General features: G+C 42.2%; 3 protein-coding genes across 4 annotated transcripts; 1 reads left to right on the top strand and 2 right to left on the bottom strand.

Moving 5' to 3' along the window:
* Positions 1-72,331: 72,331 nt before the first annotated feature.
* si:dkey-109l4.3 (uncharacterized protein LOC559137 homolog) lies at positions 72,332-78,260 on the bottom strand. The gene is made up of 4 exons (XM_036551623.1): positions 77,791-78,260; positions 77,198-77,392; positions 73,744-73,826; positions 72,332-73,381 (listed from the first exon to the last, which is right to left on the bottom strand). The coding sequence occupies exons 1-4, from the start codon at positions 77,987-77,989 to the stop codon at positions 73,343-73,345; spliced, it is 516 nt and encodes a 171-aa protein (XP_036407516.1). The 5' UTR covers positions 77,990-78,260; the 3' UTR covers positions 72,332-73,342.
* Positions 78,261-87,632: 9,372 nt separating this feature from the next.
* Positions 87,633-210,834, top strand: pigg (phosphatidylinositol glycan anchor biosynthesis class G). Of its 2 annotated transcripts, none has more exons than XM_036551667.1 (13): positions 87,633-88,186; positions 88,899-89,104; positions 100,583-100,792; positions 100,953-101,141; positions 121,166-121,304; positions 131,292-131,504; positions 149,469-149,686; positions 154,158-154,442; positions 163,510-163,910; positions 170,767-170,961; positions 181,887-182,196; positions 184,584-184,747; positions 210,127-210,834. In XM_036551667.1, the coding sequence occupies exons 1-13, from the start codon at positions 88,033-88,035 to the stop codon at positions 210,344-210,346; spliced, it is 2,904 nt and encodes a 967-aa protein (XP_036407560.1). In that variant the 5' UTR covers positions 87,633-88,032; the 3' UTR covers positions 210,347-210,834. The 2 variants fall into 2 exon arrangements, with proteins under 2 accessions (XP_036407560.1, XP_036407559.1); XM_036551666.1 differs by having other exon boundaries at positions 210,124-210,834.
* Positions 210,835-274,225: 63,391 nt separating this feature from the next.
* Positions 274,226-275,344, bottom strand: LOC118792889 (transmembrane protein 271-like). The gene has a single exon (XM_036550720.1). The coding sequence runs from the start codon at positions 275,254-275,256 to the stop codon at positions 274,468-274,470; it is 789 nt and encodes a 262-aa protein (XP_036406613.1). The 5' UTR covers positions 275,257-275,344; the 3' UTR covers positions 274,226-274,467.
* Positions 275,345-288,358: the final 13,014 nt, after the last annotated feature.

The raw sequence follows: 288,358 nt of genomic DNA, 5'->3' as shown, positions 1-288,358 counted from the left end.
CTGGGATAACCTAATCTCAGTGACAACAATTCTCTTTCTGCCTCCTTCCCGTGAGTCTGCCAAATTACAAACTCGCCTACGTGGATTTTTATTACCTCTATCACTCGATTTATTTGTCGTGGACTCTTATCAATACCTGCACGGTCTAGTCTCAGTTTAAACTCAATCTTTATTCTTGTTATTAGAATGTTTCCAATTTCAAAATATTCCCATGCATGCACTTCTATATTTGTATTATGACTCCAAATCCATGCAGGTTCCTGTCTTTCGTTTTCAAGTGCCCAATTGCTCAGCTGAGTTAACACATATGACGGACGACACAACAAACTCCTCATTCATTCTTCAATCATACCCATTCATACAATTGCCGGCACATTCATACGCTGATTTTGGCCAATATTACTCTTATTCTTTGCTCTTTATTTTTATTTGCCCCTTTTTTTTTGTCTTTATTTTTTATTTTTTTTTTATTTTTTTTTTTTTTTTTTTACTCTTTACTTCTTTTTGCTCTTTATTTCTTTTTACTCTTTACTTCTTTTTACTCTTTATTTCTCTTTACTCTTTGTTTCTCTTTACTCTTTATTTCTTTTTACTCTTTATTTCTCTTTACTCTTTGTTTCTCTTTACTCTTTACTTCTTTTTACTCTTTATTTCTTTTTACTCTTTATTTCTCTTTACTCTTTGTTTCTCTTTACTCTTTACTTCTTTTTACTCTTTATTTCTTTAACACTTCATGCACACACACAATGCCTGCCCATTCAGACCTCTCCCTCTGATATATTTCACTTTTACCCCACTCTGATACACTTCCTTACACAGGGAAAGACAACACCACGTCCTGATACACTTCCTTACACAGGGAAAGACAATGTCACATCCTGATACACCTCCCTTACACAGGGAAAGGCTGTCACATCCTGATACACCTCCCTTACACAGAGAAGGCAGTTACCATAACACAGAGAGAGAGCGATATCCACAGGACTTCACACCAAAACACCCTTCAGAGTACCCCAAAACAGTTGCCAAAATTTGTATTGCTCACATAGAACACCAACTCTCTTAAGTTCACATAGAACACCAACTAACTTGAGTTCACATAGAACACCAACTAACTTAAGTTCACATAGAACACCAACTCCTCTGATTATTTTAACAACTGCACCAGTGCACCCTTCTACCGTTCTATCCCTTACTTTTGCCTGAGATGCCTCAATAACAAATAAACCGAACCCCCTACAAAGGCAACACAGGCAATAAACCAACACACTGTTTTTTCTCACATACCCTTTCACCACACTACTCATGCACAAAATATTACATCAGACTCTTTTCTTCAGTTTTAATAATCTTAAATTTTGTTTAAATTTTGGATTTATTTTTAAGTTTCTCACAATTTAAACTTACTTTAAATCAGGTTCTTTTAAGGAGAGGCTGGCACTGCCTTGGCCCGGGCGGACACTTACTGCTCTTGGTTTACAACTATTAGCAGACTTTGGAAAAAGGCTCTGCTTACCTTTTGTTTGAGGCCTCTGTTGAACCAAGGAGCAGCAGTTCCGTCCAGGCGGTCGGCTTCCCTCGCACCTCTCCTGGCTTGGCTCGCCAATTAATGTGGTGCCTATCCTCCGGGTTTGGGCCAGAGGGACCAAGGGCCTTCCTCCACACTTCGGTGCCTTCTGGAAATAAATAAGAGTTCTTACAGAGTCTGATGTAATTAAGCTTTTGGTTTATTGCATATGGTGATCAATCATATACAGCAAACCGGGTTGGTCCGCGGAGCAACAGGTTACAATGCATTCGCAAGCATATCCCCAAGCATTCTGCCCCCCCCCTCCTGCATCCATCCTGTATGCCTTTTCTCACTCCTCCCATCTCAGACCCCAACTTCCGACTCCTCCCAGGCTCCCCCTTCAAGATCACTCCATCTTCCATTTTATACACCATTATTTAATTTTTAACTGTTACATTTACCCCGCCTAGAAAATCCCATAAACACCATAGTCATCACTTGTATATTATTCTTAAACATAACACTTCTGAAATTTCCCATTAGTTCCACTCCACTCCTATATGATCTTTAAACATAATTAAACAATACAGAGTTCATTTTATTTTTAAGCATATATATATACCTGCAATATCACCATTATTTGTATTTATTTAAGGGTCAAATAACTCAGTTAGCCAGACAGCAGTGCTGCAGACTGTAAAAAGGCACACAGATATCTATGTGCCATAAGCTACAAGGTTAGGCCTTAAAACAAAGGATTAATGTAAGAACTAGGCCCCGTCTGGACACGGCCCAGGAGATGGGCCAGAAGAACTGAACCCTGCAAAGGGGGGCCATTAGCTCAGCACTACTATGATGGGCAACTATGACAAATTGCAGTAAATCCACATACAGTTTGCAAGCATTTTGTCAGTAGATCTCAGCTAGGCCAATGCAGGCAATCAGCTGTTATTTTCTAGCTGTATACCTCATAAAAGAAAATATAAAACTAAAATGGGATGCATATGTTAAAGGGGCAAAAACAGGCTGACATGCTGTAGGGGCATGTCAAGGGGAGGAGATACAATAAGCGAAGGTGGCATGACTATGAGTCAGAGGAAAAAGATACAATAAGCGTAGACCGTAAACCAATAGGAGAAGAGAAGGGAAAAAAGATACAATAAGCGTAGACTAGGAACCAATAGGAGAAGAGAAGGCATGGCTATGAAACAACAACATAGCGCACAAAGGTTCTGGGGTGACGTCCAAGGAGGGGCAATGCTGGAGGCAGTGTTCCTTCTTCAAGGTTGCATACCCTGGCATCAACTGTCCTGCAATAGCTTTCAAATACTTATAACCTAGAATAACCCCTGGCCTTACCCAAACCCATGATCATACAGAATCACAGCATATTAATAACAGTACTTAATGCTTTTCCAATAGCGGCACTTTAATCAATACTATCATTAAATGTTTATTCATTGTAGTGCTTATGTAGTAAATCAACAATTTCATGTAATGCTTATTATTGTAGTACTTAATATAATGCCTTTCATTAATAACAGTGCTTTAGTGCATACTAGTGCTTTAGGCCTCACATTCTCCACCACACTACATATGTTCTATCGCTAAATGAATAAATGTCGCTTTAACGGCATATTGCTAGATTCTCGTTGGGGTCTTTCTCTAACTTTTTTTTTTCATTCAACAGCCGCACCGGTCCTACCGTCATTTGCTTATAAGATACAAGTTAACAGGTTTGTGAAAGAATATCTTGTTTCTAAAAAATTTGTACATAGGTTATAGAGCCCTAAGCTCTGTTGTGTTCAAGTCTCTGTTAAGTCTTGTAAGTGTTCTATAGCTCACAGTTGTTACTCTAATGTGAAATGGCAGATGTCTTTACATGCCGCTTTTGTGGCCTTTCCTTAAAATCTGTAAAAGGTTGCGTAGATCATCAGGTACTACATAGACATGATGCCAATGGCCAGTATCCATGTTGTGTTGCTGACTGCAAACGTCTGTTTGTCAAGTACAGTGCTTTTAAAACGCATGTATATCGACATCATAAGAACCCCTCTGTGTCACAAATGGACGTTATGCACAGACCATATACATGTGAGAACATCGGTTGTCAGAAACAGTGTACAGATCTCAAAGACTTTCTTGCACATCTCAGGGTACATCTTTCCAAAAAGGAGTTGGTAAACTGTCCATTTGCTAACTGTGGCAAAACATTTAAGTTAAGGTTGTCATTTACCTCCCATATATCGAGGATTCATAAAGATGCAATAGCAGGACAAATATCCGCTACATGTTCTGCAGAGCTGGTGCATACTGAGCCGGCTTCTGATGTGATTGAAACTGATACAGGTGAAAATGCAACTGAATCAGTGGATATGCCAGACGACATTGATATGAGACCCTTGTACATGAAAAATCTCTGTATGTTTTACATGAAACTGCAGGCAAAACACCTCATTCCTTCATCCACCATACAGATGATTGTTGAGGAGATAAATAGCTTACATGATATTTGCAGTCAGCACACAAAAAAGCAATTCAAAGAGATACTTAAAGCAAGAAAAAACCTATCTGACTGATATAGAAGCAGCTTTGAGTGGTCTGACAGATTTGTATTCTTCATGCAGTTTTCCTCTCTCCACAGAATATACTAGGAAAGAGTATTTCCACAGGAACCTCTCGTATGTGCACCCACTACCTATTCACCTAGGGACAGATGAGAACAGAAGAGACAGGTATGCACAGTACATCCCTCTCAAAGACACTTTGATAGCTATATTAAAAGATCCTGTGGTGTGGCAGGAATGTGTGAAGTCTCAAAATGTCCCTCCTACTGACGTGTTAACTGATGTGTGTGATGGATCTGTGTTCAAAACCAATGCTTTGTGTATGCAGCCAGGTATAAGTTTAAAGCTTATTTTATACCAGGATGCTTTTGAGGTAGTCAACCCTCTCGGCTCGGCAAAGAAAAAGCACAAGCTAGTGTACTTCACACTTGCCAACTTTGAGCCATTCTATCGGTCAAGTATCGATCACCTGCAGCTGTTGCTTTTGTGCACAGAGCGAGATTTAAAATACTTTGGGCCTGAGAAAATGTTTTCAAGGATGCTGTCAGACATGAGAGAGCTGGAAGAAAATGGTCTAGTCACTTCTTCAGGTCATACTGTATGGGCAACAGTTTTGTGCATTGTAGGTGACAACTTGGCATCCCACTACATTGGTGGTTACACTGATAATTTTAGCACTTCTTCTCACTGTTGTAGGTACTGCTTGGTACCCAGAGAGGAAATTGACAATCTGAGCGTCAGGTCTCCAGTGAGGACAGTTGAGAATTACAAAGAGGCAGTGCAGCTACTACAAGAGAGTGAGGCAACAACTGTAAATGGAGTGAAGTTTGACTCACTTTTCAATGGTCTTCAGTATTTTCATGTATGTCAGCCAGGCCTTCCACCATGCATAGGCTATGACTTGTTTGAGGGAGTGGTGGCCTACGACCTTTCCATTTACGTACAGTACTTTGTGAAAGTAAAGAAATGGATGACTTACCAGCAACTCAACCGGCAAATCAAACAGTTCAAGTACCTGGGCTCTGATGCTAGTTCAGTTCTTTCAGAAGTCCGTGAACGTGGAACTAAGATTGGTGGGCAGGCAGCTGAGAATTGGTGTTTGCTGAGACTTCTTCCCATTATTATTGGGGACAGAGTCAAAGACACCCAAGACCAGGTATGGCAGCTGGTGATAATGCTAAAGGAAGTAGTTGAGTTAGTCTGTGCCCCCAAGATCTCTGCTGCCCAGGTTAGTTTCCTCCAGGTCCACATTCAAGAATATCTTGAAACAAGGAAGCATCTATTTCCCTCTGACAAACTAAAACCAAAACATCACTACCTCCTCCACTACCCATCATTGATCATGAGGCTTGGCCCACTCATTCGCTTGTGGACATTGAGGTTTGAGAGCAAGCACTCATACTTCAAACGATGTGTGAGGAGGACACAGAACTTTAAAAATGTTTGTCAGACTCTTGCAAACCATCACCAGCTACTTCAGTCCTACATAAACTCCAGCTCCTTCTTTCCTCCAGTTTTGCAAGTGCAAGTGTCTTCCCCTTACCATACTGAGCTATACAGCAGTAAGGTGCGCAATGCTGTTGAGGCGAGCTTGGTCACACCTGACTTTGTGTCCCCAGAGGTGCGCTTTCAGGGAACTCTCTACAGAAAGGGTTGCTTTCTGTGCCTTAAAAATGATGAGTCTGTGGAATTTGGACAACTTGAGCTTGTTTTGGTGAAAGACAACAAAGATGTGTATTTTCTTGTCACGCCACACTCATCATCTTACATGCCAGAGTATGGGCTCCATAAAGTTGGAGAAGCTGCAAGGGATATGCTTTGCATTAATGCTGATCAGTGTCTGGATTTTTATCCACTGGCTGCATACAGTCTGTTTGCAATGGAAGTAATATCCCTGAAGCATAGTGTATTGGATCTGTAGCTATGTTTCCATTTCACTGATCATTTATTTCCCTTTTCTAGCCATGGATGACATAGCCACTCCTATTAAAGAAGCACTACCAATATGTAGCACATTAGCTACATTGCAACCCATTTTGGATGCCCTCCAAGACCTTGGGGTGGAAACGGTTGATGACATGAAGCTTGTCCAGGTAGATGACCTTGCAGGCGTGCTCAAACCCATTCAAGCAAGGAGGCTTCTTGCACATGTAAAAAGTAAGTCAAGGCCCAATCCATAATATGAGTATGTTGCCACCAGTGGCATTGTTGGGCTACTATGTCATTGGAATGAAAACATATTTCACTTCCAAATTGATAAGCCTGAGCTCTGTAATGATTGACAAAATGTGTCAGCAAGTCACCAGCTTCAAATAGGCCTATGATTTGAACCTTTGAATGTATTTTTGATTGCATTGTTTGTAAATATTGACACAAAGGGCCTGTATTTGAATGGAAGTGATATCTATGTATTCCATCCACAATTTCTACAAAGTGATGTATTTACACATGCAAAAATGAATCTCTGTTAAAGGATGACATTGATCTTTTTAAGTGAATGTGGCTCTGTGCTTTTTAGGTGTCTTCTCAGCTCAGACTGATACAGCTTCAAGCCACTTAAACACAGCAGAGGATTTCCCAAGCTCACCCCAAACTCTTGTAACAGCACCCCAGGTCACTACAAGCCCAAGCACACCCTCTACTTCTTGAAGCTCAGTTGGAAGCCTCATCTCCTCTCCATCTGATACTGACAGCTCTAGTTCCACAACACAACTGGGCAATGACTGGCACTACAAATTTCAAGTCCCTTGGCACATGCTGCCAGCTGTTTTAAGGAAGAAATTAGATAATCAGGAGCGGCCAACAGCCAGGGAAAGGAGGGAAATGATTCGCATAATTGCAGCTGAAATCCTTGCCATTTGCAAAAAACCAGCAAGGAAGCACCTAAATGAAGTTGCACAGAAGATGGTCCTAGCATATCCAAAGTCTTTGAAAGACATGATAGAAGATGAAGTTGTTGGAAGTGGCCATGATTCTTTAACAAAACAACTTCAGTGTAGATAACTATAGGCGAAATGAGACGCTGTTTAAGCAGGGCGCCACTCCAGATGACAGCAGCACTATTCCAGAAAATAAGAAGCAACGGAAAGACTCCTATGGCTGTATTCAGTGGGAGGCTGGGCCTGTGAATGTGAAAGAACAGATGAAGAAGAAAAAAGACATGCAAGAAATGTTCTTGGAAAATGAGAGGAATCCAAAAAAATAGAACAATTAATCTCAGACACCGTTGTATCTCAGAGAAATGACATAAGGTCTGGTAAGAACACGCAGGCCCTTAAAGAAGAATGGCCCTACCTGTTCTCACTTGTCGGCATGAAGGCACACTTCAAACTTTTAACTGGTGTCCACATCAATGAGGAATTTGAAGAGGCCATGGCCACCAAATTTGCCAGAATTCTTAACTATTTTCAGTCTCTTCCATTGGAGAAGTCAAGCATAGCTGCAAAACAGAGAGCAGAAATCCAAGCTGTTGGTGGACCCTGTGAGGCAGTGTTGATGCTACTTTCACACTTCAAAGAGGACTGGGCAAGAATGTTCCACATGGTTGACAAAACTTGCATTGCAGATGAGGTTCAGACAGAACGCCTGCCACCCACACCATGCTTTGTTGCATGTGGTAAGTGAGATGCAGTATAACGTGTGTGCCCTACATGCAAAAACAGGAATTTAAAATGATGGATTTGCCTGTCCCCCCCCACAGGAGCGAGTCCAGTGTCTGCAACAGCTTTCATGGTGGCAGTGGATCAGGAGGTGATAATGGACAACTTGGCAAGCTTCACCGATGCATTGGTCGGCATGTTTGTCTGTTACTACATCTTCAACATGCACTACCCAGCAGAACTCGGGGCCACGATGAAGTTTCTTCAAAGGTAAATGTACATTAATTCTCTGCCCCTCACTTTCTCAACTAACCTCTGCCAAAATCAACCCCCCAGGACCAACCTGTAAAGGAAAGATTCAGTTTTTTGTTTGTTTGTTTGTTTGGTTTTTTTGTCAGTATTTGTATGAAGTATGTCTCCAATCAAGGTAGTGACTTGCTCATCTGCTGTTCATGTAGGTTATTTGGAAATTTGATTTTTGCTTTATGGTTTAGTTGAAAGGTGCCTTGTGCATCTTTGGATACAGTGAACTAGATTTTCAAATATACATTGAAATCCACCACCATTCTATCAGCCTTCTTCCATAATGCGTCCCTGATCCCTCCAAACCAGGCTGATGCATATATTTGACTTTTGATGACCATATTTGACTTTTTTTGTCAAAGTGGTTGATATCAAGGAGGTTTCCGCATAGAAACAGCCCAGAAGAACTAAAAACAAAGGGTGTAGGAGGGAAGTGACCCCTCTGCTACCGTCTTGTGACAACAGTTATCCATGCATCCAAACACTTCATGTGGGTACTGCTGCGGTATGACAACAGGGCAGTCACTTGAAACTAGCAACCAGTATACATGCCCTTACCTGTCTCCCCTGCCGTCCGTTGTGTATCTTTTCTTTGAAATTGTTTAGATTGGTATGTTATTCTGTGTTGACGTTTTGTTGATATCTGTCCTACAGGTGCATTTTTAAGATCAATCCTGAAAAGGGCTCCAAAGTAGAGCGTCAGGAAAAGAAGAAGAGCAGTGCGGTGAACCCGAAAGTCCTGACCCTTATCACCCACATTCCGGAGTTTGAGTGGACTTCTTAATGGGTAAGTTGCTTATGGTCACTTTGCATGAATTAAAGCTCTTAGTCAACATGACTAATTTCAGTCATTTTGAACCTAGTTTTTCAAGGCAGATGTTTTTGTTGAGCAGAAATACAGATGCAGAAAGGCGTTTCTGAGTTGACTCTTCTGGATGTGTGCAAAATCCATGCACTACCAAATTGAACAGTGATTTGTGATTGGTCAAAATAGAAGTGGTTCCAGCGGATGTCTTTCCCCTTCCTTTTCTCAGTACTCCATAGCCAGCTATCTCTGGAATATTCAAAGATTTTAGAAGAAAGAGGCTAGCTTGCAAGACTATTTTGAACCTACAGAGGGCTTTTTTGAGAACAGTGTAGATTTACAAAAATATTGGAGGCCAAATTCAAAATATGTCTCAGTTATGCAGTCCAGCCAACAATAGATAGGTGAATTGAAAAAACAGGAGTTGTGAGAAGGAAAACTGGTGGTTTCTTAATTACTCAACCCTATTATTAAATAGGGATCATTATATCAGTCTGTACAGTGTAGTCCATAGCAATGAAGTGAGCAGTAGGTGATAATGTAGGATACAGACTGAAACATAGTATATACTACTATCATTTATTCTAACTTATTCTAGCAGATATCTAACATCCTTCACAGTACCTATTTGAATTCCATTAACATGGCTCTGTAGCACAATGCCATCAAAATGTCACAAGCATGATACAATGAAGTTTGTTTATTATGCACTTGTTTATTTATTGTTCAAGTTTTACTCAGTATATCAACTTCTATATTGAGTAAAAAGGGACATTATGAAGGGAAAAAAATAATTGGAATACATTACTAGACAATATACAGAAGATAACAGATGATCAATAGAAATTGTATCCACCCATCTTGGGAAGACGAATCTCTAACATCCTTCAACAAATGTATGTTCTGTAGCTCCAAGGAGGATTATGTGCATGGGGGCAGCAGTTGGGCTGACTGGGAGAACCTCTGGAAGACATCCAGACAGATCCAGAAATCAAGAGCCCCAGGGAACTGCCATCCTGTCCCCAAAAGTTTCTGAAGGTTTTAATAGTTTTAAAGTCTCACTGATAAATAAAAAGTCAGTTGGTACTGTTGGTACAGGCTACTGTTAGAATTCCAAGTTTTTATTAGAATTCTACATAACATGTTAACACAGTAAACAAGATATTAATATCTGTTTAAATGTTAACACAGCACTTTTGATACTGGCCCAATAACTGATGTTTTTGTTTTGATTAAAATGTTTTATAAATATGGAGTCCTGTCTTATTTTTGAAAACTTACAATGCAGGCTTGTTGATATTGCAGGCACTGAAGTCATTAAAGGAGCCATGGACCACAGAAGCTTAAGCTCTCCAGGGCATGGTAAAACCCAATATAAACTACATTTTAATCTGTTATGATAATTTGTAATTATAATGATAATGATTATAATGTAGAAGACATCCAGGGACAAATGGGCTTGAATGTGGCTCCTTTTGCAAAAAGCTCTATGGATTTGCTGCCTGAGTCCAATAGGCACTACTTTTTCTGCTGCTTACTGACTGCATAACTTTAAAACACATACACAGTAAACTCCCAGCACCACCCTGTGTCAACATATGACACTGATAGTAAACTTGTCTTTACAGTAAATTACTTTTTTTGTCTGTACAAGTACTATTAATTACCCTTAAAAAACATAAATTCACTTTAACCACACGTTTAATGACCTGCAATTTTAATGAAAACGCTTTGAATGACTACTTATTTCTGTAATTTAACATACATTTCTTTGTTATTAGCATGTCACATTTTATGTAAAATTACACTGTTAATATGTAAAAATACAATAAATTGCCATTTAAAAACATAATATTGATGTCATCTTAAATTATGGTTAATTACCTGTAATTTTAAGGGTAAAACTTAAAATTATGGCAAATATCTGTAAATCCACATGCATTTCCTTGTTTTATGGAAAAAAGGGAAAAATCTGTAAAAAATTACAGAATATTTCCTGTAAATTTACTTTTTTTTTTTTTACCGTGAAGGTGAAACATGACATAGAGCACCATTGTTGTTCAACAGTCTTACAATGTAAACTTTGTAAATTTTCACCTGCCTGTGTAATGCATGGCAATATTTGGAGCCACTTTTCTCTCACATTGGGGGAATTTATGAGAGTCTATTATGAACAAATTGTAGTGCTTTGGAGTACAATGCCTTTTGATTGGCTCACAAAAAGCAGTGATTGGCAGTAGGAAACTCTGCCCATAATGGGATAGGAGAGACATCTTTTTCTCATCACCACTGGAGCAGTGGTGGAAAGAACAGAGAAAGAAAATGGCCGAAAGTGCTGTGTAAACATATAGTTACTCCATTTGATTCCTGTAAGAGTTTATGGAAATGGTCACCATTAGCTGTTGACGAAGGCACCCCCTCCTCATTTTCACTGTGCAGCTGATAGAGATCAGAAATGTTTGCCTGACTTCACAGTGAAACCTGGATCAATATTAGTGGCATTGCAACCAAACCTTTTTACTGCCTGTTTGCTTGACAGATGGCCCATTCCAGTGTACTTATGTATTATCTGACACTGACAGACAAAAATGCATATTTATAACTTATGAACAGATATTACTGAATTACTTTCATTTCATAAAAAGCTAGACTTCCTTGTGTCCTAGTGGCTTAGACATCACTAAGACCAGAGAAGCACTGATTAACCTGTGTTAAACATGGTTTTACATATTTGTGTTTCACCGTGATTACATACAAACTGTATTTCACAGGCATTCATGTGGATCCACTACTTACTACAGTGAAGTAAAAATACAGTTAATGACTAACGGTAAAATCTAACATGTCAGATTCTGCTAAGCTGTGTTTTGCTGCTACAGATTTATTTGCCAGAATTACTGTGCATTTTCTCTCATTTAATTATGGATTTATTAAGAGATATCATGAATTCACCATCCTTACGTGGAGTCCACTGTTTTTCCACTGTAGCTTTCTTTTTGAGCCAGAATCATCTGTTGTTGATGTTTTGTTTGTTTTGCTGCATGTTTAATGAAGCTGGGTATTTGCTGAACTGGGTCAGGTTAGGTACTCTGCCCAAGGTTACAACAGCAGGCCTACATGGGAGTCATGCCCCTGAAGTTCTGCTACAAGCCTGGCTCCCAAACTACCACTGTAGTTCCTCATGAGGTCAGAGAGTGGATTGGAAAAGGGGCGAATGTTATTGCTGCCATCCTGCCTGCCTCTCTGATGTACCTCCTCAACAGAGAGAACTGAAATGAACACACATGATACACACATGCAAAGAGCACACAGTTTGATACACAATTATATAAACACACACACACACACATACCAATACTCTTTCACAAGGGCAGCAGTACCATCCTGGTAACCTGAGCATAGGACATTATACTTTCTGTTGTATCCTTCAACATGCATAAAGCAAAGCCATGAGATTCGCTCTATTCTTCACCATGCACAGTGAGGTTAACTTGAGGCTGGAGCACATTGGTTAGCTTCATGACCATATCAAACAAAGGCATGTTTCTAAATATGATTATTTTGGTATCCCAGTGCTTAGTAATGAGAAAGCATGTTTTTGGTGACCCTGCTTTCCCTCTTGCAGCCCACTTCCTGTGGGATGGACTCTCCATTCAATACCTTGTAAGAAGCTTGCACTATGCTCGATTCACACACTGTTTGAGCTGGCGGACGATTGGCCCTGAATGATTGCACTAGCCCATATGAGTACCAGAGTTGCCCAGAGTTGTCCTTTTCGCACAGAGTAAGCTTTCCATCAATTGAGATGCGTTTGTCTGTGACCATAGCAACAGGAAACAGGATGTGTCAGTTTGGCCCAGACAGTCTGCAGGAGTAAAAGTACCTGTTTGCCACCAGCAGGTGCAGACTGCATGAGAGTAAAGCACTCGCTGGGTCTGTAAACACCTCCACATGACCTCTGGCCCGCCCACTCCTCAAAGCACCGCAACACTTATGAACTTTCCAACCGCCAGTCACCCTGCCCTACACTGAAGTACAACAGTGCCCTCTAGTGGCCAGTATTCTACCACACCAGAGGTCACCACCATCTGCAGTGGGTGTCTGGCACCGCTTCATTGGCACTGTATCAGTTAGGAGGCAAATTGCACACGGGTTGATTCATGACGGCCATCAAAAGAGCTTCAGAAGGAACGGCCTCCTGGGAAATCACAACTGCCCCATTACCTTACCGAACAGGGTGATGAATGGGACGCACCCTTCATATATGAGACACTAAACAAGGGTATGCCCAGCTATTGCAGAATCAGGGATGCCCACACTCTCACATATCTTTTGCTGCCACTCAGCACACAGGTGGCTGCTTTTTGTTGAATATGAAGTTCATTAGATAGCAATAATAGGAATGGGAAAATCAATTTGATATAATTAATAAAAATAATTTAACATAAAATTTCACCAGCTTTTTGTATGCCATCATTCAGAATGCTTCGCATTTTAAAAATTATTTTATTTTCACTGTAATGTATAGATGATGAAAATATCACACAAGGTTAAAACAGACATCCCCAACATAAGATAAGTAGATAGCATGATGAAATAACTGAGGAAAAAGTTGATAAAGAAATAGAGGTAGTGAAATAGACACTGTAGCGTGAGGGAGAGAATTGGTTTAGGTACTGGTTTAGACCCCAGTGAGGTGAGGAGGGAGTGAGACCTCAATAATCCCAAAATGGGTGGAACTATCACATGTTATCAGTGACTCAGTGATTCAAACCAATCATGGTGTTTTGCAATGAAGAGCAGTTTGATTCATATGAAGAGCAGTAATTTGATGACTGCTTTCTCATTAAGGGCTTCATGAAGCCCTGCTCTCCGATTTCTTATGTTAAGAAAAGCCCTTCTCCTTGTATCCTTTTGTTAAAAACACTGTTTGGGATGGTGTAGAATGTTGTACCCTTAAGGGTATTGGCTCTACCTATTCTGTATCATATCAGCAAGGAGTTAATTGATGTTGACACTTAAAAGGTCAAAGGTTAACCTAACCTAGCTAGACTTGGTGAAACTTTCATGAACAACGTGTCATAAAAAAGGAACACTTTGTATCTATTCAACAATTTGCTTTCATAATTACACCTTATTTTCTGTCTAATAAATATGTTACTATTGTTTGTCAAAATCTTATAACTGATATAGACTACAAATTAATCATTCATGTAATAATGCGAGGTGTGAATAAACTTTCTGGCTGGATGTCAGACGTGTATCAGGGACAAGTAAGTGACACTGTGACATCTGATTATGTTCATATGTTAAATTATGTTCACATGTTAAATTCTGATCTGATGTTCACATTTAAAAACATATACTGCCTGAAGAGATGAATAACTATAACAATAGGTAATTAATATATAATATCAATTACAACATTAAGCATATGAGTCATGAAGCCATTGATATCAATAATATGAATGGATTTGGGACTTCAGTGGTACGCGGCAGCCATGTTAAGCCAAAACACTAACCACAAATCAGATAAGGTGAAAAGAGAGGGATTTATTTAGTCAGTTAAATTGGGGCTTGATTATGTGGCTGGATTAGGAATTTGTCCAGGATAATGGGGACATCCTAGTTTTTGCCATCGGATTTTCAATGAGGACAGGGAGTCAGAACGGTAACATAAGGACTTTGGGGTATTTGGCCTGTTTAATCTAGGGATTAATGCCCCCTGTTTGGCCCACCAACACCACTTCCAAAAGCAACCTGATTTCCAGGGAGGTCTTTCGATCATGTACCAATCAAGCTCAGCTCTTCAGAAAGCTACAGAGTGGTATGGCTTGTATTGGTGTATCTCTTTCTTACTCCTTTGTACAGTCTCTCTATCTCTTTCCACTGTGTCTCTCCTTCTCCCTCCTGTCCTTTCTGTCTCTGTCACTGACTGCTTAGAAATTAGGCTGACTCATTCCTGTGACGCTGTATGACATTTTAAACATCAGAAAGTAACGTGAAACTCCATTACATTAAGGCACTGCTTGCACTGTGACCCACGTTGCCTGGGGGGCACCCCCTGGGGTCCACTGCCATAACACCAACATGCACAGTAAACTGTCATGAGCAAGCTCAACATCATTGGGTGAGACAGTAAAGTTCCGTGAGCAAGCTTAATATCACTGAATACAACAGTAAAATGTGATTTTACATTACATTGCACGCATGTATAAGCTCAATATCATTGGATAAAATAGTCAAATGTCATATACAAGCTCAATATCATTGGATGAAACAGTAAAATCCTTTGTTATTTCAGCAGTGACAGACTGTCTAGTGTTGCTGGTAAGACTGGGTAATGCTTTTTCTGCTTTGCTCAAGTTTAAAACCATGGATTGAAAGCATTGATTTTGGCAGCTGGATGCCATGGCTTTTTATGCACACACCCCATTGTTTTTGATGTTTTAATTCCACTTCTACCTTTGTGGTTAAACCTTTTTGAAAAGATGTGCTTCTATTTCCCATGATTCCTCCAAGACTCATGGCTCATTTAATACATATGATAAGCCATTATTTTCCAATTGTGGTATTCATTCATTTGATCTGAAAGCCTTGCACAGTGATTGTGCTGTTTTTACATGCGTAATGTGAGCTTGCATGTTAGATACTGTATATTCCAGGGTTTTCCCTAGGTTTTCAGAGGGGGTGGTGGTGGTGGGGGTTTGAAATTATTCAAAGGATATTTGAAGTGAAGTTTCACATTGTTTTCAACCATTATCCTTACCATAATTGTGAAGGAAAGCTGGCAACACTTATAGTCAAAAGTTCATTTCACCAAATAACATGTTTGAGATTTAATGAAAATATATGTGGAATTCCGTAACTTCTACACAAAGGAAGATTAAACATGTTGAAATACATATGCAATTATATTGAAAATGCAACCAAAGGACATAAAGGAGACAGAATTTCTTGATTTATTTCAACATTTATTTCAACTGCAAATATCGCAGCCCTCTTTTGAACACTTCCTTTTCCAAGCTTTGTTGGCCCTGTAAAATCTTCTAATGAATCTTTTGTAGTACAACATCCCAGGCTGAGGTCCATCAATGGCCACCCAGCAACAAACTTCCAGGTGACCATCAGTCAGCCTGTTTCTCAGTGGGGTCTTGAACTAAAAATGAAACTGATTTTAAAGGTGTAGTCCTCAATCCTGGCTAAAGATTGTTGATATCTGAGCTCAACAGCCAGTCAAATACACCAGACCACTGTAGGATTTTGGTCCAGATCCCTAAACTAGCTCACTCAGTGCAGCATAAGATAGCACAGATCCTCTCACTTAAGGTATGCTAGTACCTGTATTCATTTGTCTAGATGGCCTTATTGTAACCACAGTTCTGCTCACAGACTTCAATTGTCACTTTGGCCATGGCTGACCATTGCAGCAATTGGTACTTCTAAAGAAACCGGTGATGGGTGATTGAGAACTGTTCTTGCTAGGGAAGATAATGTAATTACCAGGCCTCCTGTATTTCACCACCTGTATGCTAATTATTGTAGATCATGACCAAAGCTCTATATCAGTATAAAGAATGCTTTTGCTGAGTGCTCGGGGTTCCGATTGACTCCGCTGAACCCAGAGTGCGTTTTCACGTAGTTCTGACAACTGCCGTTCCTGTAAATAAAGAAGTCTTTTCTGCGAAGATCAGAATTGCGCCTTGTTTTTTCTTACACCACTAAATTGTGGAGTAAAACTATATGGGTCCTAAGAGTTTCTGGTTGGTGTTTGTGTTTATTATAGTCGCTAGCAAAACTAGCCTGTTACCAAACGTTAAGTCTAGGTTAGTATAAGTTATGGTAACAAAGGACACTCTCTACTGCATTTTACATCAAAAAGCAAAACTCTCCATTGACGCCCATTATAAGGAAAATGCTTTGTAGCTTAATTTTGCTTTTTTGATAGGAGATGGTGTTTATGACATGTGAGATGTCAGACAAATTTGGTGATCATTGGATGCTATTTTGGAACATTAAGCCACACTAAGCCTTTTCACAGGCTGAACAGACACATTGACCATTGACACCCACTCTTACACTCACACCTATGGGCAATATAGCATGTCCAATTGACATTACCTGAATGTGTTTGGACTGCGGTAGAAAAACCAGAATACCCAGAGGAAAGCCACATGAACACAGGGACAAGGTACAAACTGACGCACCCCGAACTTGAAACCTCCATAATGTTAGGCAGTACTGCTACCCACCGCACTGCCCCCCACTACGGATATGTCAAGCTTAAATATAAGCAGTTCCATAAAATGCAGTGTGCCTTCTTGGGACATGAGAAGTGCCAACGCTGTTGGAGGAGTGCAATTTTTGGGTATTTGAAAAAAATCCAAAATCATGGGAAAAATGGCAGAGAACATACCATATTAGCTGAATATAATAAAATGTCCCTGATTAGAAAAGGTCCTCTCATTTTAATACCTTTTTTGGCAAAAGACTTTTTGAAGATCAAATCTTATTTATTTAAAGAAATCATTTCATTTGGTACCACCAGGCTTCTAAATAGCTTCATACCCCAGGTTGTGAAGGTCATGAACACTCTTGCTCCCCCCCCCCCCCCCCCCCCTCACTGAACCATTAATCCCCCCATAGGACCAGACAGACACTATTCTGAACTAGTGCAATCCATTTCATGCTGCATTTGGCACTTGTTGTACAGACAAAAAAAAGATAATTTATTGACAGTACATGCTGCTATTCCCCTCCAACTATACCATAAAGACATGCCGCCATAGAGTCATGCTGCTATTCCCCTCCAAATGTTTCCAAAACTGAGTGTATTGTTTATGGATATATGTTGTTTTAATTCTCTTTGTAATTTATATACACTGTTGAGAAACCGCATTTCATTCTTGATTGTACGCAAGTGCATGATAAAATGACAATAAAGGAAATCTCAATCTGAAATCAATTTAATAAAATACACTGAGTAAAACAAGGTACTCTGATATATTTTCTACATCTGTTAGATGAAATTACCACATTTAAATAAAAATAAAAATAAACTAGTCTACTGGGATTTCTAATACCACTCAACAATCTCAGATAAATGGCACCATCTGCTGTTCTTAATGTATAATGACATTAAAAAGTCTCATGTAAGACAACCCCACTTTTCAGATGTAATTTCTGAAGTAGAAAAAAACGCTGTCTAACATTCAGGCCAATATGGAAAGTCCATGTGTTTCTTCAACAGTATTAAGTGTATTAGTTGTGGCAATAGGTCAAGAGGTGCAAGAGATTTTAAGTGCTACAAACTGATTGACTTAGCAGCCATGCCATTTGGACACTGAACTATGTGTTCATTTTCCAGTTAGGACCTGATATGTAATGATGTAATGACCTACGAAACATTGGTCGCAATATCTGCTTTTCTTTCTGTGGTCTGTGCCTTGTGATGTCCATTAGAACAAAATGTCATTAAAATCTAAGTACATGGACACATGGGTGTTTAAACCTGTTTTTCAGTATAGCACCCCAAAGTGGCCAAATTTCACTAAACTTGCTGTGTGGCACCCAGGCCTAATTGTAAGCATGTGTATTGACTTTTATGCCAATCAACAAAAGCATTGCAGAGATATGGCCACTCTTCCGTTATGGCGACTTCACGGGTGAATTTGTGGGTACACTGCGGCCACATTGTTCAACCTGGCAACTATCCTTTAACAACTGTTAAAGACAATGGTCCAAAGAAGTAATACACAAAACCTCATTGTGCCATAACTCTAGGAGGAGGTGGTTAAATGTGTTTTTGACAAAATAAAAGATGGATGAAACACAAAATGGTTGATGTGGAGGTTTCATAATTTCCCAGATAAGATCCTTAACTTTGATGAAGAACAAGAAATTTAGTTGAGATATCTGCTTTTCTGCCAGAGTAATGGGTATTTCAATGATTTTTAATGGTATAGCGCCCCCAAGTGGCCAAATTTCATGAAGCTTGGTGCATACCCAGTGTTGCTAATACCAACAAAGTGTACCAAGTTTGGCATCATTCCAACAAAGCATTGCTGAGATATGACTCTCTTCCTGTTTTGGTGTCTTCACCATGGAATTTCATTGGATGACAGCAGCCGTATCGTTTGCCCTAGCAAAATTCTTTGAACCCTCAGAACCCTCTCTAGATAATACCAACCAAATTTGGTGGTGATAGGATCAACGGTCTAGGACTACTTCGCAAAAGTAGGTTTTTCGAAAAATTGAAAATATCTTTTTTTTTTTTCAAAAATCCATTACAGTGGATGAGTCTATCTAATTCATCACAACCCAGGGATTCAGCAAAAATAAGGATCACAACTCTAGGACAAACGGTTCAAACATTATAAGCAAAAATGTGCCTTGAAGTTTGGCCTGTTGGTGGTGCTACAGAGATGGATGGATTGACCTCAAATTTGAAGCCTGGATACTTTGGACTGTCCTCTATCAATGTACCACATTTCATAAAAATCCACCATGGGGTTCTATGGGCTGCCATAGACGCCCAGAGGAGAAAGTATAATAATAGTGAAAAATTCTAACAATTAGAATAGGTGCCTAGCACCTTCGGTGCTGGGCCCCTAATAAATGTAGAAATGTAGAAAAACAGAAATAAATAAATACATGTAGAAATAGGCCTACATAAATAAATAAATGTGGGAATGTAGAAATACAGAAATAAATGAATAAATAAATCAGCACCATAACGCAAACACGTGAGCCCCACCCCCCCACCCCCCCAGCTAACCCTCAATGGGCCCCTTTCCTGCAGCAGACAGATGAACTGATAACGAGAGACACGCAGTTCCCGTTCCCCCTCCTATGACCGGTCAGTGAATGTAATCCGCTGTTCCAAGTCCAGTTGGGCACACGCCGGCTGTAGGTGTTCCATAAACAGCCCTATGTATCTCCACATCCGCTGGCCTGATGGTGTTGATTACATTAAACGCTGTTTTCTCACTAAAACATTTGATGAAGACCGCGATCCGGTGCAGTATAGCGCAAAAAATATCACAGCAAGAAGAACGCATTAGCTACACAAATGGGTTTTCCTGTAAAAGCGAAAACAGGGGCACTGTGCGACCGGCCAGGGGTAGCCTATTTTTCTCTGTCTGTGTATTTTAACTAGCCTATATTGTACCATATTACAAAGGCGAATTCCCTGTAGGTATGTGAAAACCTGATAAAGTAAAAATATTTATTGTTCTGATTCAGCATATACAGGCTATATAGGCATATATTAGGCTAACTGTTAAGCTGTCTATAGCAACCAACTAGCCTACTGTTAACTCTTGACAGACTGCATCCTTCACGACTGACAGGATTTACTGTTCCAAATATAGGTGTAAGTTTGGCAGTAAATTCAGCAGATTTTTTTGTTTATTGTGCCGTTTTTGGGCACCGCTTTGGTATTTTAGTTTCATTTTCAAAGTGGCTCTGTTTTCAGATGTGATGATGTCACTGAGTTGTACTGATTCGAATTTGCCGTAATGTATCAATTGGACCAAAAGTATATAACATAGAACGCTATGGACCAGCAAAGATTTTTTAAAATATTTGTTTCATTTTTATGCCAATATTGGCTCTGAAAATGAAGACAATATCATGATGTGCACTCTATGTAATTGTAATTAAAAAAATTAAAACTTTTTTTTTTATTATTCTTATTATAATAGTTGACAGGCGGGGGCGGGGCCCATTTGGACTGTGGGGCGCCCTGCCTCGCAGGGGCTGCAGCCCAGAAATAAATAAATGTAGAAATGCATAAATAAATAAATAAATAAATAAATGTAAAAATACAGAAATAGACTAGCCTTTTTCATTCCCAAAATGTATTTATTTATTTATTTCTGTATTTCTACATTTATTCATGTGACGCTGGCCATTTTTCCGCTTTAGGCAGGCAAAATATAATTTTACTGCTCCATCTTCGAAAATTGCGTTGTTCAGTTACACACACACACACTATCGGACGTCACGGAGGCAGTCACTTTATGTGTGATCTGATTTAGGCAACATTGCCAAGATGTCGTATTTCCAAGTTCACCACTAATTAGCAATCATTCAACAAGTGTGTGGAAACAAAATGCAACCAGTTCAATGAGATGCAACACTGTAGCAAAACCAGCAATAAAAATTCAGCTTCACTCACCAATGACATTCACTTGAAGACGAAATCCATCCTCCTGTGCCTCCAGTGGAGGGAGAGTTATAACTGCTATGCCTGCTATGCCAACATAAGAACATATTATGATGAGAACAGGCCATTTGGCCCAACTAAACTTGCCATTACAATTGAGGCAGCCAACCTGTTTAAGTAGCTAGTCTTCAACAATTGTTCAGATAGGTAGCCTGTTAGCTAACTAGCTATGTTTGTCAAATCTATCGCTAGATAGCTAACCTTAGCTCCCCAGCCAGTTAGCATTGATTGTGCAACGCAGCGATTTTCAGTTAATCGTGATGATTTTTACGAGGCAGCTGACGTTGAAGGAGGAATTTGGAGCTTTACCCGCCGACTACAATTCACGTTCATTAATAAGGTGAGAACCAGACCCATTATTAACCCAAATATTCTCGAATGAATTGAAAAAGTATACTATCCAAGTAATAATAGAAGATGTTTGTTGTTGTAATGGTGACAGTAGCGCACACACAAGTAGCCCTAACTGGTTAACATTAGCTAAAATTATTGTGATTAGGCTACTGCAATCTGACACAAAATATTGGTCTGTCCCTTAGCATAATGACTGAAATGTCAGCTGCCTCCGCAAAAGTCTTTTTATACATGCATCACGATTAACTGAAAATGATCCCTACGGGGTTAATAGCTGGAGAACTCCAGGAGATCAAACGGGGCCTGTCTGGCAAGTAAAACCCATTCTGCTGCAAGCAGGCTTTTGCTCCTGGTGTCCCAGATTACAGCTGGGTTTTTAAAGAGATGCAACTCCACAGAAAGCACATGTGTGATGGCTCTGAAAAGAGAAAGGATCAGGACATGTCTGCTGAGGGTGGCTGCACTGGTGGCCATGTTTAGGAGTGGTTCAGTAAGTATGCAGACGTGAATCAGGCTGAGCTGATCTGCAATGGTACTCAAATGAGACACATCTATGAATGCCTAAATACTGGCTCTCCTTTAGAGGTGTGAATCTTCACTGGTCTCACGATCCCATCAGATTACAATTCAAAGGGTAACAATTCGATTACAAAACAATTCTCGGTGCATCACGATGCATCTTGTCCTCCATGTGTTTTTTAATTAATACAAGAATACAAGTCCTCAGATTTGAACTGTTTTTACTTTTCAAATTTTTAACAGCTGTTTTCAGAAATCATATCAAGTCATATAACATAAAAATCTTTTTCAAGTAAGATTACCACAAGGTATATTACATTACATTACATTACATTTAGTTCATTTGGCAGACGCTTTTATCCAAAGCGACTTACAAGTGAGGAACAGCAAGCAAGCTACAGTAGTGTAGGAGATCTTGGAGTAAGCTTTAAGTGCAACCTAAACTAAACTCAGCTAAATCAGTCAAGAAAAGTAGAAAAACAAAGGTGAACAAGGTGAAAACACAAGGATAGGCAGGCAGAGGAGACAAACGAGTAGTGACAGGAGAAAGAAGTGCAAGGCAGAAAGTGCGCAGAGATGGAATTGTGTTAGAGTTGTTAGAAGTGTTAAGAGAGGAGGTGCTGTCAGAACAGCTGGGTCTTCAAGAGGTTCTTGAAGTTAGAGAGGGACGCCCCTGCTCTGACAGCGTAAGGTAGCTCGTTCCACCAGCAGGGAACTACATATGAGAATAATCTGGACTGAGATTGCCTTGTGTGTAGGGATGGCAATGCTAGACGACGTTCCTGGGAGGAACCAAGAAGCCGAGAAGGAGAGTAAGCCTGTATGATTGAGCTCAGGTATGTTGGAGCAGACCCAGAGGTCACTGTGTAGGTATATGTAAACAGTAACACAAAACATTTTTGTTTCTAGTGCATTGTAAATACAGTATATAGTAAAAATAATGGTTTTACATAGAAAATAAAATTCTTTTACAGCGCTAGCAGCTACATACTCGGGGTTTGCTAGGTTTAGCTCCGGGTGGAAGCAGGTGATATGATTCCTCATATTTGTTGTATTGTGTTTAATCTTGCCTCAGCAGGTCTTACACTCAGCATGTTTTCTATATTTTCATAAAAACTGAAATGTATCTGAAACTGAAATGTGAATGTAGGTACTGAAATGTATGTAAAATATCTGCTTTTAAGATACTGGGTACATTTTTAACCTCTGGCTGCTGGATATGTTGCCCTCCCTCCATCATGTCTGCAATCACACCAGGCTCAAGTGATAAACATAGTATGCAGGAAGGGGGGGAGGACTTTTTAGTTACTTAGTCTACTTTATTTACAATAAAAACAGTACACTGGCATGTATGTTATTTAACCCTTTCGCACATAACTTATTTTTTATGCTATGTAGTGCGCGTGTTACGTTACATGGTTCGTTATGTTTTCATTAGTGTTATTAAGCTTCTTACAGTTTTCAGTAAGCATGTTATATTTTTTAACATTAAATCGCTGTTTCCTCAAAGCTAAAATTAGCTAGACTTTTTCCAATCTAGTGTTCTAAACGCACCAGTTTTATCATATACGCGAAAGGGTTAATTACAATTTTTAAAAATAAGTTTTTTTTTCTGCATCGATGCAGAATTTTTCACTTTCACATCGTAATGCATCATAAAAAAAATATTTTCCCCAGCTCTACTCTCCTTACTGAACACAATGGCTTTACCCCATCAAAAATGATGGTACACCATGATAAAATACACCCTGGGACTGGACTGTGACTAGATCCAGTGGAATCGATTAATTGCTTTAGGATTACCTTTAGCATATTTACTGATTTTAGTGATTATTTTTCCTTCAAAATTAAGAAAATGATGCAGCAAAGCACAAAAATCTTTTGTGTGGGTTTTTCATGCAGCACAAAATGGGTTGGAGGGAATTGGTTTTAGTCTTGAAAAACAAACCCTATGTGTACCATTTGCGAGAACCTATTATTGCCCTCCCTGCACATGTGATAAGACCGCCGACATCATTCAGAATGCTCCTGCTCAGGACTCAGCTTGGTACTGTCAGAATATTCGTTGTTGCTTCCTGATTTGTATAACGTCTCATACTTTTTTAGTAAATGCACTTTGTACTAATACTTTTGAGGTCACTCTGGATAAGACCATCTGCTGAATGTAAATGTATAGTGCACTCCATATTCAGTGCATTATTTGCATGGCAATGAAGGGTTCCATTCTGGCTCCTGTTCCATTCCCATGATAATGGAGGATTCCACTTCAGCTTCTGTTCCATTCCCGTTGCAATGGATGGTTCCACTTTATCTCTTATTTCATATCCATTGTAATGGAGGGTTCCACTCAAGCAGACCTTTGACTTGAACTCATTGGGGCCAGACAAATGAAGATTTCTTCATATTGCTGCATCTGCAGTCACACAGCTCCATAACTTAAATTGGTATTAAATTGTCTCAAAGCTTTGTTTGCACTGTCTGACACAAGCATTCTGTCTACAGTCTACAGAAAACTACAACGGTCTGTGGTTTGTTTAATACAGCCTTGTCAGGGTGGGGTTCCCCTGACTGTTCCCTCACAGTATTGTGTCAAAACCTTAAGTCTGTGCAAATGAATGTTGTTTGTGTTGTTCCTCTTCTATCAGCCACTGTAGCTTAAGAAGAAGACAGATGCATATCTCAATATTGATGAATTGCCTGGTATACAGCTTTGAAGGAGTCTGATCACAACTGCTCCTTGGCTGTTTCTGGACACAAACACATAGTAAATCATGTAGTTTGTGAAGGCAATTCAATTCAAAGTTGCTTTATTAGCAGGACAGAAAGCATTGGAAAGCAACAAACAATGCACCCATTATTCAGATATAACCATGTTATTACAGAAAAACACATACATACAGGTTACATTGATAAATAACAGACTTTCTCTCTCTGTCAGCTCTCTATTCAGAGGCAGCATCCTTTCACTCTTCCCAAGGCTCGTTATACCAACATTTTTGTTAGTTCAACCCATTTTGTTGAATACTTCAATATTTCACTGTAGTGCACATCTACTTCTTCCCATTTGCCTGAGAATCACAGAGGCAATGTCTCTCAGTGGACTCTGACAGGGCAAGAGAGGATTCATTTAAAATTTCTGTGAGTACTAACATACTGCTGATAGGCTGAATTGTCTATATCCTCACTAGCCCAGGCTTTTTGTTAAATGTTTATTTTTCCCATCATTTGAAAAGGAAACTTCAACTCTGTCACCCTCTATTCTTATTAGTCCTGTATTTCTTCATTATTTCATTTGCACCAATTTTGACAAATTGCTTGGTAGCAAGCCAGCCTGATAACTGACCTCACTGATTGTCATCAATGATGTTAATCACAATTAGTATTATGTTATTAGCATAGCAATTAGAAAGCAATCACTATTAGCTGTGATTTTGTCTCAGGCTATACCTTTCATAATAAGCTTCAGCAGTATAGCGAATATTCGAAGCTTCGGCCGGGGAGGTCAAGGTCAAGGTCAAGGTTACTTTATTTGTACCCGTAGGTAGATTTGATTTACAGTGGACAAGTTCATACATCTTGACACACTTTTTACAAACAACATAGACAGTAGACAGCATAGTAAATATGATAAAAGTGCTCCAAATTCCAATCATCACTAAAAACCACTTGAACTAAAAATAAAAATAAATAAAATAAATAAATAGTTAAAAAGATAAATAAATAAAAGTTGCTTCTTCATCATCTTTGCAATGTTGCTACAACTTGTTCAGCTGAGTAATGGCTGCTGGAACAAAGCTGTTTTTATACCAGAAGGGAGAAGCTGTAATTCACTGTGCAAAGTATGGGAGTCGTCATTTAAGATTGACCCAGTAATCCGCTGTAACTGTCTGGTGTACAGGGACGCTGGGTTAAGCTGTGACCCAGCCATTTAACAATTTGACTCAGAGAATTTCTGTTCTTTAAAGATAGGTTTCCAAACCAAGACACTAAAGAAAAAGATAAAATCGATTCAATAAAAGCACAATAGAATAAGGTCATCATGGTTTTGTCAATGTGAAAATGGGACAGTTTCCTCAAAAAAACAAACACTGGTGTCCCTTTTTGCACACGGCTTCACAATTTGCTTTATAGTTCAGTTCTGAGTCAATAATTGTCCCTAGATATTTGTAAGATTGCACACATTCTACTGTCTGACCCTTAATGGATGTGACTTCATGTGTGTGGGCATGTTTTCTAAAATCAATTATCATGTCTTTTGTTTTAGATAAGTTTAATTGAAGATAGGATGGCTCACACCACTTGACAAAGTCGTCGATAACTGGGCCATGGCTGGTCTCATTGTTCTGAAGCCAACTAACAATAACAGTCATCTGCATACTTTAAGATGGTCCTATTTTCCCACCTACTCTGACACATATTTGTGTAGAGAATAAATAATAGGGGTGAAAGCACACTCCTTGCGGGGAGCCAGTGGAGGAGCAAACTTGTTCAGACAAAGTTCCATTTACCCTCACTCTTTGTGTCCTGATAGTTAAAAAGTCAAGAACCCAGCCCACGAGATTGTTACTCAGTTCAAATTGTTCTAAAAGCCTACTGGTTAAAATATGATGAATTGTGTTAAAAGCAGAGGAAAGATCAACAAATAGAAGTCTAGCATGAGACCCATTTCCCTCCAAGTGTTTAACAAGTAAATTAAGCAGAGTGACTGTGGCATCCTCTACTCCTCTATGTGGCCTATAAGCAAACTGCATGGGATCAAGTGCATGCTCAGTTTTCCTTAAGATTTCTGACCTTACCGGTGTTTCGAGGATTTTCATTAAAATTGATGCAAGAGCAACTCATTGGGAGTTTTGGGGCAACTAGATTTAGGAACAGGGACTACCACAGCATCCTTCCAAACCTAAGGTACATGCTGTGCCTGTAGAGACTTATTAAAAATGTGGTGGAATACAGGACTCAGTTCTTTTGCACAGGATTTAAGTAAATGACCACAGATGTTATCAGGTCCATGACTTTTTTTTACTCTTACTGAGAGGAAGGCCTTTTCCACATCCTTTTGGTCTATATCAAAGCGCTGACTATCCTCAAGTTTCTTACTCAGTTCCTGAATTTCATTGCTAAAATCAAAAGTATCAAAACGATAATAAAAACAGTTAAGGGCATCAGCAAACTCAATATCTGAATTGAAGCCATCCAGGGTTACCTGACCGCTGTTTTTTGGATTCTGGAGGCCTGTTATAGTTTTCATGCTAGACCAGGCTGAGCCAAGGTTATTTGCAGCCATCTTGTTCTCTCGTTCAGATTTATACTTATGTTTTGCTTTTAAGATTTCCCTTTTCAGCTCTTTAGTAGCTATATGCAGATCAGAGGATACTCCCTGTTTAAAAACAAACTTCTTCTTCTGTATGCTGGACTTAACGGATTTGGTCACCCATGGTTTGTTATTAGGGTAAATTTTAACTCGCTTACAGGGAATGATCATGTCCCTACAAAAGGCAACATATGAGCATGTTACATCCACAAGTTTGTCCAAATCATCACCACAAGATTGTTTAAATATGTTCCAGTCCGTGCAGTCATAACATTCCTGCAGAGCACAGATTCTTCAATCCAGACCTTTATGTTCTTTGTCTGCACTTTCTCTCTTCGTAAAACCGTTTTATATATGGGTAGTAAATGCACACAGTTATGATCCGCAGAGCCCAGGGGAGGTAGTGGGAGTGATTTATAAGGGTCCTTTATTGACCCATAACAAAGATCTAATGTCTTATCCCGCCTAGTTGGACAGGAGACATATTGGTAAAAGTTTGTAAGTGTCTTTTTAAGGGACACATGGTTAAAATCACCCAGTATGAAGTTTGGTGCATCAGGTGAATTGACTGCAGTTTTTGCACCACAACAAAGACAGTGCTAGAGGCAGAGACGGCATTTGCCTTCAGGTGGATGTACACTATTGTCATAAAAAGTTGTGGAAACTCACGGGGCAGGTAGAAAGGACGTAATGATACCAATAAAAGTTCAACATCTGGCTTACAAATGCATTCTCTGACTGTCACGGAGCTACAGTAGCGTTTGTTAGAATATAAACATACCCCACCACCTTGTTTTTTCCGTGACACTTCAGCCTTATGATCCAGACGACATGGCGCTCCAAAACCATCAATGAACAGATCGATGTCCTGGTCTTGCTCAGTGAGCCATGTCTCAGTGAAAGCCAAGACTCAGCAGTCTTTGAAGTCCTTCTGAAAATGGACGCACCCCTGGAGTTCGTCCACTTTGTTCCTCAGGGACTGGACGTTCCCCATGATCACCAAGGGCAGAGGAATCCGGGTGAGCTGTTGTTTCCTGAAGCGTAGTCTGACGCCTCGTCGTTTACCTCTCTTCCTCTTCTTATCCCTCATTGCTCCAGAGATTTCATGAGAATCTCTCAGAATAAAGTCCGGTAGCTGTAGCGTGATATTCGTCACGCGAGCTAAACTCGCAACGCTCAATTGCAGCAGCACATCTCTAGTGTACTACGTCCGACCCCAGTAGACAGCCCCATTGACATTGCAGGCAAGCAAACACCACAGTATAAAACACCAACACGAGAACGCCAAACTCTCACTGCCGGTCGCTGCGTGCCACGGGGGGAGCTTTCTGACTTGAGAAGGACCTAGCCAGACATTTCTCCATTCTCGGCTGAGATGGACGGCATAGTACTACAAGCCTGCAACACATGTCTTTCGGTTTAATTAAAGGCATTCATTTTTAAGGATTCTGTTATTCTACAGTATTGTTGTTTGTATTGTTATTTGTTAATAAAAAAACATTTTCCAAAGGGTTTGGTGTGTTTTATGCAGGTTTGTAAGCCTGAGGTGTTTGGTTGAACGAGGTCCCATCTATGCACTTTTTGTGACATACTTGTAGACTGAGTTGATGGTTGCCTTAACAACCATCTCTGTTCGCAAGAGATGACGTTCATGTGCTGGTGTATTCTGGGTAAGACACTGTTGTTAACGAGGCTAATCTACGTGTTAATAAAACTTACCTCACTGCTACTCAGTACGTTGAGCGTATGTAGCCTAAGTCATTGCACTCACATTTACAATAATAACAGCTTGTGACAATTTTGCTTATCATGGATAAATTATAGACCTGCATAAATGCTCACAATAATAGGCTCCGAATCCAAAACAACGCCTCAACACCTGACAAACCGCTGTGAAACAGAAGCGCAGAACATAAGAACATATTATGACAAGAACAAGCCATTCGGCCCAAATAAGCTCGCCATTTCAAGTATCCAAAACTGCATCAAGTCTGGACTTGAACACAGCAAAGGTCTCTGCCTCAACTACATGACCTGGCAACCTTTTCCATGTATTGATAACTCTTTGTGTAAAATAATATTTCCTTTTATCAGTGCGGAACTTACTCTTAACTAGCTTCCATTTATGTCCTCTTGTTCTACAGACTGAACTCACCCATTTTTCTGCTCTTGTGCTTTATTATTATTATCATCATTTACTTATTTATTTTTTATTTATGTGTTTTTCTTAATCCTGCTTTTACTTGTACTCTTTATTCATTTTATTTATGTATACTTGTATTAGTTTACCATCTGTCTTGACTGGAAAGCACTTTGGGTCAACTTCTGTTTTTTTTAAATGTGCTATATAAATAAAAGTGACTCGTAATTGAGGTTATAAATTTAACCTCAACTACATCACCCCTAAGCCTCCTTGTGCTAAGTCTAAATAGGTTAAGTAGCTTGAGCCTTTCCTCGTAGCTTTTATATTTCATGCCAGGAAATAATTTATTTTACCTTATTTGAACTTTTTCAAGAACCTCAATATCTTATAGTGCAGTGCCCAGAACTGCACACAGTATTCCAAGTGAGGTCTGACTAAGGGCATACTCACACTAGGCCCAGTTGCCTTGTACCGTGCCCAAGCACGATTGACCCCCTCCCCACTCCCCAGTTGTCCTGCGCTCATATTGCGCTTAACGTTCCGAGCCCGAGCACGCTTACATCATCACGATGCAACTTTTTGCGTTTTAGAAAAGCGCTCTCACACAGCACAATGGAGTTCATGATTGTACTTACTTTGTGGCTTATTTGGAGTGACACACGGCCCTCTCACATGCCTTATAGATTTATCGATTATGCAACGCAGCGATTTTCATTTAATCTTGCTGAACATATAAGTAGGGCTGTGTGATATGACCAAAATTTCATATCCTGATATAGGTCATTTCATATCCCGATAATGATACATATCACGATATAGCACATTTTCTGTAAATTCAATGAATAAATAATTTATATAAAACGACCACATGGAAAGGTCTATTTCTTATTACATTTTGAATTATATGCTCGACAGATAAAAGGTACTTACTCATATTTGATTATTTTTCTCCTTTCAATTAACCCTTTCGCATGTAGGTGCGATTAAATTGGATTAGACTGGAAAAATTCTAGCTAATTTTAACTTTGAGGAAACAATGATTTAACGTTAAAAAAATATAGTAAATGCTAACTGAAAACTATGAGAAGCTTAATAACACTAATGAACATAACGAACCATGTAAGGTAACACACGCGCTACACAGCATAAAAATAAGTGTGAAAGGGTTAAGCATGTAACAAAATATAAAATATTAATGTATAAAATATAAAAAGTAGGGCTGTCAAGCGATTAAAAAAATTAATCGCGATTAATGTAATGATTTCACATAGTTAACTGTGATTAATCGCAAATGTAATCTGTTCACATTTTACACCAATGAAAGATCTTTAAGTGAAATAAGATCTTTAAAAGGCTGGACACATCATGTTTTATACTAAATGTACTTAACAAGAAAAAAAACTGAAACAAGGGGAAATTGTGAGGTATTTTTATTCACTCACAGACCATATTGTACAATAATACTGTACAATACTGAACATACAAAACACCAAATTGGATTTGTAATGGATTTACAACATGTAGTCTCAAATTTAAGACATACCACTGTCAATGTCTACTTAGCTGAACTTGTCAATTGGAACAAAAGAAAAATAAAAAATAAATAAAACTTCAATTGTGAGGAAGTTTTATTCACTCACAAACTATGGGGCTCCACAAAATTGAGCAAACAAAAAAATTCACAAAACTGGACTTGATGGACACTGTAATATATACTGAAGACATGTAGACTCTGTCCAGGTACAGCATATTGAAATCTCACTTAACAAAGCAGTGTGGACTTTCAGAGGTCCGTACAAAAACCAACTCAATAAACAGGATTTTCTAGATAGAACATTTATCAAAATCAAGACGTTTAGAGCAGTTAATCTCAACAGCAACAACAGGTTGGTCTTAATTCTGAATAACACAGTTTTACACAGTTTCTATTTTGTTGACCCAAGCCAGCTGCTTAGACACTCATGTTTGTTCACATTTCCAGATGACAAGGCAGCTCGTTTCTTCTGTACAATATGCCCAGACAGAGAAAACAACCTCTCACAAGGTACTGATGTGGCAGGTGTTGCCAAATACTTGTGAGCAAGGCAGGCTAACTTGTGGTGTGCCCCAGCATGTCTGGACCACCATTCTAAGGGACAATCCTCCATGCTGATGACAGGTTCTGCTCTATAGCGCTCCAGACATTTTTCAATACAGTCTTCCTCCTCATCAGACTCAGACTCAGAAGCAACTAATAGAGCTGCTTTCTTCTGTGGTGGTTCAGGCGTTGCTGTTTGCACTGGTTGCTGTGCAAGCACCCCCTCCTTCAGAATGCCAGCAATCAATGCCCACACCTCAGCCCTCTCAGATCTGTGCAGACACTTGAGGTCCTTAAACCTTGGGTCAAGTGCGGTGGAAATCTTCAGCCATGTACTGTTTGTTTTGTCCTTGTGTTTCTCCATGTCTGAAGTGAAGGTCTGCTTGAACTTGACCATGTAAGATGGGTCATCCTCTGAGCTCTCCATTACCAGAGACAGATGGCATTAGTGCCGGCAGCACTACTGAACAGGACACAAACTTTTCTCCTCCCAGGAGTTCAGTAAAGTATCTGCAAAAGACAATTGAAAATTAAATCGTGAGGGACTTCACATTTATATTCACTCACACACAAAAAGCAACACTGCACATCAGTTAGAAGAAAGTGAGGTTAAAATAATTGCTCTTTAACTTAGCTAAAAGCACTGGCACATGTTAATCTACATTAGTATTGTGTACATCATCAATTACACTGAAAATATTGAGCTTCACTATGCAGCCAGAAAGGAAGAGCTTACCTGCAGGGCTCCAAAAATGTTTCCAGCCTCTGTAGCTTTTCCATCTCGGCCTTTGTTGGCATGGCGAGTTTTGTTTTCTGGAGGGCTAGGGCATCTCGTAGGGGTTCTTTGTTTCTCTGCAGACGTTTCACCATCTCCAGAGTGGAGTTCCATCTAGTTGGGACGACTTGCACTAGTGACTCAGGCTTCAATCCATGTGCGACTTGCTGTGTCTCTAATTCTGCGGTATTTGGTGGACTGCGTTTGAAATGACCCACCACCTTGCGACATTTGGAAAGTGCACCGTCAAATGCACTATTCTGTAGAGACACTGTAAGAGAACATTGAATGCTGTGCGCGGTACATGGCAGATGTGTGAATGGTAGCTGTCTCATCGCTGCAATTATATTTCTCGCACTGTCTGTGCTTAGTGTGCTGTCTTTATTTTTGATGTTCCACTGCTTCGCCACATCCATAAAATGTTCGGCGCAGGCCGCAGCATGATGCCGCTCCTCTGTTTTCATGACAGTTAAAGCATATGAATGCAGTTGCCAGTGTTCATCAATGTAATGAGCTGTAACTCCGAGATAGCTGTGATTAACTAGTGATGTCCAATAATCACCAGTAAGTGTGACTGTCGCTGTGAGTTCTAAATCCTTAGCTAATTTTGCCCTCTCGGTTTCATACAGCTCGTGTATCCTAGAGACGACTGTGGCTCTCGAGGGTAACTCATAAGTTGGATCATTGGATGCAATTGTCATGACTGCGGCGTCTTAGCCGGTTGTTTTCTTTTCCCTGTCCATGTGCTTTTGTTTTTCCTTGTGGTCTAGCCCTGCCCCGCTCTCCGCCCTGTCTCCGCCCACCTGATTGTCTCTACCTGCCTGCCTGCACACCTGCATCCAATCTCCTCATCAGCCTTGCCCTATATCTTCCCTGCTTGGTTCTTGTCTCGTTGCTAGTTCGTCTCAGTTATCTGTTTCGCTACAAGCTATTTTTCCTGTTCTGCCTGCCAGCCTGTTTTCCCGATCTTGCCTGTTTCCCTCGACCGTGTTTTTGGATCTGTTTGGTACTGTTTGCCGTGTCTTTCTGGTTTTCCGACTTTGCCTGTTTTTGACTTCGTTTTCTGGATTCCCCGTATCGGCTTATTATACTTCGCTTGGTGCACCCCATTCCGCTGTCTGCGCTTGAGTCCCTGCCTGAGTTGTGACAGCAATCTGAATTGTCGCACAGGCCTTCATCCTCCACTATGTAAATCAGTCTGCATGCGGTGGCTATCCGTTTAGCAATTGCTACCGTTAATTTGTTGCAGGTTGACGCATCCATTGTTTTCCGTTGAACACTGTCCAGTGTGGTCTGTTGTACATTACTAGAGCTCGGACCTCTGCTGCCAGATGTGTGCTTGGCCTGCATGTGATATCTAAGGCTGGATGTACTCCGGTGATAACTAAACTCAGCCTGACAATAACTACATACAGTCTTAGTTTTGTCAAGTGAGCCATCCGGCAAAGTTTTGAAATGAAACTTCCCACTCAAGAGGCCTTTCTCCATCATTCACCAACTGAGGTCTACTTAAATACCACTAGAAGGCTATGTGACTCCGCGCGCATTCAAGTTGCATCATGTACTACGGGTGATTCAGGGGGTCAAATAGAACCTGCGTTAACGCCATTATTTTTTTATAATCGCATTAAAGAGAGATTAGGTTAATGTGTTATTATCGCGTTAACTATGACAACCCTAATAAAAAGGTAAACAGAAAACACTTTTCAACTATAGTTCTGTGTCACGTTCATTTTCCTGCCTGCATCCGTGCAGTGTGGAAGAATGCAAAGCATCATCCAAATGACTAAAAATATTGCTGTAAAGTGCGACACAATGAAATAAACGATAGAGCATAATATGAAACGAGACGTTTTTCTATCGTCACACGATATATATCGTCATATCGCACAGCCCTACGTATAAGAAGATTTTTACGGAGACAGCTGACGTCAATTCAGTCATTATGCTAAGGGACAGATCAATATTTTGTGTCAGATTACAGTAACCTAATCATGATAATTTTAGCTAATGTTAACCAGTTAGGGCTATACTTGTGTGTGCGCTACTGTCATCATTACAACAACAAGCATCTTCTATTACTGCTTGGATAGTACACTTTTCAATTCATTCAAGAATATTTGGGTTAATAATGGATCTGGTTCTCACCTTATTGATGAACATGAATTGTAGTCTGCGAGTAAAGCAGCTCCAAATTCCTCCCTCAACATCAGCTGCCTCCGTAAAAATCTTTTTATACATGCAGCAGGATTAACTGAAAATTGCTGCATTGCATAATCAATGCTAACTAAGATAGCTAAGGTTAGCTATCTAGCGATAGATTTGACAAACATAGCTAGTTAGCTAACAGGCTACCTATCTGAACGATTGTTGAACACTAGCTACTTAAACAGGTTGGCTGCTTCCTTTGTGATACTCTGACTAAGCCCCTGACAACAGCAATGCTTACATCACCACGTAAAGTATGGTTAGTTTTATTGCTAGTAATCAAGCTAATGTGGGGATCCACAGAGTTATTTTTAGGTATAGATCTACAGAACTAACCAATCGAATTTTGTAGGTAGCCAGCTTGTTATATTTAAAGAAGTCAGCTGGCTAATCAAATGATGGTTTAAAGGAAATATTATGACTGGGCGTGTAACTAACAGATATCCAGCTGTTTCTATAATGGATATATTTGTTAAACGGGACAGTCGCATCATTGACGTCATGTTCGAATTCCATGCTCGGGCACGGTTAGCGATCACACTGATGCGTCCCGTGCCCAAGTCCAACTGAACCGTGCCGGAGCCCACCTCTTCAAACGTGCTCAGGCACGGTATGGATTGCCTAGTGTGAGTACACCCTAAAGTATTGTATAATTTCAATATAACCTCCTTAAATTTATACTCAATACATTTGGCTATATATCCCTGCAATCTGTTGGCCTTTTTTACTGCTACAGTACACTATCTAGATCCTGCTAAGCTTGGGTCAACTATTACTCCAAAGTCTTTTTCAGATTTAGTACATTCTAGTTTTTTCCCCCCATGAAGTAGTCTTGTCTAAGGTTCTTATTTCCCACATGCAAGACTTTACATTTATCTAAATTGAATGTCATCTGCCAGGTATCTGCCCACTTTTGGATGCTGTCTAGGTCTTCCTGTATTACCTTAATTGATTCTACACTGTTGACTAGACCCCCTAGTTTTGTATTACCTGCAAATTTTACTACTAACCTCTGCATCAAGATCATTTACGTATATAAGGAATAGCAAAGGCCCCAACACCGATCCCTGCGGGCACTTCGTACAGGACCCTGCTCTGATACAATTCCTCCCACAGTTACAGTCTGCTTTCTACTAGACAACCAACTTTGAACCCACTCAGTGATAGCTCCTGTAATTCCTGCAGATTTCATTTTCAATATGAGCCTCTCATGCGGTACTTTGTCAAATGCCTTTTGAAAGTCCAAATAGATAATATCATAAGCTTGGTTTGAGTGCAAACATGCTGTAGCTTCCTCAAAAAAGTCCAGGAGGTTTGTTAAGCATGACCTCCCTCTGCGAAAACCATGTTGGCTATCATTTAAGATGCCATTTTTTTCCAGGAATAATTCCAAATTGTCCCTAATGATGGATTCCAGTAATTTACATGTGATACAAGTTAAGCTGACAGGCCTATAATTTCCTGGATCAGTCCAGTCTCCTTTCTTGTAGATAGGTACTACACTGCCATGTTTCCAGTCATCTGATATTTTTCCAGTTTTAAGGGATTGCTTAAAAATAACTGTCAGAGGCCTGTAAACCACTTCTGCTAGTTCCCTGAGACCTCTTGGATACATTCCATCAGGGGCTGCTGCCTTATTTGTTTTACGTTTTTGAAGTTTATCTAGTACTTCTGCATCATTTAAATCAATTTCCTCCATAAGTCTCTGAGAACTGACTGCACCTGAAGGCATATGTGAAAACATGTGTGAAACTCTCCACAAAGTAACTGTTTAGTGTATCAGCAATAGCTTTATCATAAGCCATAACTCCATCCTTATTTTTTATAGCTTTTATTTCAAAACTATCCTTTTTTGACTGTAATATTGGAAAAAGCGTTGAGTTGCTCGTTGCATCTACTGCAATCTGTCTTTCAAAACGCCTTTTAGATCCCCTTATTTTTTTCTTAATTTCAGCTTGCATATTACTGTATTCAATCTTATTACTCTCTGAGCTCTCCAACTTGTATTTTCTAAATAATTTCCTTCTTTGTCTCAAAATGTCCCGTAAGGACTTATTCATCCACTGTGGATGCTTCTTTTTCAGCTTCTCTTTTCTCACTTACGGAATGAATTTACGCTGCACATCCAGAATAATCGTTTTAAATATGCATCACATTTCTTTCACAGTTCTACCATCTAGAAGAGGTACCCAGTTTATATTCCTTGTATAATCACGCATAAAGTCAGCTCGGTGAAAACTCTAGCATTGGAGAATGCAGACTTAACTTGCCAAAAAACTTCAAATGTAACTGCACTATGGCAACTTGTACCGAGTGGTTCCCCTACCTCAGTACTGCCGATTCTATCAGGATTATTACACAGAACCAGATCTAGAATTGTGTTCTCTCTCGTAGGTTGAGTAACAGACTGTATCAAAAACGTCATTTACAACATCCAAAAACTCTTCCTCACATTTACCTTGACCTAACACAGCTTCCCAATTAATTGAAGGGTAATTGAAGTCCCCCATTACTATTGTCTCACCCTCCTGACATGCTAGTTTAATGTTATCAAAAAGCATACTGTTGACACTGCTGTCTGAGGCTGGTGGCCTATAACATACTCCAACATTCAGACCCTTTTCATTTTCTCTGTCATGACTGCGGCGTCTTAGCCGGTTGTTTTCTTTTCCCTGTCCATGTGCTTTTGTTTTTCCTTGTGTTCTAGCCCTGCCCCGTTCTCCGCCCACCTGATTGTCTCTACCTGCCTGCCTGCACACCTGCATCCCATCTTGTCATCTGCCTTGCCCTATATATTCCCCGTTTGTTTCTTGTCTCGTTGCTAGTTCGTCTCAGTTATCTGTTTCGCTACAAGCTATTTTTCCTGTTCTGCCTGCCAGCCTGTTTTCCCGATCTTGCCTGTTTCCCTCGACCGTGTTTTTGGATCTGTTTGGTACTGTTTGCCGTGTCTTTCTGGTTTTCCGACTTTGCCTGTTTTTGACTTCGTTTTCTGGATTCCCCGTATCGGCTTATTATACTTCGCTTGGTGCACCCCATTCCGCTGTCTGCGCTTGAGTCCCTGCCTGAGTTGTGACAGTACGAACTAGCCAACTATGGACTCAGCAGACAGTAGCCAGCTGCGGTCAGTGTTAGACCGACAGGGAGCCCTGCTCGACCAACATCATGTCCAGCTGGAATCTGTTAGCAAGACCCTGGAGTGCTTCGCGGCGTGCATGGACAATCTCTCTACTCACCTGCAGCACCTCCAGCTTGCACAAGACCTCCCTGCACCTGCTCCGCAACCTCTTGCCGCTCAGCCAGGAAGGGAGCCCCGTCTGCCACCTCCGGAACCGTACGCTGGTGAGCCTGGAACCTGCCGCTCCTTTCTGTCACAGTGCTCTCTGGTTTTCGAGCTCCAGCCGTCCACCTTTCCCACAGACCGAGCACGAATCGCGTATGTCATCACCTTGCTCACCGGGCGTGCCAGAGAGTGGGGAACGGCAGTGTGGGATGTCAGCTCGCCTGTGTGCTCCTCCTACACCTCCTTCTGTGAGGAGATGAAGCGAGTGTTCGACCGGTCCACCACCGGTCATGAGGCTGCTCGGGAGATGCTGCAGATCCGTCAGCAAGGGAGCTCAGTCTCCAACTATGCCATTGACTTTCGGACCCTTGCTGTGACTAGTGGCTGGAATCAAGAGGCCCTGTACGACGTGTTCCTCCATGGGCTTTCGGAGGAGATCAAAGACGAACTCGTCACCCGGGATCTGCCGGCTGGGTTCGACACCCTGGTCGACCTCGCCATCCGCATCGACCACCGCCTGTCTGCTCGTCGGAGAGAGAGAGCAGAGTCTCGGGGATCAGCGGGGGAGTTTCGGAAGCCTTTGTCTGCTGCAGCGATGCCCTCTGTTCCGGAACCCGTACAGATCGACCGCACGCGCCTCTCTCCGGCGGAACGACAAAGGCGGATCCAGACCCGGTCCTGCCTGTATTGCGGCAACCCAGGGCACTTCGTCTCTAAGTGCCCAGTAAAAGGCCAGCGCGCACCTGTAACTGGGGAGATACAGGTGAGCACAACGCCTGTTCCAAACTCCCCAATCACTCGCCCACTGCTGTCAGCGTCCCTCTTTGTTCATGGCCAGCCACAGGTGGTTGCTGTTCTTATTGACTCCGGAGCGGACGGGAACTTCATCGATGCTAGCCTGGTCCTGCAGCTTGGGTTGCCACAGGTCCCGCTCCAGACCCCCCTAGAGGCGGTTGCCATCACCGGGAGGCCGCTCGTCAAGATCACGCACGTTACTCCGCCGGTGAGTCTTCTGCTGTCTGGCAACCACCGTGAGGACATCGTGCTGCACATCATGGACACACCCCAAGCACCGTTAGTACTGGGACTCCCCTGGCTCTGCAAACACAACCCCTGGATCAATTGGGTGGAGAACAGAATATCGGTGTGGAGTCCGTTCTGTGCATCTCATTGTCTCAAAGACGCTCCAGTCCCCGTCTCTGCAGCTTCCACCATCGCCGATGAGTTTCCTGACCTGTCTGGAGTGCCCCCCGAGTACCTGGACCTGAAGGGAGTTTTTAGCAAGTCCCGCGCCGCCTCCTTGCCGCCTCATCGTCCCTATGATTGTGCCATTGACCTCCTGCCTGGCACCACTCCGCCCCGGGGCCGCCTGTATTCCCTGTCGCCACCGGAGACGGAGGCTATGAATAAGTACATCCAGGAGTCGCTGGCAGCCGGCATAATTCGCCCCTCGTCTTCTCCTGCCGGAGCGGGTTTTTTCTTCGTGGGCAAGAAGGACGGTGGACTCCGCCCCTGCATCGATTACCGGGGGTTAAACGCCATCACGGTGAAAAACCGATACCCTCTCCCGCTGATGTCTGTGGCGTTCGAGTCCCTGCAGGGAGCGAAGATCTTTAGCAAACTCGATCTGCGCAACGCCTACCACCTGGTCCGCATCAGAGAGGGGGATGAGTGGAAGACCGCGTTTAACACCCCGACGGGTCACTATGAATACCTGGTCATGCCTTTCGGTCTTACTAATGCTCCTTCCGTTTTCCAAGCCCTGGTAAATGACGTTCTCCGTGACATGCTCGGCAAGTTTGTGTACGTGTACCTGGATGACATCCTCATCTTCTCCCGCTCGCCTGCTGAACATTGCCTTCATGTCCACCAAGTGCTGCAGAGGCTGCTAGAGAACCACCTGTTCGTTAAAGCGGAGAAGAGTGAGTTTCATCGGGACTCGATTTCCTTCCTGGGGTGTGTTGTCACAGCCGGAGGGGTCCGGATGGATCGTCGCAAGGTCCAGGCGGTCGAGGAGTGGCCAACGCCCACTTCTCGTCGTGAGCTCCAACGATTCCTGGGTTTTGCAAACTTTTATCGACGGTTCATTCGTGATTACAGCTCGGTTGCCTCTCCTCTCACCTCTCTGACTTCCCCCTCCAGACGCTTTTCCTGGCCCCCGGTCGCTGCGGAGGCATTCCAGGCGCTCAAGAGGCGCTTCACCACTGCGCCGGTGCTCGCCCAGCCTGATCCTGCCCGGCAGTTTGTCGTCGAAGTGGACGCCTCGGAAGTGGGAGTGGGGGCTGTGCTCTCTCAGGTGTCCGCACTAGATAACAAACTCCATCCTTGTGCCTTTTTCTCGCGCCGGCTTTCCACCTCGGAGCGCAACTACGACATCGGGGACTGGGAGCTGCTAGCCGTTAAGCTAGCTTTGGAGGAGTGGAGGCACTGGCTGGAGGGGGCGAGTATCCCGTTTCTGGTGTGGACTGATCACAAGAACCTGGAATATCTGCGTACGGCGAAACGCCTTAATCCTCGCCAGGCTCGCTGGTCCCTGTTCTTTGCCAGGTTCGACTTCGTTCTCTCCTACCGCCCAGGTTCCAAGAACGGCAAGCCCGATGCCCTTTCTCGCCAGTCCTCCCCACCGGAGGAGGTGCCTGAGTCCAGCACCATATTGCCCGCTCGGTGCTTGCTGGCTGCGGCATTATGGGACATCGAGTCCTTAGTACGCTCTTCTCAACAGGGCGACGCCGGCCCCAGTTCTTGTCCGGTTAATTGTCTGTTCGTTCCAGAGTCTGTTCGTTCCCAGGTCCTGCAGTGGGGACACTCCTCCAAGCTGGCCTGCCACCCAGGGGTTAGACGCACCAAGGCCCTCATCGAGCAGCGTTTCTGGTGGCCCGCCATGGAAGAGGATGTCCGCAGCTTTGTTTCCGCCTGCTCAGTCTGTGCACAGAACAAGCCCTCCAATCACCCCCCTGCTGGACTGCTGCGCCCTCTGCCTATCCCCAAGCGACCCTGGTCCCACATCGCCTTGGACTTCGTCACCGGTTTGCCCGCGTCTGAAGGTAATACGGTTATCCTAACAGTGGTTGATTGCTTCTCCAAGTCTGTGCACTTCGTCGCGCTGGCAAAGCTGCCCACGGCTAAAGAAACGGCGGAGTTGATGATCAATCATGTGTTCAGACTGCATGGATTGCCGGTTGACGTGGTGTCGGATAGGGGGGCCCAGTTCACGTCACGCTTTTGGAGGGCTTTCTGCAAGTTGTTGGGGGCATCTGTGAGTCTCTCCTCAGGTTTCCACCCGCAGACCAACGGCCAGACCGAGCGGGCTAATCAGCAGCTGGAGACGGTGCTGCGTTGTCTCGCTTCGCAAGATCCCAGCTCCTGGAGTCGGCTGCTGCCCTGGGTGGAGTATTCCATCAACTCCCTGCCATCCTCTTCCACCGGCCTGTCCCCGTTCCAGTGCTGCCTCAGCTACCAGCCCCCACTGTTCCCAGCTCAGGAGGAGGAGGTTGGGGTCCCCTCGGCTGTGGCGTTCATCCGTCGCTGCCGGCGTACCTGGAAGCGCACCCGGACTGCGCTACGTGCATCTGCCCGGATCAAGCGGGCCGCTGACCGGCTCCGTTCCAAAGCTCCCCGCTACGTCCGGGGGCAGCGAGTGTGGCTGTCCACACGCGATCTTCCCCTCAGGGTGGAATCCCGCAAACTGGCCCCACGCTTCATCGGTCCCTTCCCCATCGCCCGAGTGATCAGTTCCACTGCTGTCCGGCTCAAGCTCCCGTCCTCCCTCCGGCGCATCCACCCGACTTTTCATGTCTCCAGGGTCAAGCCCGTCGTCCGCAGCCCACTCTGCCCAGCTCCGCGGGCCCCTCCGCCCCCCCGCCTGATCGACGGATCCGAAGCTTACACCATGCGCCGTTTGCTGGGAGTCCGGCGCCGGGGTCGCGGACTCCAATACCTGGTGGACTGGGAGGGTTACGGCCCGGAGGAACGATGCTGGGTCCCAGCCCGTGACATACTCGACCCTTCCCTCATCGCGGACTTTCGCCGGCGGCATCCTGGACTGCCTGCTGGGACGCCCGGTGGCGTCCGTAGGGGGGGGGGGGTACTGTCATGACTGCGGCGTCTTAGCCGGTTGTTTTCTTTTCCCTGTCCATGTGCTTTTGTTTTTCCTTGTGTTCTAGCCCTGCCCCGTTCTCCGCCCACCTGATTGTCTCTACCTGCCTGCCTGCACACCTGCATCCCATCTTGTCATCTGCCTTGCCCTATATATTCCCAGTTTGTTTCTTGTCTCGTTGCTAGTTCGTCTCAGTTATCTGTTTCGCTACAAGCTATTTTTCCTGTTCTGCCTGCCAGCCTGTTTTCCCGATCTTGCCTGTTTCCCTCGACCGTGTTTTTGGATCTGTTTGGTACTGTTTGCCGTGTCTTTCTGGTTTTCCGACTTTGCCTGTTTTTGACTTCGTTTTCTGGATTCCCCGTATCGGCTTATTATACTTCGCTTGGTGCACCCCATTCCGCTGTCTGCGCTTGAGTCCCTGCCTGAGTTGTGACATTCTCCCAATATTTTAATCCATATGTCTACACTAACACCAAGGGACTCCATTCCTGGATTTTCCTGAATATTAAGATTATCCTTTACATAGAGGGCTACATCTCCTCTTCTATTGATTCTGTCTTTTCTTAGCAGCTTGTATCCCTCTACGTTATACTCATCCCCATCCCCTGCACCAAGCCACGTCTCTGTGATCCCAACAACATCATAATTACTATTACTCATAACAGTTTCTAGATCCAAAATTTTATTTTTGATGCTTCTAGCATTTAAACAGGAATTTCAGGGTACCATGTGTGCACTTCCTGTCCTTCCCCTCTACCCCCAGCTGCTCAAAACCATCTCTATTACAGTGCTGCTCTGACTGATTTACAGTCATGGTTCTCTCACTACTAATAAAATATTTAGCCATGGTGTGTTCTCTTCCGGCAGTCTGTCTATCCCTACCCATCTCACTGTATAACCTCCCTGCCCCCCCTCCCCCCAAGCCCTAGTTTAAATAACCCTCTGCTACCCTAAGCATATGCTGTCCCAGTGCAGCTGTACCTTTCCAGTTCAGGTGTAACCCGTCCTGCTTGTACAGGTCACCCCTGTTCCAAAAGGAGTCCCAGTGCCCCAAAAACCTGTACCCCTCTTTCCTACACCAGGTTTGTAGCCACATGTTAAACCTACATATAAAGGCTTGCTTCCCTTTACTTGCATGTGGTACTGGTAGAATTCCAGAGAAGACTACCATGGAGGTTCTGCTCCTGATCTTCCCCGCTAGCTCCATAAATTTTTCTTGCAGTACCCCGAACCTACCCCTTCCTATGTCATTGGCTCCAACATGGACCATGACCACTGGATCCTCCCCCGCTCTGTCTGGCCAGGAGCTTGTCCGCACTCTCCAGGAGGTCTCCAGCCTGGGCACCAGGCAGTCAACAGACCATGCGAGACCCCTTGTCACGTGAACACGCTATGCTGTCTACCCCTCTAATGACTGAGTCCCCCACTATCACTAACTCCCTTTTCTTGGAGGATGAGGCCGTCTGGGTGCCCTAGGGCTCATCAGTCCTCCCACTCTCAGGATCGTGGGCCAACTTGTCCTGCAGTGGCATGAAACGGTTGATCACCATGATCTCTGGAGATGCTGCCCCTATTGGATTTGTGCACCCCTTTCTACGCCTACGCCCTACTGTAACCCAGCTCTCTTGCCCTATCTTCCCCCCTACCCAGCTTTCATGAGCGCATTGTCTCTCTATAGGGCGAATTAATCAGTTCCTGGAACTCTAACAATTCAGGATTACTGTGGAGTCCAGCTAGTTGGGCCTCGAGATCAAGAATCTTGTTCTCCAAGTGCTCAAAGAGTCGGCCACGGTCGCAGATGAACTCATCCTGAAGGTCTCCCCCCAGAAATCCGATCATCCGGCAATTCTCGCATAGTTTTGGCCACATTTTTCTCCCCTAACTAAACATGCTTTTCCTAAATAAAGTTTTACTGGCGAGACAGAATTACCAGCTAAAAAGTGCTAGAAGCACCAAGGTGGCCCAGAACAGCCAAAGGCAGAAATCAAGCACAAGAAATGCCAACTAATCCTAGATACAATAAAACTATGCTTACAGTTCAGCAAAAGCAGACGCACTAACACAACCAGAATCAGGATATCCTAAAAGCTAACGCTGAAGAACGGTAAAAAAAAAAGTAAACAAGCGAACAGGCCAGCTAGCTAAACGGCCCGACTAGCCAGCTAAAGTATGCTACTTAAATATTTAAGAATTTGCTCCTGAGGGGGCGAAAAACCACAAAAAACCTTGCGTCAGCTAGAATGTGCCGAATTAGCTACGTTTGCTAACGAGCTAGCTCGATGGCCAACGCTTCGATGGAGGAAAAAAGTAGAAAATTCCCTCTCTGTCCCCTAATGGCAACAAAAGATTCAACTTTAGGGGCAGATCAGACCTACCTTATTTAATAGCAAGCTAAATAGCCCCAATTTTTATTTTTATCCTATTGAAAGTAATAGTATAGAGACCACTCCACAAACACAACACAAACGCAGCAGGAACTCATCCAGGCTAGAGCAATCGAGCAATTGAGCAAGAGCAAGCAATTGAAGAAGCGCAGAAACAGCATACTAGCTCCAATAAATTTCAAATTTGAGATTTATATTTATTTATAATTTCTTTATTATCATTTCTCAGTACTCGCATGGGCCTACATTGAAACGAAATTTGTCCTCTGCGTTTAACCCATCCTATACACTCATCGCCGTCACTTCTTACGGAGCCGTGGTATTTAAAAAAGGTCTCACGCCCCACTGGAAGCAGAGAGAAGCATGGCATTGCTGCATCTAGCATCCTCCCAGGGTGACAAACTTAGCTAGGGGTCGGTCGAAACCATTACGCCCTCTGTTCAAGTCCCAAAGTAGGAACTAGGCAATCGCTGGCTACTTTTCATTTCCCATCACCGTCTCTGCTGACGGAGCCGCAATATTTAAAAATGGTCACACTCCCGTCCGGAAGCAGAGAGAAGCATGGCATCACTGCAGCTAGCATCCTTCAATCTTCTAGGGTGACAAACTTAGCTAGGGGTCAGTCAAAACAATTAGACCCTCTGTGAGTCCCAAAGCACAAGCTCGGCAATCGCCAGCTACTTTCCCATCACTGTGACGTTCACTGCTGTGAGTGAGAGGGATGTCAGGCGCCCAAGCTGAGGTGCTATATATTTCCACATTTTAACAGTGTAATTAAAAAGTATGAATATAGTACGAGAATGTGCTGATAAAATGTATTTTGCAGTTCGCCTTTATTGATAGCCTACATTTAGCAAAAAAAACGAATATCCGAATCCCAAAATTTAAAACCGAATACCTACCCAACAAACGAATATCTGAATAGTCGAATATTTGGGTCCAGCCCTACTAATCACCAAAAGTGATAAGTTCTTATGCAGTGGTGGTACTTTCATGTTTACCATTATGTAGAGCATTTCTCCATCGTGGGAATGTAATCAAACACTGAGGCAGTCAGCCAAGGAAGTACTAATCCTTTGTGGGTCATGCCTTGTCAGAGGATGGCAGGAGAAAGAAAAGACCACGTGTTCCTGCACTCCTGACAAATGCCAGCCGTACACTAATTAGTTTTGCATTCACACCCACGCCTGTTTTCTGTCTCCTACCATACTGCTCCTTGTTCAGCTTGAGGCCATGGCTTTGTGAAGGTGAATGCTATGACCTTGGCTAATACACTAATTTTATAGAACACTGTTAGGCTCTACAATCACATAAGTAGGATGTTGTTAATGCTTAGCATGTCCTGACTGATGTCCTGAAAGTTAATTGTCTGGTTTTTATTGCACCACTCCTCATTTTGGTGGCAGTGTGCATGCTGCACTCTAGCTGCTCTGTGCTGAGAGTACTCATATTATTACTTTGTGCTTTGCCATGGCACAGCACATTAAATACATATTATCTTGGTTAAGTTTTAGTAACAAATACATAAATAAATCTGAGTCTGGCATCTTTCGTTGAAAGTGTTTAGGCTTAATGTTAATGACAAATATAAAGAAGGATTAAAGACAGTTTTTTAAAAATGAAAGTGTTATTTAATATGGTGTCTTTTAGCACTAGAGGTCCTAATAAAGGCAAAGTCCTCATATTAATAAAGACAAGGATATCTGAGAAAAGCATTTACAGCTAAACTGTCTACTGCTCCAACCTTGAAAATGTCCAGGGAGACACTTAACCTGAATTGATGCAGCAGAAACGTCTTTGTACAAATGGATATTCCGAGTATGACCCTGAATTCAAAGGTCAGCAAAAAAACAAAAATGCAGTTGTTACCTACACCTCCTCCCCCCAGTTCATGCAACCCTATTTTGGAATTGTTAATTAGGTAGCAGACACCTTAGCCACTGAGCTTCTCAGAGGTCCTTAATGTTATCATTGTAATTTAGATTTAGATTGCCTAACAGATACAAGTCTGAACATCACAGTTACATTTAGGTATATGGCCTCCCAAAGATAGATTCCCCTGTCTTTGTACAAGGCTGATAGATGAGGCTGCCACTTCAGGACAGACAGTAAATACCTTGCACAGATAAAGAGCAGATGAGCTGCAAGATGACAGAAGGAAACAAAACTACTGAATAATTAGCCTAATGATAGTAATAATATTAATGAATTAATATATTAATTAATGTATTAATAATAATTAATATAGTAATAATGATAATGATAATACATTAATATAATAATAATAATAATAATTAGCCACCCTGGAAAAAAATGCAATGATTACATTTATGTGATTACTGTGAGCTGCCAAGAAGAGGTTTGTGCTGGCAGTTCAGTGCTGGACAGCAGACAAAGCATGGCTAAGTGCAGGGTGCATGCCAAAGCACCTTGGCCCTTGAGAACATCCTTCTCATAAGTAGTTTTACAACACAACTGCTTACCTTAGAGACCAGGTCACTGTGGTGCATAAATCCCCCCCCGGCCAAAAAAAGCACCATTCTACACTAACTGTAATTTTTATTCAGACATTTGGAACAAGTCCAAAAATATTTCAGAAGTAACTCTAAATTTGCATTGAAATACAGTAATACAGAGTCTGACACCCTAAATACATTTGTTGCACAATCAAATATACATGTCATTATGCACAATTTATCAAACCTTCAGAATAGGAACCAAATGAACCATACAACCTCGTTGGCTAATTCTAGACATACGACACCCCAAAAGAATCAATATATCACAAAAGACAGGTCTCAGGGAGTGATGTAACTGCTGCAACCGCTCGGCTACCTGCTACCCGCTACCCCACCTGCTTTATGCAGGGCTCACACAAGCTACTCACTTCAGCTCTGCAACATACCAACATAGGCTAACAAACATAAGTGTTATACTAACCTGTTTCATTACATGCATAATATTATACTCATAAAGAGATGACATAGGTGCATACCTTTATCGTTTGCGCGTTTCTCTTCTTCTTTCCTCTTTTTCCTAAACTGGGCACCTCATGGCTTAGACCTTTTCTTATCCATTTGTGTTGATTTGGCACTCTATCATTAATACATTACCCATCCCCCAACACTGTCAACCAAGAGTCAAGACTAAATCAATTCACCTTGGTGGTGTGCAGACTGGTTTTATATTATTTTTAACGACTTTGCACAAACCAGAAAAAAATGCAACAATATGTCTGTGACACTATATATTCACAGTATTATGAATGAATGGTGGTTTATTTGGTAGCATTTCGTAGTGTGACTGATTTTACTAATTGCATTAGTACTGTACAAAGTTAGAGGTTGATAAGAGTCCCCCGCTCCCCCTACTTCAGGCTTCCAGTGGGGAGACCTGAGGTCAACCTACTCCCCTCCCCATTTCATACTTCTGAGTGGGAGACCTTCCCAGGCAGTAGCCTCCTGAGGTCTCCTGAGACTTGGTCAGAACAGCACTCGTTGCAAGCATTTGTTTGTATTCATAAATCACTAGAGATATTGCAAGTGCCCCCTGGAGGAATGCAAATCATTATATCTGCTGAAAGATGAACACGTAATGTGTAATGCTTCAGAAAACTGGAAGACAGCTATCAAAAGTGGAGTTTCATTTTTTTGTGACATGATACAAAATGTGTTTTTTTTTTGTAGAAATGTACATTTTAGCTGTTGTCACAGTTTTTCAAAGCAGTAGGGGAATTAGATACAGCTTTCACACAACGTGAAGAGAACGCTACCTGAATTTCACGCTCTAGTGTTGTCTGAGAAACTGGTGTGAATGGTACTGCCCAATGCCCTAAATCCATCTCTGTCCATTTGCAATCTGTCAGGATTTGCTGTGACCAGAATGCAGTGCATAAAAGTGCATCATCAATACTCCATAAAATTCCATTTTCACAATGTTACATTGTGACGGTCATGGAGAGACCGCACATGTCCACTGCCTTCCTTGGGCACGAGTTGCCTTTGTGTGTACTCTGCGACACTCGCAAACACACACACGCTGACAGATGCCGATAAGAGCCGTCAAGCTTAAGTCAATGCGATGCCGCTATTGACGGACTTAATGTTGTCGCCCACGAAATCTACGTTTTATAACGGTGAATGAAAACGCTAGACAATCTTGTGATTATGCTTTAAAACATTTTTATTGTGCTTAAGTAGGCGCGCAAACTTGAGTGCATTAAAAAAAAAAAGAACACGTAGCATAGTCATACCGTGTTGAATGCTGCTCCTCAGTGTTGGCAAGTGTCTCTCCGGTGGCAAAGGAGTGCCGTGGGGAAACAGCGTAGCGTTTATTTCGTTCCGGCCACGATTGGCCCAGTTTACCTTGCTTGTGGCCATGAGGGGTGACAGAGACGGCCCTGATCAAGCCGCCTCCGTTTTAATCCTCATGTGTCATTTTGTTGAATTGTATTTTTGCTCAAATCTGCTGTTTAAATGTTGTAGGGTGTTATGATGCTGCATCAGGATTTGTCATGTTGTTGTTTGTGTTGGTTGATTGTTTTGTGTTCCCCCCCCCCTTTATGTGAATGGTGCTGGTCACCTGGGATATGTCTGTCTGTCTAGTCTCATGGAGAGAGTCTAGTGTCGGATGTTGGACCGTGAGTACTGCTGCTGTAATATTGTTCTCTGCCTTTTCAAAAGAGACCTAGCAGATTTTGTACTTTGTTTTGTAGTTATTTGCGTTCAGATATTACTATATTTTTTGTTTGCTTTTTTTTTCTTTCTTTTTCTACTTAAAACTATTTTTGTGTTATTTGAACTTTGAATATGGACTCTTATTGATTAGTTTTAACATTAAGCCAAAAATAAAAATTACTTTTTGTCCATCTTATTCACTCGCACTCTGAGTTTTTGGCCTGACCCAGGAGCCCTCAGTGGCGCCCTCTCGTCCATTCCTTTACAACTGGTGTCAGAAGTGGGATTCGAAGGCCAGTAGAGTGCAGTAGTGAGTATTTTTTTGTTGTTCTCCTTTTTTTTTTGCATCAGTAATTTTTTTTGGCATTTCCGGTGGATGCCATGGGGCCGAAGAAACCTGCTGCTCCAGAACGGAGACCTGGCCAGCAGGAAGGCGGGGCCACTGGCGGGGAAGGCGACAGCAGGGCTGACCCAGAATTGGCCAGGGTGGCTGAAGATTCTTCGGTGCAGGAACTGCGGGACATGTTCAGAATGATGATGGCTCAGCAACAAGCACGAGATGCCCAGCAGGAGCAGGAAGCAGCGCGACAGGAGAATCGGTGGAGGACTCTGCAACATCAGTTTAGCCTCCTGCAGCGGGAGGTGCATGTCAGAGTCACGCCAGATCCTGAGGCAGCTGCCGGAGCCCCTGCTAGCGATGCCGACGTCCCGGAACCACCACAACGGCAATCCTTAGCCATGGGCTACCCCCCACCACCACCGCCTGAACCATCCCGTCCCAGTAGCCAAGCTAGAGTGCAGGTAGAAAGGGAGCCCAGACTGCAGTGCTTGGGCGAGAAGGATGATGTCATCATTTACAGTGCATCATGGGAGGATCATCCCCATCACCTGAAGGAGGTGCTGAGGAGGATCGAGTCTGCGGGCCTCACAATCAATCCTGCAAAGTGTGCCATTGCCCAGAGGGAAGCAGAGTACCTGGGGTATGTAATTGGTGGTGGGGTCATTAAGCCGCAGGTCCAGAAGCTCGAGGCCATTCAGCGGTGTCCCTTGCCCCAGACCAAGACTCAAGTGCGGTCGTTCCTAGGCATGGCCGGATGGTACAGGAGGTTTGTACCCAACTTCTCTGTCAGGGCAGCCGCCCTTACAGATTTGACACGGAAAAGTTCTCCTGTCCAAGTGCAGTGGTCAGAGGAAGCCAAGAAGGCATTTGAAGACATACAGGATGCACTGTGCAATGAGCCAGTACTGTATTGTCCTAACTTTGAACAGCAATTTGTGTTGCAGACTGACGCCTCTGATACAGGCTTAGGGGCGGTGCTTCTCCAGGGGGAACCAGACCAGAGGCATCCAGTGGCATACATCAGCCGCAAGCTGTATCCGAGGGAGGTGCGGTACTCTACAGTTGAGAAGGAGTGCCTGGCGGTGAAATGGGCCCTTGACACCTTCAGGTACTACCTCCTTGGCCGTGAGTTCCTGCTGGAGACAGATCATCGGCCTCTGCAGTGGATGGACCGTATGCGTGATTCCAATGCTCGGATTACCAGATGGTACCTGTCCATGCAGCCGTACCGTTTTACTATCCGCCATATTCCTGGGCGGAGCAATGCCACAGCGGATTTCCTCTCCCGCCTGCCGGCGTGAGACCAGAAGGAGGGGGGTGTGTGACGGTCATGGAGAGACCGCACATGTCCACTGCCTTCCTTGGGCACGAGTTGCCTTTGTGTGTACTCTGCGACACTCGCAAACACACACACGCTGACAGATGCCGATAAGAGCCGTCAAGCTTAAGTCAATGCGATGCCGCTATTGACGGACTTAATGTTGTCGCCCACGAAATCTACGTTTTATAACGGTGAATGAAAACGCTAGACAATCTTGTGATTATGCTTTAAAACATTTTTATTGTGCTTAAGTAGGTGCGCAAACTTGAGTGCATTAAAAAAAAAAAAGAACAACGTAGCATAGTCATACCGTGTTGAATGCTGCTCCTCAGTGTTGGCAAGTGTCTCTCCGGTGGCAAAGGAGTGCCGTGGGGAAACAGCGTAGCGTTTATTTCGTTCCGGCCACGATTGGCCCAGTTTACCTTGCTTGTGGCCATGAGGGGTGACAGAGACGGCCCTGATCAAGCCGCCTCCGTTTTAATCCTCATGTGTCATTTTGTTGAATTGTATTTTTGCTCAAATCTGCTGTTTAAATGTTGTAGGGTGTTATGATGCTGCATCAGGATTTGTCATGTTGTTGTTTGTGTTGGTTGATTGTTTTGTGTTCCCCCCCCCTTTATGTGAATGGTGCTGGTCACCTGGGATATGTCTGTCTGTCTAGTCTCATGGAGAGAGTCTAGTGTCGGATGTTGGACCGTGAGTACTGCTGCTGTAATATTGTTCTCTGCCTTTTCAAAAGAGACCTAGCAGATTTTGTACTTTGTTTTGTAGTTATTTGCGTTCAGATATTACTATATTTTTTGTTTGCTTTTTTTTCTTTCTTTTTCTACTTAAAACTATTTTTGTGTTATTTGAACTTTGAATATGGACTCTTATTGATTAGTTTTAACATTAAGCCAAAAATAAAAATTACTTTTTGTCCATCTTATTCACTCGCACTCTGAGTTTTTGGCCTGACCCAGGAGCCCTCAGTGGCGCCCTCTCGTCCATTCCTTTACATACATTTAACATCTCATTAGAAGCAATGTAATTGAATTTGGCTTGCTGTGAAAGTAAGATCATTTCACATCTGTGCCCTTAACAAATAAGCAATTTTATTGCCATGAAAAAAAAACTCACCCCAATATTCTATAGTATTTTATAGTCCACCATGACCCAGAGGCTCAAAAGTTTTGCATACAGTCTCTGCCTTACCAATAGGTGGGTGTTCCCTGGGAATTCTATGTGCTATTAGCCAAATGGAGCTGGTGTATGGAATATTCAAAAATATTGCAAAGCTCCAGCACACACACACAATAGCACACAACAACATGGCACTCACCTGCTGACACTCCCATCCCACAGTTGCTGGCACTTGCTCACATCCTCAGAAGACTTGTCAATTTCAATCCCATCCATAAAGCACCATTTAAAGTTTGCAACAATTTTCTTTCACAGTGCAACAGTCTACGAGTTATACATACATTGCTGAAATTATTTCTCATCTTATTGACAAAAATGAATGCAATGACAACCCCATGAATGCATAACCCATGCTAAATTTGCTGACATAGTCACATTAGAGAGGGGTCTGAGTAACCCTATGGTTATGGTTAATTTCCTCTTTAACTTTTCAAAGGGATGGTGTGTTGCAGGATGGATGGACTTCCCAGACTGCACCTAGGACCTCTTCATCAGCAGGACAGAAGTGGTTCTAATTTCCAGACTCCTCTGATAAGGGAACAGAAAGAAAAAATGCTGCTGGGGCTGCATATTTCTTCACTTTTATTGAGAAAATATAATCAAACCCAAGAATATAGAGGCAACTGAAAAGTACTGACAAGGCTAAGCATTGCAAGCTCTCATATTCACTGTTACTTCTGAAGGAGGTAGATAAAAGGTGTTGCTAACTTTTAAGTTTTGTGGCACAATTACTCAATCAGCCCCCTTCCTTGCCAGAGGCAGTGAAGAGTAATAGTCAGAGGCCATGAGGTATTATAATTAGAGGCTTTAACAAAGGGCAATAACCAGAGGCTGTAAAGGTTGGTAAGAAAAGGTTTAAAGTAGCTATAATCAGAGGTTATAAAGAGCTATAATCAGAGCTTGTGAAGGGCTGTAATCAGAGGTTTTAGACAGTTGTAGTCAAAGATTTAAAATGGCTATAATCATAAGTTAGAAAAGCCTATAATCAGAGTCTGTAAAGGGCTGTAATCAGCAGTTTTAGACTGTTGTAATGAGAGATTTAAAATGGCTATAATCAGAGGTTAGAAAAACCTATAATCAGAGTCTGTAAAGGGCTGTAATCAGAGGCTCCTCTGTAGTTACCTTGGTCTCCATAGCCCATTTGCCAGCCAGTCTCTCAGAAACAATTCTACAACCATTCTTCCATTTTCTGTGTCATTTTTCTTTGCATTCTGGAGAAGGATTCCAGTTATTCACAGATTTCCTCACATACACATAGATGTCCAGTTTTTGCCTCTTTACCTTGGCTACCTGTTACTTTTGAAATGGAAGATTTTATTGAGTACTCTTAAGGCATCTTATATTTGCTTGATTTATATCTAACTCTACAGATCTAGCTGATTTAAACTTGTGTTATAATTGCCTGTGCATATCCACCTAAAAATCTTCTGTATGTACATCTATTTCAACTGTCTTCTTTTACTTGTTTCCTCTTAGGAGAGAGGAGAAAGAAAAATCTGTTTGGAAAGAACTGTATAAAAATGCATGTGAAGACAACAAGGACGATGAGTAGTACTATCATAGCGGAGTGAGAGATGTGACTGGAGACATTAGTGTGCCTGTGTGTGTGTGCGTATGTGTGTACATCTGTACCTGTGTGCACGCATGTGTCTGTGTGTTTCGTGCATGCTTGCATGCATGATTATGTTTGTGCATGCATTCATGTGTGCATATTTGCATGCATGTGTGCATGCATGCTTGCATGTGTGCATGCATGCTTGCATGTGTCCATACCTGCATGTGTGTGTGCATGCATGCATGTGTGCATTCATATGGAAAAAAGTTGAAGTTTCTTTATTATCAAAGACAGAAAGAGCCCCTCCCTGCTTTGCAATGTAAAATAGCTTCAGTTAGCACTTACACTGAAAGCTGAGTGTGGATTTCCTAAGGTGGGCACTGCTGTTGTAGATTGAGCAAGGTGTCTTGACAAGAGATTTAATTGCTAAGCCAATTCACTTCAAAGGGACTTGAGCAATGCCTTTTATTTCATTCAGCTAAATCTCAGGAACAAGCTGCTATATGACATCAGCAACATGAAGTTGATTGAGTAAAAACGCTGCATTGTCCAGATCCATCAGCATCTTTAACCTCTTCCATCTATGGTTTGCATTTATGTTGTGTTGACTAGTGAAAAAAGAATATTCTGAAACAGAAAAGGTATTAAATATGCCATGAGTTACACTATAGACCCACCTGTTTGTGAAACGTTATATAACATATATTTTAGAGCTGGGGAAAATAATCGTTTTTACAATGCACCGCGATAGGAACGTGAGAGACTCTGCATCGATGCAGAAAAAGAAAATAATCGATTCTTAAAAACTGTAAATAACCCTTTCACGTGTATGGTCACACCAGTGTGATTAGCCGTTTAAGTGCGTATGCTAAAACCAGTGCGATTAGAACTAGGGACTACAGACAGACATCACGATGTTGAGCCAGCATCGTGATTTAAACACCCCCCGACACAGACAGCTGGGCGCATCCTGCCACACACACATTCCAGTGTCTCTGCTATAACGTATACACAATTATGTATATTACTTAATTGCGGGGATTTCCCCGGGGATCAACTTGAGCCGTAGAACTGATGAGTGTGTATTTCAAGGAGTGTCAGCCAGAGAGCGAAAAAATGAAGGATGGGTTTATTCTAATTATTATATTAGCTCCTTGCACCTGATTTAAAGGAAAAACAGCTTATTTAATAACACTCTACCACCCAGTGAAAGCATATTTTAATTTAGGTGCACACATAAAAATTATTTTTAAATCTACCTGGTTTGCACCTACCTCAGTAAATCAGGGGGCGAGTCTTTATTTCTATCGCAAAACCAAGGATTAAAACTTACCTACAGAGCTCTGCAATACCCGTCTTAAACAAATAATTCCTAATCGTTATATTAACCTTTATATTAACCATATATAACCTTTTTCACCATGTCTCAACCTGCACATTTAACTATATTTCATGTTTAGGAAAAATATAATTAATGAATTATTAATATTGTAATGACTAGAGGAAACTCTTGCTGATTTTTAGCGTTATTAAGCTTCTCATAGTTTTCAGTTAGCATTTGCTATATTTCAAAGCTAAAATTAGCTAGAATTTTTCCAATCTAGTGTTCTAATTGCACTGGTTTTAGCATACGCGCTAAACGGCAAACCACACCGGTGTGAACGTATGCACGAAAAGGTTGAAAAAAAAACTTGTCTTTTAAAGTGGATTTTCTTGAACTTTAACTATATGTTTAAACTAAATGTTTTGTGTTAAAACTAAATGTTTTGTGTTACTCTTTACATACACCTTGTGGTAATTTTACTTGAAAAAGATTTTTATGTTGTATGACTTGATATGATTTTTGAAAACAGCTGTTAAACAAAAAGTTTAAAACTAAAAACAGTTCAAATCTGAGTGCTTGTATTCTTGTATTAATAAAAAATAAATAAATAAATAAATAACATGGAGGACAATATGCATCGTGGTGCATCGAGAATCTTTTTGTAATCGAATCGCTACCCTTTTGAATCGTATCATCGAATCATGAGACCAGTGAAGATTCACACCTCAAATATATTTTGTGCTATACCAGCTATCGTGCGCATATCAGCTTCTTCTCATTAATAGTAGTTATGATGTTCTCAAGTAACATTATAAGCATTTGCAATGTACTTGATGGGAAACGCTAAGCTGAAGCTTTTCTTACAGGATGTATCCACAGCTCAGCTTCAGGCTGTTGTTGGCTGTGAGGAAAAGCAGCCAACACACTATTTGCAAAGATAACGATGTGATGAGCGCACTGTGGCAAGTGCTTATTTTTGGACAGCTCTTAGATGGTATTTACCACCAGGATAAGAAGCTATTAAAAGCTTCATAGAAGAGCAAAGATAACCAGTGGGTCCCGTGAACAGAATGACAACAGCTCTCTGAAAAACTGGCAACTCCCTTGAGTCAGAGAGGGAGGACAGATGTCCATCACTGCCCTTTAAAAGCCACACACGTTTCTGCTATAAAGAGAAGGAAGGAGAGCTTGCTCTGCTGCAACAGACCTGAAGTGTTATCAGTGTTCCCTTGGAGACAGTTCATTTTCTGCATAATTGCACCGAAATTTGTGTGAAGACAAATTCCAGACAGAGGCCTAAGTGATGTGGCTCTTGAGGGCGCATTAATCATGAGGCCTGATGAGGACAAAACTCATCTGAACTCATTAACACGCAAACAAGATGATTTCTGAATGTGTTCACTTTGGGTGGTGCCTTCATTAGTCTGAACTGCTAAAGGGCCAGGAAAAGCTCAGAAATATCTATCTTCAAAGCCACATATTCCCATAGACCTGACTGATTTATCAACAGAGCACAGAGCAATGCCATACCGTCCCCAAAAATGCATTTTTTTTTTAGAAATGTGAGGGTTATGTTTATATTAATCTATCAGAACAAATTTACACCAACATTTTGCTTTTTGGAAATTCAGTGGAAGCTTCTGAAACAATATGCAGGCATCATAAAGGTTCCTTTTTCCCCAGGGTACAAAGGGAGTAGCACACAGAAGTTCACTAGTAGCATTCATCATTATGGTTAAGGTCAGAAAGGTCCCTGAAGGCTGCAGACAAATTGTTGTTGACCCCATCAAGTCAGGAGACAGCAATTAAATGATCCAGAAAAAAATATGAATTTGCTTACTTTCTTTGCCACTGTAGCTTCCAGTAATATGAAGTATTACAGTGCCAACCTCACTAAGAAGGGCACACAAGAGTATCAAAACAAAACATACATTAGCAGGACACAGAGCATCCCAAAGTAGGCCTATTATTTAGCATTGCTTACTAGGGTTGGGAGTCTTACTTTTAATATGTATTCCACTACAGATTACAGAATACTTGCCCTAAAATGTAATTTGTAATGCATTCTGTTCGATTTCTCAAGGTAAGTAACGTAATCTAAATACTTTGGATTACTTTCTGAACACTGTGTTTTTAATTTTTAACGGCTTTTCAAAGAATGTTCATCCGACTTCTGGAAGGTTCTGAAAGGTTATTTTTTAGAATGGTCACTTAGTATTGTTGTGGCTAACATTTTGGCACCCCCCATGTTATTTAATCGCTATTTCTTCAGAAATATAAATGTTGATTCAAAGACTGCACATTACACAGAAACATGAGTTAAAAAAAGGCACAAGCCACCCTAAATACATTGTGAGTGAGAATGGAGTAGCTTAACAATCTTTAATAGCCTACTATACCCACTAGCCTACTAGTTATTTGAATAGCTAATCCAGTTGCAGCCAAACTATGTAAGATAGCTAGCGATCAATATTAGCGTAAATAATGAAAAAGAGAACTTGCTTCAAGATGTTTCTTCGGGATAGAGGTCGACCATTTGAAGTGGATAGCAGTGTGGTTGCTGTACTGTTATGTTGCAACCTTTACCAATCCCGGTATTTCCATGACATAAGCGCGTTGCGCTGGTTGCTTTCTGTCTCACTCTCCATTCTACTGTCTTGTGAGACAGGCAGGCTGCACGCCTTTTCTTCTTCTTTTTTTCGTGAGGGGCATATGTATGAAGTGTGGTGGATATCCCCCTGGTCTGGGCCAAATGGACCAAGGGTCTTCCTCCACATTTTGATGCCTTCCGGAAAATAATAAGTCCTCACAGAGTCTGACGTAATCATGGTTGTTTGGTTTATTGCATATGGTGATCAATCACATACAGTAAACCGGGTTGGTCCGCGGAGCAACAAGTGTATATGCGGTGTGTATACATTCACAAACACTCCCCAATCACTCTGCCCTCCCCTCAGCCTACATCCATCCTTTATGCCTTTTCTCACTCCTCCTATCCCAGACCACAATTTCCAACTCCTCCCAGGCTCCTCCTTCAAGATCATCCCATTTTCCATTTAATACACCATTATTTAATTTTTAAGCTGTTACATTTACCCTGCCTGGAAAGTCCCATAAACTCCATAGTCATTAATTGTATATTATTTTTAAACATAACACTTCTGAAATTTCCCATTATTTCCACTCCACACCTATATGATTTTTAAACATAATTAAATAATACAGAGTTCGTTTTATTTTTAAGCATATATGCCTGGAATATTACCGTTATTTCCAGGCCCACATTTAAATAATAAAAAAGGTTAAGTAACTCAGTTAGCCAGACCACGGTGCTGCAGACTGTAAGAAGGCACACAGATATCTATGTGCCATAAGCTACAAGGTTAGGCCTTAAAGCAAAGGGTTAATGTAAGAACTAGGCCCCGTCTGGACACGGGCCAGGAGATGGGCCGCGAGAGCAAGACAAAGAAGAATTAATCCCCGCAAAGGGGGGCCGTTGGCTCAGCACTACTATGATGGCCAACTATGACAAATTGCAGTAAATCCACATGCAGTTCGCAAGCATTTGCCAATAGATGTCAGCTAGGCCAAAGCAGGCAATCAGCTCTTATTTTCTAGCTGTATGACTCCTAAAAGAAAATATAAAACTAAAATGGGATGCATATGTTAAAAGGAGGCAAAAACATGCTGACATGCTGTAGGGGCATGTCAGGGGGAGAAGATACAATAAGCGAAGGTGGCATGACTATGAGTCAGAGGAAGAAGATACAATAAGCGTGACTGTAAAACAACAGGAGAAAGTGGCATGACTATGAAACCAGAGAAAAAAAGATACAATAAGCGTAGACCATAAACCAATAGGAGAAGTGAAGGGAGAAAAGATACAATAAGCGTAGACTACGAACCAATAGGAGAAGTGAAGGGAGAGAAGATACAATAAGTGTAGACCATGAACCAATAGGAGAAGTTGGCATGACTATTGTTGGCTTTCGGTGAAATTGATGCACTCGCAGGCTAACTAATAAACTGTTACACAAAGAACTTCTGGAGAAGTTCTGGACCGTGGTTGAAGGAGAGGTAGAAACAGGTTTATTGATGGTCTTCAATACAGCAAGGCTTCACACGCGATGGTCGGCTCAGATGTTACACGCACTAAGTCTCACTTAGAGTCTTACGCCTTACACACTCATCCTCCTCTCACGATCCAGTCTGTCTCTGCTGCAGGTGGGTGACTCTCACACTCGCGCGCGACTGGAACTCTGCTGCACAAAGAACATCTTATACCATCCCTAAACTGTCCAGAATATTTAATTATAACTGACCTTGCATCGCCTAGAGTCTGGCGCCTAATTGGAAAAACATTGCTTCAAAAAGTATCCTTGAATTGATAAAGGAGTACACACTGACCCAACTCCTCTTTGTCACAAACATTGACAAGGGAGGCAGAGTAGGAGAAAGTTTAGCCGGGTAGAGAACCCCTATATCAACTAAGAACAAAACCTTTACTATAAGAAGCTTCAAAGAACTGAGGTATTTTGGTTGTGATATATGCGTAGACATATCTGATCATCCCAAATGGTTAAATATGAAGTAACTGACCTAGTACTGAACTACAGCTATATGAGTGCTCGAAATCATAGGCCCTTCCGTTGGGACGGCCTTGTGCCACGTACACACTTTCAGTATGCCTGTGTACATGATTATTTGAACATAGCAGCATCTCTTGAAATGCAGCCCACAGGTCACAACTCTGTGATCAGCCTAAAAACTACACAGACACAGTCACATTATACACTGTGCATACTAATTCTACCAAACTAATCAGTCTATTAATATAATGATCACTAAATAATCACCACTATTCTTAACAGCAACATAGTGCACGAAGGTTCTGGGGTGACTTCCAGGGAGGGCCAATGCTGAAGGCAGTGTTCCTTCTCCAAGGTCACCCACTGTCCAGTAATAGCCCCCAAGATTACCCCCCCAGCCGTGTCTTACAATGGCCTACATGCAATGTTTATGACTTAGGGTAACCCCCAGCATTATTTAGGCATAGAATCACATCATATTACTTTTCCGTAGTAGTGCTTAATGCAAACAATATTTTCCACTATACAAAGTATAATAGAATACATATTTAAGGCTAACATATTAGATTGTCTGGTTTCCTTATACACTTCCAGACCTCCACATGTACAGTAAAGATAAAATAAATAGCTAATGTAATATATCAATAACTTCAGTTAATATGTCAATAACTGTGGTTAAAATCAAAAGTTAACATCTGTTGGCAATGCTTATGATGTTTGCTGGCAATAACTTATTTCCACCATGTAATGGATTTTATAATGGGCAGGATTGCACTGGCCTAAACACACAGGGGGAATTGGCTGATTCCCCAGATAAAGAGAAATAAGAGAATCCGACATAAAGTAGATTTTGCTTTATTGTTTTGGCTGTCCCATTTTTTCCAGGAAAATAACTGATCCAGCTTCAGTGATCTGTATTTCTCATATCTCATTTTGTACATAAACAGTACCTTATATGGCAATTGGGTAGACTTTGTATTCCATACAAACAGCTTTATACTGTAAGCATTAGTTCTGGCTTTCTTTTCACTTCATCATTCATTTTGAACAGCAAGAAGACTCTAAGAAAACTTAAGTGGAAACTCTTTTTGTGAGAATTGAGTAAATAACTTCATGACACCAAGTCCATAAAACTTCCAATAAATGCAGAGGCGTTTATTTGCTTTAATTACTTAACTTTGCCAGCGTTCATTGGAGACTCAGCAATAATAAGAGACCTGCATTTATTTCATCTAAAGCCCTCAGGCTTCTGCAAGTTATTGGTAGCTGAACTGACCAGGAAAATTCACCATGTTTTTTTTCCAAGTAGCCTACTTAACAAACCTTATACAGTGCTCTTTGGTAGCAGCTCAAACAGGAATCACTAATAAAGTAAGTTAAACATTGTCATTGCAACCTCTTCATACATATGGGAGATACACCCTGGAGTTGCCTATTATTGGATAGATTTTCCAACTGAATAAACATTAAATGAAAAAAATAAATGAAATTAAATGAAAAAAAATCCAATGTAATCCCTTCAGTAATCTAAATATTTTTAAAAAGTAACTGTAATTTGATTACCATCAATTTAAATGGTAACTGTAATGGAATACAGTTACTCATATTTTGTATGTTAAACATGTAACGCCGTTACATGTATTCCGTTACTCCCCAACCCTGCTGTAACAGAATACAGTTACTCATATTTTGTATTTTAAATACATAATGCCGTTACATGTATTCCGTTACTCCCCAACACTGTTGCTTACATACATTCATGGCAGGGCTGCATGGAAGAAGGTTATTCCAGAGACAAGCCACAAAAAGAGGTGACTCGAATTTGCCAAACCATATATGAACAATTGAAATGGGAACTGGATGCATTAATTACAGGCAGGTGAATACAAAATGTAGGTTTTTGGACATGCACATTAGCTCTATGTTCGGCACGAAAAGGTGAAGCTTATGTTGAAAACTGACTGTTACTCGTTTTATTGCTGTTCCCCTCTTCAGGCATTTTGTCTCCTTTTCAGTAGTGCATGCAGGCCACGGGTGGCAGCACAGAGGTGTATGATCATCTGGTAGCCTGGTAGCTGAAGTCTTAAAAGGTGGGCCAGGCTGAGGCATTTAGGTGTTTTTTGAATGTTCATATTTCCTCCGCACGTATTCAATCACTGTCACGTTACACATAAACCATGCACAATACCCTTTTCACCCAACATTCTACACCCCTCTCCCAACAATCTTTGCATGGTACATTTTGTTTCCATGTCAAATCTGTGGGCGTTTCCCCTCATGTTGTGACTTCAAAAGTGGTTGTAACACTGACCTATGCCCAACATGATTTTGGGGTCGTTTTGCATCTTCAGGTCCTGGATAGGTTGAATGTTTTTGTTGCTGTCATTATTATTGTTATACTTATGAATGAGTATTACTTCTTGTTCATAAAGACTTCCTGGTTTTTGTCATTTTTATTAATTAGTATTAGAGTTGTTTTTTGATTTTTTTAAAAGTTGTCCACTCTAATGTGATTCCTTCTGATTAGATCTAAGATGTGCCCTATTCCCCTACCCTTATAAATACATGTTGCAGTATCTTTATTCACATCCTGGCAGACATCCCAGCCAAAATGCATTGCTGTTTTGTTTTTAAATTTTCTAAGCTTTTTATTTTGTGTGTTGATAGGAACAACAGTTCTTAGTGTGTGATTGTTCTGTTTGTGTCAGCTTTTGCAACAATAGATTTCTGGTTCAATTCCCTGCTGGGGCACTGCTGTTGTACCCATAGGCAAAGTACTTAGCCCAGAACCGCTGCAGTAAAAATCCAGCTGTATAAATGGATAAAATTGTAACCTATGTAAGTCCCTCTGGATAAGAGTGCCTGCTAAATGTCAGTAGTGTAAAGCAGTGAGATTGATTGGAGGAGAGATTTCAACATGTAAGTAGACAAGGGAAAGTAAGGCAAGGAGTCATTTGTTAGGAAAGTTAAGGGTTTGGGTTTACAGAATAAAAATATTGCACATCCACTTAAAAAGACCTCTACCAGCTTACACGTACCTCTTAGAGGTCACTTACATCTGATACCCAAGTATTAGATCATATTACACTGGAAACAGTAAATTACAGAATTTTTTACAAAAACTAAATACAAATAAGTCAACAGGTCCTGATGTTACATAGTCAAGAGTAGAGGATAACTGAGGCACATTACTTGTAAACAGTCTATAAAATGGAAAGGTTCCTGGTGACTAGAAATAAAGCTTCTGTCAAATGCTGAAATACATCATAAACGATAGGTCAGAATTATTCTTAGACATAATATAGAGAGATAAGAGATAGTCAGCACAGGCTTTTGGGAGGGAGCCCATATCTAATAAAGCTGGAATTTTTTTGAGGAATCTATGATTCAGATCAGATTTGTGATACTATATTTACATTTTCAAAAAGCAGTTGACCAATGTGAGTGAATCATTTTAGTCTGAAATCAATGACAGTTAAAGGAGTAATCCTAATGTTGATTAAAACAACTGGGTCAGCATAGAATAAAAAGATTAATAATAAGTATGATATTGTCTGCATAAGGTGAAGTGGATCTCTTTTTGAGGGCCAGGGATTACTCTGTGAGTGACAGAGATCCCCTCTGTGTAAGGATCAGGAATGTCTGTGTGAGTGATGGAGCTCCCCCTGCTTAAGGGTTAGGAATGATTCTGTGGGAGATTGAGCTCCCCCTCTGTTTAAGGGTAAAGAAAAGAGTCCCTTAATTTAACTTCATCAATTACTACAGGCAGGCCTCCATAACCCTCCAGTCTCTGGCTCCATTCAGACAAGCATTCAGCATTACTTCTGAAAGCTACTTTCCAGGCTCTGAGTTCCTAAGAATCCTGCCATATTTGCCCCGAAGCACTCCCTCAAATTCCTATCCTTTTATATGTGTCATCTGAAAAAAACCCTTCTTGAAAGTCAGTATGTATCTGACACACTGGTGGTTTTTGATGGTTAGACATAATTAATCTGGTTGATACTGCTCTAATAGTTATGATTGGCAAACATGGGGATTTCAGATTAAATTCATGTATGCTTACATCATTGGCTTATTATTATTTTTTTTTTAAATAAAATTCCCTGCATTATTATCATTTCACAACAATAATGCTTCAGGAAACAAGTCCTCAGAGGAGGCAAAGTTGATAAATAAGAAAACAATGTTCAGTTTCCATGGCTTAGGAGCTGTCAATGACAGCACACGTTAGAGGACAGAATTAATCAACTGAACAGAGTTGAGGTTGTTAAACTGACCTCTACACCACCTGTAAACACTATGATGTACCAGTGCAGTAACTGCCATATTAGAAGCTCCAGAGGTAGGATGGCTCTGTTTGCTCTAGTTAAATACAGCCAATTACTCATCAGGGAAAGACAGACAGAAAGAGAAAGACAGAAATGGCTCACTCTATACCTGCCAGAGCAAGGCCCTACATCTCCATCTTCAATTAATCAGGAGCCCATGATTACAGTTTTTTTCAATTGCTTAAGCACAATTTTGAAAACAGGGCCCGGTTTTTCAAAACACTTCACACAACACTTCAAACTGTCCCTTCATGTCTGAAGGTCACCACCATCATCCCCATTCCCAAAAGACCTGCCATAGACAGTCTCAGTGACTACAGACCCATAGCCCTCATGTCTGTAGTCATGAAGTGTTTTGAGCGCCTAGTCTCTCAGCACATCAGAGACTGCCTCCCTCCCTTCTTCGACCCCCACCAGTTCACTTATAGAGCGAACCGATCTACAGAGGACGCCATCGCCATAACACTTCAGAGAGCGCTGAGTCATCTGGAGAACCGGAAGAGCTATGTGAGGATGCTCTTTGTGGATTACAGCTCAGCGTTTAACACAATCATCCCGGACATATTAGTTACAAAACTGTTCAAACTGCGGATCCCCCTCCCCACCTGTACCTGGATCAAACATTTTCTCACAAACCGCCCACAATCTGTCAGATTTGGCCCCCACCTCTCCTCCACGCTCACACTCAGCACTGGTTCTCCTCAGGGCTGCGTGCTGAGCCCCCTGCTGTATGCTCTGTACACTCACGACTGCGCTCCGTCCCACCCAACCAACGCCATCATTAAGTTTGCGGACGACACCACCGTGGTTGGGCTCATCTCCGATGGGGATGAGACGGCATACAGGGCGGAGATAGAGAAACTGTCTGTGTGGTGCTCAGAAAATAACTTGTCACTGAACGTCCTTAAAACAAAAGAACTTATCATGGACTTCAGGAAACACAGACAAGTCCACGCCCCTCTCCTCATAAATGGAGAACGTGTGGAAACTGTCACCACCTTCAGGTTTCTGGGTACCCACATCTCTGCAGATCTCTCCTGGACACCCAACACCAAGGCCTTAGTGAAGAAGGCTCAGCAGCGGCTGCACTTCCTGCGTGTCCTCAGGAAGTACAACATGGACAAGAAGCTGCTGCTGGCCTTCTATCACTCCTCTGTGGAGAGCATATTAACATACTCTCTGGGGGTGTGGTACACAGGCTCCACAGCTGAGGACAGGAAGGCTGTGCGGAGGGTTATTAACACCGCCCAAAAAATTATCGGCTGCCCTCTGCCCACCCTGGACGACATATCCAGATCCCGCTGCCTCAGTAAAATTAAGGCCATCACAGGAGACTCCTCACATCCCGCCTATCACCTGTTTGACCTGTTGCCCTCCAGACGGCGCTTCAGGTCAATCAAGTCCGACACCACCAGACTAACAAATAGCTTCTTCCCCTGGGCCATACGGACTGCAAACAAACACTGACACCCCCCCCCCCCCCCCCCCAACCCTCTACCTCAATACAACTGTGCAATTCCACTGTGCACTTTAAGTAGTTTTTTTAAAAAAGGCCATATTAATGCACAAGTTTTTCTTTATATTTCTTTTCATTTACAATGTGTCTTCTTTTTTTAAATTTGTAAATTTGTACTTTACTGTATTTATTGTATTTTATTGTATATTTTTCTCCTATGTCGCGTGCCTTATTTTTACTGTGTTTACATAAATGTTCCTCTGTGCGCTGCTGTTGCAGACCACCCACAATTTCGTTGCACCCCCACCGTGCAATGACAATAAAGTCTATTCTGAATTCTGAATTAGCACAACACTACACCCAAGTAGCACAACACCTCAGATCATTTGCAAAATGGTACACTTAAGTCAAAACTATATAATTTCTTATAAAAACCCTATTTTCTTGTCATAGCATAAACACATCCATCCGTTCCTGACAACATATGCGACGCAGCTCCTTATCCAGGCCACAGTTCTCCCTTGACTGGACTACTGCAACGCTCTCCTCGCAGGCCTCCCAGCCTGCACCACCCAGCCTCTCCAGCTCATCCAGAATGCAGCCGCCCGACTGATCTTCAACCTCCCCAAATTCTCCCATGTCACTCCCCTGCTGAAATCCCTCCACTGGCTTCCTGTCGCTGCCAGGATCAGATTCAAGACCCTGACCCTCGCCTTCTCTGCAATTAACAGGACAGCCCCTGCCTAACTCCAAGAACTCATCCAGCCCTACACACCAGCCCGACCCCTGCGCTCAGCAGCAACTGGACGCCTCCTTGCATGGTCAAGGCAGGAGGTGCTCGTTCTGCCAGACATCGGCGTTTCACCTACATCGCTCCCCAGTGGTGGAACGAACTCCCTGTCTCGCTACGGACAGCTTCTTCACCCCATTCCTTCAGACGGGGCCTGAAGACGCACCTCTTCAGACTCTACCTGGACTGACCCAGCACACAATTGCTGCCCCCCCCCCCCCCCCCCCAATCAGTGCTGTCGTAAATTGCTGTGCTCTTTAAATTGTGCTTTTTAAATTGTTTCTCGTTGCCGCCTTTACCCTGACGCTCACTGCGCCGTTTGAAGTTGTAGTTTGCCGTTTGAAAGTGTATCATATTAGTTGCCCTATAGGCTGTAATTGTACAAATCTAATAGTACTGTGTCCTCAAACAGACCTCTGCTCTCAGCTGAGAACTGTCTCATTGTGGAACTGTACACATCTTGTCCCCGTACTGTCGCTATACTTGCTGTATGCACTTTTGTAAGTCGCTTTGGATAAAAGCGTCTGCTAAATAAATAAATGTAAATGTAAATCCATCATATGGTCTGATTCTGTTTGAATCAGTTAAAAACTCCTGTGCTCAACCTAAAACACTTTTAGCATTTACACAGAGAAAGTGTAAAAATAAATTCAACACTACATGGCACCAATTGTGCAGACCAATGAAAATATTTATTTCTTTTCATATACTCAGTCAGTCAATACTGAACATTTCAACAAAACATTCATAACAAAACATTTTCCAGTTTTCATACAGTATTACTAAACATACCATTGTACTGTAAGCTTACAGTAGTACTGTAACATAAATTACATATCCAGTTCAGTACTGAAAAAAAAAAAACTGAACATCATCTCTCCGCCTAGTTGAATCTGGCCACAGGGCCTTGTCAACATCACAGGCTATATTTTCATTTGCAAGGCAACGTGGGAAGAATCTTTTAGAGTGACGAATCCACTCGTACTGATGCTGCATCAATTTGATCACATGCTTCCTCCATAGCTTGAATGAGGGGCATCTGGACATAGGGCCGGAGATCATAAACCTTCCACCGCCATGCTGAGAAGAACTCAATGAGGTTTAGGAAAGGGGAGTATGGTGGAAGGTATTGAACTGTAAATTGTGGGTGTTGATGAAACCAGTTTTGGACCAGAGCAGAATGATGGAAAGATACATTGTCCCAGACGACAATGTATTGCATCTGGTCCCTTTGGTTTGCTGCTGTGATAATATTGTGTAATCTCTCTAAAAATGTAAGAATGAGGTCAGTGTTGTAAGGACCCAAGTTGGCATGGCGGTAGAGGACTCCATTCTATGTAATGGCAGCACAAAGGGTAATGTTACCCCCACGTTGCCCTGGTACATTGGCAATAGCCCTGTGGCCAATGATGTTTCTTCCCCTTCTTCTCACTGTTGTCAGGTTAAATCCAGCCGCATCAATGTATATAAACTCATGCGGGACTTCCTCCTCTTCCATTTGCAAAACTCTCTGAAATACAGCAAAAGATCACATTGTGTAGATCAATATACTGCAAGTCTGCTATACAGTAAAATTACATGTACAGTAAAAAGGTTGTGTGCGCAGTACACAATACTACAGTCAGTGAACAAAACTTACCTCCACATATTCACACCGCAGGACTTTCACCCTGTCTGAATTTCTTTCAAATGGCACTCTATACAGTTGTTTCATCAGAACTTGATGTTTTTTAAGGATACGGGCTATTGACAGAAAGACCTGTTGGACATTACTGAAAATTGTGTGATCATTGACAATATGGGTTTGAATTTCTCTAAGTCTGATTGCATTATTGGCCAAAACGAGGTTTATGATCTCTCTCTTTTGCTCCTGTGTGAATATGGGGCCCCTCCCTCCTTGGTGTTCTCGACGTTCAATCCTATGTTGGCCAAGCAAAACGCATGTAGCTTACTGTGAAATGATACAGGATTAGATACCAAAACTGTTGATATAGTACATGCAGTAAGCTATGGATTTTCTGTTGACAGAAGATAAGTTTCTCACCTGTGCTCTTGATGAAATGTCCGAACTATTGATGCCACCGTGTACCTGCTTAGGTTAGGCTGTACTCTCAGTCCAGCCTCCCTCAGTGTTAGTCCGTGGTTTATTACATGGTCCACAAGTGTAGCACGAATTTCATTAGACAGATTTGGTTGTCTTCTTCTTTGTGCATATCCTACCCCTCCTCCAGGTCTTCCTCTCCCTCTACCTCTTCCTCTTCCTCTACCTTGGCCTCTTCCTCCACCTTGTTCTCTCCGGATTCCCCCTCTCATCTGCACTCTCCCTCCTCCTCTGACACCGTCCATTTTTGTTGAAGACAGGTGAACTTACCTGTTGCCTTTTTATAGTGCTTAAACCTGATTGGTGTGTCTACAATTAAGCATCTGTGTGTGTGCACACCTGGTGGCTGTGTTTAACCAATTGGTTCATGGGTGTGTTCATTTGAAAGCCTTTGCTTTGAAATTTCAAGGAAATGGTATCATGATAAATTTCTGTGTCATATGTATACAAGCGTGTTTAGTGTTTTGCAAATCACTGTGTGTAGTATTTTGCAAAAAGTGTGAAGCTGACAATGTGCTTACAGTTGTGCAAATCTGGGCTGGTGTTTTGCTCCTTGAGTGTAAGGTTTTGCTAATTGTGAGAAAGTTTTAATTTTAGTGTGTAAGCAATTGTAAAAAACTGTAAGAAGGGGTATTTTGGCCTGGTACCCACCAACCACTGTATTCACTGGAGACCAAAGTGGGTGGCATCCAGTGTGTTTTCTGGGGGAGCAAAGCTTAATGTGGGCTCCAGGAGTGGGCTGCCTTCGGGCGTGATTAACATTGACTCTGCCTCCCTGCATCCTGCAGCATTGAGGTAGCACAGTATGCCGTCATTACAAGTCAATAGAAACTGTATGCAGATCCCATGCGGTAGCAGAGCGAGCGGGGGGGCAGAGGGTGCGGCTGCCCGGGGCCCACGGTTCTGCCCAGTAACAAAGGGGCCAACCTTGGGCCCAATTTGCCTGACTGAACATGCATTTTTGTTGTTTAGTTTAATATTTTTAATAAAGTTTGTCTGTGTGTCTTGACTGCCACAAAAAATAAAAAATCAGACTGAGGGCGTAATGGTTTCCAAAATGGTCACCAAATTTCTCTCGGACATCTCTTGTCATAAACACTTCCACCTGTCAAAAAATCAAAGCCGAAATCCTAGGAGTAGCATACGGTCGTTATCTCACGTTAAGCACTTTCCTCTGATGTCCGAGAGAAATTTGGTGAGGCGTGCTGTTTCGCGTGGACTATTTTTAAATACCGCAGCCAGCGATCGCCGAGGCCCAGCTGTTCAAAAAGTTTAATCTCAATCAGAATGATCCGGATTTGGAAATCCCATGTTTTGCTATCCAGGATCAGGTAATCCATTTTACTCTTGTGCTGGTTTTTCAAAGCAACATTGGATTGGATCACCCTGATCCAGATACAAATTTTTCAAGATTACCAAATCCGGATTACCAGTGCTCAGAATGGAACTACATATCACAATGTAGGCTACTAGCTATGTGAAGAATAACCAGCGTGGGGCCACTAAAAGTGTTTTTATTTGAAGAGACATAAAACAGCACAGGGAGCGTGCAGCATAATACTTGCCTGTATTGTCCTGCACAGCATCGCTACCAGGCGCAATGTCCCTCTCTGTGATTATGTTTATGATGCACCTGAGCCTGTTGAAGACCCAGACCAACCTCCAGTGTTCTCTCTGAATGAGGGATTGACTGGAAGTGCAATAAGGGATGCAATTGTGGAACTGTACACATCCTGTCCCCGTACTGTTACTATACTTACTGTATGCACTTTTGTAAGTCGCTTTGGATAAAAGCGTCTGCTAAATAAATAAATGTAAATGTAATGTCCCCCTTTTGCAGCTATAACAGCTTCCACTCTTCTTGGAAGGCTTTCCACAAGATTTTGGAGTGTTTCTGTGGCAATTTGTACCCATTCATTCTGTAGAGCATTTATGAGGTCAGGCACTGATGTTGGACGACAAGGCCTGGCTCGCAATCTCCGTTCCAGTTCATTCCAAAGGTGCTCGATGGGGTTGAGGTCAGGGCTCTGTGTGGGCCAGTCAAGTTCTTCCACACCGAACTCATCAAACCATGTCTTTATAGTCCTTGCTTTGTGCACTTGGGCACACTCATGTTGGAATAGAAAAGGGCCTTCCCCAACCTGTTGCCACAAAGTTGGAAGCATAGCATTGTCCAAAATGTCTTGGTATGCTGAGGCATTAAGATTGCCCTTCACTGGAGATAAGGTGCCTAGCCCAAACCCTGAAAAACAGCCCCATACCATTATCCCTCCTCCACCAAACTTCACATTTGGCACAGTGCAGTCAGGCAGGTAATGTTCTCCTGGCATCCACCAAACCCAGACTCACCCATCTGACTGCCAAACAGAGAAGCGTGATTTGTCACTCCACAGAACATGTTTCCACTGCTCCACAGTCCAGTGTCGGTGTGCTTTACACCACTCCATCCGACACTTGGCATTGGACTTGGTGATGTGAGGCTTGCATGCAGCTGCTCGGCCATGGAGACCCATTCCATGAGGCTCCTGCCGCACAGTTTTTGTGCTTACATTAATGCCAGTGGAAGTTTGGAACTCTTCAGCTATGGAATCAGCAGAGCGTTGGCGACTTTTACACACCATGCACCTTAGCAGTCGTTGACCCCGCTCTGTGATATTACGTGGTCTTCCGCTTTGTGGCTGAGTTGCTGTTGTTCCTAAACGCTTCCACTTTCTAATAATATCACTTACAGTTGACCATGGAATATCCAGCAGGGATGAAATTCCATGAACCGTCTTATTGCAAAGGTGGCATCCTATCACAGTACCACACTTGAAGTCACTAAGCTCTTCAGAACGACCCATTTTGTATCACAAATGTTTGCAAATGGAGACTGCATGGCTAGGTGCTTGATTTTATACACCTGTGGCAACGGGTCTGACTGAAACACCTAAATTCAATAATTAACAGGTGTGGCCAAATACTTTTGTCCATAGAGTGTATATCCTATCTATATGCCCATGGTTGTTTACAAGAAAGCAATGAACTTGAAACACAAAGTAGAATAACTACGTGCAGGGTTCATACACATTTTTACCAATAAATTTCCATGACTTGTCCATGCCTTTGAGGAAAATTTTCATGATCATACATTCTCTGAAACGTCTGTGTATACATGAAAAATAAGAATAAAAATCCATGACAAAAATTTACCACAACATATTTTAACTAAAAGTAATGACAAGCTATGTGGTTTGATACAAAATAAACATTTATTTAAGTAACGCTGACACACCAGTAAGATGTTTACAGAATAAAATGTGTCAAACCCTGAGAACTCCATTATGTAGCCCTATTTAACATAAATGACTGGGAGGCAACGATGTCTGAAAAATAAATAAGTAAATAAAAGTGTCCGGTAACAGTGACATTAACTTCACAAGGCAGCAGTGTCAGAGAGAAACTCTTTTGGAATACAAGATTTTGTAACTAAGAAGATTTTAAACCAGCAATGCCACCATTAACCTAATTGAGCATTAACAAAAGATAACCTTCCCTGTTTGAATTCCCCAAAAACAATCCACACACTCAGGTCTGAGTCTGAAGTTACCCCACACCACGCAGAGAACAACATAACGTCAAGTGACATGACTGATCTGCCCGAACATTAAAGTACTGTTTAACCCTTTCGCGCGTACAGTCACACCGGTGTGATCCATGATTTTCCCAGGTTTTTCATGACCGTACAAACCCTGTATGAGATTGTCATAGCAACCAAACCATTTACAATGTGGATCTAAACATGTAATCATTATTTTGCATTGTGCATTTTTTGTCAAATAAAGAGTACTTTATTGCAGTGCAATAATGAAGTTATGAGGTGAATGCTTTTAACATCATTTGGCAGACTACCATGTCACTCCCATTTAAGTATCTCAATTTAAGAGCTTACACAGATGACTAGATTTAACAGGTATGAAATTTAAATACATACTTCAAATTAGATCTTTAGCAAGAGCAATTCAATCTTTTGTTAGACCTGCCAAACAAAGGTCTAGAAAAACAACTTGCTCTTGTAGACATGTTAAATTCTGGTGTGTAATTATACTGTTCTCGAACACCTATTGCTTCATTGGTTGTATAGCGTAGCTTAGCAGATCAGCTAAGGATATCAGATCATCTATGTATGTTGTGTGTCTGCACACCTCTTTGGTAAGGATATTTAGTAATTATTATTCTACTTTTCAGAATTCCTTCGAACATTTCATTTGTCATCTTTTTCACTAATGACATATTTTATGAAAAGGTTGTGGAAAAAATCTGAGCAAAGTAAGCATCTCTTCTAATAACCAGTACCATCACCATGACCTGAGGATGAGCCAATGCAATAATCCAATCCAATGCTGAAGTTCACAAAGGGTTTATTGTTCAAAAACTACAATACAAAAGTTACAAAACCTTATCAAAACAAGCACAAACCTGCAACACAACATAAAACATACAGCAAGTGGTGCTTGAAAGGGCCATTTTCAATGTTGAGACCATCTTCTAGAACACCACCAGTGATACAAGGTGCACTTTTTTAGTAGGACTGGAATGTTTTTCTGACCGTTGCCATCTGCCCCGTGCACTTTGTGACTCTCTGACCCTCTTTCTGTCACATGGCAGACAGCATGTTACATGCCAGTAGTGGGGGGACGACAGCTTAAGTTGCCTTACCACCTTAAAAAAAATCCACTTTCCTGTCTCCACCATTCCAAAGGACCCTTCAGTTTTCCTGAGGCACAATGGTGTCCTTTGCATTGTAACCACTTTCAACACCAACACTCATCAGTGACTACTTCGTAGGCACATAGTACTGTATGCAACCCTATGCTGTTGACGGGAAGTGTCTGAGAGGAGAATGCTGAAGTCTACACCACCCCCCAGAGGTGACTGGGAATGTTTGCTCACAAGCCAGACGGCCACAGCAAACCCATAACAATGGTTAGCCATTGTAGAGGAAGACCGAGTACATTTAAGCTCAGTGACCTTTTTCCTTTTGTAGAATTACTACTAAAATCTTAAACCACAAGAAGTCCTAATGCACACTTAAGAGACCGTCAAGATAATACTGGTGATTAAGTAAGACCACAGGTTGTGTGGGATGTGAGAGGCAGGCTAATGGTTCCTGTTCATTGTCAGAGCTGACTGGGAAGAATACTATGCACATAATCAGTAACACAGCCTCACAATAACAGGACTTCATAAATACAGTCGGTTGGTCCTGTCCCCTTCCAATCCTTCACAAAGCCTGACAAGGGAAAAAAAAAATCTGGAAACAGTTAACGATACATGTAAGCTATTTTGCCTTAATGTGATAGTTCAGACATTAGGAAATGTAGATTATTGGCTTTGCTGTATACGAACCCAGACTTATCCTACAGAAGGTACATTCCAAAGGGATTTGAGATGCCCCTTGTTGGGAGGAGGAGGTGAGGCTACACAACTTTGGTGATACAGGAGAGACCGTTTCAGGGTTGGACTGCTTTGCTGCGTACCCTACAGCCCTCCAAGAGAACTGACAACATCCTGGAACACCTAGAGCAGGAGAGGGAAAAAAACTGAACACCTAAAAGAAAGCCACAGCTGAGGGCCAATCATTCCCACAGTCTTCTGGCCTGCCCTTACGTTTTTGGAGCAGCAGGCCTTGCCAAACTGTCACCCCTGGTTGATTAATAAACATCTGACATACAACTGTGTGATGCATATCTACATACTTTCAGATCTCAGAGGCGACTGCTTCATCAGGCTCAACACTCAATAGCAAACCATACACTCACAAAAAGGATTAAAGCCACGCAACCTGCACAACCAGCCTTACACAGAACTATCAAACCAGAACTAGAGTGGTAGGCAGTATGGGAAAGCCCTTCCTGAAATGCTGGTTCCCCCATACTCACATGGAAACTGGTGAAGAAGTAGGAAAGCGCGATGAACAGCTTCTTCTCCTGTTCACTATATCGCCAACAGTGTATTGCTTGGCCTAGACAGAGGAACAAACAGCTGCTAATTTGCTGTATCATCTAATCTATTCCTATATTGACTTATCTGGTAAGCGGTAGGGTTTAGTGGTTAGTACATTGGAGTGGTACCCAGACACTTGCAGGTTTAAATCACACAAAAGGCAACACAGTTGTCACCAGCATTGTTAACACCTACAGTGACCTACAGCATAGCAGTAAAATGAGCAACAATTTTGTAAATTGCCCTGGATTCAGACATCTGCCAAGCAAAGTAGTGAAAAAACATTAAGAAAGACTGTTTGAGGGCAGAATGTTGCCACTGGCATAAATATCGACAGTGCAACCGGTGCAACACACCAGGACCCAGAAGCTGTCAGGGGCCCATGAAGGAAGGTGATTTTTTGCTGCTTTACTATTGTAGGTGGGCCCTCTTGTGCATCGACCGTTTCACGCAGGCTTCAAAGTAACCACTCACCGATATCACTAAAATTACTTGTAATTGTGATAGCTATATATTAGGGATGTGCATCTCCATCATTGAGGCCGATGCGATACACATCTCAATGCACTGCCAACAATCCAATACATTAAAGACACATATGAAGAAACTGCTAATGCGATACAATATGATTCAGCTCTATAGAGAATGTGAAGATGACATCACACCGTGTTGAATTTTGTTTACGCTCCATGATCCCGCTCCCTTTCTGTTCATGAATTGGAGGCGGTGTTTTGATTTTCTGTCGCGATTCTGAAAAACGTCGCCATGGTAGGCTGCATCAAGAACTGCCATAGTAGGTCACACCATCATCCAGGGAGAAAACTGGACAATGGAATACGTTTTTTCGCCTACATGGGAAAAACACGAAGGGAAGGAGGTTGAGGTGATAAGACGCCGGATGGCGTGGGTAGCTGCAGTAAGAAGGTCAAGATTATAGCAAATCTTTTTATTAATAATGCGACTGATCAAATCCACTGCTTATGACTCAAAATAATCACATTGTTGAATGTTTTTGAAAGTTTTGTATTTTGTTTGGTTTAATAATTGGGCCAAAAAGAGGAGTGCCACCTTACCTTTGCAAGTATGACTGTGCTCTCACAGTTGGCCGGCTTGTGAATTATAAGATCTTGGACCCAGCCACTGCAAAACTATTCATGATCTTCCGGGGATTTATAAATTTTAAACTCATGCAAAGTGTATGCACTCAGTCCAAAAACAAGATAATTTACAATGTCCAGGTATGTAAGTGGAGGTAGTACATCAGGGTCTGTAATCCAGTCTTGGACTGTCAAGTCATATGGATCTATGTTATTTACCGTTGCTTGGCATTGCGATTTAATTTCTCCCGGTAGTTTCCCTTTTCTTCCTCTTTCCCTTTCTCCATCAGATCTGAACGATTTAAACAACTTTTTAGCCAAACAAAAGGTATGCACGTAACCACCATAGCAGGCACAGATAAACAGAGCGCGTTCCTCACAACATGGCGCCCCCGACCCAACATGCAACACGGCGTGACGTATCTTCACGTTCTCTATTGCGATGCAGTGCGGTTCAACACGATTTGATTCAACGCGATACGATGCAAAAGAATATGACACTATACGATTCAATATGGTACAGATAATTTGATTTTATTTCATTGGTTGTTCTTAAGCAGACAGCAAATCATAAATTATTTTTTTAAAAGTGCCATTAGAGCTGAATCCGAGGGGGAGGGGTCAGCAGACGTCTCCGGCTCTCCGCATTCACAGTATGTTAGTCGTGTACTTTATAGCGGCACGTCATATTTTGAGCGTCTTGTCAAAATGTCCGTCTCTCTTGAAAAATCCGAAGTGTCGCCAAACATTTGATTTGTAGCAATTCGGTGGAACGTGTAACTCTTCCTCCTCCATGTAACTCGCCCGAACACTCCTCCAACTCACGAGACTTGGCCGAGACTCTTGACGAGAATTGGCCAAGCACTGACAGCAATGGAGATGAGAGCGAGCGCCTGAGAAACAGTTTAGAGAGGAGGAATCAATCTAAATATAAAATTATTCGTCACATTTCTAAATAATAAAGGCATAGGGCCTCTACTAATTATTATTATATATAAATAAATCGGATTTTACCGATGCAAAGATGTTAGAAACGATGCATCCCGAGCTCATCCCAAATTGTATCCGGTGCACACTTTTAATCGAGGTAATCGCACTGCGAACTTTTATGCCGATGCACCGATGCAAATCGATTAATCCTACCATCCCTACTATATATATACCACCTTCCCACCTTGTACACTTATGGTTTTGAGTCATAGCCTATTTTCTGGGGCTATGTATTTTTATTTGTCCATACTGAAATGTTCCAAAACTGCACGTTTTGTTAACCCTTTCGCTCGTAACTTATTTTTTTATGCTATGTAGCGCGCATGTTAGCATAAGTTACATGGTTCGTTATGTTTTCATTAGCGTTATTAAGCTTCTCAGTTTTCATTTAGCATTTGCTATATTTTTAACGTTAAATCGCTGTTTCCTCAAAACTAAAATTAGCTAGAATTTTTCCAATCTAGTGTTCTAATCACGCAGGTTTTAGCATAGGCGCTAAACAGCTAATCACACCGGTGTGACCCTACCCGCGAAAGGGTTAAAATAGATATTATTTCTATCTACCACTTATTTAATTTAGTTGTGTGGAGTGGTTGTGTGTGTGCAGGAGCGTGCGCTTGTGTTTCGGGGGCTGGCAAGAAAAAAATATTGCCACTGGGGCCAATCACAATTATGTTATGCAGAGAGTTTGCCAATGATACTGTAACCAGTGGCGGCTGGTGAGCTGGAAACAGGGGAAGCTGAAACATTACCTTTAAATCTATAATTACTTTCAACCAGTTCCCCTTTATCTTCCTTGATAAAATAATAAAACAAATAACAGAAAAACGACACCAACTGCTTAAACGGAGTAAATGAGTATGTTCGCGAAACAGCGCAGATTCTGTAGTTTGTGTGCTTGCGAAAGCTACAATATGAGATTGTTTAATTAACAAGGATGGCATTTATCGATTTAAATTACGTTAAATGCTCATGACACATCACAGCTTTTGTGAGGTCTGTGTTCTAAACGTTATTGTTCATTGCACTCAACCTAACCTAAAAGTTTATTCTCAGTAATTTAAATCGACCTAACAATTTATCTCCGTTTCGTAATTTGAATTTTGTAACAAGAAAACTATAATGTGAAACATTTGAGAAAGCTTTGAGATTACTTGCCACTTAATCGTTCAAATTGCCATCCATGTTAATTAAACAAATGCTGTAGCTTTCGCAATAGCGAACAAACTAGACAATCTGCGCTGTTTCGCGAGCACAATCATTTACTCTATTTACGCATTGGTGTCAATTATTGTGTGTCTACCTTGAGCTTTTTGCTGGAAGCCCCCAGATTCCTCTCCAATGCAGAAGAACCCTTGCTCAAAGCTGATCTGGTCGTATTTGTCCATGTTGGCAAGGAGGCTGCCATTGACCGGCAGGTAAAGTGTGCTTCCGTTGGGCTCCCAGCATTCCGAGTAATAGACCCCTCTGTTTCCATCGATGGGCACAAAACAACTCCCTGACAAAAGCAAAGATGAAGACGAGCAGATCATCAATGACAGAAAAACTCGCACATACTCTACACGTGAGGTGGTAGTTTTCAGGAGAATAACACCAAGCCAGCTGCACGCCTGGTAATCGCACTGTATTCCCCAGGCTGGTCGTTCACTAGCGTCTCGAACACTGCTAATCAGCTGCATTGGCGTCAGTCATAGGTCAGCAAGTTAACTTGGCTTCATCTGACTAGCTAGGCTGCTGGCTTATCAGGCCGATTTTTCTACATTCGGTGGAGAGGGGCCAAGTACGAAAAGTGGTTATTGAAACACTTTGAACGTAGTGATTGTAGGTAGTTAGCCCTGGTTAATAAGGTACTTGAGGCAGTATTAGTAAATCTGCTGCCGATTACTTGCTACTTACTCTGTTTTCTAATGGTTCCCTGCACCTGAAAGTTCTTTTGGCCTTCATTTTCTTCACACATACAGCCATTTCCATTCGCACCGTCGTTTCCTGCGTAGCTCCGCTTCCGTTTATTAGGTAAGGCATCGGTGAATCCAGTGTTGTCCCAGCTCAGATGAGAGCCGTTCACGTCCGTTAAAAACCCGTTTGCAAGATCCATGTCAAAGGCGATGTGGCGAGCGAGCAGTCGGCAACACGGCACTACCCACAGCTACTATGACAGCAGCTAGATCCAATTATACAACCGACTATTATCAGATTGAGGTAAGCGGCTGCTTCGCTTACGATAGCTACATTAATGTCACTATATATAGATAGCTTGGCAGTTGATGCTATAACTAGTTAAAACAGCAAATCGTCTATATTAAACCACATCAACTATCCAGACTAATTGACTTCTAACACGACTACATCAGACACTTTACCACCACTTTGTGTTGCCAAACGAAAAGAGCTATGTCGATTCAGTGCCGCCCAATCATTTGCCGGATTACAACAAACAAAAATCTACAAAAGAACGAAAACATGGCAGCACCCTCGTATACGAACACCTCCTTTATTATTAACTGCGTAAATATTTAATCGAAATAAATGACTGGCATTTGATAAGAAGTCTATTAATGTGTTTCATTGAGCAGGCTATTAATAGATGGCCATACGGAAACTGGCAGAGGTCTTAAAAGACCATGTGGAGCTCTTCAAAAATTGGCGCGTAAAATAAAAAATTCTTCATCCCAAACCCGCCCCTCTCATGTGTCCGTCTTGCCGCAGTACTGCTCCCTCCCGGGGGGGGTCAAATCGTGAACATTTGCTGGCATCACCAGAAGTAGGGAGGAAGATAAATGGAGTGTTCACATTGAGACACCTTCAGTACTTTCTCGGCATCCAATAACATTGACATTCTATAAAAATTGTTCGCGAAAAAAAAACTGCTGAAATGGTTTTACGTGTTTGCTTTTTGTCCCTGTAACCTAAGTATTTTATGAGAACATTTTAAGTACCATTCACCATTAGCTTGCCGTCCAACACCTTTTTCCGTCCCTTATTGATTCACTACCTGTAAATCTATCATTACTTTCAACCTGTTCCCGTTTATCTGCCTTGATTAACAATAAAAAATAATTCACAGAAAAAATCGACACCAATCGCGTATGTGATTATGATGGCGAAACACCGCAGATTATCTGTGTGCTTGCGAAAGTTACAACGTGAGATTGTTTAACAAGGATGGCATTTATTGATTTAAATTACGTTAAATGCTCATGACACATCACAGCTTTGTGAGGTCTGTGTTCTTGCAGTGTTCTTGTTCTTGCAATGAACGTTTTTGTTCATTGCATTCAACCTAAATGTTTATTCTCAGTAATTTAAATTGATGTAACTAAATTTAGCTCCGTTTTGTAAATTGAATTTTGTAACACAAGAAAGCTATAATGTGAAACATTTAAGAGAAAGATCGGGATTACTTGCCACTTAATTATTCAAATGTCCATCCTTGTTAATTAACTGCTTTCGCAATAGCACACAAACTACAGACAATCTGCGGTGTTTCGCGAGCATAGTCATACGCGATTGGTGTCGATTATTCTGTTAATTATTTCTTTTATTATTAATCAAGAAGGATAAAGGGGAACAGGTTGAAAGTAATGATAGATTTAAAGGTAGTGTTCGGGCTTCCCCTGTTTCCAGCTCACCCGCCGCCACTGCCATCTGCCCACTCTAGATCTAAAAGAGGGCTCCTGTGAAATAGCACGTGGCATACAGTAGATGACTATTAACTAATTAATAAAATATATCGCAGATGTGGAAAACATCCTGTGTGGTACCAGTGCCAAAGACTCTGCACCCCAAGGACCTTAACAGGTACAGGCTGGTGGCATTGACATTGCACCTGATGAAGACCCTGGACAGGCTGGTCCTTGTCCATCTCCGCTCCCTGGTGAGCCCATCAATGGACCCACTGCAGTTTGCCTATCAACCTGGAGTGAAGGACGCCATCATCTACCTCCTACACAGATCCCTCTCTCACCTGGAAAAGGCTGGGAGCACTGTGAGAATCATGTTTTTTGATTTCTCTAGTGCCTTCAATACCATACAGCCCTCGCTCCTGAGGGAAAAGTTGGAGCGCACAGGGGTTGATCACCATCTTACAACATGGATTCTTGACTACCTCACCAATCGACCACAGTATGTGAGGATATGGGGCTGCAAGTCTGACATGGTTGTCTGTAATACGGGAGTCCCGCAGGGAACAGCCCTAGCTCCCTTCCTCTTCACCCTTTACACTGCAGACTTCATGCACAACTCCGCTAACTGCCACCTGCAAAAGTTCTCCGACGACTCCGCAATCATTGGCCTAATTACGGATGGAGATGACAGGGAGTACAGAGAACTGACCCACAACTTTGTGGATTGTTACCAGCGGAACCACCTCCACCCCCTTTCCAATGCAGGGAAAACCAAAGAGATGGTGGTGGATTTCCGCAGGTGCAAACACTCCCCTTCTACACCAGTGAACAGCCAGGGAATGGATATTGAGATGGTGAAATCTTACAAGTACCTGGGAGTTCACCTGAAGAATAAAGCTGGACTGGACTGACAATACAAATGCACTATATAAGAAAGGACAGAGCAGACTATCTGCTGAGGAGACTCAGGTCTTTTGGAGTGCAGGGAGCACTCCTGAGGACCTTTTTTGACTCTGTGGTGGCATCAGCCATTTTCCATGGAGTGATTTGCTGGGGCAGCAGCATTTTGACTGCTGACAGGAAGAGACTTAACAGACTGGTTAAGAAGGCCAGCTCTGTCCTGGGATGCCCCCTTGACCCAGTGGAGGTGGTGGGAGAAAGGAGGATGATGGCTAAGCCATCCTCCCTGTTGGAGGAAAAGTCCCACCCCTTGCAGGATATTCTGACAGCACTGGGCAGCTCCTTCAGTGACAGGCTGCTTCACCTGCGGTGTGTGAAGGAGAGATACTGCAGGTCCTTCCTTTCTGTTGCTGTCAGACTTTACAATCAGACTTGACAATTGACACTGCTCCCAGAGGAACACACACATCAAAGCTGGAATTCACTCATGTGCAATATTCTGTTTAATGTCTATACAGTCATGTGCAATAGTACTGTTTAATGTCTGTTTAACTGTGTACTGTCTTTATTTACTATTTATGTTTGATTACTTTATTTCTTGTTCTTTTTCTACTTTATGCTGCTGTAACACTGTAAATTTCCCCACAGTGAGACAAATAAAGGATATCTTATCTTAGAATATTAAGTGCGGTGTAATTCTCTGAAAGGATTTGCAAAAGTGATTGATGATAGATTTATAGATGTTAAGGTATTATAGATGTTAAGGTCAGAACTAATGTGATCTGAGGTTACATATATCAAATGCAGTCACTGGGACAAAAGTGCTGCTATACTACCAAGGCAAAAACGTGCTACAAATACAACGAAAGAGTGCTACAGACAAACCTCTCATCCACGGACACCAAAAGAAAAAGAACTTAAACGAAAACCAAACTCCAGCATCCACCCGGGTCGCGACTCCCAGAGCGCAAACCAAAAAAAAAAACCGAACCAAACCGAAAATAACCAACTTAAATGCGACCGTGCCGGTACGTTCAACGAAAACTAAATCAAACGAAAATCCCCACAGTTTAAAAAAATAATAATAAAAAAACCCCGTGCACTCGACCTTCCAGCGTCTCTCTCGTGCTGCTGCCGCTGACCTGCCTAAATAGTCCTTGCGTGCCCTTAACCAGATAGGCAGCACGCACTAAGCAGCGAATCCCGTCATGCAACTCATAATTCAATTATTGATTTTTCCCTGCCGCACGCCCGAGCCGCTAGCTCTCCCAGGGAGTGCAGCGCGACCGATTACCGCTTTCGGGAGAAACTACTGACAAGTACACACCTCAGGCCCGGTTCTAGATTTCCCCAATTGGGGGGGAAATCATAGTTTTGGGGTGGGCAATTTTTATTCACCAATGCATAATTTTCTTTTTACAGCATGTCAAAAATGCATAGTACAGCCTATAGGCTACCAACAGCCTATAACTTGACAGAAATGTAAGATATAAGGGGTGGCAGTACCTCAGATAGGGAATTGAATGGTTTCTGGTTCAAATCCCGTTTCATGTTGCATCCTACTGAGGGTGTTTGAACATGGCTTGTCTGCCAATATTTGTTGATGATAGGTCATCTGCTACAGCCAATCATTTAGATGTTGATGTGTTATTACAGTTTTTCTCAATTACTTTGGCTTAACCTTCAAAAAGTGAGTTTTGCACTTGTTGTTTTGAAAATATTAAATATCATTAGCCAGAGCAATTGAGAAAAACTGTAAATACCAGGCTACCTGAAGAAATTATGAACTAACTATATGTACATGAACTATGAACATCATGTGTCAATGCGGAGTGGGCACGGAAAACGCACTACTTGAACTCGGCACTTCATGCGAAGGCGTCGGACCCAGTGCCTTTGATTCTGGAGCAGCCGCCGCTGCATTAGCAGAAAGTTGTTTAATAGGAACCAGAAATCGCTGCTTGGCTGTTCGACTGTAACCATGCAGGATATCAGAAGTCCTCGACGTAATTTAGCCAGGTAAGAAATAATTTAAATTGAAAGCACGTTAAAGGGCTAAAAATGATTTCAGAAAATACTAATAAGTTGTATTATTATTATTATTGTTATTTAGGGGTGCTGTGATGAAATTTAGGTATCCTAAATTAAGTGTCACCAATGTCCTAAACCCCACCAGAAACGCCCCTTATACTGCGCAACACAAAACCAATAATAGTAAAACTGTCAAAAAATAAATGTACAATGATTTTTTTAGTATGTCAATTTTAAATTACATATATGAGAAAAATGTTGCTGTGATCTAGTCTTCAATCAAGAGCCATGCACTGTAGAACTGTAAGTTTAGTGCCCACCTCTAGATCCGGCCATTTAATTATGTGTTAAAAAGTAACAAAAAACTTTCATAGTAATTCCATTATAACAAACAAAGAAGGCCGCCTTGTTTTGTTGATGAGACGTCAGTAGTGCTCAGGTCAGACAAATCGGAGCTTTGAAATGATACTCTAATTTCCAGTTTGTAATTCCAAGTTGGACTACCGTTCAAGTGGTTTTTCCACACAGTCGGAGCTCATTTTCTATGAGTTCTGAGGTCTTGAACGCAGCAGCACAGAAACACTACCAACCTAAGTGTGTAGTATAGCCCAGCTCACTGTGTATGTACCACTGTGCACATATGAAAATTGCACATTCATATTGGGCTGTAGCTTATTTATAATTTTCTTGTTCCATGAGTAGTAGGTACATTTTTACTGCCATTACTTGCATGATAGCTGTATACGACATAGTAAGATGTATGTTTCATTTAGGTTTCTAGCAAGCATATAAGTAGTGTTAGCTAATGACCCTAATCTCTTCAATAAGTAGTTGGATCTAACACTGATGTGTCTTAGACCTTCGTTCTGGCTTTATGAAAGTCCACTACCTCATTGGTGGTATTTTATGGCAACAGGTGAACAACTGTGAATCTGAACAGGTGTGAAAGTATCCTGGAACTTTGGTATGGAGCGTTACAGAAATGATCTTTTAAAAGATGCCATATTTCAGATTTTGCATCAAAGTAACCCTCCTGTGGCTCCATTCCATGACCACCAACACAGAAATACTTTATCTTGGGCCCAAAAAAGAAGCTTGATCATAGGCTATCATTGGAAAACTGCAAGCTTTGCCAATGAAAGTAGAGTGTACTTGATAGCCTGTCATATGTATAGACAAACATGAATCACATCCAGCATATGGTATTTGGCAAAGAATTATTCTATTCTGAAATATATTAGGATGGCTGATAAGTTATGGGTTGGTGAGGCATAACCCACACCTATGCAGCACTGAGAGTTAGGCCTTTTGGATTTTCCAGCAGAAACAAACACAGTTATCCTGTGGCCTGACTCATTACAAACCTTAACTTCTGTTACATTGAAGTTCAGTTAATCACTGAATTTGTTAACTGTCTCTTAGGGCCACAGAATAAAGCCCACAACATGGACAATTTTAACTCTCTGCCTTATTGTGATCTTCGCCTTTATAATTTTCCTGTGGCAGTCCAATCAGTTTGATTTAACCAATTGAAATTCACATTTTTGCCCTTGGGAGAAAACTGATGGTTGCCACCTTGTTGTATGTAAAGCTAGTTTGTTTGCTAAACATTTGCAGACAATTATTCCAATAGCTAGCAACTTTACCACCACGCCAGGGGACAAATTTTAAATAAAATTCATAACTTTTAAATTTTATGATCACTAGCTGAGATATTGACTGGGTGAATGACGTGGTAGTTACAGAAACAGTTCACTCAGGTTTGTGACCTTGTACTTTGAAAATTGAGAATTAAAATACACTTGTGCCCAAGCTACTATTTGGTGGTAAAATATAGAAACTGGGGTTTTAATTCTGTATATCTATTTAAAAACCATATTGTCTTGCTCAGAAACACTTCTCATTGATTCTTAATTCTAAGAGGGAGAGAGGGAGGGAGAGGGAGAGAGCCATTGACAACAATGGCTCTCTCTATCTCTTAGAATTAAGAGGGAGAGAGCCATTTAATAGGAATGAAAAGAAAAAAGGTGGTTACCGCCATTTTTTTAATATGGCAATTTCAGGCTGAGACACCTGATGCTGCCTTCAGTATCAGCAATCACAGTCTCTATTATTGACTGGTGATTGGGGTCAGTTGTGTGGTAGCCCTTTTGCCCAATCGTTGGCTGCTAGGAGATCCCACCAGTGCCACCCAGTCTGAATGCTAGTGGACGCACCACCCACCTGTCTTCATAAGTATAGTGTGGACCTTTCGTACTTCTGGTTTTAGTGGGTCTCTGTATGGTAGGATTCTCTGAAACCAGAATGAGGTCATCTTTTAAATTACTAATACAAAATCAAGTCCTTTAAAAATATGCCTGGGAGTGAAATCTGTGTAAGAGTCACTCTTGTCAAAAGTCTCTCCCCAAATTATACTGTAGTTGTTTGTGTCAGGATTATGTTGTGTCGTGGTGGTTTCCATATCAGAGTCTGCCATGGATTAGCAACATCTTCACATGAGAAGAAACTGATCATTACCTATGATGTTGATTCTGAGTGCACTTGGAACGCATGTGTGTGACTAAGGATTCTGCTCCACCTTTTCATTTGCTCTGTTGTAGGTGAGCATGTCATAGAGGTAAGGCCCAAATCTGGCTACTGACATGAAAAACCACAAGAGGAAGTATAGACAGCAGCAGGAGGAAGAGGTACAGACAGGAGAGGAGGACTGCATCACAAGCATGCTAAATTGCATTCTTTCTTTAATTCTTGCGCCCTTGCATCCACTGTGACCCAGAAACTGATAACTGGTCACCTCCTTACAGATGGTTCCAATACCATAGGAGGCATACTAGTCATGCAGTGTCCTCATTTGTCCTTCTGGTGAGGGATGCATCAATAGATTGAGAAAGAGTTTTTCAAGGGTCTGTGACATAAATCGCCACACACATCTCCACACATTTTTACATTTGCCATAACGTAAACAGTCTATAGAAATACAAAAAGAACATGTATATGTCATATAAGCAACCAGAGTACACTGACAAATCACAATACAAATAAATTCTATTTGGACAGCAACTACACACATCTTATTGATTTTTCAGTTTGGAAAGAGTTGATGTATTGTTTTAAATGTTCATTAAAAACTCTATAAATTGGCTTTTTATACAAATTCATGTTATAGGTGAAACAGGGTACACCCACCAGCTGACCTCAGACCAAACATTCAATCCGGTGCCCATCTCATTAGCTGTAGAATGGAATTGTTGTGATGAACTCTTGAGACAAACTGATGCCTTCTTATGTGTTATGTAAGTATTATTTTCCTGCCTTTTCCCAGGGTCAGGGAATAATTTTCCAGTTTTTCTCTAATTTACCTAGGTTTCTTATTTTTATTCCCCTGAAAAATGCACTAGGCTGCATGTTACATGACAATTTCATTGGGGCCCTTGTTTATCAATCATACATACTCACTACACACTATATTTGTGAGCATGTGAATAAAGTGTGTAGTTTAAATACAAGATTTTGTGAGAATGTATTTATCTATCTATACGGTCATTTCCTCCTGGCTGACCGTTAGTACTGTATGGGAGAAGTGAAACTTCAGTTTTGGAAATTGACAGATGAATATCAGTGTGGCATTTACAGATACAGTATTGCAGAAGCAGTAAGAATATGGAAGGAAGAATACAAAAGGAAACGTGTTGTTGTCAAGAACCGTTATCAGTGTGTCTGCTATGAAAAAAAGGAATTCATATAAGCTTACAAGTTGCACCTGCTTGCAAGTCTTGAAATGGCTGATTTTCTTGAACTGCATCACATTGGAACACCTCTCAACCCAACTAGTTATATCTGTGATGTGACATTCATCCCTACATAACACATGACATTTAAAGAGGTATCATATATAATGTATTATGAACACATCTTTCAGCTGTTATGCTATGCTTATCACCCCTTTATGTATAAGGGCCACATTGTTTTGCCTCTGTTTGTGCACACCACCCCCACCGAAACCTACCCAAACCGGTCCTGCTGCTCCCGTTATCAGCAGGACTCCCACAGGTAAACTGTGGCACAGGCACACCCCCAAGGACAGCCCCCAGGTCACCATTTGCCCTCTGGCCTGTCCGTATCCTTTGGCCACCAATAGGAACCCCAACAGGGACAAGGACTTTGGACAATATAAAAGCTGTGGTGACCTCCCCACCTTAGTACTGCACCAGCTCCTGTGGGGTGAAGAACTGGGGACACCAAAGTCTTGGGGACAGACTGTTGTGTTATTGTGTGCGTCTTTGCCTTTGAATCCCCACACACTGTCAACCACATAAACCCCTCAATAAAACTCTGAACTGGAAACCTGACTCCTGTGTTCTGACCGACACACCACTGTGCCAGCAATGTTCTCCTGAACCTAGTTCAGGTAGAGAGATGGGAACAAAACAGTTAAGATAGAAAAATAAGTCTGTTTGGTCATTAACTGTTTGGTTGCGTGAAATTATATCTGAATTCTATCATTTTCATATTACATCAGAAAATACCTAAAGAAGTGTCTGTGAGGCATCATTGTGGGAAACCCCCATACACACACACACACACACACACACACATATATATATATATATATATATATATATATATATATATATATATATATATATATATATATATTCAGTTTGAAAGGGTCATTCAATGTTTGACGCTGCAGAGCCAATGATTTGGATTTTGCTCACGTTTTTTTCTGCAAAGCTCTCTGATGAATTGTGTTGCAGCAAGACCACAGACCTACTTTTACTGAATAAATACATAAATGCATCATTGATCGTTACACTGATTGATACATCTTGCCTACACGAGCCTAAATAGAGAACTCACAGATTATTTGTTAACTTAAAAATACAATGTTTTAATTATGAAATTAACTAAAAAATGTGTTGCTGCAATGATTTAAAGTAACCAGAACGAAGTCGCCTCAGGCCTTTGAATCATTTTTGTCAAGCCAGCAAACAGTACTCAGTCAAGGACTGCAAAGCGCTGTAACACGAATAATCCTTCAAATCCCCTAAACTCAACATCTGGAGAGTTTTGGAAATTAAAGATACAGTACGGCTTGAAACGTTTAAACCTCCCCCCGAACACGTGTGACGCAGATCGTCTTGTTAGTCCCATTTGCCTATCCGTAGTTGAGTTAAACCCGGAAGTAAGAATTTCAAAACAGAAAGGGAGCATTGTTTATTTATCCTTTGAAACAGCGATTTCAGTGGTAGGAAGTATCATTAAGTTATGTCTTGAAATGAAGCAGGGTTGTCTGTGTCATTTTTAAGCGTTAGCTACCGCACCTGTCTTTTCTTTGTCAGTGTCTGTCACAATGTAGGATAGCTACATTCACTGGGTCATCTAGCTAACTTTGGAAGAGCTGAAAGTAATGTACAGTAGCAAGACTAACTACTGGTGTCGAGGGATCTAGCTAGCCAGCTAGCGTGCTAGGTACTTTCTAACTGAACTGACTACACCTGTTTCGTCCAAGAAGTTGGCTAGCAGGCCAACGCACAGTGTTCCATAAGTATTGTCGCCAGATGTTGTTTTAAACTATTGCACAATGAAAATTCGTTCGTCTGTTTTCGCCTCTCTCTGCCTTATATTTGAAATTTTTGGCATTGCGCTTTTCTTAAGAGGATTTTTCCCGGTTCCGGTCAAGTCGTCATTTTCGTCGAAGAGTAAACTGTCCGATCTACCTGCAGAGCCGCTAACAGGTGCGTTCTGCGTTGCAGTTGGGCTGGACCTGACGTACCTGAATGCGCTTTGAACCAGTAACGTTAGAAATGTCTGTTTCCTGTAAGAGATGGCAGGGTAACAATCTGACGTGGTGAGTACTTCAGCAGTGTGCATCCATCGTTTGCTGAAGCCGTTTAGGTTTCAAAAAGTATTTTCAGCAAATAAAAAACAAGGTGCAAGGGTATCAGAAAGAAGGCTTTGGCTAACTAGCTAAGTGTTAAAATTTATTAAAATTCACGTTTACAAGATTTCTAAAAAAACATGCCTCATACAGGAAAGCAGGGACCACAGTCTGTTTATGAACAGTCTGTTGGAAATGATGAACAGTATGTTCGAAATGGCTTAACCTATGCCTGATAAACCTTTTATGGAGTACTGTTGATTAACAGTGTATCTGCGAAAAAGCCCTCAGCACACATTAAATTGCCGTTACATAGCATACTCTCTTCTCCAGAGCGATTTCAATAGCTTACAATTTTTGTATGCTATATATTTGATCCACTGGATATTTACAGATGTAATTGAGGTTAAGCACCTTATTCAAAGGTACAACAGCAATGCCCGATAAGGACTTTGTGGGTTGCAAGGCCTTCTGGTTACCACTATACTACTGCTGCCACATAGTACTCTATTGGGTAACTGTTTCAGAAAATGGTGTCAGAAAACATTACAATTGTTTATGTTTTACAGGAAACAGCCCCAACTCCTCCAAAGTCCCAACGTCCCTCTTCAGAAGGGTGGTGATAGTGGTGATCGATGCTCTCAGGGAGGACTTTGTTTTTGGGCCCAGGGGGCGGCAGTACATGCCCTACACTCGGAATCTGGTGGAGCGAGGCTCCTCCCTCAGCTTTGTGGCCAAGGCACGGCCTCCTACAGTCACGATGCCTCGCATCAAGGTAAGGACCGCAGCACTGAAACCCATAGCACTTAGTTAATAAAGGCCACAGCGCTAAGGCACTAAGGCCCACAGCACTACAGTTCTAATGCAGATAGTACTAACTAAGGCACTAAGACCCTTAGGGCAACTGCCTGTAGCAGAGCAACCGGAGGGGGCAGAGAGTACGGCTGAAATGGCACACCTCATTGTAATCTGCTTTTCTCTCTTCCGTGTCCACAAGTTTCCCCATGGATCTGTCTTGCATCTCCTTACAGCCTATGATAGGCTGTATAAGGGCCCACTACAGGTCCTCGCCCCCTCTGCAACGAGCCATCGGCTCCGCCCCTGGCAACTGCACTAGGGCCCATGACACTAACAGGGTTCCCACGGTCATGGAAATCCTGGACAAGTCATGGAAATTTTCCCAGCCTGCAGAAGTCATGGAATTCAGTAAATTCATTGAAAGATTTGGAGTCATGAAATTTGACTCTGGAGTCATGAAATTTGATTTTGTCGTACCAGAGGTGTAGGAGATATAGGAGATAAAGTATATCTTATTGTATATTTTATGGATTAATGTGAGTCACAAAATCTGGTTGCTTCCTACTCTCATAAAACAGTGTGGTAACGGAGAGTGAGGGGAGAAAACACATTTTATCCAATCTCGTTTCTTTCTCCGTGAAGCTTCAGTCTGAGCTCCGCCCTCCAAATCATTCACCACGTCCTCAGTAGTCTAAATGAATAGGAAATCTAATTTTGGTTGTCAGACATCATGGTGATCAAATTGTTCTATTTCTATGAGGTGGGCATATTCCCCCGAAAACATCAGTGGCCAGAGACTTCTCTGGATTTGTCTGATAACAACGTGACTGACAGTAAATGCTAGCAATCTTAGACAGGGTAAGTAATTCACTTTGCTGGGGAAGTTCTGTTTGCCCAAATGATCCTTTAATCGTTTGACAAATACAATTTATACCTAGGATTTAACTCGTCTCATAATGCCATTGCTTTGGAAATAATCTTGATTGGTTGTAGGCTGAGTAAAGATGGGGTAGCCCTACGTTATTGCTTATGTAAGATATATGGCTTCAAAGCGACCTATGCTAGCAAGTGAACCATGCATTTAGCCTATGAGCAAAAAGCTTTGCACTTTTTAATCTGTGCTTTAGCCTACTGTCACTGGGGCATGCCAGGACAGTTAGTTAGCAACAAAACTTTGAAGTCAATGGGCAGTTGGGCACAAAATGTTTGCTTAGTATTATAGTAATGTTATAATGTTATGTTAAGTGTCATCGAAGCTCAGATGCCTGCTGTAAATTATGAAACATTTTAAAATGAATAAATAAAACATAATTTATATTATAGTTATTGTTGCTTATACCTGCCAGGCCAAATAAAAATGATATGCACTTGCATTTGGCGGTCTCGCTAGGAAGTTTTAGCATGATTCCTCTCTTCTCCTTTTGAGAAATGCCGGGAAAGCGTTCCTTTAATATTTCATGGCTCAGTAATAAGCGGTATAGACTTTGGCTCAAAGCTGAAAAAGGTGTTTCACGTGCTAGATGTGAACTTGAGAGCTAGATGAGAGCTTTGATGTTACCAATGTGGGAGAGGCTGCTTCGCTAGTCATGCCAAGGGAATGAAGCACGTCCGGTATGAGAGGATGGTGAGAGATGGCACACCGATTATTAAAACAAAGCAATATAAGAGCAATATAATTGCAGTGTCTGTATTTTGAATGTTTGAACTTGAAGTGAATATGAAAATAACTGACATTACGTGAATGGAAAAGGTTGTTGTTTAATTGTCATTTAATAATTAGGTCCAATCTGTGGAGTAAAGTACGCAATTTTGTGTACTTGTAGGTAGTGAAAGGTCATGGAAATTTCATTAAAGATCATTGAAAGGTCATGGAAAAGTTTTGAAATCTTGTCAGTGAAAATGGGTGGGAACCCTGCACTAAGGCCTACATCACTAAGGCATTAAGACCCTTAGCACAACTACACTAGGGTCCAAAACACTACAGCCCTCTGCACTAAGGCACCAAAGCCCATGGCACAAATGTTCACAGCACTAAGCCCCGCAGCACTAAGGAACTAATGCCGATGACACAGAGGTACTAAGCCATTAAGGCCTGCAACACTAAGGCACTAAGGCCCTCAGCACTATCTGTGTTCTTGCTATATCATTATGCTTCCTCATGATGTGACCTGTTTATGTAGTTAAACGTTTGTTAAACTTTGGTTTTAGTTGAACTCTCAATCTTCCTTTTTCCAGTGAAATGGCCATTATGTGAGCATTTATTTGACATAGAAACAGAGAAACATAGCATTAAGATGTGTAGTTCTTTGTTGCAAATAGCATGCAGCTAAATATGCTGCCAGTACAGTTTATATGAGAATACCCTCAGTATTCTGAGTTCCTCTCTGACATCATAGACGTGCAGCCAAGATTCATTGCTGGCTGTATTCTCCACAGAATCTCCTGTGAATGTGACATTTATGAGCTTTACAGCCCTCATTGCAAGGACAGACTCCTGCTTTCCTGTACTTATATGGCCATCAAGCAGTGAAAAGCAATGGCTGTATTAGTCACATCCAAGTGCCATAAAATAACTCCACATAACACACTATTTTTATGCCTCCTTAAAAAGAGGAGCATCAGCCCAATTAAGATGGGGCTGCCTTGTGCTGCCTCTGTATCACTGCAGCATTGGTATGTTTGATACTAAACTTAGCATGCTGAATGGCTTCTATTACAGAATTTAATGGATATTTGGATGAGTGAAGGGCTGGGTGCTTGGAGTGCAGCATCACATGTAAACACCAGAGGGCAGTCTAGTGTCAGCCATTTTGTTACAAACCATTTCCACTGCCAGGACAGACAAAGTGAGAGAATCTAATCTGAGACAGAAGAACACTTAGTGAGAAGAAACGGCGATTAATGAAAATTTGGTTATTAGTTTTCCTGTCCTATATCTAGCAGCAGTGCATTGTAAATATGTAGCCTTACTTTGTGCTTCTGTCTTGTTACCAACATCTGAAAATATCAGTTTTTATAATTTTTGTTAAACTTCAGTTTTCATAAAAATTAAAAGGGTAATGCAGCTTCCTTTACTGGAGTCAACCAAGCTCTGATTTAAGGGAAAGGAAGAATTAGAGTTATGCTCTCAGTTCAATCACCCTCCTAGTTTCATAAGTACATTTTGCTCCTCTTACTCAAAACAAAAAACAAAACTTCTTAAATGCAAATATTCCATGCAGTGAATGCATTCATTGGCAGGGTTTCAAAGTCATTTTCTGCAGAGGAAGAAGACAAATGAGTTTCTTCCAGTTCACTACTGATGCACTGTTTGCTTGTGGCTGAGATACATGAGTCATCCAGATTTTGGCTCATTACAAAACCATGAAGAACCATGAAGCAAGTTTACAGTAGATTGTTTGAAAAGCTGACGTTCTGAACCCGGTTTACAGTAGATTGTTTGAAAAGCTGACGTTCTGAACCCGGTTTACAGTAGATTGTTTGAAAAGCTGATCTTTTGTAGCCAGTATATTAGGTTCTTTGAAAAGCTGTTCTTTTGAAGTTGTTCTTTTGAAGCCAGTTTACAGTAGATTGTTTGATAAGCTAAGTTTTTGAAGCTGGTCTACATTCTATTGTAGGATGGCATTGATCTGACAGTGGTGTGATGGTGATGGTGTGAAAATTGTGGAAGAGATGTTGTGCCATGTCACTTGTAATGCATTGCGCTCAGGGAAACTGTCCTCTGAAAATGCTGCCCAGCTCAGCAGGAGTGTGCTCTCTGCTTGTGCTGGGTTCAGGGGAGAGCATTAACTTTGCCTCCTGAAGAACAGTGAGCACTGCAGAGGGCAGCAAAGCACACATAAGAGATTGCACTCAGTCTTGTCATTCCAAGGAATCACACTTCACGGTGTGACTGAGAAAAACATCAGTAGTTAGGACATTTGCAGTTTTTTCCTAATGTTATTCTGTCCTTGCAAAGGGTGTGATGTGATGTATTTGTTTGGCCTCTCCATCATGTATTTAGTGCTGCCTTGTATTAAATTTTCCAGTTGGAGTGATCGGTGCTCCATAGCTCCCTTAATTGCTCTTCTGCACTTTGACTTTCCTCTGCTCCAGAGAGCCACTGTAGCTTCTGAGCTCTGAGCTCATTCATTTTAAACACAACCAATAAAGACACAGCCATCCCAGGGACAGCCAATCAAAGGCTAAAGCCATCCCAAGAACAGTATTGACTTCGAAGGAAACCACTAATTGCGGACTGGAGCTGTCGCACACTAATCCTAAGAACAGCCAATTTAGGGTTAGAGCCAAGCACAAGACATCCAATGTGCTTATCATAGCACTAATTTCTCATCAGGACCAGACTGAGGAAAAAGAAGACAGGCCAGATGGAAGCCATTAAACATTCACTTCAGAGGGATGTATTACAAATGATCCAGAGGTGCAGTCTACTAGACACTTGACAATGGTATGGCTTTTACCTGAATTAAAGCAAGATAATGCACTTCAGAAATAAGTAATGTTCCTCTGGCAGGGTTGTGTATGGTTCATGAGCACCATGATCTGCAGTTTCTCTTTATCTTCTTATTTATTGAACAGTGTTGGAATATGGTGCATTCATATTGAAAATGCAGTCCCGTTCTTAAATAAACCCTTGTTATGTACCTACATCATCATCAATGACATGTCTATCATGTATGGAAAGCCAGTAACAAGTGCTGATTAAAGCAAATACCCAAGGTTTCACATTCATGGTTACATGTGTTAACAATAAGGGAAACCAGCCGAATTTACTAGCAGGAGCATTTACTAAGAGTGGTATTAGATGCTGCGTGTTTTGTATGAATTTAGGCTTACTCATTCTCAATTTAGGTGTGTATTCATGAAAAATAATTATTGAAAGGAAGTCAGGCATGGACCCTTCATTTAAATATTGCTAGCGGTAATTAGCAGTTTGTTTCAAGGTGAGACAAGGATCTAAATGGGTGTCAGGAACTGAGAGAATAAGGGGTAGGCCCAGCCACCTTTAACAAAATGAACAACATCCGCATGTTGACAAGGCTCACTCTGAAAGCAGCAGAAATGTAGAAGCTTAAAACTAGGACCTGGATTTCGCAATAGCAGTGGCAGCTCACCATTTTGCATTCAGGCGCTTACCTGACAGCCAGCCTTCTCCGTAGTCCTCAGCTTTCATCTTTGCAAGTAAACAGCTGCTCCTAAAGATGAAAGACTCCAACGCAGGTCCTGAGTACCTCAGCACGATGCTCCCAGTCACAGGCAACCTGTGCACTCATAGAGAGAGTGCCTGTGGTTGTACACATGCATTGAGTGATAGGAGACGCTTGGCACAGAGGTGCAGCTCATCTCACTGAGAGCAATTAGGAAGGCAGCTGTGCTGCATACATTACACAGGACACACTGGAGGAATGTTGCGGAAATGAATGTATCGATGCGCTTTCCACAGATGTTATCATATCAACTTCTCTGGCTTTTATCGCCAGCCTTGATAAATATCATTAACCTCCTTCTGTTAAACCTCCTAATAATTTGCTGATTTGGAACAAAAAAAAAAAAACAAAACTATTTGCACCTTAAAGCTAATCCAAAGAAGCATTGGTCCTCACTTTCTTCACATTTAATACAGGGTAGTTCCAGTGCCAGCTGGGTAAATACACTCAGGTCCTTTATTGCTCAAAGTGATGATTTTGAGGATATTAGACCCCCCTGCAAATCTGATCCACTGTGTACACAGTAAATGATGAACATCTTATAGAAAACTGTTACTGAACTTTCCTGTCAGTAATGCACTTCATTATTCTGGGCCAAATTTAACATGTCCGGAAATTTGTGGACTCAGCTCCCAACTCATATAGTTGTCACCCATCATAAATGTGCATACAAAAAAGAAGCAACTTTACATAATGAATCTAATGCAATATAAATTATGTAAATAGAAAAGAAGGAATTCTGGGCCACAGTCCTAAGAGCTGGTTAGGCTGAGTGAGAAGTGTATCTCAGATCTGTGAATGCTTTGTGATCAATCATGTTCCAAGTTTGTAGTTAACAGAACACATTTTACCCTTATAAGGGTGCAAGAAGAGAATAATATGAATAACAATAATATGTGTGATATGTGTTGAAAATAGCAAATTTGTTAAACACTTACTACTGATCTAATGAAACAGTAAATGCACAATTAGTGTCTGAACGCACAGATTCAATATAGTATTTAAACACAGTCCTCCATATGCAACCGCATTCAAATGAACAGAAAGCTCTACAGCTAGGAATGGGTAGTTTCATGCTTTGGGAAAGATGCCATATGACTTCAGTCTAATCCCGAAGAGTTATGGATCTTATGTCAAGGGACTTTCTTCAGTGCAGTTTACCCAGCCTTCCAGCAGGTGGCAGCACACCCCTCTGGTTGCATGCGAGTGCAGTAGCACACTGGGTCAGCTTTCGAGGTGTGACAAACTTACCCAGATGGATGTCCTGAGAAAAACAGCCGTTGCATGGCTAAGATGGATTGATTGCAGCCTGACTGGGGGATCGCCACGGAACCAGAGTCAGTGGAATTAACAGAGGAATTTAGCAGCTATGCCCACTCTGCACCGATATCTCTGAGGCCTCCATTACAAGGCATGTCCTAGTGACACAAGAGTGGGGCTTTACTAGTCCCAGAGTAGGAAGAACTAACATATGCTGTCAATCACAGTGTATGAGCTGATCAAAAGCTGATCCATGGAAGCGCTGTCTGATTGTTTCAAATGAGTCAGTATTAACACATGCATCTGATGGTGCCATAGAATATCTGGAGCTCTCCAAATCACAAACACATGCACACATGTCCTGTGAGCCACCGCTTGCCTCTGAACCACTAAGCCATGCTGTGAACCTTGCTGATGATCTCTCAGAAAGACAGATTTATGAATCCTCTCATCCTCTTGTTGGCATGTCTTATCAATCTTCAGCACACAATAGTGATTAATAAGTTTAATTTCTCCACAGCAGACAGCTGCTGGGGGTTTTAGCTGTCTCTTTCAGTCAAGAAACTTCATCTCCATCATCTGTACTTGGGAGACTTTGTTATTGTGTTGGTGTGGTTTCTCCTCCTTCACAGGCAGTCTCCTTTTTCAAGACTCTGATTCAGCCCTATGCTCAGCACAGCCAGTGCAGGCAGTCAGAGGTTGCCAGATTGCGTGAGGATGGTATTCAGCATTGTGCCAGTGCTGGTGTGGGAGGGGCCTCATGGCAGGGCGGTCCTGTTCGATCCCCCATTCCTGATGTCAAGCAGGCTTAGCTCCCCTGTCTTCCTCTTTAAGCATGACTTCAAAAACAAATCAAAGAAAACAAGCATCACTGCTAAGACAATGTCACTGCAATGACATTTAGGCTACTCTAAATCAAAGTATTTTTGTAGCACTGCATGTGTGCAGGAATAGAACCAATCTGCTCAACAGGTGTGTCCATATCTGGCTATCCTTGGTTATCCATATCTGGTTATCCACTCTTAATAACTCTTAATGACTTTCATTCCCACACAGCCATGTCCAAATCCTGTATGAGATTGAGTTCCGGTGACCTCAATTAGACATTCTGTGTTTTGTGAATGAATATGTGATGTAGTATCAGGTTCTGGAGGGATCTGCGGGTATTCAGACAGAACATAGGATTGTTCTTGGAAAGGCTATCAGTAATTCATCTTATAGTAATCATTTCCAATTGTAGTTGCAAAACAAGTTTTTTTGGTTGAAAAAAAAAGTTTAGCATGCCAAGATTTTTTATGTCCAAACATTTCTCCTGGTTTTTTTTTCCTGCTGAGCAAAGCTGATTTCAATTCAAATTTCCTTCTGACAGGACAGCAGCTGGGTCTCCAGCTCCCTCTACAGCTCTTGATTATTAATCATGATTTCACCATCTTCACTGATCCCTATTCAATAGTTATTGTAAAGTCCTAATGTCATGGCTGACACCATCTCTTAGATGTGTACTCATAACCAGGGCCACGTTAACCTAGTGGGCAACATGGGCTGCAGCCCAGGGCCCTGGCCATTAGGGGGCACCGGGAACAGCAGATTACGTTGAATTTTTGAATGGGGTTTTATGGTGTTTTGATTGTACACTGAGCATTTTGGTCCAGTTTCCCACCTGTAGAGTAGCCTACATTGTCCTGTCACAACAATTAATCGTCAGTGTCAGTGAAAATGGTGTTTATAGGCTAGTCACTTCACAGCTATGTCTCACGAGGCTATTAGAAAATATAAAAGGTTCTTTGGCGCTTGCATTGATTCAGACTTGTGCCAATTTCCACTTATGTGTGCGGGCTGTGATTCATTTATTTTGTCTTCAATCTGTTGTAGGTATGTGGGGTAGCCACAGTAACTTGCAATTCTCAAGTGTTATTCTAACAAAATCATCATTATTTACCAAGCCCTTTACAACAGTTCAATTTGATTACCTCTTTAGGAAGTACATTCATCTGCATCAGCTCAACCGTAAGTAGCCAATGTGTATGTTCATCTGCTGCAAGAGGAAAAGAACTCAAGAAATTTAACCCTTTCGCGCGCACGGTCATACCGGTGTGATTAGCCTTTTAGCGCATATGCTAAAACTGGTGCGATTAGAAAACTAGATCGGAAAAATTCTAGCTGATTTTAGCTTTGAGGAAACAGCGATTTAACATTACAAAATACAGCAAAAGCTAACTGAAAACTATGAGAAGCTTAATAACGCTAATGAAAATGTAACAAACCATGTAACGTAACATGAGTGCCACATAGCATAAAAAATAAGTTACATGCGAAAGTGTTAAAGATTCAGTCTGCAATTCTGACAACCCAAATCATGACAACGTGGTAAACACGTTTATGAAACGATTTTAACACGTTGGTATTCTGGCTAAAATCACACCACATAAGCACCACCGTCAAACGTTAGAAATAGGTTTCAGATATGTTCATTATTTAACCAGAGGTGGAAAACCCCGGCTTCAGAAAGTAAAAGTCCTACCATGTATTTATTCTAGCCATTCACTAAACAAGGTTATTTCACTAATTAGCTCCTCTACCAGGCTGAAGAGTTGTGCTAATTAAATTCAATTGGTGTAGTGCATGGGTGGAACAAATAGGCTACGTGGCAGGACTTTTATTTTCTGAAGCCGAGGTTTTCCATCTCTATTTAACGTTGTGTTTAACATTTATTTAGAACATGTCAGTCACGTTGGTTATTGGGCTTCCACGGTTGTGGTTGTGTTTTGCTACTTGGGTTTTAGTTTTCCGGTTGAAAATCGTGGACATAGGGCCCCGGGAGGTGTGTTAGGCCTGGGCCCCGGGGAGGTTTAATGTGGACCTGCTCATGACACATTTTAAGATGTCATCTCTGACAACAGCTGTCAGATTTTACTTAGCACTCACGAAGTTCTGTCTCTCAGATTATCCACAACATGTTATCATAGATGTCATTTCTGATACTATCTCTTGGATTATTCATGACACATTCATTAGTACTTTATCGGCCCCATCATTTTCTACTGCTGATCCCTAAACGTATCTCCTGTCACCAGTCTGAGCCCTGCAATGACATACCCTTCGTATTCACATTCTGCATACTCCCAGCTGCTACTCTCCTATCTGTTTGATCAGGATTCTTCACACTCTCACACATGAGTAGATACTGCAGACGTGGCTGCTAAATAGACAGCCAGCAGGGACACTCAGCCGAGGGGGGCTTTCTCTCTTTTCAATAGGGCCAAAGGCCTATTAGGATTGGCATGAGAATTAGGGCAGGCCATTAGAGGCGGAGTTGGTAACGACTGTGTGTAGTTGGCAGGCAGCGGATGACTGTGGTGCTGTGTTTGCGCTCCTGTAGAGCTGCCGGAGAGACCACTGTACAGCAGTGTTCTGCAACCCTACCCCCCACCTCAGACTAGAGGTGTGTTTCACATGCTGGATTTGTGATTGGTGAGTGAGAAGGCCTGCGGGAAGACTCTGGTGGGACTAAAACGGGCTATGATGAAATCGGAGGAAATCAGGGTGCGGGTGCTGCATCGGAATGGGAAGCGTGCACTCAAATCTGCTGCTTTGGATCGATTTGCAAAGGCATGACAGCGCTCGGTGTGGATGTTTCAATTGCACACAGAGAGCTTTAATCTGAATGGCAGAATCTTTTCATTGAAAATGACTATATTTTCGATTTCATTTGACTTGTAGCAAGTGGGAGAATGGACATTCTAAACTGCTGGAGCTGGCATACGCTGTCAATGACTGACTTGCACGAACCATGAATGAATTTGACACCTGTGATTGGTATAAGTCAGTCAAGGGTTCACGTACAGCACATAATAGCCCTGTCTATTTTTAGAGTCAAGTCCCACTAGCGTCACTGAGGAATCCTGAGAGTGGCAGGCAGGTCGGCGGGGTTTGTTTCTGACACGTTAGCTCTTTGCTCACAGTGATGAATCTTGGTGGACAATGTCCCCATTGAGACCTGCGCTCTGATATAACAGGCTGCGCTTGACAGCTGCTGGCTCTGCAGAGCAGTGGCATCCAAGCCGCCGGTGGTAAACGCGGGCTGTATCATCCACACTGCTGTGTCAAAAACACAGCAGCACCAAGCAAGGAGGCTGACTGACAGAGGTGCTGCTGAGAAGAGTCATGCAGCTGGTGGTTCATCATCACAGAGTAAAGCCTCTGTAATCATAGGAAGGCTGTAGCATACATGCGTGTGCAGGGTGATGATGGTGCAGCTGTTAACAGAGCAGCGAGGCTGTGATTACTGTTGAGCTGTTCAATTCAGCCCCTTGGGGGGTCTAACGTCTCTGAAATCTGAGTGCTGGCGCAGTCAGCTTTGTGCTGCTCACCTGGAACAGCACGAGCTTCAACGTCACCCGTGTAGACGTATGTCTGTACTTTACACGCTTCTGGTTTTACAGAATGAGTTTTAATGTGGCCCTTATAGACCCATGTCTGTACATTAAACATGTCTCGTTTTGCAGCTGATATGCTATACCATTTATGAGAATAATGCTGAAAGGGCACTGAGTGGCATGTTTGCTTCTTTTGGGAATTAAATGGCCACTATCCCCTAATATGTGCCCCATGTTTACACAGAGCACAAGGCTACTGATTACAATGATAGAAACTGTGCTTTGCTACATTTGGTAAATAATAAAAAAAAGATCAAATTAAAAAAAGATTTCTTGTCTTGCCTTCTCAGCTCCACAATAAAATGTGCCTGCACGTTCCTCTAAGTTTTGCTTTACTCTTTTTCTTTAGACACTGAGATAGACTGCAACAGTCTTGCCTGCTCACCCTAAGGAATCTTAGTCGCTGTACCACTCTGCCCCTTTTAACACACCTGTTCTGTGTCACTTTGATATGTGTATTAATTAAGGGGTGATGGAGCTTCTCATCTGTGAAAGATTTGGTGTATACTGTCATGTTCTTGCCCCACTGTATCCCCCTGTCTGTGTCCTCAGGCGCTGACCACTGGCAGCATCCCTGGCTTCATTGACGTGGTGATGAACCTGAACTCACCAGCACTGCAGGAGGACAACATCATCTGGCAGGCTAAGGCTGCAGGCAAGAGGATCATCTTCTATGGGGACGACACCTGGGTGCGCCTCTTCCCCAAGCACTTCATGGAATATGACGGCACCACGTCCTTCTTTGTATCTGACTACACTGAGGTGAGGGGCGGGGTGGGGCTTGGGGGGGCATTTTAGGAGAGAATAGACAGAAATTGACAAAGATTCAGAAGGAAAAGCACATATTCCTCCAGTGGAGCCAGAGCTGAGGTGGCATGATGCTCTCCAGGGATTCTGCCCCATAAACATCTCCTCTCCCCAGGTGGACAACAATGTGACACGTCACCTGGACAGCACCCTGAAGCGCGATGACTGGGACATCCTGATCCTGCACTACTTGGGTTTGGACCACATTGGCCACTTGAGCGGTCCCCACAGCTCGCTGGTGGGGCCCAAACTCCTGGAGATGGACCACATCCTCAAGAGGATCCATGCCTCCCTCATCTCCAGGGTAAGCAGCACTCATATACCGCCATGCTGACATGGGTTTGAAACATTGGCCCAACACCAGCAAAAACAACAAGTGCTGGTCAACAAGCGGTCAGTGACATTACATTTATTCATTTGGCAGATACTTTCATCCAAAGCGATGATGAGGCAGAGTAAACCACAAGCAAAAGCCATGCATGGAGTCACAATATTAGAAGTGCTGAATGACTAAGTTTCAATAGTTGGCCAGACAAGGTACAACCTAGCTGGTAGAAACACGTGCAAGGAAAACAGAGTTTAGGACGTAAGAATTTGCTTTAGGTGGTAGCACTTCAGGTGATCAGGTGAGTGTGGAAGAGCTGTGTCTTCAGATGTTTTGTTAAAAATAGTGAGGGATTTGGCTGAACGGATGAAGTGGGGGACAATGGCAGAGAAATTTGTGGATAGTGATTTTGTACTGCCTTTCGATAGCAGAGCATAGTGGCCGGGAGGGAACAAACGCTCTTAATGGAACGTTAAGGTTGGTAAGAACATAAGAACATAATATAGCTGCAAGCAGCAATGAAGGGGCCAAGCACCTCAGGGTCACCAGGTAGACAGCTAATGAGAACAACCCCTGAAGAAGACAGCAATCCATCACAGGGTCAACAGACACATTGACACCCACTCTTCCACTCTTACCTGTGGGCAATATAGCATGTTCAGTTGACATTACTTGAATGTGTTTGGGCTGTGGTAGAAAACCAGAATACCCAGAGGAAAGCCACATGAACACAGGGACAAGGTACAAACTGAACGCAGATGCACCCCGAGCTTGAAATCTCCATAATGTTAGGCAGTACTGCCACCCATTTGCACCACCGCACTGCCCCCCACTACATATATGTCAAGCTTAAACATAAACAGTGCCATAAAATGCAGTGTGCCTTCTTGGGACATTGCAATAAGAAGTGCCAACTGTACTGGAGGCGTGCAATTTTTGGGTAATTGAATAATTGCAAAATCATGGGAAAAATGGCAGAGAAGATACCATATTAGCTGAATATAATAAAATGTCCCTGATTAGAAAAGGAACCCCCATTTTTCAACACCTTTATTTGGTAAAAGACTTTTTGAAGATCAAATCAATTTTTTAAAGAAATCATTTTATTTGATATCAACTTAAGAAAACACACTGAATAAAACAAGGCACGGTGACATATTTTCTACATCTTTTAGATGAAACTGCCACATTTAATTATAAATACAATGCAATCACATTATGAAATGTATAAGTTATTTAAATAAAAATAAAAATAAACTAGTCTACTAGGATTTCTAATACCACTCAACAATCTCAGATAAATGGCGCCATCTGCTGTTCTTAATGTATAATTATATTAAAAAGTCTAGTCCTCGCATGTAGGATAACCCCACTTTGCAGGTGTAATTTCTGAAGTAGAAAAAAAAACCCTGTCTTACATTCAGCTCAATATGGAAAGTCCAAGTGTTTCCTCAACAGTATTTAGTGTATTAGTTGTGGCAATAGGTCAAAAGGTGCTGGAGATCTGCCTATTCTAAGTGCTACAAACTGATTGTATCTTAGCAGCCATGCTATTTGGTCATTGTGAACTAAGTTCATTTTCATTTTCCTGTTCATTTTCCAGTTAGGACCTGATATGTAATGATGTAATGACCTACAAAAAATTGGTGGCAATATCTGCTTTTCTTTGTGTGGTCTGTGCCTTTTGATGTCCATTGGCGTAAAAGTACATGGACACATGGGTGTTTTTATACCTGTTTTTATATCTGTTTTTCAGTATAGCACCCCAAAGTTGCCAAATTTCACTAAAATTGGTGTGTGCCACTCAGGCCTAATTGTAAGCATGTGTATCGACTTTTATGCCAATGAACAAAAGCATTGCAGAGATATGGCCACTCTTCCTTTATGGTGCCTTCTCAGGCAAATTTGTGGGTACACTGTGGCCACATTGTTCAAACTGGCAACTATCCTTTAACAACTGTTAAAGACAATGATCCAAAGACGTAATACACACAAAACCTCATTGTGTCATAACTCTAGGAGGAGGTGGTTAAATGTGTTTGTGACAAAACGAAAGATGGATGAAACACAAAATGGCTGATGTGGAGGTTTCATAATTTCCCAGATAGGATCCTTAACTTTGATGAAGAACAAGAAATTTAGTTGAAATCTGCTTTTTTGCCTGAATAATGGGTATTTAAATAATTTTTTAAAGGTATAACCCCCCCAAGTGGCCAAATTTCATGAAGCTTGGTGCATACCCAGTATTGCTAATACCAACAAAGTGTACCAAGTTTGGCATCATTCCAACAAAGCATTGCTGAGATATGACTCATGTCCTGTTTTTGTGTGTACACTATGGAATTTCATTGGATGACAGCGGCTGTATCTTTTGCCCTAGCAGAATTATTTGAATAACTTTTGGTCAGAACCCTCTGCAGATGATTCGTACCAAATTTGGTGGTGATTGGATCAACGGTCTAGGACTAGTTCGCAAAAGTAGGTTTTTTGAAAAATTGAAAATGATTTTTTTCTGAAAATCTATTATGAGTCTATTCAGTTCATCATGATCCAGGGGTTCAGGAGAATTAAGGATCACAACTCTAGGATAAATGGTTCAAAATTTATAAGCAAAAATGTACTCTGAAATTTGGCCTGTTGGTGGTGCTACAGGGATTGACGGATTGACACCAAATTTGGTGCCTGGATACCTTGGACTGTGCTCTATGAGGGTGCCAGATTCCACCAACATCCACCTAGGCCTTCTATGGCCTGCCATAGAAAACCATCGAAAAAAGGATAATACCAACATGGCCGAAAAAACAAAATGGCCGACACACAGGCTCATGCTTTCCCAGCTAGGGTCCTTTACTGTGATGATGCACAAGAAATTTGGTTGAAAGATCTGCTTTGGTTCCAAAGCTATAGGCATTTGAATTTTTTTTCTCTGTTTTTCTGGTATAGCGCCCCCATGTGGCCAAATTTCATGAAACTTGGTGGGTACCAAATATTCCCCCTGCCAATAAAGTATACCAGTTTTGGCATGACTCCAACCAAGCATTGCTGATATATTGCTCACGTCCTGTTTTGGTGTCCTTGCCATGGAATTTCATTGGACAACAGCGGCTGTATCGTTTGCCCTAGCAAAATTCTTTGAATAACTTTTGGTCAGACCCCTCTGTAGATGGTACGGACCAAATTTGGTGGTGATAGGATGAACGGTCTAGGACTAGTTTGCAAAAGTAGGTTTTTGAAAAGTTCAAAATCCAATATGGCGGACTTTAATGCCAATGGGTGCATTCGAATCGCCATGACACAAGGATTCAGGGGAAAAAAATAAGCAAAATTGTACCTTGAAGTTTGGCCTGTTGGTGGCGCTACAGAGTTGGATGGATTGACCCAAAATTTCATGCCTGGATAATTTTCACTGTCCTCTATCAGTGTGCCAAATTTCATAAAAATCCACCAATGGGTTCTATGGGTTGCCATAGACTCCCAGAGAAGAAAGTATAATAATAGTGAAAATTTCTAACAATTACAATAGGTGCCTAGCACCTTCGGTGCTTGGCCCCTAATTATGATGAAAACAGGCCATTCGGCCTAAGCTCACCATTTCAATTAAAGAGTATCCAAAACTGCATCAGGTCTGGACTTGAACACAGCAAGGGTCTCTGCCTCAACGGCATGATCTGGCAACCTATTCCATGTATTGATAACTCCTTGCGTAGAATAATATTTCCTTATATCAGTGCAGAACATACTCTTAACTAGTTTCCATTTATGTCCTCTTGTTCTACAGACTGAACTCACCCTAAAAAATGTATTGTAGTTTACCTTGGTAGGTGCTCTTCGTGGAGCTATCATGTCTTATTATATGAACCAATCATTCGACAGAGTTCGACAGTGTGAGCGTTTCACTCGCATTTGCGACTAAAAATAGGTGTGTGCGAACTGTAAAATGTATTTAGGAGCATGTGTGTGAATGAAAAGTATTAGCCTCTATTTTTTTTTTCAACAAAAAGGTTGATAAAACAATGACAATAGCGTGGTCACTGCGCTGAACCAATGATCACAGACTTTTTTTGGTGTTTAGAGCTAAGAAGAACTACTTTCTTATAGAAGTGTTCATACCGTTCATACCTAGCGTAACCAGGTGTCCCGCTTTGCGTTGTACTGCACAGCATTTTGACCCTTTGTCCTGCATCCCGCATATTGAGATAATGTTCCACATTTTCATTTGGTTTTTAATTGTCAGAAATAAGAACACATGGGTGCGTTCTTTTACCTGCCTGACACATGAGCCACTTATGCCGTTGCAGCATAGGTTTTGCTCTATTTAACCCTTTCACACGTAACTTATTTTTACGTTGTGTAGCGTGCGTGTTACGTTACATGATTACTAAGCTTCTCATAGTTTTTAGTTTGCATGCTATATTTTTAAACGTTAAATCGCTGTTTCCTTAAAGCTAAAATTAGCTAGAATTTTTCTGATCTAATCTAATCACACTGGTTTTAGCATACGCGCTAAACAGCAAATCACACCGGGGTGACCGTACACATGAAAGGGTTAATAGCGCGTCAAAAGGAGCAACCTGGCTCATACAAATGCAACATAGCCAAGCTTTTCTAAAAGCCTAGCTTTCATCCACTGACTGAGAAAAGAGTAGTGAAGGCTGTCATCAAGAGGCTGTGACGGCCGTTAATAAAACTGCAGACGTGGGGCTGGTGACATGTTATGTTGCAAAATTAGTGTGCCTTTGGGATGACAAACAGCACTGTGCTCATCATATCTTTCATATAGCAAAAGCTGTAGCCTGTATCTTTTATGGCCTAACTGGTGTGCTGTGGAATCAACTAGAGGACAAAGTATAGGTCTTTACGAGCCGAAAGGCAGAACACAAATGTTTCTTATTCAGTTAGAGAGACATTATTTCAAAGTTTTAGGTTACCTCTCAGTGTTGGTAACATGTCCCACATTGTCCCACACAAACTTACTACTCGTCCCACATTTGGTCTGTTTGCATCTGATCCCCCTATTCATACCGTTTATACAATTTAAAGCAGTTTAAAGCAAATTACATAATTATTAGGGCTGTCAACGTTAATGTGTTAACGCTTGTTCGCGATTAATTTTTTAACGCAAATTAATCATATTATCATGTTTGACTGCAACTTCCTTCTGTAATTCCAGTGCAGATATTTACCTTGCTGAATTACTGAAAGGCGTGGCAAACGCAGATGTGCTGAACGGCAGATTTCGTTTTAACCCTTTCACATGTAACTTATTTGTTATGGTATGTAGCATGTGTGTTACCTTATATGGTTCGTTATGATTTCCTTTGCGTTATAAGTTTCTTATAGATTTCAGTTAGCATTTGCTATATTTTTAGAGTTAAATCGCTGTTTCCTCAAAGCTAAAATTAGCTAGAATTTTTTCAATCTAGTTTTCTAATCGCACCAGTTTTAGCATATGCGCTAAATGGCTAATCACACCGGTGTGACCGTACGCGCGAAAGGGTTAAAACGAAATTTGCTGTTCAGCACATCTGCGTGTGCCATAAGTTCCTTATACGCTCCTAAATTTTTCAACTTAGGAGTACATGTGCTCCTTGGGAAAAAAGTAAGCGTCAAGCCCTGTTAGAATTTGCAAAACACACAGAATGGTTTGAATCAGTGAGTCACTGATAGCTCCATACATTTGGGGGTTCATGAAGCATCAGGCTCCCATCACTCACTCAGATATTCAGTGACGCTGAGTAAAAGGCTCTTCCCTGATCACATAGACAGCCAGCCACATCCTCAGCTGCTAGGAAATGTAGTCAAATCAGACTGTGTGAACAGTGTGGACTTGAGTCAGATTTCCCCAGCACCAAAGCCATGTTAAACTCCACCCCCTCCCTAGAGGGCAGAACAGTGCACAGTGATTAAGTGACAAGCTGGCGATCCAACGTTATATGCAGCCAAGATACTGACTGCGCTGTTTCCTATTACAGTTTGCTTTTGACTTCATTGGTGGGATTGTACTCTCCTTGTTCTGTAGTTTTGATTGGTGGTGGTGATCCATATCATCATCATCATCATCAAAGCTTTATTAAGGACACATACACGGTCCATAGCACAAAAAAACAATAAAACAAACAAAAAACAAACAAATACAAAAAGGAGAAAAAAAACAGACATGGTCCAAAATATCAGATATTTACACATAGACTAAAACGCCAATGATTCCACATACTAGAGAAGAACCTGACAGAACTTAGTGCAGGGTCCGTCAGTGTTGAGTATGCTGTTTACAGAGTCTGATAACCTACACATACATACTGCTCTTTCTGTAGCGCCACCACAAATGGGCAGTATACATAGGGTTACAATATGCTTTAAAAAGTGTAGTCTTCACAGATATTGAACACATACCAAATTTGCGAATCAACATATTAGCTTGTGCATACATCATACGACACTGTCTGTCAATGTCCTTATCATCAGAAGGTCATCAGTTATATAATGTCCTAAGTATTTAGCCTCATCACATACTTTAAGGACAGTACCAGACAGAGAGAAGTTAGGAAATGACAGTTTACTGTCCTCCCTACTCCTAACAATCATAATGTTACTCTTCTTTGCATTGTATTTAATGTCATATCATTGTAGTATTGTACTCTTCTTGTCATTTGTGAATAAAAGGGTTTACAAGGTATGTGTTTACTGAAAGATGAAAGATCCTGAACATTGAAAACAGTTTTTCTTTATTTTTCAAATACAAAAGCAGCTAAAAGCTCTGCACTGCTTCAGAAGGTATTGTGTCCTGTGTCAGTTGTCTTTTTATTTGCCATGTAGTTAGTCAGCCCTGGAACAACATATCTTTTTTATATAAAAGGAGGGCCAGTCTGGGGTTTGAAATAATTCTCCAGGACGTTTTGCAGCAGGGATTTTTCTGTTCTGTCTATACTGGGCTTATGACTAAGACTGGTCTGCTTGTGTAGCTGTGCAAGACTCGCACAATAGCTTTTTCATTGTCTCAACCTAACAGGACCCTTGTGAAAGAAATGCTCTTAAAATCCATTCTTATTATCATATCTCCCCCCTCCCACCTAGAAGGCTCTGCTGCAGTTCTGCTGTGACCTAAATACAAGCAGCCCCTGAGTCCCATGGGGTGTTTAAAGTTCAACGCTGTGACGCTGTGTACACTCCACTGCTCCAGTAATACAGTAGCACGGAGGTGTGCTGTGCTCCTGTAACGCATGCAGTAGCTCGGAGGTGTGCTGTGCTCCTGTAATGCATGCAGTAGCTCAGAAGTGTACTTTGCTCCTGTAAGGCATGCTGGAGCTCAGAGGTCTATACACAGAGTTTTAGAAAAACAATTCTGAAAGAGAGGGATGCAGAGGTTTAATAGAACTAGGGAGTGTAAGGACATGTGTAAGGATATGTCTAAAGGCGGTGTGTAATGGGCTGTGGAATAGTGTATGTGATAGTATATGATTGTATGTAATGATGTATGAGGAAAGCTATGTAATAGGGTATGTGTGTAATAAGGTATGTAATGATGTATGAGGAAAGGTATGTAATAGGGTATGAGTGTAATATGTATGTAATGGTGTATAAGAAAAAGATATGTAATAGGGTATGTGTGTTATAGTGTATGTGATAAGGCCTTTGCACACCAAGTCTGTATTTTTCGTCCGAAATTGTCGCATGTTTAAAAATAAATATGACCTCATGTTGTGTCAATCACGTGTACACGCCGACTCAGAAACTTTCGTCCTTCATTAAAGTTTTCGGAACAGGTTCTATTTTCTGCATTTTTTCGCATCCATCAAAAGCCATTAGAGAGTTGTTTGACCACTCAGAGCAGAAAACTGTGATAAACAGACTGGTCACAGGACAACTATTGACCATAATATTATATGTTGCAGCGTTTTGAGGCTGTGCCCTGAATATCTGCGGGTCCAGTCGAAAGGCTGATCACCTAGCGCACACTTTCCCGATGGCACAATTTGGATTGCCTATTAAACTCATGAAGTGTGTGTGTGTGTGTGTGTGTGTGTGTGTGTGTGTGTGCGTGCGTGCGTGTGCGCGTGTGTGTCCCTACCTTAGACATACTGCCAGCCGATGTTCAGGATCAATTGAATTGCATAAATTTGTGGTCTTTTTTTAATGTGTGGTTCCAGTATTGTTAGCAGCGTATCAAACTGGACCACTGACATCCTGAAATAGACCTGGAAACGAATGGGATAATTCCACAGCTCCTTTATCTGCAGGTGAAACTCTCCTTCCTCTTGACGCATTATCAGGATTGAAGGACCCCATAAGAAGTGAAAGGACCACAAAATCATTCTCACTGCTTGACGACTCCATTTTGTCTCGTACTGTGAATTTTTGCAACGAGTAGAATAATAAAACGCATCAGACTCAGTGTGCAAAGTTTCTGTGAGTAACGATTTTTATCGGATGACGGATTACAAAAGGCATACGAAAAATACGGACTTGGTGTTCAAAGGCCTATAGTATATGATTTTGCATGTGTGGTAAGTTATGTGATAGTGTATGAGGTAAGGTATGTAATAGCCCTTGTTAATAAGATATGTCATAGGGTATGTAATAAGCTGTGAAAGGTCTGCACAAACTACTCAAGAAAGAGTGGTAGTGGAGTGGTCAGGAAGTCAATGGGCAGCAGTTATCAAACTTTTGTTTGTTGACCAAAAGGTCAAGGCTGTCAGCTTCTGGAGGGGTTTCTGGGAAAGATCACATTCCAGGATAAGGTCTGTGGATGCCTCTGTTTCTTTATGAAACAGGGTGATTAAGGGTGAGGCAGGGTGAAGCAGGGTATAGCAGGGTGAAGCAGAGAGAACCAGTGTGTGACAGGGAGAAGTGACATAATGCAAGTGTATAAATCAGAGCAGTATTACCTCTAAAGCAACACTTCCTCAGGTCTTCAGGTAGCCATCCCCTCTGCTGTCCTGCCTGCTGTGGAAAGCAGCAGTCCATTCTCCCTGAGTTTGTTGATTCATATCAGGAGTGAGCCATCATAGCCCCACAGGCACTACACTCACATTTTTCAATAGTGATCCATTTAAGCTGGACCTCCTCTTCACATAACCTCTGTAGCTTCAAGAGCTGAAGGCAAATGACACTGTGGCCTTGCTGGACTCAAGTGGTCCAACTGCTTGCCCCTGATTATGAGGACCAACGAGAGCATCCAGGGTGTGAGTCATGCAAGTTTGCTGAAGTATACGATCTTTCTTATGTACCTTGCTCTGTCCTCTGTGTATTAGAGATGAATGACAGGACAGTGTGTTCGGGACTGATGGATCTTATGTTGCTGCATTGCGGGTGTAATACAAACATTCACTCTGTGGGTTCTTTTGCGGAGTCCACAGGAAGTGAAAGTAAATCTCTGCTTTTGACACAGAAGCCTATATTGAGTTGTTGTTTCAACTAGTGTGGATTTCTCATGTTTTCTTTCAACTCACCTGTTTCCCAATTAAATCTCATTTATCTTCGGAACACTTTCATTACTAACTTTTAATATTCTTGTATTTGGTTTTGCATAGAAACATCTAAAGAAAAATGATAAAGCAGGAAAATTTCAGTACAGATCATGCATGTCAGTCTGTATCATGAAATTTATTAAAGCAAGAGACTCATCGATAAAGTGTTCATGTGTTTCAGAATACTGATTAGTCAGTTGGGTAAAACGATTTAGTTGATGGCTGTGTCACTTGCGTTGAAAGCTCTAGGAATAGCTAAATGCTGGTGATTTCTGAAAAATGACTCCTCCAGCATCCATGTGGATTGCTTTCAACTGATTTGGGTTTTGATTGTGGCCTTTTAATGCATTCTTAGCTGGACTTGAAGACTACATTGTCTGCTGAGATTGTACGCTTAAAATAATCAAGCTTTTTTTAATTATTTTCTGTTGTCGAACACTTGCTTGTACCATACTGGAACTGTTTATGTATATAGCAGTTTTTTGTTTTTATTTATTGATTTTTTTTCCACCCGGAATGGCCTTGGTTTGGTTACCCTCGTGTACTTGCAGTGCATGTGAACCACACTCTAGCAAGTGTGATTTATTCATTATTTACACAACAATGTTGTGTCATAAAATTCACCAAAACCCTATATTATTATAAATATTTGTACATGTAACCCTCAGTAATGACTCACTCAGTTTTCGAGTCTAAAAGACCAGCCTCAGTGATGAAATACTTCACAGTAGTATGTTGGCTGTGAATCTGATTTGCAGGCTGTCTCCAGGGAATGGCTGGCTTATAGCAGGGAGGAGTCCAAAGTCATCCCCTGTATCCTACCTATGTCACAACGTCAAACTATCATTAGGCCAAATCTAGTATTGCTGAACTTTACTAACCGCAGAACAATATATACAGGATGTTGGCTGTAGTCTTTATTCACAAACTTGCAGAATTCTCATTTAAAGATAATGACAGTGCATAAGTTTTCATTTATTTTCAGATAAATTAAAATTGTCAAAATGAAATAGTGCTAGAACTGTACAGTTACAACATATATTTGATAATAGTTTTTTTCCTGAAAATAACAGTGATCACATTTATCTGCATCCTATAATTATCTCAAAAATAAATCATGCATATGTAAACCTGAAGCTGCTGATGTCTGGATGATAACAGGAGCTTCTGAAGCATCACAACCTGTGTCATCATCATGTTTGCTAGTCTGTCAAAGCATCGAATACTTTAGGAAGACTTTAAAACCCTCTGCCAAACTTTGCCTGCCTTGTTGCTGTAAAGATGGCAATATGCATAGTGGGAGGACTCTCTGTGGTAGCGCTCTGTAGATCTGTGTGGCATTTCTCCCTGTGCCAAACGTCTCTTTGGAGTAAGTCGGCTCACCTAGTGTGATTTCCTGTCCAACTGCTTCCTGATCTCCTCCAATGCAAAACAGTGGCGGAATTCATACCATCAGCTCTGTGCATCACAGCGCAGATTACTATCCAAACGCGGCTTCGTGTGCCTTGTCCTTATTTGTGCTTCTGCTGGAAGCTATAGCCGTTGTTCTGCGTTTAAAAAGGATGTAGTCCAGAGTTATTGATAACCCCAGACACACTGTGTTTGCTTTGGAGCCAGTGCTCTGCTGCTGCATGAAGCATGCAAGCTTCCCATGGTTGGTCAGTGTTTGCCCACACATAGACTTTACTGAGGCGGGCCGCCCAGGTATATTAACGGCCGCCAAAGTGTATTTGGCGACACATTTTACCATTTTTTATTTTTATTTGTTTATCCGTCCGAGAGAACGATGCCATCCGCGATCGATTATTTTCTACCGCTCATCGCTGACGTTGCCGAGTGTAACCAATTATTTCACAGTGCGACATACTGAAACAAGTCAAAATGGAGGACTGGAGAAGTTTATACTGTGTCAGGCTCTTCAGAGTTGTATGATACCACTTCGAAGTGGTACCATGACCTCGTTATGCATAGAGACAGAGTGCATTTAGGCCACGCCCACGCCGTGGGGGAAAACAACGCTGCACTTTCCATTGATTTAAATTGCAGTTCTCTTTCTTGTCTTAAAACTAAAATCGCAACCATGCTAAAAAGCTGTTGCGTGGTGGGTTGCACAGCAAATAAGATAACTAACCCCGATTTAAGCTTTTACAGGATTCCAAGACGCAAAACGGAACCAAAAGGACTCTCATAGTTGGCTTAAAGCTAACAGACAGGAGGGCTCCCTAGCCACGGGGACCTTATGGGATCCCGATATTATTCACGTCTGTGTGTGCAGCAGACATTTTGTCAGGTAGCTCAAAGAGTTAATTAATTCTTTATCTGAGAATTTGTTGTTAAAATTTTGTATATGATTAATTTAAAATCTCCAGATATAATAGCTAGCTAACTTACTAGCTAAACTAGCTACGGAAACTTGCTCTAGGTTAGTTAGCTAGGTAGCTACCGAAGTACTCAATCTATGGTTGATCTTCTTGTTTGCAGGGACTTATCCATTAGTCACTTTTAATAAGGCCTTCTGGAAAGTACATGTGGAGAATAACATTGTAATGCAGGGTTTGACATTAACATTAGCTACCAGCCACTGTGGCTAGTTCATTTCCAAAGTTAACATTAGTCGCCAGCAGGGGTGTACTGGGAAAGAAATTCAATCAGTCCTGGATTTATCCGTTAGGACCGGCTGTGCTCGGGAGTTAAGTCAAGTTCTGTCTACAACTGAGACTACCTTATAATTAATGTGCAGGGACATTACAAACGATTATATTCTTCTGACTACACGTCACGTAGCAAGTTTTATATCATCGCGTTTAATGCTAGCTAGATACAACTTGGCCCAGCGGTCCTGGGGTTCCCTTTAACCCGCAAGGTGGCCGGCCAGCTAGCTTGCTTGCTTGCTTGCTTGCACACAGGTAACAATGGAGGTGACATTGCATTATTTTACTTAGGTTAGATGAGCGCGTTGTCGGTAAGCTTACGCAACTAAGCTCTGTTTGAACTAATCGTGTCGTGACTTTGACAGTGTCAAAGGATTATATACGAACGTGTGCCATGGAAAACTGTTGTGCAACATGCCTTAACAGTGAAAGCATGCATGAAATTATGGTATCTTGTTATTGAAATAAACGTTCATTTCTCAGTCCTCCCAAATGAACCATTAAATGATAGACACACAGAGGGGGGCTATTGATTTTTTTGACGGCCCACCGGGATTTGTCCCGGTACGCCCGATGGTCAGTACACTACTGTTCGCCAGCCATCATTTTCGCCAGGCAAAGTATTTATGCTTCAAGTGTAACTGCAATTTATATTTTAACCTAAAAAAAAACCACACAAAAACATACATACATAAAATATACAAACATTGTGTAAAATTCACTGCCGTAGGCATGCACCGCGTTAAACTATTCCACCGGTTGGTTAAGTTCCTTCCTCCATTGTTAACTGCTCTCCTGTTTATTGCGCTCTATTGTTATTTGAGTAAAGATTTATTGAATTTATTTGTTTACAGGAACCACACACACACATCAGCACATATGTAACTATAGCCCCTTTCACACATGCACTGGACGCCGGAGGAGCTGTATGTGAGAACGCAAATGTCCGAATCAGTCGAACCGGACATGTGGGCGGCAGTGTAGCATAGTGGTTAAGGAGCAGGACTCGTAACCGAAAGGCCGGTTCGATCCCCACTGGGACACTGCTGTGGATGGATGGATAACATTGTAAAGAACTGTAACCTACGTAAGTCGCTTTGGATAAAAGCGTCTGCTAAATGAATAAATGTAAATGTGACGGACTTCGTTCTGCCAGCTCCCTAGTACAAAGTCCGCCTCATGTCGGAGTGAGCCCGTGTGTGAACAGAGCGTTTCGGACGAGCGAGTGGGCGTGTTGGTGACGTTTCTATTATGTGACTGGCGCGAAACCGGAAGAATACAAACATCTGCCTCGTATTCTTTTCCGCGTGCCTGTACATAGCTTTCCACTGTTTCGTTGACATTGCGGATATGTCCAAATACATGCTATTTTGAGTCCAATGATCATTAAAGAGATAATTAGCTATAGTTATACTGCCACAACTTGTCTCTTATGATGATTAATAACGTTGGTTAGCCTAGTAGTTTGTTATCTGGTTAGTAGCTAGCTAAGATGTAGCTAAGTAATAGTGATAGGTATAGTGTGATAGGTAAACTGGTGACCAAACATTACATAGCGAACAAAAACTTACCTTATTGTTATAATAAATGTATAATTAATAATAAATTATGTGTGCCGGTAGCACAATTTGGATGGCTATGTGTCATTTTTTTTTATTGGCGACCCAAAAGTACAATAGCTATGTTCGCCTTCTCCTCCGTGCCACATTATGTACCCGTACCACCGACAGGTAAGACATTGAAAAGAAAAAAACTGAAAATACTTCAACCCGCGAATACTTTAGGTGATCTCGTCAATGCTTTTCACTCGTGAGAATGCAAGTGGCAACTGGAAAATACCACGAGGAAATTTGGACGTTTCTAAACTCGCAATGATTTCAAGCGACAATGTAACATACTACAAATATAATAATTAACGGTGGCATACTAGGTACTACACTGAAAAACAGTATGCAGTATACAGTATATACTTGTGTAGTACGCAGTACATAGTAGGCGGTTTCTAATACAGCCACTGCGATTTCTGCAGCGTAGTTTTTGCGTCATGTCCTGTCTTCTGCACGCTCTAAGCGCCGCCCCTCACCTAAACCAAACCGGAGTATTTCCTGTAGGCGAGAATGCGTCTGTCACGGACAATCTCCTGTTGTGTGCTACATGTGTGAAAGGGCAATTCCGGCCAATTTCCGGACCTGATTCTCCGCACTTTGGACTTCATATGTGAAAACGGCTTATGTGTCAGAACCAGGAATAAACGGTTGGAGTTCACTCCGGAGTAGTTGCAGTTCTTTCTCACAGAAGAATTAGACCGGTTGGTGTACAACCAGCCCAGTGGCGTACGACAATATCTCACAAACATATTAACATATGCATATAACACTGATTTTGGGATAGAAAAGGGACACTGAGATAGTCCAGTCAGACTTAGTTTCTCTATATATCTGGCCCTTTCTTCTGGCAGAAAGGTATTGAAACAGGCTGGCTTTGACATTTTTTGTTAAAGCTGTTTCAAGACACGGTGTCCCGCAATTTCCCATTCGACTTCGCAGAATGTTTTCCACCGAAAACTGGGGGGGGGGGGGGGGGGGGGGCGTGGTTTTCCCTCCGATGACGCGTTGCGCTATGCTTCTATGGCGCAAAGTTAGCATCGAGATGGGGCTACCAGGTTTGTAGATTCGGCTGTAATAATTCATAGTTATTTAGCTACATACCCGGCATACTCAGACGCTTGCTACGTCCCTGGTTATTAGCTAGCTAGTTGTTCTGTCAAAGTGCCAAATCCTAACGTGAGTTTATAGTATTAACGTTACAGAGCTACAAAAAACTCGATAGCTAGCTAGTGTATTAGTGTCCTTGTAAGCAGACATACATCTCTGAGACGTCTATGTATGCCGATAGAGCTGGAAGACGTATTTAAAAGAGCGTTTGCTAATCTGGAACACGTCTCTGAGTCATCAAATTTGAATGTCTACGGTTTCACAACAACTTATGGGTAAAAGTAAAACATCCGAAACATTTTAAACATTAAAGATCCCGAGACAGCAACGTTTCGTGAACCCACGTTGTACAGGCTATTTTCCTCCTTCGGCGAACTATTGGAGCAATTGCCACGACTTTTTTCTGTTGTTTGCTAAAATACATGTTCAGGAAAGCTGTTGAGATGCTAAGTACTTGAAGACATGTCTTTGCCTTATTTCTCCCGCTCTCTACTTCTCTACGTCAAGCCTATGCTCAGCGTACCGTTGACGCCCCAACGTGTAAGCACCTTAATTGTTCTGACTTAAGTCATAGCTTCGAATTCTACGAAAGAAGATTAAGTGCTTTCACAAACGGTGCCATTTTTTTGATAAACTAAAGAGTGATTTATTGTTAATTTTTCTTCTTTTTTTTTTTTTAACTTTGTCTGAATCTTCCCATGTGGGTAGATGGGGGGGGGGGGGGGGGGTTGGGAGTTGGATCTGTGAAATATGTGAAATTAATAGAAATATTCAATAAATCAAAATATTGTGTTAAAGGTCACACATATTTGTTTGTCACATGTAGTAGACCATTTTTGTGCTGGCAGGTAATGCCGGCCCTTTCTGCCGGTTACCACCACAAGTATATTTCAGACCTGTGGGAAACACTGTTGGTCCTAACATAGGTACTGCAGAATGAGGCAGGTTCCTGTGAAAGCCTGGACCATTCCAAGTCAGGAAGCAGAGAGGAGTCCATTCTCAGTGCTTGCCTCTGACAGATCCACCATCCTCAAAACCTGGGCTGTGACATGCCTGCCCAAAAATGCACAGAGACCCATGTGCTGTAAACAGCCATACAAATGCACTGAAACCCATGTGCCTTCAATGCTAATGTAGTGTCAGAGTCGCATCCTTCTAGTGTTTGCAGGTACAGATGTTTATTAAATAATTACATCAGAACGATATTGATGTTACTCTGGCACTGTGCTGGCTGAACCCTTTGTATGTTTTCAAGGCCATGAAATGAAATCCTCATGAGCTGTCCCCGGATCTACACCTGTTTGAGGTGTAGGTATTGGAAATTGTTTTATTTTCTGTGTTCTAAGAAAAGTATAGTGCTAACTGCAGCTTCTGCAGTTCTACCCTATTTTGTATAGAAAGCGTAGAATTACAAAAGAATCCATCAGTTTAGCATTTTTATAGTTTTAAAGATCCTCTATCATGAAAGGAACAAGACATGCTAAAGTTGAAAACTGGAGGAGCTGCATGTGCTTCTGAGATGCATCTGACAATACTATGTTGTTATGCTGTTACCTGAAACTGGCTACAATACACAGAAATGCAAATCGTTCATGAGATTTTAAACACTTGTTCATTAAAAAAATGAATAATAAAATCATGTTTCACTTCATTGCATACATTTTTACTTTTTCAAGCATGTTTCAGTTTAAGAAGGGAGACAGCACTGTGTGTGGGGTGCTCTGGCACGTTTCAGGGGTTGATAGCAGCTATGTGGAGGTTACATGCATTTAAGAGCACCTTCCCAACATGCTCTGTCTGTAGGGAGATATCATCATGCATATTTGTGAAACGAAACCACCATATGCTGGCTTCTCCGAAGCCCCCCAGAGTGTGTTCTGGTAGATGGTCAGTATTTGGTGGGTGGCAAACAAAAATCATAGCACTGGCATCAGTAATGCTCGTGTGGCACAGCACCTGTTTTGTTTGTTGCCTCGTAGATTAAAATGTCCCTAATGTATTGTGTAATCGTTCAGATTGGCCCATTTGTCAAAACAACTGCTGAGTAACTTCCAAATGTCACTGAATATCTTTGTCATTCTCTTTCCCCCATGCCATACAGCAGTGTCCTCATGTAGTTGAATGCTCAGTGTATTAGCTGACTACGTTGCTTATTCAAAAGGAAAACCGTTTCCTGTGGTGAATATAGGAGGCTCCCAGGACTGTGTCAGTTTAGCGAAAGGCCTCAGGGTCAGTCCTGTCCTACAATACACAGGCTCCAAGCCTGGTATGAAAGAGTGCATTGATGGTATGCGTGTTTCCCACACAACTTTGTTTGGTCTGCAGGAAAAGCAGCCAGGCAACAAAGAGCCGCCGTCCCCCTTGGCGGGATCTGTGAGCAGCAGTGCTGTCTGTGCTTTGTCTGTTTTTTGTTTTCCTTTTGGCTGACCTTTATGACAATGACAGTTTAGCTTAGATTAGTCCATGCAGCTCAGTATGACATCAGTGTGACAGGGGAGCCTCGCAGTAAGTGAGCCTGCATGGGGAAGCCAGTCATCATATGAGCCTGCCTGGAGGACCAATCATAATATCAGCCTGTTTGTGGCAGGAGCCAGTCATGAATTGAGTCTGCTTATATGAACCAATGATGAACACCAGCTGTCAGTTAGCAATTAGCAGTCCCAGAAAACTACCTATTATCAGACCTGTAAAATAATATCTGTAAAATAATATCTGAAAATTCTGAAAATTTAAATGAAAATCTCTCTAGCGTAAGTGAATGAGAAATATGTAGGCAGCTTTGATGTTTTTTTCTATCATTACTTTTGTATTAATTTAGCCTTGAACAGCTAAATTAATACAAAAGTAATGATAGAAAAAACATCAAAGCTGGCTACATATTTCTCATTCAGTTATGCTAGAGAGATTTTCATTTAAATTGTCAGAATTTTCTCGCCATCTTTTCATGTATTTCTGTATACAAATCTATTGTATGTATGTGAATGTAGAAATACAAAAATAAATAAATGCACAAATGTTGAAACTAATGAACAATTACCTGTGATTACAATTGCACACCTGAGAGTGTTCATTGTCAAGCTTGCACTATGACAGTGGGCCTTCCTTAATAATGTTTAATTCACAAATGGGTGGGATGTCCACCCAAATCCCATATTCTCAGGAGGCAGGCCTGGATGAACTGAAGTCTGTGAGTGAATCCACACTGCTGAAACTTAATGGAGCCACTGTCAGCTTACGAGCCGCTGACTTTTTCAGTGACATTAATAACCAGGCGAAGGGGTCACTTCCATCAACACTGCCAATTGCCTACCATGTGTGGCCTAGGTCATGGCACTCTGATGCCAGTCAAAGGCTCTGCTGTGAGGTTCATTTATCATCATTCGTGGTGCTAAATGAACAGACATCTCCCTACCTTGGAACAGATCCCTCACTACTATGGAACAGTCTCACTTTATGTTTCCTATACTTGAAAGACTAGAGAAAGGATTGAACATGAGCTTTGCTTATTTTATAAGACATTAGTAATGTTTTAATTAAACATATAGTCAGTGGTTTGAGTCAGACCAGCCTGTTGGTTGTATATCCCTTTTCCTTACACTGTACATCACACACAGCCTTACCATTCATAGAACATGTCAACAATGTCAAAAAAATTCTTGTAGCACAGGTTGCTGGTTCAATTCCTCACTTGCCACTGCTATTGTACCCTTGGGCAAGGTACTTAACCCCCAGTGGCCTCAGCAAATATCCATCTGCATCAATGGATTTTTATCGAGGACTTGTAAGAATTGTAACCTTTGTAAGAACATAAGAATTGTAATTTATGTAAGACACTCTGGATAAGTGTCTGCTAAATGAATAAATGTAGCACAATGTATAGTCTCTTGCGAAACTGAGAGAAAACACCAGGAGAAAATGAATACGTGATCTCAATGTACTACAGGGTTTGGGCTTTGCTCCACTAGCTGCATGGTGTATTCAGCTAAGTGTCTGTGAGAGACTGCATGCTGATTGTTGTGAAATTATTCATCTGTAGTTACAGAACTGAGTGGGTACCAGGCAGTTAGCATTTAGCATCAAGATAATCATTTGCACAGACTGGGGACTTGTAATCCTGACACATCGGGCTGCCATGGACTCATGGTGAGCAGGCTTTGTGAAGGACACCTTGTTTATCTCTGAATCTGTGGCCTTTGTCTTGCACTGCAGAGACCCTGCGGCTTCAGTGTAAAGATCCACTGGTCTGTTGTGTGTGGGAGGCTGTAGTATGTGAGGATGAGCTGTGTGCTGGTGTGTAAGGCTGTGGTATATGAAGATGAGCTGTGTGATGGTGTGTGAGTCTGTAGTGTATGAGGATGAGCCATGTGGTGAGGGGAGAGTCTGTCCTGTGACATATGAAAGGCTGTGGTATGTGAGAATGAACTCTGTGCTGGTGTATGAGGATGCGCTGTGCTGCTGGTGTGTGATGATATGTTGTGTGCTGGTGGGTGAGGCTGTGTCCTATGGCATGTGGGAGGCTGTGGTGTGTGAGGATGAGCTGTGTGATAGTGTGTAAGGCTGTGGTGAGGCTGTGGTGTGTGCTGGTGTGTGAGGCTCTGTCTTATGGCATATGGGAGGCTGTGGTGTGTGAGGATGTGTTGTGTGCTGGTGTGAGGCTGTGGTGTGTGAGGATGAGCTGTGTGCTCGTGTATGAGGATGTGCTGTGTGCTGGTGTGTGAGGCTGTGGTGTGTGAGGATGTGCTGTATAACAGTTTTCCCTGTGGTCTGAGGGTGGGCTCAGATGTGAGAATCTGCAGCACTTTGCTCAATGGGCCTGAAGTTGTGCTGTAACGCCACATTTCTGTTGGATCCTGTTCTTATACAATGAGATTCTATTTCACGCTCCCTTGCATCTGTCACGCCCCTTAATCACATCACTGTGCTGCAAGATGCATCTGTCAGAATGCTTGACAAACAATGCATTTTTAACAGTTACCTGGCTCAGGATCAAATCAGAAGTTCTACACACCTCCTAATCACCTTATTGCAAACCAGGTGTCAGTGCAATGATGTTACCTCATAGGAAGCTGCAGATGGTGGAGACAGGGGTGTGATTTTGCCTGTCCTATTTTTCTGTGGTTATCTTTTTCTTCCAATCCCATGATCTGACCTTTGACCTTTGTGACCCACAGGAGACTGAGGGGAGCTTGCCCAACCTGTTGGTCCTGTGTGGGGACCATGGGATGTCAGAGACCGGCAGTCACGGTGGGTCATCTGAACCTGAGATCAGCACCCCACTGGTGCTGATCAGCCCAGCTTTCAAGAGGAAAGGTGAGGCTCCCAACCCTTCTTCCATGTCCTCCTCCTCTGTCAGCTCTATCACTGTTGGGGATTATTTTACTCCATTTAATCTCCTTCCTTGCATTCTTCCCTCTTCTCTATATTTCCAGTTGAGTGGATTCACTTCTCATTTTCTCAGAAGGTGCTGGTATGGGGGTAGTTCGTCTGTTCTCCTGTGGGGAAAATTACAGGATTTCCTTGGAAGCTTTTACAATCATGCTGTAACATTTTCATATGACATTTTTCATGTGATTTGCAAGGACAGAAATAAGTTTTCATAGTTTGTCATATTTCTTATTTCATGGAGTTGATTTTAGAAGTCAGGGAAAGTTTTTGTCTCTTATGAAAGTGGGTTTGGTTGAGTTGTTGGGTAAATCTCTCTAAGTCTGTAGTGTGTGTTTGTAAATACCAAATAATACATGAAAACCAATAATGATTTTGGCACTTCAGTGGACCATTCTTAAAGAAGGCAAGACTCCAGTTCTTTGAGAGATGAAGGAGGTGGAAATCTCCTCTACATGCTATGTCCCAGAACTTCCCATAAGTATTTTTGTTGCCACAGTTTTTCTTTTAGCGTATGCCATCATGATTTTTTGCCACTTCTGTGATTGACACACCTGCAGCTCAGGCATCAATTATTTGACCTCTTTCATATCTTTCAGGTTGCTTTATAAACTCACACATTTTGAATTTAAAATATCAGCAGAAACAATCAGTAATTAGTGTTTACATACATACATTAGGAAACACAAGTAGACTCCTTTTAGATGTAGTTACTTCAAAATACAAGTCTTAGTTTGTTGTTTCTATTTTGTCTACCTCCTGCATAGTTTTATGACCCACCTGGACCACAGACCTTCTTACACCATAGTGAGTGTATGGAGGGAGGTGAGGGGTAACAGAATGCAGACTAAAGTGCAGTGAGAAACAAAATCAAAAGAGAAGGGGCGCTTCTACATGGGCTCAACTACCTGAAGAGATACAGCAGGTTTGGTGACTCACCATTTTTTCATTGCATTAAAAAGAATTTTTCAGTGCAAGAAGCCTCAAACTGTATTTTGCTCTCATACTGTTGAGGTACAACAGAAAGTCTCAGTTGCAAAAGCTTATCAAAGTCAGATATGATCTGCTCAAAGCACATCAAAGTATCTTGCAGCAACAAATATGAAAATCAACTGTACCCTTAGAGAGGCAGCCAGAGAGCCCAGTACTCCTCAGCTGTGGAGGGAAATCAGGCTTTATAGCAATGGGGGGCTGTAGTGCAATATTGACTGCAAGGGTTATGGCAATCTTTGTAGAAAACAGTCTGGAGAGCACTGTATTGTAAAAGGAGGTCTGAAATATAAGTCCTATTCCACAACACCTGGCAGCATTTGCTTATAGTTTGCTCATAGACTCCCTTAGTTTCTCTGTGATACAGGCTCCTTGTCGCTGTGATTTAGGCTCGCTGAGTGTCTCTCTGTGATCTGGGTCACCCAAGTGTATCTGTGAGTTAGACTTCTTCATTGCCTGAGATCCTCAACCTACAACATAGTCCCTAAACATAGTCACTTCACACCCCTCCTCACCTCACTTGGCTGGCTTCCTGCTTGCACTAAGTTCAGGACAGTGAATGGGACAGCCCCATCATAGCTCTGATCAGTCTTCAAAGCATATGGTCAGATCAGGTCGGATCACTCCACTCCACAACCTTGGGGCAACTGACTGTCCCCTCCCGGCAATCGCTCCTCTCAGCCATGATGCCTGTCTGTACTGGCCCCCCATTGGTGGAATGAACTTCCTACAATGGTCAGGACAGCAGAATCACTGGCCGTCTTCCGTCGCAGACTGAAGACCCACCTCACTAGACCTCATCTTGGATCCCCCTCAGTCCTCACCATCTAGTTCCTGCTTCTTGTACTGTTTCTGTTAAGTGCTTCTTATCAACTTGTATTTTTGCTTTGAAGTAAGGATATTGTGATCTATTGGCATTATACACTCACTGAACACTTTATTAGGAACACCTGTACACCTACTTATTTATGCAATTATCTAAACGGCCAATCGTGTGGCAGCAGTGCAATGCCTAAAAATCATGCAGATAGCGGTCAGGAGCTTCAGTTAATGCTCACATCAACCATCAGAATGGGGAATGTGATCTCAGTGATTTCAACCGTTGCATGATTGTTGGTGTCAGATGGGCTGGTTTGAGTTTTCCTGTACCCGCTGATCTCCTGGGATTTTCACGCACAACAGTCTTTAGAGCAGGGGTCTCCAACCTTTTTTCATCTGAGAGCTACTTTGAAAAAAAGTGGCGGAGAGCTACTCATGTCTTATATTACTCACACTTATTCACATAATGTATCAAAACTCTCACATTAACCAGCTGAATTAAGCTACTTTTTGTATATACATGTATCAAATGTCAATATCCAAAGCTCACATTTTGGATCAAAAGCATTTTAAATCCACATCAATATCATGCCAAATGTATGTTCTATATCCATATATACATATACATATATATATATATTTCAAATTTCAATGTATCAAGCTCACTGTAGCGAAGGGCGAGAGCAGTTACCCCATCCGGCCTCAAACCCGGGTCTACGGGATACCAAACTGCAACTTTGACCGCAACGCCAAAGAGCCAGGCTTGTTGGAGCGCACTCTACTGTAGTGACAGCACACTGTCACACACATAATATATCAAAACATCTTAAATTCACATCAAAGTTATAGAAAACATTACTACATGTTTATGACGTGAGATGTCAGTCAAATCCGGTGATCATTGGACGCTATTTTGGAACATTAAGCCACGTTAAACCTTTTCCTTATAATGGGTGTCAGTGGAGAGGAAAACGCTGAATGTAAGATAACGTCTATACTCATAGGATTTCGGTTTTGATTTTTTGACAGGTGAAAGTGTTTATGACAAGACATGTCTGAGAGAAATTTGGTGATCATTGATCGCTGTTTTGGAACATTAAGCCAAGTTAAGCTTTTTCACGTTAAGAGCTTTAGAATGTCCCTGAAGTGGCGCTGAACGTTGCATCTTTTACGGACTGAAACGCTGGTACCACAGATGAGGCACACACACTTGTCCTTCACATTCGTGGGAAAAAAGAAACTCGTGTTCCCATTCCTCATGGAAATAGCATGTTTTTTTTTTGGCCTGGCCACTTTCTTTGTTCATCATAAATCTGGCTATTTTATAAGCTAAACTGACTTGCTAACACCACCAAACTCCTTGCTTTAGCTCAGTAGCTACCTCAGTAGCTAGCCTACAGGGTAACTGATGTGACGACGTGTTGGCAAACTTGACAATAGCGTAACTTATTTGATTGACAGCTGATATAATTTTGTGTTGTAGGGGGATGGGGCATCTGCATATTTGATTGGACTGAAATGGGAAGAGGTTTCCAGGGTGCATTTATTTGTTGTTGGATTTTTTTTTACATAATCTTTGAACCTTTTGGCAAGCTACTCAGAAACAGGCAGCGAGCTACTGGTAGCTCACAAGCAACATGTTGGAGACTCCTGCTAGACTCCTTTAGAGTTTACTCAGAATGGTGCCAAAAACAAAAAAAAACATCCAGTGAGCGGCAGTTCTGCGGACGGAAACACCTTGTTAATGAGAGAGGTCAACGGAGCCAGACTGGTTCGAGCTGACAGAAAGGCTACAGTAACTCAGATAACCACTCTGTACAATTGTGGTGTGCAGAAAAGCATCTCAGAATGCACAATACATCGAACCTTGTGGCGGATGGGCTACAACAGCAGAAGACCATGTCGTGTTCCACTTCTGTCAGCCAAGAACAGAAAGCTGAGGCTGCAGTGGGCACAGGCTCACCAAAACTGGACTGGAAAAAATGTAGCCTGGTCTGATGAATCTCGATTTCTGCTGAGGCACACAGATGGTAGGGTCAGAATTTGGCGCCAGTAGCATGAATCCATGGACTCAACCTGCCTTGTGTCAACAGTCCAGGCTGGTGACGGTGGTTTAATGGTGGGGGAATGTTTTCTTGGCACACTTTGGGCCTGCTAATACCAATCAATCATCACTTGAATGCCACAGCATATTTGAGTATTGTTGCTGACCATGTGCATCCCTTCATGGCCACAATTTACCCATCTGCTAATGGCTACTTCCAGTATGATAATGCACCATATCACAAAGCAAAAGCCGTCTCAATCTGGTTTCATGAACATGAGTTCAGTGTTCTTCAGTGGCCTTCCCAGTCACCGGATCTGAATCCAATAAAACACCTTTGGGATGTGGTAGAACAGGAGATTTGCAGCATGAATATGCAGCTGACAAATCTGCAGAAATTGCATGATGCAATCATGTCAACATGGCCCAGAATCCCAATAGGGATGTTTCCAACATCTTGTGGAATCCGTGCCATGAAGAATTGAGGTTGTTTTGAGAGCAAAGGGAGGCCCTACCCAGTATTAGTATAGTGTTCCTAATGAAGTGCTCAGTGAGTGTATGTGATTCACAGTATTGTATGTATTTGACAGTTTCACACAGTCTCTAGGTTGTCTTAGGTTTAGATTAGCATAAGATAACTTGTAGTCATACTTGTATGGTGTTATGCATGCATTCACTGGTCTAGAAGTCTTGTTAGTCTGGTCTGACACTGTTGCTCATATAAATAGCGTAATTGCATCGCAAGCGCTCTATTGTTATCCGATAGTTTTATTCTTCTTTTTGTTTTTAGTGTGATTCTTCTTATTCCACCAAATTTTGTACCGCTTCTCCTCCCACAGTTTTCAAGATATCGACCCCAAACCAACTGTAATCCGTCCGGTCTGAACCCGATCGGTGTGCTTGTATACAGCTACGCTGTACCCACACTCGTTCTCTGGTTTTTGTCGTTTTTTTATCCCTTCTTACCCATAGACTCCCATTCATTTTCAAAATCACCCCCCTCACACTTCATGGCCTTCCCACTCGGTCACTTTTCACCCCATAGCCACTATACCTCACATGTTGCCTCGGGACAAATCAGCCAACACTCATTCAAGACCCGCACTTGTCTTTTTGTCGTTCACTCATCCTTCCATCCTGCCATTGACTTCAGTTCATTTTTCAAAGTCTTATCGTTCAGTCACCTTTCGGCTTACAGTGACAGTACCTCATATGCCAGCTCAGGTCTTGACATCCAACACTTATTGAAACCCATACTGACCCGCACTCGTCTTTTTGTCCTTTATTCATCCCTCCATCCTTCCATTGACTTCAGTTCATTTTTAAATTCTTACCACTCGGTCACCATTTGACTAATAGCCACGGGACCTGATATTCTGCTTTGGGTCATGTGACCCAACATTCACCAAAGGTGAGTGTGTCCTTAGCAACCATGCTGTTTACCTTAGGAGGTTGCTAGGCAGTTGCTAACAACACTTTAGCAACCACTGAGCAACACTTTGGCAACCACCCAGCAATGCCCTGGCAATGCCCAGTGACCATATTGTTTACCCTAGCAACCACCTAGCAACACCTTAGCAGCCACCTAGCAACCACTTAGCAACACCCTGGCAACCATCCAACAACGCCCCTAGCAACTACCTCATATACCTTAGTAAACATCTAGCAACGCCCTAGCAACCACCTTATATACCTTAGGAACCGCCTAGCAACCACCTCGTAATGCCCTGGCAAGCAACTAGCAAGAGCCTAGGGACCACCTAGCAACACCGTAGCAACCACTTAGCCACATCCTTGCGATCATTAGCACGTTTTCACTGCCAGGTCGCAATCACACTCTGCATTTTCTTCAGGAAATCCACTTTTCTAGTTTAGATGGATGTGCTTCTGTTCTTCTGTGCTAGGACCTGCTCTGGATAAGAGCATCTGCTAAATGAATACAGTGTAATATAATCCATGGGAACACCCTCTGCCCTTCCACACCAGCAAACACTGGACCTGAATGCAGGAAGCTCTAGAAGGGACAAATCAAAGAAGTCTGAATGCTTCTGGAAATTTTTCAGTCAGTGTATTATAACTTAATTTGCAATACAATCAATGTGTTTTACTATTGCATGTTAAAATTGTATTGTTTTAAGTTATAATTGCTATTCTTTACAACAGTTTTATTCATACTGGTCAAATATGCAATTCTTGAGACTTGCAGTTCTTAATACTGGCATGTCCCGATTACAGTAGTAATAGTATTATATTACCTCATTCTACTAAGCTAATCTGTTTTGTCCAAATTAATCAGTACTGCATCCTTGTTTGCTGGAAGGTTTAATTTATACATGTGAACATGAATGAAAATTGCAGTTAGTGAATCATTGTTTTCATGGGTCATACTTGGAGTTTTCAGTAGCCCTTTATGACAATCTGCCCAATCCCCTTTGAATATTAGCAGTGTTATAAGAACCAAGTGAGACTTTTTCAAGGCTTTGGTAGCTTTCTCAGTACTGTTTTTGAATTGTTATTGGTGCCTTTTGATAGTATTTGGTGATATTTGTATTCCATTGTTAGTTGCTATAATTTCATTTTTGATACCTTCAATTCCATTTAATTTTTAAAGAACATGAACAGTTCTTACAAGTGGGTATTGTCATTCTGCCCATAAAGTTCAGTTTCCATGTATTACAATTTAGTTGCTACACATTGCAGTTGTGACTGGTAAGAATATAATTTTAACATGAGGTTATAAAATTTTGCTAATTGGTTCACCCTGGGCTCCAATTTAATTGGATTTAAAGCATTATACTTTTAAATCTCAGAGAGACTATTTCCTGTTTAAATAAAGAACATTAACTAGAAAAGTGCATTTCCTGAAGAAAATGCAGAGTGTGATTGTAACCTGGCAGCAAAAATGTGCTAATGTATATGAGACGATCACTAGGATGTGGCTAAGTGGTTGCTAGGCTGTTGCTAGGTGGAAGCCAGGGTGTTACTAGATGGTTGCTAAGCTGTTGCTAGGTGGTTGCTAAGGTATATAAGGTGGTTGCTAGGGTGTTGCTAGGTGGTTGCTAGGGCATTGCTAGATGGTTACTAAGGTATATGAGGTATATGGTTGCTAGGGTGTTGGGTGGTTGCTAGGATAAACAATATGGTCACAGGACATTGCTAGGGTGTTGATGGGTGGTTGCCAAAGTGTTGCTAGGTGGTTGCTAGGGTGCTGCTCGGCATTTGCTAGGGTGTTGCTAAGTGGTTGCTAGGGTACTGTTGGGTGTTTCCTAGGGTGTTGCTAAGTGGTTGCTAGGTGGTTGCTAGGGTAAACAATATGGTTGCTAGGGACACACCCACCTTTTGAGTGTGGGTCGCATGACCCAAAGCAGCATATGAGGTCCCATGGCTATTGGTCAAATGGTGAACGAGTGGTAAGACTTTGAAAAATGAACTGAAGTGAATGGGAGGATGGAGAGATGAATAAACGAGTGAAAGACAAGTGCGGGGTCATTCTGGGTTTCAATGAGTGTTGCGTGGCATGACGTGACCTAGCATATGAGGTACTGACACTGTAGGCTGAAAGATGATTGCGGGTCAAGACAGTCTTGGATGAGTGTTGGGTGATTTGTCCTGAGGCAACATGTGAGGTATGGTGGCTATGGGGTGATGCTTCGCATTGCAATCACACTAACTAGAAAAGTGCATTTCCTGAAGAAAATGAGAGTGTGATTCCAACCTGGCAGCGAAAACGTGCTAACGTATATGATACGATCACTAGGATGTGGCTAAGTGGTTGCTAGGCTGTTGCTAGGTGGTGGCTACGGTGTTGCTAGGTGGTTGCTAAGGTATATAAGGTGGTTGCTAGGGTGTTGCTAGCTGGTTGCTAGGGTGTTGCTAGATGGTTACTAATGTATATAAGGAAGTTGCTAGGGCCTTGTTGGGTGGTTGCCAGAGTGTTACTAAGTGGTTGCTAGGTGTTTGCTAGGCATTTGATAGGGTGTTACTAAGTGGTTGCTAGGCGGTCAAATGGTGGAGTCTTGGATGAGTGTTGGGTGATTTGTCCCGAGGCAACATGTGAGGTATGGTGGCTATGGGGTGAAAAGTGACCGAGTGGGAAGGTCATGAAGTGTGAGGGGGGTGATTTTGAAAATGAATGGGAATCTATGGGTAAGAAGGGATAAAAAAACGACAAAAACCAGAAAACGAGTGTGGGTACAGCGTAGCTGTATACAAGCACACCGATCGGGTTCAGACCGGACGGATTACAGTTGGTTTGGGGTCGATATCTTGAAAACTGTGGGAGGAGAAGCGGTACAAAATTTGGTGGAATAAGAAGAAAAAGAAGAATAAAACTATCCGATAACAATAGTGTGCTTGCAATGTGATTGGATAACAATAGTGTGTTTGCTTCACAATCACACTAATATAACTATCGGATAACAACAGTGTGCTTGCAAAGATTTAAAATCACACTAATAAATACATTTCAACAATCGAATGTACCGTCAAGTATCTCTTCACATCCCGTATATTTCCACTCATTTGTGAAGAGAGAATGAGCCCCTGTGCATGTTGATCAATGTTCCCTTTTGGACTATTTGTATGTATAGTGATGCATGGAGGAACAGTAGACCCTATGTGTGATGGCTAGAGGGTGTCAGTGCCATAGAGGAGGAACTTATTGTGAACATGTATTTTTTTTTTTTTTAGTATTGATTATACCTCTCAATCTTCCTTTTGACCTCTAATCTCTGTGTAGCTGAGTTGCATATGGAAGGTAGAGGTAGTCTGTGGAAGAGGGTGGAGATGTATGCATCACTCCACCTGCTGTTGCACAGTAATGTGAGAATCTACTGTCCCCTCAGAGAGTTCATGTTGCAGTGTGCATTTGCACATATAGTAAATATTATGATACTCCTCTGAGTGTCCCTGTTACACAGGGATCTAAAGATGCAGTGAAACTACAGTGGGTGGGTGTGTCCCCTGTGGATGTATAGCTGTAGCAAAACTCCAATGGGTGAGCGTTTCCCTTGTGGATGTGTAGCTGTAGTGAAACTCCAGTTGGTGAGTTTGACCACTATGGCAGCATCCCGGCTATAGATGGCTGAGGATATGCACAATACATTGAGATATTTCAACCAGTCAACAGCATGCACTCCCACCATTTAAAGTAACTTTCCTTCCCAGACGTGCTGTTCCACTGCTTTAATGGTCTGTGTCTCATGCATGTGGTCAAACCACTTTGGGTAATTTCACCCCCTGTACGTGGAGACACACCATGACTTTGCTCCCTGTTGAGGATGTGATGTGTCAGCTGCTCCTTCTCTGGATGGAAGCCACCAATGCCCTGCTGCAGTGCGACAGAAGCTCGTTAGCATCTCTTGCCTCTATGCCGGGCTGGGCGCACGGCTCCGCAGCTGTCTGTTTACACCTACCAGGGGAAAATGTGATAATTGTTTCTTTTTGTGCTACTTCTATTTTTGAGATCAATCTCTCATTTTTTATTTAGAGCTGAGAAATTATTGCGAGTGCGAGTGGAGATGTGGAAGTGAAACACTCGCCGAGAATGTGAACAGCTGTTAGTGATCTCAGCCTGCTCTCTGCGCCTCAGGACCCTGTGCTGAAAGGCACAGTTTAAAGAAGGCAGTGCACTGTGCAGATATTGTGGAGAAATGCTCACTTTAAACTTGGTTTAAAGGAAATGTCAAAAATGGGGAGTTAAGGAGTGAAATTGATAATGCTTTCACTAATGCCATCAGTTCTTTTGTTTTAAATGAAGCTATAGTTTCATCTGTTAGTTTCTCCATCATGAGACAGCCATGCACCCACAAACATGCACATATCCATACACACACACACACACACACACACACACACACACACACGCACACACATAAACACACACAGTCAAATGGGTACACACAGACACACACACACACATTTAGATGGATGCGCACACACACATAAACATGCACATACCTGAACACACACACACACAAACACAGATAGAAATGCACATACCATGACACACTGTGCATGGCAGCCCACCCAGCCTCACTGCCCTGCCACTGTGTGTTCTGCAGCGGGGATGGAAACACCCAGCACAGTGGAACAGGTGGACCTGGTGCCCACACTGGCCCTGGGCCTGGGCCTGCCCATCTCACAGAACAGCGTGGGCCGCCTCATCCAGCCCGTCTTCCAGGGGACATCCCTCCGGGACCAGCTCCGCTTCCTCCACCTCAACGGCTTCCAGCTCAGTTGCCTGCTCAAGGACAGCATGCCTGCCTTCGAGAAAGGTCAGTCCCCATTCCAGCAAAGTGACCTGCCCCATCTGGGACATGCTCCACCGATCACTGTCATTTAATGGATATATGCCCCTGCTTGAATGCCTTTTTGAACCCTTCTTTTTGAACCCCATTTCTTTCTGTTACTCTCCCAGTCCGGTCCTCCCTCCTTCAATTGATAGGCCCCCAGCTTCCCAACCCTTCCTTCTGAATATTTCTGCAGTTTTCTCTTTTTAAGTGAATACCATTGCATTAACCTGTAGGACAGGGCCGCCCAATTTGGGGCCCGCGAGCCACGTTTGGCACAAGCTCCCTTTGTTTTTGCCCACCATGAGCTATGCTCTCCTACCGCCACGTTCTTCTGGGTAAGATGATGCGCCCCTTAAAACTGATGCTCCACCAATGAGTGGAAAGGGGCAGGAGCATTGCAAGCACTGGTTGAATAGGAAATAAAATGCACTAACAAAGCGTGTCTTGATAAACTACAGTTGGCCTTTTCGACAGGATTGCCAGTCTGATTTCAAGTGACGTCACATAAAAAGCTGAAATCGTGTTACATGCTATCAAAACCGATCCCTGACAAGGTTCGCTTTGGAAAAAGCACTAAAACACCACTCTGCCAAGTGTTTACTTACAATAAACTGCTAGCTGTAGAAAAAAAACGTGGCTATTGCTGCACAGGAACAAGTGTTGAAATGGATGGCTAAAATGCATGTTTTATTTTGTTATTAAGTTGACTCGATCTCAGTAAGGAAACCAAACTATTGCCATTTCAGTCACAAAAGTCAGTGTGAAATCACTACCAATTAGGCAAAATAATTATGCCAAACCTGGCAGCCCGGGTTAGCAGATTCTGTTGTATTTCCGACCAATAATCTGTTGTTGGTGTTATTAGTTAGTCAATGTTACTATAAAACAAAATTACCAAATCGTTCCGAGTGACCCTGTGAATGAGAAGCTAATTTTCCTTAATACGGTTTGATATTGTGGCTCATTAGCTACCATATGAGGGCATTTTGTGATGATGTGTAACTTAAATGTTGCTCAATGTAAACTTAATATCCAATATTGATTTGTTATTCAGTGTTGTCAGTATGATGTTTAACTTTATATTTCGGTCACTTTTTCAAGCTGAAGTCAAATTTCCACTCTTGACAATATAGCTGTTTTCATCTTAATTTTCTAAAGCACTTTGAGTTGCATGCACTTTCTGTCAGAAAGGTGTCTTTCCTTTAAAATATGTTTATGCTCCCAAAAAGAAGCATATGGATGTTTTATGTTTTTGACAATCATCTCTGCAAATTAATAAAATTACTGTTAAGCAGATTAAATAGTAGTGTTTTATTATTTTAAAATTTATTTTAGATTCAGAATGTTAATTTTCTGTGAAATATAATACATTTTAATGTAATGTAATTTCACATAACATCAACATTTATTTTTAGCCTGCGGCCCTCCATCCAGATTAATTTTTGGCCCTTCATAGGAGAGGATTTGGGCACCTCTGCTGTAGGATTTTTCAGTTATGCACTTATTCAGAACCGATTTATATAGGTTATGATTTTGACATTTTATCCATTTTATACAGCTGAATATTTACTGAGGCAATTCTGGGTTAAGTACCTTGACCAGAGGTACAGCAGCAGTGCCCTAGCAGGGAATCAAACCAGCAACCTCTCTGTTTCAAGCCCTGCTCCTGACCACTGTGCTTACCACTATGCTCCTTACCGCATGCATGCATGCACACTCATGTACGCACACAGTTTTATCGTGGCCTATGAGAAAGGGAATCTACATTTACATTTACATTTATTCATTTAGTGGACGCTTTTATCCAAAGCTACGTACAAAAGTGCATATAGTGGGCAAACAGGCACAAGGGCAAGATGTGTACAGGTCATACAATGCAGATAGTGCTGAAGCTGAGCACAAGGTCGGTGTAGCAAGACAACTAATCCGATCTTAAGGTTACATATATCAAATACAGTCACTGGGACAATAAAGTGCCGCTATACTGCCTAAGTAAAAACTACTACAAACTACAAATACAAGGTAAGACATAATGCTACAAGTACAAGCCAAGAATCTTAGACTTACAAGGTCAAATGGCAAGGGTGTCAGTCCAGGTAGAGTCTGAAGAGGTGTGTCTTCAGCCCACGTCTGAAGGGTTGGAGCGAAGGAGTTGTTCTCAGGGGGGTGGGGAGTTCATTCCACCACTGGGGGGAGATGATGGAAAAGCGACATTGTGAGGAGCGTGGGCCTTTCGTTCTGTTGGTGGGAGGAGCGAGGCGTCCGGATGTAGCAGAGCAAAGTTCTCGAGCGGGAGCGTAGGGTAGGATGAGGTCCTGGAGGTAGGTCAGGACAGTCTTTTTTGCAGCAGAAAAGGTGAGAGTCAAGGTTTTGACGTGGATCCTGGCTGTGCCCAGGAGCCAGTGGAGGGATCTCTGGAGGGGTGACATGGGAGAACTTGGAGAGCTTAGACTTGGGAGATTGTAGATCAGCCTAGCAGCTGCGTTTTAGATGAGCTGCAGCGGCTGAATGCTGCAGGCTGGGAGGCCTGCAAGGAGGGCATTGCAATAGTCCAGGCGGGAGAGCACAGTGGCCTAGACAAGCAGCTGGGTGGAGTAGGTGGTCAAAAAGGGCGAATCCTCCTGATATTGAGGAGGAGGAATCAACAGGAGCATGTTGTCTGCAAGATGTAGTTATTGAAATCCACCTGTTGTCGGGGGTGACACCCAGGCTCTTCACAGATGTGGAGGAGGTTACTGTGGTGCATGGGTTAAAGATCTCCGGCCCCACACTGGAAATCCGGTGTGCAAAGATTTTAGATCAGGCAATGAATTATAACTAGCGTATACGGGCTCTGACATGTGGGCTAGAGACGGGAACGCAATTTTATTAAAAACAATCACTGACGTGTTTTTTCGGATTAGTTTTAATCGATAGTAGCCTGTTTAAGCGACGTACTGGCATGAGAGCACTGTTATTATCCAATCGGCAACTAGTTTCAACTTTGTGCGAAACAGTGCCAGGAAGTATTTGCGGGGACTATATCAGTTGATTACTGCACAACAGGATAGCATCCATTGAAATGGATGGATCACGGAAGTGAAACTTGTGAAGGTTGGCGCAGACACAAGCACAATAGAACTCAAGGTGAAAAAATGGCGATAGACTTGGTTAGGTGAAATCGGTAATGGGGGACAAATGTTCGGCTTTTGTTGTCACAAATTAAATGAGTACGGGACCTGCTTTGCACCGTGTGTTCGAAAAAATACAGTATGGGACAAGTGGCAAAAGTTATTGTTTCGGCATGATACAGATGTCTCACACAAAGCAGCTGTTCAGGCTCTTCATTATATGTCAATGTTGCCGGGAGCTGTGGTCACTGTGGCTGCTGTCGCATCATCCATCCAAGACTGCGTGTGCTGTCAAAGTCCGCATTTATAACGGAACATGACCTGTCTTTCAGGATTGCGCCAGCGCTATTTGACCTATGCAAAATGTCACAGGACAGAACTGGCCTTTCCAAACTAAGCGTGTCAGATACACAGTCCAGCTACCTATCCACTCACGGCATTGCCTGTCACATTAGGCAATGTTTCTTGCAAGTTGTCAAAACAGATGTTTTCACTGAAAGTTGACGAGTCCACAAACCGCAACATGGACAGAATTTTCAATGTCTTTGTCCGATTCTATGATGATGATTTGAACAAAGTTGTAACACAGCATCTTGGTACTTGACAAACAATTCAAGTTGCACTTTTTATTTTTAATAGCATTTAAAAGGAAAATGAAGCACTTTTAATTTGAGCACAGTAATACAAAATTGTATTTATACATATATATATATATATATATATATATATATATATATATATATATATATATATATATATATATTGTTTTACAGTTTTGAATTAAAGCTGTTGTGGTAATGCTAAATGTACGTGTGTCCTATTTTGTCCCCCCCCCCCCCACAAAAAACAACATTTCAAGCTCAGAACATGTTGTTGCTTTGTGTGGTGCGGTCAACAGTAACTGAGAGCTCTTGAGGAGGAGAGGGCTTGGCCAGGATGAACAGTAGATCGGTCTTGTCCAGGTTAAGCTTGAGGTGGTTGGAGGCCATCTATCTGGAGATGTCAGCCAGGCATGCAGAGATCTTTTTGTTGACCTGGGGGGTGGAGAAAGGAAAAGAAAAGATTGGTTGAGTGTCATCAGCATAGCAGTGATAGGAGAAACCATGTGAGTTAATGACTGAACCAAGTGAGTTGGTGTAGATGGAGAAGAGGAGGGGTCCCAATACAGAGCCCTGGGGGACACCTGTAGTGAGGGGAGTGGGTGTGAAGGTGGAGCCTTTCCAGTAGACCTGGGAAGATCTACCGGTCAGGTAGGACCTGAACCAAGAAAGGGCGGTCCCAGAGATGCCAATCTCCAAGAGCTTGGTAATGAGCAGCTGGTGATTGATGGTATCAAACGCAGCGGAGAGGTCGAGGAGGATTAGGACCGAGGACAGGACGGAGGCTCTAGCTGTGTGGAGGGCCTCTGCCACCGCCAGGAGTGCCGTTTCAGTTGAGTGCCCAGGTCTGAACCCGGACTGGTGGGGATCTAGCAAGTTGTGCTTGTGGAGAAAGGGAGACAGTTGGTTAAGTACAGCACATTCAAGGGATTGGATACAAATGGAAGGAGGGATACTGGATGGTAATTGTTCATGTCAGATGGGTTAGCGGTGGGTTTTTTTAGCAGGGGGTAACCAGAGCACTTTTAAGATTTGTAGGAACAAGGCTAGTAGTTAGAGATGAGTTGATGATGGAGGAGAGATATGGGGCGATTTCACCGGATACAGACTGGAGAAGGGTGGAAGGAATGGGGTCAAGAGGGCAGCTTGGTGGGTTGTGATGACTTGTAGAACTTCTGAATCACTGAATGTAGAGAAGGAGGACAGGTGGTGACTGGATGCCATTCCGGTGGTTGAAGTTGTAGCTGGAGGAGTGAAGGAGTCCTGGGTGCTGGACACCTTCTTCTCAAAGTGAACCTTAAAGTCTTCTGCAGAAAAAAGAGAAGGGGAGGGGGGAGGAGGAGGGAAGAGAAGAGTGGAAAAGAGTGGAAAAGGAAATCTGGATTTCCTCCAATTGCTCTCGGCGGCCCGCAGCACAGCTCTATCAGAGCGGAGGGAGTCGGTCAACTATGGGAAGGAGGGCGATGGCCGTGATGTCCTGGAGATAAGAGGACAGAGAGCATTTAGAGATTGAGACAGACATGTTAAAAACAGTTCTCGCAGCATTAGCAGGCATGTTTGAGAAGGAGGTGAGGGGAGGGAGGGTGGAGAGAACAGTGGAGGTGAATGTGGAGTGTGAAATGTGGAGGTTCCTCCTGAAGGTGGTAGTGGGGATATCAGAGGAGTTGAGGGTGGCAGGGAGCGAGAGAGAGAAAGATACAAAGTGATCGGATACATGGAGGGGAGTGACCGTGAAGTGGGACGTGGCGCAGTTCTTTGTGAGCACAATGTCGAGCTGGTTGCCGGCTTTGTGGGTTGCAGGAGACGGGGAGGGCGATATAGAACGACAGTGGTGAGTTTAACGGGATGAGAGACAGTTATTGCATGGAATTCGAAAGGGGTGATAGAGAGCCTCTGGAGGGGTACAAGGCAATATCTCCAAGATGGAGATACTAGCAGGCCTGTGCCCCCTCCTCTGCCTGAAGACCCTGGTGTGTGTGTGAAGGAGTAGGATGGAGACAGGGTAGCAGGGGTAGCAGTGTTGGTAGGAGAAATCCAGGTCTCAGTGAGAGCCAGGAACTGAAGGGAGTTGGTCTCAGCATAGGCAGTGATGAAATCTGCTTTCTGGACCAATGACTGACAGTTCCAGAGTCCACCTGCTGCTGAGAGTACTCTGAAGAGGACAGAGTAGGATGGACCAGGTTGGCCGGGTTGCATCTGCGGTGGTTGTTTCGCCTGGAAGGAGAAGAGAAGTGAACAGAGATAGGGAGAAAACACATTGCTTAGTGAGAGGTGAGTTCAGTGAAGAGAAGGAAAGCGACACAGGAAGTGCAGCTGATGTAACGGATTGACGACGAGGCTGCCGTACCAGCAGCATCTGACTAGAGTGCTAATTACGTAGTTCAAAGCAATAACGACTCAGAGTTGGCTATATCGAAGCACAGGTGTGACAAATCGACAAATTAACAAAAGATCGAAACTAGCTGGTCACACAATCACGAACTTGTTAGCTACAGCTAAACAACAACACCAACAACTAACTACAAGTAAAGCACGTCGAACGCCGACTAGATGCACACTTGCACACTCTGCTTGCCTAAATCCTATAAAACTGACCACTGAACATTGACGCTTGACTTTTGCAGGTTTAAACAGCCAGGCCCATGAGTCACATTTTCCCAAACAGAGGAGGAAGCACTTACAACTTCAACACCTCTTTCTGTCAGAGCTCTCCTCTCACGCTGGGTGGCCTGCATAGCCTGTAAATGAGGGGAGGTGGGCCCAGCAGCCATTTGGACAGAAAATAGAGGGGGGTCCAGGGCTCTCTGGAGGAGACCAGGTGTCCTGCATCACTCCTTTTTTATGAGGAGGTTAACAATGAAAGACTCTGCCCACCCCTCTGTCTCAGCTTTCCTTCATGCTGTGAGTTGGCGAGCCATGTGGTCTGTATGGCGCTCATGCTAGCACATAGGTGGAAGCATGATCACGGCTGCAGCTCACCCCGAACAGCTGTCCAATAGGTAGGCACGTGCCTGTAGGACAGGGCTTCTGACATGCGCTCCCCCTGTCCTCAGATAACAGGCTGCTGGTGAGAGGCTGGTAGAGCAGCACAGCTCAAACAGTATTGTGCCACTTGCCACTGGTGTGCAATAGTGTATCCACCTCATGCAGATGTTATTGTTATCTACAGATGATGAATATGCCCTGGTGTAGGGCTGGGCAATATAGCCGTTGCAGTATATCAGATAGCTACTTTTAGCACAATAACAGCTATCCCTTGTATGTAGCGAGAGCACATGCGAGAGCACACTTCCAAAGTTCAGTGAAATGCTTCCAGGGCAGAAAAATATCACTTGTATCTGCATGTCGGTTAAGTTACCTATTAGCTTTGAAAAACACACAGCATATGTTTTCACTAGGGTTGTCAAAATAACACGTTAATTTCAAGTAATTAATTATAGAAAAAATTAACACGTCAAAAAAATTAACGCAGATTAATCACACTCTATGATGCCCCTTGACCCCATACGTCACTGTGCATTTAAGCATTTATCATACCCAACTGCAGGCTAGCTAGGTTCTTTTATATCATACACAAAACGTATCCACATTTGCACTGTCGGTAAATGCGAATTAAGTTCCCTTGGTGTAATCAACGATTGCATTGGAACATCTGTAAAGCGGAGTAATACATGTATAGTTAAAAGTGCCAGTGCTGTTATACTGAATATCAACACTCACAGAATGCCTCTTGTCCAATCACGACATCAGTTGCTGTAATGTTACATGTAATGCTGCAAAATGTGTTAGCTTTAGTTGTAAGAGAAATCAGAGTATTCTGGTACAAAAACTTCAGTCAAGTGAGTTTGTGTACAGCGTGGTCTGCTGTGAATGAGCGACTTTTACACTCTCTGCTGATCACCTGATCAACCCTTTGGGGAGTCAATACCACAATCACTTGGTTAGAAGTCTCTTGCTCTCAAAACTATGCTATGCTATGGGAGGAAGTGGCTGAACCCCTTTCCATTTAACTCGGGCATGTAGCAGAGGACTGCATTTGGACTTGTGGTTGAACCATGGAGCTTAACTAGCCTCCTCGCAGTCTTAGGAGGAGCAGAAGCTCAAAGCTCCCGAGCATCAAACCTCTGACGTCAGTCACCTCACACATTAGGTAAAGGCCAAACACAGAGGGGCATATTAACTTGAAGCAAAAACTGTGGTAATCATGATGTAGCCGGCTCTCGCTCCCCCGTTTAAGTGTTGAGCTGTCTTGCTATTGGCCGCAGAATGACTCATGCTCATTACCATGGAAAATGCTTGATAATTAATCAGGGATCTCAATTTTTCCTTCAGGAGGTGTTTTAATCACTAACAGATCACATCACTTAAAGCTTGGATAACTCACATGGGGCCTCATTTAGTAGACTTAACCCCCAAGCCTCCGACCGCAGGGAGTTTTTTAGCCCACTCTATGCTACTATGGCAAACCCAGCAATGCCAAAAGCAGGATGACTACTCTAAGGAACCTCCTATCGATACAAGTAATTTCAGTAACGATTTACCACTCCAAAGTTAACAAGTCCTAAACCTGTTAACTCCTACAAAGCTAGTTCTAAATAATTTATTGTCAAAGAATATCTCTTTCCCACTGTAGATCTAGACCCCGTTTGGCTCAGTATAGCCCTTTCCCACTATAAAGCTGGAACCAGGCCGGCTCATTACACCCTTCTTCCACTGTAGTGCTAGAATCAGGCTAGTTTATTATAGCTTTTACCCGCTGTAGAGCTAGAATCAGTATGATTTGTTGTACCCCTTTCCCACTATAGAGCTGGAACTAGGCTGGCTCATTATGAAATGAAACCTTCATGTTTTCATAATATGTATTCCATACATCCAGATATGTGTTGAGCAAATCAATAATTACGTCCATCTGGGTCACCAGGCTTGCTTAACAGAAACCGCTGAATCAGCAGGGTCCCCCAGTTCACCTTGCAAGCAGACAGGCACTCTTAATAGGCCTCTCTCAAGATACCCTGGCTGAAAAACAGAAGACCATTTCCTGAGTGACAGTACCACCCACACTGCTGTTGTGTTTAAGCCCTGGTTTGCTGACTGCTCATGTTAAGCCCAGTCTGATCCAGAGAACATTCCAAATGTGGCTAAAACTCTGAAAGTGGACAGAGGAGTCTGCCATGATAAGGTTCAATCTGCAGCCTTGTATCTGCAATGCAAATCAAGGAGGAGAATACATCTGCAGTGGGAATAGTAAAGGGAAGAGTGAATCTGCAGTGGGAAGAGCAAAGGAAAGAGTGAGTCTGCAGTGGGAAGAGGAAGGTATAGGGATATTTCTGTTTTTTACTTGAGAAAAAGTGCAATATTCATGACTAAAGAAAACAGCAACGTCCTTGCACAGCTGTGCATTTGTTTGAGTGAAATTTATTTATTTCTGTTTGCAAGAGGCAAAGGGATTAGGCTACTGGTGTTACACTGAGGAGAAATTGATTAAAAATGAGAATGAGATGTGGAAAAGAGGGAGGTCTCTGAAGCAGATCTATGTGGCATCTGATTGGAGACAAGAACAGGCTGGCCAGGCCCTGGGCAGGTTCACTCTGTCAGGGTTCTGCAAGTTGTTCACAAACCCCCAGCATACTTCAGTGTCCACATATGTGGTACACGTTCAGCCACACACTCAGTGGTCACACTACTAAGGGGGGTCATGTAAGTGCCAATGGGCCCATTCAATGCTCCTCACTGCACTTCAGTTAGACATCTGCATTAAACTTCGGTCTACCTCTTGAACTAATAAAAGATAGGACTTGAACAATTACTTGAAGAACAATACATTCTAACCTATTGAAATATTAATAAGGGAAACAAAATATCCAGGAAATCCTTGATGCATCTTCGGAATGAAGCTGCACCTGGAAACACACAAAAAGAGGAGTGTTTTGAATTAGTGTGTTTTTGGTAAATCCCTGCACTGGCGAAACCTCTCACCTCCTGCACTGGAGAAACCTGTCAGATCCCAGGCTGATGCCCTTAGATATGTAATCACCATTCCTGTCTCAGAGCTTGCTTATTGGTCATGAATGTGTTTAAGTATTTTGCATTCTCACAGCATCATTGCTGTCATTGTGGTCGTGTTCAGAATCCGTAGTATTTTTGCATATGAGCGCCAAATAAGCCAGCTGGTGATTGACACTCATAGTGTGCTTTGTGACTTTAGTTTGTTCTTCATTTCTGTTGAAAAAATGCATAACCTCAAGGTTGGAGTTATTTGACTTTGGGGCAATAACTAAAATAACTATATTAGTTCTAGGTCCTGTTCACACCTGGTATTAACATGCGTCTTGGGTGATCCAATCACAAGTGGACAGCTATAAATATGTCTGTTCACACCTGGCATTAAAATGTGACCCCACATGCGTCTTGAGTGACCACTTGTGATGGAATCGCACTTCCCTGCTCTATATGCAAATAAACACGTATATAACTTCCGTTTGCAATTGTAAGTTTACGCAACATTTAAAGGTCTGCTTGAACGAATTGTTATGACTGTCACTATGAAATAATGAAATAATATGATAATATGAAATATAATATAAATAATATGAAATAATGCGTGTTGTATCTGTAAATGAAAACCTCGTTGACTAGCAAGCTAGATTCCGTTCATCACTGAAATTAAATACCCTTAACTCAGCCGCAGCTGATCTTTTGTTAAATTCTGTTTACCGTTGGAAAAAGCATAAATGCTAGATTAGAATATTTTGAACTTCACTGTATTTGTCTGGCACCTTGCCAGTATGGTTGAATTAATTAGGCTAAGCAGGATATTATGTTTCCAAATTTTCTTATGTTATTCACTGCAATGAAAATGTTTCATAATGTAGTTTAATATCAAAGGGTGTTTGCTGGTTTGCTAGTGTTGTGAATACATCTATGAATTACTTTTATAAAACCGAAGCACACTTGTTATGGAAGAAGGGACATTCTAAAACGTTTAATGTTCCAAAACAGCAATCAATGATCATCAAATTTCTCTCGGACATCTCTTGTCATAAACACTACCACCTGTCAAAAAATCAAAACCAAAATCCTATGAGTATGGACGCTTTTTTGATAGGAGATAGTTTTTATGACATGTGAGATGTCAGACAAATTTGGTGATCATTGATCGCTGTTTTGGGACATTAGGCCATGTTAAGCTTTTTCCTTATAATGGGCATCAATGGAGAGGAAAACATAGTGAGATAACGACCGTACTGCTAGGATTTCAGTTCACACCTGTAGCCTACTTTGCGCTGCCCACTTGTGATCGGATCACCCAAGACGCATGTTAATACCAGGTGTGAACAGGGCCCTAGAGTGGACTGGTGGCTACACTATACCTACTACTTCGGGTTGCTTTATAGGATATTGAATAGAAACAGCAACCTCCGATTTTAACCTGAAAAGTAGCCGGCAAATTGAACACAAAAATTTAGCCTACAACAGTAATCCAAATGTATGAGTACTGTGTGTGAGGTGGGAGGGAGAGATGTTTTCCTCAGAGATAGAACTCTCCGGTTCTTAGGCGAGCTGAGCCCAACATCAACACCGTGTTGGGCTGCGGTAGCCAGCGGCCGTTGTCCCATAATTTTGGTAGGGGCTGCACCACTTTTGTTTTGGTCAGATTTTGCCTTATAATACCCACTCTTCAGCCCCTTGCAGCGGTTCTTAATTTGGTCAATAGACCCATTTACCCCTGCTTCATGAAGCTTCTCCTGAATTTGCTTAAAGAGCTCATTGTTGCGGGATTTGCGCCCATGTAGCCTAGTCGCTCGACTATTCTTAATTCTTTGAGAATGTTTAACATAAGCGTGGTCTCCGTCGTGGACCAATTTTCCCCACTGGCCGCCATGTTTTTTTTTTTTTTTTAACTCTGTCATGCATACTAAAACGTCTATACGTCATTACCAAGTGCAGAGGGCAATCCACAAACGTCTACATGGCTAATAATAAAATCTACACCACCTCTTTAAATCTGATTGAATTCTCGATCGGATTGGGGTATTTCATTCCGATCACGGTGTTTACAGGAGGCATTTTCATTCCGATTGAGCTTGAATCCGATTATTAACAGAATATTAGGCGCCATGTAAACGCACCTACTGTGGGTCTCATGGCTGTGGGAGCTGGGAAGACAGGGCAGCCCTCTTATTCCTTGGCAGGTTTCTGCTCCGGGTTTAATTACAATCAGTATTGATTCCAGTGATTTACAAGAGATTAAAACCATGAGTGGGATTGCATTGAATACAATTGCAATTATAAACATGACGGCACACATTTTGACTTGAAGTATGCTTGAGGATTTTGTATTGAATAGAAATATTAATATATGAATCATTTTAAGATGGATACTGGCTAGAGGTAGGGAGTCCCAAAATGGAAATTAATTTTGTTTACTGTAACTGCCAATCATGACAGATTTTGTGACAGTTATTGCATTTAAATGTATGCTACATGCATGATGTAGTATTCCATTTAATTAAACACATATATTGTGTGATACTGTATTGTATAAATTTAAAGGCATATGCTTTTATGTGGTATTGCATGCATTTAAACACATATGTTCTTTGGTGAGTTGTTGCATACATTGAAACTTATATGCTCTCTGATGTGGCATTGTATGCACTATGGGCAGACTCTGATACAGACTTGAGATACATGCACGTAAATGCTGCTGAAGTGTTTCCATGGAGAGTTGTGTACTTGTTCATGCTCTTTTTCCACAAAGCACATTCAGACATGGACCACTTAAGCACTGAGGTGGGAAAGGGACATTTGAGGGGTTTTCTCAAAATGAGGGTGTGTCTCATTGTTTCACAAGATACACATATTCTGAGTTGACACATAAGTCTCTTTTCTCTCTGAAATGCTTCAGTGCAGGAAAAGGTTGAATAAGCCATGCACTCTGATGACAATTGTGTGTAAAAACAACATTGTTGGTGGCTACACAGGCAAAGATATTGATAAATGTAAATGATAAAGTAATAAAATAGTCACAAAACATTATATAACAGAAATTGCAGACAGTGGAACATTTTTCCAACTTCTAAAATTGAGGCATTCTTGTATCATTCTACAGAACAGTGTCTTATTGCTATCTAGTAATACATTTTATTCCAGAATGCATCTGGGTCTATTTTATTCATTCCCCTGTTTTTAGTATTTTGTGAATCCTCCCCTGGTAGAGATTGCTCAGTATGACGGAGTGCTGTCACTACAATTGAGTATGCGCTCTGTCTGCCATACCAGCGAGCCTGGCTCTTAGAGCCTGGCTCTTTGGCGTCGCGGTCAAAGTCGCATGTTTGGTGCCCCATAGGTTCGAGGCCAGGTGGGGTGATTGCTCTCGCCCTTTGCTACAAATGGTGTCAGAGTGGGAAATTTCTGCCAACCAAATATGTCTTTGGTTCCTGGTTAGGTTAAGCTCAGAGTCATCATTCAAAAGGAAAGTTTTAATTGTGCATGGTATGTGAGTTTTGAGGACCTCTGATAGTGTTGAGGAAACCTTGGTTCAAAATTCCTTCACCCTCGAGCATTCCCAGAACATATGAAGAAAAGTGCCTGTAATACCTTGAGAACAGAGCATACAAAAAGGTGTGGGGCACAGACCCATATAATATCATTTACGAGGCGTCAGATGTGTTCTATGTATAAAATTGAAATGAATTTGTTGATGATTAGGGTCCTTGGAGGAGGAAATAATATTGTCCCAAATTGTGTCCCAACAGATCTGTGCATCAGGAGTACTCAACTCTCTTTCCCACACAAACTGGAGTGCTAAAGGCTTATATGAGGCACACAACAAGGGTGGTATAGGAAGAAGATACAATTCCTCTAGGGAGAATGTTCATCTTAATAACTGAAACACAAGTTTAAATAGTATTTGGTTATTGGCTCCATTTCCTCAGATCTTCAGTAATTTTACAAAAAATTCTTGTGAAATTATGTTTTACTGTGTTATGTAGTGAAGGATAAACATCAATTCCTAGGTATTTAAAGCTTGAAACTGTTGTGATCACTGAAGATGTATCAATTCCCTTCATAGCTGCATTTAGAGGTAGCAGCACAGACTTTGTCCTGTTCACCTTGTAACCAGAAAGACTGCTGAAGTGATCTAGAACAGTAAATAAATGTGGAAGTGTGTGTGGGACATTGTCAGTATACAACAAGATATCATCTGCATAGAGAGATATATAATGTTTTTTATTTTTGACATTGATAGGACTATATAGTGGAGATAAACGGATGGCTTGGGCTAATGGTTCAATAGACAGGGCAAATAAAAGGGGAGAGAGAGGGCATCCTTGTCGGGTACCAGGAGATATTGAAAATGGGGCAAAAGAGCAATTATTTCCAGTCATTATTATCGCAGAAGGGTTAGCATATAAGACTTTAACCTTATGGGTTTTGGCAAAAATTTTATCAATAACCTCTAGTACAGACCATAAATACCTGCACTCTAATCTGTCGAATGCCTTGTCAGCGTCTAAAGACACCAGGACGCATGGAGTAGCTGTTCCAGGAGCAGCATCCAGAATGTGAAGTAATCTTCAAATATTGTCAGAAGCTAGGCAGGTTTGATTATAGTGAACCAATTTGGGCATAACTCTTTCAAGACAGAGGGCAGGTACTTTGGCAAACAGTTTCACATCAGATCCAAGTAAGGATAGTTACATGAAGTAGGGTCTTTCTTTGCTTTTAGTAGGAGATAGATAACTGCTGTATTAATATCTCTGCGGAAGGAACCATTTTCAATGGTTGTATTTATCATGTCCGTCAATGGAGGACCTAACTGGGAGAAAAATGTAACTAGAAATTCAGGGGGTATACCATCCATACCTGGGGCTTTGCCCTTTTTCATTGAAAGCAATGTGTCTTTTAGCTCAATGAGTACTATTCGTTGACCTAGTAAATCTGCTTCCTCTGGAGAGAGACGTGGTAATCCCAGTGTATTTAAAAATTTCAAATGATCTGAACTATTTGCACGCGTTTCAGATTTATATAGTTGAGCATAAAATTGAAACATGGAATTAATCTGAATGGGATCAGTAGTAAGTGTTCCATGACAAGACAAAACCGCCGGAATATCAGAAAAGCGCTCATTCTTACGCAACTTGAGAGCTAACAAATGGCTGGGTCGGTTACCAGTGAAATAATAGCGTTGTTGGACCCTAAGCATGAGGAATTCAGATTACATTTTTAGAAGTGGATTCAGTTCACTTTTGACAAGTTTGAGTTTAACTGCTGTAGATTCCTGAAAATTGATTGCTGTCTTTCTTCAAGACAAGCTAGTTTATTTTCTAGATCAGTGATCTTCGCAAGTCTGGATTTGTTCAATTGAGAGGCAAATACTGTAGATTTTTCCTTGATAAAGTCTTTAATAGCTTCCCACAGAATACAAGGGTCTGATACTGACCCATGATTAATGTTCAAAAATTCTTTCAGTCCAGAGTCAAATTTAGTAATGAAATCATCATTGTGTAATAAGGTAATAGTAATAAAACGCCAACGAGGAGCCCGACAGGATAGTTTGTCCAGTAGTAATCTTGATGTATTTGCATGATGGTCAGAGAGAGACATGGGAAGAATCTCAGTGGACTGAACCCAAGACAGTAAGGAATGTGACATAAGAATAAAATCAATTCTTGAAAAAGTGCGGTGTCTAGCTGAAAAAAAGTATACTCCCTAGCTGATGGCACGCCACACGTCTACTAATGCCAGATCACGGATAAATTTATTCAGTGCTAAAGATGATCTACACTGGATGTCAGTTTGGCTGTAACTGGAACGATCAAGTGAATAGTTGAAAACTGCATTCATATCAGCACCTAAAGCCACAGCCAAGTCAAACTTCAATAAGTATTTAGAGAGGGAATGAAAAAATTTGGGGTCAGAAACGGTCGGGGCATAGACTGAAAGGAATACTCTCCCCAGAAGGTTAGCCTCTAAATGTGAGATTCGTCCTGTCTGATCTGAGCCAGTACTTAAAATGGATTGCCCTACGTAAAACAATTAAGGTACCTTTAGTCTTATTTTTTACTGCTGAGAAAGATGCTACATAATAATACTTATTACCAAATCTTGGAATATCTTGTTGCAAAAGATGAGACTCTTGGAGCATAGCTATGTCTATGTTTTTCCTGTGCAACAAATCAAGACAACATGTTCTTTTGGAAGGAGAGTTCAGGCCTTGGACATTCGATGGCAGAATAGATACATCAATCATTACTGACATGTGTTAGGCTATATGTCAAACACTTAGAAAAATGAGAATGAACATACACTGAGCCAATGCAGAGATATGGTGTGTGAATGTCATACCAATCATGATAACCAGATAATGTACAAATAACATTAAAAAGAAAATAAACACAGACTGATGGGGTGCCATGTGTTCTTAATCCCAAAATAAGGGACAAATGAACTCTCCCTTTGCCCTCCCCCTCTGAAGCCAGAGACAACTCAAAACCCACTTCCCTCTCAACTCCAACCCCCCATAACAAATCCGTGGCGTGTTTGGCGGTGTGCATAGAACTGCGCCCCTCTGTAATATATCACTTCTACCCCACTATTACACGAGTAATTCCATTTTAGAAAAAGATATATACCTTGGTAAAACCAAAAAGAAAAGAGAATTGCACAAAATGTAAGAGTAGTAGTCTACAATTAAAAATAAAAATAAAGTTCTTCCCGCGTATTTGAGTTTGAGGATAATTGTAATAAGCAAGCCCTGCCTACATGTTGCATCTAATGAGTCTACAGAGAAAAACATACTATCGTCAATTGCTAAATAACTAAACCGGTAGATGCCATTATGTTAGTTCAATATCATCACAAAAATACAAATGTTATTGTTTCAACAAATTCAACAAAGTTATTGTGTCTAGATGGCCTATAAAAGAAAGAAATAACATAGAAATATCCCCCAAAAATTGTCCGCAGCACGTATCACGGTGATGTGATGTCAAAGTGTAACCAGCATGGAACCAGTCCAACATCGACAGCCAATATAAATCTTCATTAAATCCACATCTGCTGTGAAGCAGACTCACCAAATCGTGGAATCAGTGTTTCCGCGTCTTGAGGTGAAGTTCAGAGTCGCACGGTCTTTACCAGTAACCTTAAGAGTCGCTGGGTACAGTAGGAAGCTATCCACACCGGCTGCCCTGAAAGACTTCCGCAATCCGTAGAAAGCCTTTCTCATCATTGCTGTTGCTGCGCTGTAATCCACTAAGAAGCAGGGCTTGAAACCAGGGTTGGAACAGACAGGGCCAGTTTCCCGGTTCATCTTCAGCAGTAACTGCCTATCTTGATACTGCAAGAACTTGAAGACGAATACCAGAGCCGTATTCCGAACATCCGACGACTTCCTGTAGATTCGGTGAGCTCTTTCAATCTCCATGTCTCTGCCAGTGAGGGAAACCTTTGCCTGATTGCTCTTGTAATGTAGCCAACCGGGTTATTCCCCTCGCTGCCCTCAGGCGAACATTGTTGGAATGGGAGCAATCCTCAAGTTCAGCTAGCTTGCACTCTATAGCCTCTAGCCAAGTTGTGTGCACATTCAGTTCTTTTTTCTGTTCTCTTTGCTCACCTGTTATTTTGTCAACTCTTGTGAGTAATTTCTGAACAGACTTTGTTTGATTTGAGAGGTCATCCCTGATAGCGGCAAGTTGACTGTTAAAGTTAGACATTTTTTGTAGCTCGGTTTTGAAAAAAAATGCTTGTTTCTCTAGCGACTCAGAAGATCTGCTATTGTAGCCATTTCATTTGATTCAAATTGCTTCGATTTTTTCTTTACTGGACAGCTTGCTGGTGAAGCACTTGGGGTCCCACGAATGGTAGACATTGTTTGCAATATTATGCAACTTAAAACCAAAAGGTAGAAGAGCTAAATTCAGGAAAAATAATCTAATTGAGGGAATGATTGTGAGAGGACTAGCAGTAGGCTGCCATTCCGGAAAACCAGTCACATAATCCCCATACTTGTGTCCTTAAGGCGCTAATTTGTCTTGGAGGTCTCCTTTGAATGAACAGTTGCCTCCAAAACCACCTGTCTTGCAGCTAATAAATGCATGATAGATGTGCATGTTCTACCTTTGGAGGGTTGCCATTGTACCACCAGCTCGCTGCTGTGCTTTCAGGCACAAAGGAATCTAAACTGTCTTTCACCTGTGCGCCAAGTGTAATTGTGTCCCTCTTTTCTGCAGAGGAAGGCTACGAGCAGTTCCGTGTGGCGGAAAAGTCCCATGGGAGCTGGATGAAGCTGTACCTGGAGGGGAACACGTCGGAGGTGCTGAACAACATGGGCCGGAAGGTGCTGAAGCAGTACCTGGAAGCCCTGCAGGCCATGAGTGCCGCCCTGAGCAAGCAGCTGGGGAAGTATGACATCTACTCCATGGTGGTGGGCATGGTCCTGGTCCTCCAGGTGAGCAGCACCAGGGCATGGCCGCTGTGATTGGAGTCCTTTAGGTGGGCAGAGCTGGGGAGAAAGGAAAGGCATGACAATGGAATTGGAGTCCTTCAGGTGTAACTTGGTCTCTGTGCTGCATCATGTTGTGTCTTTCCATTCTATCTGCAGTACACTTTGTGCTTAACTTTTACGAGGGGTATTTGAGGGGTATTTGTAACTGTTAATGTTTCATAAGTAACAAGGAAGGAAATGCTTTGATTCACTGTTTACGTTGACTATTTGCGGTATATAATATAATGTTATGAGATTAATATGCTCATAATTTGCTGGGACTATAATGTAGCTGTTCACTACAAACTCTTGGCACTGCATGAACATAGCCCTTTATCTAGCCCTGACTGCTAATCTTTAATTAAACTACCCAAGTTGTTATATAAGTGCATTTGTCCTTGTGGCTAAACAAAATGCCAGCTAAGCGTTTTGTTTATTTATTTATTCATTTATTTTGTTCTAAGATGATATTCACCGATCTTTGCCAGAAATGCCAAATGTGCTTACTAAGCACAAGGGCAACCGTAGAACATTATTAAACCCTGGTCAAAGGGTTGAGACGATGCTAGCGTGTATGCCAAGCAATAGTAAACTGTAAGCACATTTATGAGCTCAGTGAGCAGATGATAAATCAAAGACAATGCTCAGTTCTTAAAACAGATTTTTGTATTTCTGCAAAAAAAAAATTCTGCCTGGGATTTCCACTGGTGGATTATTCACCATCTTACTGGCGTGTGATACAGTATTTGTTACGTGGCTTGAAAGACTTCTTCTTGGCCAATACCTTCAGCTAGCATGGGACTGTGTTGCTTGTGCTTTTTGTGCCAGTACATACTTTTTGTATATTTACATTGAATTTCCCATTGAGAGATTTACATTAAATTTTTCAATGATTAATGTTGATAAAATGTTCAGAATCTGACCATACTAACACATGCAACTGTGGGGCCTGCCACAGTGGTCACAGATACGGATCTCTCCAGCAAATCTTGTAACTATTAGCTACTTTCATGACAAACTTGTTCAAGCCAACCTTAATGTTTATCCTCAGACTTTATCAAGGATATTACTTTTATGCTACCCTTTAGGACCCTTTAGGTCCCCCCCCCCAATAAGCCCGACTGGCTCAGACAGTTAAGGTTCCAAGCACATACTGAGCCCTTCTGCCTTCTGCCAGCTGTGTCGTCTACCAGTAACAACTAGGAGCCCACAGCATTAGGACAAATTGGCTTCATCAGCCAACCCCCCTTTGGCACACCGTGACTCATTTGGAACCCGCAAGCACCTATCTTTGCACCAAGCACCTGAATGCATATACTGTATGTTGATGTTGTGCATTGTGGGACTTGTAGTGCAAGAAATAGTCTCACTGGCATACAGATTTATATGAGAATTGCATTCAATTTACCCTGCACTTCTGCACAAGTGCATTGAAAAAAAGAACATCTTTTTCAATAAACATTTTCCATGGAAAGCAGCTAAACAATTCAGCAGTGAAAAGATGTCAGACATCATCTTGATGTCATTCCTGCATGTTTATGTCAACAAAAGGAACAAAGGCGTTATGCAGCGGCCACTTTTGGAGCTCCACAGTCGCAGAATGCGAGCATGAGAGTGCCATCCATCAGGGACCGGCTTTAATGTGCAAACACAAAGCAAAGCAAACAGAATCACAGCTGACACTCTTTTATTGGCTTATTTTTGAGTCCGATGGGAAGGTGTTATTTTTGGAGCAGTGATTGAAAAAGGAAAAGAAGTAAAGTTGAAGAGGAAAACGGTATGCTTCAGAACAAAATGAGGGGGAGCTGTATTTCCTAGAGTATTTATCTAAAAGTATTTCTAATACAATAATTTTCGAAATGTATTTCTACATTTCTAATTTTGCTTTAACTGTTCTCCTCCTGTGCTGTCATTATTTCTTAAGAGGATGAAAATGCAAGTTCATAAGTGGCTAGAAAGCGTTAACAAACCCTGGCACATCACATGCACTTTGTGAGAGCAGAAATGCACACACACACACACTCACACACACACATACATACACACACTCCTCTCTCTCTTTCACCCCTCCTCTCTCTTTCATTCATGGTTTATTTTTCTGCCTTTGTATAACTCCTCTGTAAGTCCTCTAAAACTGCTCTGTAGCTGAAGCTGAAATTCATGCCTCATAAGCCCTGTGAGAATCAGAGCAGAGAGGGAGCTGTGGGAGGGGTGGGTCACATGGTGGCATGGTGTGAGACGGCTTTAGAACGCTGCTGAAATCAATGCACTTTGATACATTCTTCTTGTCTTGTTTTTGGAAATGCCACAGCAAGACTTTCCAGCACTGAACTGGCAGGGATTTTGCCATTTCTGTTGGCTGTTCCCCTTTCAGACTGTCACAGCTAGACAGATATGTGAGCCTCCAGGCTGCCTGGGTGATTGCTTTATTAGTAACTTTATTAGAGTTCACATATCATCAGTGTCTATCGGTGCATATGTAGCTTATTTAGCTAAAAAAGGCATTCTGAGGTCCCCAGTGGCTCAGTCGTGAAGACACTTGTTTTTAGCACAGACTGAGCTTTACGGCTCAGGTTCAAATCCTGCTGTATCAGCTATCGAGAACATCCAGGAGCCCACAGCAGCAGAGCAAACAGGCGTAATTCTGCTGGGGAGAAGGTGGGCAGGTCAGCCAGAGTTTCCTCATCTTGCCGCTCCCAGGCGCCCTGTGATTGGTCAGGTGGCTGTGAGCTTATTGCATGATCAGCGGTGTACCATATGCAAGCCCATGCTGAAGTGGGTGCAGCGAGGTGAGCCAAATGTATGATTGGAATAAAAATAATATAACTAAAATATAATAAAAATGTGCTTTTTTTAATGTGTGATATGTCTGCATAAGGGATATGGATCCTCCCTCAGCCTGACCAAGAAGCCCAGCTCATGGGAGAGCCAGAAATTTAGTTTCAGAGCTGTCCTGCCCCAGGCTCTGTGCAGCTGAGTATAGTCCTCTTTCTTCCCTGGCCAAACCCACCCTCTCTGCAGAGTGGCCCGCAGACAAAAGCAGTGTTCTCAAAGGGCTCACAGCAGCAGCAGAGCTTGTCCACTGGTGTCTTTGTGACTGAATATGTGCCAGATGGCCCAGGAGACACCGAGCAAAGGACTGAGAGGAAGAGTACCCCCCCCCCCCGTGCTAGCCAAGCCACCTGGTCGCACCCTGTCTTAGGCCCATATGGAGACAGGGTTTTTCTCCTCACCTTGCTTTATACAGAGACTTCACCAGACCACACGGAACAATGCTAAGCGTAGTTATTTATCCCAACAGAAAGTACTTGTCCACGCTGGCCCCTTAGAAGCAAGTGAAAGTGGCTGCCAGAGCAGCTACTTGGATAACGTCACACAATGACATTGCTAATGATAGCTCTGCAGTGATGCTCATTCACACAGCTGAAGCTAAGAGTCCAGCATGCACACTGCAGACCTCCTCTGCAGTACCTGCTTGCCATGGCCTGACAGCCATATCCTGCATGGGGGGTCTGGCCCTGCGCTCTGTACAACAGGACGTTCACAGGGGTCCCTCTAGTGCTGTGCTGAGTGGTCACCTGCCTTTATTTTTGGCGCCGAACCACATTACCCAGCAGCGATCTGATGAAAGGCTGGCTGTGGGCTGCACTGGGCAGGGTTTGTGTATGAAGCTCATCATGGCTTTTCCCCATTCCACGCCTTCTCTGCAGCATTGGGCATGCCCTTGCGGGGATTCAGCAGGATCTTGCATGGTGGCCAAAAGCAAGGTGTATAGTACAGAGAGCTGTGGAATGGAGTGTTCCCTTCCAGCCATGTGCACGCTGCCATCACCAGAATACAGCCCATTCTGGAAAAGGAACCTCCTTAGTCGACATCCTGGTCCTTTGTGCGAAAGCCCTGCAGTGTGTCCCAGCTGATGTGTATCCTATCTGAAGGCGGTGCAGGCTAAGGATTTGGTCCCGACATCTTGATCCCATTCTTAGCTGTTCATGCTGGATGTTCATAGAAAGGAAAAGTGCTCTTTAATTAAGGGAACACCAGCTTGCTTAAGTCCACTCTCACCAAATTTCTTGTGGGTCACATGTTAAAGTAAAATGCTAACCTCACAAACAGCTCCTGACACTTCATCAGAAAGATTGACAATGTTTGGAGCAGGCCTCAAAAAGACACACTAAAGTGTAGTGTATTAGTGATGAAGTCTGTCTGTCTTTTGTCTGTGTCTTTCTGGCCGTGTGTCTGTAAGTCTGTATTTCTGTATGTCTGGCTCTATGTCTGTAAGAGTGGCTGACTCTGTCTCTACCTCTGTCTGACCGTACCTGTAAGTGTCTGTCTGTAAGTCTGTGTGTTTCTGTATGACCTGCTCTGTAAGTCTATGTGTGTCTGTGAGTCTGGCTTTCTCAGTAAGTCTGTCCATCTGTCTATCTTTCGTGGGCAGGTGCTGCTGCTCCTCCTGATAGCTATGCCAGAGGCCCTGAGCAGCAGTGCAGAGGTGGAGCTCCCCCTGGCCTCCGCCCTCCTTTCCTTACCCTTCTACCTGCTGTGCCTCCTGTGCTGCTCCGTGCACGTGCTGGTGTGCACGTCGGCTGAGGGCTCCTGCTACCTGTGCAGCCTGTCGTGGGGCCTGGTCCTAGTGGCCACTGCCTTCTCCTGCGCCTTGCTGTGCATGCTGCTCTCACTGGCCAACCAGAAGATGTCCCCGGGGAGCAGGCCCACAGGAAAGGTAAGGCAGGGCTATGCATCGGAGGGAGAGCTGCAAAGACACACGCTCACACGCTAGCAGCAGTTTGTTAAGATGTTGGGGGCAAAGGTCAGACCCAACTGAACCCAAATTGTTTCTGCAAATATCCCCCTGTAGATATGGACGCATGCAAGGTATGACCTAGCATGTCGTATACTATGATTTTGTGATGAAATGTTACAATTATAGAGATTTAGTGGATGTTGTTTAGAGTATGGTGAGTGATTGAAAATGACATTGTCCTTTTGATAAATAATCCCTCTGACAATTTCATTCCTGTGTGCCACCCCCTTCTTCCTTTACATGAGTCCCACTCCCATAACCGTACGTTCAAACGTAGGGTTACTAAAATCACTTATGACCGGAGCAGAGTAATGCTGTGGGCTTCTTACAAAAGGTATTATTGGCAAAGTATCTTTGTTGTGTGTGCTCCTACATGCAGTTTAATGAGGGGCACAAGGGACAGACACTTCCTCTGTACACTCATCCACACATTTATTTAAGCTCAATACAATGATGTCCATCTAAATTCCCATGTGGCAGTTACGCCGGAGTACTGTCATAGAAAAGCACCCAGGAACGCCTGGCATAAAGGAAGTAGAGAGTCCTTTTGGATAAAAGGTTATGTGAATTTACTGCACCCAGGAAAAAACAAAAGCAGCGCTGGTTTTTTAGGTGTGGTTAAAGGTTAAAGGTGTCTCAGGTTTTCTGCAACACAAGACTAAGTAAGCTGTTTGAAAGGGGGTGTTTTCTGTGTCAGACAGTGGGGACGGCGCCAACAGTCAGTAGTGATGCACTTCATTAATTGCAGAGCTTTAAGAAAGTTAACTTGTTTATGCTGTGAACAGAGGCAGAAAGTGCTGACACAAAAAAACGCACCAATAGGAGCTGAGATCATTATTCAGGCTGAGGGAATCTGCGGTAGGGGTTGCAGAGTGGTCACACACCCCAGGGGAGCTTTCTCTCTGTGCCAAACTTACTTTTAAAGGGACACTCCGCCAACAAAGGCTACCGTTTCTTATACATTTAATATTTTGTTAAGTTATTAATATTTAATAAATTCACAGAAAACAGACAGCACGTTAACCATGGGGAGGCAGTCCAAGCTGAATTTGAGTCTAGTAAACAAGTGCTCATATCTGTAGCTGCATCTCTCAAGCAAGTTCATCCACACCACAGAACAGTGTTGGAGAAGCCTTTGGTTTTTTATTCCAGTAGCTTCAAAGCTGCAAGCACTGTGACTCTAGGAATATTATTACAGCAGCTTTGTTCATTATCACAGCTGTGGTGATACTATTTCTGTCATATTTTGCATCTGGTTGGTTTCTTCAATATGCTTTCTTGGTTTCTGTGTATCATTTGTATATCATGCCAATATAACATTTGAATTGAAATTAATTAAAGTGAACCAAATCGAGTCCACTCCATGCAATGCCACTCTCAGCTTGAAGTATGCACAACGGAATTAATGGAGTCTGTCAAAATGTCTTCCAGTTTCTGATTTTTTCTTTTTTCTGAGTAGATACATTGTCTCCATTGCTACAGGAAAACTATCTTTCGCATTTCTGAGTTTCATTTTTATTAGTCTGCTGTGCAAAACATGTCAGGATTACAGATAGTTATTCAAATGTTTCATATGTTTATTCTTATGTTGATGTTCCCCAGAAAATGGTTTCTAAAAAATGAAACCTTAAACCTTTAAAAAAAGTACCATACTTGGCTAATTTATGGCACTATATCCAACTTAATTTGCCTCTGTCATTTTGTAAAGCAAGCCAGTTTTACATTTTTCACTCTGTTGACATTAGTGGAATTGAAACAGTTGGAGGTGGCCCCAAATGACTGATCAACCAAACAACTCTTTAAGTCCCTATAACCTTTTTGTTTTACAGTTGAAAAACACTTTACTACCTCACTTAATGCAGTTATGCAGTTTATAGCTATTTTTTTGTTTCACAGAATGAATGTCACATCAGTACATGTTAACTTATCCCCCCAAATGGACGAGAGAAGATAGATAGCTAGCTAGCTAACAGGGACAAGCCAAGTCTTCCAGGTCTATGTGTCGTTTAGGTTACATCAGCTTGGCTCCTTCTTTTCATCCAGCTGTCTGTAGCTTACACTGAAATAAGTGAGTGTAAAGGTGTGTGGATGTAGTTGCTGATGTGGTAGTGATGTAAATCACATGTCTGTGTGCTCTGAATGTGACGGTCCTCATTGAGTTAGGAGGCTTTGCTGCCATGGTTGCCTTCCATTTGTTTGATTTCAGTCTTACAAACTCACCATTGAAGTGCCTGAGCAGATGCAACATAACTACTCCTGACACTCAGTGCCTATCACAGGGGATCTCCAATGCTCACAATATGGAATTATCATATAAATAATAATAATAGTGAGTATGACATTATTTTATTTTGCAAACAGCGCATGGTAGCACAACACAAAGACACAGCCAAAATTCCATCATATCCATCATATCATATCACTTAGTTGATATTTTTGAATGTCAGGGAGGTCAAGACCTCCCTCTGAGGATGAGAGACATAATCTATTCTGAGGTGTGGCTTCTTCTTAGCCCGTATAAAGGAACTAAACCAGCTATTCAGGTTTTTGATAGTTTTATGTAAGAAGATAACTGGAATCATCTGAATTGGATATAGCAACCTAGGGAGATTGTTCATTTTTAAAAGAGCAGCACAACCCAACCAAGAAGTAGGGAGGACGTTCCATCTCTCTAAATCCAGTCTAATGTGTTCAGATAGGGGATCAAAATATGTTTCGTACATTTGGTAAAAAATGGGTGTTATATATATTCCTAAGTATACAAAGCCCGCTGGGGAAAGCAGATGAAGTTTGAGGTTTTTGTTTTGAATTATCCAATGGCATTGCTTCTGACTTGTTGAAATTTATTCTTCAACCTGAAAAGCACTTAACTTGTTGATGGTCCCAATAAGAGTGGAAATGGACACCTCAGGCTTAATCAGAAAGATTAGGACGTCATCAGTGTAAAGAGTAATCGTATGCTGTCTATCTGCAATGGTTAGGCCATGTTTGTCAGGGTTTATCCTAACTGCCTCGGTGAGCGGCTTTATGGCTAGGGCAAACAGTAGAGGTGAGAGAGGACAGCCCTGCCTTTTACCTCTCCAAATGTGGAAATTGGGAGATCGCAAACCATTGGTAAGTACTGCAGAAAGAGGATTATTATAGAGTAACTTGATCCATCTAATAAATTTTTCACCTAGACTAAATTTATGTAACGTATGAAACAGATAAGGCCATTCAACACTATCGAATGCCTTCTCAGCGTCCAGTGAAACAACCAGACCATCTATTGACTGCTGATGAAAAAACTGGATTGTGTTCAGTAACCTGCACATGTTGTTACATGAATTACGACCTTTAATAAAACCAGTTTGGTCCTCATTAATAAGCAGAGGAAGTAAGCCTTCCAATCGTGTTGCAAGTATTTTAGAGAGAAGTTTCAGATCCACGTCTAAAGATATTGGCCAGTAGGAGGCTGTTTACCCTTTTTCAAAATTAAGGAGACATTTGCCTCCCTCAAAGACATAGGTAGGACGCCCTTTTCAAAAGAATCATTAAACATAGCAGAGGGTCAACGAAAAAGTTCTGGAACTCTTTATAAGACTCACTACTCAACCCATCTGGTCCAGGTGCTTTCCCAGACTGTAGCCCCTTAATAGCATCAAACACCTCTTCCCTAGATATAGGAGCATTAAGAGTAGATCTCTGATTATCTGAGAAGCTGGGAAGGTTAAGAGAGGAGAAAAAAGTGTCCATTAACTCTGGGGCATCAGCATGTAGCTCTGATTTATATACATTTTCATAGAAGTTCTTAAATGTGTCATTAATTTTTGCAGTGTCAAAAGATTGCTTACCTTAACCATCTGTGATTGAAGAGATAGTTTGGCAGAATGCCTTTTTCTTCGTTAGATATGCTGCGTATTTCCCTGCTTTATCACCATGTTCATATAGTTTTTGTTTGGCAAATCTAATTTTGCCCTTTGCATGCTTTGTTAAGAGAGAGTCTAAAGCAGAGTGAATTGTAGAAATTTCTTTAAGCCTCCATGAAGATGGATTTTTAACATAATCTTTTTCAACCTGCTTAAGTTTGGATTCCAAGATCTCCCTTTGTTCAGCTTGTCCATGCCTCTTACTGGACATATAAGATATGATAAGACCTCTTGAAAAGGCTTTGGATGTTTCCCATAGCAGTGATGGATCTTCTGTAGAGGTTGAATTAATAGATAAAAATGATTCAAATTCCTTTGTGAAATAAAATATGTAAAAAAATGTAAGGGTTAAACCTCCAGTGCAGGGCTGCAAGTAACGACTATTTTGACAGTCGAATAATCTATCAATTATTGAAACAAATAATCGACTTATTCGGATTATGAATCGTACAATTATTCAATGGCTCTTATTTATCTATAGACTTAAATTTAGTTTGAGGTTGTTATAGGCATATGCTAACTAACAATAAAGACAATAAAGATGAGAACTTCATTCAAAAACACGTCTTTAAATGAATGCTTATTAGGACAAATTCAGTGAGGGCAGTTGCTTGCTGGGGAGTACAAGTCTGCTTCATTTGAAGAAAGCCATCCATGGTAGCATTACAAGATCCAACAAACCCATAACTCATTTGAATTAATTCGAATGCACCCCACATTGGGCATGAACGCATAGACACGAGTTGTAGAAATCTGTCACGATTTAAAAAGTATCAAATTCTCAACAACGATGCGACGTTTAAACAGAGAATTTCTAAATAGCACACGGACTCTGGTTTAACATTGTAAAGTTAGGGCACATTTGGAATATGAACAGGATTGTTGTGAATAATAGGTTATTATTTGCTACACTGTATGTTCAACGTCATTAATAATTTATTGATCAAGAGAAAATATTTCATAATAGAAAACATTACAGCTCATAACGTGAAGTAACATGGCTTTTAACATTAACATTAGCTATGCTACCTAGCTAACCAACTTAACGAGATGAGTCTTCATCATCCAGAGAGCCAGCGTTCCACCTCTACAGCAGGTGTTAGAAGGTGTTAGAGTGTGAGAATTATCTCATGCCGTAGCTTTTGTAATAGCACACAAACTACAGACAATCTGCGGTGTTTTGCGAGCATAATCATTTATTCTAATTACGCCACTGGTGTCAATTATTCTGTGAATTATTTGTTTTATTGTTAATCAAGGAGGATAAGGGGGAACAGGTTTAAAGTAATGATAGATTTAAAGGCAGTGTTCTGGCTTCCCCTGTTTCCAGCTCACCCACTGCCACTGCTCTACAGATGCTCGAGCATAACTGATGTGCTCCCATGCCAGGCAAGGTCAGGTTTGCAAATGTTGCAGTTCACAACCTTCTTGGCAGAGTTAACCCTTTCGTGCATATGGTCACACTGGTGTGATTAGCCATTTAGCGCATATGCTAAAACCGGTGCGATTAGAAAACTAGATTGGAAAAATTCTAGCTAATGTTAGCTTTGAGGAAACAGCTTTTTAACATTAAAAATATAGCAAATGCTAACTGAAAACTATGAGAAGCTTAATAACGCTGATGGAAAAATAATGAACCATGTAATATGCACGCTACATAGCATAAAAATAAGTTACGTGCGAAAGGGTTAAGAGTGAAATGCTGCCACACTTTTGAGGTCTCTGGTCGGTGACGGTGTTGCCATCTCTATTGTTCACTCCAGTAAAGCAATGTAGCTTAGGCTACATGTCTGGGAATTCTGAGTCAGCACAAAAAACACATGCGATGATGTCACCAACTAATCGACAATTAAATTTGTTGGCAACTAATTTGGTCATCGATTTTAGTCGTTGCACCCCTATTCCAGTGTCTAGTCTGAGTAACCGGGTTCCTCAGGTTATGTTGAATGAAGACAGTAGCATGGTCGGACACAACTATATTCCCTGTGGAGCTTGAAGTAATTCATTGCAGCAGTAGTTTTGGAATAAAGAAATAATCTATTCTTGTACAGCATTTATGGACTTTTGACAAAAAATATGCTGTTTATCTACCGGGTGCTGAGCCCTCCATACATCTACATAATCCAGGTCCTCACAAAGGGCAGTAACAATCTTTGTCTGGGGAGAGAGAGTTGGTTTGCTCATGGGAGATTTGTCCATAATTGGGCTTAAATGGCAATTAAAATCACCTCCAATGAACGAGTTCCTGATGTTGAGATCTGCCAATTTAGAGAATGCAGTAGTTGGAAAATCACCCGAATGACCAGGATGGCAGTAGAGATTTATAATAGCAACTTCTTCCCCATACAATACACCCCTCACAATTAATTAACGTCCTCCTGTATCCTTTATACAGTTTAGAAGTTTAAATGGTGTTTTTTTTTCCCCAAAATAAAACAGACACGCCTCTACTCCTTGATGTAAATGAAGAGAAAAAGATTTGCGTGAATACCCCTTGTTGCAATTTTAAGTGTTCCTTATCATTTAAGTAGGTCTCCTGCAGTAATATGTACTAATCATGAGCTACAAAATAAGATGTTTCCTGAGCACATTTTTCACCTATAACTTGGCACGTCAATAAAGTGAAAAAAGAGCCGAGTAACAACCAACACCCAACTATCATACATGCAACAAAAAAGTGTACACTGAAGGTATGACTTGCCTAACATTGGCATTAAAGTTAGGCGCTGTCCTTCTCTCAATCTGAAGAGAACTCAAGTGAAAGGGCTCTCTGATGACAAAAGAAAACTATCTGCTCAGGATGTCACTCCGTCGCCCTTATTCTAAGCTACATAGACTTATTGTAAAGAAAACTCGATTTAAGGTATAGTCCATACCAGTAGCCGTACCAGTACTCACGACCTGTCTGGACATCCCAATTAGTCAACTGCACAAACTTGAGTCAGTCTGACATTCATGTGTTATCAGCAGGAGTCACTTCCAGCGACTCGACGTAATGCTCCACCACAACTGGGTCATGGAACATCTCGGTAAGTGACTTTGGGCAAGGCAGGGTAGACTTGCTTGTACTCAGCACCGATTGACTTCAGGTGTTTCTTCACCCCATCAAATCGTTTGCACTTGCGAAGAACAGCAGCTGAGAAATCCTGAAAGATCATCACCGTGGCATTCCCATATTTCAGTGCTTGAGTCTTTCTCCCCATCTCCCACGATGCATTCATCACGTGCTGTTTTTATCCTGATAGTTGTGGAATCTTTCATGGAATATGGAGTATTTTCAAGGAATGTTTTTCAGTTGACCCCTATTCTGGTGGGGTGTGACTGGATCCATCAAACATGTTCCTCATGGTCAGTATTCCCAGGGAAACAGGAGCTCTGGACCATGGAGTTCCTGGAGTTCTGGAGTTACCATGCTACCAAAAGGGGTTCTGGAATTGAAATTGGGGTTGGACCACAGGCTTTGTGGTAAAACTGGTAAACATGAGTGGGAAGGTGGCAGATCTGTGTGTGTGTGTGGGTGTGGGTGTGTGTGATTGCGTATATGTTCTGTGCATATGCATAGTTTTGTATGTTGTGGTTGTGTACAGCTGATTGCATGGTTCTGAGTGAGTAAGTAAGTAGGGCAAGAAGCTGAGATGAAGAGCACCTTTCACTCAACAGTACATCAGGTGCCATAAATACAGTGAGGGAGCTTTGTAGTTTGCTCTAGATAAGAGCCTCTGCTAAGCTGAATGTAATCAAATGTAATGTGAATGGGGGGGGGGGCAGAGCAGTGACTGGAGGGTTGATATGGTAGATGCCTGTCTTTCATTCCAGAAAACAGCAGTCATATTTCCCTCAGGGAGCTTCTCAATCAGAAGGGAAGCCACTCATTTCACATTGTTGAGTGCCAACGCTGAAAAACACTGATTAGGAAATTGGTGGTGCCTAAGTCAACCCAAGTGCATACCAGCAACAGTTTTGGACTAGAAAGGCTGTTCACAGGAGGGTTCATAAGATTGGAATGAGCCTCATGCAAGCTGTTTCATAATCTATTCAGCAGGAAGGAGTAAGTGAGTCAGTGAGCACACTGATCACTGTTCACAGGTGAAATGCAGAGCTGTACACCCTCAGCCTCAGAAGTATCTGAGATTGATGGCTTTTTATAGTCTTCTCTCTTCTAACAGACTTTGGCCCTAAACATGAAGCCAGACTTAGCTGCTGCCACTCCTGTCACAGAGGGATTGCTCATATCTCTGTGTTTATTTGCCTGTTTCACTCCTCAGAGCTCACCTGTCTGCATTGCCATCAATGTGTTTGATAGAGAGTGTGTGTATTCCAAGGTGGTGTTGCCTAAACTGGAGTGTCTGCCTTAAGATCTTGGCTCTTGAAAATCATAGATATAGATATAGATATAGATCATAGGCTGTCCTGTCTTTTTTTAATTTGCTGCCATGGCCCATTTTTGATTATATTACCCTGACATAAACAGGCTGCGATGCAACCCATGTTTACAGTGTAAGCCTAGAGCTCAACTTACATTTTTTGTTGTAATGTGTTTGGAGTCAGGCAGGGAACAGAAGATTGCTCCAATAACATCACTAACTCATTCAGATAGATATGGAACAGTTATAGATACACCTTTCAGCCCTGCCTGTGATCCTGTGAAGAATTCTGTTCTTTTTTGCCAAGTTTTATTCTATACTTTGCACATATATTAATTTTAATAAATCTCCGCCTGTCCCTCTCCCGTCTCTGTATATTCCTCTCCTCCTCTCCTTGTTTGTCCTTCTCACTCTCTACCTGTCTGTCCATTTCTACCTCTCACCGTCTGTCCCTTGTTTTCCTCCTCTTCCTGTCTGTCCTGTCTTCTCCCCCTGTCCATCTGTCTGTCAATTTCAATTTCCATTTTGGGTTCAGTTCAATGTAATATGTTTTATTAGCATGATTAATGTTGAAATTCATACTGCCAAAGCAGAATACAAAAATGTAGCAAGTAGCATATACAATAATGGACAATAGTGAAGAAATAATGAAAATGTTTTTACTATATTAATAATAACAATAATTGAACACCTGTCCCTCTCTACATCCCTCAGAGCTCAGGTGACTCCTGTTTCTCGGAGCTTGACGTATTGTTGCTGATTGGGACTGTGGGTCACGTGATCAGCCTGGGCTCCAGCAGCTTCATTGAGGAGGAGCACCAGACCTGGTACTTCCTGCTCAACACGCTCTGCCTGGCCGTCTTCCAGGACGTCTGCCGCAAGTATTTCCAGGAGAGGCGGGGCACTGGGGATGAGGGCTCCTACCTGCCCTCGATGGAGGGCCCCTCAGCGTCGCTCTCCCCTGTGGGGGAGCTCAGCGTTGGCGCAGGCTCAGAGAAGTGGCTGGCCCTGGCCACGCCCCTGCTCACCCTGGCCTGCTGCCGCCTGCTGCGCTCCCTCAACCAGACCGGCGTGCAGTGGGCACACCTGCCTGACCTGGGCCACTGGCTCAACAGGTGGGTTGGGCCCTCTACAGAGTGGTTGTGTGGCAGTCAGGGCACTAGGCCTTGGTAACCAGATGCAGAGTCACCTTTAACTGTTTACTACTGTAGCTGGAAGCAAAAAATGCAAGCAATGTACGAAGGACACAAACAGCACGTATCAGCCTAGCAAGTATGTGGCAACAGCTAGCACTGGCCCGTCCTGTATGTGTGTCAGACACATGCTGCACTTCAGTTTGCATGCCTGTCACCTTGGATTAGAGTGTGCGCCATGTGTGGAAACCCCCAACAGGGTCACAAGGTGAAGCCAAGGGAGTGATGAGGGATGGAAATAGGATTGTCAGCTGTGCACATGAACTTGTGCGCTGGTGAAATTTTAATTGCTTTTCACAGTGGTTTGATGTCAGTGATGGTGTTAGTATCACTTCTTCAGGCTTTGATGTGGCAGTGCTCTATATGATGAGGGGCTGATGGAAACAATGACTCAAGCATGAAGTGGTGAAATGTACAGACTGGCATCATGATGCATGATAATCAAGATGCATGTGCAACTTATGTGGGATTCTGTGGTTAGTTTCTTGTCATGTCACGTAGGGGTGGGCAATCTTCCCAAAAAATCATATCAGAATCTTTTTAACACACAATCACGATCCACGATCTGAATTGCGATCTTTCTTCCCAATTTTTTAAATGTACTGTTGAGAATATCCAGATTCGAACAAGCCTATGGACTTATCTATTTGCACCATTTAAAACACAATATTGCATTAAAGACACTGTTTTCAAAATTGTTATTAAAACCTCAATTAAACTTTATTTTAAATATTAAAGAAAACTGTAATCAACAGTCAATGCATAATGCAACCATTAAATAACACAGATTTTTCAAGTACTCAGAACTCAAGTAGAAAAAATTGTAGTAGTAATATGTAAACTAAAAAGGGCATAGTAAAATGTAAACAACACAAAAGTGCACTTTTCAAATTCTGACACTTTCAGTTTCAGTTTCAGCTTTGAAAGTTGTAATCAGCAGTCAATAGACAACATTATAACCATAAAATAAGACTTTTCAAGTACCCAGAACTCAAATAGAAAAAGTAGTTAAATGTAAATAACACAAAAGTCACTCGTTGTTGCAAAAAATTTGCCGTGCTTTATCTGTGCAGCAATCATCTGTCGGCATTTGCTATACATGTGGGGAATGGCGGTATTAGAAAAATATTTAAGACTTGGCAGATCGTACCGTGCATCTAAAGTGTGCATCAGTGTCTTAAATCCCACGTTGTCCACAGCTTTGAACGGCACCATATCCTTAGCCAGACAGAATGTGACCGCCTCAGTCGCCTCTTTCCATCGTTTGCTGCTTTTATCATGTTTTATCTACTGCTCTAATGCATCGGTCAATGATAACTGTTTATGTTTCGAGACCTCGTGAGATACAGATGAGTGGGGTTGTACCGACCTGAGTAAAACACTCGGCATGTCCCTTCGGATGCTTCCTTTTAAGGTGGTTGAATAGATTTGTTGTACAGCCATGCGTTGCTTAACGTCAATGATACGTTGTGTGAAATAGGACGTTATGTGATTTGGACGTTGTGGGAACACCATACTATATACAGTATATGGTATACTATGTACTGTACCATTATACACCTGGCAGCACAATCGCTTTATTTCCATGAGACATGAGATACACGTGTTGCGTGCGGGAAGCGTTGCCTTCACTACGTCCGGTTATGTCCGTTACATCCCGTTCTGCGATCGGGATTTTTAAACTTTATTACAACCTTATGAGGTATATGCAAACGGACATTGTCTGAATGGACGTTAAGCGGCGCATTACTGTATTACCTCTGCAACTGCAGACCATTCCCCAACAAAGTTTACAAATAACTTTGCTTTGAGAAAATATCTGACTGCATAGCCGAATCACCGCCACACTATTGACGTCGAGTCTTTTTTTCGGCACTAGCCCCTCATCCGCCATGCTGCTAGCTCACGTTGAATTGTTTTTCAAATACGTCACGCCTGAAAGACACCCTAAAGATGGAGACACCTGATATAATCTGGCCAATCAGCACAGCCATCTAGTAGGCAATCATTCTGTTGGTTTGTGGATCCACAATGATTACTGGCCATCAAAGTTTTATGTGAAGTTTGGAAACATTAGCAGGAGGACATAAAAGGTCACGATCTCTACGATTCGCTTGAAAAGTAGATTGTGGATGTCTTCAAGATCGATCACGATATAAAATCGTCGGATTGCCCACCCCTAATGTCAAGTGTTTGGTGGTCTAATCTTCACCTTGCTGCTCTGACTCCAGGGTGGATAACGAGAACCAAAGCCAGCATGTTTCTTGCATTCATATAAAAAAAATCCATCATGAAGATTTCCCAGGTGGTTGTGGTACAATTTAATATTGCTTTGGCTTGATCTACCTGAAGGCCTGAATTTTCTGGATTCTCTTTTCAAATCAAGGCTTCCTGCTTCCTGTTTTTTACTGTGTAGAAACTGCTCAGCACACTTAATGATCAAAGTATCACAGTTGCGTGCTCAGTGTGGTAAATGTGTGTGGCATCTTACAGGTAAACATACCAGTGGAGATGATTCTGCTCTGAGCCAGGTGTTGGAGAGGTCAGGAGCTCTGCCACTCTTTCTCCCATCCCTCCTGTTTCTCTTCCTTTTCCTCCTCCCACTCCTCACCTCCTCTGAATCCTCCCACCCCCTCCCCCTCCTTCTCCTCCATCCCCCACCCCTTCTACCCTCTCCCCTGCAGGCTGAGATGCTTCCAGTGTCTCCAGAGCAGTGAGACAGACAGCATACTCTCACCATACCCTATAGCTACTCTGGCTCTGGCAGTCTGACTCAGGTTCTATAAGAGTCTGCACTGCTTATTAAGAGTAACCAATCCATAGCACGCTGTGATTTAAACACCTCTTCAAGAGTCACTTAATTAATGCTATGCTTATTATTGGATACGGTCATTTTAGGCAAATACTTCAGTCTGTCAGAAGGCATCTTCCTCTGGGGAAGATCTTTATGATACCTCTATGCTCCAACCACAGTGCTAGTCACAGTGTAAGGATTCATCTTAATCCATCCCTGTATAGGTATGCAGAGGATGCAGAGGCTAGTGTTTACATCAGACCAGCTCCAGTCTGGCTAGGCGGCCCATTACACCCATTACCATAGTCTAGAGGCGCAGATCACAGCCTGGCTACTTGCAATGTAAATGCTGCTTGGCCTCAAGCTCATTTCCACCACCCTCTGGGCATATCACAGAAGATGATATGAAGATCACAGCTGCAGCATTCTGGCAGTGTGTGAGATTGCTACCATGCTTGGAGTCTGTCCACATTTGCCCTTAACTTTCACTCAAAATCAAGGGAAATATTTCATTATTAGCTAGTTTGGCATTTGAAAAACTAAAAAGATAGCTTCCACATCTGCTGATCTTTCACATTTTGTTATTAATTTGCATTATCGGTTACTTAACACACTACACTGCTATTTTTTTCAAATTTTGCCACATTGGAAAATGAGTTATGAATGTGAAAGTATGAATATGAATGTGTCTGAATACAGCCTGGGCTGCTAAATACCAAACTATTTTCCTAGCTACCTTACTAGACAGATGTCAGGTGACATTTGCTTATCCATTTAAGACAGGGTACTTACTCCCTCAGTAAGCTAGCCCTATAGTGGTGTGGAATATGACACACTGTATTTTGCAAAGGCAACTTTAAGAACATAAGAACATATGATGACGAGAACAGGCCATTCGGCCCAACTAAGCTCGCCATTTCAATGGGATTGACGGGATCTTGACGGGATCTTAAACAGCATGCGGCATCTCATTTTTTAAACCACATGATGTACTAGTTTTTCACAGGAACATCAGTATTTCTAGTAATATTTCTAGCTGATGTTAGTTCAGTTTGAAAAATACTTTATCAAGAAAAAAGTACACATTGATCACTACCTATGCAGCTACCTGGATGGCTAACTTGTTAGCTAGATTAGTTGTTAACAAATCAGCTGAAAGTTGTTTTAGCATGCTCACTTGTGAAAACTAGTTAGATAGTTGAAAATTAATTCAGTTGACTTGTTATGTATTACTCTGCTAGTGTTTCTTTTTCTTTCTTTCTTTCTTTCTTTCTTTCAGTTTTTACAGGCTACATTCCTAATGAGAACCTGTTGTGTCTGTGTGTGCTGTGTTGTAGTTGGCATTTATGCATGTTTACAGAGAGATATCCTTGAAGAAATGTTACAAGAACCATGAATATTGGATCATACCAACTTACATACCAGTAACTTTAAAATGTGGAAGTTTTAAGACTAAGGTAGTCTGTCCACGCGGATTGGCTGTGATTGAGGCTAACAAGATCATGAGAATATTTTGCTATAATGTGAGGTCTCTATATCCAAGGTAATTGTGCAATAACATATTCTATGTGTATTATTTCCTGTGATGTTGGTATTTGGAAGTACAGATATATAAGTTTAGATATTGACTCAGGCATATTTCCAAAATTACTTGGATTACTGAGCATGATTGTAGCAGAAGACTGACTGAAGAATATTTGCAAATCATTTAGAATTATTTGACATGGAGTGACCATTAAAGTTTTTATTGAACATGTTTGTACTGATTATTTCATGTAAAGTAGTTTCACCTAGTGGCAATCTGCTTTATGGAAACTAGTATGTCAAATAAATTATTGACTCTGCCATTAGTGAGAGTATACATATAGTCACACTAACTAAAGTTATTTTACTGTCTTCAGTAATGAACTGCAGAATGAATTAGCTTCCATAAAAACTCATTTTATTGGTGCACCAGTGTGTGTGTACTGATCCATTTCAATGTAATGCCATTTTAGGTTGTACATATTGAAAGGTAGGGATTGGTGGCCTGCGGTACTACATAATAGAGTTGTATTATTACCATATTTCTTACTGGACTTTTCAGGTATATAATACCATTGAACTTTCTGTTAGTGTTAATACAAAATACAAATTCTCTGTCACACAGACAAAGACTGTTTTACAAATTCTGCCTTTCCAGTTTAAGTAATATTTAATTCCATTTATTATGTATGCATTATTTGCATTTATTTAATATAATATTGAGGAAGATCCTAGGATGAACATCACTCAGCAAATAGGACTGGGGCCTAGCCTTCGCTTTGGCTGTGTTCTGCCAGTCAGTTGAGCACCCTCTGCCTGAGGCCTTAAGCATTTCATGTGTACTGAAAAATCTGCTTTATCTCTCTAACTGTATTTGGATAGGGACCCTGTCCTGGCCCTTCTCCCTGTTATCACATTGACATGGGAAGGTTCTTTTGAAAATTGTATCTCTGCTTTAAAAGGACCGTTTTAATGAAAAACTACAAAACATTTGTTTCATAATTCCACTGCAGTGTTGAAATTGATGTGTTGGGATATACAGCAGTTGAATTAATGCAGGTGCTTGATATAATCTTAAGTTTCAATGGTTGAAAGATTTAACAACCGAAAGAAAATGGCTCAGGAATTCAAAGCAGGTCCTCAGGTGCTTGCTGTCTTTTGTGCTCTCCCTCCATACCACTGTCTGTCCAGGGGTATGTGCTAACCTCTCTGTCTGGCCCATAAAGGTGGCTCTTCTCCTCAGTAAATTGGCCTCATCTGGCAAGTAAACATGCTGGGCTGATAAATGTAGCTGAAGTGCACAGATGCTCAGAGTCATTCTCAGCCTTCTCGTTCCACTTCCATTATCCATTGAAAGCTCTGCTTTTATTCCTCAGCAAAATTAAGAATAGATGGTAAGGTGGCTAACAAGCCTTAATAGACTCTTTGGAATGATGTGTGAATGTCTGCTTTTTTTGTTGATGTAGTGCATACTTGAACAACCCCACAGGAAGCAGCTAATGTGTAATGCTTTCAACAGTCACCCACCACAGAGTGAGTGTGTGTGTGTTTGTGTGTGTGTGTGTGTGCATGTGTGTGCTTGTGTGCGCATCTATATGTGTATATACGTGTGTGTGTGTGTGTGGGGGGGGGGGTTGTGTGTTTGTATGGGTTGATTTGCGTGTTTGCGTGCATGCAAGTGGGATTTTCATTACTGAATCACTGGTTGGTCAGTCAGCATCAGTCTATTGAACAATACTGAGAATTGTACTTTCAACTGCAGTTTAATGTGCAGTTCCATGTGCTGTTATTGCAGTGTTATGTCCATGTGTGCATACTGTAGCAGTATGATTGCACTGTGGTGCTCTGTAGCACCCGCAGTCTGCCTGCTGCTTCCTACCAGAGATGGAGCAGATCACATTCACACCACTGCAGAAAAGCACTAATGAATCCATTACTGCCTGCGAAGAAGAGACAAGGTGCAAATGCATTTCATTAACCAACCGCTGCAGAGCTTTCTGTGACCAGCCAGCAGGCAGAAAGTTACTGCTGTAACACACTGTGGACTGAAGTTCTGCTAACTTTCTCAAGACTCGAGAGGGAAACATGTCATAGCATCTGATTTTCAGAGGCTTGTGACTGTAAAGTTGTGTGTGCATGCGTGCGTGTGTGTGTGACTGTAAACCTGTTCTGGAGGTTGAGGTGGATGTGGGGTTGCTACCACTGTTGATCTGTCAGGCCACTTGTGTGCACACACTTCTTTGTAACAAGGTTTGAAGTGGGTCAGACATGCTAAGTGTGTTATTATGTATGTGTTTTAACACCTTTATGCATACCATCTGAAAATAAGAAAAATGAGAAGACACCTGGAGAAAGCCTCTCAACTAGCACACTTAGTAAACACGCATATTGGTTGTCAAATTGTCCATGTGGTGTCTATTTGTGTCACTGATTGGTGGATATTTCTGTCTGTTTCTTCAGCCAGGAGCATAAGGCGGAGCTTTCCCTGCTGGCAGCTGCCTCATTGGTCCTCATGTTCTTCCTGGTGCAGCGTCGCTGTTCCCTTGTATCTAAGATTGCACTGGCCCTGGGCCTCCTAGGTGTGTACAGCTACCGGGCTGCTGTGGGCAACGTGCTGTTCCCATGGCAACCAAAGGAAGGACGAGACCTCTCCAAGTGAGTATGTGGATCAGCTGCGTGCATAAAAAGCCAATATGTCAGTCATCATGCATGCTTCTCCATTTCCCCTTTTAATGACTTTCAACATTAGGTGACATGAACACATGCACAGACCCACTGCTGCTTCCAGAGGCCTAGTTTCTCTACCATAAAATTCCTTCATTGATTACTGCATGAATTAGCATTCCATACAGCATATTGCTCTAAGATGAACAACAGTACCCCTGTACCCCACACTGTACCCCTCTACCCCACAGTGCACCCTCGTACCTAACAATGTTTTATCCCTCTACCTTACACAACATTGTGGTACCCTTCTACCCCACACTGCACCTTTACGCCCCACAATGTACCACTCTACCTGACAGCATTCCCCTCTACCTCACACTATAGCTGGGAGTTCTGTGTAGAACTCCCTCAGTTTGACAGTAGTATCTGTGTGGATTTGGCTCCTGATGTTATCCTATGCCTGTTCCAGGGTCTTGCAGGTGATTAGTTTGAGGTTGCCGAGCAGGGTCATCAGTCTGGTCACTCAGTGCCTCTGATGTCACCTCTCTACCACCTGCTTTTTGCAGGTTCTGGAGTTGTGACCGCAGGAGCAGCTGACCCTGAGTCAGTTCAGTTTATAGCTTGGCAGCAGTATGGTGTGAAAGCAAAAGAATATTCCACGTCTGTAAGCCACACTGTATAAGGATGTTGGCCCAGCAAGTAGACACTGTGATAGTAGCAGCAAGAGTGTGGGTGCAGGGTGGGTGCAGGCTCAGGCTGGGATAGGAGGGGCGTGTTAATACAGGTGCTAATATCAAAGCTGCAATGCCGGTAGTGCTAGCATTTGCAGTGTCTGCTATGTGTACCATCTGCAGGTGTTGTACTTGACCTAGTGGTAGGAAGAGGAATGTAGCTGTGATCTGACAGTTCCAACTTTTGGGAAAACCAGAGTCCTCTTCCCCCCAAACAACATGTGTAAAACTCTTCAAAAAATTTCCAATTGGCCCCAGAGTGATGCTCAGTGACCAGCATGAGGCTGCCAGGGGGGGATAGCTCTCAGTGCAGAGACAGACAAAAAGACATGCAGTAAATCTTTGGATCGCCTGGGGGAGGCGGATCCAAAGATTTACTGCATGCATACACACACGCGCACACACACACACACACACACACACGAGCATGTAGACACATTACATACATTACATTACAATTTATCATTACATTTAGCAGGTGCTCCTAACCCTAACCTTAACCCCCCACACCCTAAAACCCAGCATTCACATACACATTGTAACCAAATGCGTGCACACGTACACACATGCACAAAAGCACAGGTATCACCCTCTATCAGCCTTTGCTTGGCGTAAGTGACAGTGCACCATGTGTCAGTCACAGCACACCAGGATCTGGAGGGTAGGACCTGAGAAGAGGACCATCTCAGCACTAAGTTCAGGCAAAGAGGAGGTGTAACGCTGAGGTTCAGATGGTGAAACAGAGGTACACTTAGGCCAGATCAGCATCGGCCTGTGTGAGGTGCTCCAGGTAAAATGGAGCGGAATGAGGAAGAAACATGCCAAGAAATAATGCCCTCAGTTTCTCAGTTCCAGCACATCCACCATACTTACTATACACACAGCCTGTGAACATGATCACAGCCAGCACACATGGAAAGTGAACGCGATCCCATCCAGTACGTATACATTTCACCATAGAGTGGCAGGGCAGCAGCTGGCTGTGAGTACCATACTAAACCTCCAAAGATGCTCAGCTCTTTACCCAGAGAGACTGAAATGTAAACTCTGAGTCATTCTGGATGAGAGTGTTGGCTAAGCAAGCATCACATTAATAAATGAGATGTCATCTCTGCCAACACCTAAATGAACTGGATGGAGTTAAAGAGCAATTACAGGGTGAGCCGACCTCTGCATTTGGCTCTGAGCTCCAATAAGGTGCTCAGAATGACCGCTCAGAATGGCCTGTGCTTATCAGTCCCTCACAGGCCAAGTATTTTTTGGTTAAAATACTTTTTTGTAGCACACAGCTGCAGCAGAGGGGTTAAGATGGTAGATTTATTTTGCTCCTGATTACGACAGCAGTGCTTTGTTGCGTAGGCTGCTCATTTTCACACTTTTATTCATGTAAATCCCTGATAAAGACGGAATTGCATCAGGACGCTCGTTTGCCGCCCCTTGCAGGTGTGCTGGAGGGGAAGGTCCTTCTGGGATCAGTGGAAACTTTGCCATGAGACAGAACAGGAACAAAGCCATCGTTTGCAGCAGCACCAGCGCAGAGTGTATTATCAGAGCAGAGACTACCCCCAACCCCATGCCCTCCACAACCACACAGATAATTAGGGGTCCAAGTACCGAAGGTGCTGGAACCCATTTGTTTTTACTCAGATTATTAGGGGTCCAAGCACCGAAGGTGCTGTAACCCTCTTGTTTTTACTTGGATTATTATTAATATTATTATTATTTTTATTATTATTCTTTCACCGCTTTTCCAATTTTGCCCATAAAACCAAAACCGTGCAACAAAAAGTCACCAAAATTGGTAGGATGGTAGAGGGTCATCTCCTCAGCAATTGTCTACAATATGGCATCCATAGGTCACATGACCTGGCAGCCATCTTGGATTGAAATCACTATTTTCAAAAGCTCAGCCCCCTTGACCCATTTGATGAAAAGTCACAAAACTGGGTACACAGGTTCCCCTCATCACAAGGAACAACTTTGCCTCTTGAACCTTTCAAGTCCGCCATATTGGATTTTGAGCTGATTTGCATAATTATGATTTCAGCAAAAATTACATCTGAACAGTTGGGCCGATTTGCACGAAACTTGAAACACGTCACCTTGAACCAAATTCTGACTTAAATTGCAAAAAAGAAGCTGCTACATCAAAAAACATGGCCACCACAAGCCAATCAAGTTGCCTCATGTATTCATTAATATGCAAATTGCCCAATATCATTCACCGTTGCATCAATCATTCTGAAATTTCTTGTGCACAATGACAAGGCCTCACTGACAAGATATTCCAAATTTGAAAGCAATCTGTCAAAAAACACAGACTCCACAAGTGCTTGAACACGCCCATTTTTAATATGTGAAAAATATACTTATATATATACTTACTATATATACTATACTTCCCATGAACCGTAACTTCAATTGGTGCAAAATTCCATACGTCGGGCCTTTGGGGTATGCTCTATCTAAATTGCCAGGGAATAGCCACTACGTCAAATAATACCAGAGCTATGTATCAATCAAATTGCAATGGTGACATAATGAGTTTTTTTTTACATTTAGTACTCATGTGCTTCTGAACCACTATGCTGATCGGCACAAAACCTGGTATGTAAAACCCTTACACAGACCTCTGTCTAATTTATGAAGGAAAAGTTGCTATATCAAAAAACATGGCCTCTACAAGCCAATCATTTGCTTCATTTACTAATTGACATGCAAATGAGCCAATATCATTCACTGTTGTATCAGTCATTCTGAAATTTCTTGTGCACAATAACAAGCCTCACTGGAATGACGTTCCAAATTTGAAAGCAATCCATCAAAAAACATGGGCTCTCCAAGCATTTCAACACACCCATTCTTAACCCAGTTTTTAAGGTATGAAAAATATACGTAAAAGTCTTCTTTTCATGAACTTTAACTTCAACTGATGCAAAATTTCCCAATGTATTGCCTCTGGGGTATGCTCTATTTAAATTGCGAAGGAATAGTTGCTACATCAAATAACACCAGAGCTATGTGCCAATCAATTTGCAAAGGTCTCAAAATCAATGTTGAAAAATTATTGTATTCAAATGGGTATGAATTCTAGACAGTTGCTTAAAAAGTGTCAATACTTTGCATTCTTCTATAAGCCCAAAGGATGATTCTTCTGTATGAAAATTTTGTACACTGATGACATGGTTTGGCTGCTACATTGAATTTTATGTTACAAATTCACTTTGTCTTCCTACCAAAACAAAACATTGGGAACTCCTGAGACTTAATAGGTATGTTTCTCCCTCTGTCAACAATCATCCCAATGAGGGAGAATTTGGTGACCATCTTGAATGATCTGTAAGACTCTTAAATGTCAACTTTTCTTGAACTGTGTGGCTGATTGGCATGACTATAATGCATTCCCAGAGGCCTTCATAACTATTTTCGGACGGTTTTATTAACAATGAGCCAATAGTTTTATCTTTCATTAAATTCTTCTTAACACTGGCCTGTGAAAATCTTCATCACAGACTTTTACTGCATGAAATTAAAGACCCCCAGGTAATTAGCTTATTTGTGCTTGGACCCCAGAATTGCTGCTTGCAGCTATATTTAGTTTGGAGATTTATGAGGGAAGGATTGAAGGTACAAGCTGTCAATGTTTAATCCTGCTCAATGTCATTGACCACCGGCGTCAGATTTACTGGGACCCGGGTATTACTTTAGACACTTATATTACAAAACTCATTAAGTATGTTTCATCTGATCCAAGTGTTTGATACACCTCCCCCTTTTCCTGCTTGCTGATTGAAAGTTTGAAGTCAGATATCGGTGATGAAATGGTGATTTAATGCTCGTGATTAAGGAGTTGGCTGTGGAGTCCGAGCCATAAGTAGCACAGCTCTGTCTGTGACATTGAAGTTCATGCAGATTTATAATCAAAAACTGCTAGATTAAGGGCTCCCGAGTGGCTCAGTCTGTAAAAGCACTCATTCTGAGTGTAGATGCTACAGACGCTACAGTCACTGAGTGCTCCAGCCCGGGTTCGAACCCAACCGTGTCACTAGCCGACAGTTACTGGGAGCTCACAGGTGGAACACATTGGCTGCGTTCCGCTGGAGATAGGGGTGGGTACATCGGCAGGGGCTTGGGTCCCATTAACAACAGCGACCCCTGCTGGTTGAGCGGGCACCTGTGATCAAAGCTGCATACAAACTGTCTTCCTCCGACTCATGTCTGTGCTAGCTTAGCTTGTGGACCGCAGTGCGAAAAGAAGCAGTGGCTGACATCACGTGTCTCAGAGGAGGGCACGTGCTTGTTCACGCTCTCCCAGATTGACAGTGGGGGTTGTGCAATGGGACCAAACATCAATGATGACAAATTGGACAATTCAGAATTCAGGGTATTGGCCATTCCAAATTGGGGAGAAAATGGGGGAAAACTGCTAGATTAAGATTGTGATTATGTATTACCATACTTTTAACTTGCTGTTTTATATTACGTTATTGTAATTTAGTGGACGTTCTTTTCCAAAGCAATTTACATAGATTACAGTTTTTTTCCTTTTATTCAGCTGGATATTTACTGAGGCAATTGTGACTTAAGTACCTTACCCAAGGGTACAACAGCAGTGCCCCGAGAATCGAACCAGCAACCTTTCAGTTACACGCCCTGCTCCTTACCACTGTGTTTTTATTTCTGATTTTTTTTTTTAGTTTTGAGAAATCTACTGCAAAAAATTAAAATAAGGTTTTTATCAAAAGTTTTCAGTTATGAATCACAGGAATCAAGGATTGATCAACAGGAGAGTCCCTGGGATTTCAGGAGGGACTGATATCAGCGATCGTGGAATGGGTTATATGTCCCACGGGCGGCACACATTGTGTGTGCGTGCGTGCATATGTGTTAGTGAGTGCTTGTTTCCCTCCTTATCCGCACTCAAGACCTCAGCTTCTGAAGTGACTGCTGAGGGATCAGCAGGCAGAGCATGTGTCGGCAGTGTGCTCCACATTAATAAAACATAACTAACCACTGGCAGTCTGGTTCTCACAGCCACCACTGACGTACAGATACTCACCCCCTGAAACTGAAGTGGCAGTTTCACCTGTAAACTAGATTCAGGCTAATGTTGCTGTCACAGTGGTGTGTCAGTTAGGACACTGCAGTCAGGTTCCGGGTTCAGAATTTTATTGAGGATTTCATGGGTTCTGTGGAATGTGTGCGTATGTGTGTGTGTTGGTTGTGTGTGTGTGTTGTTTATGTGTGTGGTTTCCTGCAAGGGAAGGGGCAGGAATGCAGAATTAGGCTAGTGCGGTCACAAATGTGAACAATTCCCATCGCATGAAACACCACAAGTATATGGATAGCTGAATAGAATGGGAGCCCTCTACCCGAACACAAACATGACCTAACTAAACCTCTACCGACTTGGTGCAGTTATGCATTCATGAATTTCCTCTACATGCAATTAATACACTACTTGTGGTTAATCAGCGCAGCGCTTCTCTCACAGCCGCGGTACACACAGTCCGGCTGCTAGCTAATAGCGGCTAGGTTGCCTACTGCTTAGGAAGCTGCCGCTTACACTACTGCGCATGCGCAACAAGGCTAACAATAGGATGCGGTTCTGTCTGCGACTACAGGAGGTCCTATGTGTGTACCGTTCTGATTACACTGTACCGCGTGCATGTAGAGGAATCAATGATGCTAGCTAGCTGGATTTATGGGAGGAATAATCGTTTCGTCTGCTACAGACCTTGCAACAGTGTAGTCTGTACTGTACAAACTCTACTGTACAAACAATGTGCGATGCTAACGCATTGCCCTCTGCAAACAAACACTTCATCTCGGTACAAATAACAGATGCAATCTTAATTAATGTGCACACATAATATGCATTGGATAAGAATGCATATCACCCTTATTTCTCTACAGACAATTGTAATAAAACCAGTTGAACTTAGGCATAGTACATACTTAGGCACAGGCACACACAACAACAACACAATACTCTGTCCCCAAGGGTTTGGTCTCCCCAGTTCTTTACCCCACAGGTATTGGTGCAGTACTGAGGTGGCGGGGGGGTCACCACTGCTTTTATATTGTACAATATCCTTGGCCCTGTCGCGGTTCTTATTGGTGGCCAAAGGATATGGACAGGTCAGAGGGCAAACGGTGTCCTGGGGGCTGTCCTTGGGTTACCTGTGGGGGTCCTGCTGATAAGGAGAGCAGCAGGACTGGTTTGGGCAGGTTTCAACTGAGTTGTAAACAAAGTGCCTGTGACACGTCGGGGTGGTGTGCACAAACAAGGACTAGGGAATGTAGCCCTTTTCTACACCCCCTGTGGAGGCTCCACATCCTGCTGGCCTCAGGCGCTGGCCCCAGAAGCCCCGCTCCTGCAGAACAGTACTGCTGTGGGATTCACTCTAAACCACTCACGCTCCCAGGATTAAAGAGGAAACCTGAACTGGCTCCATCACAACCATGATTACTAGAATCAGGTATAATTGTTATGGTTTAATGAAAGCCTGGTGGCACTGTGGCCCACTAGGATGAGGGTGGAGTAACTCTGCAGAAACTGCGGCCCTCCAGGACCAGGGTAGAGTAACTCTGCAGTCCAAAAGTCCACATCTTCAACACAACAGCAGAGTCCTAAACTTGTGGCTTCTGCTTTCATTAAGATCAGCTGTGATCTAATATCAGCTGCCAGCTAACCAGTGCGATTGATGATGATATATTTATAAAACAGCTTGACAAGATGTCGAGTTTCAGGTCAAGAAACAGTGTCCTTTGCTAACCAGTGCCCTGTTTTCACCCACAATTGATGGGCAAGCCAGCATAAACCAGCACAGCTAGCTAGCACGCTGCTCATCTCTTATGTCTGCACACCTTCATCTGTAGCCTGAAGGCAGATGTTAACAGCTGTGTGAAATGCACGATATAAAGTGTTAAAAATGAACATGTGCGCCTTACATACTGCTGTTCACTGTTTCAGATGCCATGGCTCATAATCTCTCTCTCTGTCTCTCTGTGTCTAGACTGAAATAGACCAGCTCTCATATCACTGTTTTCTGTCTTTTTTCTATAACTAGCTAGCTCTCTAACTTACTGTGGCTAACTCACATGATCCATTTGGTGGTACTGCACTGAAAATCTGATTTTTAGTGATGGAAGGGGAGGTGTTGGTAGATGTAAACCTCAAAGTATGTCACTTTTTTGAATGAGGGATAAATAGCATAATACAAGATTGTGTCGGGGAGACTCAAGTCCTACAGCTTTTATCCCATAAGTGACCCAGGGGCGCTTTGGCATAGCTGGTATTTCAGCATAGTTAAGGCTACAACTGGTGTTGGGAGGGGTGATCCCAGGTTGGTAGTCAGTGACAGAAAGTAAGAGCATGTCTGTACCTCAGGTACCATCTTATGTGCCACAAAATATGAATAAAATGGAAAAATAAGTGTTGTGTGTTTGATGACAATGCCTGAAGGGGCCCCTGTTGGCAGCAGGGCCCTAAGCAGTTGCATGCTCTGCATAAGACAGGGGACACCTTGGGGGGCACCACTACAGAGGCTGCTGAAGATGTGTGGAAATGACACAGTTCCCATCAGCCTCTCATCAAGAGTGTGTGTGCGCATGTGCGTGCGTGCGTGCGCGCATGTGTGTGAGTGAGTGATCAGTGGTAATGATGTTATTACGGTGTCCTCTCCTCAGATCAACCAAATGCAAATTAAAAGTTTATCTGTGGCAATTTTAAGTTGCTCTTTAAAATTAACTTTGTTGGAATGATGACTTGCAAACTTCTGTTCCTTTTTGATTTGAGTTGTTCATTTTAAACAGATTGTTGCTACATTTTTGCAGGTTTAATGAGTTTTTAATTGAAGCTATCACATTGCAGACAATATGTTCCTTGGAAGAAATTAACATTTTATGAATGTAGTGCATCAAACATCTACTAGTTTGTTGTTTTGGTGGAGAAAGGGTGAAGGTTGTTTGCTTGTTGTTTTAGTGCAGAGGGGGCAGGTTGTCAGTTTGCTGTTTGGTGGAGAGGGGACATGTTTTTGTTGTTTTGGTGGAGACGGGACAGGTTTTTTGTTTGTTGTTTTGGTGGAAAGGGGACAGATTTTTGGTTTGTTGTTTTGGTTGAGAGTGGGCAGGTTGTTAGTTTGTTGTTCTGGTGGAGAAAGGGAAGGTGGGGGGGGGTTACTTACATTATGATATTCATTAACACCAAAACTCAAATGCAAAAAATAACTCAAAATATACACATAAGTAGTGTTCTTTTATTCCTTCTGTTAAAACATTTCCTTTTAAAATGAGAGTGTTTGGCATTCATTGACTTCACTGTTAATTAAGTTAAGTTGCCTTTATCTTTCACCACTAGCATTTTCAGTAGGCAAGACTGTGACCTGGCAGTGAGGGTCAATAGGAAGGTGATCAGATGAAATCAATAAACAAAGACGAAAATCGATGAAGTAGGGATATTAATGCATAGAATAGAATAGAATAGAAATAGAAACTTTCACTTGCTCAACAATAACAACTGTTGCAATATTATAGGTACAAAACCTGTCCCTAAAGCACATTGTTTCATGAGCAAATTGCTAGCTAAAACTTGGTTTTTATATATGTCAATGAACTACATATGATGATTGACAATATGGCATTGTATGAGATGAAATTATTACAAACTGAAACTTACACTCTTATATTCTGTAAAATACCAACATAGTGTTTTCTCAGTCATTCACATTTCAGAATGATGAAGATTCAAACAATAACTTACTAGCCCACTACACAGCATTAATTTCAGTATCAATTATACCAACACTGGAATTCACATGGGCAAGGAAATTCAGTTTGCACATTTCTGAACAGTATGACACAGATGAGAGCTCAAATTTTATATTAATAAACTGCTGCTGTGCCCTCGGGCAAGGTACTTAACCCAGAATTGCCTCAGTAGATATCCAGCTGTATAAATGGATAACTTGTAAAAATGGTAACCTACTGTATGTAAGTCACTCTGGATAAGAGCATCTGCTGAGTGACAATAATGTAATGTAATAGCCATACATTGTCCATGCTGCTTCATTCCTGCTCAGACATTGCTGAGATGTTATACACTTACTGTAAGGTGTATTTAGAGCTGGTCTGATGTCAAAGCTTTGAGGATGGAAAATTTAATGTGCTTTTCTGCAAGTCTTGATTGGATGGACAAACATTATTACAAAATATTTATTAAGTAACCAGCAACAGAAGGATCCATGGCAGCGGTTTCTTAGCCAGCAGTCTGTACACGTGTTCTGCATCCTTCTCTCCTGTCATCCACTTGAGAGGGATGATTACTTTACTTGCAGTGGGTCACATCTCCTCTAGATGAACAGAGCCCAATGGAGAGCCTTGTTAGCACTCCTCCCTCGCCTTGTCATTGAGCTGCCTGTTGAGCCCACATTCCTTGGAGAGAGGCACCCCAAGTGCTGTTTTCACCCGCTCAAAGCACTTTTCCTCATATTCTCACTGAGAGGCAGGCCTGAGGGTGTCCTGATCCAGAATGAGACACATTCACCTGCCCTCCATTCCATCCTCAGACATAGAGCACATACATGCTGGCACAACACTGGTCTGGGATTTAAGGCAAGTGCCATTCAAATGCAGCCTTGGAAAATGCCTTATTTTAAAAGATTTATCACAGCAGGTATTGAAATTTACAACTAAAAACACTTCTCAATCACAGTCAAGAAACAGTAATTACATTTGTACATGTGGTTCCAGTGCATTCTTAACATCTGTGGATGAAGTTTTTATAAACGATCAGCCTTTCTACTATGGTATCTTATCCATGTAGTTAAAATGGTATTTGCATATCTTATCCATATAGTTAAAAGGTAGAAACAAAACAAACAAATGAAATGCCAGAGTGATGCAAAGGCCATAGTAATATGTACCATATCAGTATTGTTTAAGCACATGAAGAGCTTACCTCAGTATGACTTGAAGCTCAAACAATGTTGTGTCTCTCTGGGTAAGATACCAAACCTAACTTGGCATAGGACATATTCAGCTTCATAAAAAGTGTAATATTTAAGAATTGTAACGTTTTTAAGTCTATCTATAAAAGACCATGTGTTAAGCAAACATAATGTGATGCAGTACCATCAGTGGTGGTATGTCACCCTTTCCCTCTTTTCGGTGGTCTTTCAGAGGGACAGTGGAGGCCCGCTTTGTCTACATCTTCGTGCTGGGCATCCTGTTCACGGGTGCCAAGGATCTGCTGCGCTCCCAGGTTATCAGTGCCGATGCACGACTCAAGAGCAGGGGCTTGTGGGAGGTGTACAGCGGCGTGGTCCTTCTGTGCGCGCTGGTCCTCAGACCCCACAACCTGCCAGTGCTGGCCTGCTGTCTACTGATCCAGACAGCTATGGCCCAGTTCATCTGGAAGGAGCTGCAGTATGACGCCGCACAGACGACCATCATGCACTACTGGTTTGGGCAGGCATTCTTCTACTTCCAGGTCAGAAGCCACGCTTCCTGTGGGCCCCATTGTTGTAGGATATACTCTTAGTTTGGCCATTTGCTATAGGATATACTGTATTCCCAGGTTAGTCAGGTACTATAGGATATATTCCCAGTTTGGCCATGTATAGTAGTATATATTCCCAGTTTAGCTGTCTGCTGTAGGATATTTTCCCAGGTTGCTCATGTACTATAGGATATATTCCCAGTTTGGTCATGTGCTATAGGATATATTTCTTGTTTGGTCATGTGCTGTAAGGTACACGTTCAATATGTAATTAGTTACTTTTTATTGCACTTGCCAGAGGGTCATTATTGTCAGGTTCTCTGATCTTATTGTGGGATACATGGAGGCAGACCTGCAGAGGGCAGGGCCTTTGGAGGAACTTCCCATGAATGCAGGGTGCTGATAATCCTAACATTGATGTTGCATTTCAGTGCTTAATGACCCTTCTTACTGTGGGGTCATCAGTTTGCTTGAGGACATTAATGTGCCATCGCTACCCCAGTATTGCAACATAGCAGCCAAGCATGAAATTATAGACTTAGAAATGACCTCATGACCACACTTGCAGCTCATTTTTACCAGCATGGAATGACATTATTGCCATCTCTCTCTCTCACACACACACACACACACACACACACACACACAGTAATGAAGTCTCTGGAAATGAAATGAACGGGGGATACACATGTGAGCCCTCTTGCCTATAGATCCAGGCATGGATTCATGTATTTAGAAGCATCTTAGCCAGCATATTAGTGATGGAGTTAATTAGAGTAAATTAGCTCTGCCGGTACTCAAGGGCCCTTTCTGTCATACAGAGGCCATTTCACAGGCAGCAAGGCAAGCCAGTGGGTTCCAGGAAAGGGGCAATGAGTTTAAGAGGAAGCAGGACTATAGGAGAGCTCCTTCATCCACTTCCAGTCACTTCACTGCTGCCCTCAAAGGGCCAGGAGGAAGGGATGCATCTGAGGCTGGGCTGAGTGCACCAAGTACAGCTTGCACACATTCCCTAAGAGTCTGATATAGCATCAAAACGTCTGTCGAGCATTGTGTTTTTGTCTGTGCTCTGGGTGCTGCTAAACTGCATTAGTGCGAAGAACATAGTGTTGCATTTACTACAGGAAATCACACATTTTAATGTAGTATTTATAATTAATTTCTGAGTAATCTTTCACCTTTACAGTCTGCTGCGTTAATTCTCAGATGCTCTGTGGCCAGCCCGGTTTGTGATATCACTCCATTCAGCACAGCTTCCTCTCATTAGGAAGAGCCAGTCAAGGATGAAAGGCCTGCTACTCTCATCGAAAGCAGGAGGAGTTTAAAACTGTGAAGGGCCTGCTAATCTCACAGACAAGAAGAGAAGTTTAAAACTGTGAAAGGCCTTTTAATCTCTCACAGACAGCAGGAGGATTTTAAAACTGTGAAAGGTCTGCTAATCTCTCACAGACAGGAAGAGGACCTTAAAACTGTGAAAGGCATGCTAATTTCACAGACAGCAAAATGGATTTAAAGATGTGAAGGGCCTGCAAAAGTCACAGACAGGAAGAGCAGTTTTAAGATGTGAAAGGGCCGTTAATCTCTCACAGTCTGCAGGAAAAGTTAAAGATAAGATAGGCATGAAAGGCCTGCTTCTCACTTTTCTCCAACTAAAAAGGAAATGAGATAAAAAAAATAATAATCAAAAATACTCAATAAAGAGTTTCTAACTCCTTCCAGCTACTAGTTATTAGCTTTGTTAGCAGTGCATCTTCTTTATTGAAATTGAGGCAAACCAGTGATTTTTCAGTTTTTATCATGTGCCTGCCTGGTGTTAAAGTATAAGCCACCTTACCTCTGGCCCTTTTTTGAACTTTTTGGTACTCTAACAGGGTCCATTGTGCAGTAGTTGAGTAAGTGACATTATTGCTCAAAGGTAACTTCATTGTTTACACATTGAGTGCATTTTTTTCTTACTGGTCTTACGGAAGTGCACTGTATTGTTAAAAATACACCCCATAAACGACACTGTTGTTACAGATGATGATATTCCTATTTCATATGCATTTTTTGGAGGCTAATTGGAGCAGCTTTCTGAGACATACACTTAACACTCCCAGAAGAAACATTTGAGACTTAGGTGGCATTAGGTGGTATTAATTTTACGTTTTGTAAAGGGTATTTATACTGCTTGTTGAATTAATGCTTCATCTTCAATAATCCAGTGCCATCCTGCAAGATGGCAAGTTGCTATCCTTATGATCAATCTTCTTTTTGTTTGTTTATTAGTGTCTGCCTTCTTAAAGCCACCTAGAGCTGGTCTATGAAACAGTACATGCTTTTAGCATTGCTAATCTTAAATAACAAAGTCCCAAAGAGTGTTTGTGTTCCTCCTCCAGGGGAACTCCAACAACATCGCAACGGTGGACATCTCAGCCGGCTTTGTGGGTCTAGAGAGCTACGTGGAGATCCCAGCGGTCTTCCTCACCGCATTCAGCACGTATGCCGGCCCTCTGCTGTGGGCGTGCCATTTGGTCTGCTACCTCACCTCTGAGCGCCATAGGTGGGTTGCCTTGCTGCTGGGCTCTTCACATGCTCACTCTTTCAATCATTCACACATTCACTCACCCATTTACTCACTCATTCACTCACTTACTCATTTGCTTATTCAGTCACTCACTTACTCATTCACTCCTTCACTCTACCAGCCTGTGGGGGAGTGACATTGTTAGGCTTCTGTCCATTTGGGTGTCAAGTGGTGTTTGTGTTTAGCAGCCCATCAAACTGTGAACTGCAGTGACCAGTGACTAACAAATCACTAGCATTAACATACCTCAGGATGTAAGTGACATACAGTGCATATTAAATACAATGCGTTCAGAAAGTATTTACACTCCTACACTTTTTTCACATTTTGTTATGTTGCAGCCTTTAAATCATTTAAATTCATTTTTCCCTCATCAATCTACACTCAATACCCCATAAAGACAAAGTAAAAACAGGATTTTAGAAATTTCTGCAATTTTAATAAAAATAAAATACTGAAATATCACATTGACATAAGTATTCAGACCCTTTGCTATGAAAGGCTCATAGCAAGGTGCATCCCATTTCTCTTGATCATCTTTGAGATGTTTCTACACCTTGATTGGAGTCTACCTGTGGTAAATTCCATTGATTGGACATGATTTGGAAAGGTACACACCTGTCCAGTGACGTTTCTAGCTATTGAAAAGATCCGGGGTTAAGTCAAGTTTGCCTGGGGCTTGTCTTTTTTTTTGAAGGGAGATTGGCATTGGTAGGCTGAGGAGGTTATATCTACCTTTATAATAAATAAATATTATCACACCTTTGGATGGTTTCAAGTCAAGTTCTGCTCTGTTACACAGTCTGTCTGTTGTTTTGATTGAATGGTTGGACCTAACGACGCCACTGCACCTGTCTATACAAGGTCTCTCAGCTGATAATGCAGATCAGAGCAAAAACCAAGCCCTGAGGTTGAAGGAACTGCCGGTAGAGTTCAGAGACAGGACTGTGTTGAGGCACAGATCTGAGGAAGGCTACAAAAAAAATTCTGCTGCATTGAAGGTTTCCAAGAGCACAGTGGCCTCCATAATTCTTAAATGGAAGAAAAAGCAAAACTAAAATCCAAGGAATATGATAGTTAGGCCGACGTTACGTTAAGCGGTGTCCTCTCAGTTTTGCTTTTTTGTTAGTTGATCGCTGTTTGGAAAATTAAGCTACGAAGCGTTGTAGTTTAATTTTCCGTCAATGGAGAGCTTAGCTTTTTTGATAGGAGATAGTGTTTATGACATGTGAGATGTCAGACAAATTTGGTGATCATTGATCGCTGTTTTTGGACATTAAGCCACGTTAAGCTTTTCCCTTATAATGGGCGTCAATGGAGAGGAAAGCGCTTAATGTAAGAACGTCCATACTCCTAGGATTTTGGTTTTGATTTTTTGACAGGAGGAAGTGTTTCTGACAAGAGATGTCCGAGAGAAATTTGGTGATTATTTATGGCAGTTTTGGAACAGTATGCCACGTTAAGCGTTTTACAATGTCACGGCTTTTGTATGCCTTCAGGCTTCGCTTTGTGTATTTCATTGGCATGAATTCAGGTAGCCTACATGTCAGAGCATAACCTCTATTATAGGCTGTATGGAGATGCAAGACAGATCCAAGGGGAAACTTACGGAGACAGAAGGGCGGAACGTGGACCATTTTCAAATACCGCGGCTCCGTCAGCAGTGATAGCGATGGGAAATAAGACAATCTCCTAGTTCCTACTTTGGGACTCGAACAGAGGGCGTAATTTTTCTGTTTGTACACTTACACAAGGATACTGGATAGCAGATAAAGTTTTCTGTAACTTTATTGTGTCTATGCTCATTCAAAATAAATATTACTGCGAGAAACTTAGCTAGAGGTTGGTCGAAACCATTACGCCCTCAGTCTGACTTTTTTTTTTTTTTTTGCGGCAGTCAAGACACACAACCAATCTTTATTCAAAATATTAAACTAAACAACAAAAATGCATGTTCAGTCAGGCAAATTGGGCCCAAGGTGGGCCCCTTTGTTACTGGGCAGAACCGTGGGCCCGGGGCAGCTGTACCCTCTGCCCCCTTGCTCGCTCTGCTACTGCTATGGGAGTGTTATTCAGTGGCAGGGACTGGGAGACTGGTCAGGGTTGAGGAAAAGCTAAACAGAGCAAACTACACAGATATCCGTAATGAAAACCTGCTCCAGAACGCTCAGGACCTCAGACTGGGCCGAAGGTGGACCTTCCAACAGGACATTGACCCTAAGCACACAGCCAAAACAACGCAGGAGTGGCTTAGGGACAACTCTGTGAATGTCCTTGAGTGGCCCAGCCAGAGCCTAGACTTGAACTCAAGTGAATATCTCTGGAGAGACCTGAAAATGGCTGTCCACCGATGGTCCCCATTCAACCTGACAGAGGCTGAGAGGATCTGCAGAGAAGAATGGCAGAAAATCCCCAAATCCAGGTGTGTAAAGCTTGTCACATCATATCCAAAAAGACTCAAGGCTATAATCGCTGCCAAAGGTGCTTCAACTACGTACTGAGTTAAGGGTCTGAATACTTATGTCAATGTGATATTTCAGTTATTTTTAATAAATTTGGAAAATTTCTAAAATCCTGTTTTCACTTTGTCATTATGGGATATTGAGTGCAGATTGATGAGGGGGAAAAAAGAATTTAAACGATTTTAGCATAAGGCTGCAACATAACAAAATGTGAAAAAAGTGAAGGGGTCTGAATACTTTCTGAATGCACTGTATGGTAAATTATGGTAATCATTGGCTGTCATTTAGTTTTCTTGCAGTAAAAATGAAGGGGTTTCTAGAGGGATGTGAGAAAATGTTTTGCAATGCTTGATGTCTTTAAATTTGAATTTCATGCCAACCTCTGATTATCTGCGTCATCGATTCATCCATGAAAAACCTGTATCGTTTTAGCCACCCTGAGCACCATTCACTGAGAAGCATGAGGAAGACGTCCATGTGAAATAATTGGTGCCTTTTTACATGCAGCTTGCTTAATGGGTACACACGTGACATGAAAATAACTGGAAAAGCAGTGAGAAGTCAAAGGGTGTCTGTTGGAGCAAGTTTTAGGGGGCTTGTAGTCATTAAGCGGCTCTCATCCTCTTTGTTGCTGGAGTCTAATTCCAATTAGAGGAGCAGATAAGGGTCTGGAACAGGGCAGAGCAGCTTTTCCACTGGCCGCCCTCAGTCTGGTGTGTCTCCCCTGAGCCTCTGCAGACAGGGCAAGACACACTCATAGTGGTCTCATAATGCGATGCCTCTCTCTCTCTCTCTCAATTTTTTTTCTTTCTTTTTAATTCAAAATTCTTTATTGGCATGAAATATTTTAAAATACATATTGCCAAAGCGTAATAATAACAACAATTAGTCATAACAATAACAATAACAAATGACAATAAAAAACATTACTAATAACAGTACAGTGGAACATATTCTGAACTATGTCTAGTGAACTATATTCTGTTTAAAATTAGAATGAAGAGTCACTGTTGTCTCTCATCCTGTGGCAGGTAGTCACGTATTTTGCGGCCAAATTTACACAACACCCCTTCTCTTCAAGAAGGATTTGTAATATCTGTTTTGGGCAGGGTTGGGAAGTTTGGGTATTGTAATTGGAATTTTGTAAAATAGGTTTCTCGAATTAGTTTGTATTTCTCACATTGTGTGAGAAAATGCAGCTCTGTCTCAGCCTGTTGTTGGTTGCAGCGTGAGCATTGTCTCTCCTCTTTGGTCAGCCAAGTCTGCCTGTGTCGACCGATTTCAATGGCAAGGCTGTGCTTGCTGAGTCTGTACTTCGTCAATGGTTTTCTGTTTTTGTAATTTTTCACTGTGGTCAGATAGTCTGCCAGAGTGTATTCACGTTTTAGGACCAGATAACATGCGAATTTGCTTTTGAGTTTTTGTTTGAATTTTCCAATGGGAAATATAATTTTGTTTTTGTTGTGTTCTAATTTGGTTGACTCTGATTGGTTCTGGTGGAGTGGAGCTGTCCTGAGGCTGCAAGGTATTAGTTGGGGTTAGTGTTGAACCCAGCCTCAGGACCAGCTGGCTGAGGAGGCTCTTTTCTTTGCTCAGCTCTTGGCATTGCAGGGCTTTGTAATGGTATGAGTAGGGGTTGCTGTTTCTTAGGTGTTGCCAAAATTTAATGGCTCTTTTTTGAATGTTAATGAGCAATGGATATTGGCCTAATTCTGCCCTGCATGCATTGTTGGGTGTTTTCCTCTGTACATGGAGGATATTTTTACAGAACTCTGCATGCAGGGTTTCAGTTGGATGTTTGTCCCATTGAGCAAAATCTTGCTTTGTAGGCGGACCCCACACTTCACTGCCATATGGTTCAATTACAGCTTTGAATATTTTGAGCCATATCCCAATTGGTATATCCATTTTAATTTGTCTCTTAATGGCATAGAATGCTCTGCGCGCTTTCTCTTTCAGTTCATTTACAGCCAGGTTGAAGCTTCCTTTGGAGCTGATCTTTAATCCTAGTTATGTGTAGTTTGTAGTGTGCTTAATGTTTGTTGTCCCTAATGTAAATGTATGTCTGATGTCCTGAGCTCTGCATCTTTTTTGGAAAATCATATTTTTTTTAGATTTACTGCAAGGGCCCAGGTCTTGCAGAATTGTTCCAGCAAATGTAGATTCTGCTGCAACCCCTGTTTGGTGGGTGACAACAGAACCAGATTTTCTGCATAGAGCAAAAATTGAATATCCTTATCTGCTGATTTTTCCAACATTGTTGCCAATTCGTTAATGTAAATGTTGAACAGCGTTGGGCTGAAGCTGCAGCCCTGTCTCACCCCACGTACCTGAGTGAAGAATTTTGTTTGTTTCCAATTTTAATTGCACATTTATTTTCTGTGTACATTGATTTGATTACATCATAGGTTTTACCCCCTACACCACTTTCTAAAAGTTTATACATTAAACCATCGTGCCAGGTTGAATCAAAAGCTTTTTGGAAATCGATAAAGCAAGCAAATATTTTGCTCTTGTTTTGGTTGACATGTTTATCTATTAGGGTGTGTAGGGTGTAAATATGGTCACCTGTTCGGTGATTTGGTAAAAAGCCAATCTGACTCAAAACATTGTGCTCGTTAAGGAAGTGCAGGAGTCTTGTGTTTATAATACTGCATAGAATCTTCCCCAGATTACTGCTCACACAAATGCCTCAGTAGTTGTTTGGGTCAAATTTATCTCCACTTTTAAAAATGGGGGTAATGAGTCCTTGATTCCAGAGTCAGGAAAATAGCCTACACTGTGAACACACTACACATAAAGTCAGGGATTCTGCTCTTCGGACCAAATGTTGAAGAGTTTAGGCCCTGGATGTTCCACGTAGAAATACTAAATAATTTCATTTTTGTTTTTGCAGATTTTGACATTTGTCTTTTTTTAAGATGAGACAAACTTTATTTATGAGAAAATTATGTTCAGTGAAGTAATAACAGGGAATAATAACAATATTTAGGTCTATTATTATTACAAATATATAACATCAGTATTTTTATGCAGCCTGAATGAAATCAAAAGGTGCTTAATCATACAAAATAATTTTATCTGAACACAAACAACTTATCATTCTTTTAACATTTTGACATAGAGTTTTTGGTAAACCCAGAGATTTTGAAAGTTCTCTCGCTCCTTACCACATTACCTATCCCATGAGGCGGGAGCAGATAAGGCTCAGCATGTGCTGTATGTCTGTCAGCTCACTAGGGGCAGGGGCTGCTGGTCTGCAGACGGCCTGGGCATAGCTCAGTCCGCCTGGCTGCTGGAGCTGCTGCTGGGCCAGCGCTGGGCTGCAGGGTGGAGGGGGTGGGCCTGGTCTGTGCGGGCTGTGTCCTGGGGGGAAGTGTCCGGGCCGTGACTGAGTGATCCTGGGCTGACCGTGCTGGTGTGGCTCCATCGGTGCACGCTGGAGTAGGTACTGCGGTGGGTCCTGGTGTGGCTCCATTGGAGAGTGCTGGGGCAGGTACTGCGGTGGGTGCTGGTGTGGCTCCATTGGTGCAGTAGTCTGGTCTCGGTCGAGGCATCTTAGTTGATTGTCTGCGGGCAGGTCCACAGGTATGTGGCACTGGTCTCTGTGTGCTGGGGGGTCGTCTGTCGCTGCTGCGGGGGGTGACTGGATCTTTTCCCGGGCAGCATTCTTCAGTGCCTTAGCAAGCATGGGCACCACTTTTGTACAGGTGTACGTGGTCAAACAGGCTGTCAGGACCAAGGGTGGGATGGTGGGCCAGATGAACGTTAGGCCGCAGGGCACACTCCGCACTCACCTTGACCGCATTCACCTTATGTATTGTTGTTGGGTGGAAATCTTTTCTGGGCAGGAGGGTCGAAATGACAGTTTTAGAGTTGGGAAAGGTGTGTGTGGCTTTCTCTGTCACCCCCGAGTGAAGTAGCCACGCTCTCGTGCTGTGCTCTCGGGTCATTTGTGCCTGTGTGAATCAGAATGTGACTGGGAGAGCCAAGCCTGGATTCTGTCAGCAGCTCTAGGGCGTTTTTTAGTGTTTGGACACTATATCTTCTTTGCTCTGTGTCTGGGGAAAAGGTGCTTCTCATTAATAAATTTGCCATTCAAATCAATGAGGAGCACGATTTCAGCCTCCTCAGGGCTTGGTGCAGTAGAAGCATTTTGTGTCTCTGGCTGCATGGGTGAGGTGGGGGGTGTGTCTGTGGGTGTGGATGGGGTTGCAGGTTCTGGGGATACAGGGGGGCCCTGGTGATTCTGGGCAGGACACACTGTGGTATAATGGCTGTGGCTGCAGAGTGAGTGTAGCTGCTCCCTCAGGTCCTGCACTGTCCTCTCTCTGTCCTGCAGTTCTCCCGTCAGCATGGCTAACTCCCTCTGGTATGTCTCCCTGTCCTGCTGTAGCTGTCTCACCTCCTCTGTTTGTGCAGCCAGTTCTCCTTAATATGACTCCCTGTCTCTGTGAAGCTCCTTTGTCAGTGTTGTCCAGGAGCTCTCGTGATCTTTTTTTAATTTCCCTTATTTGTTCTCGTAAGACGTGGGTGTTGTCTTTAGCACACAGCTGTATGAGCACCAGTTCCCTCAGCTGCACCAGTTCTATCTCCAGCTGAGTAAAATTGTCCTTCATTTCTGTCACTGTGTTCTGGAGCTGGAGGGAGAGTGCAGAATCAGAGAAGGGGGTCTCACCCTCCTCTGCTGGAGTGCTGAAGGTGTGAGCAGCGGTCAGGGGTCTCCAACACGTCACTCGCAAGCTACCGGTAGCTACCTGTTTTTGAGTAGCTTGCCAAAAGGTTCAAAGATTATGTACAAAAAATCCGACAACAAATAAATGCACCCTGGAAATCTCGTCTCATTTCAATCCAATAAAATACACGAATGCCCCACCCCCCTCCAACACAAAATTATATCAGCTGTCAATCAAATAAGTTACACTACTGTCAAGTTTTTCAACACGTTGTCACATCAGTTACGCTGTAGGCTAGCTACTCAGGTAGCTACTGAACTAAAGCAAGGAGTTTGATGGTGTTAGCAAGCTACTTTAGCTTATAAAATAGCCAGATTTATGATGAACAAAGAAAGTGGCCAGGCCAAAAAAAAAAAAAAAAAACATGCTTATTTCCATGAGGAATGGGAACGCGAGTTTCTTTTTTTCCCACGAATGTGAAGGACAAGTGTGTGTGCCTCATCTGCGGTACCAGCATTTCAGTCGGTGAAAGATGCAACGTTCAGTGCCACTTCAGGGACATTCTAAAGCTCTTAACATGAAAAAGCTTAACTTGGCTTAATGTTCCAAAACAGCGATCAATGATCACCAAATTTCTCTCGGACATGTCTTGTCATAAACACTTTCACCTGTCAAAAAATCAAAACCGAAATCCTATGAGTATGGACGTTATCTTACGTTAAGCGTTTTCCTCTCTGTTGATGCCCATTATAAGGAAAAGGCTTAACATGGCTTAATGTTCCAAAATAGCGTCCAATGATCACCAGATTTGTCTGACATCTCACGTCATGAACACGTTGTAATGTTTTCTATGTTTTCATAAATTATGTGAGCTTGACACATTGAAATTTGAAACATATGGATACAGAACATACATTTGACATGCTATTGATGTGAATTTAAGATGTTTTTGATCCAAAATGTGAGCTTTGGATATCAACATTTGATACATGTATATACAAAAAGTAGCTTAATTCAGCTGGTTAATGTGAGTGTTTTGATACGTTATGTGAATAAGCCTGAGTAATATAGGACATGAGTAGCTCTCAGCCACTTTCATTTTTTCAAAGTAGCTCTCAGATGAAAAAAAGTTGGAGACCCCTGGCCTATGTGATTTAGTGAGGGCTCACTTGTTCTTTCTTTGCCAGTTCTTTTATGGCCAAGAAATCTTTCTGGAAGTCCCTTAGGTTGCCCTGTATCATGACTGTCCCATTTTTGTAAGTTGACCGTTGTCATGATACTGTCAGGGTCATCAGCTTTGCAAATTTGTACCTTCCAGCCATTGCAAATGCCACTTTTTTGGTGGAATGGTAGTGTTTACATATAGCTGTGTGCTAAGCAGTAGGTTCATCTGTATAAAAAATGAGGTTGCTGATATCCCCATGGTGGTACCTAATCAGCAATGAGAGTCTCTGGTATGTCCCTCATAAATTCCTGCTTGTATTGTTTCCTGGCAGTCTGAGGGAGTACTCACACTAGGCACGGTTGCCTTGTACTGTGCCTGAGCACGACTGTCCCCCCTCCCCACTCCCCTGCTGGCCTGCGCTCAAACTGCGCTTAACTTTCCAGGTCCGAGCACATTTACATCATTACGGTGTGACTTTTTGTGTTGAAGAAAAGCGCTCTCGCACAGCACAATGGAGTTCATGATTGTACTTACTTACTTACTTTGTGGCTTATTTGGAGTCATTTTGGGCGTGGTGACACATGGCCCTTTCACATGCCTTATAGATTTATTGATTATGCAACACAGTGATATTCAGGTAATCAAGCTGCACATATAAGATTTTTACAGAGGCAGCTGATGTTTCAGTCATTATGCTAAAGGAGAGACTATATTTTGTGTCAGATTTGTGTCAGATTACAGTAGCCTAATCACAATAATGTTAGCTAATGTTAACCAGTTAGGGCTACTACTTGTCTGTTGCGCTACTGTCATCATTACAACAACAAACATCATCTGTTACTACTTGGATAGTGCACTTTGCAATTCATTCGAGAATATTTGGGTTAATAACGGGTCTGGTTCTCACCTTATTGATGAACGTGAATTGCAGTCGGCGAGTAAAGCTCCAGATTTCTCCCTCAATGTCAGCTGCCTCCGTAAAAATCTTCTTATACGTGCAGCATGATTAACTGAAAATCGCTGCGTTGCATAATCAATGCTAACTGGCTGGGAAGCTAACGCTAGCGATCTAGCGATAGATTTGACAAACGTGACGGGTCCGACCTGGTAGTAGGGGGCGGGGCTATTCTCGCAAAGGTAGTGGGGGGCGGGGCTATTCCCTCAAAGGTAACAGGTAAGAGTGAGAGTCTTGTGAGAACACCTGGAGTTACCGTTTGTTCCCATTTTCCTTTTGCTGGCATTTGGATGGACACAGATTGACCATAGAATCTTACTGCGAGAGCATACTTTCTATTCAGGAAAAAGCAGTGTGTCTGGTGGCAGCGTAGCCTGCAGTGCAAATAGGGGGGAGGGTTTCAGTGACTTAAGTGGTTCTGGTACTGTTGGGGTGTTGCTTCCCTTTATGGTTTGGAGTGGAGTGATTTGATATGTCTGGTGTCTCTTCTAATTGGTGGTATATATATGAGCCTTTTTTTGGCGATTGGCCTTACTGTGTGGTGTGTGAACCCTATCAGCATGTGCAGTGTTGCACCACCCCGGAGCCAAGACTGCTTTGAGTCCCTTAACACGACCCTAGATTTCCATTTGGGGGTGTGGCTTCTTGGTTTTTGGGGAGTTGTTTTCATCCTAAGTTAAACCTGCCCTGATCTATAGGAGACCACCAGGTGTAATGGGTCCACACTGCACCATCCCTGACTGCCTATGATTGTCATGCCAGCTGTGCCGAGGATAATTTTGAATCTAAGTCATTTTATATAATAAAGGTAAAGCATTATATTTTGTACTCCAGTCTCAGTGTCCTTCATTTGATTGAATACCCTGAGTGGGGAGTGGACCTTGTACAACCTTTGATCTCCTACCCTTCAAATTGGAGTGGCGTAGTTTGGTTGTTTGTAAAAGATAAGCTACGATTGTGCCTTGCCACACATAGGTAGCGTGTTAGCTAACTAGCTATCTGAACAATTGTTGAACACTAGCTACTTAAACAGGTTGGCTGCTTCATTTGTGATACTCTGACTAAGCCCCTGACAACAGCAATGCTTACATTGCCATGTAAAGTATGGTTAGTTTTATTTTGTTTGCTAGTAATCAAGCTAATGTGGGGATCCACAGTTGTTTTTAGGTATAGATCTACACAACTAACCAATCAAAGATCATTTTGGAGGTAGCCAGCTTGTTATATTTAAGGAAGTCAGCTAGCTAATCAAATGATGGTTTAAAGGATTTATTATGACTGGGCATGTAACAAACAGATATCCAGCTAATTGTTGCGATAACAGATATATTTGTTAAATGGAACATTCGCATCATTAACGTCATGTTCGAGTTCCGTGCTCGGGCATGGTTAGCGATCACACTAGATGCGTACCATGCCAAGTCCAACTGAACCATGCCCGAACGGTTCAGCAGGCACGGTAATCAATTGGAAAGCAATCATACTAGTCAAACGAACTGGATCTAGGGGAAGGGCGTAGTTTTGGTCTCAACATTGGTAGGGACACAACAACCGAGGGGACATTGGAATTATGTAATATGACTTCACTCCAAAGATAATGCAAACGAGTTCGCTCAAATATTGATAGGGACATGTCCCTACCGTCCATATGCAAAATTACGCCCTTGACCTAGGGGGTCAAACGTGCTCGGGCACAGTATGGATCGCCTAGCGTGAGTACACCCTCACTCTTCAGCTCTGGTGGGTACTGCATCTCAGTGCAGAGGAGGAGGTGCTGCTGCTCCCCAGCTAAACTCACCAATGTATCCATTTCAAATGGTTACTTTTAAACTGTCACTTTTCCCTCACACTAACTGCCACTTTTAGAACACTGCTTTTACAGCACAAAGCTTGGCTAACTTGGCTAATTAGCTAACTTTGGTGAAGTATTTTTATAATTATTGATCTGATAATTTGTGAACAAATTTCTCACTCACTCCAGAGTTTCCCCTTTTCCTTGTCTACTTCTCCTTGTCCTCAATTACTGGCTTGTTCTTTGTGTTTTTCTTTAAGAATTTAAGAATTTAGGCTGTGTTCACACGTAGCGTCTTTTTTGAAGCTGTCAGCGTCTGTTTTACTGTCTGTTTCTATTTTATAATAATCCTATGGAGTAGACCGTGTTTTCAAAGACGTCCTGAGCGTTTTTTAATGCCGTCGCCGGCGTCTTTTTATGCAGCTCAGGGCGTTTTTTTCCGTTTTTAAAAAATTCTACTTCTCAAAAAACGCCCTACGTCAAGCGCTTTTTTGACAGCTGACCAATCACGGCGGAGATGGAGAAGGTAGCGGGGGTTAACCACGGCACTACAATATTTTCTGTAAATATATTCTTGTCATTGTTTACGAAAGGTGGCTTAGTTTTAACGCCGTGTAATAACTAACCCCGCAGTATGGAGGCTGTACTTAAGCCTAGCTAGTACTTGCTGTGAGCTTGTCATAGGTTTCAAAACGGTGCTACATTATAGGCAACAAGGTGGTGATTAAAGTAATATAAGGTTGCATTTTGTGATTTACACACTCAGTAACTGAAAAACACTTTAAAAATTACTTGCATGCCCTGAAAAAACGCTCTTTGGCACAGATTTCTTCAAAACGCTGACGAATCTTTCTGAATTTTCGCGGGAGACCGTGGCTTGGAAATGTGGTAATGTGGCCAGAAGCACACGCTGCTTGACCTTGTATGTAACATAAAAAGTCCGTGTTACATTTTGCCCCGCGTTAGGTTGTTCCCCGCTCTCCCCTACGTGAAAATTCAAACAAATTCAGGACAACACACAAAACTTTGTTTTCAAGATCACGAACAAAAAACGGGAATAACAGAAGAAACTACTTGGGCAAACACAACACACAAAAGCTTTTTTCCAAGACTATGAATCAAACACGTGAACAACAGAAACTAATTGCCTGGCCAATGAAAAAGCAGCGGTCCCTCGCGCTCTCTTTAACTTATATTACATCAAAATTTCCAACGGTCATTTTATTGAAGACCGAAGACCAGTTCACTTAACCTAGCAAACGACAAAAGTAGGCTGAAATTAACTGAATTAGAATGCATTTTGATTGGTCATGGAACCTTAACCCGCGAAACCGGACTGCTTACAGAGCCGTCAGAAGTTTATAGGCGTTGCTATGGAGATCATTTGCCGGTAGTGTATGAGGAGAAGTCAGAGCACCGGCAGCATGAAAATATTATAATTGTAACCGAGCGTTCTGTAGTAAGCCTATACTTTTAACAATAATTAATTAAACAAGGAGACGGGAGCTCCGAACCGATCGACAAGCTTTATTAACTTTAGCTTAAGCTTTATTAATCGTTCGCACAAAGACATCAGAATATCTTTTATTTCCAAATTCAAATGAACACTGTTTGTACTGACAGAAGCTTAAAAGTTGTGATGAATAACTGTCACTAACGCCCCCCATTTATGCCTGAGCGCCCCCTTTTCAGCTACCTCGTTCACAACGCCCTCCAGCATTGCCCGAACGCCCCCGTTGAGAAACTCTAGTGTAGTACCTAGTATGCGACCATTAATGATTACATTTGTAGTGTGTTATTGTCGCGTGAAATCGTTGCGAGTTTAGAGACATCCAGATTTCCTCGTGGTATTTTCCAGTTAGACGCCACTTGCATTCTCACGAGTGAAAAGTATTTACGAGTTTATGAAAAGTGTTCGCGAGTTGAGTGTCTTACCCTTTCGGTGGTACGGGCACATGTGGCACGGAGGAAGAGAAGGGCTGCTACAAAAAACAAAACAAACAAAAAAAACATTTTGGCCATGATACTTGAGTATTAATACAATGTAAGTAGCCTACGCTGCTATCTTGCAAGCTTAACTTTTTATGATAACTAATAAGGTAAAAATGTATATGAAAATTCACGAATAATTATGAATAATATGTTTTTTAAGGAATAAAAAGATTTTCTGTCAGAACCAATTGATAGTTCAATTACAGATGTCATACGGTTTTAGATTTCAGTCATTTAAATGTAATGGAATTACAAAGGATCATAATCAAGTCAAGCTGTTTTTCAGCTTTTTACCCTCAAAATTACCTGTGACGTCTACAGCCGCACTTCCTTATGGGATATAGCAGGCGAGGTAGACTGGTCTGATGCATACTGGTGATATTTCTCCAAATAAGTAGGCTACGTCATCCGGGTATCTTTGGCGTGCCGGAAATTTCAGTTCGTTCGCATACTCTGTACTACATACTACATTTGGTCAAAATCAGTATACGCTGGTATAGTATGCAGTTTCCAACACAGTCTTAGTCTAGTAGCAGTTGTAGCTCCAGTTAGTAATTAGCTTTTGGCTTGGTGTAGAGTATTTTTTAAATGTTTATTTGTTCTTTTGTCAAAAAAATTCGTAATTCATAATGTTTACCATGTGATTGATATTTTATTAGAGTTTTAAAAATGTAAAAAGAGTTTGTCTCGTTTTAAAAGGAGACTATGAAATTCAGGAGCTGATGTGAAGCATGTCTCTCTCTCTCTCTCCCTCTCTCTCTCTCTCTCTCTCTCTCTCTCTCTCTCAGTTTAGGTGCTTTATTGGCAGGACAATCACTGTGTTGCCAAAGCAACAAGATGAACAATACAGCAATTAATCAATTATAGCCATACATATTAAAGGAAAACATACACATACAGGCTCTCTCTTCTCTGTCTTCTCTCTTTTTCTCTCTCCCTCTTGCTCTCTCTTTCTTGCAATCTCTCTTACACACTGTCTCTCTCCGCCTCTCTTTTTTGCTCTTTCTGTCTCTTTCCACTCTCCATCTCTCTGTCTCTTTCTGTCTGCCTCTCTTACTCTCCCTCTCTGTTTCTCTCTCTCCCCATCACTCTCTCTCTTTGATCTCTGCTGCACGCATATTTTGTTAGCATATTTTCAAATTTTTTCATTACCATGGCCATTCGCGTCATCGTTGGAATGCGTCATTGCTGCAGTATGACTCCAACAGGGGCCACCTGTGATTGGTGGTTAACAGGGTGCATCACTCAATATTATGCAGCAATCCCCCCCCCCCCCCCCTCAACACACACACACACGCACATGGTCCCATAAACGAGTGATGCAATGTTATTTGACTATTATTCAAGCAGCCACAATGGTACTCTCCTCCCTGTTATTGTAGCTCAGTGCTTGCAGAACTAGAGCAAGAGTTTCTTTCAGCCAGTTTCCTCCAATCCCAGGCTGTTAGGACAAACACATTGAAAAAGCAGCATCCACTAATAGCTTATCCAGTGTTGTAATTTTACTGCAAACTGCTGGTTCACTTGCGTGTGTTTGGGTAGTACTAGCTGGTGATAACAGACAGACAGCTTTTACTTGCATGTAAATGTTTGTCTTAGTACGAGCGAACAGGCAGACAGATTTTACGCATGTATAAATGGTTGGTATACTTCTTGCTAGAGCTACCAGACAGACAGTTTTTATTCATCTGTGTGTAAGTGTTTAATGCCAGATAGGAGACAGATGGGTTTTACTTGTGTGTAGGTATTTGGCTTATTTTTAGCCGGAGCTAGCAGACAGGCAGCTTTTACCTGTGTGTAAATGTTTGCCTTAGTATGAGGTAAGAGACAGAGATTTTATCTATGTGTAAGTGTTTGGTATACTTCTATCTGGAGCTACCAGACAGAGAGCTTTTATAAACTTGTGTGTAAGTGTTTGTTTTAGTACCAGCTAGCAGACAGACACCTTTTACCTCTGTGTAAGTATTTGGTTTAGTTTTAACTGGAGCTAGCAGACAGACAGCTTTTACCTCTGTGTATTTGATTTAGCTGGAGGTAGTAGACAGACCTAAAGACAGCACCTAAAGGTTCAAAGCAGGAGTGAGAGACACAGGTTTGTGTTTCAAACAAGTTTTGCTCACCAAAGTTTCTGTCATGGCTGTATTCCCCCATTACAGTCACAATAAAAATGTGATAATGACTTTCTAAACTGCTGTTTGAATCAGTAGCCTTGAGCCAAATACTTCAGAAGCTGCGTGCAGCTGTCCAAATGCTACAGCAAGATTATTTTCGCTGGATTTTATATGTTGATCCTTATTTATACAACTTATTGATCTTTGCATTTTAAAGTCCACCATTCTTTAGAAAATATATAATGCTGTTTTTTTCAAGGTTGTTCGTTTTATTACAAGTGTATTTTCTCTTTCATTTTCATATCCATGTTAAAATTTTCCACTCTGAATACTGCATGTGCTGTGTTTATACTTGTATCAATTCATTGGCCCCGAGGTGTCATGTGACCACCATGCAGATTGCAGTTAAATGAATGGCATTCAGGTCTGGGAGGAAATTGCTTGTGGAGGTCTTTTATTGTGTGGAAAAAGTAATCTGTGATTAATTTTCTGGACAGTCATATGGGATCCTCCCGCTGTGAGGCTCAGTGTAGAGCATGTGACAGCAGAACAGGCCGGCTGTGTCCTGGAGCTGGCCGAGCACAGATGCCAGAGAGCTATTTGCAGTGCTGTCCAGAGCCGGTAGCCTGCCTGAAAGCCTCTCTCTGCTTTATTATTTGCACTGTGGGGCTCATATTTCATCAGCAAGCAGCAGAGAGGGACATCTGGAAATGCAGGTTACAGATCAATATGCAGAACAAAATTCATCTGACCACCCCCACTCTGTTGGCTCTCCATGTAGTCACCTCATTCAGAAAACATGGTTACCTCATTCAGAAAATACGAGTCATCTTATTTTAGAACATGCGGTCACCTCATTCAAAAAACATGGTCACCTCATTTTAGACCATGTGGTCACCTCATTCAGGAAACCAGCTTACCGATTCAGACTAAATGGCCACCTCATTTAGACCATTCACATCCTTAAGACCACACGGCCACCTCATTGAGAACACACAGTCACCTTATTTTAGACCATTCAGTCACCTAATCCAGAAGACACGGTCACCTCATTCAGACTAAATGGTTGCCTCACTTAAACCATGCACTCACATCATTAAAACCATGCGGTCACCTCATTCAGACCATATGTATCTGAAGATCCTTGCCCCTCCCACAGGGACTCGGGGGTTGCCCTGGAAGTAGATGATGGGGTTGAGGAAGCAGTCTTGATTGGAACCCAGGGCAGCAGGCTGTGGTCTCCAGCACCTGGTGTGATGGCTCTGGAGAGCGCTGTTTGAACAGTCAGTCAGAATGAAAGAAGCAGAGGAGATAAAGATGATTAAAATAGATGCTACAGAATGCCAGTCCATTCTAGGTGCACTGCTTTGCAGTGAGGGGTTGACCTTTAAAGACTGGTGTGGGACAGGGAGTGCAGATGGGGTGTAGTGGCAGTGTGTCACGTGCATTGAGCTGACATAGCAGTGTGGCACCAAGGGCTGCTTGCCAGAGCATGCCGTCACACAACTGCCCTCTCACCCCACAAGCTCATCATTCCAAGATGGCAGCCAAGTCAGTCCGCTGTTTGTGTGTTAGCTCTCAAAGTCTGGGTTTTGTGTGATATTTTAAGTCATTTGGGTCTGAATGGGTGGTACTTGCTAGGAACAACATCTTCAGTTTTGGGATCTCTGGATGATACATTTTTATTAGATGATATTGGATTGCCACAGAACTGTAACTCTGGACTGCTTTGAGGCCTAGGTCTAACTCTGGTCTGCTTTGAGGCCTAGGCCTGTCTGGAATCTAACTGCTGGAGTATAGCACCTAAGGGGGACAGAGCAGCACCCTGTGGATCCTTTAAGTGCACGTGGACTGTGAATAGCTGTGGACCCTGGGTGAGGTGGAAAGACTATGTTTCTTCTGGTCTGCAGATCTGACCTTTCCCACCGCTCAGTTTGAGGCTCTATACTACTACCTGGTCTGTCTTCAACAAAAAGGTATTTAAGTTAGCATCATGTACTTTTTTATATTCCTGATACTTATTCAGTGCAACCCTGGTTTAAATGAGCTAAATGAGTACAACAGGAAGAGTGAATTCACCCTTTTATGCTCCAGACAACTCTGTCAGTCAGTCAGTCCACTTCATCAACTGAAGATTTACTATTCTCAAGTGCAAGTAAACGAGATCCTGTATCTTCAGAATCTAATGACATTAAATGACTATTTTATCATATCAGAGGACTCTTTCTCGCAGTTTGTTGTGGTACAGTGGTAATAATAAATAATTTCCTGTCGAAGTAAGATTGTGATGTATGGTTATGCTTTTATTGATGCTGTATGGAAATGTCAGCCCAATCCTGGACCTACTACCTCTGTGCAATGTTTACCTACTCCCTCAGACTTCAAACGTAGAACAGGCCTTGGTTTTATACATTTAAATGTTAGAAGCCTTGTCCCTAAAATGGATATGATCAAGATCTGGGCAATTACAACAAATGCTGACATAATGGTTCTATCTGAAACTTGGCTTAAGAAATCAGAAACTGATGATTTAATTTTTATCGATGGTTACAAAGTCTATAGAACTGATCGGGTAGGTAAAGGAGGTGGGGTTGCCATATATGTCAAATCCAAGTTTAGTAGCTCTGTAAATCTTACTAAATATAAACAGTTTGAGATCCTGGCTATCAAAGTGGGTGTATCAAAGGATTCTCATATCACTGTGGTTGGCTGTTATAGACCCCCGTCTGCCTCAAAGGATGCTCTCAGATCTATTTCAGATATTTTACATGAATTAAATGATTCTGAATTCATCCTTTTGGGTGATCTGAATTGGGACTGGCTTTCAGGGACCTCAGATTGTTTTAAAGAATTATGTGATTCCTTAAACCTTGTGTAACTCATTAATGCACCAACAAGGCCAAATCCTAAAGCACAAAATAAATCTACCCTGCTTGATTTAATTGTAACAAATACATCTCATAAATACACTTCAATTGGCATATTTTGCAATGATGTCAGTGACCATTGTGCAATTGCTTGTGTCAGGAATATAAAAATCCCCAAGGTAAAACCCTGTTTCATTTTTAAGAGATATTTTAAAAGTTTTGAAGAGCAGGCTTTCCTGTACAATTTGTATTCCAGTGATTTTAGCAGAGTTACTTTGATTCCGGATGTTGAACTGGCATGGGAATATTTTCACTCAATCTTCCTGTCTATTTCTAATACACATGTTCCCATTAAGAAGTTCAGGATAAGCGGTAGGGATAACCCCTGGTTCTCGGACAGTCTTTCGGAGCTAATTCGTTTAAGAAATAAATCATGGGCCTAAAATAGATTTTCAAGCTCGTCTGCTGATTGGACTATGCTTAGAACCCTAAGTAACAAGTGCACCTGGGATCAGAAAACCCAAATCAGAGTTTTATCTTAAGTCAGTTACAGAGAACCTAAATAACCTCTCAAAATTTAAAATCCTTAAATCCTTGTCAGGTACACATGTTGCCTCAAGTCTCCCTGAGCATATTCTGGTTGGCTCATGAAAAAAAGACAAAGCTGCCATGGTTATTCAGTTAAATAAACATTTTATTCATGCTGGATCTGTACATGACAGCTTAAATGTAAATACATCTGTCCCATGTTATGCCACTACTGCAACTGCTGCAAATCTGGATTTATTTGATTTTAAACCAATTTCTGTTGCTCAGGTCTGTAAAGCTTTGAAAGACATTAATCCCAAAAAGTCTGCAGGTCCAGACAATCTGGATCCTTATCTCTTAAAGATACCCAAGACCTACTTGGGTAAAGACCAGTGAGTCTACCTGCGCGAGTCCACTGAGCAAGGCCACTGAAAGGGCATGGCCCTGGGATCAAAAAAAAAAAAAACCTTACCTAGGCACCACAACCTTAACTATGTGCCTCCTGTCCATTCCCGTTATCTCCAGCAGCCGCAAAGCATACTATCATGCTAAAAGGCAAAGATATCTGGCTATCCTCCGGCCATTGTAAAAAGCCCCATCCACAGTTGCCACCTTCTCTGTTAGGTTGTGGAACTGCCAATCTGCAGTTAACAAAGCTGACTTCATTACGGCTTATGCCAATCAGCTGTCTCTTGAGCTACTTGTGCTAACTGAGACTTGGATCAAACCTGAAAACACTGCTACCCCGGCTGCACTATCCACCAACTATTCAACTCTCCCGTACCTCCTGGCCATCTGAGCAAGGAGGTGGGACAGGCATTCTAATTTCCAACAAGTGGAAATTCACACAACTGTTGCCTCCCACCAAATATGCCTCCTTTGAGTACCATGCCGTGAAAGTCACAGCTCCGGTCCAAGTCTCTGTGGTTGTCATCTGCCAGGACAATTAGGCGATTTTGTGACTGAGCCAGACACACTGTTATCCTCCATTCCTCAACATAACACTCCACTAATCATCCTAGGCGATATGAACATCCACTTAGACAATCCTAACTCTGCTGACTTCCTGTCCCTGATATCCGCTTTCAATCTGGAACGGACTTGCAGCCCTCCAACTCACAAAGCTGGCAAAGAACTCGACCTGATTCTCACTCGAAACTGTACCACAAATGGCCTCATGGTCACACCTCTGCACCTCTCTGACCACTACTTCATTCAGTTTACTGTATGCCTCCCTGAACAGTCCGCTGTACAACCTCCAATGGTCTCCTACCGCCGCAACCTCTGCAACCTATCTCCCACCCACTTCTCTGAAGTGGTCTCATCCGCATTACCTCCTCTCAGCACTTTTTCCTCATTAGAGGTCAGTGATGCCACAGAATCTCTCTGCTCTATGCTGAGCTCATGCCTGGATAGCCTGTGTCCTCTATCCATTAAAAATGCCCGCTCCAACCCACCTCATCCATGGCTAACTGATACCCTCCGTTTGTTTCGTTCTGATCTCAGGCGTGCTGAGAGAAGATGGCGAAAAACCAAAGATCCCACTGATCTCAAAGGTTATCAAACTCTCCTACTCTCAACCAACATCTCTGCTGCCAAATCGGCTTACTACAATGACAAAATAAGCAATACCACTGACTCTCGGAAACTATTTTCCACCTTCAAAACACTACTATGTCCGCCCCCACCTCCACCTGACACAACCTTGCCAGCAAACGACTTTGCTTCCTTTTTTACTGAAAAAGTGGCAGCCATAAGCAGGCTATTGTCCAAGCCTCTCAGAGATAATCAGTCTCCCCCGGTTAAGAGCGCAGTACATTCAACAATGCAGCAGACCTACTACATGTCCTCCTCTGTCTTCCCCGGAAAATGGCGTAACACACTCAAAGCCTTCACGTAGCAGTCCTACTACATTCCCAGCCAACAGCACTTCATATGTGTGTGGCAGTCCTACCACATCTCCTCTGTCTGCCTCGGCCAATGGTGCATCATTTTCTTCGTTCACCCCCCTCACTGAGAGCGAGGTATCTAAACTCCTGACTTGTAGCTGTCCTACTACATGTCCATTGGACCCTATTCCTACCAAATTCCTCCTGACCATCTCTCCTACAATTGTGGCAGCTTTCACTCATGTGATAAATACTTCATTTGCCTCCAGAGTGTTCCCAATTCTTTTCAAACAGGCTAGTTTAACACCTGTACTCAAAAAGCCTTCTCTCAACCCTGCTCATGTTGAGAATTATCGGCCGGTCTCGTTACTTCCATTCCTATCCAAGGTTATTGAAAGGGCGGTATTTAAACAGGTCTCAGAATTCCTCTCTAGGAATGACCTTCTTGACTCAAACCAATTCGGCTTCAAAAGTGGACACTCCACTGAAACAGTCTGTGACAGACGCTCTAAAAGCAGCTAGAGCTGCGGCTCAGTCCTCGGTCCTCATCCTGCTCAACTTATCAGCTGCCTTTGATACGGTTAACCACAACATTCTGCTATCGGTACTGTCAGGGCATCTCGGGCAAAGCATTGTCTTGGCTTGAATCCTACCTCACTGGGCGCTCGTTTAACATGTCATGGCAAGGACAGACGTCCTTATCCCATCGCCTCCCACGAGCACAGTGACCTCTGGGTCTGCTCTGACATACCTGAGCTCAATCATACAGGCTTACTCTCCTTCTCGGCCGTTACGTTCCTCCCAGGAACGTCATCTAGTATTGCCATCCCTGCACACAAGGCAATGTCAGTCCAGATTATTCTCATATGTAGTTCCCCACTGGTGGAACAAGCTACCTTACGCTATTAGAGCAGGGGCGTCCCTCTCTATCTTCAAGAATCTCTTGAAGACCCAGCTCTTCTGAGAGCACCTCCTCTCCTAACAACATCTAACAGGCGGCAATGTAGCATAGTGGTTATGGAGCAGGACTCGTAACCGAAAGGTTGCCGGTTCGATCCCCGCTGGGACACTGCTGCTGTACCCTTGGGCAAGGTACTTAACCCACAGTTGCCTCAGTAAATATCCAGCTGTATAAATGGATAACATTGTAAAGAACTGTAACCTATGTAAGTCGCTTTGGATAAAAGCGTCTGCCAAATGAATTAAATGTAAATGTAACAACTCTAACACAATTCCATCTCCGCGCACTTTCTGCCTCGCACTTCTTTCTCCTGTCACTACTTGTTTGTCTCCTCTGCCTGTCTATCCTTGTGTTTTTACCTCATTTACCTCTGTTTTCTACTTTCCTTGACTTATTTCGCTGAGTTTAGTTGTTTAGGTTGCACGTAAAGCTTACTCCAAGGTCTCCTACACTACCATAGCTTGCTTGCTGTTCCTCACTTGTAAGTCGCTTTGGATAAAAGCATCTGCCAAATGACCTAAATGTAAATGTAAAGATGGTGGCAGATATTATTGCTGAGCCCATTACTCTTATTTTTATACTCATACTCTTTCTGGCTCATTGCAGAGGGGACCTGTAGTGGGCCCTCATACAGCCAATAGAGGTTATGCATGTGATGTCACAGTAGGCGGGTCACTGCGGGTTACACCACTGAGTGGCAGAAAGACTTACTGAGTGGCAATGTTAGCGTTCAGCTTGAATGCCGCGAAAACACAAAAAACACATCTAAAATGGGAAAGAACTGTTGTGCGATTGACTGTAGAAATAGATTCAACAAGAAATTGGAGCTGTCTTTTTACAGATTGTCCAAAGCTAAAGAAAAGAGAAGCAAATGGATCGCTGCAATTTGCAGAAACAACTGGAATCAGTGCATAACCTCTATTATAGGCTGTATGGAGATGCAAGACAGATCCAAGGGGAAACTTACGGTGACGGACGGGCGGAACGGAGAGAAATGCGGATTACAATGAGGTGTGCTATTTCTCTTGGACCATTTTTAAATACTGCGGCTCCATCAGCAGTGACGGCGATGGGAAATAAGACAGCCAGCGATCGCCTAGTTCCTACTTTGGGACTCGAATAAAGGGCGTAATTTTTCTGTTTGTACACTTACACAAGGATACTGAACAGCGAATAAAGTTTTCTGTAACTGTTGTGTCTCTGCTTATTCAAAATAGCTAAATAATGCGGCTCCGTCAGCAGTGACGGCGATGGGAATAAAACAAGACAGCCGGCGATTGCCTAGTTCCTACTTTGGGACTCGAACAGAGGGCGTACTTTTTCTGTTTGTACACTTACACAAGGATAGCCTACTGGACAGCGAATAAAGTTTTCTGTAACTTTATTGTGTCTATGCTCATTCAAAATAAATATTGCGGTGAGAAACATAGCTAGAGGTCAGTCGAAATCATTACGCCCTCAGTCTGACTTTTTATTTTTTGCGGCAATCAAGACACACAAACAAACTTTATTCAGAATATTAAACTAAACAACAAAAATGCGTGTTCAGTCAGGCAAATGTCACTGGGCAGAACCATGCCCCCCCGCTCACTCCGTTACTGGTGGAGACCCCTCAGTGTTAAACGACTACCATCCAATCTCTAGACTCTCAGTCTTTGCTACAATCCTTGAGTCCCAGGTAAACTTGCAGTTAAAACAGTTTTTACTTGATAATATTTTAAGTGATTTTCAATCTGGTTTTAGAACTGGTCACAGTACAATTACTGCTGCTATGGTTGTGACAAATGATCTCATTGGTGCCCTGGACAGAAAACAGCATTGTGCTGCCTTATTTGTGGATTTATCTAAGGCGTTTGATTCAGTGGATCATGACTTGCTGCTGAACAAACTTAGGAATGTTGGTTTTGATCCTAAGGCTGTGAAATGGTTTAGAAATTATTTTGTAGATCCAAAAGAAAGGTGTCCCCCAGGGTTCCATTCTGGGACCTGTTTTGTTTTCTATTTTTATAAATGACTTAAATGACAAATATAAATGACTTAAATGACAAATATAAATGAGATAAATGACATTCAAGCAAAAATACACTTCTATGCTAATGACACTGTCATATATACGCATGCTCCCTCCATAGCACAGGCGGTACAAGAGCTTCAGACTGCATTACAGTCATTACAGACTGCTCTATCTAGTTTAAAATTGGTTTTTAATGCTCAGAAAACAAAGTTCATGGTCTTTTCAAAAGCTCGCTTACAGTTGCTTGATGATTTTAGCATTTTCATGTCCGATGGTAAATCCATTGAAAGGGTGCCCTCTTAGAAGTATTTAGGTATATGAATAGACGACAAGCTTTTATTTAGTGTACATATTGCAAATCTAGTCAGGAAGCTCAAAGTGAAGATTGGCTTTTATTTTAGAAATAAATCCTGTTTTACTTTTAATGCTAATAAAAAACTTGTGGAAGCTACTTTTCTGCCTATGATCGATTACGGTGATATATTGAATATGGATGCAGCCTCCTCCATTTTACGGAGCCTTGATTCAGTGTACCATGCATCGATGTGTTTTTTTACAAATGCAAAGTCTCTCGCTCACCATTGCATTCTTTATGATTTGGTGGGCTGGACATCACTAACCACTCGCAGACAACAGCACTGGTTTATTTTTACCTATAAAGCGATACTGGGTAAACTTCCAGCTTACCTCTGTACCCTTCTCTGCCTCAGCTTGGGTACTTACCAGCTACGCTCTTCCAGGTGGTTGGTTTTTAATGTACCTGGGTTTTGACAGATCTGGGTAAAACTGCATTTTCTTACCATGCACCTTGGACATGGAATAATCTACAGAAAGATTTAAAATTGAATACATTTATATCCATTGATAAATTTAAGTCGGTCATAAAGAATGTGGTGAATGAGACATGTCGTTGCTTTTCTTAAGAGGCCACTGAGTTTAAATAGCTGTTTTTTGTTGTGGATTTTTGTATATTATGTTGTATATGTCATACTTTATGTTATATATGTTGTATTTTTAATATGTTGTGAGTCTGTACGGTTACTATCTTGGCCAGGTCTCTCTTGTAAAAGAGATTTTTGATCTCAATGGGACTTCCTGGTAAAATAAAGATAAAATAAAAAAGAAAATAAAACGAGCTGCCACCCTGATGGCAGCCCCCCCCCCCCCCCCATGACTCCGATACAAGCAGATGCGCACACACAGGAGAGCAACAGGGGTGACTCAGCTCCTCAGTGCGGTCTGGTATTTGTGAATGGATTAGCAGCTACTTAGGAAAACCCACAGGCTGTCGATAAGGCAGCCAGAGACCTTTATTTGTTTGTAGTGCTGTGTGTTCTGCTGGCTCAGTGCAAGATGGGGCATTTGGGATGCATAGGCACAAGCCCACGCCTGCAGCTGACCCGGGCATCACTAGAGGGGAAAACACTCTGCATTACATGTTTCTGAGAGCACATTCATGAATCCAATACAATTGGCTTTCAAAAGTAAAATAACTATTTCAACAGATTGTTGAACCAGCAACATAAATTAACTTAGAACTCATTTGAAGAGTTATGAAATTTAGTGAAGTTGCCATCATGCTGTTACATTTGCAACAGATAAGCTCATCCAAGGAAATGTACACAGCTTACTTGTGGCATTACTTGTGTTATTACTCTGTGGCTTTTTATACATTTAGCTTCATGCTTTGTTTTTGTACTGCTGGATGTTTAAAGAGGTAATACTTTGCAACATTGACAACTTTGCAACATGTACCCCCACCAGGGAAATATACAGCATCTCCCTCATCACAAGGCTAACTCTCTCCCACTCTCCCAGCACAGAGCTGACTCTCTCCCTCTCTCCTCAGCACAGGGCTAATTCTACCCCTCTCTCTCTCTCTTAGCACAGGGATAAGGTTCTCCTCCAGCACAGGGTTGACTATCTCCTTCTCTCCCCAGCAGGAGTGCAGCCTCCCTGGGCCACGGCTGTTACTGCTTCGCCTTGCTTCGCTCCGTCCCTGTGGTGGCCTACATCCTGCTGATCACTGCTCTGCGCTACCACCTCTTCATCTGGAGCGTGTTCTCTCCCAAGCTGCTGTACGAGGCTATGCACATGCTGGTGACCGCCATCGTCTGCATCTTCTTCACTGCCATGGACCAGAATCACACCACCCGGTCCTGAGCCCTGCCGGGACGAGAAGTCAGCAGGAAGTGCACTCACCCCCTCTACTGCACCAGGGCTTAGGCTATGAAGGAATCCGCTCATTAGCATCTGGCTGTGTCATTCCCATGGGAGTTACATATTTTCTTTTCCCAGAATGCTTCACTGCAGCAAAGTAACTTGCAGTGTAGACAGAATATTTATCATTGATCAGCTTCAGTGCTGGGGTGAGTTTATCTATTCCTGTTCTGTTTTTGTTCGGATTACTGAAATGGGATGTAATGTTTCCGTGCATATTAAATAGGATGTGTGTCTGCTGTACCAGGGACTGTCACATGGAAATAAATAGCTCTTTATTGGCAAATAATGATTAATATTTGGTATTAGATTCAGGAGAGTGAGGATTGTTCTCTGGGAGTTTAAACAGAAAAAGCATTTTCCTGGATGTAACAAGCATTTATCAGCTTCGGCCACTTAATCACTGTGCTCGATGCTTCTAGTTAAAATGCTTTCTCTGGGATTCATTTTTAAATTGTTCATTTTTCCAAAGAACTAGAAATTCATTCCTAGCTGCATATACATGAGGATATGTCAGTGTTAATACTGTTATTAAATATATATTTAGTGGGTAGGGGATTCCCTTTCTTGCCCTTGAAATGTTGAATAAAATTTGGATTTTCTTTCAATAAGTACTTGATTAAAGATATTGAACCCAATTAAAATGAATGGTTTTCGCATTTGGGGTCTGCCAGATCAAATCTGATTTGGTTTTTTGGTGTTTTTATTTTGTTTAATTTAATTATTGTTTGCTTTCTGAAACAGTGGAATGTAGATATTTTTCACCCAATGAAAATCTTTAAAAACATTATTTATCATAAGTAGTATCTCCTTACACTTTTAAGCTTTATAATACTAAAGCATATATTACAATGCTGTTGTGCATCCATAAAGTTCAGCATACCATAAAGTTTTGCATCACAGTGCCAGAAATGTATTCAGACCTCCCAGAAAGAATGAGCCATCCATGTTCATGGAAAGCTAAAAGAAAAATGTGACTGAGTGATTAAAAAGTTCATAAAAGAGTCCAGGTTCCTCATAACAAAGTATGAATATTACTACTGTGCTCTAGCGTGATGCACAGTATATACAGACAGGTTTTATTAAGAGTATATTTAAGAATACTTTTATATTTTTATAGGTATATTTATTGTAACGATTGGTAGAGGAAGCCTCACCTTCATAAATAAAGGAGGGGTTCATTGATGGGCAGAGACAGGGAGGGAAGGTTAACACACTCTCTGCAACCAAAAGGCAGACAGCTAGCTCTGAATAATACAGAAACTGGGCAGCCAGCCAATGATAAACACTGGCTCCATTGCCCCGCCCATAAAACACCCTTCACCCACAGAGTGTGTCCAAAAGTGTGCAGCTTCTGTGGGTTACAGCAATGCACTGCTAGACCAGACCCAGCAGGTCACCTGTGTTTGCACTCGGTAGGGTTATTCAGGGCCGAGCCCAGGAGAGCTATGACACAATGTTACAGTGTATCTCTATAGCCTTTGAGACTTTGCTTTGTTTGGAATGTTCAATATTTCACTATTTGTGTTATTTGTGTGGTTTTATTTCTTTTCTGTTAGAGTAACTGTAGTGTTATGTGTGTTTATCCAAGTGACCATGGGGTGTGGATATTTCATATTTTACGTGAATATATTTTTTATGTTAAATGTGTCATATTGAGTACATTAACTGTCAAAGGGCTGGAACCATTTCCTGCAAGTAGCGAGTTGTAGAGGATTTTTAGGGCCCCAGTTACTGCTGTGAGTCTGTGGTCTTATGGTGTTAATCTCATCAAGCGTGTACAAAGGCCTGCTGAGGAGCCCCACAACTGGAGCAGTGAGCGTATGAACAAGCACTCTCAGCCTCCAGAAGGCTTTGCCATCCTGGCCACTGAGTGCCACCCTGCTACAGGAAGGAAACCACCTGAGTCTTTAAATTGATGCAGGTATCTGGTGTGCTTACAAGTTCCCTTTGGCAGCATGCCCGCTCTGGAACTCATCTCCTGGTTTTGCCTCTTCGCTTTGTTTTGGGGGGTGTAGATAGCTGGGCTTTATATGGGGGGTTGAGGGATTTTTTAAATGTGTTTTGTTTCTGCTTGTCTGTGGTTCCCCACTGAGCAGCTTCAAAGAGCTGCCCCACTGTAAGGTTGGCAGGAAGTCCTTATCAGGTCCCAAGCATTGTCCTGCCTGCCATTCCAACCCCCCTCAGTCAGGGGCTCTCCCTCGCACAGCGTGGGAGGAAAGCAGAGCCTGTTTCCTTGTCCGAGAGAGAGCCATCTTCTTTCTGTCTGTAGCCTGTGGTTTAACGCTATTTTTCTACTAATAGTCTTTTCCAAAGCAATGCCGTGACTCATTTCAGGGAGTTTCTCTGCACAATTTAAATACTCCAGCCCCTAGTAGGGAGTCTCTAGGCCAGTGGTGAAGTGCTGTTGATCTGGGAGTGAGGGGGCACAGGGTGAGAAAAATCCCCCTGCAATCATCTCTTCTATTGGACTCTACATGGACTGCCCCACACTCTGCAATTGCACCTCCTTGGCAACTCCTTGAAGGTGTGGGTAGACCTGTGTGGATGTGGGGAGATAGGGTAGCACAACCCTTCAGGAAGACATGAGATTTAGGGGCAGGCTTCAAGCTCATTAAAGGATACTCATATTTAAGGACCATCCTCTTCTGCTCACAGCACACTACACTTCACTGTGTGTAGCAACACTTCTGAGATGGAGGAAGAGCTGGGGGGCTGTGAGATTTAGGGGGGCGCAATGGGGTTTAGAGGGTGCTGTTTGATTCAGGGAGCACTGATGGATTTAGGTGAAGGGGGGTTATGGTGGGATCTGGGGGACTTCTCTGCTGTCTGCCTGCACTGTGGCTGCAGCATCAGATGGACTTCATGCTGAATTATGGTTTCCCATAATCCCCCCTTTCCTGAATAGTGTTCCCTCCAGTTTCTCTCTCAACTGTGACTCTGTTTGCTTGTGTTTGCTCTGGGTTGTTGTTTCCCCACATACTGTGCATGATATTGTCTCTCCACCAAATGTTGTCACAAGTGGATCTGAACAAGTAAGCATTGCATTGATTTGGAAAGGTTCCTCTCATATACTGTACAGGAGCTTTAGAATAAATGATTACTTGTTCCACACCTATTCTGATTTCTGCCGTTTTCATTTCACTGTTGTCAGACAGAGGCTTTGTTGATCTCTGCTGCAAATAAAATGAGCAGTCTCTCTCCAGCCTGGCTTCTAGTGTAATTACCCGCACATTTTGATCGATGGCCAATTGATTGGAATACAGATGGTAAGTGGAGCAGAAGGGTGAGCTCTGCTGGGTAAGTAATATTTGGAAAAGAGTCAAACTGCACTTAGAATATTGCTGAGAGTATGACGGATGGACTCTGCTCAGACCCCTGTTTGGCTGTGCTGTAGATTCATTGTGGTATTAAGAGAGCAGACAATGGAATAGAAACCACTGAAATAAGTCATACCAGGCCCTCCCGAAGAAACAGAGCAATAAGATACTACCTGGCCATGAAAATTTGGAAGTTATTAAATTATACAGGTATGAATGGAAAGAAAAAACTTTATCCACAAACTTTAGATGAAGTATCAAGAGGCAGCCTTAGTGAAAACCAGATTCTTAGTGATTTGTGACTCTTATGTATTGTGAGATTACTATGTTAGAATAAGCTTCTAATCTGTGATTTTAGTATGTGATTTTGGGCATTTTCAGAAATCAAGAAGTAAGCATATAATTGCCAGTCAGTTATATTCAAATGTATCTTTTAAATGTGATGTGAGCCGTGAGGCATTGGTTGTAGCTTGCATATGGACTACAATTCCCAACATGCAGACATGCAGCTCACAGTTATGTCGTTTCCATATGACAATGTTACTCCTTCACTGAGGCAATCAGCCCACTGAAGGCAACTGATTATTTTGTTTACACTGACAATCAAAAAACGAAGATGTGCAGCCAGGATGGAAATTCTGGGAATGACATATTTTCCCCTTCATTTTTTCAAATAATATTATGAGTGACTTATTGAACACACACACTCACACACATATGCATTCCATATACATGTACACACATATCCACACACAAACATGCAGACAAATGGATTCACCCACCTAAACATTGCTATGATATTTCACTATTGAAGGACATTGATGCATCAGACAATCATGCCGCCATGATGGCAGGAGTCAGAGCCCCCACCCCCCTCAGTGAAACATGCTTAGTTGAGTTAAAGCTGAATGATCTAAAATAAGGGGCTCTGACAGCAGGTAGAGTCCTGATTAAGATGGGAAAAACACTGTCCCCCAGCACAGAGGAGCCCATACTGGAAATGAATGGAGGAGTGGAAAGGCTGCAAATCCAGGAAGACTGAGGTGTTTCCATAACTCCTGAAGACAACAGGAGGGCTCTAGAGAGACAACGAGTGCTGTGGGAATTACGAGGTGCAGTGGGATTTAAGGGGTTCTGTGGGACTTGAGGGACTCCACTGGCTGCCTGTACCTCACCTGCAGGGTCAACTGCACTCCTTCCTCTAAATGTTATTTCTCCAATATTTGCCCTATTCTTGTTTTGTTATTTTGTTCCCATCAGGCTTGAAAACAGGTGTATTTCAGTCCCAGAGGGTACTGCAATTTATACATTTCTAATGCTTCCACTGCAGGGAGGATTGACACAGATAATGCTAAACAGGCCTATTGTGAGAGAAACTGAATGGGAGGAACACAGTTCTGGTAAAAATTAACTTTAATGAGGCCTTTTCAGATTAATGGCTGGAGAATGTGTGTAAATCTCTTGCACAGAATGCATAGACCTTGGCTGGAACCATTACACATCCAGTCATCTCCAACCATCCCCAACCATTCCCAGCTCTTCCTAATCCTTCCCAGAAAATCACAATCATCCCCAATCCCTTATAGAAATTTCCAGCCCTTCCCAATCATTCCCAACTTTTCCCAACCCTTCCCAGAAATTCATAACTATTCCCTTTGATTTCCTACCACCCCCAGCCATACCCAGCCCTATACAACTGCTCCCAGTCCTTCATAGCCTCATCTAACCATTCCCAGCAATGACTAACCATATCCAGTCCATTAGTTTAAATGTGCTGGTTCTGCACTGATCCAGCACTCACATTGAAGGGGATCGATTCAGCCAGTTGTTGTTATGTGATGTTGGAATGCAACAGTCACTCAATTATTACACATCCTTCAGGCAACTGCCATGGTGTTGCAGAAAAGCTCTTTCAGCACACAGTTGGGATCTCTTCATTGTTCCAGACCACACTTTCCCAGTTTCATTATTGCTGTGACCCACTTATGCTTGTTTGTTTTGTTTTTTCAAGCTCTTGGTGAATGAGCTCTTTGTAGAAGCAGACCAGCACAGCTGTTTTGACACAGCGCTGTAATTTGGGACAGTTGCTGCTCCATCTCAGCGCAGTCAGATTCTGTTTATTTAATCTATTTCTTCCCAAGCCACAATGAACTGATACAGGCCCCTTTTCAATCAGCGCGGAAACTCCAAAAGCTCGTTAGAAGTGGGCTTGTTTTGTGATAAGTGCTCCTACAAGCACCTACAATATCAGGCCAACATTTTTGTCTGAATCACCTATGCAATCACTCTCTGAGCAGATCTTTTGACAGGGGCCACCAGCAGCCAATGAAAAATTCAGCAACATAATATTCTTACTGCTGTCTCCACTACACTACATAAAAATATTTGCTTTGACTGTCCTCTTACTGCTCACTTTTAAGCCTCACTCTATCCTTCTCCATTTTTTCCTTTTATCTGAACAAAGTGACACTTAGACATCAGCACCAGACCACCCCCACCACCCCAGAACACAATAGTTTTTACAGTGTAATTTGAGACAAAATTCAAGATTATGAATGTAGCCTTTTTAGACAGAACATGTCCAGGGTTTTCCCTAGGTTTTCAGAGGGAAAAATATAATGTATATATATATATATGTGGATTTCCTTAACTTGTACACAAAGGAAGAATAAACATGTCGAAATACATGTCATTATTTTGAAAATGTGACCAAAGAACATAAAAGAGACAGAATTTCTTGATATATTTCAACATTTATTTCACCTGCAAATATCACAGCCCTCTTTTGAACACTTCACTTTCCTAGCTTTGTTGGCCCTGTAAAATCTAATGAATCCTTTGTCGTCCAACATCCCAGGCTGAGGTCCATCAGTGGCCACCCGGCAGCAAACTTCCAGGTGACCATCAGCCTGTTTCTCACTGGGGTCTTGACCTAAAAATGAAACTGATTTTAAAGGCAAAGTCCTGAATCCTGGCTAAATATTGTTGATATCTGAGCTCAACACCCAGTCAAAATACACCAGACCACTAAATTGTGGAGTAAAACTGTACGGGTCCTAAGAGTTTCTGGTTGGTGTTTGTGTTTATTTCAGTCGCTAGCAAAACTAGCCTGTTACCTAAGGTTAAATCTAGGTTAGTATAAGTTATGGTAACAAAGGACGCTCTCAACTGCATTTTGCAACAGCGTTTTTTTAATATATGAAAAACGCTTTGACCATTGGTTTTCATCAGAAAAAGACGTTACATGTGAACTCTAACTTTGTTTAGCTACCAAGCCACGTTAGATACTAACGTTAGTTCAGTCGAGGTATCTTTATGTAACGTCAACTAACTAGCTTCGCTGGCTAACGTAACTTAATTCAGTACATGAATATCTATGTAAGTTAGCTAGGTTAGCAATTTCTTTATTTGTAAAATAGGCTACATTAGTTATATCTTCACTCTATCTGCTACCCCTGTTGTTAACATCCACAAGAATTACTCCCTAACAAAAAAAAGTTTATACTTCATTTATTCCTTGTTGAGGCTTACCTTATCGATGGCTTGCAACTTGCTTATCCGAGTTGATGGTTGTAACTAACCTACCATCCCGAGATGACTGTACAGAGAAATATCCACTCAGCTGTTTGTTGGCGATGAGCATCTGTCACACACCAATCACACAAACGTTCGTCCAAACACTGATTGTTGATTGGCAGGTCATTCCTGTTGCCAGTTTACATTTCCGTTTGAGATCAAGCCACCTCTCCGTTCGCATTGCATGCAAACTATTGTTATCCGATAGTTAGTTTTTCTTTCTTTCTTTCTTTCTTTCTTCTACTACTACTATCAAAATTTGGACAGCTTCTCCTCCCACAGCTTTCGAGATATTGACCCCAAACCAACTGTAATCCGTCCGGTCTGACCCCGATCGGTGCGCGTGTATACAGCTAAACTGTACCTGCACTCGTTCTCCGGTTTTTGTCATTTTTTCGTCCCTTTTTTCCCATATACTCCCATTCAAAATCACCCCCCTCACACTTCATGGCCTTCCCACTCGGTCACTTTTCACCCCATAGCCACCATACCTCACATGTTGCCTCAGAACAAATCATGCAACACTCATCCAAGACCGACTTGACCCACACTCGTCTTTTTGTCATTTTTTTAATCAGTTTTTTTTTACTCATTTATTCATCCCTCCATCCTGCCATTGACTTAAATTCATTTTTCAATCTTACCGCTTGGTCACCTTTCGGCCTACGGTCACAGTACCACTTATGCTGCCTCAGGTCATGCCACCAAACACTCATTGAAACCCATCCTGACCCACCCTCATCTTTTACTTATTTATTCATCCCTCCATCCTCCCATTGACTTCAATTCATTTTTCAAAGTCTTACCACTCGGTCACCTTTGGCCCAACAGCCACCGTACCACATATGCTGCCACGGGTCAAATCACTCAACACTGATTGAAACCCGTACTGACCCACACTCATCTTTTTGTCGTTCATTATCCCTCCATCCTCCCATTCACCTCAGTTCATTTTTAAGGTCTTACCGCTCGGTCACCTTTTTCCCGACAGCCACCGTATCACATATCCTGCCTCAGGTCAAATCACCCAACACTCATTGACAGCCATACTGACCGCACTCGTCTTTTTGTCATTCACTCATCCCTCCATCCTCCCATTGACATCAATTCATTTCTCAAAGTATTACCGCTCAGTCATCTTTCGGCCTACGGTTATAGTACCACATATGTTGGCTCAGGTCATGCCACCCAACACTCATTGAAACCCATACTGACACACACTCCTCTTTATGTTGTTTACTTATCCCTCCATCCTGCCATTGACTTCAATTCATTTTTCAAAGTCTTACAACTTGGTGACCAATAGCCACAGGACCTGATATGTTGCTTTGGGTCATGTGACCCAACACTCACCAAAGGTGGGGGTGTCCCTAGCAACCATATTGTTTACCCTAGCAACCATCTAGCAACCATTTAGCAACTCCCTAGCAAGCGCCTAGCAACACCCTAGCAACCACCCAGCAATACCCTAGCAACCACCTAGCAACAACTTAAGAAACACCCAGGCAACCACCCAACAACACCCTAGCAACCACTTCATATACCTTAGTAACCATCTAGCAACGCGCTACCAACCACCTAGCAACAGCCTAGCAACCACCTCATATACCTTAGCAACCACCTAGCAATGCTTAGTTGCATCATATTTGGCTCAATTAAGGCTACTGATTGAAGCAGCAGTTTAGAAAGTAATTATCACTTTTTTTGAGAGGTAATGAACTCTCTGTGTATTTTTACTGGGGGAATACAGCCATGGCAGAAACCTTGCTGAGCAACACTTGTTTGAAACACATACTGTACGTCTCTCACTCGTGCTTTGATCCTTTAGGTGCTGTCTGTTTGGTAGCTTCAGCTAGAACTAATCGAAACATATAAACAAAAGTATAAGCTGTCTGTCTTTTAGCTTCAGCTAGAACTAAACCAAAAGTTTATACAAAGTTAGCTGGTACTAAGCCAAACATTTACATTCCAGCTCTGATGGACTGCTGTAGGCATAGCTTTGTGCTGCTACTGTAGAGAGGCTGCTGCTGTAGAGAGGGGTTTGGGGTCCCCATCACCCCTCCCATGCGGTCTGTGTATCAAGCGAGAACTGTTTTTTTAACTTGTAACCACACTATGTTGCTGCCTTTTTAAGCAGTTAACAGAAGTTCCACTGATTTATCAAAAAGGGTACCCAAACAGCCTTTTCAGTGACGAGAAAGTCCCCAGCAGAACACTGTAATGGTGCCTGTTGATTCCCTCATGCTTTTAGCTGGGGGAACCCACTGAAGTGTCACTCTCCTCTCCTCTTGTCAGGTGTGTCAGCTCTAGGCTGATAACTATGCGTAGCCTGCCTCTACTCAATGAGGGCAAGATGCTAAGGCACCGCTAAATCGCCTATGACTACACCCTATGACTAATATTTCTGCAGAGAAAAATCAATAGACAAAAAACATCAGGGCCTGAAATGAAAACACTAATCAGATTACGGGTGAGGAGGTGTGTGTGATCCTGAGAGTGCTAAGTGTGTCTAGACAACAGCAAAAAAAGCACCTGTAATTCACTTCTGCCTCTGAAAGGTTATACACAGACATTATGCAGCAATTCCAGAGATAATCTGGAAAGATATTGTGGCAAATCACCTGAAGCCAGCAAATGATATCCTGGATCCTACTGTATAGTGTATTGTGTCTCCTGTTCTACTGCTACTATGTCTGTAATTTTTATGTCTCTGTATAACACCTCTGTAGTGTCTGCAGCAAGGATGTCACACATCCTTGCTGAATGGCTCTGCCAAGGTTCCCATGGCACAAGACCATTTGTCTCCGGCCCGCCACTTAACTCAATCTTTTGATATGTATGACCATGGACTGTATATCAACACACCACACAACTTGGTTCTTTAGAGATTCTCTCAGTACAGACAACCCGAATGTCCTGAGTTTGTCTCTCCCTTGCGCATTGAATTAAACATCCATTCTCTTAAGAGAAGTCGTCAGCGTGTTCTTCATCGTCCTGCGTTGAGTTCCATGGAGACGGGCAAAATATCCTAACACTACCTAGCATGCTTTGTGCCGGGGTTGATAAAATACCGTTTTGTTGTGTTTTTCTTACAAGGTTTCTAGATTAACTGCAGTAGTAATTGTAGAAGACAATCTGTTCAGACAATTGCCTGTTGTTATTGGTGTTAATTACAACACATTACATGTTCAGAATTAACCGTGAACCGAAACCGTTTGTTAAGCAATAGGGTTGAGTCACTAATGCACCGTTAGTGGGATAATTTCTGGGTGCTGAGAGAGTGTAATTTTGTTGCACTGTTTTCAATAAAGCACACAATCAATTTAACTGTTCTCAGTGAAGCCATGTGTACCCCACGCCACAGTATAGACAGACAGTATGGAGCAAGTCCAGAGAGGTTTTGAAAGGTTATAGACAGACATTATTGGGGAAATCTAGAGGTGTTCTAAAACATTATAGAGAGACATTATGCAGCAGTTCCAATAGTTTTCTGAAAGGTTATATACATGTAGAAAAGGGCCACATGTTTCTGTCTTTGTCTGTGTCTTTGTCTTTGTTTGCGCACCACCCCACCTCTCACAGGCACTTGTTTACAACTCAGTTGAAACCTGCCCAAACCGGTCCTGCTGCTCCCCTTATCAGCAGGACCCCCACAGGTAACCTGAGGCACAGGCGCACCCCCAAGGATGGTCACCCAGGTCACCATTTGCCTTCTGACCTGTCCGTATCCTTCGGCCACCACTCAGAGCCTCAATAGGGCCAACGATACGGGACAATATAAAGGTAGTGGTGACCTCCCCCACCTCAGTACCACACCAATACCCGCAGAGTGAAGAACTGGGGAGACCAAGCCCTTGGGGACCAAGCATTGTGTTATTGTTGTGTGCGTCTGTGCCAAAGTAAGTAGCATACCTCGGTTTAAATGTTTGTATTGCAATTGTCTGTAGAGAGAGAGGGGCGATGTGCATTGTCATTCAATGCATATTATGTGTGCACGTTAAGATCATGTTTGTCCTTCATGTATAAATGTTTCCATTGCCATAACCATTAACGCAGCTAAGAGTCTGTATGTCAATAACTGGATACAATGTATAGCCATCCCAGTGCAATGTACGTTGCAATATCGCCTGAATGCCTGCCTGTATATATTGCATATAGATGTTAAATGTAAAATGTTAAATGTTTTATAAATGCTATAATTGCACTACTATGTGGCATTGTATATTGCACATTCCCAATATGATCCATCAGTCCTGATTTATTCTTCCTGCTTATTCCTTGCAGGAAACCACACACACACTCTCAAACAACATACACGCACACACACACACACACACACATAGCACGCAGAACCCACAAAATCCTCAATAAATCCTAAACCCAGAACCTGACTCCTGTGTCCTGACTGACACCCCACTGTGACAGCAGCATTAGCCTGAACCTAGTTTATGGGTGAAACTGCCCCCGGATTTAGTGCTGTTGCAGTGGAAATGTCAGGCGCACCGGGTTCAGCCCCCTCATCCGCAAGCCGCTCTCACTGCAAGACCCATCGTCAAGCCCACCACGAGGTCCAGTATGTGGGGAGACACATTCACTGACCTGTGGACGTCCATGCCAGTGAGCAAGAGGGACAGGCTAAGATGACCCCCCTCAGGACACCAGAGAGGATTCCCCCAGTTCAGCAGAGCCCGCTGCTCACGACCCCACAGGGTCGTGATAAACTGGCGCAGCAGCCCCTGGACACCATGAGGCGACAGAGCGAGCTCATGGAGGACACTGTGAGGCGATAGAGCGAGCTCATGGAGTGCATGCTGCAGCGCTCTTACACCCCTTCAGTGCCAGGTCCTCACGCCGGAGCTCAAGGCAGCCATCACCCCAGACGGCCCGCCCCCAGCCTGTGCAGCCAGGAACAAACCCAGCCCTTGTCCAGGAGCTGACAGAGCACCTGCGTCGGATGCAGCTGCCACCATCGCCCCCGACGCCGCCACTAGTCAGCCGCTGGACCACCTGAAGGTCGACCAGGCCCGGTGGCTGGCACTCGCCTTCTCCACAGCCCCAGGTCCCTTCACGTGGGTGGCGAAGGTGCTGGATGACTGATACGAGCAACCACGCCAGCTAGCATCCAGGGAGATTAAGGCCATCATGGCCCTACCTCTGATTTGGCCAGGGGATGGGCAGGCCTTCGATGACTTTGCCCTCCACATCCACGCCCTAGTGGGACTCCTTCAGACTCTGGGAGGGCAGGGCCAAGCTGAGCTAGGCTGCGGCTCACACGTGGAGCGCCTCCTGGAGAAGCTCCCATCTGAGCGGTTCAGCAGGTTCAAAAGGTACATCAGCTGAGTCAGGCCCGAGTCCATGATGTACACCCTGCTGGACTTTGCAACCTGGCTTCAGCTAGAGGCCCACTGCCAGCCAAGGAGAGAGCACCCCCCAGCTGGACAGAAGGAGCAGTGACCTGCACCAGAGACCACTAGGCAGAGGGCCAACGTCCTGCATGGAGCCAACCAGGCCACCAGCACTGCAGCTCAGAAGTCACCAGCCGCAGCACCACCTGCTGGGAAACCGAGGGGAGGAGGAGCACATACTGCCCATACTGCGACAATGCCGAAGGCCGCAAGCTGCCTTCCAGCGGCTCTCCAGGGACGAGAAGGTGGCCTGGAACGGCAATCACCTGGAGGTACTGCACGAAGTGAACGAGAGGTCCATAGAGAGGACACGTCCAGCCATCCAGACGCTGTACCTGGACCGACCAAGCACCCACAGCCCTGTGATGCTCAAAGTTGTTCAAGTCACTCTGCATCACAGCGGTCAGTCCATGGAGACGTACGCGGTGCTTGATGACAGCTCAGAGCAAACGATCCTCCTCTCAGCCGCAGCTGAACAGCTCCATCTGCAGGGCAAGGCCGAGGATCTGGCTCTCCATACGATTCGGCACAAGGTCAGTATCCTCCATGGGGCTGCCATGTCTTTCCAGATCTCCCCCGCATCCAGACCACAGCGGACCTACTGGATACGGAATGCCTTCACTGCTGACCACCTGGCCTTAGTGGAGCATTCCCATCCAATGGCGAAGCTGCAGAAGAGGTATGCTGATCAGGCCAGTGAGCCCTCAGCCACCAATCACCCAGAGGTAGAGGCCCAGCTCTTCAAGAAAGCTCAGCAAGGCAGCTTTCCAGAAGAGCTCACTGGTTTGGAAGCAGTCAAGCCAGTGCCAGTGCCCTTCAGCAGCCACCTGACAACCATGTCGCCCAGGTTGGGTGGTTTCAGCCCTGTACATAAGTCCTGGACTCTGCAAGGAAGGGGGTCCAGTCGACATCACCACCACAGCAGTGCAAAGTGGAAGTGGCGGAGAGCTAAGCCGGTGGTCCCGAAGGAGACGGACCTTCCACCTGCTCGCCTGCAACCCTCCGACTCCAACAACATGGCCTGCCCTCCATCGTGTGAGAGGACGTGTTGTCACTGCTGGAGCTGGCAGAGATGGATGGGTTTGGACTGCAAAGGTACAGGTCAAGACCTACACCCGCCCAGTTGCTCAACTGGTTGTGCTCCCTGCCAGACCTGACGACATAACCGAGCACCAGCATGGATGATGTGGCCCTTTGGATTGAACAAATTTCCACAAGTAATTTTGGGGGCGGCTGTAGAAAAGGGCCACATGTTTCTGTCTTTGTCTGTCTTTGTTTGCGCACCACCCCACCTCTCACAGTAATCAAACTTCATGGATTACCCATCACTTGAAGACCAGGGTTTCCTGACCAGCCTGCTTCTCATGCCATCAGAGTGCTGATGTGGGGGCTCTGTTGCTCTCTAAGTGGAGCTCATATCCAGAGAGAACAGGTTTACATTTACATTAGATTTACATTCAGTCCCTTGGCAGAAACTGTTAGGCAATTAGCTGCATAAAAACCAAAACATTAGTGCCATTCTTGAAATGTAGTGCCGTTTTTGGAAACACTGCTACAATGGGGTTAAACCCTGTATAAGTACTTCCAATCTAAGATATTACTGTACAGTATTAAAGTTAAAATGTGCAATCTTAAACACTACTGGTTTGCATCATCACAACACGTTTACAACTGGAGCTGCAGTAAAAGCTCATGATGCCACCAGGTTTTCATCCTTTGGTTTTAAATTCTAATCAGTTTTATAGCCACTATGTTATATTAGTTTTAGGAGGGGTAAGTGTCAAAAAGCATAGAGCTCAGGTGTGTTCTAAAGAGGTGGGTCTTTACTCTGCAATGGAAAATGGAGAACAATCCTGCAGGCCTGACAGTAGTGGGGATCTCATCCACCACTCATGACTTTTACACGTCAGGTTATTCAATTCAATTCAATTCAATTCAATTTTATTTGTATAGCGCTTTTTACAACACAAGTTGTCACAAAGCAGCTTTACATTGTTCCCAGGCCTGAGACCCCCTGAAAGCAAGCCTAAGGCAACAGTGGCAAGGAAAAACTCCCTAATTAACAGGAAGAAACCTTGAGCAGAACCCGGCTCAGAGGCAGAGCCCATCTACTTCTGGCCCGCACTGGGCAGGTAGAATTAGAGAGAAGTTGTAGTTGAAGTTGGAGGCGACAGTGGCTCAGGAGGTAGAGCAGTTGACTGGGGATTGGAAGGTCCCTGGTTTGAATCTGGCTCATCCTGGCAGAGTGTCGAAGTGTCCTTGAGCAAGACACTGAACCCCCAACAGTGGCCAGTTGGTAAGCCTGTATAGCAGCCTCTGCCACTGGTAGGTAGATGTGAGGCATATAACTGTAAAGTGCTTTGAGTACTCAAATGAGTAGAAAAGCGCTATATAAATGCAGTCCATTTACCATTTATTTGTACAATGTATTTTAAGACATTTGTGTTTGATAGACAGCAGTAATTAACAACAGAGTAATCTGGTTCTTGGCATGCAGTTGGCTTGATGGGCAGGGCAGCGAGGTAACAGGACTGGAAATCGGGATGTGACGCTTCGGCTACAGCTCCAGGCAGGAGCCCAGACCAGGGATAGGAAACAAATAGAAAACAGTGATTAGTGGATGTTAAGTGCAGGAATGGAAACATAAAGACATAAAGGCAAAGGGGGGAACAGAGGGGGGAAGAGGGATGCATGTGTGTAATAAGGAAAAATCCTGGCAGGTAAGCACTATGGCAGCATACCTAGGGGACAAGAGGCAAGGGGCCAGCACGATCATGAGGGTGACCACAGCTAGATCAGCTGAACACAGAGTACTCAGGCCATGATGTAGTGATTCTACGATCAATGTCAGCACCATGCCGTGTCCCTCAACTAAAGGATTTGAAATAAAGATAAAAAATAAAGTTTTTAGCCTAGACTTAAAGGTGGAGAGAGAGTCTGCTCCCCAAACTTTGGTGGGTGAATTGTTCCACAAAAGAGGGGCTCAGTACGAAAAGGCTCTACTGCCTATAGTACTTTTACCCACTCTTGGAACAATGTGAAGTCCTGCACTTTGGGAACGTAGAGTTCATTTTGGAGTATATGGGCGAAGAAGGTCCTTAAGGTAGGGAGGGGCAAGCCCATTTAAAGCTTTAAATGTAAGGAGAAGTATTTTGAAATCAATGTGGTATTTGATAGGTAGCCAATGGAGAGAGGCTAATATTGGGGTGATGTGCTCAAAGCGCTTTGCTCTGGTTAGAATACGAGCAGCTGCATTTTGAACCAACTGAAGGGGTTTTAGGGAGGCATATGCACTTCCTGACAAGAGGACATTACAGCAGTCCAATCTGGATGTAACAAAACCGTGGATTAGCTTTTCAGTGTCATGTAATGATAGAATTTCCTGATTTTGGCAATATTCCTCAAATGAAAGAAAGCAGTCCTGGAGGTGTCTTTTATACTGTATGTGTGTCAAAAGAGAGCTCAGGATCAATCATGACACCAAGGTCTTTGATGGTTGCACTTGAGGCCAGTGAGACACCATCAAGATTTAATGTAATATTGGTGAGTTTGCTCCTGATAGACTTTGGGCCAATAACCACCATGTATAAAGAAAAGGCACCATGTATAAAAAAAAGAGCAAAGGTCCAATCATGGATCCTTGTGGTATTCCATGTCTTACTTTGGAGAGTTTGGAAGACTTATTGTTAATATAGATAGAGTGATGTCGCTCTGAAAGATACGACCTGAACCAGGATAGAGCCTTTCCACTTATGCCAATTAAGTTCTCAAGTCGATCTAATAGAATAAGATGATCGATGGTATCGAAGGCTGCACTTAGGTAGCAAGCAGGGAGATACAGCCATTGTCAGAGGAGAGAAGTAGGTCATTAATGACTTTTAGGAGAGCGGTTTCTGTGCTGTGATGCAGTCTAAACCCAGACTGAAAGACTTCCTGAATATTATTGGACTGTGAAAAGGAGCAAAGTTGCTTTGTTACAACTTTTTCTAAGATTTTCAAAAGGAATAGGAGATTTGAGATGGGCCTGTAGTTCGACAGGTCATTTGGGTCTAGAGTGGGCTTCTTCAAAATAGGTTTGATGACTGCTAACTTGAAGGACTGAGGTACATGTCTGAATGTGAGGGAGGCATTGATAAGATTGAATAACAGAGTGCCAATTTCAGGTAGCAGCTGTTTTAAGAATCTTGTTGGAATGGGGTCTAGTATGCAGGTATCATTTTTACATGAATTAATTAGGGAGGAGAAGTTGCTAAATTAATGGGTGTGAAAGAGTCTAGGCATGTCGCTGGCCTATTGGACATCTCTACGTTATCTGAGTTTGGACAGGCCAGGCTGGAGGTAGAATTAGAGGACGGCTTTTGAATTGTGTCGCATATCTTTATGATTTTGCTGTCAAAAAATTCATGTATTCATCGTTACTATGAATTGCTGGAATGCAGGAGTTGGCTGATACAGGGCTCTTAACTAGTCTGGTGATGGAGCTGAACAAATACCTGGGATTGTCCTTGTTTTTTTCTATTAGGGTAGAAAAATATGCAGATCTGGCAGCTGTGAGTGCATGCTTGTAGAGTAGAAGACTTTCTTTCCAGGCCAGGAGAAAGACCTGTAATTTGGTGGAGGGCCATTTTCTTTCAAGTTTCGCGCAGTTTGTTTGATAGCAGGGGTCTGGTCATTATACCAAGGTGCTAGCGTTTTGTCTGGGACTTTCCTTTTTTTAAGGGGAAATCTAGGGTGTTACGTAGTGTGGACTTAATATTTTCGGTGAGTTGATTTATTTTAGCTGAACAAGAGTTCGAACATAAGTTTAAATATTCTTCGTTGTGCAGACTGTATGATGCAGGGAGCTCATCAATAAATGCTTTGGTAGTAGCAGAAAAGATGGTGCGCCTGAGAGAACATATGGACTCTGAGTTTATGTAACAAGCAAAACGAAGGTTGAAAGTCACCAAGTAATGGTCCGACAGTACGGGATTGTGTGGCATAGTTACTACATTGTTAATTTCAGTGCCATAAATGAGGGCCAGATCCAGCGTATGGTTGCAGCAATGTGTGGGTTTATCCACAAACTGAGAGAATCCAATGGAGTCAATAATGGACAAAAATGCTGTTCTGAATGGATCATGTTCATTGTCCATATGAATGTTGAAATCGCCTACTACCACAACCTTTTCTATGTTGACAACCAGGTTGGATAGCAAGTCTGCAAATTCGGATAAAAAACAGTATAAGGGCAAGGTGGCCTGTAAACAATTACAAGGGTAAACACCTGAGATGCATTCTTGTCAGGATGTGCAAAGCTAAGTACTAGCAATTCAAATGAATTAAAGTTATGGCCAGATTTAAAAGTGGCACAAAGATTAGAGTTATATACAGCAGCAACACCACCACCTCTACCAGTTGAGTGAGGGACCTGGTAGTTACTGTAACTGGGAGGCGTTGATTCATTTAAAGCAATAAATTAATTCGGTTTATGCCAAGTTTCAGTCAGACCTAGGATGTCGAATTTATGGTCAGTAATCAATTCATTTATTAGTATTGCTTTGGGTGTTAAAGACCTTATATTTAATAAACCAATCCTAAGGACCATTTATTTGCAGGTATTAATTTCAGGTTCACTAGATGCAATTTTTATCAAGTTCTCAGGGCAAATACCCCTAATAGATTTCTTTAAACATTTACATTTTTTTATTTAGCAGACGCTTTTATCCCAAGCGACATACAAAAGTGCATACACTAAGTATAGCGACAGTACAGGGACAGGATGTGTACAGTTCCACAATGAGACAGTAGTTCTCAGCTGAGAGCAAGGTCTGTTTGAGGACACAGTACTATCCAATTTGTACAACTACAGGGTATAACAATATAAACAGTATGGGCCCAAAGATCGGGGGACAGCCACTGTCTCTATGGAACTAAATTTAAGTGGTGGTTCAAGGGAAGAAGCAGAGATCTGTTTAAGACAGAAAGTCTGCTGCCTGGCCTTTGCCCTGATGAGTCAAGGTTTTGAGACATTTAGACTATTAGCCAAATTTTTAGAGATAAGAGCTGCACCCTCCCTCAAGGGATGGATGCCATCTCTTTTTAAAAGACGAGGCCTCCCCCAAAAGGTGTGCCAATTGTCTATGAAGCCTACATTATTGGAAGGACACCACTCAGACAGGCAATGATTTAGTGACGATAATGTGCTGTAGATCTTGTCACCGGACCGCATGGGGATGAGACCAGAGAAAGTTACTGACTCCGACATTTTGTTTTGCGAGTTTACACACCGTTTTAATCGTTAACTTAGTTATTCCTGATTGTCTCATGTAGACATCGTTAGCGCCGACATGAATAATAATTTTTGAGAATTTACTTTTAGCTTTACCTTTAGCCAGCACTTTCAGATTTGCTTTGATGTCAGATGCTCTGGCCCCAGGAATGCGATTAACTATGGGTTATGGCTTTACTCATCACTCTCCACCCTCTACCCCTCATGGACCCCAGCCCATGATGGAGGATATGCCCCACCCCCTGCTCTTACCCACATTCCCCCTGTGCTGCAGGAGGCAGGGCTGGGATGGAAATAGTAATGTATGTGATCTTGCTGCTCTAGGCAAGTCTCTGGGGAAAAGAACTGAGGCTCTGAATTGCAATATTTCTCACAGGGGCTGATCCCCCTAGTTTCTCAAGTACTTTTTTTCTGCCAGCATCTGCATATTTTTACTTTGTGTTTGCTTTGTCTATATTAGTCTCTGCACTTTCTTAGGAAAGGAGGTTTTTGTGGCATGACAATAATTTTCTTTTCCAGAGCAGTTTGGTCTTCTTGTTGAACTGCTACGTGTTAAACCAATGGCAGATCTTACTTGTCAGGTTGTCCCTATGCCCTCACCGAGATGGCTGCTGGGTAGTCAGCGCCTCAAGGAATGGTGACAGAACACTGGAGCAGGAGGCACAGCAGCAGGATCCTGGACAGCACCAGCCTGACTCTTAACTATGAAAACAGTGAAAACCTCTCAAAAGAAGCTCCAAGTGATCCAGTTTCTGGCCATAAACTAAACTGGTGACTAATGTTGCACTTTTAATTACAGAAAATCATATGTACTGTGGTGGAAAATTTTTGATAAAGTGTATACCCCATATGTAAATTATGAGTATTGCCACTTTCACCCTCCCCCCAGAGAAAAGCGGAGCTTGACATGGTACGATTAAGCTTTTTACATGGTGGAAATAAGTTATTGCCAGCAAACATCATAAGCATTGCCAACAGATGTTAGCTTTTGATTTTAACCACAGTTATTGACATATTAACTGAAGTTATTGATATATTACATTAGCTATTTACTTTATCTTTACTGTACATGTGGAGGTCTGGAAGTGTATAAGGAAACCAGACAATCTAATATTAGCCTTAAATAATATGTATTCTATTATACTTTGTATAGTGGAAAATATTGTTTGCATTAAGCACTACTACTGAAAAGTAATATGATGTGATTCTATGCCTAAATAATGCTGGGGGTTACCCTAGGTTACAAACATTGCATGTAGGCCATTGTAAGACACCGCTAGGGGGGTAATCTTGGGGGCTATTACAGGACAGTGGGTGACCTTGGAGAAGGAACACTGCCTTCAGCATTGGCCCTCCCTGGAAGTCACCCCAGAACCTTTGTGCACTATGTTGCTGTTCTATAGTCATGCCAACTTCTATTGGTTCATGGTCTACGCTTATTGTATCTTTTTTGCCTTCACTTCTCCTATTGGTTCATAATCTACGCTTATTGTATCTTCTCTCCCTTCACGTCTATTGGTTCATAGTCTACGCTTATTGTATCTTCTCCCTTCTCTTCTTCTATTGGTTTACGGTCTACGCTTATTGTATCTTTTTCCTCTGACTCATAGTCATGCCACCTTCGCTTATTGTATCTCCTCCCCTTGACATGCCCCTACAGCATGTCAGCCTGTTTTTGCCCCTTTTAACATATGCATCCCATTTTAGTTTTATATTTTCTTTTATGAGTTATACAGCTAGAAAATAACAGCTGATTGCCTGCATTGGCCTAGCTGACATCTACTGACAAATGCTTGCAAACTGTATGTGGATTTACTGCAATTTGTCATAGTTGCCCATCATAGTAGTGCTGAGCTAATGGCCCCCCCTTTGCAGGGTTTAGTTCTTCTGGCCCATCTCCTGGGCCGTGTCCAGACGGGGCCTAGTTCTTACATTAACCCTTTGTTTTAAGGCCTAACCTTGTAGCTTATGCCACATAGATATCTGTGTGCCTTCTTACAGTCTGCAGCACCGTGGTCTGGCTAACTGAGTTACTTAACCTTTTTTATTATTTAAATGTGGGCCTGGAAATAATGGTAATATTCCAGGCATATATGCTGTGTATTATTTAATTATGTTTAAAAATCATATAGGTGTGGAGTGGAAATAATGGGAAATTTCAGAAGTGTTATGTTTAAAAATAATATACAATTAATGACTATGGAGTTTATGGGACTTTCCAGGCGGGGTAAATGTAACAGCTTAAAAATTAAATAATGGTGTATTAAAATGGAAAATGGGATGATCTTGAAGGAGGAGCCTGGGAGGAGTTGGAAGTTGTGGTCTGGGATAGGAGGAGTGAGAAAAGGCATAAAGGATGGATGTAGGCTGAGGGGAAGGGGGAGTGATTGGGGAGTGTTTGTGAATGTATACACACCGCATATACACCTGTTGCTCCGCGGACCAACCCGGTTTACTGTATGTGATTGATCACCATATGCAATAAACCAAACAACCATGATTACATCAGACTCTGTGAGGACTTATTTTCTGGAAGGCATCAAAATGTGGAGGAAGACCCTCTGTCCATTTGGCCCAGACCAGGGGGATATCCACCACAGTACATATATGCATATTATATACATATTTCATCAACATAAACTACTGGTGTAAATTGAAATGTGATATAAATTCTGTGTAGCAATGTCTAATTTGTCAAATGTCAAAAGTTCCTTTGGGTAAATTCATCTAAGGATGTGATTAGGACAGTGACCTCAGATGGCCTGCAGACAGCACAACCTAAATTCCCTGTGGCTGTCTCTTCTTATACAACCCATTCTTGTTAACTGCAGAGTGGAATGATTTTGGTCCCCAACAAATATCCTGAGAAAACAGCCATGTCTTCCTCAGCATAGTTGAGGCAAGGACAAATCTGCTTAAATCTAGACCTAAATCCCTCATCCTCTCTCTAAATAAAGGCTTACTTTTAAGAGCAGACACAGAGAGTGTGGGGCGGCGAGAGTGTAACTCTGGTGTGACAGGCTCTGTGTTCTCTGAAGAATGTCAGGAGCATTGCTTTGAAAACTGTGACTTTGCTCCCCCACAGTTGCCACACTTATACAAGATACAGGTTCTTAATGATTCATATGTTTATTTTTCCTTTAGGGTTTTTTAAACCTTACCTTATGATACCTTAGCTTCCATCCTGCTTCGTTTTATCTGAGGCACTTCCCATTGACAGGGAAATCAACTGACTGTGGGTACCCTATGGAGATTCCAGGCCACTCTTCCTCTAAAAGCGCTTCTCAAATCTGACACAAATGGAGCCATATTATATACATTGATAATAGGAGTGTTCTGACTGAAGTCTATAATGCAGTTTAATAAGGACAAATGGAGACTGATTCCTCTAAATCATTATCTTTCCCATAATAGAAGAAAGAGAGGGAAAAGGATGGCCTCACTTGAAAGTGTTCTGTTTACTGGAATATGGTTGTGATGTGCACATGACTACAAATGTATCAGTATAAAATTTATTAATCAAATCACTCAAATTTTATTTGTTAGAGCACAGTTTTATAACTGAGATTGTCACAATGCACTGTAAGGTAGCATAGTGAATTTTCAGAGGGAATTTAAAAAAACAGAAAAACCCTGGCCAATTGCAATCTGAAACCCCAGCAGGTGTGTTCTGTATTACCAAGACGTGGCTAAGACAGAGCATTCCCATCTCTGATGTTCATCCATCTAGTTGTAATCTATTTCAGCCAGATAGATCATCTAAAGGTGATGAGGTAGTCATGTGTATTAAGGAATATTGTAAGTACTCTGTTGCCTTAGCTAAATCTGTATCCAAACAATTTGATCTGCTTGTCCTCAATATCAAGCTCTCTAACAGCGTCTGCCTAACACTGTCAGCACTGTCCTGCACCCTCACATCTTTAAGTTGTCTCATGGCCCCTTACATCAAGTCTGAGTTTGAGCAGGTGACCTTAACTGGGGCATGTTTAAATCACCTAATAAAGTCTTACAACAATGTGACTCCCTAAATCTCTTGAAAAAAATTTCCAATATCAAAAGATATTACCCCAAGCACCCAGAGAAGGGTACTCTCATTGATGTTGTTCTCACAAACACTCCCTCATGTTGTGTGGATAACATGGCAAGGTGGGCATGGCTGGGCTTTTTAATTTACATTTCATTAAATCAGGATAGCTACCCGATTCAATTCACCCTCTGCTCACCCAACAAACCCCACACATCTGAAATTGTGTGCCCTGACACAGCACTCATGGCTGTTTCTGCTTCTTTACATAACCTCACCCTTCCACCCATCACAGGTGATGAGCTCTGCATAAGCAACTAAAGCTTGACCCCAAATACAAAACAGCTGAGTCAAATGAGCTTGACCTGTCTTTTTTCAAAGTAGTAGTTTCAATAATAGCAGCCCTAATCTCTCATATTTTTTGCTGAAATTCCCTGTGTCTATAAAGCTGCCACTGTATGTCCTTTAACTAAAGTGTATATATGGCAAGATAAATTATCTAGATGGGTAAGTGCTAGCTAAATTAGCTACTGCTTGCTACACAACACTTATTACAAAATTATATGTAATGACAGTTATTGTAAAATGAATTTAGTGATGCATTGAAACATTTTATAATGGAAATTACATATTTACTTTCCCTATGTTGTAATGGGTGAGCTAAGGTAATTAACGGAAAAAATCATATAAGGGATAGCTAGCATTTCTTTAGTTACCCAACAGTGCTAACAGAAGTTTTGTCAGAAGCTAGCTAGTATCACCATGGTTACCAGTCACTTATATAAACTAATTCAAAGTGCAAATAAGGAAGTAATACAGTTGTATTTCAGCAGTATTGTTGAGTTGGTTTTTGCATCAAATTCTGTTTTTATTTGAACTTTTTGAATATTTTAATGCTTTGTACTGAGCACAAGACACAGCTAGCTAGCAGTACTACTACCATCACATCAACAAAAAATATACATGTTGCTTATTATGTTAAATATATAGGGTGTCATCAAGGGTATCAGGGTCAGGGTATTATACCTGATAAATGTGGCATGTAATAATGATATAATTGCTCACCAAACATTTAGCTTCTTCATACATATTATATTACATGTTACACAATGAGTGCATAATGGATATTTAATAAGTTGAATATTTTTTTATATTTAAAAATGCACATTCTAATTTCTAATGTCCTTTCCCCAGTGGGCAGGTTGTTGGGCTCGTGAAGCTGTTCAGTACTTACTATTCAAACAGTATCCATTTTCAAAGTGTAGCCCATTACATGATTCTATTGGCTTGGAAGGAGATGTAAAGCTGTGTCATGCTATGTTACCTTAGTAACTAGTGGCCTGTTAATACCTGTTAGTTTATTTTGGCACAAAGGGTTGCACTTCAAGCAGAAATATAAAGGTTGCACTTACAGCTGATCTGAAAGGGGTTCAGGCACCGTCTTAGTCTAAAAAAAATCTACAGTTCCATATCTAATCTGATAAAGAAAAAAAACACTATATAAGATGCAGCATATACACTATGCAAATTTATATCCAGTCAATATGTGGCTGAGGGTTGCTGGTGTTGAACACAGAGTTGTTGGATGTTGGATCTTCACTCCACCACTGGCTGATGTTTTGGGGTAATGGAAGGATTGGAGGTCAGTCTGATGGCAAAACTAATCCTTCTTACCTCCATGTCCCCATAGGTCATTCCAGTTGACCATTCTTGTCTCCACACTTTTGCACTAATGCACTCTTCCTGCTAGGCTTTGCAAACAGCCTTTGTGCATTGTGACATTTTTTCAGTTACTAGCTTTCACCATTATGAAGGTGTTGCTTTGTGCCACTATGTTTCCTTATGCCATATCATGTATTTGATATTGTAGCTTTCATAATGAACTTATTGCCATGAGGGAAACCAGCTAAAGTTCATTGTCTTTGCTCAGCAGAGCTCAGTACTGCTCCTCTACACTGGGCCAAATGCCACCATAATCTCCTTTGAAAACAAAACATATCAGTCAAGAACATATTTAAAATACTGAGAGGGAGCTCTGTGCCATGCTGTTAAACACCACCACATAATTTGTTTCAGTGCTGTGCAGTTAAACAAATGCTACCTTGTCAACTGCTTCAAACCATGGGGATGAATAAATACCACCTACTGAAAAGAAATGCCACTAGCATCTGCTTCAGCACTATGCTGTTGAATAAATGCCACCGTATGAAAAGTATATATAAATAAACACCTGCCTCAAACGTGGGGGAAAATTATATTTTTTCGTGACTATAAAACGAAAGAGCAGTGGGTTAAAATGCTTACAATAATCCTATTTTTTGTGGCTAAGAAACGAAACAATTTTTACATTAGGCTAAATGAGGTTGTTTTAGTAAATTCAATTTGCCTTATGCGTGTTCATCTGTTCACAAATTAGATTAAACAAATGAACAAAACAAGCTGTCTTTTGGATCATGGTAGCCTAAATTTACAGTGATACTGCTATTCTTACAGACTGTGCTCTCCCATCAAAGGTTGCAATGACGATGTTTAACTTACTTTATTAGTGATTCCTGCTTGAGTTGCTACCAAAGAGCACTGTATAACATTTGTTAAGTAGGCTACTTGGAAAAACTGGGGGAAACAACTTGTAGCATAACAGATGAACTGAGACAAACTCGCAACAAGACATGCAACAAACGGGGAATATATAGGGCTTGGCTGACGAGGGAATGGGATGCAGGTGTGCAGGCAGGTGGATGGAGATGATCAGGTAATCAGGTGGGCGGAGACAGGGCGGAGAGCAGGGCAGGGCTGGAACACAGGGGAAAAACCGTAAACAAAAGCACATGGCCAGGGAAACAAAAACAAACCGGCTTAAGATGCCGCAGTCCTGACAGTTACACAAAACAATTTTATGTAGATTTGCCTTGGAATAATCCTTGCTCATTTAGTGTGAGGTGACGTGAAACAGACTGATTAATATGACTTTGAATAGCAGATGTATTTCTGTTCAGACGTGTTTTTGCTGACTTGTAGAGAATATCTGCTTTTTACCTTATCCGCTTTGTGAATAAACAGATGTTTTGATCACGGAGAACATTTTATAATGATAATCTGCTCTAGATAAGAAAAAAATATGCATACATCATATGGAGCCTGGCAGAACAGGGAGCAGATAAAGTAGCGACAGCTGTGTCGTAGAGAGCTGGCATGTAGCCTCCTGACACAGTATGAACACACCGGCAGCAAGAGCCATGTGGGAAGGGACAGTGAACGAGGCATGGCTGCATCTGGAATTTGACCAATCACACACACAGTATTTCAACCTCTGGAGATAGGGTCTCTATTACTCCATTCACACTCCCAAATTTCATGTAGAAATTTCATGTAGTAATTAGCATGTGATTCCTACTAGGTTCTGCTGGGCTCCCCGGGTATCTTTTGGGATGGTGGGAGCAGATCATTTCTTCTGTCTCCTGTCCTCTCGATAGACATGACAGGACCCGCAAATAATTACTTTCTTTGCCAACTGCCTCACCATTTGAAGGCCAACATCTCTGCTGCCAAATCGGCTTAGTACAATGACAAAATAAGCAATACCACTGATTGTCGGAAACTATTTTCCACCTTCAAAACCCTACTATGTCTGCCCCCACCTCCACCTGACACAACCCTTTACTGAAAAGGTGGCAGCCATAAGCAGGCTATTCTCTGAGCCTCTCAGAGATAATCAGTCTCCCCCGGTTAAGAGCGCAGTACATTCAAACAATTCAAAATGCAGCAGTCCTCCTCTGTCTTCCCCAGAAAATGGCGTAACACACTCAAAGCCTTCATGTAGCAGTCCTATCACATTCCCAGCCAACAGCACTTCATATGTGTGTGGCAGTCCTACCACATCTGCTCTGTCTTCCTCGGCCAATGGTGCATCATTTTCTTCGTTCACCCCCCTCACTGAGAGCGAGGTATCTAAACTCCTGACTTGTAGCTGTCCTACTACATGTCAATTGGACCCTATTCCTACCAAACTCCTCCTGACCATCTCTCCCACAATTGTGGCAGTGTTCACTCGTGTGATAAATACTTCATTTGCCTCCGGAGTGTTCCCAACTCTTTTCAAACAGGCTAGAGTAACACCTGTACTCAAAAAGCCTTCTCTCAACCCTGCTCATGTTGAGAATTATCGGCCGTTCTCGTTACTTCCATTCCTATCCAAGGTTATTGAAAGGGCGGTATTTAAACAGATCTCAGAATTCCTCTCTAGGAATGACCTTCTTGACCCAAACCAATCTGGTTTCAAAAGTGGACACTCCAGCGAGACGAGTTTGTCAGTACGACGGCTTCTTAGCCGGCTTTGTTTTTGCTGTCCATGTGCTCATGTTTACTGTTTTCCCCTGTGTTCCAGCCCTGCCCTGTTCTCCTCCCTGTCTCCGCCCCCCTGTGCCTGATCACCTGCCTGCCTGCACACCTGCATCTCATCCCCTCATCTAACTCGCCCTATATATTCCCTATTTGTTGAGTGCTCTTTGCTAATTCGTCTCAGTCCTCCTGTTTCGCTACCAGCCATTCTTTGTTCTGTTTTGCCTGACCGTTTTGCGACCCTGCTTGTTCCTCTTGTCCTCGTTTTTTTTGTACTCTGTTTTCTGATTGTTGTTTGCTGTGATTTCTCTGTTTTTTTGACTTTGCCTGTTCTGACCTTGTTTTCAGATATCGATTTGGATTCATTAAAACTTGCCTTGTTCATCGTGCCTTCCTGTCTGCGCCTGAGTCCCTGACTGAGCTCCCTGACACAGCTAGAGCTGCGGCTCAGTCCTCGGTCCTCATCCTACTCGACTTATCAGCTGCCTTTGATACGGTTAACCACAACATTCTGCTATCGGTACTGTCAGAAATGGCATCTCGGGCAAAGGATTCTCTTGGTTTCAATCCTACCTCACTGGGCGCTCGTTTAACGTGTCATGGCAAGGACAGATGTCCTCATCCCATCGCCTCTCTACAGGGGTACCCCGAGGCTCGGTGCTGGGGCCTGTCCTCTTTTCAAACTATACTACCTCTCTGGGCCCTGTTATCCGCTCGCATGGCTTCTCATATCACTGCTATGCAGATGATACCCAGCTATATCTGGCATTCCCGCCTGATGACCCCACAGTCTCGGCACGGATCACAGACTGTCTTGCAGACATATCCCTATGGATGAAGGCACACCACCTTTAGCTAAACCTCTCTAAGATGGAACTCTTGGTCATCCCAGCCAAGCCATCCATGCATCACAGCACCAATTTAAAGCTTGCCTCAAATACTCTCAAACCTTCTAAGGTTGCAAGAAACCTGGGTGTCATGATTGATGACTAATTGTCCTTCTCGGACCATGTTGCCTCAGTCTCTCAATCGTGCTGCTTTGCTCTATACAATATCCGCAAAATCCGGCCCTACCTGACTCAATATGCTACCCAGCTTCTGGTACAGGCCATGTTTATCTCCCGCCTCGACTATTGCAATGCCCTCCGAGCTGGCCTCCCAGCATGTGTGGTGAAACCACTACAAATGGTTCAGAATGCAGCCACGCATATGGTCTTCAATCAGCTTCAATTGCTCATTGAGCTCCATTGGCTACCCGTGGCTGCCCGTATCAAATTCAAGACTCTCATGCTTGCCTACACAGTGACCTCTGGGTCTGCTGCGACATACCTGAGCGCAATCATACAGGCTTACTCTCCTTTTCGGCCGTTACGTTCCTCCCAGGAACGTCGTCTAGCAGTGCCATCCCTGCACTCAAGGCAATATCAGTCCAGATTATTCTCATATGTAGTTCCCTGCTGGTGGAACGAGCTACCTTACGCTGTCAGAGCAGGGGCGTCCCTCTCTAACCTCAAGAACCTCTTGAAGACCCAGCTCTTCCGAGATTACCTCCTTTCCTAACAACTTCTAACAACTCTAACACAATTCCATCTCCGCGCATTTTCTGCCTCGCACTTCTTTCTCTTGTCACTACACATGCACCTATGCATGATGGCCTTTTCATAGAGCATTCTGAATCTGAACTTTGTGCAGTGAATCCATGTGAAATTTCACTTCATTTGTGTGGTTTTTATTGATTAGGAAAGGAATGTTCGCCAGCTAGCAAGATAGCTACTGTCAAAGCAGCATTTTTATAAAGACTATCCAAACAGTTGTCTGCTGGCAGGTTTAAAATGAAGACCAGGGAGCAATTCCAAAGACTTTTGAAAAGACATGAATTACTGGCAGATTTAGCACTGTGGCTTTCTCAGCTGCTGCATTTTTACACAAGCACAGTATCTCCACAAGTGAGGAAGGAGAGATAACATGCCACTGTGATTAAAAGCAGTGTAAAACAGACAGACTAGGCACAATCTCAGCTAGAATGTTATGCGTTCCTTCCTGTCCTCTTATACCAAAATCAGCCCACTCTCTGGTGATCTCTTGTGCACTGTAAGATGGCTTACATTGTTTTCACATGTGCTGCATTGGATCCCAAGTAAGACTGAAAGTGAGTTGTACGGTATCGTGTGGTCCAATATAAAATTATTTTGAAACTTTTTATACCAAAGCATATTTCACATTCTATATTGTAAGTGCCGGTTTATGCTGTTAAAATATGTAATAAATATTTTAGCATTCATTATTTGGCTTTTTAAAAATAGTTAATAAACCTATGATTAGCGAGTAGTATGTACTGTATGTAATGAGTTCCTTTTTGGTTGTTGTTCCAGTTTGGCTTATAGTTCTAGTTTGGTTCGAATTTGTTGTTCAGGTTTGGGACTGTCTGAATTGCGTTGTGAAAATCAACATTACAACCTTACATTAATTCAAACTCATTAATAAATGCAAAACATATATATATGTGTGTGTGTGTATATATATATATATATATATATATATATATCAGATACATTTTAAAACAACTATTTAAAAATACTTTTGCTATTGTTTTTTCTATGCATTTGCTATCTGCCTTATCTGCTCTCTGTTTGCGCATTACTTTCAATTATGTCATACTTAATATGTAATTATGAACTTTAGACGAGCTGACTTTATTAAGATGCGTGATTATACAAGGAATATAAACTGGGTACCTCTTCTAGATGGTAAAACTGTGAGAGAAATGTGATGCATATTTAAAACGATTATTCTGGATGTACAGCGTAAATTCATTCCGCAAGTGAGAAAAGGGAGGCTGAAAAAGAAGCATCTTCAGTGGATGAATAAGTCCATACGGGACAGTTTGAAACAAAGAAGGAAATTATTCAGAAAATACAAGTTGGAGCGCTCAGAGAGTAATAAGATTGAATACAGTAATATGCGAGCTCAAGTTAAGAAACAAATAAGGGAAGCTAAAAGGCATTTTGAAAGACAGATTGCACTAGATGCAAAGAGCAACTGTAAACGTTTTTTCAATATTACAGTTGAAAAAGCTAGAAAACTAGAATGTGCTCAATTTGAAAAAGTCTTGGGAGTAATAGTTGACCCAAGCTTAACAGGATCTAGGCAGTGTGTTGTAGCAGTAAAAAAGGCCAACAGGATGCTGTGATATATAGTCAAATGTTACAAATGTATGGCAACTAGTTAAGAATAAGTTCCGCAATGATATAAGGAAATATTATTTTACACAAAAAGTTATCAATACATGGAATAGGATGCCAGGTCATGTAGTTGATGGAGACACCCTTGCTGTGTTCAAGTCCAGACTTGATGCAGTTTTGGATACTCTTTAAATGAAAAGGTGAGTTTAGTTGTGCCGAATGGCCTGTTCTCATCATAATATTTTCTTATGTTCTTATTGAACTATTTATCCAACAGTTTAAACACGCCCTCAAAATCAAGTGTGACCTTCATTTCATGCTATTAACGTGCACATACGTTTTATCATTTTATAGAAAGAGCTATGTTAATGTTGAGTCCCCTTTTTCAGATGTGCAAAAGTAAGTTAACAGATGAATTTCAAGAAAATCAAAGTGATAAGGTCTAATATTTGGTTGCATAGCCCTTTGATGCAATGACTGTGTCAGGAGTTTCTCCAGACAGCGGCAATTGGTCGCGCTGTACTCCCTGGGAGGGCGAGGGGGCTCGGGCGTGCGGCAGGGCTAATTCAATGATTGTATTATTGGTTTTTTGACGGGGTTCGCTGCCTGGTGCGTGCTCTGCACCTGCTGCCTATCTGGTTAAGGGGAAGCTAGGGATATTTAGGCAGGTGAGTGGGAACAGCACAGCAGAGACGCTGACGGAGGGTTTTTAGTGTGGCAGTTATTGTTTGAATTCTTTTTCGTTAAACGTGCCGGCATGGCCAGTTTTGAGTTGGTTATTTTCGGTTTGTTTTGTTCATTTCTTTTTGGTTTGAGCCCCGGGTGTCGCGACCCGGGCGGATTTTGGAGATTTTAATTTTCTTCTTTTGGTGTGCGTGGATGCGAGGTTGTCTGTGTGTTTAGGCGTCTCCAGGAAAAGCGGTGACCAGAATAGCTCACACAGCGAGTTCCTGAGGGAGAAGGGAAATGACTACCAGTTCCAGGATGCAGCCGGGACCGAGGAGAGCCTCCACCCCACAAAAGTGCGTGCCCGGCAGATGGATCCCCCCTATCGTGAGGCAGGTGACGCCGCGAACCGGCAACTTTGCGCTTGAGTCCCCGGCAGGAGGTGGAGAGGAAAGAGGGCGGACTGGCTGCCGAACTGTTTCCCCTCAGTGTGATCCCACGGAGCCGGTATAAGCTGCTAGCGAGGAGAAGACGTGGGTCGCCGCCGGAGAAGCCAGCCCGTCCACAGGAGCGACGCGGAGGGCTTGTCTTTTTGCGTTTTATATTTTGGGATGTAGACAAGGCCCGGCACGGTGGCGTGGGCCGAACTACCCCCGCCCCCACCTTGTATTTCCGTTTGTGTTGCGTGTGTCTGCGTGGAAAAGAGCGGTTCCCCCTCTCCCCGTGCCCAGATGGCAGGGGCGCCAGATGACGGAGTGTGCGGAAGGATATTGTGCGGTGTGTGGGGTTGCGTACCTGCTCATCTCGGTCCGGGAAAGGGAGGACTGGAGTGGGTAACAGGGTGGGGTAAGGAGAACAGCTGAAAACGTAATAGCGTCATGAATTTTGTATCTTTTTTTTTCCTGTTTGAAAAAGTGTTACTACACACCTTGTCCTGGTGTTCCTGTGCTGGGCGGATCCCTAGGAGGGAACAAACCAGTTGGGGCAGGGCTGGACATTCTGTCCAATCTCGACAACTGCATAAAGTCTATGGCCCATTGACATTGCCAAATGTGTGGTAGCATCTTTTGGACATGCTTTTCCAGGCCTTTACTGCATCTGCTTTCAATTGATGTTTGTTATGGGGGCTCTGTCTTTAATCTCAAGTAAAATGCATGCTCAACTGGGTTTAGATCTGGTGACTGACTTGGCCAGTCTAAAACTTTCCACTTTTTGTCATTGATAAAAAGCTTTGGTTGTACCAGCAGTGTGTTTGGGGTCATTATCTTGTTGAAGGATGTAGCACTAGCCAATGAGATTAGAGGAATTGTGTTGTACATAGCCAGACCAGTGGTGGAATTAGTTTTATACATGGGGTGGCCAAGGCTACTTTAGGGGGTCCATAGACCATGACAGAAAAATTGTGTGTAACTCTAATCTGGCATCTAAGGAGCATGAATGAATCCTATGATTGCTGATTAGAGGTAGAAGTGATAATTCACTTAAACTGGAGTTCTTCAGTGTGGCAAATAGTGTGGTCCACGAGTTACTTTACTAGAATTTAACATACTATGAATAGCCAGTGTCTCTACCTCAGAACTGCAGCTCAATTTCTTTCTCAGACACAGTACTGTACTCACATACTGGAGAGACTTGGGTCACTGTTTTCATGACTATATAATCTGGGTCTATAAGTGTTGAACATCCAAAATATTTTTCAGAAAATAAAGCTCAAACACCAAGGAGATAGCATTTGTGTGTGACATAATTTCCATAGTTTATTTATGGAAGTAATTTTACCAAAAAAAACTGAAATTTGACATACCAGGTATGACCAACTTGCACAGTCCTCTCTGATCCACCCAAGTCAAACAATATTTTTTTCTGTCTGACTGAAAACACAAATGCCTGCACAAAATATTATCAAGTAGAAATGGACTTTAAGAAAAATATTTTTGGTGTCCAATATTGCAAACTTAATGTTCCCTGCAATTATTGCAAGGTTGTTTTTATTCAAAAACATAATTTCTCAACAACCCCTATTTAACATATAGTAAGTGCATCTTTGTTACTCAAGCTTACATGTATTTTACAGGCATTGTTGATATGTAACTTATTTGTTGTCCTGTTACTTACACATGCAACAAAATGGTAATGCTACTTTTCAACCTCTATTTCTCAGCCAATTTAGACTGAATTGCAAAAATAAGACAGTCTATTTAGTTATATATCTAAGCATCCAATTACCCACATTTTAGTCCAATCTTAATTACAAATCCCTATTATAACTACCTTAAAATAAAGTACCAGCCTGAGTTACTAGTTAGATCAGGGCTAGCCCTACTCTGCAATAAGTAGCTATAATTTCTTACACCTTTATGATAGCAAACAGGCTATCTGCAAATTGTAGTCTCTTGAGTAACGTTAACAGATTGATAACAATTGTTCATTTTGAGTACAAGTACAAAAATCTCAGTTAATGGATTTCAAATTGCTAAATGCTAACTTGCTGAATATTGACAGCTGTACTTGTTACCCCCACATGAGCTAAACACTCGCATGCTGCAACGTACGACACTGCACTGTATATGCGTGGCGTGTATTACTAGCACAGATGTAAACATAATGTTAGGCTAAATTGGGAACCGATCTCTTTTATCTGATTAACTGTCTGTTATGGAATCAAATTGCCAATATGCATCTACACAGTGACTCAACTTTCGTAAAAGTTGTTCAGGAAACCTTAAAACTTACTTCAAAATAGTGCTTTTGCTGCAGGTCTGACTGCCACCCTAAAATTTCATTCGCTATTACTGGCAGTTTCATGCTGATTGACATCTCATTTCACCTCTTCTTGAAAGAAGTGTTTATTTTGACATCCGGTGGCACCTTTTTCAAAGAGATTTCAAAGAGAATATTTCCACAGCTCACGGGTGAAATAAGATGTCAATCAGCATCAAACTGCCAGTGATAGCGAATGAAATTTCAGGGTGGCACCTGGGGTGGCTAATCAGATATCAAGAGTGTCCCGTGCCGCCCCGGACACCCCTCTGAGCATGAGGCCCAGCATGACCCACGGGAGCCTGTGGACCCAGCTGCTATCCTTGAGGCTAGCCCGAAGAGCAGCCTTCATAGAGCGATGAAACCGCTCACACAACCCGTTGACCTGTGGGTGGTACGCGGTGGTGCAGTGGAGCTTCAACCCCAGGCTCTCTGCGACTGCGTTCCAGAGCTTGGACGTAAACTGTGAGCCCCGGTCGGAGGACAGGTCAGATGGGGTACCGAACCGGGCGACCCAGGACCCAATAAACGCCCGGGCTACCTCGGTGAACGTCGACGACGACAGTGGGACAGCTTCCGGCCATCAAGTTGTCCTGTCCACCATGGTGAGGAGGTAAGTGAAGCCATGGGAGGGGGGCAGGGGGCCCACCAGGTCCACGTTAACGTGGTCAAACCTCCTTTCGGGCACCGGGAACTGCGCCAGGGGGGCTTTGGAGTGGCAGAGCACTTTAGAGAGATGGCACTCCATGCAGGTGTCAACCCAGTCTCTCACGTGTTTTTTGAGCCCATGCCAGACGAACTTGGCTGCCACCAGTCTTTGAGACAGCTTTTTGCCCGGGTGGGAGAGGCCATGGACGGCGTCGAAAACATGCTGCCTCCATCCAGTGGGAACAACGGACCGGGGCTGACCCGTGGAGACGTCACACAGGAGCGTGGTGCCAGCATCATCAAAAGCCATGTCCTCTAACTGCAGCCCTGTGACAGCCGTCCTGAAAGCCTGCAGGTCCGGATCAGCAGCCTGGTCAGCTGCCATGCAGGCGTAGTCAAGTGGACGGCCCCCACGATAGCCTGTGAGAGGCAGTCGGTGACAAGGTTGGTTTTGCCAGCCACATGCTGTATGTCTGTGGTGAACTCCGAGATGTAGGAGAGCTGTTGCTGCTGGCGGGCGGACCACGGCTCGGCCACCTTGGGGCTCATACAGGGGCCGCATGAGTTGAGCAGCTCGGGGGATAAAGCGGTGGTAAAAGTTCACCATGCCAAGGAACTCCTGCAAGGACTTGACTATGAGTGGGTGTAAGTTCACAACCTTGTCCACCTTCGATGAGAGGGGGACCGCCCCGTGTTTGGAGACTCGGTGTCCGAGGAAGTCGGTGGTCAGCCTGAACTGGCACTTGGCTGGGTTGACGATCAGCCCCTGCTGACTGAGCCACTCGAAAAGAGTCCGGAGGTGGGACAGGTGTTCTGCTTTGGAGGTGCTGGTGACGAGTGATCACTGCCATTTTGGGGACGTCCAGCGGGTAGATGGGCATCTGATTGTATCCAAGGACGAGGTCCACTTTGGAAAAGATGACTTTTCCAGCCAGGTGGGCGGATCAGCAGTCCATATGCACATAGGAAATCCGCGCCGAGGAGGGGGACAGCCTCTTTTGCTGTGACAAAGTCCCAGCCGAACCGCTGTCTGCCAAAACACAGCTCTTCGTACCTAGTGCCATTAGCGGCTTCCATAGGGGGGCTGTGTCCGCCAGCCAGGACATCTACTCTTGATGCGGGCAGGACGCTCCTCTGCACGCCCGTGTCACATAGGACCCGTTGTCTGGAGATGGTGTCTTGGATGAACAGCAGCCTGCCAGCTTGGCTGAGGCCTATGGCCACTACTGAGCGCCGGCCCCGTTGTTTCTCGCCACACTGAAACTGCATGGAGATCAGCACCGCTTGGCCTTGAGTCCAAACTTTGCGTGGTAAAAACACAGGCCAGGGTCCTGCCGCTGTTGAGGAGCTGCTGCTGCGGCAGCGACTGTTGTGTCTCCAGGCAGTGATGCAAAGGCTAGGGCAGGAAAAAGCGCGGCCGCACAGTACTGTTGACCAGCCAGGAAAAATTTAACAGCTTCCTCGGCCAGAGCACGGCATTCAGTGATGGTGGTGTTGGCCAAAGCAGCCTGTACCTGAGAAGGCAGCTGTCACAGAAACAATTGGATGAAGAGGAAGTCAGGCTTGTGCTCTCCCAGGAGATCCAGCATCCTGTCCATGAGTTCAGATGGCTTGCTGTCACCGAGGCCTTGTAAAGACAAGAGCCGGCTGGCCCGCTCAGCGTCAGAAAGTTCAAAAGTTTTCAACAGGTGAGCCTTGAGTGTCTCGTATTTATCCTGCCATCTAGAAGAGGCACCCAGTTTATATTCCTTGTATAGTCACACATTTTAATAAAGTCAGCTCATCTAAAGTTGAAAACTCTAGTACTGGAGAATGCAGACTTGCCAAAAAACTTCAAATATAATTGCAGTATGGTCCAGACCCTAATCACCCCATGTGTTTTATCTCTGCTGCTGTATGGCTACATGGTGTCTTAGAGATCACTGCTGTCTACTTTAGAAGTGAGAAGTTCTCATATTCCCCCAGACATCCAGCCCTTGTTTAAAAAGCCCCACCAAAGATATTTAAAATGTGTGGCAGGGAATTTTATTTGTTCTTATGTGAGAGTGATGTTTTAATATTCTGCACAAATGGCATGTTCTTAAATCACATACAGATTACACATATTACAGGCATACAGTGCAATAATTAAGTATACTGTTTAATATAAAGTATAATCATACTGCTGCAAATAAAACATATTACTATTGAATCATTTATCTGGTAGCTCTTACCAAGGGTGATTTGCAAACTATTAAAATACACACACAAATGTTCATGCAGAGTAGAGACTTTGACGTGCACAACCAATTAGCTCTGAACTTGGAGGCAAAATTAAAACATAATTCTATTCATGTTGTTAGGATTGCTTGTGAAATAAAAAATAATCACTTCTGGTCATTTACTTCTGGCCATTTTGCAAAATGAAAACATTTAGCTCTGGTCATACTGATAGGCGTACTTGCCAAAGGAATACATTTAGTTGTGGTCATTACAGTCAGATCCTGCATATGTTTGTCATTTCACTGCTGTAGTGTATAGTGACAGGTAACATCACAATGCAGCAACACAGTTTTTGACATCATCTAGGTCATTGCGCAACATTGAGCATAGGTCATAATTGAGCAACTTTCTCTCTTCAACATCACAACACAGCAGCATTCCATGATATACCTATACATCAACACTCTGTGTCACAAAACAGCAAGTCATTCTTGCTGTTTTGAGGGAGAAAGGTGAAACTATGCATATCTGCCACACCTCCCAGCAGCCCTGCCTCTGCTAGAGCCCCCTTAGCTTGTTAACAAAGAAAATAGCTGAGATCTTTGAGCTGGAGATAGGCAGTAGTGAGTGCAGTTCACCAGACCTGTTGTCTTTACTACACAAACAGCAAAGTGGAGATAACAGTCAGTACTTCTAAGGACCTACTTGGTTTGGACAAATAATACATTCTACCAGGGAAGAATAGAACCACAAGTGAACTGAACACTGCTGAACAGTGCTGTGTTTGCTGAATGCTGAGAAGCATTGCTAGATTTGATTAAAATTATTAACACAACTGAAGGCTACTGAACTCTGTAGGTTCCTTGCAGTTGCTGTTGTGTTGCTCACTGCAGCATCCAGGTCTCATACCATTAGCTGGAATGGAGCTTCTCTTACTTGGAGCTTGCTTACTTACTTACCTGACTTACTGTGTCCATGGAGTCCATGGTCATTTGCCACAATATAGTGTCTCCAATGTCACTGCTCCTTTTATAGTGCACAAGTAAATTGCAGATACTTTGTCACAACAAAGGTAGCATGGATGCTTGCACGAAAAGTCTGACACATGGCAGCATGGACCCTTTCCAAGTGAAGTGAAGCCAGCATTGAAGCTGAAAATTTACTGGTAAATTAGTGGAATATATGTCATAGTACTTGCTAGCTAAAAAGAGAACAATCAGCTGAAGTGGCCATGTTGGTATTTCTTGCAGGAACACTGAATAATCAAGCAAAGCAGCCCTAGTTGTTTTTCTTTTGTTTCTTGTAGTTTTCCTACTGTGAGTTTAAATACCTCTTCAGATAATTTTATGATTAATTTGCTTTCAGAAATAAATGACAGCATTAGTTAGAATAACAAATAAAAAGTTACATTAAGGCTACATTTTGAAATATTTTAATACAAATTAATACTTGATAACAGATGAAGTGTGATTTATGTGTATTTTTATTGTACTAGAAGTAATAATCATGACTTTAGCCTGGTAATTCCAAGAACTATGATTCTTGGCAAATCTGGAAAATAAATCAGCAAAGGAACACAGTGAAGATATTCAGACCCTGTCAGGGAGGAAGCAGAATGATACCAGACAAGTAAACCTTGAGATATCCTGTTAACACTTACTAGACATCCTGAAACCCCAAAAGAACACAGATTGTTTCATAAGCCCCCGTTTCTCAAACAACATTGGATGTCTGAGGCACCAATATTGTTTTTCTTTTTTGTTATTTTCCTTTATTGACACTTGCCATTCTTGGCACACTGCTACTTTCTCAGAACAAAGATGACAGTCATGAAAAATGGGCCAGAGATATTCCAGAAAATTAGACATTTCTTATCTATTGGCAGGTAGGGAAAGGATTGATTACACAGTGTGTTTCATTGGTTGATTTTTTCAAAAGTGCCTGGCAGGGGAAAATAAATCAATAAAAAATGAAATATATATGCTTGGATAGGTATGAAACACTGAGTATGTATTTCACTGTGTTTGTGTTTTCACTGTGTTTGTGTGTTTTAGCCTCTCTCAAAAATGATCAGTAGTTTATCTTAAAATTTTTCTTCAACACTGATTAACACTTGCCTGACCTCATCTCATACAGTAATTATCTATTATTTTTGCAGTCCTTGCCCATTTTCCACTTACTTTATTTAACAACTCATACTCTCAAAAGGATGAAGTATTCATGGCCCTGCTTTCATATGAAAGAACAAGGGAGCATGGAGAGCTCACTGCTCAGTAATGCAGGATAGCAACTGCAGTTTTACAGTTTAAGTGTTTGCATTCACAGTGCATGCTATTTTTCCATCATTTGTAGATTGCAAGCCATTTTCAAATACACTTTTCCAAAGTAGCAATGGCCTTTACTCCATTGCTTCATTACTGCCTGAATTCCAGTGTTACATCACAGCATGCACTCCAGTTTTACATCAGTTTGCACTCCTGCATTACATCACAGGCTGCACGCCTGTGTAACATCACTTCCTGCATTCCAGTTTTACATCATGACCAGCAGACATGGGAATCTGAACTCAGTTTGAATGGCTTTTCAAATGTTTATCGGGTCATATTGCCTTAAACAGGCTAAGCAATTATTTTTCTGAAGCAAATATGTAACTTGGCCCTGTGTTTCTATTAGTAAGTTAGCCACTTGTTATTATCTGGCATGCTAATGATCTAGCTATTTTGCCTACTAAGTAGGAAATGTCTACTACTTGCTAGTTAATGCAACTACTTAATGTTAATGTTAAGAGCATCTTAAAATAACATTGACTAGCTAGTAAACTATGCAGCAACCTAGCTAGTGAATCAGTAGCAGGGAATGTCAGCACTTGGGAATAATCCATCTAAATGGGGTCTGTGAAGACTTACCTTTAATCTAGCTACCTGTCATTAGCTGACATAAAAGGCAACTATTTATTTAAAAAGGAAATCATGAGGAATGTATTTTAACTGTGTATTGTGTATTTTGCAGCCTGTTGTGGTTAAATTGCTAGCTTAACATTATTATTAATCGTTCGGCTGCAATCTTACCTACTTAGCTAATTAGCTTGCATGTATAACCAAAATGATTGCTGAGTCCAGAAAGTGATTTGTAATTGGTTACAATTCACAGACATTCCTATTGGCTGAACGTGAAGAGATTAATGGTGACAAGCATAAAAACGGTGCCAGAGCATGATGTAATGTGGTTGGAAAATTAAGAAGGAGAAGCAGAAGAACAAGATGATGGGGATTGTGACAGAGTGCTGTCACTACAGTTGAGTATGCGCTCTGACTGCCATACTAATGAGCCTGGCTCTTTGGCGTTGCGGTCAAGCTGCAGGTTTGGTGCCCTGTAGACCCGGGTTTGAGGCTGGGTGGGGTGACTGCTCTTGCCCTTCGCTACATATGGTTTTCAGAAGTGGGATGGTTTGCTGTGAGGCCATCGGAAGTGTGCCCAGTGTATGAGCCGTATGAGGGACCCCCAGGTTAGGTTGACCCCGGTGTGAGGGACCCTAGAGATGGCTGAAGCACCAGTGAGTGGGGCACCCTGGGATAGGAGAAGTACAGTGGGGGAATGCGTGAGGGATGCCTTGGTGCGTGAAGCACATGGGTGCGCCCCCCAAAGGGGAGAGCAGTGTGACAGAGTGCTGTCACTACAGTTGAGTATGCACTCTGACTGCCATACCAATGAGCCAGGCTCTCGCTACAGGGATGAAATCTAAATTTTACTGCATCAGTGTCCTACATTTGTAAAAAAGAAAAAAACCAAAAAAAACTGTGTCAACAAACTGTGCTAAGTAACTAACTGTGAGTGTCACGACTCAGGCACGGACTCAGACGCGGACCACGGGAGCTTCGGGTTCCAAACGGGTTTATTATAATCATCAGACAAAATTGCGATTCAAAACAGGCAGGGTCAAGACCAGGAAGGCAATCCAAGGGCAAAACCAGGGTCAGGAACAGGAGCAGGCAGGGTCAGGAACCAGGCAGACAGGCAATCAGGCAATCGGGGCAAGGAACAAGGCGGCAGGCAGGAACAAGGTCGGGGCACAGGCAGGGTCGAAAACAATGCAACAAACTAGCAACGGGACAGAAACAAGCAGGGAAGATATAGGGCTGGGCTGACGAGGTGATGGGAAGCAGGTGGGTAGGCAGGCAGGTGGAGATGATGAGGTTAAAGAGGTGGGCGGGGACAGGGCGGAGAGCGGGGCAAGGCTGGAACACAGGGAAAAACAGTAAACACAAGCACATGGACCAGAATGACGGAGGGGAATAAACACAAACACAACAACTAGGAGGCAGGAGTACTGACAGTGAGATAGAAAAGAAAGCCCAGAGACTGAACTACAATGTAGTCGCTCAGTAACCAGGGTTCAGCCAATTATATGGAGGTATGCATGATGTCATAGTAGGGGTGGATCCTATGGAAGCAGGAAATAGCCCCCACACGGGGATTCTGGCCTAGTGCATGTGTGCAGTGATTAGGGATCAAACCTCCAAGGGTAGAGCCCTTTGGAGATACCTTTGATCAACTTTGAATTGTTAACCAGTGTGCCATTAAAAAGTTGGAATCTAGACCTGCAACCTATTTTTTCTAACTTTGAAAGCCAGTTTTGCCAGGGGTATCAGGGGTGTTATGTCCCAGATGGGTAATGGCGTCCAGGGGTACGTATGTAGGACGCAACACAAAAGGAAACAACCAGCCCCTGCTGGCTTGGACAGTGCGGGGGGGGGCAAAGAAAGCATAGACGCGGGAGCAATGTAGGGGAGCACGATATATTACAATATTTACAAGACGATATACAATGACAAACATTCACAGGAAAAAGGGGGGAGGGAGGACAACAGACGGTGCCAAAGAAAAGAACAAAACAAAACAAAACCAACCCTACATACCTATACAAATCCAACTGAATACAAAAAACAAAAGGGGTGGCAGAGCCAAACAAAACCTACCTACTCTAACTAACTTAACCAAAAATACACAGGAGCGGCACCGACCTCTAACCTAACCCTAACACAGCGAACCCTCACACGGGGATCCCCCCGCTTACCTGTCCTCCTCCCACGACAACCGAATGCAACCAAAACCGAGACAAGATCCACAATCGAAGTCAATAAACGATGCAATATCAAAAACACGGTACAGGCAAGTTTGTTAGCAGAAATGATGAACACGACGGATCAAAAAAACAGTGAGACGATCACCCCAAGCATTGGGGCGCCCCGTTTTCTGGTTGGCCGAACCGGAACGAAGAGGCGGGGCGCAGCGCCGCGGGATACCTGCGTCAGGAGAGAGAGAGCAGAAGAGGGGGGGGGGGGGGGGGAACCGAGACGCAGGCGACCCAGACTCCACACGCCCAGTGCACCGCACGTAACAAGGGGCTTAGGAAGCCAGTCATTAGTAGACTCCACTTCAGATATGTGCCAGAACGTTCTGGAGGGCCAGGGCACTGAAATCCTCACTGGAAAATTATATAGCCTCCATGGGGGAGGGGTTACAGGAATCCTGCAGACAACGCGAGCAGTCTTACCTGAAAAATCTGTTATGATATTCATGATGAAATTCTTTTCTATGCTGACACAATGACTCAAAGGAAGACCCACACAACGGCAATGACATTAGCCTCAGGTAGAGTGACTGGTTTTCTTCTCCAGTTGATTATGACACTCCCTCTGTGCTGTAAGCTAGAGATGTTATTTTTGTTAGGGTGGAGCTCTGTGCTGATTAAGGTGAAGGATGCAGTATGTGAGGAACATTCCATCAGGGTCAAGGCTCGGAGAGGCACGCAGCAGTGCAATTCTGCATTGTGTCACGTGAGGACCTGTGGCCTTTTTTTAAGAGTGTTGGCTCTCTTCCAGGCATGCCTTTAGCACATCTCCAATAAATGGATAGGTGGTTTATGAAGGCTTTTAAAGGTATTGATTTTTTTCTGCTGGAGTTGCAGGATTTTACACTCGAAGCAAATTTAGGGTGGGAAAATGCATTCACAATAGCACACAGGTGCTGCCACTCAGGCATGGCTTAAAGCAGACTTTGTATCTTTTCTCTGATCTGATGTTGGGATGACAGACGCAAAACATCTCTGGCAGCCTTCATTCCTGGTCTATAATATATATATGCTAATCAGTCCCTAATTTTACTAACCCCCACAGGGACTGTGAATTATTCCTAGGTCAGAACCTTGGTGGGGAGTTTACTTAAAGTAATTACTGCAATAAATATGATTCATACTACCACCATTATTAAAACAAATGACAGCTGCCAATTGCATAGACCACTTCCTTTTTTCTCCCTCTGACTTCCTGTCCCTTCTCCACTCTGTCTCTGTGGACAGATAAATCAGCAGTGTGTCAGGACAAGTTCATTTGCCATTTTGCCCACATTTTCATCACGTTCATATTAATCTCTCCAATGCATCCTCCCATCTCCTGCATTTTGAGCAAGGACAACAGGGCATAAAGGAAGCTGGGAATGGATTGGTTTGATTTGCGAGTCAGCGATGCTGTATGTGATTAACCTAATGCAGCACTCCCACATCGCCGGAGGCCCTGCTGGAGGCTCAGGGAGAGGGGAGTGTCCATACCCTGAGGCTAATGGGCTTGGCCTGCCTTCAACCCTGACACCACTTTGCAGCAGCATCCAAAACATGACTGAAAATGAATACCTCTGAGAATTAGTGGGATTACTGAGAAACTTTTCATGTGAAATATTCAGTGGACCCTAAAGGAGAGAAGGAGGGGGAGACTGTACCTCACTTTGTCTCGATAGAGATGTCACCCTGTTGTCCACCCAGTGGCACAAGACATTCGTCCAGGCAAAGGGGACTCTGAATAAAGAGACTCCCCAACCTCTCACTGTCCCAAGTTAAGGTACTGCCATTGATACATTTTATGATACTAACATGCCCTCCATAAATGTGTGGCAGCAGTGTGGTGTAGTACGGTAAGGGTCAGGGTTCGTACCTGAAAGGTTGCTGGTTCAATTTCCCAATGGGGCGCTGCTTTTGTACCCTTGGGAAAGGTACTTAACCCACACCTGTCTAAGTAAATATCCAGCTGCATAAATAAAAGTTGTAGCCAAAGTAAGTCACTTTGGATAAGAGTGCTTGTTAAATGACAATGTAACATAATATATTCTATGTATTCAAAGTGCTATATACCCTCCTACATACATGTATGTTGCTTGCCTTTTATTTACTTTATGTTGTGCTGCACATTTGACGGTCAAGTCTTCTGGCTGTGGTTTTATCCCAATCTCATCGTCCCCCTTCAGGTTTAGTGGGAGGATTGAGAGTTAGGGAGGTCACACCAAGGCCAGAGGGAGACAGGAATCCAACAGATCAGCATGCACCTTCAGGACCCCAGCCTGACCATGCTGCTCAAGCAGACCACACATGCATGCTGACTCCTATTCACGTTCATACTCAAGCTGAATAAACTATATGTTGAATATTATATTTATTCCACAGCAACCAATTATTCCAAGTAACCAATAAGGACCATGCAACTTACATTACAGCAAAAACTAGTGAACAATTATTTGGAGGCAGGGTGGACCCCTCCCCAAGAAGACCCATGTAATGTTTGCTTCTTCCAAAAACCTCTGAGAAACTGCTGAGCTGGTGTCAGAGTGTTCCCCCTCTTTGTACCGTATTGGAGTAAACTGCTTTCATTGTGAGAACAGCTTCTGTTGTCAATGAATGTGCCTCAACTACTTTAAGGGAGAAATAGAATTTTTAAGCCTTTGATCGGCATTTTCTTCTGTGAGAGAAAGGTAAAAGGAAGGAATTACAAAAAATAATTAAAGTACTCAATGACTTTTGGAGAAGACAGTCATATTTTTTTATTGCCGTTCCAAACAAATATTTATAAGGAATATTTTCAGACAGTCCCTCCATAATTTACCAAACCTAGACAAACCATGACTTAAACCTTGTGTAAAAATTCCATTTGCAACTTCCTTACTGTCAGCTGTTCACAGCATCCCTCCACCACCCCCTCTTCCCCAAGGTCAACAGCCTTGGTCTCATGCTGTGATCCCTTCAGACTACAAGCTGAAGATCAAGGCCCCTATGCCCTTATTAACAGCAGCCATGATGATGTTTTCATTGTATGGAATTTCGCATCTACTCATAGGCACTTTTACTACAGCCATGAGAGAGAAGGAGAATTACATTAATTACCACAGCCATGAGAAACACAGAGGGAGAATAGCATTACTTACCACAGCCATGAGAGAGAGACAGAAGGAGAATTACATTACTCACCATGACAGACAGAGAAAGGGAGAGAGAGAGAGTAAGGGAGAGATTGGGCCACAAAAACAAAAAATGCAAAGCTGGCTGGTAGGCTACCTGGTACAGCACAGACTGAGGGAGTGCTATCTGCTATCTGGTACAGCACGGACAGAGGGAGTTCTATGTGCTATCTGGTATCTGCTATCTGGTACAGCACAGAGGGAGTACTACTTGACTACTTAATTGGCCAAAAGACTTTTAAGACACTGGCAGATGTGGCTGGCCAGTCAGGACAAGCTGTGCCTATACTTGGTCAGGATCTGTCCCTACTTTGATATCTCTGATGGAAGATAGTGTGCTAGTGTGTATTCCCTGCTCAGGAGAACAGGGGTTGCTGACTGAAGGAACATTTTTCTGGGTGCATCTCGTGAGTTTGAAGAGCCCTGTTTTTTAATGAGTTTGTTGGATTTTGTTTTTGTTTGTTTTTCCAATTTAGTATTATATTGCTAACTGAGTGGACCCTGCATTTCAGTATAGCACAATTAGTTAAATAACAGTATCACAGAATAGAGTAAATTCTTAAGAGAAGCTTCCTTTGATTGTATAGACAGCTGTGCAGACTTTCTCTTTTATTGTATGCTCTGCCAGACCAAAGCTCCTTGACACACTAATTTTCATTCTGAGGAAATCCTGACTCACTGTGTGTTCTGCAGCAGTTTTTTTTTTTTTTTTTACCTCTCTCTCTCTCTCTCTCTCACACACACACACACAAACAAACACACACACACACACTCACTGCATGAGATGCCTACCATGGAGAGACAGCAGATAACCCAGATAGCTGTCACGCTAAATTGAGACATTACCTAATCCACCTCTGTGGGACCCCAGAGAACCCACTGACCTGAGAGAGAGGAGCACAGCTCTCCTTTGAATAATCAATTACAGGGATGACAGCAGGCACAGAGAGCTCTAGTAATGAGCTAGCCACTGTAACAACAGCAGCCAGCAATCTTCTGATTACAGCCCTAGAGAAGAACCCTGTGAGTGATCTGCCGGTTCCACATTACAGCCATAGAGAACACCATTATCATGATTCTTTGCCATCTGGCTTTGGTTATCTGGATACATCATTAATTATGCGGTTCCATTTCATAATACTTGGCCCTAATACCTGTGTATGTACATTGCTCCTAGTGCGCATAGTTGCACAGTAATAACAATCGTTAAAAAGATTGTAACCTGAATAATTAAACTTGTGTGTAGGTGCACAGTAATGCCATGTCTATGTAAGAACAGTGCAATAGGGGCATTCATGTGGTGTTTTTTATATCCCTACAAATCATTGTATTTATTAGTGCTTAGTAAGTATGGGGAAGTTGTGGTGTTTTCCTCCCTCTCTGCCAAGTTAGAAATATCACTATAAAATATTTTCCATATTTTAAAGAGGAAAATTTGCCCAATGAGCTTTGAGTAAGAGCAGCATCAGAGAGAATGGGTTTTGGGACTGCTGTTTTACATGTATTGAATAGATAATTTTTTAACATCATCAAAAATAATCCCAGACAAACAATTCACTCCTCAATTTAAAACATGCATTTAGATGACCATCTATGAAAACAATACATTGAACATGTGTTCTTGAGCAACTGGCCTTGCAAGATTTTTGTATTTTTCTATATTGTCATATAAGGACATTTTGTCACCACTGATGACATTACAATTATGTGGTGTGGATGTAATTACAGGGGATTGCACAGGTCTTACAGTTGCTCAGGTAGAGCTCCAGCACATGGGTCTTATGGTAGGAACACTCAAACAGAGATCAAACACAGCTCCAGCACATGGGGCTTACAGTCTCTCAGGCAGAGCTCAAACACAGCTCCAGCACATGGTACTTACAGTCACTCAGGAAGAGCTCAAACACAGCTCCAGGACATGGGGCTTACAGTCACTCAGACTGAGCTCAAACACAGCTCCAGCACACGGAAATTACAGTTGCTCAGACAGAGCTCAAACACAGCTTCAGACCTGCTCAACAGGCTATAAGATAAGTCTGATGAGCTATGCATGCAACAAGGCACTTCAGACAAAGATATGCAAATGTTTTGTAAAATTCATGGGTGAAGAACCAGTGAGAAAATGCATGAGAATCTTTGGGAGATGGGTTCATCTGTAAGGAGATATGGGGGAGCTATGGGGGGAAATGTAATCAAACTCAATAAGAAGGTGAGCTCCCTGGGGAGGGAGAGTAATTACATGCATCTAGAAGAGAGAAAAGTGAGATAAATGAAAAAAGCTTTATTGGCATCCACACACTGGCACTGTCTGCATTCACATGTTGTTTAGAAGTTAATTTACAGTTCACTGTGTTATTTTTTTTCCAATTCCAAGGAATTTTCACAATTATAGGCTGAATGAAGATCTGTAACCTAATAGGCTTAACCTTTTCATCTGAGGTTAAACTAGCAGTGCTGTAGCCTCTCTATCCTTTGGCTCTTCAAGTCTTCAAGCAAGGCCCTTTCATTCCTTTTCAAAGATCCCAAAGCACTTTACAGCAAGAAGTAGTCTTTTTTTCAGCCTCAAACTCATGGACCCGCACATATTAACTGATCATTAAACTACCCTGGCTGAATGTATTGTATCAGCCCTTTGTCAGCCCATCAAGATCGGTGAATTTGTGTCAGTCCCATGAAAATTGACTCAGATTTCCTGTACTTTTATTTAATTGAACTGGTTTTGGTTGTTTTATGAAACCATCTTCCCTCAAGCTGAAATGGCTTTTTTCCCCCAAGTTCATCAGAAGTAGGGTTGGGAACCGAAACTCGGTTCCCAATTAAAACTGAATCCAAAATTCCAAGTACCGGGTACCCGTAAAAAAATGAATTTCGGTTCTGCTTATCGGTTCCTAAACGCCATAACCCTTTATTATTGCAAACAAAGGCTACATATCTGCAAGGACCTACGTAGCTATCTGCTAGGACTTGTCTACCTGACTACGTCACGCATCAACGCAACAGCGTGTCCATTTGTTTAGCCCATTTGCGCATACAGTAACACCTGTGTGATTAGCCGTTTAACTTGTATGCTAAAACCGATTGGAAAAATTCTAGCTAATTTTAGCTTTGAGGAAGCAGCGATTTTACGTTAAAAATATACCAAATGCTAACTGAAAACTATGAGAAGCTTAATACCGCTGATGAAAACATAACGAACGCACGCGCGCTACATAGCATAAAAATAAGTTACCTGCGAAAGGGGTAAATACGAACTAGCATGCATGGCTAACGTCACAGTAGTGTGAAAGATGGACCGCGGTAAACGGTCAAAAGTGTGACTTCACTTTAGAAAAGAAAACGACAACAAGGCAAAGTGCAATGCATGTGGGAAGCTAATTGACCCGGTGCACAAGGTGGCGTCTCTCAACTTTCGGGTTCTGCGTGGTGTGCATTACTGTTTCCGGTTGTAGTAGTTGTGAGGATAATTGCGAGATGACTCGGATAGCAATAGCGATAATGAGTGTTTTTAACATTAAGGAGAAACGATTAACATATCAACGGCAAGAGAAGAAAACGTCTCTACATTGTTGTGTGCATCGATGTGCTAATTCGTCGAGGTACAGCTTGGAGATTAGCTTAGCTCGGTTTCCAATCGATCCTGAGGTAGCCTACGGGCTCAGTGGCTCAGATCCGTAGAGCAGGATACGAAATAGTGGGGTCCGAGACCCTTTGACCCCCTGAAAGCCTCAACAGCAATTTATTAATTTATTTTTTTTTTTTGGGGGGGGGGGGGGGGGGGGGGGGGTCTCTGGAAACATCTTTAAAAAAGTATTTGTCTCTTGCAATTGTCAATAAAAATGTCTTTTAAACCTTAAAGGCAGCCCGACAGACGCAGCCTGCGTCCAAATTCACATCCCTTCTTCTCGGTTGAATTGCTCACGAAGTATTTATCGCTAACGATGAAAGTTGCTTGTCTATGCGATGAAGTGTTGGCGATAAAAGTCATTTTGAATTTACATCAAATTTAAATTATCATAGTTACAATCTGTATATAGCTCTGCGTCCATCTCCATACCTATTACTCTTGTTTGAATTACTCAGGAATCGTCATTGCATAGATAAAGAACACATATCTCAAGAGAGAGCGGAACCGGAGCTTTGTAATGATGCTAGTCACATATTTGTACATACCGAAGTAATCACGTTATGAAGACAGGTCAAACTTCTGTAAAGTAATATCTTTACTAATTTCTTCACCCATTTTCACGGTTGAATAGGTCACGAAGTCCCTATGGCTTCACAACGTACCGCATTTTATTTTGAAATGCAGAACTTACCCTTTCCGGTGATACTAGTTGTTTCTCTGTGCGTTGTCGAGTAATCCGGTTTTGAAAGCAGCAAATTTCTGCATTGTCTCCAACATAGGGCTGACATTACATCCCACTTTGTATGAAAAATAAACACAAACTTCCGTAATTTGCATGGCTGACTTTATTATGAATAATCGTCATACACGGATCCATAAGTTTTGTATGTTTGTCTGACGTTACCCAAGTTGCCATCATCTATGAAATACAGTCTACACACATGAACACTCAGCATCACTCATCTGCACAGGGAGGAGTCCTCAAGGACAATCTTAAAAAAAAAAAAAAAGGTGTCATGTTACAATAATATAGCCGACACTAACACATCAGCTTAAATAGGCCTCTTACACAGAAAAAGAGAAATGAGAAAGCTGATCAGATAGTTTTGAGTAATCATGGTAGTAGGCTTAACCTTATCAAGTTATCAATGTCATCACAAAAGAGAACAAAAATAGATTATTTCTGTTCTGTTTTTGGAACATTGTAATGTTATTAAATTAAAATACATAAGTCTGTAGTCTATAACGTTAGTGTCTTAATTTGTTCAAACCTACGTTCAAATATAGTGAATGCTGAACAGCATGCAGATAAATGAACCCGAACATACAGCAAAGAACAACAGCCGCCACAACCAGTTTCTGGGGTTTTCGTCAAGGCTAGATATTTGAATGCTACCGACAAGGCAGGTAGCATTTATGTTATCTACTTCATACGTTAATGTTATAGAGTTACAGAATCAAATCCCCAAACATAACTGGAACAGAACTGGCTTGGAACTGACGAACAACTGAACTGTCTTCCATTCTACTCTGAGGTTGTGAGGTTTCTCATGTTTCCTCATAGACCTATGGCAGATTGCTCGGACTCTCACTCTCCCTGTCCGTTGATCCTTATTTGATACTGGGGACAATATCACGTTATCATCAACACACTTAAAAGGGGGTCATACTAGTCAGATTTTTATCAAATTATCCGACGTTAGATAGCAAAGTTATTTAGCTGGATAGCAAGATAACTAATCCTCTGTGGCTGTTTACGTTAGGTAGCTACTAAGATAGTAAGCTAACTTACCTTCGTAATTATCGATGTAACTGGACACGTACATCTTGAAGCCCTTCTCTCGCTTACTCCTTGGTGCTGATGTCGCAGCTTGAATGATGCGGTGAACATCATTGATTGTTATCTTTGGAAGATCTTGAAGACATCGCGTGTAGAAAGTAATTTTGTTATCTACTAACTGAGCGGCGTCGGAAAGCGAATATGCTCACCAAGCTCAAACGGGAAATCGCACAACGTCGCCTTATGCAACTAGCCAAATAGCTGCAAGTCATGTTGCACATCAAATCTGACCAAACATTTAAGGCAGCACGGCGTCGATCTGAAAGACTGTAAGCTACAGTGTTGCGATAAACAAGAATAAGCAGAATCGGAATTGATCAAATTTAAACAATACCCAAACCTAAGTATAATAATCCCTAAAATCCCTTTTACATTTGCTTGTTTTGACGGTTAAAATTACCTCTGGACGAGGTGTTTATTTGTTGATAGTGGGGATAGTGTGTGATGTACTTGACTAGTAAAATATAGGACAAATAAAGAAGCATGTATTTGTCACCAGAACACTAAAATAGTCTCTCCAAAACCACTAGCAGCAACTGCTCTAGATTGATCTTTATTATTTAAATTTTTTAATGCACATGTCTGTTAATGATACGTTTTTATTGTATGAATTTATTAAATACTAGTAAATAGTACATACTATTTACTTTGGGGATGTTCAGTTAACGCTTAAAAGAATAAAGATGTTTTTATCTAAACTTTTTTTTTTTTACCATTTTGGAATCAAAACAGGGAATTGATAAGAATCGAATCGATGAACAGAATCGGAATCAGAATAAGATAGAATCAGAATTGATAAGAATCAGAATCGATAAGCAGAATTGGAATCGGAATTGATAAAATTCAAATGATACCCAACCCTAATCAGAGGAGAGGCTCTCCATTTGCTTAATTTTGAATCAAAAACAAGCATGGGTGCTTTTCTTCATCAAGACAGGTCTGTGTGAGTGTGTGCGCGTATAAGGCTTTTCACACTGCATATTCTTAGCCCAGGGCTAAGAGCTGACCCTGGGATAACTTAGCTCCTTTTTACACACACATTGTTACCCCAGGGTTAAGCTAAACCCAGGGCTATACGATTCACACTGCACTTGTACTAGCCCTGGGTTAAATGTCTGTTGGAACACGGGGCTAATGTTTACATTCTAGAATGACGCGTGACTACTCTTTAACAGCAAGCAGCAACATTAAAATGTCACCATTAGCAGGACCTTATGCGAGAGCGGTGTTGAAACCACTTTGAAATATTTTTTGAGCTTTTGTTTGAGTTGTTCCGGTGTCCTATTGAAACCTGCCCTGGCTAGCTTCGCTGACAGTTGGTGGAAAACCTTTGTGATGCGGCATGTTCCATCTAGTTTGTCTTGAGCAGACTTTTCCAACCACAAACTCAGGAACGATGCCGTTTCCACTTGTGACCAATTTGATCTTTTTAAGCCTTTTCCGGACATATTATTGTTGTTTTAAGTTAGCTAACTTGCTAGGTACCTTTAACATCTAAATGTTGCCAGTTTCAGTTAGTAGTAGTTACAACGTAAGCATAAAGCACGCGCATGCTGTAATGACATGACAAAGAAGTCGTGTGATTGGACAACAAAAACGTGACACAAAGTCCATTGTTGACTTTAGCCACGTTTCACACTGGTACCTTTTAGCCCCGTGTTTAGTCGATTTTTAGGGGATAACCCTGCATAAGCTCTGGAGCAGGGCCATCAAGCCCTAGGCTAAAGTCGGGGTTAACCCACTTTGGAATGTGCCAGGATTGTGCCAGTGTGAAAGCTTTCTTAGCCTGGGGCTAAGAAGGTTCTAAGAATGCTTTTAGCCCTGGGCTAAGTGCAGTGCGAAAAGCCTACATGTGTGAGTGAAAAAGAGATCCAATTTATTTCAGAAGTATATTGAGTCTTCAGAATGTATTGAAAATTTCTTTGGTAAATGTCAGTAACAGACAAAAGTAAATAAATTCTGTTTTGAGTTTTTTTCCCCTCTTTTCCTAGTGTTTGGCTTAGGTCATCTCCCGGTAGCCAATTTCAAACAGTTTTGATTTACTGAAGTGAAAAATGGTGAATGTGAAGGAGAGAGATATATTGCCTAGACACTGTATATAATGTTATATGTTAAATATAATGTCCTGTGTTTTTTCTGCAGCAGTGTTTCTTGGTCCAGATGGAATTTATTAAAAATTCAACGGTTCAAAGCTCAAAAAACAAATTTGCAGCTACATGCAAAATTTGCAGCTTGTAATCCAAACCACAACCAAACTGCTCCTTGAGTTTACAGTTTACGATTGCTTACACACTTAAAAAAAAAAAAAAAATTAGCAAAACCTTACACTCAAGGAGCAAAACACCAGCCCAGATTTGCACAACTGTAAGCACATTGTCAGCTTCACACTTTTTGCAAAATACTACACACAGTGATTTACAAAACACTAAACACACTTGTATACATATGACACAGAAATTTATCATGATGCCATTTCCTTGCAATTTCAAAGCAAAGGCTTTCAAATGAACACACCCATGAACCAATTGGTTAAACACAGCCACCAGGTGTGCACACACACAGATGCTTAATTGTAGACACACCAATCAGGTTTAAGCACTATAAAAAGGCAACAGGTAAGTTCACCTGTCTTCAACAAAAATGGACGGTGTCAGAGGAGGAGGGAGAGTGCAGATGAGAGGGGGAATCCGGAGAGAACAAGGTGGAGGAAGAGGCCAAGGTAGAGGAAGAGGAAGAGGTAGAGGGAGAGGAAGACCTGGAGGAGGGGTAGGATATGCACAAAGAAGAAGACAACCAAATCTGTCTAATGAAATTCGTGCAACACTTGTGGACCATGTAATAAACCACGGACTAACACTGAGGGAGGCTGGACTGAGAGTACAGCCTAACCTAAGCAGGTACACGGTGGCATCAATAGTTCGGACATTTCATCAAGAGCACAGGTGAGAAACTTATCTTCTGTCAACAGAAAACCCATAGCTTACTGCATGTACTATATCAACAGTTTTGGTATCTAATCCTGTATCATTTCACAGTAAGCTACATGTGTTTTGTTTGGCCAACATAGGATTGAACGTCAAGAACACCAAGGAGGGAGGGCCCCCATATTCACACAGGAGCAAAAGAGAGAGATCATAAACCTCGTTTTGGCCAATAATGCAATCAGACTTAGAGAAATTCAAACCCATATTGTCAATGATCATACAATTTTCAGTAATGTCCAACAGGTCTCTCTGTCAACAATAGCCCGTATCCTTAAAAAACATCAAGTTCTGATGAAACAACTGTATAGAGTGCCATTTGAAAGAAATTCAGACAGGGTGAAAGTCCTGCGGTGTGAATATGTGGAGGTAAGTTTTGTTCACTGACTGTAGTATTGTGTACTGCGCACACAACCTTTTTACTGTACATGTAATTTTACTGTATAGCAGACCTACAGTATATTGATCTACACAATGTGATCTTTTGCTGTATTTCAGGGAGTTTTGCAAATGGAAGAGGAGGAAGTCCCGCATGAGTTTATATACATTGATGAGGCTGGATTTAACCTGACAACAGTGAGAAGAAGGGGAAGAAACATCATTGGCCACAGGGCTATTGCCAATGTACCAGGGCAACGTGGGGGTAACATTACCCTTTGTGCTGCCATTACATAGAATGGAGTCCTCTACCGCCATGCCAACTTGGGTCCTTACAACACTGACCTCATTCTTACATTTTTAGAGAGATTACACAATATTATCACAGCAGCAAACCAAAGGGACCAGATGCAATACATTGTCGTCTGGGACAATGTATCTTTCCATCATTCTGCTCTGGTCCAAAACTGGTTTCATCAACACCCACAATTTACAGTTCAATACCTTCCACCATACTCCCCTTTCCTAAACCTCATTGAGTTCTTCTCAGCATGGCGGTGGAAGGTTTATGATCTCCGGCCCTATGTCCAGATGCCCCTCATTCAAGCTATGGAGGAAGCATGTGATCAAATTGATGGAGCATCAATACAAGGGTGGATTCGTCACTCTAAAAGATTCTTTTCAATGATCACTGGTGTGAGCGAGGGACACAGCATGTGCAAAACATAATCAGACAGAGGTGAAACATGTTTCCGCAGAGTCATATCCTGCAGCTCTTGGTTGTCAGTGTCCCTGTGGCCAGTCCAAAACTTAGGAGGGCAAGGAAGTGTCTGTTGGGGCTCTCTCTGAAAAGTTGCGCAGGATTACCTTTAAAACTGAAATTGTCATTTATCAAGTTGAAAAGGCATCTAGACAGGGTGCTCTTAATTGCTCAGTAAGTTCAGTAAGAGTTCTGTAAACACTAATGACTTAAAATTAGGCCTTTAATTCCAGCTAAATGACTCCATGTGAGTGCTCTTAATGCCTCAATGCAAGTACATACTGTCACTTAACTTGTTTGATTGTTATTCAGATACACTGCATATTTGTACACACTCCACATTTGAATTAGTATCTGTGTAACAGTACTGCATGTACTGACTAGTTAGAACATAACTACATAGGTGAGTTGTAATTTGCGATTGTCATGCAGTAGAGGTTTGCTAACTGTTTGGGGGGGTGCCAGTGTGTTGCAAAACACTTCATTCAAGTTCCACACTCAGCTACTGTTCTGCACTAAAGTGGGTGGGATAGTCTACAAATCAACCTTAACTTCAACAGAGCAGAACTCAAGCAGAAAAAAGCATGTTCTGAGCTCAGAACAAGATCAAGTTTAGTTCAGTCCCTTGTCCTCTGCATAACCTCTTTACAGTTTTTTCAATTGCATAAGCACAATTTTGAAAACAGGGCCCGGTTTTTCAAAACACTTCACACAATTAGCACAACACTACACCCAAGTAGCACAACACCTCAGATGATTTGCAAAATGGAACACTTAAGTCAAAACTATACAATTTCTTATAAAAACCCTATTTTCTTGTCATAACATAAACACATCCATCATATGGTCTGATTCTGTTTGAATCAGTTAAAAACTCCTGTGCTCAACCTAAAACACTTTTAGCATTTACACAGAGAAAGTGTAAAAATAAATTCAACACTACATGACACCAATTGTGCAGACCAATGAAAATATTTATTTCTTTTCATATACTCAAGTCAGTCAATACTGAACATTTCAACAAAACATTCATAACAAAACATTTTCCAGTTTTCATACAGTATTACTGAACATACCATTGTACTGTAAGCTTACAGTAGTACTGTAACATAAATTACATATCCAGTTCAGTACTGAAAAAAAAGAAAACTAAACATCATCTCTCCGTCTAGTTGGATCTGGCCACAAGGCCTTGTCAACATCACAGGCTATATTTTCATTTGCAAGGCAACGTGGGAAGAATCTTTTAGAGTGACGAATCCACCCTTGTATTGATGCTCCATCAATTTGATCACATGCTTCCTCCATTGTAATTGCCCTCTTGCCAAGGGACTTTGCCTTTGGCTTAGTGTTTTTGTCTGTCTGTTTATCACTGCAGTAGTCGTAGCTCCAAAGTGAGCAATGTGTATCACTTAGTCATGCAGGGGAGAGTGTGTCCATGGATCAGTCCTCAGCTACAATGAGACCCTGAGGCTTCAACAACCATATATGTCAGTACCATAGGCTGTCCACTAGAGGAGTCTGTGCTGAAATGGTCAAAAGTCTGTAATCTCGTATTCCTCTTATTTAAACCAGTTAAGTCAGTGTTATTCTCTGATGCATATCAGGCCAACACTCTAGCAGTGATGTTATGGTCAAAGCTTCCTGATTTGTGATGGCTTGACATGTTTTCTCTACGAACTGTTGTTCATATTCCTTATCGTATGCATTTTTTACCTTACTTTGTAATGAGTCTGCCAAGTGACTAAATGTAAATGTAATTTAATTGCAGATACAAATATAATTTAAATATAAATGTAAGTTAATTGAAAATATGAATGTATTTTAAATGTACATCTAATTTAGTGTAATGCTTAGTGGTGTAGAAGAAGTGGCCCTTACATAACATAATCATGGGGCCATTGGTCTCACCTGCCACTACTCACTTGTACCTACAACACCTGTCACTGCTCAGCTGAACCTACATCATCTGTTACTGTTGTCAACCCCTACCTGAGCTTCAGTCCTGCTCCATCCAGATGGCTTAAGGCACTGCTATGTTTGTGTGATATGTTCTTTAGGATGAGTGATGTGTGAAAATGTAAAGCAGCATCAATCTTGCCTTTGGACCAAAACATGGCCTCAACAGAGCCCAGGCCAAGTGCCAATTGTCAGGCCTTCACCAATCCCTACTGCCAATACTCAGACCTAAATCAGTCCCTTGTGCTGATCCTGCAAGGTGCATCATTGGCGTAATCTGTGAGCAGAGGAGGGATGGAGGAATACAAGAACTGAAGCATGCACACAGCATGGTTTCTACTGGGTTAAGATTCAGATTTGATTTTTGCCTTTTGCTATGTTTTCTTTATTCATTCTGTTACATTGAAATCCTATACTAGTATTGCAGAATGTCACACATATGAAAATCCTTTTATTCAAAATCTCAGCATCCTGACCCTTGGTATTTTGTTGATGATATGATCAAAGCAGCTTTGACCCAACACACAAGTGTTCTGTCACAGTGGATGGTCCTGCATGTGACCTGTGCTGTAAACCTTCTCTTTGTATTCACAGTGCTCTACTTCAGCAAAGAAATTCAAAAACACCACAACGAATCATTTGTATGATAGGAGGCTGTATAAAATTCAGTTCACTGTAGTCTGCTACATTGCTGACTGATGGTAACACTCTGGTCCTGACCAACTGATCCATAGATGACTCCTCCATTACCCTCCTGTTCCGCAACGCAGTGAAGATGTCATCTAATCAAAATGGATCCCTGATACACAGTAAGGATGTTACCTCAGCAGAATAAATCACCATTATGCAGTGAGGATGTTATCTCATCAGAATGAATCACTCTTACACAGCAAGGATGTTCCCTCAGCAGAGTGAATCACTGATACACAGCCAGGATGTTACCACAGTAGAATGAATTGCTGATATACAGTGAAGGTGCTAACACAACAGAATGAATCACTGACACAAAAAGGGTGTTATACCACAGCAGAATGAATCACGGACAGTCTTATCTAAGACAAGAGACAGAGTCAGCTTCATGGCCTCATATATGCTGTGACAGACCAGGAGAGAGTGAACAGATCCAGGTTTTAATGAGCCAGATGGAGGGAAATTCCTGTGGTTTGATACACTAAGCAGTTGTCCACTCCTACCGGAAAGGTAACTCTGTGTACTGTGGCACAGTGGCTCTTTAGGGAATAGGCACACCCTCCAAAAAGGAGGAGAACTTTATTGTGTTATCCTCAGCAGCACTTCTGATATCATAATATTTCATTACCATATCAAATCAAATCCACCCTCTGTAGGAAATGAGAAGCAAGTCCAAAACTACAACGAGATGCAGAGAATGAATAAACTAATAATGTGTGCTAACTTGAGTTCAGTGTACTGCCCTGAGGGCTTGGCATATTTCAGTAACTCTTCCTTCCTTTATTGCTTTGCCAGTGTAAACAGTTCTTCAGAACCAATTCTGAAAACATGATGTCCAACAAACAAGTGGAAAAAGACAGCACAAATGAATGGAAAGTAAACCTCAGTAGTGTTACATCTCAGAGGACGGGGATCTAAATTTTTGGGTTTTGCAGGCCACTTTCTCAGAATGTGAAAACACCCCCCCCTTCCCCTTCATTGTACTGAACCTTTTTATGTTGCATGCTTTTCTCTGCCACATCCTTGGCATGCTTCCTGAGTATTTCCATAAGACATGATAATCAACTCACTCTTCTCATGTATACATTAGAGTGAGCGATATATAGCTTTAGTGATGTAGTTGTAGATCCGGTAGTTCCACAGTTCAAAGTAGACATTCAGAGAGGTGTCTCATCTATTGACACCGACTTTGAACAGGACAATTTTGGGATGCACATGTGTGTATGCCTGCGTTCCTGTGCACCTGCGTGAATGTGTGAATTCTGATCTGCTAACCAGCCCTATGGCCTTCAACCATCCACTCACAGCCCTCAGGACCTGACCTCTCATCTGCTGTCCAGACCTATATTAAATTCTGGAGCATCCACTCACAGTTTTAAGGATATGAACACAATTTGATTGACTGTCACCTGATTGATTGATTGACTAATTGACTGATATTACTTCCTGAATGCTTTGTTACTTTTTTTGATCAGTTGATCCATCACACTGAAAGATGGTCAAACTACAATTATCTCTGTTGGAGAGATGAAAGGTGTTGTGTTTGTGACAACTACATAATGAAATTAAAGGCAGACTCGGAGCTTCAGTCTAACATACGGCTCTTTACTTGAGTAGGTTACCGCGAGAGAACACCTGTATCAAAAGCATGTAGGCAACCACCCATCAGATATGCTATGGAACACAGGGGGGTATAACTGCGCTAAGAAAAATAGGTCCATACACTGCAAAAGGAATCCCACCCGGTTCACTGCAGAGTTAGCATTTAACATGCACATCAGATTAAGTGAGTCACTACTAGATAAAAGGAAAGTGGTTTAGCTGAATGTAGCAAAAACACATCAAGTGCATAGCCCTTTCAATAAGTGTCCACTAATTAGTGTCCCACTTTCACAAGATGAATGAACTGATGCTTAAACCAGCCATGCATACTGCCACCTAATGCTAACTTTAATATTTGGTCAAACACACTTATGTGTTGGTTCAGTGCTGTGGCAGCGTAGCAAGTACTGAGAGGGCCTAGAAAAAGAACACAACAAGTGTGACAAAGGATAAAGTCTCATGCTTCCAAATCAATATATTATAGTGTCATTTCTGAAAGCTCCTGGCATGTTCCTCTGAACTTGTATTCACAACAGGCTAGATTATTTTTGTCCTTCTCATTTGAATAACTGCAAAATGCAATAAGAAGTTAGAAAAGAAAGACAGTGAACTGTATTACATTATCTTAATTACAGTTTAGCAGAATCATACCAGAAACATAGCTCTTCAGTGGGAGCAATTCTCTCCCTCCAAAGTCCATTGAGAAGAGTGCAATTTTCTCTTTAAGAACTTTTTCACTCTAGCTTGTGAGTGGCAAGATAGTCTTTTCTTTTCTAAACTGTTTGTTATTGACTTGGTGGTGGATTTAAATATTTTGTGTATGGATGCAATTCATCTAACCACCCTCATTCATGCTCAGTCTATTTAGATCTAGTGCATATCAAATCTGTACAGCACTCCCCATTAGCAGCCTTTCTAGCTGTCATACAGATCAGATCTTCATGACAATCCTTGTTGGCAGCCTATCCAGATGTAGTACAGATCAGTTCTGCATGGCACTCCTTGTTAGTAGCCTGTCCAGATCTAGTACAGATCAGATCTGGATAGGCTATCGGGAAGCAATTGGAAATTAACTGCCACGTTATTGTTCAGAGTAAGTCTTCCCTGTTATCAATGTTTACTATGGCGATTAGATCAGCATAAAAAGAAATATGGTCAGTAAAATTTCTCACTGTTGTTTTGTTTGTTGTCTACGGATGTTTAGTCTCTGAGATTTGACCCTGTAATTAGCTGTAAACCATCAAAGTCTAAGCTACACTGCCATTTGTAAAAGAGTGCATATGAGGTACTATCTGAGACATCTAGCATAAGTGCAGCTGCAGCACATGACAGTGAATTAGCTAGCTAGTAAACCACCAGTGATTGTGTTTGCTGTTTTAAAATGTTTCACAAACTAGGAAACTGAAGCTATTTTATTTCATATAAACTTTGAAATTGTTCCTGGGTTGAAAATGGTGTTGGTTGCAGACTGTCGAAGAAACAGTTACATTTAAAAATGGCAAATATTTACTTTTAAAGGCAATGGGATATAACAAAACTGTTTTTTTAAAATACACTAATTATACAAAATATAATTATACAAAATACATTATGAATAGACAGTGAAGGTGTGTATGAAATCCTGACAGTTCTAGCATTAAATACTTTACATTAATCCATTACTAGTCTTTCAAAAAGGTTTCACAGTTCTGGAGGTGTCACATATAAAGTGAGCTGGCTGCAGCCTTCTCAAATTTAAGTTAATTTACTCCAGGAAATTCAATGATACCCTACACCATAACTGAATGTCATAAATGTCAGAGATAATTGTACGGGATGACTGTAAATTTCTCAGATGAAATATTCAGAAACAATTTTCTTTTTCTGCAACATCATTGATGTGTGATGCTTACATATTGACCATGTACCATAACACTAGACTTCAGTACTCCTTCTAATCTCTTTCCAACACATAATGTTACATTGGCAACTTGTTCAAATTTACTAACATCCGTTATGTTTGGGGTCAATTTGACCCCAGCAATTCAAACCTCCAGAAAATGGTGGAAATTAAAATTGCTACCCAAATTTATGTGTCAGGTACTTTATGTTTCTTTGTTAACTATGTAAATAGGCTTTAAATAACCCCCCACCCCCCACCCCTATACATGTAGAATACCTATTATGCAACTATGGAAAAACATGACAATCACCATAAAATCTCACTGATTAACCTAAAATTGAAGAGAAAGATCTTTTTGGTATGTTAAGGCCTTTATATTATTTCTAAGTACAGATATGTTATATGTTATGTTATTACGAAATGCACTCAGACATTCATCCACAGTCATGTGGGGGCCTGGATTGTAAAGAAGAGGTAATCGTTGAACCCACTTGTCCCATACATCCCGTATTGCTGCGAGTTTGTCACGCTCTCATCGGCCCTGCCTTGTTTCTCTGTCATCAAAGCGTATGACACGGGAGAAAAGATGAAATTTCTGTAGAGACATAGTTGCTGGAGATATTGCCCTTCCAGTGTCAGCATTCCAAAGGCTTGCTGTTGCTTCGCCTTTTGACTTGTAAACTCCTGCCAAAATGAGCAACCCAATATAGGCTTGCAAGTGGGTCACATCCAAGTCTTTCCAACTGCCCCTATACACACGCTTCCCCTCCAAGTTTGTCATCTCCAGTATATCCTTTTCAATTGATTATCAAGAGCTCAAATGCTAGTTTTATGTCTTGGGCATGGCTGACAGCGTATCTGGTAGGGCCTGAAACCATCCTGATGACATTAGCAGCACTAAGTCTACCCTGTCATTCAAGTGGGGAAAGGGACCATAATAACTTTCCATTTTTTGAACGTAACATGCCTTCTGGTGGTTGAGAAACAGGAGGGTCAACACTTAGAGTCTCATTCTCATCAGAGGAGGATGCCTCATAATCAGGGTCCTCCTCAACGTTATCCTCTGTCTCATATACAGTCTCCTCTATGTCACTCTCACTGGCAAACAGCTGTGACAAAACCTCATTGGCAGAAAACTTTTGCTTAGAGTTCATTTTCAATAGAGAGAGAGAGCATAAAGAGAGAGCACACAGAGCACCAAGAGGAATGGTTTTGAAGGATGCTGTGCAAGCTTTTATATGTTTGCTCCTCCTCTACTGTCATGCGCAGACACAAGTGTGGGAGCCATAGTTCCCCTCCCTCACAGCATGGGAAATATCAAAATTCTGTTTTCCCCTCCCCCATGTCATGTGAACTGTCCGTGGTTCTCGCACTACTACAGGCATTATTATGATAGGTTATGGCCCTAAAACAGAGGGAAGTCTTATATTATATTATAAAATTATATTATAAAATTGCATGTTGCAGTGTCCTCAATATCATCCAAAACAAGTAAAACAAATGTGTGTAAAATGATGATATTTCTTATATGTTTTATACAGCTAAAACAGCCTGGGGTCAAATTGACCCCAAACAACACCAATGCGTACAACATGAGTACAGGGCATTAAAAACATATCATCATGTTAATTTTGTGTTTACCCAGTTGTCCCTATTAAATTATGAAAAGTCATTAAATATAAAGCAAAAAAAATGATGTTGAGCATTTATTTAGAGACGTTAAACATTGAATGGGGTCAAATTGACCCCAAACATAACAGGAGGGTTAAGTAACCTTAATGATGATTTCTTCATTAACGAAACCTTTTCATACAGATGAAATGAATATACAATGAAAATTCGTGTTTTATGCCTCTTGCAAAAATGTGTGAAATGTAACCACAGGTGAAAATATGTGTGGAATAAATAGTATTGAAATAAGTGTTAATTTAATTAGTCTGTGACTTTTACAATTCTTGTAATACTGTTCTAGCAACAATCCAAGAACAGGATGTTGGGCTATTTACCCCCCCCCCCCCCCCTCCCCCCCAAAAAAAAAAAAAAAATTATAAGTAAACTAAGGCGTTTAATCCGTAGTGCAATGTACAATATCCCTTAAACTGAACAGCACAGAGGCGTATTAAATATTCACTGCGTTTACACATAGATCCAAATGTTACCCTAACTCAAAGAGAAGCTTGACATAAGCATTTAGTTTAAGCATTTAGTTTCCTTCTACATTAGTCAAGTGAGTAATAATTTCCCCATAACAGAAAAGCAGATGATAAACTAACTGTACCGCGTTCTTGAGTGTAATGGAACCGATAATTCACACCGAACACCCACCTTCAAACAGATTTATGTCGTATTTATAATATGATTCCAGCTGAATCTAGGAAACACTATGAATGTATCGTTAATGTATTTTTTACTCATCATTGCCATGGTAACATTAAACTCTACAACCTTTTGCATTGAGTGTTTATCCTGAGGAGTTTATCCTGAGTACTTATGACTGTATTTCCCCGATATTTACGTATGAAGACCACCAAATTCAACTGCATGTAAAAAGCCTCTTGCTTGTGTTGTGTTATTCTAGTCCATTCATTTATTTGATTAATTTACCTATGTTGTTCGTTAGCTTTTACGCCTCGAGAGCCTCGTTTTTTTTCGTTTGCTTGTGCTGCATGTAATAGCAGACTAGCTCCACCTTTCGGGCACTCGAAATTGAAAAACTTCTGCCACTAACACTTGTGCATCCATTCTTACACAGAGACAGGCAGAATATTTAAACATAATACACTGCAACTTTAAAACCCTACAACCATTTAAAGTAGATGAAGCGCAGAATGAGTAGGCTATGTATCTACATGAAATCAACGCTCTGGAGTCAGAATTTTTACAGCATTACTATAGGTCGTAGCCTATACAGCCGCTGTAAAACTGCCAGTTTACAATTAGGCTATACCACAACATGGCCATAAATTGTTTATTTCAGATTTTGCTAACATTTAAACTTCATTCTGCATATTTTGTACAAATGTAATTTCATTTCTTATCCGTGTCAACTGTGTCTCTTTGTGTTAAATTAAAACCAATACAGAAAAGTACTTCAATCTTAAGGCTGTTTTGACAAACACAGACTTTACCTTCCTTTACCTTGGGAATTATTATTACCATTATTATTATTACTAAAATAATTCATTTCATTTTCATTTCCTTTCATATAATAAATAAAAATGACAAAGCACAATCCGCCATTATTTAAAGGTGAGTTTTAAGTTACAGAACTAAATTCAAGTGGAAGAGGGAAATACTTTTATTAATATGTTAAACGTAGGCAGTACGTAAAGAATCAGAAATACAACAGCATTAACAAACTACATGGGCATGATATGAGTATACAATCCGAACGCAAAACACAAAAGCTTCCATATTTTCTTGTTTATGCCCGTCTTACCGTCTTTATTTATGATCCTTCCTTCCACTGCGTTTAGAACACTCTACCCGACCGCTGCAGCCCTATGTCCATGGCAGAATTCTTTAAATTGGTATGTTGTCGGTGTAAAGATTGACTATCTAACCGTTAAGTGGTCAAGTACTGTAGCTACATGCCAGGGTTCTGGATGCAAAGATAAGTCGGTGATTATCAATGCAAATATAAGAGCCTACTTTTCAACTTTTTGCCCCGAGTTGCTATTTGTTGCTAGCTTCTCCCGGGAAAATGTCTTCGTACGCGGGCGGTTGCTCGTTCGGGAGAGGATAGGAAAAGGGGTAGGAATGGTTCAGTTCGGGATTAGTGGGCGAATAGCCCGGCAGTTCGATTGAGGGATGCCCCCCACATTGTACTTCCACGCCCGCAGCGTCGAACACGTGTAATACCCCCAGGTTAATATAGCAGACCGGCTGGAACTCCGAGGCGGTGAAGTCCTGTTCCTCATGGAAGAGGACAGCTCCCACGCTCTGCCTCTGGGAGAGTCTCCTGTAGAACTGCGCGGTTTTATACCTCTTGATAATTACTAAATTTATAAGCCCCAGCAGGCATTCCAATGTGTTCAAAATTGTGGATATGACCAGACTCCTCTGATAATCCTTCAAATCCCCGCAGATGGGGGTTAATTCCACGGCGTCCAGGCAATAGTGAGAGTATTTCCTCTCCACAAGCGACACTGTGTCTCCATCTACCACAGCGCCCGAGAAGGCAGTGAGAACTCCCAACATGAACACCAAGATTCCCAAAAGGAAAAAATTCCGACTCCCGGGCGTCCCTTTGCAACAAAGAAGAGCGAACCCGAGCAGGACCTGCCCTAATCCGACAAGTATTCCCGAATAAAATGCCCCGGCTGCCGTCCCTAAGTGGAAAGACGCTTTTACTTTGGAGCCCAGTGACACACATCTGAATCCGACAGCGACGGCGCTGGCTGCACAGACGAAGAGCAGACTGCTGGACACGATGGTACACAGTCCTTTCCCGCTCAACTTCATTATATTCCTCCTCTACCTCTCCCTTTCCCTCTCCTTCCTTCATCCTCCTTTATCCTCCTCGTCAGCCCTGCTCGAAGAGCTGTCAGACTGTGACATGGTTCGCCGATAACTGCTCTTCAAAACGAGGATCTCCGGGTCTGCGCGCTCCCTCTTCCTTTCCCGCGGCTTCACAAATGGATTAATTATTGATAGGATGAGCGGGCTCGTTCTGCTATAATGACTCCCGAAATTCAACCTAAAGGTAACCATTACCGTCATGACCTTGACCCCCTCATCCACACCGTTATGCAAGCAACCACATCGCGAAATGCACATGGATTTGGTGAAAATGAGAGCCCCTCACTGGTCTGTCTTCCACTGAAAGTGATCATTTTGCTCTAAGAACATACAGGGCACGATGCAGAGAAGCTTGGCGATGTGCGCAGAATAACCACAGAGTTAAAGCATACTGTCAATTTAGAAATTCCACTGCATACAACTTGTCATCGCTCTGATCTGCTTACCTCTCTGAGAACTCTTAAGGTGCAAGCTGTCAGCCTTTGAATTTATCATCTTAGTGGCGTTCTTTCTACATATTACGACACTGCCCAAGAGTGCGTTACCGCTTTAATGTAACCCACTGTATTATAGTGCATTATAGGCCTAATTAGGCTGCACCCGCAAGTAAAAGTAAATACCAATGGGTTAAATATATACACGCTTTCAAACTGCATTCGGATACTGTACTCAAAATGAATACGCCCATCAGTGCAGATTGCCCAACAGCATAGTAGTAGCCTAGTTGTTTCTCCGCATTTCTCCAAAGAGTGGTCTATGTGTGAACTATGCCAAAAAAGACACGTGTCAGCAAAGCACATCACTTTACCCGTAGTCTGCTTTCTGCACGGATTGCTATATCTACTTTTCCGTCCTCTGTCTCGTAGCTCCTCGTCGAATTGAACGCGTTTTCCAACCTCGATGGAAGAGATAGGGGGATGACTCTAACTAAACACTTATCGCTGACGCTGCCTGGGCTATATCCCACGTAATTTATCAGCTGGTAAGTGCAGACACTTGTGCTCTCAAAAAAATAAATGAATAAATAAAGTAACTGATGTGAAGAACACAGCATTATACTATTGAAAATCGAAAATAGCTTCCATAATTGATGCGGTTGAGTTGCTAGGAGTAGACTGTTTTTAAATGCGTGCAGGTTTCCAAAACCAGAGACCATTATGGAATTTCTCAAAAGTTGCGTTACTGAGCTGGAATGGGAAATTCAATAAATACATTACCCCTTACAGTTAAAAAAACAGGATAACAAAGTCTTCAAAACTAAACTGGCAAAGTCCTGCTAAACTGGCAAAGTCCTGTACTAAGCCAGAGCAGTGCTGTACTAGACAGGTGCAGTACTGCAGTTAACTAGCAAATTGCTGTGCTAAGCCAGCACAACATTGTGCTAAACCAGCACAGTACTGTACTAAACTGTAAGCCTATGTGTGTGTAACTGTTCCTCATTTTGAATGCGCTGTCATTTTCAAGATACAAAAGTCTTTAAGTTTAAGACCTGTCACCCTTGGTCTTACCCTCTGTTACGTGCGGCGCACTGTGCTTGCGGAGTCTGGGCCGCCTGCGTCTTGGTTTCCTCCCTCTCTCTTCTTCCGCTACTCTCCTGACGCAGGTATCCCGCTACGCTGCGTCCCGCATCCTCGTTCCGGCCCGGCCAACCAGAAACAGAGCGCCCCGATTTAAAGATGCCGGATGCCTGGAGTGCTCTCTCGCTGTTTTGATCATTCGTGTTTCATCACTTGTGTAACAGTCACAAATTATGCATACGTTATTAGGACCAGAGTCTAGGTTCAGGTGATTAATTGTTAGGATTGCTGATAAGGAATAACAGACCACAGACCAGTGAATAAGTTTTAACTGCCGGCTTATTTATGTAGAAAATTAGTAGAAGAAGCAAGAACAGTATATTGGTACCAAAATTTACACATACACACATGCAACAGATGAATAATTCAAATCCCCTTCAACCATTCAAAAGAAACCAAAATCCCAGGAAAATCAGGCTAATTTTTATCCCTGTTATCTAAGTTAGATTTAATCCAACCTATTTGAGTTGAGATATAATTTTATGCCTAGGTTTATTATTGGTTGTTTAGTTTCTAGTATCTCTTTTGAGTTTACTCAGTTTCAAGTTCTTATTTTATCTCAGTTAGGCCTATTTATGAGTTTAGTTCTATTTAGTACTATTTTTCTAATTTGTCTTTGGTTCAGTTAACCAACTCTTTTCACTCAAGTTACACAATCCACCCACTGAATACCAAATTGGCAAACAATTAGGGAAGTGAGTAAATAAAACAAAGAAATAAAATAAAACCACAGTTAAATAAAAATACCAAAAGCAAAAATAAATTCTCAGATCTCACAGATCGATATAAACAATAACCCAAATTTCCACAGTTTGGTGTTTTACCAGTCTCTAGGTTGAGTCTTTATCAGTCCAAATAAAGTTCAGTGTGTTGCTGCAGAAACCTGTCAGTTTCGTCCTACCACGATCCCAGAGTCTGAATCAGTGTCTCTGTCCGTGATGTGCAGGGGAGGTTTTTGCAGAACCCATCCTTTCCTCGTCTCTCTCCTACGGGTGGCTCGCCATCTTCTGTCCACAGCTCCAGGTGTTTCTCCCACACCGGTGATCCCAACTAAAAACCTGGCCAAATCCTCGTTCAGAAAAGAAATAAACAGAATCCAATGGCATGAACAGCAGGTGAATAAAATATTTTCCCAAAAATATAACAGAAAAACAAGGTGACAACTTTCAAAATCCGTCTCTTTTACTCTTGTTTACGCTCTCTCTCTCGTTCTCGACTTTTCCGTCTGCTTCCTCCGGCTTCTGCTCTTACTCTAATTATTCACCCTCCCTCCAGTGGGCGGCGCTACGCGCTCGGCTGTTACCGCTGCACTGGTTAAAGGAGCAGTACACCAAAATAACAATAATTTGAGCAGTAAGCTACTTTCATGACATTTTGTTACCGTAAACACAGTTATTATTCATTTGTTTATGTTTAGAATTAATCTAAACCTTTTTTTATATTAGTATCATGTTCATCTAGGTTACACTTGCCTTACAAACTTGCCTGTATCATGTTTTAATTTTGCATCGTTTACTGACTTCGATTGTGGCTCTTGTCTCGGTTTTGGTTGCATTCGGTTGTCGTGGGAGGAGGACAGGTAAGCTGGGGGATCCCCGTGTGAGAGTTCACTGTGTTAGGGTTAGGTTAGAGGCGGGTGCCACTTCTGTGTATTTTTTGGTTAAGATAGTTAGAGTAGGTAGGTTTTTGTTTGGCTCTGCCACCTTTTTTGTTTTTGTATTCAGTTGTATGTGTATAGGTATTGTAGGGTTGGTTTTTGTTTTGTTCAGTTCTTTTCTTTGGCACCGTCCGTTGTCCCCCCTCCTCCCCCCCCCCCCCCCTTCCTGTGAATGTTCGTCATTGTATATAGTGTTGTAAATATTGTGAATATATCGCGCTCCCTTATACATTGCTCCCGCGTCTGTGTTTTCTTTGGTCCCTGCACCGTCCAAGCCAGCAGGGGCTAGCTGTTTCCTTCTGTGTTGCGTCCCTCATACAAACCCCTGGACGCCATTACTCATCTGGGACGTAACACCCTCCATGTAGCAAAATTAATCAGACTACTACAGGGTCACACACTGTGGCACAGTGCAGTATAAACCCACACGAGCCAAAGACAAGAGAGACATAGTCCCCAGACCTGGTGACCTGTGGTGATGTCACTACTTTGCAGACTTACTCTGTAGAAGTGGGTGTTACTGTCCTTAGCTCCAACTAATGACACCAACCAACTTAATGTACAGGGAAAACATATTCACTCCAATTACTTGACAGCAGAAATTGGAAAAAGGCTAAACTGTGAACAGCCTTAAAACATTCAGTCAACACTAAGCAGGGATATTGATTCAGGGGTGGATGAAGCCCTTCAAAGATCAATAGCATGGACTTACAGGGAGAAATGCACTTTTGTATCAAAGATGAATGCTTATGACAAAGGGGTAGTCATATTGTAACTTGCCTTGACATAGAACTGTCTGTGTCCCACTGCTTTGATCTATATCCCGTGATCCCAGCTGTCATTTTATATCATTTATTGTTAATACTTGCTGTCACCAGGGTGCCACTCAAGCGTAGGGTGTGTGCATGTGTATGCCTTTGTGTGTGTATGTGTGTGTGTGTGTACACGTATGTGAGTGTGGGTGTGTGCCTATTGATGTATGTGTATGTGTGTATGTGTGCGTGTGTGTGTGTGTGTGTGTGTGTGTGTGTGTGTGTGTGTGTGACATACATGTTTCTGGATGGATCACACCCACTTCTTCTCCGCTGCACTTCATCTGAAGCAAACACTGCTCCATATAGCTGTGAGACTAGGACTGGGGAGTGTGGGCCAGCAGGGTCACATATGCACTCCCTTACTGCTCACCTCACCTTAATAGTACCAAGCCACAGAGAAGGAAGAAAGAAATAGGTAGAAAAAAATACCACAGGACCTTCACACAGAGCCAGTTCAGTGAAATGCCTGGCAGCAGGCCAAGGAAGGGGAAGTGCATGTGTGCGTGTGTGCTTGTATGCGTGTGTGCGTGTGTTTCAAATTCACATTCACAGAGCAGTCTGCTGTGTACATCCCTCTTTGCCTGGATATGGGCATAATAAACCTGAAAGTTCACAAAGACAGTAAAGGGAGGCCATTAAATGAGTCGAAGGGAATGGCTTTTTGACTGCATAGCTATCTAATCTATCTAAGGTATCTAAGCTATCTAGGTGACCAATGGGCAATACTTCAAAACATAATTCCAGCCAGCTAGCTACTTAGTATATTCTTTCTGGTTACCATCACAGTTAGCTATCATTAATATTTGGCACACTACATACCCATTTGGTCTTCACAGTTTTGGTCTGCTAACTGAAGTTTAACCACTCCATGACTGAGAACTCCGTAACTGCAGCGTAGCCATTCTATGACTTAGGACTCTCTAACTGTGCTGTAGCTACTCTGTGATTTAGGACTTCCTAACTGTAGTATAGCCACTCTGTGATTTGGGACTCCCTAACTGTAGCATAGTCACTCTGTGAGATTGTAATCTGTAGTTAAATGAGAAAGGTTTTTATTGTGTGTGTTTGGGATGAAGTGGCAGCTTTTTTCCAACCTAGTTGTACAAAGACTCGATCATACAAAGGCATGGGAGTCCATTGTGTGAAGCCACAGGAGCGGGCCCTGTCACATCACTATCTCATAATTTGATTGTTCCTTAATCATGTGCATCTAACACTACTCATTTTTATGAGGAAGTTTTACTTCAGGATATGTATTATTATATTGGAATGGTCCTTGCTTGGCTTCGTCCCTGCGTTTGGCACTGTCACTTGTTCATGTGTGGGTGGTGGTGTCCTTGCTTGTGTAACGTTTTGTGAGTGTTTTTTCAGATGTTAAAATTGGACTTTGTGCTTGACTTTGGGAGGCACTTGACTTTGGGAGGAGAATCTGTGGGATGTCACAAATGTAAATGTAACATTAAATGTGCTCACATATTGCATGTTGCGCTGGATAAAAGCACCTTCTAAGTGATCAAATGTAACATAAATTTTTAAATAAAAAGATTGCAGGCCCTTAACCCTCAGAGGAGGAGCCATAAATGGCCATTTAGTCTGTTTATACCTAAATCAGGGTCTCATTGCTTTTGAACAGGTCAGAGGCAGCCTAGCGGGCTAGGCCCAAGCCTTAACTCCTATTAATAAACAGGAAATTGCATTAGAACTGGATAATATCTTTGCTAAAGAAATCCCAAATAAAATAGTTTTTTTGATACTAAATGTTTGTGTTTACTTTGAAATACAATGTCTCTGTAATGGTGGTGTTCTTTTATTGATTATATGAAATAATTTATTGTGGACATTGATATTTGCAATCCAAAGGTCATTAATTTAGATAATGGAGGGTGCAAACTGTGTGATTGCTGCATTCATAAATTTAACTAGTGATTTGACTACTGTATACTTAAACATAATTCACTCTTAAAGTGGCACAATTCCACTCATGGTAATCGTGGGTGTGTGTGTATTTGACATGTCAGATGTCAGTGTGGAAGTGCAAAGCTAACAGAGCTATTTTAGAGTTATTCTCAGACTAGCCAGCCCTTCAGTGGATTCAGATGCAGTGAAGTGATTAATCAGAGGTGGACTGATTAAAATTTTTTGGGGCATGAGAGGTAGATGTTGACCTCAGCTCTGGTCCCTGGCTGAGTTAGATTTAGAACAGTATTGTGGTGGTGCCTATCTGAGGGAAAACTATTAATGACAGTCTGTCTCACTGAGTGAGATTTAGAATGAGGGTTTGGTGGTGCTTTTCTGAGTAAGGCAGTGTGGTGGTGCAGTGATGAAGTGCTAGAATGCTAGTGCTAAACATGAATACTTTGGAAGGTGAGGATGATATTGTTTGTTTTTAAAGATGCGCAGGCATGTTGTGGCACTGCCACAATGCCAGTGCCTGCAGAGGAAAGAGAAAGAGGCCTGTCATTCTTATCCTTTAGCCATACAGGAGTGAGCAGTAGACAAGGACACTGCTGCTGCTGTGGAGTCTACCAGCCCCTCTCCTGTCATGCTCAGTGACACTGCTATTTTCAAAATCCCAGCAGTGTCTGCAACGTTGAACACTGCTGAACACAGTTTAGTGTGAGCTGTCTGTGATGCTGAGCGCTGTTGAACATGGCTGAATGCTATGCATGGTGCGGAAGCTATCCTTGGTGCTGAAAACTGCCTAATATAAGCTGTCCTTGGTGCTGAGCTGGAGCTGAAATGAAAGAAGAATGTGGAACTGGAAAGTGATTTCTTGCCAGAGTTACAGAAATCAGTATGTTGATGAATGCAAGGCTTGCCAATGTATAGTTGACTATTATGGATAAACTGACTAGCTTTTTCTACAGCTCAATCATTCACACTGGTATTTTCTGCCTTGTGAGTTTTGTCTTAACATGACTCCACAATGATGTTTGGATGCACTGCATTCCATCTCAGTTCAAGCAAAGACCCTGTTTGGTTGAGATCTCTAAACATGATTGGTCAATGATAAATAGCCTACAAAAAAAAACACAGAAAAGGAAAATAATTATGTCACCAAAAAGAAGTTGATGGTCAAAAGAAGTCAAGAGTAATGGTTAACTCGGCACATTCATTCGAGGCTGAGGTGCGTGAAATAAAGGTTATGACTTTCATTTCTCTAACATAGGCTTCACCTTTTAATTTTTAACATAGATTTGATAAGCATGTCTATAAAGTTCATTTCATCCATCCTTGAGACATGCTTCCAACTGTCTTTCAGATGAAGTTTGAGTTAACTCAAGTTTCCTCTTCATGGCTTGCCTTCAGGAGAAGCCTCTCCCTAGCAACCCAGCCATGATTTGAACCATGCTGAGGAAGACCCCAGGTCCACTCTGGAATATGGTGCAGAGTTTGCTATGTTTTGGGGTCAATTTGAATTTATGAATACTGTTAAATTAGAGTAAGTTGTGAATGCCAGGATATTTTGTCCAAAAAACTAGATTTCTCTGCCACAAAGCTCAAACTTGACATAAAATGGACATTCCAGCATGACAATGTTCCAACATTGTCATCCAAATCTACAATGAAATAGATGAACTGAGCACACAATAATTGTTGTCACCAGACCCCAATCCAATTAAAAGTTTGTGGTTTGATTTCAAGAAAGCAGTTCACCAAAGAAAGCCAAAATACCTGAAGGACCCAGAGCAAATACAACAAGGGCCATAAGCAAAACACCCCTCAGAAGGGGCCAGAACCTTATTAAACCTTATTAAGCATCTTATAAATGCTATAATTGTCAGAGGAGGATTTACAACATGCTAACAACAATGGTGTGCATAAATTTGACACTTATGGCTTCTGCAATGAAATGCATTATTTGGGAACCATATTTGCTCTGTGTAGTGATATTAAGATCAAAATATAACATTTTTGAGGTTTTAAGCAGATTTAAGCAGATCTAGATGTAGATTTATTCTTTTACAGCACGTTTTTGTTCCTACTTGTCAGGAGTATGAATAAATATGGAAGGCACTGTAGGTGTTAAAACATTGCTAGCCAGAAGAGAAGTGCAGTTTCACACATTATTTTTGTGCCGTTAATTTGTAGGCTGTGGCAGACAATGCTTATACATTTTTTAAATTTTAAACTATTCCTTCCAGCATAAGAAAATATGATTAACCAGAAATTTCAGTCAGGTTTATAGGGCCCAAATCAGAATAGCTGGAACACTATTTTCGGTAACCATTGTTGAAAAATTAACAAACAATTTACCAACAAATGTATTAAGACTAAAAAAAAAAACTGAAAATTTTGATAAAAACCAATGTTCTTAGTTTGTGGTAGTGTGTATTTGTGATTTGTGTACGGTGTCATTAATTTTGCTTTTTTATGTTTTCCCCTCTTTAAGAAGTGTCCCCTTTACAAAGATTTACTCTACTCCATGTCCAATGTTTGAAACCACAAAGGGTGACGCATGTTCCAGACATAAATATGGAGTTGTGTCAAGATTCTTGTATTTATCATGAATGAAAGTAGGATTCAAATGGCAATATTTATTATTACAGTCAATGCACTCATGCACTCCTAGCCATATAGGTGTCATGAAAATATATCCCCACCCACCCACCTGGCTGTTTGAGGTCAGTGGAGCTGTCCATGGCTCTGAATGCTGGTGCACATACAGAATATTGTGCTTGCTTTTGAACACTGGTACACTGTGTTTGAGCTGTCCTTGGTTCTCAACACCGGTGTGCATGAATTAGTCTTGGTGCTGAATGCTGGCACACTGTATAAAATCTATCCTCGGTACTCCAAAAGAAAGCAGCTAGACCTTGCATACTTTCAAAAAACACAAGCTCCCAATATGCAAACACACATACATACATACATACAGACACACACACACACACATCATTTGTGTGTTTATATGTTTTATACTGCTGATAAAAAAACCTTATATATATGATATAAACCTTGACCTTGATGTAAGAATATTGTCACCTCTGTGCAAACTCCATCCGTATAAACTAATCCCTGTGACTGAATAGCTGTATTTTTTGACAGTTTTAGATGAACAGTGAAAATGCGTCAGTTTGAGAGTTCAAAAGGAACAACGATATCTGAAATATATAGGCATTATTCCAATCAAAATCAAAATTGGTGGAAGTGATAACTTTCAGGAATTAATAAGCCTATAAAACCCAGCGTTGGATGTAATGTTCATATTAATATTTGATCCGATTCAAATAACGTCAACAGATTTTTGTTCATCAAATGAATTCCAACCACATTAGCACTTCCTTAGGATGAGGCTAATGGTACCTTAGGCCTTGATTGTACGTTCAGAGATCGGGCAGACCTTCTAGCACAAGAGAATGAATGTAATCGGCTCATGGAATATTTGGCTCGTCTGGAATATTTGTATGCTATTGAACCCAGCGCTGGCCAAGTAATAATGCTTTCCCAGTGCAGATGCAAGTCAACTCCATATTTGGTTTTCTGGCCTCAAGAACCTTTGGGAGGGAGCTCAGTGACAGGTCTGCCATATCCCATCCATCACTAAGCCACCATTTTTTTCTCATCAAGAATGTATTTAATCAGCAGCAGCAGCACCTATACCTCACTACAGGAAACAGTCCTTCAGTGCATGTTTTTAACCATGTTTGTTTTAATTGTCATTGCCATGAAAAAGGCCTTCACTTGATGAAATTGTAAAGCAATTATGACCATTTCTGATTTATAAAAGAAATATATTTGTATTTATAATGTGTATACAACTGATTGATACACAATTGGGAATCAGTCTGTACACTGTGCACTTATGTCCCAAAATGGTCGTACATTCAGATTCAGATGTAGTATGAAATTATGCAACTCAATGAATGAGGCCCCATGTTATTGAAGTAGGTGTTTTGAGGAGCATAGTAAAGCAAAGTGATGTGTTTGTAGTTTTAAAACTTTTCCATGCCTTTTTGTGTATGTCACTCTGTGTGTGTGTGTGTGTGTATATCAGCACTGTGAATGTTAAGAAGGCCGCAGGGCCTGATGAGATTCCAGGAAGAGTGCTCAGAGACTGCGCCCATCAGCTTACCATACCTCCCTGGCTTCTCCACACTGGGGAGGATATAATGTTTTATAGACATGTCCATTACATCACATTGTAATGGACATTTTTAGTAGGATAATGTAACAATAGTTTCATAGGACAGTTTCATGACCATGGTTGACATGGTCCTCACCATGCATGAGTGCACTTCCAGTAATAGGCACATATATTAGACAGTGTGATCCTGGTCAACTGATCCCCTTCTTAAAGGCGCATCTCCTGCAGCCACTCTCAATCTCTTTCTCTTTCTCTCCTACTCCTCTGTGGTCAGGGTGGCCTCATCAGCATCTTGGAAGGCTGCTGCTACTGGTCACATGAGCTGAGAGGTGATTGACAGCCCATCTGCAGCATGGAGGCCCTCCTTGATTGACAGCCCTCCCATTATTGCCTTGATGTGTCACCATGGCGATTTCTGGCCTAGATCTAAAACATGCAGGACAAATGGTCCTCCAGGAGAGGTTTGGGAAATGCTGATCTAGATTACTAGCTCGTCAGCATCATCACTGAGCTCCCTTTTGGCTGTGCTATGACTGCGGCAGGAAGAAAAGGCTAGGAAGACCAGTTTGCACCCGTTTTCCTCACACCTCATGGAAATAACTCTAACACCTGAATGGCTGAATGAAAAATAAACAAAATAAACCAATTAGACCCAGAGGCCAGGATGCAGAGTAACAGGGTCTGTAATGTCTGGCCACTCTGGTCAGTGTACACAGAGTTCATTTAAAAGTTATGGATTAATGCTTTCACAGAGTAACTGCTCTCTCTCTGTGTTTGGAGTGTTATTCTTTGAGGTCTCTGACGGTGTTGTACTTTTAGAAAAGACATTTACTGACTCTGTTAAGCTAAAGTTTACACGCAGGCTGTAACCGGCAGTTCAGTAGTTAGTAACTTTGTGCAGCGAACATCAAGAGACACCTGTCGTTGGACTTCGAGGAGTGGACCAATTTCAGCTTGATCAGAAACTTTTACACTGGCTGTCCGGTGAGGCTTTGTGACTTGCGTTTTGGAGATTCTTATGTTTAAAATAAACTTACATTGTTAGATTAGGAAAACCCTCTAGTTCTGTAACTAATAAATGCAAATTTACTTTTTATAGACCGCCGAATAGTCAACTGTGTCTTTGTATTGTGGTTGTTGTGGATTAGTGTTACGGCAACTTTCATCCACTTTGTTATTGCAACACTGCTGGATTTTTGGCCCGTAACAGTGTATATTGAAGCACCTGGAACAGTCTGCTTTTTAGTTAATTCCTAGTAGTAATTCTGTTGCTGTACCTGGGGGAACTGCACCAATACCCCCCGACCTCATAAAAAAAAAAAAAAAACATGTAACGAGGGCCCTCTAAATTCTGGCACTTTAAGCACTAGCACTAGCATTAGCTCCTGCTGTGTCTTAGCCTTTATTACGGAGTCATTCCCCAGCTAGGCTTGCTCACTGGAACGCGTCTTTGCCTTGGGCTATTTCCATTTTCTCCAGCCTGCCCCAGTATTGGCTTTCTGTCCGCCATTCTGGCTTTCAAACTGAATGCTTACAAGTCAGTAAGACCTGCCAAAGGGAGAGCTGGACTAACAGAGACGTCAGACAGGCCCAGTCCCTCACTGCCCCGGCAGAGAAGGGAAAGGGCCTCCCAAACAGCCTCCAATATCCGCAGCCTTGGCATTGTCCACCTTTCATAGCACAGTGCTCTGTGAGAACACATCTTCCATGGGGGGAACAGCGTCTGTGTGTTCCCAAGTTTTGCTATCGCAATGGCATGGGCCCCCTCCACCCAGCATGGATGTGCTGTCCCTGTGCGCGGTGCTTCAGTGACTCCAGAGCACATTAGGGACAGAGGCAGCAGGAACATCTGTATGTTAACTGAATGAGCAGCAGTATAGTATAGCGATGAGGAACAATACTCCTAACCAAAAGGTTGCTAGTTCAATTCCCTTCTAGGGGACTGCAGCTGGGCAAGGTATGTAACCCAGAATTGCCTCAGAAAATATCCAGATGTATAAAGCAGGGATGTGATTTTTCCGGATTAATCCGGAATTCCGGATTTTCCGACCTGAAAATGTGACTCACGTGAATCATGCAGATCCGTAAAAAAAACAAAAAAAAAAAAACAGAAATTGGGTGGGGATTGGGGGGTATGAGCTGCTAGGCTACATATAGAGGTTATGCACGGTTACACCCACTGAGTGGCAGAAAGACAGCGTTACCGTACGTTCACAACGGGAGCGGCAAGAGCGTCAAAGCGACCGGAAGTCATTCATTTTCTATGCGAGTCAGCGTGTCTCGGCGGCGAGCAGCGGTATGACCGTTGGCAGCGCGTATGGGCGGTGTCAGAATAAAGTCTGGACAACTTTATGGTAATGAGCTATGACGAGGTTCGGCGGCAACCAATCGGAATAGAAGTGCTCCGCTCTAGAGAATTCTAAAGAACACAACGGTGTAAACTTTTGTTCCCATCAAAAATTAGTTCCCAAGCACAATGGAGAAGAGGTTTATTTAATTAATGTAGGCTACACACAAATTAACGTTAATGTTAACTAAAGACCAAGGCTAGTAAACGTGTCCTATAAACTGCATGTTGAAATTTGACTTAGCATTTAGCATCAATACAAAAGTCACACCACACAAATGGCTTTTAATTAATTTCATTAGTTTATTCTGTTACCAAACATGTAATTATAATTGTTCATTTCTTTCCTTCATCGATCGATTTCTTACCTTAACATTTAAAAGATTTTATGAGGTTAACTACACCTCTTGTGGTCAGTCGGCACAAAGATACCGGTCGACACGTTTGTTTGCTTTACGGCCCCTTTGAATGACGTTTGCAAGCCCAAGTATTCCAAACGAACTTGTAGCCGCCTATTTCATCTACGTCAGAGCGTCCACTTCTTCGACAGCGTTGTCGGCA

Source organism: Megalops cyprinoides, chromosome 18 (assembly GCF_013368585.1).
Source record: "Megalops cyprinoides isolate fMegCyp1 chromosome 18, fMegCyp1.pri, whole genome shotgun sequence".
Taxonomy (NCBI): Eukaryota; Metazoa; Chordata; class Actinopteri; order Elopiformes; family Megalopidae; genus Megalops; species Megalops cyprinoides.
Note: the sequence above shows the minus strand (reverse complement) of the source record. Positions and strands in the feature narration are given on the sequence as shown.

Coding starts and splice junctions, on each gene's coding strand:
- si:dkey-109l4.3 (XM_036551623.1), bottom strand. CDS start 77,989: ATGGATCTTGCAAACGGGTTTTTAACGGACGTGAACGGCTCTCATCTG. Junction 73,827..77,197: donor CTTCCAGCAAAAAGCTCAAG/GTAGACACACAA, acceptor TCCTCTGTCTAG/GCCAAGCAATACACTGTTGG. Junction 73,382..73,743: donor ACTTCTTCACCAGTTTCCAT/GTGAGTATGGGG, acceptor CTCCTGCTCTAG/GTGTTCCAGGATGTTGTCAG.
- pigg (XM_036551666.1), top strand. CDS start 88,033: ATGAAAATTCGTTCGTCTGTTTTCGCCTCTCTCTGCCTTATATTTGAA. Junction 88,187..88,898: donor ACCTGCAGAGCCGCTAACAG/GTGCGTTCTGCG, acceptor TATGTTTTACAG/GAAACAGCCCCAACTCCTCC. Junction 182,197..184,583: donor AGGCATTCTTCTACTTCCAG/GTCAGAAGCCAC, acceptor TTCCTCCTCCAG/GGGAACTCCAACAACATCGC.
- LOC118792889 (XM_036550720.1), bottom strand. CDS start 275,256: ATGAAGTTGAGCGGGAAAGGACTGTGTACCATCGTGTCCAGCAGTCTG.